General features: G+C 43.5%; 4 protein-coding genes across 7 annotated transcripts; 3 read left to right on the top strand and 1 right to left on the bottom strand.

Annotated features, from left to right (window-relative positions):
* The first annotated feature begins 11235 nt into the window (after positions 1 to 11235).
* Positions 11236 to 41623, top strand: LOC307087751 (uncharacterized protein). Of its 2 annotated transcripts, XM_079753395.1 has the most exons (6): positions 11255 to 11297; positions 15348 to 15532; positions 16465 to 16510; positions 16658 to 16693; positions 17843 to 18034; positions 41175 to 41623. In XM_079753395.1, exons 2-6 carry the CDS (start codon positions 15530 to 15532, stop codon positions 41393 to 41395), a joined length of 498 nt encoding a protein of 165 aa, XP_079609521.1. In that variant the 5' UTR covers positions 11255 to 11297; positions 15348 to 15529; the 3' UTR covers positions 41396 to 41623. The 2 variants fall into 2 exon arrangements, with proteins under 2 accessions (XP_079609520.1, XP_079609521.1); XM_079753394.1 differs by lacking the exon at positions 15348 to 15532 and having other exon boundaries at positions 11236 to 11297.
* Positions 41624 to 47772: 6149 nt separating this feature from the next.
* LOC307088228 (uncharacterized protein) lies at positions 47773 to 67265 on the top strand. Of its 2 annotated transcripts, none has more exons than XR_013812551.1 (7): positions 47773 to 47881; positions 49251 to 49312; positions 49400 to 49465; positions 52283 to 52339; positions 53365 to 53421; positions 53884 to 54075; positions 64144 to 67265. XR_013812551.1 is itself a non-coding variant. In XM_079754055.1 (7 exons), exons 2-7 carry the CDS (start codon positions 49294 to 49296, stop codon positions 64359 to 64361), a joined length of 591 nt encoding a protein of 196 aa, XP_079610181.1. In that variant the 5' UTR covers positions 47773 to 47881; positions 49251 to 49293; the 3' UTR covers positions 64362 to 67265. The 2 variants fall into 2 exon arrangements, 1 of the variants encoding a protein (XP_079610181.1); XM_079754055.1 differs by having other exon boundaries at positions 52301 to 52339.
* Positions 67266 to 82108: 14843 nt separating this feature from the next.
* LOC307088041 (uncharacterized protein) lies at positions 82109 to 85906 on the top strand. Of its 2 annotated transcripts, none has more exons than XM_079753800.1 (6): positions 82109 to 82171; positions 83216 to 83257; positions 83468 to 83668; positions 83800 to 83999; positions 85097 to 85136; positions 85226 to 85906. In XM_079753800.1, exons 2-6 carry the CDS (start codon positions 83224 to 83226, stop codon positions 85378 to 85380), a joined length of 630 nt encoding a protein of 209 aa, XP_079609926.1. In that variant the 5' UTR covers positions 82109 to 82171; positions 83216 to 83223; the 3' UTR covers positions 85381 to 85906. The 2 variants fall into 2 exon arrangements, with proteins under 2 accessions (XP_079609926.1, XP_079609925.1); XM_079753799.1 differs by having other exon boundaries at positions 82143 to 82171; positions 83427 to 83668.
* An 8331-nt stretch (positions 85907 to 94237) lies between these two features.
* Positions 94238 to 177473, bottom strand: man1a1 (mannosidase, alpha, class 1A, member 1). The gene is made up of 12 exons (XM_079753494.1): positions 176754 to 177473; positions 152543 to 152639; positions 134147 to 134262; positions 128960 to 129040; positions 113470 to 113564; positions 107872 to 107995; positions 107166 to 107259; positions 106475 to 106590; positions 103407 to 103626; positions 101132 to 101304; positions 99665 to 99780; positions 94238 to 97744 (listed from the first exon to the last, which is right to left on the bottom strand). The coding sequence occupies exons 1-12, from the start codon at positions 177258 to 177260 to the stop codon at positions 97609 to 97611; spliced, it is 1875 nt and encodes a 624-aa protein (XP_079609620.1). The 5' UTR covers positions 177261 to 177473; the 3' UTR covers positions 94238 to 97608.
* Between the last annotated feature and the right edge of the window lie 110885 nt (positions 177474 to 288358).

The following is a 288358-nucleotide window of genomic DNA, read 5'->3' as shown; positions in this document are numbered from 1 at the left end:
TGATGCTCAGCCAGTCTTGAGTAGTAGGCACTGGAATGAAGTCGGGGAGGAGAGCTTCCCAGATGGCCTCGGTCACTTCAACAATTCACCGTGGAGATGCCCACCCTGTGGCGGTATGTGATGGTGGTGAACGAGTCTCCAGTGGCCAGAAATCCGCAACAATACAATAGAATAAGTTTGGGTATGTAAACAATTATGTAAAAAATTAGTTTATGCTTTTCTGTGCTTTTCTGTGCAAGAAAGCGATGGAAAAACCTCAGAGATAAGTACATTCGTATGAGAAGGTGGCTGAAGGAGAAATGAAGTTGGTCAGCATCTGGACCTCAAAAAGTCTTCAAGTATTATTCAATGATGACTTTCCTAGAGCCAATACAGCTGTATTTACATAGCCTTCTTCCAGCGTTCAGACACTTAAATCCGAGGCAGAAGGCCAGAGCCAGACTGGAGTTCCTCCAGGTTCAACCTCTAGTTGTAATTAACAGGGGTAATTGTGCAATGGAAAGTATAGTATACTATGCATGCAAATCACTTATTAAATAGCTTTTACTGTTATTCAGGCCTGATCAAGTACATTGACATTTTGCAAGGCAACTACTATTGGTTAGTTGAAAATAATCATCATTGAGATTAAGCATCTCTTCCAGTGTCCTGGCCAAGACCGGCAGTAGTAGCCTACAGTCACACATAGCATACATTCAAAACATGAGAAAAATAAAACTAAAACAGTCTGCAGGAGGGAAGGGGGTTATCAATATCGCAAGACATTTCGGGAGGTTCAAGGGGAGAGTAAAGTGTAGTCTTGTGGACTCTTTAGACATAATTCACCATAGCCTACTGTGATATTGACATGTTTTCTTTGTGTTAGAGGGACACTGTCTCTTTAAGATCACGTGACTTGGGTGGTTGATATGCTGGTCGGCGCGATGTTTGAATTTAGCGTTTTTATATGACAAAATGAACGAACTGCCGTTGCTTGTCAAGGTGAGAAATTGTCTTCCCTTATTTTATCGCAATTTTCATAGTCTATAGACAGAACGTGTTACCTGGGAGAGTTTGTCGACGGCGGAGCCGTTATGTTTAAAAACAGTCTTACCTGGGTGAGTGTCGCTGCGGTGTGTGTGTTCTTACCTGCGCGTGTGCCGATGGCGGAGCTGTTAAACGTCTTACCTGTGTGTGTAGGTGTGTGTGCGCTTCCGTGTATGTGTCGCTGCCTTTGTGTTGACGTGCGGTGTGTGCGCTGTGGGCGCCTGGTCTGTGAGGTACAACAGTGGGATCACCAATTAGAATAGAAACAGGCAGAAGGGGGGTATACGGTGAAATCAACTTATGTCATTTATTTATAAAAAAGGAGGGAGCAAAAGGCAACTCAAATCTTCACCGGGTCGGCGGTTGCCCTTCCTGGCTCTTCCTGGGGTGGGGCTAGGGAGAGAGAGAGAGAGAGATAGGCCAAGGTTAGTGGGGTCTGTGGTCCGCGCCACTGACCTCTTCGCCCTAGCTCGGCTTGGGTTTCCTCTTGGAGTCTTTGGGGTTCCTCTTCAGCTGCAGGCCTTCTCTCGGGTTTCAGCACGACACAATTCACACACCGACAAAACAGCTCTTCGGTCCACTTGAACGTAATTTCATTAATGCGGTCTGGATTGATCAAGAGGGTTGGCCACAGGCCTCTTACCACGAGACTGGCCTAACGTGTCTCTGGTCTCCACACGCTCCTATAGCCAGTCTCCCTTCAGCTTGTTCTGGTGGGGTTAAAGGGTTTCCTGATTGCAGGGCTAACTCAGCACACCTGTGAGTGGTAAGCTGAGACACCTGCGTGGGGCGGGGTCTCTATGACACAGCTTTTAGTGCAGTAGCTCCCATCCAACACCACACCCCTTGCCTGCCTTTGTGGCCACCACGTGGCCATGTGGGGCACTGCTCAGCGGCTGGGCCACCACAGCGCGTGCTTATGTGTGTGTGTGTGTGCTTAGTGTGTGTGCATGTGTGTGCGTTTCTGTGTATGTCTGTGCGCATGTGCGTGCTTGCGGTGTATGTATGCGTTTGTGCTTGGCACATGCGCACTTGAGTAACTTGAGTAACTGGTGCGACCGGCCATTATAGTGGTACGATTATTATTAATAATATCTTATTTCAATTGTTCCTTGCGGATCTTTTGTAACTTTTTTTTGGCTTTATAGATTGGATTTCTTGTTTTAATTTAACCTCAAAGCTAATATATATCACACACACACACACACACTTTGTAATGTAGAATATTTATTTATTATATGATATTATTGAATTATTGCTTAAGTCAAATGGAACATTGTGTATTATTTTACTTAAGTTACTCAAATTATTCTTTATAGATGGATTTTTTTTATTAATATGTGTTAAAACTTAAATACTTATTAATTAAGGTTTTGAAAGCAAGACGTGAATTGCTAGTGCAGTATCTTTTACCCTGTGCTAAAAAGCAACAATAGCCTTTAGTGTTTCTCCTAGGTTTGAGACAAAATGACAGCGGAGAATGTGAAGAACTCAGTGAACATATCAATTTCGCACTGCCCTGCCACGGACTTACTTTAAGTACAAACTACGTTTATCACAGCGATTAACAGGGATTTTTTTTCTTCAAGCCAGATTTTGAAATATTCTGTTTTATGGACCATAAATGCATATGACAAATTGCTATCATTTAAATTTACATAATGTAATGCTCACTTTTAAAATCATTGTGGTGACAATCAGGTAAGCACAATTTAAGGAAGTCCAACTTTTCTATGTTTCTATGGGGTGCACACTTCAGGGGCAGCCACACTGTAAAAGGAGTAGAGGAAATACTGGCCTTTAACTCACCGAAGACAGATGGACAGCGGTTCCTCAATGGAGATGGGCTTCCTCATGTTGGTTTTGATCTTCAGGATCCTTGGGGATACAAGGGCATGAAGGTTATCGAACAAAGAAGGGCTCAGTCTGAAATAGACCTTGAATCTGGCAGGATCCACCCTACAGTCCTTCATCAAGTGTTGGTATTTGCCATGCTCTTGTCTGGAAGTCAGGATCGGATGAACCCATAGCTTTGCCTCTTTCTCTTGTAAATTATATATATTTTGATCAGATGACACATCTGGAGCATCCTTTTTCGTCGCTGCATGATAAAACTATCCACAACATTACAAATGATCTACACCTATTAAAAATAAACCTATTAAAGTAGAAAATTAAAGTAAAAGACGCTGAATTAACTAATAAATTATGCTTTATTTGCTATTAAAATCCGTCACTTCACACGGGGAACGCCACGCGACACCGCGGGGCCAGGGAGGGAAGGGGACTGCAATCATAACTGTTATATATTAACTGCCTGTAGCCCCTAGAGGGCGCCACCGTCCTATGTATGGTGAGTTAGTGCAGGGTCACTATATATGGCCAGAGTAGAAGATGCTGTACCGGCAAGTCAGTCCTTTATCTGTTATATGGAATGGATAAATAAAGCCAGCTCAACTAAAGCACTGGTTGTGGATTATTGATATGAAAGTACCACAATAACATCCATGGTTACTAAAAATATATGAATGGATGCTTATTCATATAATATATAAATATATGAATTGTTACTTATTGTAAAAAATGCACTTATTGTAAGTCGCTTTGGATAAAAGCGTCTGCTAAATGCCCTAAATGTAAATGTCAATGTAAATGCATGCAGACTGTCAATGTTTTCATTGGTGGTGGTGAGTGAGGTCCCCCCCCTCCCCGCCCAATATATCCATATTGTTCCTCTGCAGCGCCTCTGGGAGGCTTAGAACAAGAACTAGAATAATAATTGCTATTTTTTCCTTTTTGTTTCAAAGGTCTTTTTCAAGCACATGTTATTTTGGAGATCAAGGCGGTAGTGTGACACTAAAATTACAAAAAAATGTGTTTAAAATTTCATAAATGCAACAAACTATAGGCTATAAGTGAATTTAGATAGAGTATACATCAACCTTTATTAACAATGTCTCTTTTGATAGTGAAGGTTGCAGACCCCTGACCCCATATGACCATATATGGTACCACTTATAATACATCCGGGACACGGATGGGTAACGCCAGAGCCCGTCTACGGAGAGCCTTGGCACTCTCTATTTCGCCTAGACTGGGTAGTAGGGTTGGATTTAGTGATTAGTTTCCGCGAACCAGTTCGCGTCATTCAGTTCGCCAAGAGGAGTCGTTCGCGAATCGTTCGTTCGTTTGTTCAGTCGAGTTTCCGGTAGTGGTGAATCGAATCATACACGGTTCTCTGAGTCAGTCAGACTCAGCCCCTCGTTTGTTAGTTCGTTCGTTCGTTCAGTCGAGTTTCGGGTTCAGTCGAGTTTCCGGTAGAATCATGGAATGAACGGCTCAGACTCAGCGCCTCCCTCGTTCTCATTCTCATACGTCAACATTACAACTTTAACCAAACGCAGCAGGATGGGGGGTGTAGTTCATTATTGGATGTTTAACATATCAGCAAAATAATAGACTTGATTTATCAATGACGGTGGGTGTCCCGGGTGTTTTAGGCTCACATAAACAGAACCCTGTGCAACCAAAGACTAAATCTAGCTGCCAAAATTAACACTGCCTTCAAAACGAGAGCTGGTTAATTGTGAAAAATGCATTAAACTGTCATCAGACAACGCAGTTATACGCTATTGTAATGACCTCGCCGGTGACAAACCAGGTCACTGAAAACCCGTAACCAACGGCAAAAAGCTGCACTAACAACAACCGGTTACCCGGGCAACCCCCCAACCCGGTCCCTTCAACGTGCAAGCCCCCACCCTCCTGTTCTCCCAAGGCCCTACCCCAACTGACCTGATGATTCGCCCCCCACACTGATTGACAAGAAGAACATCCAATGCATGCACAGAGAACAACTGGCATAACGGACAACGAAATACAATGCAACACATAACACACAAACTCTTTAAATGTCCCAGGGTCGCTACACTATAGACTCTAGAGTTTCTGGTATAAAGGCTTGGACGAATTTCAAATGATAAATATGTACACTTTATGTTGAAAGTATACTGTCGCGATTTCCATTGAAACGAATTGCGCGGTGAGTAGTCTTCACAACGAGAGCTGGTAGGTTGTGAAAAATGTGGTATAAAGGCTGGGACGAATTTCGAATTATAAATATGTACAATGCATCCTTTAAATACGTCCATGCAACAGATGGCCAATGTGAAAAATAGATAGCTCGCTCACTAAGCCCATTTGTTTTTTCCCAATTAAACCTGTTGATTTCTGTCTCTCATTGACTAAAATTCAACGAGAGCGTCCTAGACTCAGTCCTAGAACAGCATACGATTGGCTGGCTCTCGTGAGTTGTGACGAGTCAGCGACTAGTGGGTCTGGGAGGAGTCGAGTCTGAGAACGAACGAGGCGAACGAGACGAACGAGGCAAACGAGATGAACGAGACGAACGAGGCGAACGAGAGAGAGAGGAACCAGTTCAGTTCGTTCGTCTTAACGATTCGTTCATTCGAACTGATTCGTTCGCGAACGAGTCAACACTACTGGGTAGCCCTGCTCATTCTGCCAGCGATTTGAATTCGCCCTGTAGAAGGGTCTGAAGAAGAGCAATATATTTCTTTCTGCTTTCGATACATTTTTGCGGGAGCCAATCACCAATCTGGCTTTTCCCCCCTGGCGCGCTATTGGCTGGTTTAACACAATGACGACAGCGAAACGACGGCAAGTAATTTGAACTAGGCCGATTGATCACGCTTCTTGGGCTGAAGAAAATAACGGCAGCTTCCCCATACCAACGTGCAATTTACGATTGAGCTTGGTCTGGCAATAGCCAGGCTAGGTGTACGGAGCCAAAAGGCTAAATATATCTCTTTGACCTGCTTGTCGTTGAAAGATCTCAGATTTTATTGTAGATTCCACAAGTTCAATATAAATCATAGTTCAAAAGTCGAGTACTTATGGCCTTTCAATTTCTTACAGTTTGGGCCATTGATGGCCGTACATGCTAGCATTCTGCTAATGAATGCTGATTGGTCAGGGACGGACTTGCGACTGATTACGACCAGAGGCCCCGCTTGATGGCATCTGAAGCTGAAGCAGAATCAGAAACATTATCTTAAGGAGGACTTTCCGTCAAAGTTAAATATAAAATGTGAAGAATTAGTAGAAAAGTGAACTTAAAAAATGCAATATTCAGCTGTGAGTGTATTATCTAACCCCCCCCCCCCCCCTCCTTTTGAATGCAACTTTCAAATTACTTGACAAAAAATTACACCCCGAAAAAAAGTGAATTCTGAGGATGAAACCCCATACACTACAATTCATTCTGCATTCACTCGCGAGCAAAAAAAGAGATGTGTTACCACAACCAGTTCAGAAACCGGAAGTTACGAGAGTTAAAAGAGTGCCAATTCCCTTTCTATTAGACCTTCTCTGGTAACACTTTACATTAAGATCATTGTAATAAGCCTTAGTTAATAGGTAATACGACCCTTATTATATGCTTATTAACATTAATTGGTGTTAATAAGACTATCTATAAGTGTTAATAATAACATAATAAACATGTTTCTTGTGAGATTATAATAGTCTCATGAGTTTCTTATAGTTAATAAATGCCTTACAATTCCATTTATTGAGTCTTACTAATGCATTAGTTGAGTGAGTGAGATCTGTTTTGTGCCTCATCAGATCCTTTAAAGCCTTTTATTTTGAAGGTAACTTTAAACCGGAAGTTCTGTTTATGGAAGTGGCTGATGACTTGACGCCTATCAGAGCCATAGAGAGAGAAAAGTTGCGACACTCTTGGATCTCGCCTGCGGGTTGGTCACGTGGTTCATGTAAACCTGTATAGTTCCAAAACACACCGCTCTGTCATGTTCTTCTATGGGACTGAAGGCAGCGATTGCGATATTGAATGGTAAATATAAATTAAAAAACACATACCCAAGTACTTTTCTGACTGTTATTGCATTATTGCATATTTGTAAATGTCAGTTTTACAGCTTCATGTTCGTGTTAGCATGGGTAGCACTAGGCTACTGGCTTTAATGGCTTAACCCTAACCTTTACCTATCTACAACTGGACTATTGGATTTCCTTGATCTTGCTTGTAATTCCGATTCACTTACCCGTGGTCAGAGAGCGATTGAGAAAGCAGAGTAGCAACAGTCCATCCAGCATTTAATGTCCAGCCCACTTCTTCTGATGAGGCAGGAGCTGACCACACAACCGTGATACTTTTAAGACTAAACCATACACAAAGTAAAATATATTAAAGAATAACAGCTCATTACGCTTGGATGAATGAAGCATTGTGTGTATCCAACTGGAAAAACAACAAAGTGAAGGAACAGGGTTGAATATTGGGTGTATATATAAGTGTTAACAAAAGGAATACGGTGAGGAAAGGAGACAATTAAAAAAGAAATACAAATAGAATTGACCACTGGTTATAAAAACCTCCAGCAAATGCAGATTCCACTGCCTAACTGATAGGACTGGCAGATAAGGACCAAGGTGCAGACCAGATGCAATTGGCAAAAATATTTATTCCTTTTCTTCAGGATTCAAACAAAGGGCAGACAGATCAAAAGTCAATCTTAAAAGTCAAAAATGTGACGCACAAAAATTAAGGGAAAGTTCCAACAGAGAATGAAAAATCCCAAAACAGAAAAATCACAAGGCAGAGCAGAAACAGGCAGAGCAGGGGGCGGGGTTCAGGACAAAAACAAAGCACATGGCAATGCAAACAAAAACATTAAATTCCACAAAATACATGGAGTGATATGGATGAGGAACAGGGAGGAATATTATAAGTTATTAACAAACAAACTAAAAACTCCACATACATCAGGCTAAGGATTGCAAAGTGAATCATCGAAAAGAAGGACAACATTCACAGCCAGCAGCCATCACCACCACCAGCCACCAGCAGCACAAGCCGCACCACTAGCAGTAGAAGTCGACACCACCATCCTTCACCACCACCATCCTTCACCACCACCAGCCAGCTCAAGCAGCCATCGCCTCAAGCAGCAGCCACCTTCAGCAGCAGTGTTTGCCGGCACCAGCCAGCTCAAGCCACCAGCAACAGCAACCGCCATCAGCAGCCACCGCCATCAGCATCCACCACCACCAGCAGCCGCCGCCACCACCAGTAGCCACCACCAGTAGCCACCACCAGTAGCTACCACCTGCAGTAGAGTGAAAATAATCAGACAAGACCTTGAATAGCCTGTAGGTCAATGAGTTTCCCCACACATGGCCGAATTGCTGCCAAGTTGGGGAAGGGGTGGACAGAAGATTACATTTTGGCCAGTGTCTCTTGGTTCCCAAAAAAATGACAGTCAGGCTGTAAAATTTGTCACACTACTGTCTGTGTAATAACAATTTAAAGGTCCCATGGCATGCCCCCAGGTGTGGAGTGATTAGCCGGTACAAGCCGTTTTGGAAATCTGCCCCTTACGACGTCACAGGTGGGCGTGTCCACCTAGATGCGTGCTGGATAGATCAGTCCACCAGCCTACCCAGTGGACTGAAGCAAACGTTGCTAATCTATCCGTCACACATCTAGGTGGACACGCCCACCTGTGACGTCATAAGGGGCAGATTTCCGAAACGGCTTGTACCGGCTAATCACACTACACCTGGTGGCATGCCAAGGAACCTTTAAAGCTCATTATGGCTTATATTTTTTGTGTGGAATAATTTGTATTCATACATGTAATCCAAAAGCCCTTTCAAGGGTATAATTAGACAAAATAAACCTTATTTCTACTAGTTATAGCATCACACACACAGTACTCAGCTGAGCAGCTAACACCGTCAGGTTTAGCAGATTAATACTGAATAAAATCGTTAATCATCATTAATAATCCTAGTAATCCTAAATCAATAACTAACTAAAAGTTGTCAGAGATTCAAGACTGAACTTCTGCTGTAGTGATACCTTCACAGCTTGCGAAATCGAGCTAACTTACTAGCAGGCAATGACTAAAAATCAGTCGTCTACCAAGATAAAAATATATATAATTACGCTGTGCACATACAAATAAAGATCAGTAAATGCATCATAAAGACCCTCTGATATAATATAGAGAGTTGACAATTCAAAAGAGGTAGCTATTTATTACATTTATCCCTGGAGATACCTTCACAGCTTGTCGAGCAAGTCGAGCTAACAAACTAGCAGGCACCCGTTGTCTACCAAGATAAAAAAATATATAATTACGCTGTGCACATACAAATACATTTCAGGTTATTAATCATAAAGGGCCTTTGATAAAATAAAGACAGTGGACGATTCAAAAGAGGTAGCTATTTCATCAGCTTACCTCAGAAGTTATTTGACGGCCAGCAATGGAAATGAATGATGTCCAACACCGTAGAATGGATGCATTGAACTATGCAAGGCTGCATACCCCGGAAGTAGGCAGCAAAAAGCGTACAACGGAGTCCAATGGAAGTGTCGCCACTCTGTTATCTCTATCACACTGACTCCTATGCTTGACGAAGTGTTTGACGAGTGTTTGGAAAACATGTCGGAATCGTCTGCACCCCGAACAAAGAACTGACAGACAAAGGACAGGAACTAGCACAGAAAACATGGATAAGAGGACCGAACTGGAGGATGACTCTTCTGTTAAGTTTAAGAATGTAATGTTATAGTAATGTTAGCTGGTTCTAGCTAGCTAGTTTTTTGCTAGCAAATTTTTTTCTCTTACATTACTTTCTTTAAGAGGCTTTGGCACACTCAATTTTTGAGCTAATGTTTAGCTTATGCTTTCATATGAAACTAGGTAACCAATCATATCTAATTCTAACAGTTGTGTCATGAATCCATGTCTAAATGGCTTAATTGCTTATTGTAACCTGTCTGCTAACTGTCTAATGTGGTCAATGTACTTTGTGTTGTTTTTATACAGTAACAAGAAAGACCAGCCAGAGTATTTTTCATTAAAGTTCTGAAGTTCTTAAAAGTAAAACAAAATATATTTCTGCTTCACCGTCATAACATTGTATTTAAAGTAAATGGAATTTTTTATTCCACATTTTATCAACCTCGACAACATATAGTACTCATTAACTGTTAATAAGTGTATATTCAAGGACTTATTAACCTTAATAAACATTATTCCCGCTTTAGATACCGTACCTGCAAAATGCATGATTAGCAGTTTAATAAGGGTCTTTTTAACCTTAATTAGCATTGCTCCCGCTTTAGATCACGTACCTGCAAAATGCATCATTAACTATTTAGTAAAGGACGTATTAACCTTAATGTGCATCATTCCATAGAGCATATTTTACTGCTCATAAATAAATAATAACGTTTTTTTTTCACCTTCATAATGCAACAAGAAATGCTTACTAAATGTTTAACAATGACATAATAGGTAAGTTAGTAAGACTCAATAAATGGGTTTTTAATGTGTTTATTAACAACTACAAGAAACTCAAAAGACCATTATTAATGTTAGTAAGCTTTCAAATAGTTAACAAGTTTCTTATAAGTGCTTATAAAAGTCTTATAATGTCACTATATACAAAGTTTATTATGTTATTATTAACACATAGATAATCTTATTAACAACAATTAATGTTATACGCATATAATAAAGGTCTTATTACCTATTAACTAAGGCTTATTACAAGGACCTCAATATAAAGCGTTACCCACGGATGTGTTATGATGCCGCCTTCAAAACAGCTCGGAGGTTCGGAAGCTCTTACGTCTCTGCGTAAGCCTTCTCTTCTTCCAAAATAATAGCGTTCAGGAAACGCACCTCAGAATGGCGTAAGCTATGACATAAAACCAGATCATTCGTGAGACTAGACTTCATAACAAGCCTTAGGGACCTCTTTGTGTTTCTTTGCTTAATCAGATGAATCAGTTATAAGAACTGCTTCCGATGGTTGAACATGAATGAGAATTTATCAGGTGATGTTTATAATTGTAATCTATAATGTATCGTAATGCAAATGTTAGAATGGGTGTTAAGTTCGCCTCTTAGTCCCTGCTGCAAGTTCACTTTAGTCTATCAATGAAATGGGCAGCCATTGTTATGACGTGATCTCGGAGGACTCGGGTTGCTCTGCTTGCGCACGAAACTCCGAGCAAAAACTCCGACCCAATGTGTTCAAAGCACTTTCCTCCGAGTTTAAGGTCCGAACCTTCCGGAAACTCCGACCGTTTGAAAGCGTCATTAGGAAATTGGAATCCACGTCACGCCGTGACTCAAAGTGAAAGTGAAAGTATGGTCATGGCCGAACAAGTCCTTGGAGCAGAACGCAAGACAGAAGTCGATACGGTAAGAAAACAACAATTCTTTAAGAATAGGTCTACTTTCTTCATATATAACACACCGCTACGTATCAATGAGCTAAAGATTCCTTGGTTTGGAGGAGTTGGGGGCTGTAGCTGGAGTTAGGCTACTTGATGAGCAGGACCGCACAATGGCGCAGCTAAGGAAGAGGGAAACCACAATCATCCAAAAAGAGGCTCAATTCAGCTTTAACACCTCAAACCATCTAAAGAGCCGGTGGACCCTGGTTCAGCTGAATTTACTGGACCACTGTGAGATTAAATAAAGCCCTTGGGCTGATAGTTATAGGATGGAGGCGGGGTTATCACCATCGTTACGGACCACGGCAACCTCATGATACTTTGCTGGTACCGTCGTTGTTTCTTTGTTGTCATTTTAATAATGAACGATATAATGCTCCACTCACCGGGGTGATATGTGACACCGTAAAGTCTGACCCCAGGGGGCGCTGCTGCACATTTTCTGCAACATGCACGAGCTTAAAAAGTCACCGTCGGGATCACTCGGGACAGTTGGTTGGTTTGGGGAAGTGTGTGGCTGAAGCAGAGCGGGTGATCTGATGATGATGATGATGATGATGATGATGATGATGATGATGATGATGGCTCTTCCTCACCTGATACAAACTGAGTGAATAAAGAAAAGGTGTTGGTCAATTCTAAACAGCATTTTACACAGTTTTCTTTGATGGGAAATTCTAATAGTTAAATCAACGTCATCAAATACTGATTGTTGCTTCTTATGGGGGAAGAGGTGGTGGACCAAATATATCAAATATATTCATAATGCACATTTAATAACAAGGGGAGGTGGGGAGATCTTTCTTCGTTACGAGCCACTCTCTAATTGCTCAAACTGTGGTTAGGTTTTTGTTATAGCCTAATGCCCTCAGTTTTTGGATTATTGCAGTTTATGAAATCAAATATGAACTCTCTGTTACAAAGTCTGAGGACCTTTAGCTTAGTTTGGCGTGGTGCTGCAGAGATCTGAAGCCCACTGTCCCCTTGGGAACGAGAGCAACCGCTTAAAGGGATACTTCACACATTCAGAACCGGTGTTCTATCATTATAAAATCGCTATTGTAATATAAAAAAAAAGTTTTTTTCCCTCAGTCTAACACAATCTTCCCTTGGCCCAATTTTCCTGATCAAATTTTCTCCCGACATGACGTCAAATGACGCATTTATAATAATAATGCATTTTATTTATGGGCGCCTTTCTTGACACTCAAGGTCACCTTACAGAATCAAACATTCATAAGAGCATACAAAAAACAAGTACAACATAATAAAACAGTGTACAAGAGAAAAACAGTGGGGTCATTCTAGTCCCAAGAATGCTTAAAGGGAGTAGGCTTGGCTGAATAGATAAGTTTTCAGGTGAGATTTGAAAGTGATAACGTTTGACGTCATCTTGTTTAACGGTGGTCATTCAGTGAAGAACTGACGGAAAACGACATGCTTTTTATTTTCTTTATTCTTAAAGAAGGCCTGGAAACAGAAGACAACAGACAAAATTTCTTCATGATGCGTGGTGGTCTTGATCTTTACAGGCTCTCTGTCTCATGGCAACACCGCTCTCTCATCAAAATATTTCTTTACCTAAAGAACACAATTATTTATTCGACATTACAAAACAAATACATACAGTAATCATAGTAAATAATAAACAACAGCATTAATATAAACTGAAATACAAGATTGCTATTTATATATTACACTTTGGAGCATACCTGGAAACAGAAGACAACAGACAAAATGTTTTCATAAAGCGTGGTGGTGGAGGAATACAAACCACTGGTTCCGCAAATTTGTGAGCCCACCAATAAGGAACGAGATGTAAACACAATGTCCGCCATGTTTCTTCACCGCTTAGCTAGAGAACAAATTTGCAGTGTGAAACAGCCAAAGTGCATTTTGAAAATCTATTGTTGGATTCGGACATTCAGGGCTTTTAGTACGGGCTAGAATGACGCCAGGAAGAATTGAGACAAATGGGGAGTAGGCTGCTGCGGCCGCAGCTGAACAAGCCTTGCCTGTTGCCGAGGACGAGGAGCCGGAGCGCGCCGGTTTGCTCTGTTCGCCTATAGACACTAACACAGAGTCCCTGTGCTGCAGCGAATTTCAGCGATGCCAGTTTCTTCTAGAATAAATGTCTGAATCTGGCGAGGACGGGGCCATGTGTGTAACCTCTCACCCAGGCTTTACGCCTCATCTGAACAGTTGGGTATTGGATACATATTTCCGGACCCAGAAAGTGAACTGGAAACTCCAGCCAAAGGCCGCCGGGAGAAACAGACGTCTGAGCATACTAACCAGTCCCTCCAGAAAAATGCAGCATTTTTTTGTGATTGTTGCGGCCAAAAATGCTTGATTATGCGGCACGTTTTTCTTAAAAATTTGCGATTAAATATGTGGTATATCTGTGCAATTTTATGTGATGAAATTGCGGGAACTTGCAAAAATTGCGGGAACTTGAGAAAAAATGCGGGAACTTGCAAAAATGCAGCTTTTCGATGACGTTCACGTCGTGTAATTACATCACTTAATAACGTTCCCATGGCAACAGGGGGAAATGGCTGCTCTTGTGTGAAGTAAACGCAACATTTTTCAACTTTCTGCTCAAATACATGTGACTTTTTTGCAACGAAAATGTGGGGATTATGAAATCATGCAAGCCCCGCATATTTTGCGCGGAAATCGGCAATTTATGCGGTGAAAGTGCGGCATATTTGAAAAAATGCGGCCCTCGCAGGAATATGCGGACTTTGGCTGATTATGCGTTGAATTATGCGATCGCATAATCGCGTTTTTCTGGAGGGACTGACTAACATGCTCCAATGTGTTATTACTAACACATTGGCTACAATAGTTTTGAGTCCCGGGGAACGTGACAATGTAGTTATCCGAAAGTAGCCGATCTTATTGGCAGAGCATAGGCTACGTTACGTTAGCTTGAAGTCTGTGTAATGCTGTATAGGCTACTAAAGGCATAATTCATCTTGCTTTGCTAATGTTCTTTCTTTCTTAGACAGTATCGGCTTCCTGTGTTGTCCAGGCCATCAGAGCTAATTACCCACAAGATGGGCAGTACTGTGGCTACCAGGAGACAGTAGATGCTCAAGATGAGCTGTGACTATTTTGACTCTAGCAAACGCACCCTTAAAGTTTTATTTTGTAAATAGTTCATATTTTTTCATGAATAAAACTTCAAATTCATGTTGGTTGTTGTGATTTGTTTACTAACCCAAGTGCTGTTATACTAAAGTAGGCCTACTGTATAAGATAAACACTTCAACTGGGGAGAAAAGGTTGAGTACAATACTTGATATGCTGAGCTACTCTAATTAGCAAATGTTTTTATGATGTACAGTAATATACAAATGATGCGTTTGGAAAAATGAGGGCAGAAGTCTAAACTACTCAACGTATCACGCGGATATGTTTACACAAAGTTTGCTCACCCTACCACGCACGCTAGTATAATGGGTCCTTCCCCCTCCAAACGGAAACAGGCGGGCGGTGCAGCGAGCGCAATGCACTGTGGGAGTTGGAGGATTTCTTACTTTTGAGCCAGAGAGACACTTTCTGCCTTTTCTCAGGCTAGGATGAACCGATTTCAATTTTTTTGCACATTTATAATACATAGAATTATTTACTTCATATAACCTTCATATCTCCACCGGTGAAGTATCCCTTTAAGGACGTCGGATTTTGAAACAGAGAAACACCCACATTCACTAAGCAAATGCAAAGGAAAGGAAGAGATAGTGGAAGGCTACGAGGGGAAGCAACCGCATGCCCCACCTGTTCCCGATCGCCCTAAATCGGTGCCCTAATAAATTGTGCCTTTAGGTCACTAGTAACTTTAATCACCATTACCCTGCAAATCCAGCCAAGTCACTGTAAACACCGACTTCACACCTATACAGGCATACATTTCATAAACTGCAGTAATCCAAAAACGGTAGGTATTATAAAAAAAAACAATGCTGTTTAGAATTGACCAACCCAATCTTTATTCACTTTGTATCAGGTATTTCCTCGTGCCCACTGCACCGTCAAGTCAAAGTACGTCGGAAGGCGTGGCTGACGGATGGGGGAGCTTTCCAGGGTCGTCAGAGCCCGAGTAGTGTCACAGTGCTTACATTGCATACGCCTCATGGCACCAGAGGCAGGTCACCCGCTCTGCTTCATGAACCGTCCCGAGTGATCCCGATGGTGATACAATGTGACGTTTTAAGATTATGCATGTTTCTGCACGCCAACAACTTCATGCCTGTTTATGCTTTAAACTCGTTCATGTTGAGGAAAATGTGAACCAGCGTCCCCTGGGGTCACACTTTACAGTAGGGAACAGAATACGGTGTAACACCTGTTACCCTAGCCCTCCCTCAGACGCGGATATTTATCGCCGCTCAGACGGAGCTTCACCATCCACACACGTTACGCAATTGTTTGAACAGCCCAACTGTCTCGCAGACATCGCAGTCAACGGCTTCCCAGACAGAGCGCCCCACGGCCACAGACACACACACTCCAGGCAGAGCTCCACACGACCACACAAACTGGACCCGGTACCTCTTGGTCGTGACGTCAGACTACCTGAAAAAGTAGTCTGACGTCACGAAGAGAATGCCACCTTCGTTTTGATGGGTTGAAACTCCAGAGAAGCCGATTCATTCCTAATGACTGGTTCAATCTCCCGATTAAAGCGGTTCAATCTCCAGAATAAAGAACCACTTGACCAAACAACAAGCTCCTCAGAGCCGTATTCAAGTCACACCCACCCTGACCTTCCATCAAAAAGAACTACAATAATACACAGTTTTAGTGATTTATAATTCATAATTATAATTCTTATTTTTTATTATGGGTTAGAATATTAACTAACCCTAACCCATAACAAAAAACAAGAAGGCAGGGTAGAAAGAGGAGAAAACAGCTAATTCATTAACCTGAGGTTCGGTCCATGGTGAACCGACAGGTGTGGTATGTTGAACTGATCAAACACAACAGCTAACGTCACAACAAAACCAACCATCTCTGACCTACTAGACTGCCTCCACTTCACCATCTAATACCCAAACTACAACATTTCTAACCTAATATGCTAACCTTCATTTGAAGTATCTTTCTATTATTTTTTTCAGATGGACACTACCGACTGGAGGAAAAGGTTTATGGAATGGACTCAAAGTAAGTCAAGTAATGTTTTCTGATACAGGGTTGTCTTTCCCATGGCAGCCTTGATAATTGAATTCCTATATTTAGTGATACGAGATGGAGTGAACATCATCCTGTTGTCCCAATTCTAAAAATCTAACTGTTTCTATGTGTTGTCAGATTTGAATTTAACCCGAAAAAAAGAAAAAGTTCAAGGTGAGTGCATATTGGCTACTAAAAATTGTTCCAAGCAATCATTTGTAGCACTTTTAACTGAAAGGAGCTTAAATAGACAGGACAATAATAATGTCCTCTTAATCATGACACTCCATGCTAACCTCATTGACCATGGTAAAGTAATTGTATGCTTCAGTATGTTGAAAGAGGGTTTAAATGTGGGGTGATTTCAAACTGTACACAGAGTACCTCACTCAAGGCACCTATAACACCTGTCATGTCATACATTTTTTATTCATACTATAACCAGGTGGTAAATTGAGGCCTGGTTAAATAGACAATGCTACCTCGGGCCCCTCGCCCAAGAATATGTGTTTAACATTCCAGCACAGGTTCTCTACTAAAAATAAAACACTTAAACAAAGAGCCACGTTGGGTTCATTTTATAACAAAACAGACGGTTGCTTTTACTCTTTAGCAGTTTATTTATCCAAGAATCACAGGGGATTCAGGTTGATGTGGCTGTGCAAAGCAACAAAAGAAAGCAAGGAAACATTCAAGCAAAGACCACACTGACGGTTATAGCTGCTCTTGCTAGAGGAAGGAATAAAAAACTGTACTGTATTACTAGAGACTGATGTTGAAGACGACATGAATGGCTGTAGTTAGAGGTTAATGTCTAACAAGTAGTATGCTTGGACTCAAGAAAGTCTTAAATGTTTTGTAAACGGGTAACCAGATGTCATGAAACCAGGCTAAATGCTCCCTCAATAGTGATGGGATTGATTGTTATTGCCCAGACGTATGGCAAAAAGTGTATAAGTTATGACACTGGGGTCAAGCTAGCATTCACTAGCAACTCCGTGCTCAGGCCAGCCGCCCCTAAACGTTGGGTGCACGCGTATTCTATCCTTAGCAAATGCATTGAAACGTCCAAGTGTGAGCTTAAAGGGAGAGGTAGCAACTTTACAGATGTGCACAAATACCCGTTACTACGTGTGGTTATCAAAATAAGCTGTCATGACGGGATATACCAAAACTGCATTGCTTACAAACAAGTTCCACATTTTTACATTAAAATCACTGTCTGAAACTTTCTGTAAAAACATATTACTCCATTTTCACAATGGCTGATATATTCGAGATCAGGATAACTCTGACTATAAACCTGCATTTCTATTTTCACAGACCACCATAAATATAGGTTCACCACAGTGAATGGATTAAATCTGAACGCTGACAATGACTTGGTTAAAAAACTGACGACCAAGGGTCATACTCAGGAGGAGTCGTCAGACCCATGTGACTTCATCCTGGCCTTCTGTCCCATTAGCACACGGCCTGGGATTGATATCCAGGAAACTATGGAGATGTGTACAGGTGAGGAACACTTGAAACTCCAATCAAACATGTCATGTTCCATGTGAGAACAATCAAACTTCTGTCAATGTTTTTTAAATAGGGACTAATACGAAATTCTTTGGAGCAAAGATAGATTCATCCATTCATTCACTTCCTAATCATAACAGTCAAAAGATAAAATTAGATTTTAATTTGTCATTAATTTTAAGAAATTACTAATTTTGTTGTACATGCATGCAAATGAGTAGTACAATCGTCTATGGTAATTGTCATATCGACAATTACCAATTGTAAATATCTTGCTCATCGAAACTGATGTTACTTCTCAGTTGAGTAGTTCTCCAAAACATGTATGATTTATTTAATTGTGTATGTCCATTCAATTGGACATACGATGAATATCACCTAGCGAGGTGGAGTCTGTAGGGTAGCACTTTACTGTGTTACACTGTTAGCGATACATTTGTTTCCCTTTTTTGTATTGATCATTTTTTATTATATTGTCCTGTGTCAATTTACTGTTGTTTAAGACAGTTACTTTGTGTAGCTCCCCAACACTCTTTTATGACTACATTTATCCAAACTTAATAATTGAATGATGGGGTGTTTGGGTTCGGTTTTTCTAAGTTACCACAAAGATTTACCTATTTTGGGTGAAATTTATTGTAGTGGTTTATCTCGATGTTTTGGTCCCATTGACACAGCTTTTGAGTTATTTCTCACCACTCCGGAGGGAGTGGTATCTTGTAATCTACCGTAATCTACCCTGTAATCTACCGGTATCTTGTAATCCGACTCGAACACCATGAGACGTTGATTGAATAAGGGTGATGGTTTGTTTTAACAAATGAAATGGTAAAAAGTATGATAAACTGTGGTGGTGGAGGTGAGTTTTCGTTGACTTCAACGATGGTATGCACCAGCACCCCTCCTTCTCCAGGTTTGGCATACCTTTATGCTCCCCATGACCTATAGGGGGGCGTTCACACTCAAGTGACCATATATTGTTTGAATTCAAAATAATTAACATAAATTAAATATCCAATACTTATATTGCTTCTACTATGTGAAACTAAACCAATATGAAATTTGAACTAAAATACATATATGGCTCCCACACACCGGCCCCTAATAGTGTGCACAGGCATCTATTGCAAAATTCAAAACATAAAGGAGCCTAATTCTACTCTTACGTTAGTGTAAATATGTATATCTAGCAATTCAACTTATAAACATCACATGTATGAGTGGTACTCATTGTTTGCCAGCACCACTGGGCTCCACTTAAATCGGCTCTTCTCCCCCCTCCAGGAGCAGGCAGAGCTTGTTGACTGGCCTTTCAAAGACACCAGTCTTCGTCTTTATTTTCACTGTCCTCACAAGGCCTTTGGAATCTGTGAGGACATCTTTAATTCTTCCAAGAATCCAGGACCCTCGAGGGGCTGTATTATCCAGAATGCTGAAATGTTGAGCTTGATGTCTAATTCATTTATGAGCATTTTATCTACTCTAACAGCCAAGACAGCCGCCACAAGTTTAAGGCGTGGTATTGTCGTCTGCTTTAATCGTGCTACTCTGGCCTTGCCCAGCATAAAGGCTACATGCACTGTGTGTTTTCCTGCTGTCAATTTCAGATTGCTCACTGTGCCATATGCATGTTCACTAGCGTCTGAGAAGTGCTGCAGTTCAGCCTGTGTGGATGCTCCAATTCCATCTGGTTTCCCACAGCGCTCCACTGTGAACTTTTCCAGTGTGTCGAGGCTGGCCATCCATTTCCTCCACTTCGCTGATGCAGCCGGTGATACCACATGGTCCCAGCTGCACTAGTTTCTGCAAAGATCCTGAAGAAGCAACTTAGCAGGCGCAACTTAGAGTTAGAGGTGACAGGAACCCAAGTGGGTCATAGATAGAACTGACCATTGACAGAATATTTTTTCTGGTGTTTGGCTTATCTTTGATAGAGATCTGAAATCTGAATGTGTCACTCTCTACACAGCATAATAGTCCTAGGGCCGTTTCTGTGGGGAGTTTATCCCTGTCCAAATCCAGTTCTTTCATTTCAGTGGCTCTATCTTCATTTGGGATTTGTGATAGTACAGTACGACTGTTACTCACCCGCTTAGTAAGGTGGAATCCACCCTTGTGGCAAACACAGGTAAGGTCCTTCATCAGGTCCACAGCGTTCTGTTCTGTTTCAAAAGACTTCAAACAGTTGTCAACATAATTTTTTTTTTCAATAGTGCTCATCACTTCTGGATTAAAACAGATGTTATTGTCTTTGGCAGTTTGTCTCAATGCAAAGTTTGCACAGCCCGGAGAAGACGCCGCTCCAAGGAGATGCACGGTCATGCGATGTTCAACAGGGGGTAGAGACATAACCTTTAGGCGGTAAAATTACCGAGCTTGAATCAGATGTTAATTCCAAAGGTTTATTAACTCGTTATTATTAACATGTGAGAGCATCAAGCGAGAGCACATTCCACTCGCCGTTACTTTCTGCACTACCCCCCCATTCCCCACAAACATACATATAACCTAAATGTATTCCTGCGCGCTCCGCGCTGCACATAAACTAGTGCCATTACAACACATAGGCCACCACAGGAAGCGTAAAAAGTCAACATCAGACTTTGTGCCTCTGACTTGGTGAAACATTGACTTTATGTCGGCCATCAGAACTACTGGATGTTGTCTGAATCTAATCCAAGGCTCGTCAGGTCTGGACCCTGGAGTAGTTCAGCATTTAGGGATGTTCCTTAGAATGTTACACAATCAAAAACCACCCTAATGGTGCCTTTCTTTGGATGAAAAACGCCATGGTGTGGAATGTACCATACCCTGCCGTCTGTTCTTTGGAGTTCAGCTTGTGGCACTACTTCCGCATGTCCTTTGCTTATTACGCCCTCCAGAAACTCTGTGTAATCACTCTTGAATTTCTCATTCCTTTGGAACTTCTTTATCAGTCCTATCAGGCGTTGTTCTGCAACCTGATAGTTGTTGGGCATGAATTGGCTTTCAGTCCTGAAAGGTAAGTCTATGTTAAAATGTCAATCTTGCAGCTTGATGGACTACTCAGCAATTTTCATGAATTTTCTATCTTCCACTGACATTTCTTTGTCATCCAATGTTTCACTAAAATCATGATTGTACTGTTGTACTATCAAATCTTCCAGTTTTGCAACTGATATTCTATTAACAGAAACACTACATAGCCCATTGCTGTCTGTAATGACACTGCTTTCTAAAGGATTGTTGATAACCCATCGAAATAGGGTTTTCACAGGGTACGGCTCCTCTCCATGACTGTTAATGACTCTCCACGGTTCTATTGATTTAGGGACATTGTTTCCAATCAATAGCGCCACTTCAGCATTACGTTTCGGAATCTGAACCTCACTCAGGTAAGGCCACTTAGAGAGCTCTTCTGTCCTTGGGATGCTGTCAACATCTATGAGGGGCCGCCTGGGACAGAATTCATACTTGGTCTTACACACACAATTATTATCTCTCATTTACCCCACTATGCACATACACACACACTGTTATACTCCTTTTACATGTATGTACGAGAGTGTATAGTCATGTATGTGAGAGAGTATAGTAGTGTATGTGAGAGAGTATAGTTGGGTATGTGAGAGCGTATAGTAGTGTGTGAGAGAGAATAGTATTGTGTGTGAGAGAGTATAGTAGTGTGTGTGAGAGTTTGACTGAAACGGAAGTGAGTTTGATTCCTCAATTCCTGATTGGCTCACAGAAGAGGCGGTCGCTTCTGGAGCTCAAAATACTGCGCTGTCATTTCACTCTTGAATCTCCAGCGATGTTTTTACACACCACAAAAATGATTTTGTCGCTTGTTCTCAACCATGGCAGGTCTCTACGTGTTGTGGAAGTACCAGAGACGTCAGAAAAAACGACACAGTCGTTTAGGATTCATAATATCACCCGTTCTATAAAATATTCTAATCTAGAAACCTCTGGGAACTCCGGCGTGAGTCCAGGAGCTCTATATCTAAATAATATACGATGATATAATATATAGATATCTTTATCATATAATATTATAGCGTCACAGGGTTTGGGAGATGGGGGCGGGCCTTAGCAGGGGAGCTCTCGTGGGGATTCGGCTTCGTAGGATTTGTTGTGGTTACCGGCGTTGTGGTGGTTACCGGTCATGTGTGTGTTCCAACGGTTTATTAGCAGTGGTATCTAATAAATCGCTGTCTAAGCAATACTTCATTCACTGCCTCTTCCGTGGTCATTACAATTGAACCACGACATGGAGGAGAAAGGGCGTTGTTGACGTTTGTGGACTCCCGGAGCTCCTCCGGTGGGGACCGGGAACTCAGCTCCGGGGGGCCAGTGGGACCTCCTGCACCTCCTCGCCGGAGGAGCTCCGGGAGTCCGCAAACGGCAACAATCCCTTTCTCCTCCATGTCGTGGTTCAATCTGGACTTCAGATTGATGTGGTAGGACCACAGATGTCCGAGAATCAGACGCAGTCGTAAAGATTCATGATATCATCCGGAGGCGCACACAGCTTTTGGCTGTTATATTATATGATATATTGTATTATACAGATAGATATAGAGCTCCAGGACCCCCCGCCGGAGCTCCCGGAGTGTTCTAGATTAGAATATTTTATATAACGAATGATATTATGAAACCAAAACGACTGCGTCGCTTTTTCTGATGTCTCTGGTACTTCCACAACACGTAGAGACTGGCCATGGTAGAGAATGAATTGGCGGTCACAGGAGGAAGCCTCTCTCAAACTCAGGGGACTACGTGAACAAGCGACCAAATATCTTTTTGGTGCGAACGCAGCATAACAACATCGCTGGAGATTCAAGAGTGAAATGACGCACAGTATTTTGAGCGCCAGATGCTACCGCCTCTTCTGTCACTACCCTTAGAAATAGGCTTCATTGGTGCTTTGGATTTGCTGCTGCTTGGTGGATGATGAATGTCTCCAAAAACTGGGTCTGAGACAATAGTTGCTTGCTTCTCAATAAAGGTCACTATGTCAGCCATTCTAACCCTGATGTTTCATTGTATTTGTATTCCACAAGCCTTTGAGCACCATTTGTCTTTACATTTATAAGGTAATTTGAAGATGATATTTCTCATGTTAGAGATTGTGTCCAATTATTCCATGTATTCAAGCTGTTCCATGGCAGTACAGCAACTTCTCAAAAACAGTGAAAAATCTTGCACCGCTCTGGGTTCCTCCGATTTTATCGCAGGCCATGAGAGGTCCTTTTCTATGTTGGCACATGAGATTTTATATGCATTTGACGAAATGTTCACTCAACATTTGCCTTGCCTTTCAATAGCCTCTATTGGCATCCATGTGTTGGCAGCTCTTGACCAGCTGCTGAGCTTGTCCCTTTGTGTACTGGATGAGGAACTGCAGTCTGTGCTGGTTATTGTCTCTTCTACTTTCAATCATGTGCTCGAATGAATGGATGAAAGACTTGTATTGAAATATGTTTCCATCAAACGCTGTAAAATCTCCTTTGGGCAAAGTATACAACATCTGCTGTTTTATTAAAGGTCCCATTGCATGCTACTTTATGGATGCTTATATATAGGTGTTAGTGGGCCCCAAATACAGCACTTGAAGATGTTCAAGAAATTCAGCCTTGGTGCAGAATTACAGCCACTACGAGCAAGTCCCACAAAGAGCTTTCCACAAACGTACCATTTTTAGAGGCGGGTCAAGGTGGAGGGTGGGGGTGTGGCCCTGAGCAGCTCGCGGCCTGGGTACCATGCTCTAGTGTTTACAGTCGCAATGGCGAGGCGCACACAGCTTTTGGCCGTGTTCTGCAAATATTCTAGAACACTCCGGGTGCTCCGGCGGGAGTCCTTGAGCTCTGTATCTAAATAATATCATATTATGCATAGATATCTACATCATATAATATATATTATCATGGCCAAAAGCTGTGTGCTCCTCCAGAAAATATTATAAATCTCAAATGACTGCGTCGGAGATCTCTGGTTCTTCCACTTCCACATTTATCTTAAGTAGACAGAACCGCGACATGGAGGAGAAAGGGATTGTTGCCCGCGATTGTCTCCCACCGGAGCCCCACTGCCCGCTGTCTCCCACCACCACCGCCCTGTGCCGGTGGTGGTGCCTCGACAGCGGGCAGCGGGCAGTGGGGCTCCGGTGGGAGACAATCGCGGGCAACAATCCCTTTCTCCTCCATGTCGCGGTTCATGTACTTCAGGGAGTCAAAGCCAAAGTTCCTTTCCCCCAATTCCTTCTTAACCATGGCTGAGATAACCCCCACTATGAGTCTCGTTGTGGAAATACCAGAGATGTCAGAGAACCTGACGTGTTATGCGCCATAACACCAACAGCAGAACGGTTATCCAAATAAAAAAGAAGTGCACAACATTTGCGTTACTGTGTGTATTCACACACACACACACACACACGTGGCGCTCGCACGGTCATAGCTCATTGTCGGGCCAAATACTCTGGGCGGGCAAGGCAGAGAAAGGGGAGGTAACTTGGCCCCTTATGACGACATATGGGGCCCAATTCGAAATCGGAGCGTCTGAGCTTTTATTTTTCAAAGGCGGAGCATGATACCTAGTGCTTGTTTTACAACTAACGCCATTTCTAGCTACTGGGGGACTATAGGCAGGCTAGGGAAACTCATATTAATGTTAGAAAACCCATAAAGTGAATGCAATTTATGCCATGGGACCTTTAAGAGGCTTGTCAATTGATTTTGCTTTTCAAGAATTTTGGAAAGATTATCTTAATCTGGTCCTGGGTTTGGAACTGAGCTTCTAGATGGTGTCTGAAGAGGGTAAATGCTCTGTTCACGAGTTGAATACTGATTTCTTGGTGTTTTAGGTAAAGTACGTGAAACAGGGAATTGAACCTGAACTCCATCTTTAAGCCTTGTATCCCTCAATTGTTCAGAAAATGGCAAAGAAATACTTTCAACATTTTCTTCCAGGTAACTCAGCAATCATTTCGACGTCGACCAGAAGTTTAATCGACGTTGGTCATGGAGGTCGATACGACGCCTAGTGGAGGTGCTGATATGAAAGATTTTCTGACGTCGGTCTTTCGACCCACGTCGTTTCAACGGCTCATAGACATCAATCCACGTAGTTTCAACGTTGTATAGATGACACTATTTCAACCTACATGAAATAGACTTTCAAGCCAAGTCACTAAATACCCACATGAGAAAATAAAAATAGCATTAAACGATATTTCCCAGTGACCTTGTAGTTTGCCCCAATTTGCGGTTTTCAGTATAGCTTAGTTGGAATTGATACACCCACCAAACCTACAACAAGCACTGCTCTTGTGCTGCATGTAGATAATTTAAAATTTCTCAATGTTATAAACATATTTACAACCATTAGACTTTACTTCTCAATTCCAGCAAAAATTTCCTCAAACTGGACTTTGGACTTTGAGGCCTGAATTGGACTCAAAGTCATATTTGCAGTCACGTAACTACCATGGCTACCTGGAGGGCAACAGACGCCGACAAAATGGCGACGAACAACCAGGGGAATTGCAACCCTGCAGATTTCCAATACTACAATCAATCAACTATTTAGACCATTAATGTTCAAATTAGATAAAGAAAAGATAAACATACTCGGAACTTGTGATCCATACACAGCACCTGCTGATGTGTTCATTGCTTTGAAGTTGGCAACGTCTCGACCAGACGTGGAGTTTGGAGATATTTACATTTATCTTATAGAGAATCCGTCACCTTATACCACACAATGAATGAAAGCATACAAAAGTACGGATAGCTAACTTTTTTTCAAGAGTGAGTGGATTAACAACGTTGTCGTATGGGAGGTGAAAAACAGGAATATCTTCATAATCAAAGCAAAGTTGAGTGAGTAATATCTAGCTACCCGCAAAACGATCAACAAATAGCTTTTTTCTGAATCAAATAACTTTGAAGTAGCTCTTTAATTGACCAAGTAATGCGGTAGCGTCCACAGAAGTTACATTTTCTCAAGCATTTCTGAAGTTCCAACGCAGCGGACCTTTTTGCTGCACTCTTGATTGGGCCAGATTTCCCGCCCAATCTGGCAACACGGGCTATCCCCATGACGGCAGAGGGAGGGTTATTTTCATTTTGAAATAATTGTAATTATAATGTGCAATTAAACAATATATATTACTTATGGCAAATTCTAATCTTATAGACTATAATAGTTTTTCTCCTTTTCGGATGGGATCCGGTAGAAACATAACCCCGGCTTCACTCCTCGGCAGTTAATACATCCAATCGCACAACAACTATCTGGCATATCGTTTTCACCTCAAAATACCAACTTTCATTTGTATGGTATAACTGGCGACGTCCTGGCAGATCCTTGATTAGGTTACTAAGTTGCTAGAGAACGTTGTTCTTGCCCGCCAGCCAGTCGTCGTGACGTCACGTGCAAAGTATGAATAGACGTCGAGTCACAACGTGACTTTATTTTGACCCTTTCCCGACATGAGAACATAATCTTAAGGGAATAGTTATTTCGATGACAACTTGTAACCGAATAAACAAACCTGTGATTAAGTGTCATTTAATTAAGAATTTACTATTGAACATGACCAATACTGTAAAATATGATGGGGCTCAAATGCTAAACACCTAGATAATTTAGTTCATATCAAAAGGATAGCAATATTGGGCTAGATAGATCGATCTATAATATTTTGGTGTAAATGGCAAGTGTGTAAGACTCATGGCTGCTTTGATTTCTGTATCTGTGGCCTTGGAATTCCATCTCTTTACAGCAGCTGGAAAGAAGACACAACAAACAATTTATATTCATCTTGACAGAGCGCCTCTTCTGATGTTGGAGCACTGTCAACCCCCGAAACAAAGATTTCCTGCCTTCTGTAATCTTGTGCAACGCTCAGTGGACAACGTCTCACCATCTAGCACCCAAGCCTAAAGGGCTTACTGTCAGCTAAATCGAGTCCATTTAGCTAGCAACATCAGAAGCTATCACCCCTCTCGCTATGAATAATGAGAAATAGAGAAGAATGGGTCCTAAAATTAACCAACAGTTCACAGGACTAATGCACGGGCAAAGTGCTTTGCCACCCGACCTTGTTTTATTTTCAAGAACACACAGCTAACGTTAGCCCTGAAACGGGACACTGCTGCTCCCCAGCTGAGAAGTAGCGGCGTCCCGTTTCGGGGCTAAGCTAACGTTAGCCTGCTAGCTTTCCGGCCCCCACTTCGTATGTAACGTTACAAATACAAAAAACAGCTATCCATGAGAATACGCCATGTAGCCTCAAATTCAACAGTTTAGCATGCAAATGATAAAAGGATAATGTCTTTACAAATACAGTTGCATTTTAAATTGGAGTGTCTTTTCGGAACTCACCTGCAACTCGCATGCCTGCCGACCTTGATGGCGAACTGATATCACCCTGGCGCGCATGCGTTGGAGGCCGAAGGGATTACTTATTTGGATTACGTGTTGGTGCGCAAGGAAAAATAGTTCCTAAATGAACTCAGGTAAATGCTGGAATAAAACATTTTATTTTAGCACCTATATTGGCCATATTTATCATAGCATATTGCATTTGGAATAATAACACTTTTCAGTAACACAAATTTCATGTTTAAACATTACCGTTCATATTTATGTTACAAAGTTACATCGTTGTTAATTCAAACAGCGATATAAAACTTGTTTATTCAGTTGCACCACTGTCAAACAAGCTTTCCTCTAAATCACCATTTCCCTAGGCCTATATGTTTTCATGTCGGCAAATGGTCGAAATAAAGTCATGTTGTGACCCGGCGTAGGCTATATTAGACTTGTTGAATGCAGAAATGTTTGCTGGGAGTGTTTATTCGGTTACACCACTCTAAAATAAGTTTTCCTTGAAATCCACATTCCTCTAAGATAGTGTTTTCATGTCGGCAAATGCTCAAAATGAAGTAAGGTTGTGACTCGACATCTACTGGATTTGTTTGCCTCGACACAGGTCGAGGAAATGTTTGCTGGAAAGTATTCATTGCACCTGATGCATTTCCCTAACAGCTTGTGATTCTGCATTTTTCAAGTAGTTATTAAATTTTGGCTGAAGTAACAGCCAATTCAGTTTGTAAATTTAGAGTCTCCCTCCTCTTTCGGAGCTTTCTCTTTCACGATCGAATTGCTCTTGTTGGTCCACTAAAGCATGCTCTTCTTGCAAAGTTGCAACCTTAGCCAGTAGAGCTGCTCTTTCTGCCTCCACACGGATGCGCACAGATTCACAGATTGGATGAAACTGGTCATCTACTGACTGTCGACTCAGGGTCACTGTATAGAGAGCTCCTATCATCAGCAGGTCGAAGCTTCAAGTCAGCCCTTATTTCCAAGCCAGAAGAAGACACAGGGACATCATGTTTGATGTCCTGTTTTTCTGTAGCAGCTATCCACTTTGCAACATTATCCATAAAAGCAATCCATAAAAGAAATCCATCAAGCTTCGGCACATGGATTTCGTATCCTTACTTCTATCCTCATTGTTTAACGTTGCTTGATAAGACTCATGATGTGATGTTAATTCATCAAACATAGCATTAAACTTGTCCATATTTCCTTTAATTCTTCCAAATGTGTTTCATCGTCCATCAAAGTATCCACAATATTCCTTCTTGAGATGCGACAGTTTACCTGATCTAGCGGAGCGTTACTTCTCCGAAGTTTCATTGAGGTCTGACTCAGGTAGGCCCGAACCTACATCCTGAGCTGAATCGGCCATCTTATTCCAAAGAATATTTTTTTCGTTTCGTCAAAAATAGTAAATCAAAATCATCCATTTGGTTTAAACAAATCTTCTTTAATGCATACAATCCTTGTTTCAGGTTGCGTTAATTGCGTAACCAGCCAAATGAAATTATATAGACCGCTATGTTCAATGAGCATTTTAATGAGCGAGCACAAGTCCATTGGTTATACAACTGCTGGAATCTGCTGCTACGAGTCTCAGCTGTTGTTTTTCTTGCGGATACTTTTGCAACACGTCTATGTGGTACAAGTGTGGCAAGAGTGATTTGTATACGTATGAAGCAGATCATCGGGGCGGGACGAAATAGGATTTGTGCACCTGTAACACAGACTTGTGAACTAGTAGACCCTTTTTAGTGTTTAGAATGGTAGAAAAAATATTTACGACATCAAATGTACTGTTACACATTTGTGACTTTAGAGTTCACATGCAAAACAAATATTTAGGACTTCAAGTTTACTGTTACACATTTGTGACTTTAGTGTACACATACAAAATCTGCAGTCACAGGTGCTAAATACTTTTGCTACAATAATACCTTCATATTAAACATTCCAGATTGGGCCACATCACTAAGTGAACTCAACCCTAACAAGAGAGTTGCTGCCACCTAGTGGACAAACTCATTAACGTTTAATGACACTTTAAATTACAGCTCCCTCCTTAAGCAGATTATCTATACTTTTCAAGAACATTCTAACTATACCAACACATCATTATTATTATTATTATTATTATTAATATTATTATTATTATTATTATTATTTATTTTTTAACTATCATTAGGTGTCAATATTAAGTCCACCTTATTAATGAGTCTCTTTTTCTTAGTTCAACTGGAAGTCTTTAAGATAACTGGGCAACTTAGTTTTTCTTTTCGATAGTCTCTTAACTGGAGTTTTGCTTGCCACAGCTCTTTGGTCTGCATCTGAACTTCCTACAGCTTCTGAAGTTGCTGGCTCTTCCAACTGGTCACCACTGAGCCCAACCTCCTCAGCCTCCAGCCATGCGTCCTCATTTGTGTTGGCCTGACTTAGCTGAGTTGAAGCAGTCTTTGGTTTTTATTTCCTCTTTCTGGTCTCTGGTGGTGAGCAAGAATCTGGTCCACATGTCTCCTCACTATCCTCTCATCGCCCAGCATCCCCTTGTATGACACTGGTCCCGTCACTGAGTCAATGATTCCTGGAATTCACTTGGGTCCAAAACAGAAGTTCTAGGTCAGCACTGAGTCTCCTGTTTTAAACCAGCGTTCTTTTGCCTATTTGTCGTGATATTTTATTTGTCTTTTTTGTTTTTTTCTGCACTCTATTGTACAGGTCGGGTTGGTTTGAATCCAAAGTGCAATGTAGCTTCCTCCCAAGAAGCAGCTCTGCTTCTGATAGGCCTGTTGTAGTGTGAGGGGTCACTCTGTAGCTAAATAATACGCTACTTTAGCTGTCAGCGTGCCTTCTGGAGATTTTTTCACCATTCCCTTAAATGTTTGTACCCCTCTTTCTGCTAACCCATTACTGGAGGCATGGTAGGGTGCAGAGGTCACATGAAGAATACCACCTCAGAAAAACATTGAACTCTGTGCTTACGAAACAAATGCCATTATCAGACACCAACAACTCAGGCAAGTGTCAGAGTTCACTGGATACACGTCCATCCATTTTGAATGTGCATCTGTGTTTTCCTTCTTTATACACGATCAGTGTTGGGGGTAACGAGTTACAAAGTAACAGATTATAGTAACGACATTACTGTTTGGGGTAACGAAGTAATGTAACGTAATACACTAAAAATATCGGTAACTACACTACTTTACTAGACTATAGGAATGGGCTTTCCTGCGTTATCCAAGCCGTGTTTGCCTGCGTGTAAAGTTCTGATCTGTTGTGGTGCGTGCATGCATGCTGCCTCTGTGTCCGCAGCGCCTGCTTGCCTCGGGAGTCGCCACGTTGCCATAGCGATCGATTTGATTGACGTGGCTGCTTGTGTGAAGGAGTGTTTAACTGTTAGAGCGCAGAAGCAGGTGACACAGAAATACATTACCAGGCTGGTTGCAGGTGACACAGAAATACATTACCAGGCTGGTTGCATGGTTCATTGTAGAATGCTTCCCCTGTCGACTATTGAATCGCCCAGATTTAGAAAAATACTAGATAAAATACCCGCGACTCGCAAGCCAACATCCGACAGGAAAACATTTCCCCATTACCCGAACAAGTGTTATTCCGACATGGATCGAAGCTCAAAATAATTTTTGAGTCCTCCCTGGATCATGCGTCCACCACCACGGACATTTGGTCCGCCAACAAAAAAAAGGTACTTAGGATTTAGGAATGACGGTGCACTGGATAGACAGCATTACTTTTAAACTTGAGAAGGCTGCTCTTGCCTGCAAGAGGGTGAGAGGAAGAAACACTTATGATGTCATAGCTTGCGAAATAGATCAGGTTCATTCAGCCTTTGGACCACATAAAGTAACAGCAAGGGTCACCGCCGCTTAAGTGCATTTCTGTTTTAATTGTATGTGATAAAGTGACCTTTGACCACTTTCCCAAAGCCTGTGTTTTGTAACTTGTGTGTTGCTACTGATTGACCTCACCATAGCCTATTTTATCCTGTGGTTTGTGGATTTTGCAGTGAGGCATTTCTTTGTGCAGACAGGGATATTGTTCTTTCATATGGATTTTGTATACATTTCTGAAATAAACACTAAGTGATGATAGGGCTATGATGTTTGTCCATGTATCTAAAGTAAATTAAGAAACGGGAAAGTAAAGTAATAAGTAGTGAAGTTACTTTTTAAATGCAGTAACTAGTAAAGTAATCTCATGTTTGTAATCTCACGCCTCCCTGGACACAGGGAGGCGGAGACAGGGCGAGGGCAACGGGATTTATTGGTACAAGCAAGGCGGGTAGTCAGGCAGGCGGGGGGTCTGGTGCCAGGCGGGCGGTTGGATAGGCTAGGGCTCGACGATGGACAGGTAGTCAGGCAGGCGGGGGTCAGGTACCGGGCGGGCGATCGGGTAGGCAAGGGCTCAGCGATGGACGGGTAGTCAGGCAGGCAAAGGTCCGATAACGGGTAGGCAGGCAGAAGGAGAACTAGAGAGGGGGAGAGGGGATTACCAAGGGAGCAAGGAATCGGGGCAAGACTGGAACAAGAGCTGGTAGGGCGATATGAACTTGTAGTAGTAAACGACGAACTGGCGCCGGCCGACTGAAGTAGGGTACGATGATTAGCATATTACCGGCAGGTGCGTCGAGGGGATGAGGACCAGAAGCCACCAGCGGCCACTAGATGGGGTTCTTGGACCACGTAGCAGGACAAAGCGTAACAGTACCCCCCCCTCGACGGACGCCTCTCGGCGGACGCCCCCCCACAGCCGGGTGATCTCGGAGAAAGTCCCGGATGAGTGCGGCATCCAAGATGTGACTCCGGGGAACCCAGGAACGCTCCTCAGGTCCGTACCCCTCCCAGTCGACCAGGTACTGGTGGCCCCGGCCGCGGCGCCGCACAACCAGGAGGCGACGGACCGTCCAAGCCGGATGGTTGTCAATCACCCTTGGAGGAGGTGGAGGTGGGACGGGGGGGGACAACGGGCTGGAGACATGGAAGGTTGGATGCACCCGGAGAGATGGGGGGAGCCTGAGACGAACAGCACTGGGGTTAATGACTCTTTCGATTTCGAAAGGACCGATGAAGCGGGGGGAGAGTTTGGGAGGAATCCCCTTTAAGGGGAGGTCCTTAGCCCAAAGCCAAACTCCTTGTCCGGGGGCGTACTGGGGGGCCGGTAGACGATGCTTGTTGGCCTGTAGTTGAGAGCGGGAGGATGCACAGAGTAGCGCAGCGCGCGTGCGTCTCCAAGTGCGCTGGCATCTGCGCAGATGAGTCTGGATGGACGGGACCGCTATCTCTTCCTCCAATTCAGGGAACAGGGGTGGTTGGTATCCCAGGGAGGCCATGAACGGAGAGAGCCCCATGGAAGCATTCACCAGAGTGTTATGGGCATATTCGACCCAGGGCAGCTGAGAGTTCCAAGAGGTGGGGCTGGCGTGGGTGATGCAACAGAGTGCCGCCTCCATCTCCTGATTAGCTTGCTCGGATTGACCGTTGGACTGGGGGTGGAATTCGGAGAAGAGACTGGGGGTGGCGCCAAGAGCCTTAGAGAATGACCGCCAAACCTGCGAGGTGAACTGGGGGCCTCTGTCAGAGACTATGTCCGCGGGAATGCCATGCAGGTGGAACACGTGTCTGACCAAAAGGTCGGCGGTCTCCCTTGAGGAGGGAAGCTTGGGGAGCGCGATGAAGTGGGCGGCCTTAGAAAAACGATTGATCACGGTCAAGATGGTGGTGTTGCCCTCGGACGTGGGTAGACCGGTGACGAAGTCCAGGGCTATGTGGGACCAGGGACGGCTAGGGATGGGTAGAGGCCGTAGTAAACCGGAGCAGGGACAAGTTGAGGTCTTATTCCGGGTGCAGGTTGCACACGCCGGAATAAAGGAGCGAACGTCCAGGTCCATGGTGGACCACCAAAAACGCTGACGGATGAAGTCCAAAGTGCGGGTGATATCTGCGTGGCAGGTGAGCCGGGAGGAGTGCGCCCAGGTCAGTACCTTGGACCTTGCAGCGTCAGGAACGAACATACGGTTAGGGGGGCCGAGACCGGGATCCGGCTGCTGCCTCTGAGCTATACGAACCGCGGACTCCACCTCCCAGGTGAGAGTGGCGATGAGACAAGCAGGTGGCAGGATGGTCTCGGGGTCTGTACCCGGGTCCTCAGGAGAGTAAAGGCGGGACAGGGCATCTGGCTTGACGTTCTGGGAGCCGGGACGGTAGATGAGAGAAAAGTTGAACCGACCAAAATATAAGGCCCACCTGGCCTGTCGGGAGTTGAGCCTCTTTGCCGACTGGATGTAGGCTAGGTTGCGGTGGTCAGTCCAAACGATAAATGGAAGCTCCGCACCCTCCAACCAATATCGCCACTCCTCCAAGGCAAGCTTGACCGCCAAGAGCTCGCGGTTGCCTACATCGTAATTTCGCTCCGGCGGGGACAGCCTTCGGGAGAAGAAAGCACAGAGGTGGAGCTTGTGGTCGGAGGAGGAACGCTGGGAGAGCGCCGCGCCCACTCCGGTGTCCGAGGCGTCGACCTCCACTACGAACTGGAGCGAGGGGTCTGGTTGCGTGAGGATGGGCGCAGAAATGAAACCGCTTGAGACCCTGAAAGGCGGTCTACGCCTCCGGCGTCCATGCAAAGGCGCTCTTGGTGGAGGTCAGGGCCGTGAGGGGTGCCGCGAGTTGGCTTTAACCGCGTATAAAATGACGATAAAAGTTAGTGAAGCCAAGGAACTGCTGCAATCTCTTGCAGGTTGCGGGAGGAGGCCACTCGGCCACCGCAGAGACCTTGGAAGGATCCATCTCTACCCGGCCCTGGCTGATTATGTACCCCAGGAAGGAAATGGACGGGGCGTGAAACACACTTCTCTGCCTTGACATACAGCCTGTTTTCCAACAGCCTCTGCAGGACCTGACAGACATGGACCCTGTGCTCCTCCACGTTCTTTGAAAAAATCAGAATATCGTCAATGTAGACAAAAACGGTATGGTTCAACATGTCCCGGAAGACATCGTTAACCAAGGACTGGAAGACCGCGGGGGCATTGGTGAGCCCAAAGGGCATAACGAGGTACTCGTAGTGGCCCAACAGTGTGTTAAAAGCTGTCTTCCACTCGTTGCCTTCCCGAATACGGACCAGGTAATATGCATTGCGCAGATCCAATTTGGAGAAGACGGAGGCTCCGTGGAGGGGGACGAAGGCAGAACTGATGAGTGGCAAGGGATATTTGTTTTCTACTGTGATATCATTCAGACCACGGTAGTCGATGCAGGGGCGAAGCAAACCGTCCTTCTTGCCGATAAAGAAAAACCCTGCTCCTTTGGGTGACAAAGAAGGGCGGATGATTCCAGTGGCGAGGGATTCCCCGATGTACTCCTCCATAGACCCGCGTTCCGGGCGGGAGAGGTTGAACAGGCGGCTGCTAGAGAGGGGGGCTCCGGGGAGGAGGTCAATGGCGCAGTCATAAGGGCGATGAGGAGGCAAGGTCAAGGCATGGGACTTACTGAACACGGCCCCAAGGTCGTGGTACTCCTCTGGGACGGAGGACAGGTTCGGAAGTTCGGCCACGGACTCGAGCTCTGGCACCCGAGGGGACTGAGCGGACCGCAAGCACTGAGACAGGCAATGGGTACTCCATGACATGATTCGACCTGTTCCCCAATCGATCTGTGGGTTGTGGGTCCGAAACCAGGGGTAACCCAGCACGACCGGGGAGAAGGGGCTGGAAATCACCAGAAGAGATATGGATTCGTGGTGATTCCCCAAGACGAGAAGGTTGATCGGAACGGTGCGGTGCTCCACCCGTGTGAGTGTCCTCCCGTCTAGCGCCTGGGTCTCGATTGGGGACCCAGGCGAGGGTTACTGGCGAGCCCGTTCGTTTCCCGAGAGTGAGGGACATCCCGCTCGGAGATGGCCTGATAGTCCACAGTAGAAACAGGCTCCGGCGCGTCTACGACGTTCCCTCTCCTCAGGGGTAAGGTGTGTGCATCCAATCTGCATCGGTTCGGGGGAAGGGGGCCGCACACAGCGGGGAGGAACCGAGGTGCAGCTGGAGGCTCGAAAGGGGGAGTGGTGAACGAGTGCGAACCCTTCTCTCTGCGGTGTTCTCGTAGGCGATTGTCCATGCGGATTGCGAGAGCGATCAGGTGATCCAAATCCGAAGCCTCCTCCCAGGAGGTCAACCGGTCCTTAAGCTCGCTGCTAAGTGTGTTCTGGAAGACCCCCTGGAGCGCCTCGTTCCAGCCGCTCTCGGCCGCAAGGGTCCGGAACTCGACCGTGAAGGAGGCGACGCTGCGGGATCCCTGGCGAAGCTGAAGAAGAAGTTGGGAGGCCTCTTTGTCCCGGACTGGATGATCGAACACCTTCCGCATCTCCTCAGTGAAGGCCTCATAATCATAGCAGACTGCGGAACCGCGCTCCCACACTGCCGCTGCCCATGCGAGAGCCTCGCCCCGAAGCGTGCCGATCAGGTAGGCTATCCGAGATCTATCGGTAGAGTAGGTCTGGGGCTGCATCTCAAACACAAGGGAACACTGGAGAAGGAACGACCGACAGGATCCCAGGTCCCCTTCGTAGCGTTCGGGGGCTGGAATGAACGGCTCCTGGGGGGAGGCCGACGAACCCGGAACTGGGACTGGTGGTTCTGGAGTGTCGGGGGGCTGAGGGCGGACAGCTAGGGTCAACTCACGGAGGGAGGTGGTCTCTTGCACAATCTGGTCGTGTTGGCCAAAAATAACCCCTTGGCGGGAGATCATTACCCTGAAAGCCTCTGCGTCAGCTGGGTCCATGTTGGCCTGTTGGTACTGTTAAGGAACAGAACGCGGAGACCCAAGTGCTGGACACAGGGAGGCGGAGACAGGGCGAGGGCAACGGGATTTATTGGTACAAGCAAGGCGGATAGTCAGGCAGGCGGGGGGTCTGGTGCCGGGCAGGTGATTGGATAGGCAAGGGCTCGACGATGGACAGGTAGTCAGGCAGGCGGGGGTCAGGTACCGGGCGGGTGATCGGGAAGGCAAGCGCTCAGCGATGGACGGGTAGTCAGGCAGGCGAAGGTCCGATAACGGGTAGGCAGGCAGAAAGAGAACTAGAGAGGGGGAGAGGGGATTACCAAGGGAGCAAGGAATCGGGGCAAGACTGGAACAAGAGCTGGTAGGGCGATACGAACTTGTAGCAGTAAACGACGAACTGGCGCCAGCAGACTGGAAATCCCCGACTGAAGTAGGGTACGATGATTAGCATATTACCGGCAGGTGCGTCGAGGGGATGAGGACCAGAAGCCACCAGCGGCCACAAGATGGGGGTGTTGGACCGCGTAGCAGGACGTAGCGTAACATCTCATTACGATTTACAGAAGTCACTAGTAATAAGGAACTAATTACTTTTTTTGAGTAACTACCCCAACACTGTACACTATTGTGTATTCGTAGGCACCCAGTGTTGCAGCCCACCTTTGGATCCTGGGCGAGGCCATTTGTGGTACTGCTGTCATCTCACTGAAAAGTGACAACAAGGGCTTGTGGTCTGTCACTATAGTGAATTTCCGTCCATAAATGTACTTGTGGAAGCATTGCATTCCAAACATCAGAGAACGTCCTTCCTTATCCAGTTGTGAGTAGTTTTTCTCTGCTGTGTTTAGTGCTCGTGAGGTATAACCTATGGGTCTTTCAGTTCCATCTGGCATGTGGTGTGACAGTACGGCACCTATCCCGTATGGTGCACGTCACATGACTGCACAATGTCCTTCTCTGGTTCGTAATGCAGAAGCACCTGAGCTGACTGCATGAGTTCTTTCGATTTTTTTTTCTTGTGGTCCATCTCCCCACTGTGTTACATATTTTAAGCACATAAGCTGCCCCACATAGCCACAAGGAAGCAGGATCGAACACACAAGCTGCATTACCTCCACATAGCCACAAGGAAGCAGGATCGAACACACAAGTTGTAATTACTATACATAGCCACAAGGGGAGCAGGACCAACATACAAGCTGTAATAACTACTCCAGCCACAGAAGGCAGCATCTTTAAGACAGACGCGGAAGCCAGCGCTAAGAGGTTACATAGGCCACGCCTACTTGATACAAGCGCAGCGCCAGGAGCCAGATGAGGTCAGAAACATATGGCAGCCCAGTTGAGAGCCCCGGGGGAAGCCCCGGGGCTCTCACATGGTGAGATGGTGGATCTGGGGTTCTGTTCTCCACTGTAAACCTAGCCTCCTAATCCGGTACCTGCCTACCAGACTAGGGTCTGAACCTTCCACCTCAATCAACTGTAAGTTTTTAACTAGCTGTTTATGCTGTACTTTAACCACTGCTGCTCCCAAAAATGTTACTTTATGTCCTGTGTATGTGTTTAGCCTCACTCTACATGAGTGTAGCTCTGGCACCTCCTTCCCCCATAAGGTTTTGTTCACAGAGTCACTGTCATCTTTTTCGCCCTCCCCCTGGCTGACATAATGTGTTCCCTGAGTCTTCCCATGCTTCCCTGTCGGTACGCCACCCCCCCACCCTGTGAAGCGCTAGCTGAGCCATTTGACCTACACACTTTTTGAATGTGACCAATTTTACCACGCTTATGAAAGGTTTCTTTAATAAACCTACAGTCTGTAACACAGTTACAGTCTGTACAGTCTGTAACCACACCTGTAACACGCGATGTACTGGTGCTGCTGCTTAGCGGGGAACTGCTTTGTAGACATTTTGTGCGCTGCTTGAGGTAGGGCTGGGCGATTAATCGAATTTTGATCGCAATTTTGACTTTAACGTCAAACTATCACAAAATTAACATAATCTAATTTTCGAATTTTTTTTTAATGTCATTTTTTCATGTTTTATAGAAAGGGCAGAACAGCTGGATACATATCTGTATATTATTTTAGATTGGATTTTTCTGACCATTTTGTGTATTTTTTTAAAGCGAAATTTCAAAGTTCTCAGTTACAAAGTTTTTTTTGGGAGAGACATACTGAATAAATACAACATGTTTTCAAACTCAAAAATAATCGTTTGAATAATCATGATTTCAATATTGACCAAAATAATTGTGATTATGATTTTTCCCATAATCGAGCAGCCCTAGCTTGAGGTGCGCTCATGTGTGAGGGTGTATACTCCAGCGACTGTAAATCCTTAACATCCTTGCTGGCTGTCTCAATGGCTTCTGCCAGCTTCAGTGCTTTGTCAAAGGTCAAATCCGGCTCTGACAACAGTTGGCGTTGAATACGATCATCTCCGATTCCACAAACCAGTCTGTCGCGTAGCATCTCCGACAACGTGTCTCCATAGTTGCAATCCAGTGCTAACTTCCTCAGAAGAACGTCCTGTCTCCAGGCTTGGCAGGACTGACAAAGTTCCTCACAAGGCTGTAGGTCTGACTTCCCACTGAACTGAGTAATATAGCTTTCTTCCTTCATCTGTGATTTCATTAGCTGCAAAAAAAGTGGTGGAGGACCTCACAATATTCTTCCCACGACTGCGTCTCACTGTCGAACGGAGTGGTGCTCCCTACCAAGGCCGCCGCCATGTTTATTTTCGGGTAAAAGTCTGGTTCGTTGTGCTATCTTAGCAACTTAACAGTCTAACTGTTCCGTTTGCATTCCCACAAAGTATTGGCTGAGCTCCCAAAAGGCTGTTTATTAGAGTTTCAATTCAACATTTGTAAACATATGTATGTTGTTAGTTTAATTTGATGATGAATTGTATTACAGCTGTGTTTGTATTATACCATATGGTAGGTAGTATTAAGGTGAGTGCTGCATGAGCACTCAACTATTTTTTTGTGAGTGCTCAACTATTGTTCTTCTCAGGCTTTCTTCTTTGTTTTTCTTTCTTTCTTTATTTCTTTCTTAATTCTTCTCTACAAATGTTGGGATCCTACTCCTCCCACAATTTTTCACCTTGAGACTCCATTCCACTTTTCAAAAGTTCATATTAGCTTGGAATCGTGCGCTACCATTCAAAATGTTAAAATACTAAAACCTTTTTTGAAGGTATTCTACTTTTGAGATATTACCTTCTACAATGGAAGTCAATTGGAGGACAGCGAAGCCGTCAGCCTATCTCTGACACTTCAATTACTTCAGACTTCGTAACTTGGTCAATTTCTTACCGTTAACCTTCATCATACGATAACATCATACGATAACATTTATACTTTTTCAGAATCAACAGTTTAATTTCATACCCACTTCGTATATATTTTAAGTTGGTCATCCGTTGAGGCTGGAGCCTGATGACGTCAGACGCTCCAGCTTGGGTTAGAGAGGATCACAGCCTTTGTGATAGCCACGCTTCTGGTTATCACAAAAGCAAACCATTTCAGACGTTGCAGAGCCTAACAATGTCAAAATTTATCCTAGAAACCCAATGCTAAGCTTAAATGGTTACGTTATTTCTTGTTACACTGGTGCTAAAATGATTAATCAATTGGAAATATGATTATTATATATCGGGAGTTTCTGTGTGGGGACCCCGTTTATATGGCTAGAGACTAGTTGCTTCTTACATATCCAATGTACTTCTGGTAGAAGCTTAATGCTAACAAACTATGTTTTTCACGTCATGCCATCTACACAAACGATTTGTCCTTTGAAAGATACTCAGAGAAGTTCAACAATACAAGCCTTTTCAGTTTGTGAGCTATCTCGATTAACTAGATGTGAAAGAATAATGTCAATAACACTTTTCCTGGGCACTACATAAGACACACACACACACACACACACACACACACACACACACACACACACACACACACACACACACACACACACACACACACACACACACACACACACACACACACACACTTACTTGATTTGACCATAGTGATGACGTTACCCGCTCTAGTCCGAGGTGGCTATCACAAAAGCTAACCATTTCGGTTGTCGCGGAGGGCAACAACGTCACTATTTAACATAGAAACACAATGTCAAGCCTAAACGGTTACCTTATTTCTTGTAACACTGGCGCAAAAATTATGAAATGATTGGAAAATATTATTGTTTTATATCAGGCGTTTGTGTGTGGGGACCCCCGTTTATATGGCTAGAGGCTAGCCATATAAACTTGCTACATATCCTGTTTACACCCGGTAGAAGCTAAATGCTAACAACAACGCTTTGAAAAAATATTTTTCATGTCATGCTATCTACACAAACAATATGCCATGTGAATGTTGAGACTCCACAGAGTCCACAGGTACAAGCCTCATCATTTTGTGAGCTTATCTCGATTAACTAGATAGAAGGAATAAGGTCAATAAGATAATCTTACAGGTTACTACCGCACGCACGCACGCACACATACACACACAGACACACCCACGCAGACTTCAAACTTTATCAGAACAGGTCAGCAACATTGTTTACTCCATTTAGAATTTTGAACTCAAATCTTTTCACTTGATTTAAGCCATTCAACCTTTCTTTACTTCCTAAGCTACAAAAATATATTCAACCTCACACTACAGCATTTTCTGCAGGAAATGTAAATAAAACATGTCCTATGCTACTCACTCGCCAGTCCCTTGGATATTGAATCATTCCTAATCAACAGTGTCAACAGTTGTTTATGGGAAAATGATCAAATCTATTTCTCAATCAGTTTAAAAAATGTTACTAACTGGCTACTCACTAGCCAAGGTACTGAGCCACGACTTTCTCAACCTTTATTGCTATAAAATATATCTAAAAACAATGCAATGTCTTACAATGAACAACGTTTACAACTATTTCTTATGTATTCTTCTCCTAATCCTCCCAGGAGATGAGCCAGTTATTCTGGTAGTGCTGCACCACACCCACGACCCAAAGAAGAATGTCAGCCCTCATAGAGTGGATCCCTCACAACCGTTCCAAAACAACATTGTCCTGTGTGTGGCGTGCCTGTTCTATGAGGGCAAGCTTCTCAAATGTAAACACAATGAAGGAGAAATTGCTAAGGTCTTAGATTATTTCTCATCTCCTAAATTAGCTCAAAGTTAATTTTGTGATGTAAAGAATTCTCTGCATTGGTGTTGCTAAATGACCAAATGAGGCGGATGATCTACGCGTCAATATACTAATGATAGAAGGCTTTGCAAGAAAACATGAATGTCTTAATATTAATATTTATTTGCTCATTGCTGTTGGCAAGTGATTTGTGTTTTTTCCTGTTCGTTATAACTGATGAAAGGTAATTAAACATTAAACTGAAATATGTGTGTACATATATATGATTGTTGTGTAATAGCAATTATTTTAGGAGGTGCAAACTGGACACCGACGCGTTGCGGAGGTGTCCTGTTCGCCCTATCGGGGCTTATTTTCCCGATTATGACCGGCGTTCTATACATTATCCTTTACATATTATCATGTGGCGATCACAGCCCTGGTCGCCAAGTGCCGCAACGAATCCTGGGAGGGTCTGCGGCTACCGAGGCAGTCGTGGTGGTGTGCGATATTATGTGTGTGGTGTGTTTACATGAAGTATGGGCCACGAGAGTTGCAAACTCATATAACTTGGGCACCAGTCTGGTCATTCCAGTGCAACACATGCATTCAACACATTACTATTGAAAACATATTTTTTCCATAAATATTTTTTAGATAAGATATAGTATTTGGGAGGGGGGGCTTTGATGGAGCTAGCCCCCCAGCTAGGCCCCGCCCCCTCGCGCACATCAACCGTAGCAGCAGTAGGCCTCCTTATAGTTGTATTCTTGTGGTTGAAAATGCTCCTGTAGATTTCCTACAGCTGAACTGTATGCTCTCTTACCAAACTAGATCCCAAGTGTATTAAATATACAAGGTACACTTGATGTTTACAGGTATACAAGACTTCATAATTTCCCCCCAACTAACAATTAACCCTACTTAATAAATGACTTAAGTAATCAACATTACTTGATGAAGCCGATAAAGTATTTGTGATAAAGGCATGTTTACTTGACAAAATTCATGAAGGTGTTTTATTCATACAACACATCCAAAGGAAATACAGTCCATCCTGTAGCCTCAAGTTCCAAGCATTCACTTATTCATAGTCACACCCAGCGCCAGACAGAACAGCGCCTACCTGTGAAACACTGAGGTATGCCGAATCCTTTACAGTGGAGCCTAAAAAATGATGTCTAACTATGTTGGAGGAGAGTAGAGGAGTGAAGAGTTAATGGTAGATCAGGAGAGTCAGATCAGATGAGAGGGAAGAGATTATAGGAGAGGACGGAGATAAGTGGAGAAGGAGAAGCGGGGAGAGGAGGAGAGGGAGATAGAGGGAGGAGAGAGGAGGATAAGAAGAGGGGGAATAGGAGAAGGAGATAAGGGCTAAATGTGAGGTATTGGGCACAATTCAATGAACGGAACAGTATATTAGTTTGTTTATTACAGTCCTGGCAACAGGCATGGCTCAATGTAGCTTCCGAGCAAGCTGACATTAGCCAAGAAAAACTCAAAAAGTAAAGATATGGGTATGCGGTGGATGGGAAGCTAAATGAAATACAGTGGGTAACTGGTGGAAGGTGAACTTCTGTAGGTGTTCGGTCTAGAACACGGCGGAGGATACGTTTAAGGTTTTTTTTTTCTCTCTACCACCACAAACCAACACACACACACACACTGGATGGCAATCATTTGCTTATTAAAATGGTTCGAGATATTGTAGCAGGCTATTAGATGTGGGGTTTCCGTACCAAGTTGAATAGAAAACCACACAACACAGAGCAGTTCACAGTCAATGGTGATTTATTTAGTGGGTATTTAAATCCAGGGCGGGAGGTCAACTACCTCAGTAAAAGCACAAGCCTTAATCAGTCCTTTTGTCCAGTGACCAGGGGTCGTCGCAAGAAGGTCGGTACACTGTGGGCTTACCCTCTCTCTCTCTCAAACCTAATACTGACCAATAGGAGCATCTGACCATCGTGAGGAGAGGCAAATGTATACAAGTTTCATGAGCAGAAGGGGAAACAGCGGTGTGTTTGGTGCACCACCAACTATACATTAGGCATATAAGTGGATCATCGCCACTAAATGAGTTGATTTAGGGAATGTTAACAGGCAACCGATTAGACTTGTTAGGCTACTTGTTTATGTAAACTCTCTCTCTTAATGACTTTATATCCAACGTTGTGGAATTAGAGAAGAATGCTTCTATATTAGTTAAAAATGACACTGTTTAATTGTAGAGTGGTGGATGGAGTTAGTGAAATGAGGGTTATCACTAGTATAATACAAGGTTAGCTACACAATAAGGAAGAGGGCTATTTAAATTATACATCGCTATTGATATGGATTTAAAGTGCATAGTTCAGAATTTTAAAGAGTTATATTATATACAGTGGGGCAAAAAACTATTTAGTCAGCCACCAATTGTGCAAGTGCTCCCACTTAAAAAGACGAGAGAGGCCTGTAATTTTCATCATAGGTAAACCTCAGCTATGAGAGACAAAATGAAAAAAAAAATATCCAGAAAATCACATTGTCTGATTTTTTAAAAATTTATTTGCAAATTATGGTGGAAAATAAGTATTTGCAGTGGTTTCTGACTTACAGAAAACGTTTGACCTCTGTCATTGCCAACAAAGGGCATGAAACAAAGTATTGAGATGACGTTTTGTTATTGACCAAATACTTATTTTCCACCATAATTTGCAAATAAATTCTTAAAAAATCAGACAATGTGATTTTCTGGATTTTTTTTTTTCATTTTGTCTCTTATAGCTGAGGTTTACCTATGATGAAAATTACAGGCCTCTCTCGTCTTTTTAAGTGGGAGAACTTGCACAATTGGTGGCTGACTAAATACTTTTTTGCCCCACTGTATATATATATATATGTGTGTGTGTATTTTTGGCTAAAATGGATTTTAGACAGATTTGTAGAAAACAGTACTGGGCAAAAGTCTTAATATAAATTGTCTTAGATGTTAATTCATTTTTTCTGTATTAGTGTGTCAGTACAAACTTTTAATTTAATTATTTTTGAAAGCATCTTCATTCACTTTAGTTTTTTTACAATTAAATGTAGACCTTTGCACAGTGCTGTATTTACAAAATAATTGGCAAAATTATTTTTGGTGTTAAGCTGATTGACTAAATTGTTGGTTTTTATATTCTCAGAGAGAAGCATGAAAGACTCCCGTATTGATCGTGCTGTTGCTGTTTGTAAGAAGGTTGTGAGCAGCTTCTCATTCAGTTGGAAGAAGAGGAGAGACCTGGCCACAGCGCAGCAAGAGCTGAACATACCTGCACACCAGCTGATCAGTGAGTCTCCTACCAGGTGGGGTTCCCAAGCAAAAATGTTTGAGCGGGTGCTGGAGCAGCAGCGAGCTATTTCACAAGTCTTGGCCTCAGACAAAAAAACAAGGCATCTTGTTCTGACCTGGCAAGACCTGGAAGTCCTCGAGTCAGTGCACAAGGCTCTAAAACCCCTCCTGGAATTCACCGATGCTTTATCGGGTGAGGGCTACGTCACAGTGTCCTATGTAAAGCATGTGCTTCATCTCTTCCACTCCAGCATCTTGGCAATTCAGGAGGATGACACTGCACTGACCCAGTCTATCAAAGTCTCCATCCTGGATTACCTGAGGGAGAAATTTGATGACCCTGCCACCAACGACCTGCTGGACATGGCTGGCTTAGTGGATCCCAGGTTCAAAACAAGATACGTAGCAGAAGACAAGGTGGAGGAAATCAAGTGCAAAGCCATATCAGAGATGGAGGCGATGCTGTCTGAGTCTGACCATGGCACAGCTGAGTCGTCTTCTTCACAGCCTCATCAAGCGCCAGCAGAGCCACCAAAAAAGAAAACCCTCGGAAGCTTCTTCAAAAAGGCAACAACATCCTTTGCCACATCATCACAGAGAGAGCGGATTGAAACAAAGTTGTCTGCCTACTTGCAGTCTGTCGATGCTGACAGTGAATCAGATCCCCTGCAGTGGTGGAAGACCCATGAGGAAATGTTTCCAAACCTGAAAAATGTGGCGAAAAAGAATCTGTGTGTGTCCGCCACCAGTTCCCCATCGGAACGATTATTTAGTACCAGTGGGAATATAGTTACATGCCACCGGGCAGCTCTCAAGCCAGACGCCGTTGATAGGCTTGTGTTTTTGGCACAAAACCTCTAGATAACCTGTTGGTACTGACTGGTTGTCACAAACACACAGAACACAATCATTTTAGTTTGCCGTTTTTGACCAGACCTTTTGTTTGACATCATGCACAAAAAGTGCATTTTAACTTATGTTGATTTGAAAAGTGCACACAATGTGATGGGGTTGCTGCACTTTTTCCATTGAGCTCTGTTTTTGTTACGGGTCATTGAGCTTGAACTCTATAGAAATAGGCTACAGTATGTAGGCCTACATCTACATGTGGCATTATTTATTTTCATTTACCAGCTGCTAAAAGCTTATGTGCATTTTGCAATTGCCTTGAATAAAAACTATTTTGTTAAATATAACTTCGTTGTGATTTACCCCTTTTGCACACAAGTTTAAAATTGTTCTAATAGAAACCTCTAATGAATAAAGTATAAATAAGAATGGTTTAATGCAGACATATGTTGCAGGGACTACTAGAATCATCATACTGGTGTGACTATGCATCAAAGGGTTAAATCAAGCATTTTTAAGTGCTTTAGAGGAAATGTCAAAATATCGAGATATATATTGTGTATGGCGATATAGCAAAATAATATCGCCATATCATTCAGAGGCCATATCGCCCAGCCCTAGCCTGGACCCATCCTGGAGTTTGGATCGGTGTCTCGACGGCGTCCATCCTTGCTCCGAGGCTTTTCACGGACTCGGCGAGGGTTTGTAGAACCTGGATGATATCCGTGTTGAGGACTTGTGGGTAAGATGGTTGAGGATACCGGGGACCGGGATGATCGGCATTCTTCCTCGCACGCTTGGACGGACCAGAAGTGGTAGGCCGAATAGCACGCTTATTGCCCAGATTGTTTGTTTTTAGTCGCGGCTGAGGCGGTGGTGGCAGCGGCGGCAGCGGCGGCAGTGGCAGCTGCATCCGTAGCGGAGAGTGGAGGGAGGGGTACGTGTTGAGGGTTCCCCAGCGCTGTGTCGGCTACCTGCAGGATTTCCCCCCTCGATAAGCCGACTTCCACTGGGACGCTTTGTTGGTCGAGGGGTTCTAAGAGTTTTTGGGTTGGCCGGGACACCCAAGAAGTGCGCCCTAACAATTAATACCCTGCCCCCTCCCTTGTCCGTTCAATTTGGGAACAATGTTTGGTTTCATTTCGCTTGTTTCGTATATTATTAATTAATTAATTAAGGGCGCCACCAGAGGGCGCCCCCAACACATTTGCCGCCCTAGGCGATCGCCTAGGTCGCCTATGCCGATCGCCGGTGTTACACCGAATTCTGCGACCCACCGTAAAGTGTGACCCCAGGGGGCGCTGTTGCATATTTGCAACATGCACGTTTTCATTATAACAAAAACATAAATAAAACATGAGATCTCCCCCCACCGGTGGGTCTTTCTTTTCTTGATACTAACATTAATTCTAAACAGCGTTTTACACAGTAGCCTATAATAGGAAATGCTCAAAGGTAAATCAGCGTAATTTAACACTGACTGTAGTATATTATGGGTAAAGAAGCAACGGTGAAGGACCGTACTAAACGCCCTATCATTGTATGGGTCTGTAAAATGCTAATCAAATCAAAACAAATGTATTTATTAAGCACCTTTAATAAAAAGATAATTGGTTGAGGGGAGATCTTATGTTTTATTTATGTTTTTGTCATGCCTGTCTACGCTTCAAACTCGTTCATATTGCAAAAAATATGCAACAGCGCCCCCTGGGGTCACACTTTTCGGTGGGTCGCAGAATTCGTTGTAACATCGGCCCTGGTCTCGGACATGGTGCTTATGACTGTTGCTGAGGCTTGGACAGAACTGGGTAAAAAGGCCTTTAAGTTATTTGCACCGTCTTCCTGGAATAACCTGCAGAAGCAGCTCAAGCTTCAGGACCTAGTGACTCTCAATGAATTTAAAGCTGTTGTTAAGAGTTTGATGTCAGACTCGATTGGGAATTGCAAATGTTTTAGTTAATAATCTTAATGTATTTTCACAATTGCACTTAGTATTGAACTTGCATTTTGTCTAGTGTTTTATGTTGGAACTGTGTACTGCTATCCATCTTGGCTAGGTCTCTCTTGTAAAATATATTTTAATTTCAATGAGACTAACCTGGTTAAATAAAGGATAGAAGAAGAAGAAGAAGAAGAAGAAGAAGAAGAAGAAGAAGAAGAAGAAGAAGAAGAAGAAGAAGAAGAAGAAGAAGAAGAAGAAGAAGAAGAAGAAGAAGAAGAAGAAGAAGAAGAAGAAGAAGAAGAAGAAGAAGAAGAAGAAGAACAACTCTCACACCATATGACCATATATAGTACCGGTAAGAAAACATCCGGAACGCTGAAACTAAAAGTCAAAGGTCTGTCCGGTCCTTTGAGCAGAACGCAACACAGCAGTCGCTACGGTAGGAAAAACACATATATATATAGAATAAGTACAATGACTTCGTACACAACTCACTGCTATAGACTATCAATGACATAAAACGTCATTAGTTTGGAGGAGTTGGGGGCTGTAGCTGTAATTAAACTACTACCGGATCAGAGCCTTGTTGAGCAGGGCGGCACACTGGCTCAGCTGAGAGGGAAACCACATTCCTACGGAAAAAGTTTTGACAAAACGTTATGATACTTTGTCGGTACTGTCGTTGTGTATGAGCGATATAATCCATACACACCGTGGCGTTATACTACAAGTGTCCGGGAAGCCTAACCCTCACCCGGACGCGGACATAAAATAAATCGCTGCTCAGACGGAACTTCACCATCCACAGACACCGCGGGGCACTATGTAATGAGCGTCAGAAAAGCCCAACGTTCTCGTTAACACGGTAGTCCACCGCTGGCACTTCCCAGACAGAGCTCCACACGGATACACGCGCACACGCACACACACACACACGGACACACACACACGGGCATTTTGGACCAGTCCATCCCTACACACACACACACACACACACACACACACACACACACACACACACACACACACACACACACACACACACACACACACACACACACACACACACACACACACACACACACACACACACACACACGGGATAGAGCTCCACACGGCCAGACAAACGGTACCCGGTACATCTTGGTTGTGACGTCAGACTACCTCGGAACAGGCACTGTGATGTCACGAACGGAAAGCCACCTGCGTACAGCAGAGAGGACCGTTCAGTCTTTTGAGGAAAATGGCAAAAACACAGGATTTTACAGATTTGCTCTAAATTGTGGACTTATTTCAGTAACAGTGTTAAATGGCATAGATTTCCATGTTTACGAACAAATAAGAGAAATTCACAGGTTTTAAAAAGAAATGTCCAGATTAAAGAACCACTTGACCAAACAACAGACTCCTAAGAGCCGTGTTCAGTGTACACCTAACCTGACCTTCCATCAAAAAAGAACAAGAGTAATACACAGCTTTAGTGGTTTATAATTCAAAATTATGCCACTATAGTGCAAGACAGCTATAACAAAAAACAAGAAGGCAGGGTAGAGGCGGAAACAGAGATAATTAATTGACCTGAGGTTCGCTGAAACACAACAGCTAACGTCACAACAAAACCGACCGTCTCTGACCTACTAGACTGCCTCAACTTCACCATCTAATAGCCAAACTCCAACATTTCTAACCTAATAGGCATACCTTAATTTCAGCCTTTTCAACATAACTTAACAATGTCTTATTGTCAAAATACAACAAAGTAAATACTACACTCATAAAGTATCTGTCTATTTATTTTTATCAAACAGTGTGGGCTCCAGGGCTACAGCCAGTAGTATTTGCACAAGCCTGATGGAACTGGTCCGGTCTTGTAAGTCGTGTAACAAATGTTTTCTGAGAAATACCTGTTTTATGTTCAGAAACCTTTTCATTTTAACATTTCACCATTTTATTTCAGCGTTGTTTTTCACCAGGACAGTCTTGATTAAGGGCTTCCAATATCTGGTGAAGATGGTGCTTAAAGGTAAATTTGATTAATTAGTGACCTAGGGTAGGTAAATGTTCTGTATTATTGTATCCTTAAGTGTAAATTAAGGAGCAATGTGCAGGGAAATATTATGTACTTATACACATTGTGAGCTCATAGAAAGAAGATAAAGTATTTGATTTGTTTTTTACTGCTGGTAGTACTCGCCTCATGGTTCTCAAAGTATCTGGTTCCCGATGGCATGCTCATGGCGTTAACAAACTTATTTAGTGATACTTAGTGGAGCAGACATCATCATGTTGTCCCAGTTCCACAAACCTAACTGTTTGTATGTGTCGTGTCATGGTTTGTGTTGTAAATAGGCATGTCTTACAGAGTACCTCATTACAGAGTACCTCATTACAGAGTACCTGATTACAGAGTACCTCATTACAGAGTACCTGATTACAGAGTACCTGATTACAGAGTACCTGATTACAGAGTACCTGATTACAGAGAACCTGATTACAGAGTACCTGATTACACAGTACCTCATTACAGAGTACCTCATTACAGAGTAGCTCATTTAAGGCACCTCTACCTTCTTCCTCTCTAGACAATTCTACCTTGGGCCCCTCACCCAAGAATGTATGTTGAACATATCAGCACGGGTTCTCTACTAAAAATGAAACACGTTGGGTTTATTTTATAACAATACAGAAGGTTGCTTTTACTCTTTAGCAGTTTATTTATCTAAGAATAATCTGGGGAAGAGCACAAAAGAAAGCAAGGAGACATACAAGCAAAGACCACACTGACGGCTTTTGCTAACTGGTCTTGCTAGAGGAGCTGGCTCAATGACAGCAATAAAAGGCTGTACTGTATAGAGCACAACAGTGACCCCCTTTTTGAGAAGTTCTGGTTCCGGTAGTAACTTTCCCATTCATTTTCTCTGTTGACTTTTTGTAAAATCGTTATATGAAGAGTTTTAAGCCAATCATTCGTCAAGGTAGTCGTGACCATAAAACGTTTGATTCAGGGCAAAACATAATTGGGAAAACGGAAGGTACAAGACTGTAATTTGTTTTGTGAAATCCCATTAACCATCATAAAGTTTTTGGTTACAACCCAATAGTTTAGTGCATTTCTTGCATCTTATAACCTTTGTCATTATTATTATTTTTTTTAATGTAATTTTAAATAAATGTGTGTATGCATGTATGTATAGTGTTTCAAATAGTGCATAGTGTTGTCATGGAGATGGTACGTTCCTTCGTTCATGACTGCAATCACCGCGTAACAACGTTACTCGTTTTACTCGTGAATCATTCTCATATTTCAGTTACATATTCATTCAACATTATGTATTTCTAGCTTTTTTGCTACCAACATTACTAAAAAGCACTGCTAGTGCTATTTCATATATTTCTTACTCATTCGTACTTATTTTTATCATATTTTCTATGTGAACATAGAAAATACGACATGCACAGCTAATTTCCTCTACATTTCTTACAGCAACTCAAACTTTCCATTTATCTCTAAGGGAAATCATGGTTACTGTGGTAAGCGATCGAGTCCAGTGCCAGCAATCATCGGCGACTTGACTTTCGCGGGTGAGGGTAAACGTTTCCTTGCTGCCAGCGAGCTCCACCAATCAAAGACGTTGTGTTACACTAGGATTGTGGGTAGTGTAGCAGTCGCAGTTGGTTTCAAATGACATCGCGAATAAAACGTGTTTTTTTTCGAAAAACCAGAAGTTTATGTCTTTAACTTGTGGCTTCTACAGGAGCATATATCATCGTTTCACAATATAACGGCACATGGTAAGTATACTTTGGATGGTTCCGACATTATGGCATTTAATCAAAACCTCTATGGAGCAAATGAATGGGATTTTTACTTCCGGAACCACACTGTTGCGCTCTATTGCTAGAGACTGATGTTGAAGACGACATACAAATTGCTAGCCTGGCAGGCCAGACCCACATCAAAATGTTTGGTATGGGAACACTCCATTGGCACGGCTCAGTCCAAGGGGTGGGATAAATGGCTGTCTTTCAAATTCCCTCTGTACTCAATAGGATGGCGCTACAATCATTCATGTAGCAGGGACCATATACGGAACCGTCGCAACTCAGTCGTCATTATGTTAAGCCCGCCCACCGACTCTATACACGATGTGATTGGCCTGACCAGAGTTTGGTTTTTCCAGCTCCCGAGCTAACGGAGAGTTGCTAGACTTGCTGAAAATTTAATTTGCTGCCGCTAGGGGCGTCTAGATTTCTACGAATGGCTGTAGTTAGTGGTAAATGTAGTCTGGCTGTACTATGGCTCGACTCAAGAGAGTCTAAAATGTTGTGTAAACAGGTAACCAGACGTCGTGAAATCAGGCGAAATGTTCCCTCATAGTGATGATAGTGACACAAAAGTGTGGCACTGCAGTCAAGCTAGTTGAAGTCCCACATTTTTACATTAAAATGACATATTGCTCCATTCTGACAATGGCTGATATATTCGAGATCAGGACCACTAAGACTAGAATAATAATAAAGTCCCAAATCTGCAGGTGTTCGGTCAATAACAAAGTGGAGGATACGTTTAAGGGGTTTCTTTTCTCTTTGCCACCACAAGCCTACACACACGCACACACACACAAGTAAAAAGGGTCATATCTTAGTTACACATATAGCTTCATATAGACACTTAAGCAGATTCTAAATACAATAAAGCTGCAAGCAGCATTTATCGCTGGAGACAGTATGTGCACAAGCCTGATGAAATGGTTCTGGCCTTATAAGTCGTGTAACAAATGTTTTCTGAAGAATACTTATTGTGCGTTCAGAAACCTTTTATTTCAACTTTTAATTTCAGTGTTTTTCATCATGCCAGCCCTGAAAATCCAATATTTGGTGAATTGGGTGTTTCCAGGTACATTTTATTTAATTAATACATATTGTATACTCATGTATAAATTGTATCCTCAAGTGTAAATTAAGGAGCAATGTGCAGGGAAATATTATGTAATCATTCACATTGTGAGCTCATAGAAAGAAGATAAAGTATTTGATTTGTTTTTTACTGCTGGTAGTACTCGCCTCATGGTTCTCAAAGTATTTGGTTCCCGATGGCGTGCTCATGGCGTTAACAAACTTATTTAGTGATACTTAGTGGAGCAGACATCATCATGTTGTCCCAGTTCCACAAACCTAACTGTTTGTATGTGTTGTGTAAACAGGTAACCAGACATCGTGAAATCAGGCGAAATGTTCCCTCATAGTGATGGTATTGATTATTATGGCACAGACACAAAAGTGTGGCACTGCAGTCAAGCTAGTTGAAGTCCCACATTTTTACATTAAAATGACATATTGCTCCATTCTGACAATGGCTGATATATTCGAGATCAGGACCACTAAGACTCTGTACTTTACACAAATCAAGAATTTTTATTCTATAATTCTAAAGAATTTCAAAGTCTAAATCAAACATTTTGACGTTGAGTTGACTTTATGTTTGAAACTTGCTTTAGAAACACGTTGCTCCATAAATTCTGACGATGGCTGATATATTTGAGATCAGGACAACGCAGACTATAAAACTGCTCAAAATCAGGCATTTTTAGTGAATAATAATAAAGTCCCAAATCTGCAGGTGTTCGGTCAAGAACAAAGTGGAGGATACGTTTAACGGGTTTATTTTCTCTTTGCCACCACAAGCCTACACGCACGCACACACACACACAAGTAAAAAGGGTCATATCTTAGTTACACATATGGCTTCATATAGACACTTAAGCAGATTCTAAATACAATAAAGCTGCAAGCAGCATTTATCGCTGGAGACAGTATGTGCACAAGCCTGATGAAATGGTTCTGGCCTTATAAGTCGTGTAACAAATGTTTTCTGAAGAATGCTTCTTGTGCGTTCAGAAACCTTTTATTTCAACTTTTCAGGGTTTTTCATCATGCCAGCCCTGAAAATCCAACTTTTGGTGAATTGGGTGTTTCCAGGTACATTTTATTTAATTAATACATATTGTATACTCATGTATAAATTGTATCCTCAAGTGTAAATTATGGAGCAATGTGCAGGGAAATATTATGTAATCATTCACATTGTGAGCAGATAGAAATAAGATAAAGTATTTATCCCGTTTTTTCATGCCGGTGGTACACACCTCATGGTTCTCAAAGTATCTGGTTCCCGATGGCGTGCTTATGGCAATAACCAAAATATTTAGTGATATGTAGTGGAGCAGACATCATCATGTTGTCCCAGTTCCATAAACCTAACTGTTTGTTTGTGTTGTGTCATGGTTTGTGTTGTAAATAGGCATGTTTAAAGTTCTGACCATGGCTGAAATATTTGAGATCAGGACAACTCAGACTATACACCTACCCAGAATCAAGAACATCACTACGATTTTATTTTTGTTAGAGATAACTTTTGACAGCAGATTTCTATTTTCACAGACCTCCAGAAATGTAGGTTCACCACAGTGAATGGATTGAAGCTGAATGCTGACAATGAATTGGTTAAAAGACTGAAGAACAAAGGTCATACTGAGGTGATGTCGTCGGACCGATGTGACTTCATCCTGGCCTTCTGTCCCATTAGAACACGGCCTGGGATTGATATCCAGGAGACTATGGAGATGTGTCCAGGTGAGGAACACTTCACTTGTAAGGAACACATCCATCATTGCAGTTAAGGAGAATAAAACTCTGATCAACATGTAACATCTATGCAAATTAGTACAATTGTCTACAATTTGGACAATTACCCATTCAAAATATCTTGCTTATCGAAACTGATGTTACTACTCAGTTTAGTAATTATACTCTCCAAAAGATGTATGAATTATATATTTTTTGTAGTGTTTTAACCCGTATTAACACTAAAGACATTACAATGCCGGGACCGTTCACATGCTGCTTTATTCACATACTTAACGAACAACCACCGGTAACGAACAACCACTGACGTCATCACATATCTAACGTGGGGTGCCATACACTACATCCCTCATAACGATCATCTCAGATGATATCTTACATCAGTATAACTTCTTATAACACAAGAAACTCAGTTAACTACCTCTGTTGATAATAACATATCATTGAAGTAGCTACTTAAACATGCAGGCTTTAATTCAATTAAATAAAATTTTATTTGTATAGCCCTTAATCACCAATACAGTCTCAAAGGGCTTAACAGGCCAAATATTTATAACACCCCCCTGACCCAAGCCCCCAAGAAAAAACTCCCTTAATCAGCAAGGAAGAAATCTTGAGAAGGAATGCAGAGTGGGGGATCCCTCCTTCCAGGGATGGTCAGGAGTGCAATGGTTGCCATAATTGACATACATACATGCAGACAAAACATATTAAATTGATGGGGTGCTGGCCGGTTAACCATGAGGAGAGTCCAGGCATCCAGTCGCAGTCACCGCAACATGCTAGAAAAGACAGAATAGTGAAATAGAAGGGAAAAAGTACATAGTGGAAATGCATACTGCTACTAATTTAGTAACTGCATTAACAAAAGCACCCCCTATGTTTCCAACGCAAGGGTGCAGAGGCGCGTTTTAAACTTTGCTTTGAATAGCTCCACAGAGTCAGCTTCCCTGATCGCAGATGGCAGACTATTCCATAGGAAGGGGGCTCAAAAGGCGAATGCTCTCTGTCCAGCCGATTTCTTTTTAACCTTTGGTAGCAATAAAGGCCAGCTCCCAAAGACCGGAGGGGCCGTGAAGGACTATAAGGAATGATGAGGTCCTTCAGGTAGGATGGAGCTAATCCATGGAAGGCTTTATAGGTTAGCAGTAGCACCTAGTAGCAAACTTTCTCATTCTAGTCAGTAGTCTAGCAGCATTCTATACAAGCTGTACATTTCTCGTGGTAGAGTTAGGTAGACCCGAGAACAATGAATTACAATAATCCAGTCTTGATGATATAAATGCGTGAATCAGTGTCTCTGCATCTGCTGCAGATAACAGATGGAAAAATGCAATTCTAGTTATACTTCTAACATGTTGGTCAAAGCAAAGCGCTGTGGGATGGCGAAGTCATCCAACCACAGTGAGACAATCTCCAATTTGGCCCCGTTTTGAGCCAATAATTATCAGCTCTGTCTTCCCAGAGTTAAGCTGCAGGAAGTTCTGTGACATCCAACTCTTCACTGCAGCCAGGCAGGACACAGCCTTCTGGATCTGGGCTAGGTCCCTTGATTCTACAGGAATAAATTGTTGGGGGTCATCCACATAGCCGTGGAAGCTAATTCCAATGCTGCGGATAACGTTGCCCAAGGGAAGCATGTAGATTGCAAAAATCAATGGACCAAGGACGACCCTTGTGGTACACCAAAGCATAGTTTGCAGTGCTTCGATTCTGAACCCTCATAGAGCACACATTGTGTTCTATTTGTGAGGTAAGAATCAAGTGAGCGAAGAGCCGTACCCCCGCAGCCAACATAGTGCTCAAGACGGTGAAGAATGCTGTGGTCGATCGTGTCCAACGCGGCACTAAGGTCACGAAACAGAAGCATCAATCTCTCATTTGTATCCAAGGCAAGAAGGATATCATTTACCACTCTTGTCACAGCAGTTTCAGTTGAGTGGAAATTCCTCAACCAGGACTGAAAATGTTAGAAGGGATTGTTCCTCATCAGATAGTTGACGATTTGCTTTGCTACAATTCTTTCCTGTACGATAGTCTCGACTAATTCAGGATCTAGGACCAGGCTTTTTGACTAGCAGTCTTATCATCGCAGCCTTGAAACTAGAGGGAACAATTCCCGTAGAAAGCAAGAGATTCATAAGCGAGAGGATTGTAGGCCCCAGAGTTGGAAGATGATTCTTAAGAAACTTGGAAGGGAGAGGATCCAGGATACAAGTTGTTAGTTTCAATGCCTTTATTACCTCTTCAAGTTCCACCAGAGGGATTGTCTTGAACTCCAGGAGAGTTGTCTCAGAGTTCCCTATCCTACGGGGCAAGACCCCATCCTGCCCTGCAAGATGTGGAGGACAAGAAGCACTCCAAGCATAAATTTCCTCTATAATCGATTGAATCTCGTTTTCAAAGAAATCCATGAATAGACCTGCTGAGAGGGAGGAGTCTGTTTTGGAGTCCAACTCTTCACTGTGTCGAAAATAACCTTGGGATTGTTTCTATTCAAGATGACAATGCTGGAAAAGTAGACGTTCCTGGCAGTAGTCAACGCACCGTTATAGGTGGGCAGACTGTTATGCCACGCAAGACGAAAGACCTCAAATTTAGTCGAGAGCCATTTGCATTCAAGGATTCTGCATCCTCGCTTCAGGGTGCAAGTTTCTACATTAAAACAGGGAGCTGTTTTTTTCATTGATCGCTTTTTAATTACAAGTGGAGCAACAGAATTGATGGCAGCAGACAAGGCGTTGTTGAAGTCATCATTAAGGCACTCCACAGAACCCCTATAGTTACAAAGGGGAGCAAGTGAAAGGGGTAACTTATCTGCCATCGCTGTAGTGGTTGCAGGGATGATGCGACGACAGCTGAAAGTAGCCTGCTGATCGTTGCAGGGGCAGGATACCACCACCTGGAAAGTGAGCAGAAAATGGTCTGATAAAGCTGAGGTGTAGGGAGAGACAACCAGGTCTGAGATGTCTACACCGCGGGTCAAGACGAGGTCCAGAGTGTTTCCACCAATGTGGTTTGGGTGCTGGACAGGCTGTTTGAAGCCAAGCGTATCTCTAATGGACAGAAAAGCCTTTGTGAGGCCATCAGATTGGTATTCACATGAATATTGAAATCCCCAATAAGCTAAATATTGTCTGAATACGCAACAAGATCAGCTTCAAATCAGAAAACTCATCTACAAAAAGTGAGAATGTGCCTTGGGGACGGTATGCTATAGCTAAAACGAAGAGAGTAAAAAAGAGTCAAACTCCTTTCGTTTGTCGGGGAATTGAGGAGCAGAAAGCGAGCACCTCTAATGATGTGAATGTATATCTAATTTTTGGCTTTAGTTTAAGATTAGAGTGAGATATTAGGGCTACTCCACCACCTTTCTTTAATTCTCGAGATAATGGGGAGCTAACGTAATTTGGGGAGGTGGCTTAGTTTAAGAAGAAGAAACCCAACCTGGTTTCAACCAGGTTTCACATAGACCCAGGATGTCTATCTTATTATCAACAATTAGATCCTGGACCAAGAGCACTTTAGATGAAAAAAACCTTATATTCATGAATCCTATTCTGAGTACTTCTGAATTATTATTTTCAGAGGGAGTCCGGGTAACACTCTGAAGGGGTTGGTGAAAAAAATGGCGATTTTTACATACTGGTTGCGGCCTTCGCCTGCGGGTTTTACACCTTGAGACAGCGCGAGGCAGCAACACAGTGCATATAGCTATAGATGCAATATAAAGGCAGTTTTATGGTCCCACGTTCCCGCAACGCAATGACCGCGCAGACGCTTCAACGCAGTCGTGAACCTTTACGGTTCTGCGTCGGGTTTTAGAAAGCGGACCAATCACAGCCCTTGCTGCTGCGTCGCCTCGACGGAAGGTTAGGATTTTTGGGAGGTGCACGTCCGGCCCTTGCGGTGGAAGCAAGGAGGGTCCGCAAGGATGTAAGGGGTCCGTAACCCCCTTGCGTTGCGTGAACGTGGAACCATAAAGAGCCCTTAACCCGTTTGTGCCGGCTGCTGCGCGGCGCAACATTGTATCTAGTAGATACAACGTTGCGCCGCGCAGCTTCCGGCACAAATGGGTTAAGACTGCGGTGTTTCGGCGCTGCCAGCGACCGTGTCACGATCATTATGAGTGCCAAAACACGGAGGACTCTCAGTGTGAGCATTACGTGCTACATCATCCTGTACACTGGTTTGGATAATCCACCTACTGTACTAGACTCTGCAACGTAAATGATCATGTTGCTAGCTGGTTTGCTAATCTCCTTGCATCCTAGCGAGTGAGTGGATGAGTCACGCCTGGCATCTATCTATGTTTTTTGACATAATTGAGGGGCCTACCCAGTAGGGTGAAGGCTGTCTCTCATCAGCACACCAGGGCGGCCCCCCAGGAAGGGCCAGTTATCAATGAAACCAAAGCCCTGCTCAGAACTATATCGTACCAGCCAGCGGTTTAGACACAATAATCTACTGTAACGCTCATCATTGCTAGGTTGTCAGGTAGAGGGCAAGAGAGAATTAATCGATGCCAACACATCTTCCTGGCGAGGTCACAGAAGCTATGTTGCTTTTTGTGACCTTGGATTGTCTCATCCTAGTATCGTTGGTGCCGACATGAACTACAATGTTGTCGAAAATAGTGTCAGTGTTTGGTGCATCTAATCTAACTCCGTATGTGGTCTGACCGCATGCCAGCGCCCTAAGATTAGCTTCAATGTCGGGAGCCCTGGCCCCGAGAAGGCAAATAACTTTCGCTGGCGTTCGTAGGTTAACTTTACGTAGAACAGAGTTGCCTATGACTAGCGTTTTTACCTCCGAAGAAGACTTGTGAGGCGGGCTGCTGTCCGCCTTTGCAAGTGCTGCTGCCGACAGGGTTGCCTTGACGGAGCTAGGTGCCAACGATAGCGTCAGCTCTACGAGTCCGCCTGGCGGCTCTCTTCTACAATTACAATTACAATTACAATTACTATTACAATTGTAATTGTAATTGTAGTATCTTCTATATACTAGTATCTTCTATATACTTTCTGGAGTATCTGTCTTCTTTATGCTCACTACGCTTTCCTCCTCTAACTGACAGATAAGTCTATAAGGCATCACACAGCAGCCTCGGGTCGAACTGTGGAGAGAGAGCAAAGGTTACGAGAACATGCACATGCACTGGACAGGCATTCCGTCACTGTGTGAAACGCAGATGGACAGCCAGCCAGAGGGGAGGATGACAGCCAAGGCCTCAAACTATTTTTTTTTTTTTACTCTTAACATATCAAATTTAATGAACATCTTCAGCTTTAATACTGTTATGACATTTCCAAATACTTTTTCACCATTCCTTGTGAATACTCATACTCAACATAACTCCATATCTGGCTCAGCCAGAAATGTAATAGAAATGTAAAAAAAAAAGAGTAATGTACTGCTTCACAGTGCTTCACAGTCTTTTGCTCTTCCAATTTTGTCTGCAACCACACGTCCATTGTCCTTCCTCACAACATCAGTCCTGTGAACGGCAGCATAGCAAATAAGTGTCTCACACATTTAATGATGTTCACTGATGTGGGACTTCTGAGGATATCGACACTCACCCATCTAGAGTAGTATCAGTCACTAGTAGATGGTCTCCTGATGGGAATGGTCCACACATGTCCATAGCAAGAGCCTGCCATGGTTTAGCAGGGAGCTCGGACCTTTTGGTAGAATCCTGTGAAGTAGTGCTATTGAGTTGACAAGCGTGACATGACCTCACTATCAATCGATTCCGGGCCACCACACATTAACTCCAGTCACCAGTCTTGATACAGCTCCATACAGTAGCTAGAGTGTGTCCTCTGGTGACAAGTTTTCCAGTTGTCGTGGTGTGAAAGCATGCGGCACTGCATGTTGAGCCAAGTAGTAGACATGATCCTCCATGCTTCTGGCTCAATATTGCACCTTATCCCACTGGACTGGCATCCACAATCAGATTCAGATTCAGATTCAACTTTATCGTCATTGCAGAGTACAGAGACAACGAAATGTGGCTGGAGAGCTAAACAGAATTGCAAACGAGCAGTTAAGGTGCAGTTTGAACATGATTGTCATTTAGTAATATAGGTACAGTATAGTTTAAATAATAGGGTGGGATAGTGAGACAGGGTGGCCTCAGAGGAATGCTTACTCCAGTCATGGTTTCTTAAAACACTGCCTCTTTCTTTAACAATTTAGCCTCTGCCCCTTCTGGCCAGATCTTGACTGTCACTGTGGGTTTCACACGTACGATGAGTGGTGCATACTTACACCAAAAAAACACAAATCAGACCCCTTTAGATTGACAAATAACAATTTAGGGGTAATATTATACAAAGGGCGGTACCAAAACAACAAGTCAATTAATAACCTGTAAACAAATGCAAAACTGATTTGGCTTATACCAACACACTACAATGAAACAATTGAATCCCTTCAATTTCTTTGGCCAAATCCCTTAATAATAATATTTCCCTATAGCAAAATGTATCACTTTAGCTATTTGTTATTGTTTGTTATTGTAATTATTTGTTGTTTACTTGTTTCCGATAATTTTTACATTGTTTGCTTCATTTAGAATTTTGAAGTCTGTTAAAATCTTTTCACTTGATTTAAGCCATTCAACATGTGGCTTCACTAAAACATATTTTCAACCTCCCTTTGCACTACAGCATTTTCTGCAGGAAAGGCCTTTTCTAGTTACTTTTCTTGGGTGAATCCATACATGACCTTGACAAAGCTACAGTAAATAAAACTAAAATGTCAGTCAACCGGATATCGAATCATTCCTAATCAACAGTATCAGCAGTTGTTAAGGGGAAAATGATCAAATCTATTTCTAAATCAGTTAAAACTTTTTTTGAGTAACTGGCTACCCATCCACTGACTTTCCCACCCGTTATTGCTATAAAAGTCCAGGGCTCCACACTGCGACCAAAACTTGAGGGTGTGCGTCTGAATTTTACATTTGGTCGCACATGTGCATGTTAAACGTGGAAGGGGCGCGTCAATGAATCCGGAATCTTTAGCAGGCCAATGAGTGTAAGAAGGATAGGAAATGGCCACTGTGAATGGCTTATGTGTGGAGGGGGAGGGTCCTAGAGATTATCAGTGCGCGTAAACGTCTATGAGAACTTATAGGGAGAAAGATTTCACAACCTGCTACGTGCGTTTACAATGAGCAAGCAAACTATTGACTCGTTCTTCTGACGTTCTTCGGCTAGTGTGCCAGTGCCAGTCAGTCTGCACGGGTCTTATTTTACAAACCCTGCACCGCCCGTACCCACAATACTTTAAACCGCATCCGACCCGTGTTCCGACAGCAGCGTGAATTACATTCCGCACCCGACCCGCTATAAATTGATATCGACGCCCGACCCGCAACCGATGGAAAATTAGAAACATTAGATGGAACGCCGGGGAATAACACTATCTGGTGTTTGGTGTGGTGCTATAGATTGCTGTGCAAAAAAAGCACATCATCCACTGGTTTTAGTCGACTCCTCCACTGCGGTCAAGCCAGCCGACCCATCGAGATCGGCGGTCAAGCCAGCCGACCCAGTTTTTTGCTGTACCTGTTTATACTAGCCATTACGGTAATAGCGTCTCAGAACTAGTTTCAAATTAAAAGCATTCGTCGGGTACATACCAAAAAACAATAAAATAATAATCAGTCAATAAAAGCAAATACTATCAAAGGAAGTGTACGGCAGTTGTGATATTTACTTTCAAAATAAAAGCCCACCTAAGATTCAAATATGAGACATGTCACATAAGATTTGGATTCAATTAAAAAAAAAAAGCCCTGTTATTCCAGGCTCATTTCACTTCTGAAATGGGCTTTTATTTTGTGTAGTTTCAAAATAAAAGCCCACTAGATATTGAAATATGAGACGTATTACATCTGACTTTGGATTCAATTTAAAAAAAAATGACCTGTTATTCTAGGCTCATTTCACTTCAGGGTTATAGTTCACAACCCCATATGGTCACCCAAGAAGATTCACAACATTCTGATGTGTAGTTTCAAATTAAAAGCCCACTAGACATTGAAATATGAGACATATTACATATGACTCTGGATTCAATTAAAAAAAAAATGCCCTGTTATTCTAGGGTCATTTCACTTCAGGGTTATAGGTCACAACCCCATAGGGTCAACCAAGAACTTTCATGACATTCTGATGTGTAGTTTCAAAATAAAAGCCCAACAAACAGTCAAATATGAGACATATTAAATATGATTTTGGATTAAATTTAAAAGAAAATGCCCTGTTATTCCAGGCTCAATTCACTTCAGGGTTATAGTTCACAACCCCATAGGGTCACCCAATAACTTTCAGGACATTCTGATGTGTAGTTTCAAAATAGAAGCCCACCAAAGATTCAAATATGAGACATATTGCGTATGATTTTGGATTAAATTTAAAAGGAATTGGCCTGTTATTCCAGGCTCATTTCACTTCAGGGTTATAGTTCACAACCCCATATGGTCACCCAAGAAGTTTCACGACATTCTGATGTGTAGTTTCAAATTAAAAGCCCACTAGACATTGAAATATGAGACATATTACACATGACTTTGGATTCAATTAAAAAAAAAATGCCCTGTTATTCTAGGGTAATTTCACTTCAGGGTTGTAGGTCACAACCCCATAGGGTCAACCAAGCACTTTCATGACATTCTGATGTGTAGTTTCAAAATAAAAGCCCACCAAACAGTCAAATATGAGACATATTAAATATGATTTTGGATTACAAAATCAAATATGAGACATATTACATATGACTTTAAATTGAATCCAAAATCACATGTAATATGTCTCTTATTTGAATTTTTGGTGGACTAATATTTTGAAACTACACATCAGAATGTCCTGAAACTTCTTGGGTGACCCTATGGGGTCGTGAAGTATAGCCCTGAAGTGAAATGAGCCTGGAATAACAGGGCATTTTTCTTTTAAATTGAATCCAAAGTCATGTGTAATAAGTCTCATATTTGAATGTTTGGTGGGCTTTTATTTTGAAATTACACATCAGAATGTCCTGAAAGTTCTTGGGTGACCCTATGGGGTTGTGAAATATAACCCTGAAGTGAAATGAGTCTGGCATAACAGGGCGTTTCCTTTTAAATCTCCAATAAACTATTGGCATAAACTTACATTTGTCAATTAGTTGGGCTTTTATTGTGAAAGTAGATATCACAACGTCCGTACATTTCCTTTAATAGTATTTGCTTTTAATGATTGTCTTTCGGTATGTACCAGACAAATGCATTTATTTTGAAACTAGTTCTGAGGCGCTGAGGCGCCCTTGCCGTAATGGCTAGTATATACAGGTACAACAAAAAACTGGGTCGGCTGGCTTGACCGCAGATCTCGATGGGTCGGCTGGCTTGACCGCAGTGCTCCTCCGCTCCTGATTAACATATCCAGCACCGGAGAAGTCTCGCTCGCAATCACAAAACCGGCGACCGACCCACACTGTTCAGGCGTCCGACCCGACTTGTTTCAACCAAATTGTGCGGGTCACCCGAACCTTCAGGTGCCATAAAGGGCTTTTCACACGGTAGGCGCTTGTCGTGCCTGATAATGCGTTCTCAATGGAGAGGCGAGCAGGCAGAGAGGAGGCGCAGCGTCCTGTCAAGTGGGCACACTCCCGTGAAACTTTGGAGTGTGCCCACAACACCGTGCAACACCTGGAGTGTACACATGCGCGTACACTCCAGGTGTTGTCATGCGTTCGACGAGCGCTTACGTGCTCGTCGAACACATGCACGTACACCTGGAAACTGTTTGGATAGATGAGAATCACAATAAAATGTGACACTGAATTTGAAACAGCACATTGTAATCTCTGTATCATCAAAATATTTATTAGTAATACAGTGAAAATTTGTAGAAATATGAATATTTGGTTGGCATGTTGATTAACGGTGTGTGCCCCTAGAATTTCTGGTTGCGCCCCTAAAATTTTCAGTTAGGGGCCGCAGTTAGTCTGCCGCCCTAATGTCATGCAATGAACAACGATGTATTCTTCTCCTAATCCTCCCAGGAGATGAGCCAGTTATTCTGGTAGTGCTGCACCACACCCACGACCGTGAGAAGAATGTCAGCCCTCAGAAAGTGGATCCCTCACAACCGTTCCAAAACAAGATCGTCCTGAGTGTGGCATGTCTGTTCTATGAGGGCAAGTTCCTCAATTGTAATCACAATAACAAAGAAATTAATAAGGTCATAGATCATTTGTCACGTCCTATCCCCAAATGCTAATAAATGTTCTTCCTTCTTCCATGCATTCGATAACAATCAAAGCTCCCCTTTAAATGATCATAAACTGTTGTCAAATTCATTTTGTCTGTGCATTGGTGTGGCCAGTGCATGGACAAAACTTGCATATCGAAAAATGTCCTAACTTAGCTAGCTTGCCAAGAAGAGGGAGATAGAGGGTGAGGATAGGTGGAAAGGATAATTATAGGGAGATTAGAGAGGAGATAAGGGGAGATGTGAGGTATAAGGCACAAATCAACGTATGGAACAGCATATTAGTTTATTACAGTCCTGGCAACAGGCATGGCTCAATGTAGCTTTCGAGCAAGCTGACATTAGCCAAGAAAAAAATCTAAAAAATGAAAGATATGGGTACGCTATTTATTGTAGGCTAAATGAGATACAGTAGGTAACTGGTGGAAGGTGAACCACTGCAGGTCAAGAACAAGTCAGAGGATACGTTTAAGGGGTTTAGTTTCTCTCTGCCACCCCAAGCCAACAAACACAAACACCCCCACACACACAAACTCGATGGCAATCAACTGCTCATTCAAATGGTTCTAGATATGTAAAAACACAAGTGGTAAAATGGTGAATTCAATCTTAGTTACAAAAATGAGTTTGAGTACACACACATTCAAAGATTAAGTTTGATGCAAAGATTAAATACAATACAAATGCAAGCAGCCTTTAACAGGTGTCAAGCCTTATACTGACCTTTGTTTGTTGGTATATCCTCAGTTTGGGTCTGGTGATTAGCCTACACAGTTTCTTGACCGTATGTCAAAGGGGTTAGGAGTTATGCTTGTTCAAAGATTTCAGGCGATCCTTGCAGCAGCCCCCTATTGTCTTATTTGGATTAATTTAAACCTACTTAATCTTAACCTATATTTCCTTAAATCCACCAAGTTTTGTGATGATTGCCCTCACATTTAGCTCAACCGGAATTGACTTAATTGGTGGATGATCTAGTCGTCTAGTACACTTGAGGATGAGCTAAGGATAAGGGGTTAATCTATAAGGTAAAGGGCCTAAAGGACATGCAAATGATCAATTGGGTGGCTCTTAGGTCGATTTCGAATTTTGGTTAGGTTTACGCATATAGGAATAGGGTTGGGGTTAGCCCAAATAAATGGAGAGCGGTCCAGGGCGATCCAACCCCGCGGTTTATCATTTTGTATAACCTACCTACATGGTTTCATGATAGTATAGGCTCAATTTATCGATCAACAGCAACATGAACACCTTACTGCCAACATGTCATCGACTGTTTAAACTGGTAATCTGTCTTGTACTGATAGAATTAGAATTGTAACTACTTTGACATATTGTTCTCATAATCGTTTTTTTATTGGTCTTCGAGCCAGTGATATTAGGATGATACGAGCTAACAAACATTAACTATGCTACATTGATATGCAAAAGACATATAAACCAGTGAATTCACATCTAGAAAGTGTCTGAGTTTTATTACATTATTGAAACACATATATACACACACACACACACTGTATGTGTGTATCTAAAGATTGACTGGAAAACATGCGTAACACTTCACACATCTCAAATGGTGTATCTGTTTAAAATGCTTTCCGAATCAATTAATAAATGTAACCCCCTCTTCAATTACCTGAATACAACCTAGTCAATCACAGTTTAAGATAACACCCTTCTGTGTGGATATAATTTAAGCCCGAAGGAGATAAAAGCCAACAGATACTTTTAGTCTTTTGATACCATCTTGAAGTCACAATCTCTGCATTTTGAATCGAAGGATTGATGCATGACAACTAACTCTACTCATAAATAAGTGCATTGCTTTTCTAGCAGAAAATGTGGCCTTTGACAATTTAAGACTCAAGATTCAATACTTTATTGCCATACAACTCTGTACAAGTTGCAAGGGATTTGTTTCAGTGTGCTCATGACAGTACATAACAAAGACCCACACAAAAGACACATAAAACATAGAACATCATTTCATCCATGCAGTATCCTTCCAAGGATCCCACTTAGATACAACATATAGGCAGATAAATGAAAAAGGGACATCCCCACATGTAAGACATATAGCCCACTTCCACCTGGTTGACAGGCCAGGGTAAGTGCTGTATGTTTGATTAAAGTGACAGGTGCTTATAGGTGCAAGTGATGTGCAAATTGGCATGGAGCAAGTCATGTGCAAATCTGCATAAGGTCCAATAAATAAGTACATAGTTAAGAAAACTCACAGTATATAAAAACAGTAGAAATTAGTGCGTATTATACTATACAAGGCCACTGGGGGAGTCTGCATTCTTGATATACTGTTGTAGGGATGTAGAGTTGTTAAGAGATTTAATGGTTCTGCAGTATGTGCTGTTGAGGAAGCGGGAGGTTTTAGTTTTGATGGCCCTCAACCTTCTACCTGATGGGAGTGGATTGAAGAGGGAGTTAGCAGGGTGTAATTTCTCCTGAAGAGTTTTCAGGCCTCTACTGTGGATACGGGCAAGAAACACTAACACAGCCAAAAATCACTGCAGCTTTTGAAAGGCACAAAAAATATGACTCAAATTCAAATGTGGCAAAAAAGCTGAATAGGGCAGTAGCAGTTTCTGAGCTTGCACCATATTGCATATTTATAAGAAGAACAATATTATTTGTACTTCAAGGCTCCACGCCACTGCTGTTCTTTTTTGAATATCAAATGGTTGACTATTGTTATTTATGACCATATTTATAAGCACAGTATTGTTTGTTTTTATACTGGATGGCTATAGGTCACTGCTGTTCTTTTTTGAATGTATAGTTACCTGTTGGCAGCTGGTACTGCAATTTAAATTCTGTGCAAAAAGATGTTGAAGCATAGTGGTGTTAAATACTTGACATTTTGAAGCAGTTTTCAATAAATTAGTGAATTTAAAAATACATGGGTCCTGTTGTTTTTTTAAAGTATGAATAAGTGGAAGAGAGTTCCAAACGTTACTAATTTAGTTACGTCTTAAAACAGTTGAAGTACCGGAGGAAATTGACTTTGACTCCCATGTTAAAAAAAACAAAAGTGGAAGTGGAAAAAGTTGAAAGAGTTGAAAAACGGTTAATAATAGCCATCATGTCGTTAAAGAGCTTAACGTTTTAATAGTTGAATGGTTTCTGTAGCTGAAAGTATGGCAGAGGAGTTGAAGACCAAAAAACGACGGAAGTAGAGTAACTAGAATTTCAATCCCTGAAAGTATTGCAGTGTGAATGCTGACGCTGAAATGCTCCGCTACACTGCTGAAGCTGAATGTTGTATAATCATTACACTGAATCTAGGAAATCTGCTGAACATTTTGAAGGTAGAATAAAATCTGTAGAATGAAGTAGGAATAAGTGGAATAGAGTTCCAAACATAGATGAGGTGTTGTTTTTGTATCCCAACTCCTTGGCACACAACAAACACTTGACCTTGGAATGAAATTAAATATATAAAAAATATGGTGAAGTGTGATAGGCTAGTATATTGAACCACACAAATAAAACATGTAGACTGATATAAATTAAATTCTACCTTGTTTATAATAAAATAGGCTACCATAATAAAGAAACAAGATGAATAAATACTTACCTTTTTAGGTGAAATGAGATCAAAGTGTTCCCATACTGGGGAATGTTTTCGCTTACTTGCAGGCTCCATGAAAACAATTGCAAACTGACTTCAAATCGCACCGAAGAGGCAGGGCACGCATTGACGCTCTTATGTGTTCGTGAATCGTTTCAAACCACCTCCTGAACCAACGAGGCTTCATTGTCATCAATGACGCCACCGCCCCCAAATGATACATGCCTCGATACGCGCTCCTCTAAACACTTCCTGGATTATTTGACACACGCTCCGAAGCATCGGCGCCCCACGTCCCATCACTAGTAAAAAGTAAACTGTTTATCCAGATGTCGACTGGTATAAAGTGGCAAGTTATGAAGTGTTATAGCGGTGAGCTAAGTAGCTCAGGAGTTCAGTAGTCTTATGGCCCGTGGGATGAAACTGTCCCTGAGTGTGGTGGTGCGAGACCGGAGGCTGCGGTAGTGTCTACCAGACGGGAGCAGCTGAAACAGTTTATTACTGGGGTGATGAGGGTCTTTAATAATCCGGTTAGTCTTCTTCCTGCACCGCTGAGGTTGAGGGCGGAGCAGCTGCCGTACCAGGCGGTGATGCAGCCAGTCAGGATACTCTCGATGGTGCACCTGTAGAAGTTGCAGAGTATCCTGATGTCCTTGTTGAACCTCCTCAGCCTGCGGAGGAGGAAGAGCCGCTGTCTTGCCTTGTCTTTGTGATGGTGTCAGTGTGGTGAGTCCAGGTCAGGTCCTCGCTGAGGTGGACCCCGAGGAACTTGAGGCTGCTGACTCTCTCTACTGTCGTCCCGTTGATGGTGATGGGGGCGTGCTCGGCTCCCTGTCGCTTCTTGTAGTCCACAATCAGCTTACAGCAATCAGCAATCGGGTTACATATGCATGTGGGGCAAAAGGGCACTGGGCAAGGTGCTGTAGGAAGAACACACGACAACCAAAGCAAGACTTCAGCACAAGAAGAAGTTAGTCTCCTCCACCACAAACAACAGTCGTATAGAGAAGGACACAGACCAAAGCATGAACCCAAAATTGATATTGACTGCTATGATTCAGACAAAGAACACATGAACCAACAACAATTCCACAGCATCACAATCAGTGGAAAGTGTATGCATAGCATCAACAGCAAACCACCAAGAGAGGAAGCTTACACAACACTGAACGTTAGACCACCTGATGTACTAGGCCATGGACACACACTTTGCCTGAAAATTGACACAGGGGCATCTGGGAACACTCTTCCACTGTGCACATTCAGACAAATGTATGGAAACATGTATGCAAAAGACTGAAGAAAAACAACCTAAAACTGTCTGCTTACAGTTTTCATGTGATTCCATGCCTCGGAACCATCAACATTCCATGCCAGAACAAAGAGTCCAGTTGGGTCAACGCAAGGTTCTACGTAGTGGATGTACCAGGGCCAGCTGTAGCTGGATTACCCACGAGTGAACTGCTGAAACCTGTGACCGTGCACGTGGACACAAACAAAGGAAAACTAGATGACAACAAGAAAATCACACAACCAGTGAAACAACTAAAAATACTTACCTGTGATGACCTCAAGAGAGCATATCCAAATCAGTTTGTCAAAACCATGGCAGTCAATAGCTGCAATGGTTTTGACGGTATTTCATCCACAAGTGGATACTCAAAATATCCACTTGTGGATGAAATGCCTGCTCCAGTATCCAGCCATGCAGTCACACAGAAAATGCAGTCGTACATGTCATTATTCGGACGTCCACAAGAAATACTGACTGATAATTTATCCCAGTACACAGGACGAGCTTTCCAAAGGATGATAAAATATTGGGGAATAAGACACACCACCAGTTCACCCCACTATCCCAAGAGCAATGGCTTTGTTGAAAGACATGTGCGACACATCAGGAGCACCGTGAAGAAAACACAACAAAGATGACCTACACATAGCCTTGCTACAAGTTAGGGTGACACCTATTGACAGCAAACCGCCTTCACCTGTGGAACTGCGTTTTGGTAGGCCTGTCTCCACCATACTGCCGAGCCGAGCAGATCCAGGTAAAGAGGGACACCGACAGCATCTGGCTCACAGAGCAGCTGTAATGAAGAAATACCACGACTGCAACTGTCACAGAGAACTCCCTCTACTCCATCCTGAACAACGTGTGACTGTGTGGAACAAAGACAGAAGAACATGGCACCCAGCAGTTGTCTTCCAAAAGTGCAATAAGCCACAGAGCACTACATTGTGCACTACATTGTGCAAACCCCAAATGGAAACAAGATAAGGCGTTGCAGAAGTCACTTGCGTGGACCATACAACACACAAATACAACAAACTACAAAAAGACTCCGCTTTGCTGAGCCACACACACTGGATGAAGGACATGAGGGTCAATCACAGACCGCACCACCCTGTGGAACTGAGACTGAGCCACCAGACCCAGAGAGCCCTCAGCCAGTGCGTACAAGGGTAGGAAGGGCTTTGGTCAAACCATCTCACTACAAGGACTATGTCTAACAGCGAGATTGATCGTAATTTAAAAAAAAAGAGAGTGAAACATTACTGTCATGTGAGGAATATGTTTAAATGTTTTGGTTGGCAGAGAGAGAAAGAAAAAATAATAGTTTGACAATGCCAATGGATCGAATCATTCTCATGATATGTTAATGCTTATGGTTTTTAATAAGCACTGAGTTACTTTTTAATACACAGTGTTATGTATTTTCCTGATTCTCTAGCTCAACAGGGGGATGTTGTGATATGTAAATGGATCCAGATTATAGCTATGCGGAGTGATACGTCACTACATGAGCAGCGTAGGAATACCGGTGTTGTATTGTTCCTGAACCTTACCTGAAGTAAAGATACATTGGCTCTTATACTCAAGTCTTCTTCCTTATCTCTAAATATCACTTCAGTCACTAGTGATTAGGGGGCTGGGAGTTGAACAGTATTGTGTGGAAGCGGTAGAGGGTAGGTGACACCAGTGATTTACCTCTGATTGTCATTGCCGTTGTTCGCCAGTGAATTCCCGATGAGTATTCCCGTGCTGTTAAGTCTCCATCTTCTGACATCCCTATTAGATACCACAATCTCCGACACCCGGTACACACCAGGCAGCTCGAGCCTCCACCATTCGTTGGTGCCCTGGCCATCGGTAAGGCTGTAGCTCTGGTGCGCTCCCTGGGGGCTGCTGTTTCCGCCGATGGCGTGTTCAGCCTCCCCGTTCAGTTGGGTTGACGACTGAAGGGCCGTGCCGTTTGTAGGATATGCTATATTCATCCTTGCCACTAGGTGGAGATATTCACCCTAGCAGAAAGTATGGCTAGCAGACTAATACTAGTAGAGTAAGGATTGCAAGCTGCTACCATGGACCTATTGAAGAATGCTACGCATGATGCACGTGTGACCGGCTGAATCTGCGTTGTGTATTTTTCTTAAGTAGAGACGTCACCCAGGATCTCAGTCTGGACTCGGGATATCCGACGTCCATTTATTGTTTGCCGCTGAAGATAAATATAAAACAGCTTCCTTTCAGAAAGTGCCCTTAAACAATAAAGAATCAGAACAAAAGGGCATTACATACATACAACTTTATCACAAAAATGTTTGAAATCAAAGAAATAAAAGCCATACCTGAAGATAAATATAAAACAACTTCCTTTCAGAAAGTGCCCTTAAACAATCCTCCAACTCCTATACAAAGCACATAGAGAGGGAGGGCTACTAGCATGATTACACGAAGGTCAGGTGCATGCTAGCATATTGTAATAAAATATAAAGTTCTCAAAAACACTGCAATCTATGTATTGTTATTTACATGACACTTCCATTAAACAATTTAAGGTCAAAATAATTAATATAAAGAATGGTGAACTATAAGATGGTTGAAGATTTGATCACAAAATGGGGGGAAATAAATGCACACAACTCTTCCCAAGAGAATCAGAACAAAAGGGAAGAGGACAGGGAGGGACAGGAAACTTATGGGGTTCTCAGAAATGTGGGCGGGAGGAGCAGAAGGAGGTGGAGCTAAATCAAAGAACAAAATCAAATAGAAAGGGGCACAAAAGGCAATTTTGTGTAATTATAGTTAAAGGGATATTACAACATGTTACACTCACCCCCCAGAATTACACAAACATTGGAACCATAAATAAAACTTGCCCAGACCTGACCGTAAACTGGCCACAAGAAAAACAAGACCCAATAAAGAGTTAAGAGTACCCAGAGGTTAGCTAAGCCCCTGTGAACACTATAGACAACGTGAAGTGCCATTTACACCACATGCTTAGGCCATACTTGGACTGGGCAAATAAAATAAAAAATAAATAAAAAATTCACTCGCCATGGGTAATGGGTAACGCCAGGAGACACCTGCCATATAAGCTCAAACATGGATTACAGTGGACACTGGCCGGACACCCAGGACTGTCTCTAGTTGCACCATGGACTCTATGAACCTAAAGACTGGCTTGATAACTCTCCCAAACCTCGAAGTGTGGCAATCACTTGTTTGAGAACTCTGAGGTTGAGTATCAATTACCGGAGAGACATGGGGCCCAGAGGAGGGGGATGACAAGGGGGTACCAGCACCAGCAAGCCCATCTGATGCAGGAGAGATCATCAGAGTAGGTAAGTCACGACTGCCAGTGGCATCCTCATCCCTGACTGGGGACTGTTCTTGGACCCACAAGGCTGTACGGTCATCGTTACCCTCACTGACCCAGGAGATCGAATCAGCCATAGTGGGATCAACTGCACCACAGTCTGTCTCAATTGCTGACACCTCAGACTCAGGTAAGTTTGACATGGGGCAGCCATCATCCACACTGCCGACGCCCAGGGTATCCAGACTCTCATCCAAGGGAGGAAGCTGACCTGGAGCAGGAGATTCCGGTGCACCACCCTCTCAAGTCCGACTCGATCCCTGATCTTGTAGGTGTGGAGAGAAGGCTTGGAGGCCACAACTGTGTGAACAACTGGCTCCCATTTGTCAGCAAGCTTACGCTTTCCTCTGCCACCCTTGTTTGCCAAAAGAACCTGGTCACTGACGGAGAGAGGCAGACCCTTGACCTTTTTGTTGTACTGGTCAGACTGGTGTTTCTGCTCAATGGCAGAGTTCTTCTGAGCCAGGAGCATAGCAGAGTGGAGGTCGCTCGCCAGAGACTTCACATTGGCATCATAGTCAAAGACTGTCTCGTCACAGAGGACATTCTTGAATAGGAGGTCAAACGGTAGCCGAGGGACCCTCCCAAACATCAAATAGAATGGCGCAAAGCCAGTTGTGTCATGTGCCATACAATTATAGAAAAATGTCATTGTCCGGATCAATTGGGGCCACTTCTGTTTGGATCTGGGATGGAGAGACCGTAGCATGTTGCCCAGAGTGTGGTTGAACCTCTCTGTGTCGCCGTTCCTTATGGGATGGTAGGGGGAGGTCCGAGACTTGTTGACACCAGCCAGCTCCAGGAGTTCAGCAATGAGCTCGCTCTCAAAGTTCGCACCCTGGTCAGAGTGGAGACCCTGAGGGAAGCCGTAGACACACAATAAGTTGCCCCAGAGCTTCTTCGCCACCTTCCTCGCCGTCTGGTCCTGGCAGGGGAAAGCATGTGCTAATTTGGTGAAATGGTCAGTGATCACTAGCACATCCACAGACTTGTACTATCCTCGGCTGACCAGAAGTCAATGCACACAAGCTCCAGAGGGGCAGTGGTCTTAATGCTCTCCAGAGGGGCTCTTGCTGGGGGCTCCAGGGTTTTGCTGAGAACACATCTGTGGCAGTTACAGACATGATTGCGCACATCCTTCTCCATATCATAACAGAAGAACCTTTGACGGCGAGAGAGAGGGAGCGAGGCTGACCCTGGTGACCAGCCAGGTCTTGAACACCAGACAATGCCTGTGACTTCAGGGACTCAGGCAGGATATTTTGGAACCTCTTGTGTTTTGTCAGTGGATCCCTGGTGACCCTGTGGAGGACTCCATGCAGTATAGTGAGCCTCTCCCACTGTTTCAGAATCCTCAGAGTGCACTGGCTCTCGTTGCAGCGCTCACGCCTGGAGGGTCTGCGCTTCCTATTTACATAGCAGAATACTCTCAAAATGACTGAATCCTGTTGCTGATGGTTTTGCAGGTCTGCCAGTGAGAGCGAGGGGAACAAATCCTGGCCAGGAGGGATCAACGACCTCAAGCGGTCATTCATAGAAGCAGCCCTCTGCCTCGGTGCTGAGTCCCAGTCATCACAAGAGGAGAGAAGAGAGGAGACGTCATCCTCTGACATGGACACATCAACGGTAGCACAAGGAGCAACGCTTCCTAATGAGGCTGACATGTCAGGCGGAATGAGTCCTGCACACATCCCTCCTCCACTTCACACACCTGTTCCAGCAGCCCGGAGTATGGCTCAGACAGAAGACGTTGGCTCAGAGGCTTCACAAAGGGGTCCCTGCTAAGGGCATCGGCCACCACATTCAGTCTCCCTGGAACATGTTTGAGCTCGAAGGAGTATGGTGCAAGCTTAGAGACCCAGCGCTGCTCGCAGGCGTCTAGCTTCAGCTTGGTCATGATGTACGTGAGAGGATTGTTATCAGTCCAGACAGTGAACTTGAGACCTTTGAGCCTGTGACTGAACTTGTCACACACAGAACATTTTAGAGCCAAGAATTCCAGTCGATGGGCAGGATAATTTGCTTGGCTGTGACTGAGGGACTTGCTGACAAATGCTATGGGCCTGGCCTTTTCTTCGCCAGCAGGAACTTGTGAAAGGAGTGCACCTAGGCCATCCAATGAAGCATCGGTGGAGAGGATGATTGGCCTATTGAAGTCTGGGTGAGCCAACACCACACAATTGAGGAGCACACTCTTCAAATCATCAAACGCCTTCTCACAGTCAGGGGTCCAGTCCTGTGGAGTCAGCTCATGGAAGGTGCCAGCTCTCCTCATACCACCAGTGCCACTTCCCTTGCGTTTCTGGCCCGCTGTCAGGGCAAAGAGGGGCTTTGCGATGGAGGAACACCCAGGGATGAAGTGTTGGTAGTATAGGACCATTCCGAGGAAAGATCTCACCCTCTCCTGTGATGGAGTGCAGCCATCAGCTTTCATCAGATCCTCCCTACAGAAGCCAGAGATGACTTTGACTTTCTGTTGGTCAACAGAAACGCCACTGCTCTCCGGCCAAGAAATTTCACAGACCTACGTAGAAAGTGACACTTCTTTTGAGCCAGCTTCAGATTGTTGGCCCTCAGTCGGGAGAAGACCACTTCCAGACGTTTCAGGCTCTCGTCCTCAGAGGGAGCAACGCCCAGCAGGTCATCCAGGTAACAAAGGAGGCTGGAGAAGTTCAGGTCCCTGAAGATACTGAGCATCATCCGCATGAAGGACGCTGGACTATTGCACAGGCCTTGGGGGAGCCTATTGTATTCATACAGGCCCAGAGGCTGGGAACCTCCTGTCAGACTCATGGAGAGGGACGTTGTAGAACCCTGATGTCAGATCCATGGTACTGAAAAAGGCATTTCCCCCAAGGGCGGCAAGGCAGTCAGCCTGATGGGGCATTGGGTGGGAGTCCTTGACGGTCTTGGCATTGAGCCAGATTCTCAGGTCTCCATTTTTCTTCCACACCATGACTAGTGGAGAGGCGTACTCACTCAGAGACTTGCTGATGATGCCTTTCATCTCCATCTCAGACAGTACTTCTCTCAGGTAGTGGTAATGAGCAGGAGGGACTCCACGGTAGGGCAGTCGGAAGGGGCGGTCATCAGAAAGGTGGATACGGTTGATAAAGTCCTTTGCCTCCCAACAGTCTAGCTTGTCCTTGGAAAGACATCCTGAAACGTCAACAACAGCTCAGCCAGCCCCTTCTTTCAATTAGCAGACACTTCACAGCCATCAATGTCTATGTCTGCTAACCCATGGTCCTTCAGCAGCTGCACAGGATCAGGCATGGATTTCGGAGGAGTAGGAGAACCAGAGACGTCAGACTGTGTCTCGCACAGACCTTGAGTGTTGGGCAGATCCTCAACAGCCAGACAGGGAGAGACATCAGCCAGCTTGGCATTGCGGCGGAGCATCACAGGGCTGTGTGTGGGGTTCAGGACCTTAACAGGAACCCAACGATCCCCACACATGGGTGTCACGAGACGTCCCACCAGGATATTCTTTGGGGTTGACCGTGTTGAGGTGGGCTCCACAATCATCAAATCGTTCGTCATGTGGCTATCCGGCCTTTCTTGATCCTCTGCTGCGGTCCACAGTTCAGGAGACTTTAACCTAAACGACATGGCGAGACCGGGGTCAGAGCAGTGGGTAATTTAATTTAATTTAAAATGTTTTTATTTCGAACAAGTAAATAATAATAAAAAAAGCAATAATAAACAAAAAAATCAATGAAACAAGTCGACAGTCACAATAAAGTAATATTTACACACAATGAAATCAACAAGAGAAAATAAACTGTCTTAAGCCTGATTTCCACCGGGGACGTAAGCGCCGCGGAACGGCTGCTGATCGCTGCCACTCTAATCAATGAAACCATTTCCACCGGGCGCGCTGCGGAACGTCTCAGCAGCGTCCCAGGAGCGGCACGCCGCGCCACAGCGCTATCATTCCGTAGCACTTCTATTTTTGACGCGAGCCGTTGCTGAACCGCGTCAATTTCAACAGAGCAGATCGAGCCGGGCAGGAAGTGAAAAAGTAAAAGCAATAGAGCATCCGGTCAATTTTCTAAATAAAACACAATACTCAGCTCGTGTAGCCTATCACAACTTCACATCAACATTACGTCATGACCGGTGGAACCAGGTCAGCAGTCAATCAATCAAAGGGTCTCAGAGGATCGGCAACATGGACGACGAGAGACTGATTGTCGAAGTGGAGCAACATAAAATCATTTATGAAATAAATCATCCTTTTTATAAGGACAATGTCAGAAAGGACAAAGCCTGGCATTTAATTGCAGTAGTTTTGGGAGTGGAAGGTGAGTACATTAGGTTTAGGATTATCGCGTGATCTCGTGATCTCGCGTGAATACAGCTGGCTCGCAAGGCAGCGCTACGCTGCCGTTACGCGCCCAGTGGAAATTGATGCAGGGCAGAGTTTGCAGCCGTTCCGCGGCGCGTACGTCCCCGGTGAAAATCAGGCGTTACACTTGCTTTACCTGTTCGAAAAGGGGTGAGAAGAAGAAAACTTATTTAATCTCACCCCTTCTCCCTAATTTATTCATCTATGAGTATTAGCTTCCTTATTAATGATATAATAATGATCAATAAATAATTATATATTAATATATATTAGTTGTCAATATGAAACAATTCATTACCAGCCATATTTGCACTGAAAGAATCCCCACTTAACATTTTAAAGAATGAGAAATGTGACCCTCTAACTGAGAAAATAATATTCCTGGGGACTAAGATACCTGCACAAATCATACAATAACATAAAAACCACCTCTACAAGTACAAAGACCTTCCCCCAATACTCACAGTAAGAGAGAGACTAAACATGACAATACACTCCCAAAGAATAACCTCAATGTAAAATAGAAGGCATAAAAATAACAGCCTTTTTCTTTTCTCACACACCCAACTATCGCAAAGTAGCGCAGTTTTTACTTCCCATTCGAGCACTCTTAATGACTACTGTGTACCTCACGCGCATTCAGCGCTTATAAGACCAGGGCGCAGGACAGACAGCAGCGGCAGAGAAGAGCAGGACAGACAGCAGCGGCAGAGAAGAGCAGGGCAGGCAGCGGCAGACGCATTCCGGCGACCAGGCGAGTGATGATGGTCGGCGATCCGACGGGTCAAACGGCACCAAACACACATTGGTCGGGCGGTGCGCAAAGCCTGCACACATACCCCTACAGGTAACAAAAAGCAAAGCAGTCTCAGCATAAACAGTATTATATAATAAGCTAAATAAACTATTCAAAATTTAGCTTTAATTTCAAATTCTATATTTTCGATATTTTTTTTTAAATCAGTGTAGGCTATGGTATGCTCGTCCATGGTTAAATAAATGTTTAGGCCTACTAGAAGGATTTCGAGCAATGTTTTATTCGCAAAGACTGCAATATTTTTTAGAACGCTGTCATGCACCTACTCATGAAATGGAAACTCGATCTCTGAGCACCCCACAATTACGAACAGAACGATCGCCACAGCGAAATAGTTGGCCTGATAGTAAAGCAAGTTGCTGATCACTCTGTTTTTCCATTTGGTTAAATCTCAGAACTCGGGTTTAGCAAAATGGTCAGTTCCGGGAAAGAAATAATCCCACGGTCTGGGTATTGCTAGCTTCATACTTGCTAGGTGTTCAGTAGCACTAGCTGTAAAGACCTCAGGGCATCCTTTTTTACCCTAGGTTGGATTATTCAGCAACGGCATATATTTATCAGGTGGTGAACCATCAACCCAGACACGATTGCCAGCTAAATCTTTCCCCAGAATGACATGGACTCCATTGATTGGCAAAGCAGGACGAACCCCGATGAGAACCTCCCCATTTGCGAAGCCATAAGTCAAACTGATTTTGTGCAAAGGAACACAGAGTGTATCTAACCCCATTCCCTGCACCAGCACACACAGTAACCTGTGTCTGTGTCCTGAGAAAAGGGCAAAGCAGATGACAATATGAATGAGTCCCTTGCTCCTGTATCTCGCAAAATTCAGAACTCTACTTTGACCACCAGACAGAAATCCATCAGAGATAAATACCTCAAAACCAGAAAATTCCTCATTCTCAGCTTTATAGAGGACCATCCTAGAGACAACTGGAAGGTTCCTAACTGAAACAGTTAGAGCAGCTGGTTTAACAAATGTATTGCCTCCTTGGTTTAATCCGGTTTCCAGGAAAGGGCAATCTGCTTTCTAGTGTCCCCTCTCACGACAGTAATTACAAAACTCATCAAAGCCGCCTGAATGTGAACAATGGTTCGGCTTTGTAGACGCGGACCACAACATTTTAGCAGAGCGACCAACATTGGTCGATGTAGCATGCACCTCTGGAACACAGCTTCTCCCCAAATTTCCTTTATGAGCCAGAATATATTCGTCTGCTAACGTTGCTGCTTCATGAACAGTTTTTACCCAACGCTCAGCAATATGATTGGCAACTTCAGCTGGAATACAATCTCTGAATTGTTCCAACGCAATGATATCACAGAGGTCTTCAAAATGAATGACCTCTAAAGCTCACCATCTCCATATCTTGAAATGTTTGGACAAATCTCTTGCAAATTCCACATTTGTCTGTCGATCAGCCTTTTCCCAGGACCTGCGTGTTGCCTATAGGCCTCTGGCACCAACTCGTATGCTGTAAGAACTGCATCTTTTACAGTGGAATAGGTCTAACAGGCCACTGCACTAAGAGCAGAATAGGCTCCTTGGGCCTTTCCTGTGAACACTGACTGTATCATTACCACCCTGTCAGTGTCAGGGCAACCTCTCATATCGGCTATACGCTCAAAAAGTGTAAAGAATGTGTCTGGATCGTTCTTTAGTGGGTGTTCCAGACCATTCTGGACCCTCAGGATTACCCACCATAATACCTGCTTTAATAAGGTCTAATCTGTACTGCTGCAACCCTATTTTCTCCCTTTCCAAAGACTGTCTTTGCCGCTCTTTATCCATTTCCAACTTATCTCTTTCCATCTGCAAGAGCAACAGCTCCTTTTGCTGCTCAAATGTTAGAACTACTGAAGGAGAAACAACCTCAACAGCAGTATTACTCTTTACTGCTGGCAAAACGCCACTTTCAATTGAAGCAGCCCTCAATACCTCTTTAATTTCCTCTTTTAACTGATTATCCCAAATGCCAACCTCATAATGCTCCACTGGCTTTAACAGTTGGTCTTTTGTGCAACTATTCAAAATTGCCTCAGAGGGACACTGAGCAAAACTACTGACAGAAGCCATATTAAAACAATTTTGATTACAAAATAGAACTCAAACTTCCCCACTGACTGCCTATCCAAAACTGAATAATCTCGACCCTAGTCTTCATGCAGCTTGAGGTGGGTATTTTTGTATGCAGTAACTGCATGACGTTTAATCAAGGAAATGTGCTACAACAAATACACCAGGGAGAGTGAGCCAATTGGGCAGGACTGCTTTGCAGCAACAATAACCTCAGTCGTTCTTGGTCAGCTGAAAAGGTAGGCCTTCACCAATTTACTGAAAGGAATTATCCTGCAATGCTTTCAGCTTACTTGGTGCCAACATATTTGAATAAATGTAGAGAAGACACAGAATAAGAGATGTTGGTCCCATGAGGACCTGAGACAATGACAGTAGGACATGGTATTGAATGCTGGAGGCACAAGATTCAATCTGAAGATGGGTCCTTTCCTTCATCAGCATTGGAAACCCAATGTACAACGTTGCTGAAACATTTCCTTGCACTTCCAGTGTCTGCCATGCAAAGGCTTAAAACATGGCTCAGATCTACCATGTCTGATGACAGATTCACAAAACTGGCACTCATGTCCAAAGTCAAAGAGAGTCCCTCGGGGTGGAAGGCCTCTGACCACAGGAGGAGACCGCTAGTCTCCATGAAAGGTGATGCATGTAGTGGAGATAAGTCAACCAACATGTTCTCTCTGTTTCCATTCACACTGATAATATGAGTGTTCCACTTTCTTTTTCCACAAAACAATCAAATTCAGATTCTGTCTTATGTCGTGTATTACATTTACATTTAGGGCATTTAGCAGACGCTTTTATCCAAAGCGACTTACAATAAGTGCATTTGTTACAATAAGTACATTTGTCAAAAGAAGTGAAACAATATATCGCTGTCGGTACAGTAAAGATGTTCATAGAACGAAGTGCAAGTATTACAATCGCTAGGCTAACGCATTCCCCGTGTAAAGCAACGATAGCAGCTACTGTAGATGCTACACAATTAAGTACCTTGAATAAGTGCAATGTGCAAGTGCCAGGACGTACAACATTCAATGGTGGCTGTGCATTGGTTTCTATGCAGATTCGAGGTGAACTCTGAACAGGTGAGTTTTGAGTCTTTTGCGGAAGCTGGTGAGCGACTCTGCGATCCTGACATCGGTAGGGAGCTCGTTCCACCACTGAGGTCCCAAAACAGAGAAAAGTTGTGACTTCGCTGATCGACCTTTGCTTGCTCTTAGTGATGGCGGTGCCAGACGTCCAGCTGAGGTAGTTGAGCGGAGGGATCGAGCTGGGGTGTGTGGCTTTACTAATGCTTGGAGGTAGGCAGGGGCAGTTCCATCGACTGCCTTGTATGCCAGCACCATCATCTTGAATCTGATGCAAGCTATTACAGGGAGCCAGTGGAGGTCTCGGAAGAGGGGGGTTACATGTGAGAACTTTGGTAACCAGGTCACAACAGTGCGTAGCTATCAAAGAGGGCCCCCTGGTTGCGATCCTTCCTTATACACTTTTCAGGAACACCCAATAGATGACCTTGAACTTATTAAGTACTTATCACATTGATCAGTGAACTTACAAAACTGATAAAAAACACACTGGTTAATATTCTATGTTGGGAACACCACATACTACTTACATTTACATTTAGGGCATTTATCAGAAACTTTTATCCAAAGCGACTTACAATAAGTACATTTGTCATAAGAAAGTGAAACAATATATGGCTGTCGGTACATAAGGATGTTCATAGAACCAAGGGCAAAGCACCAATAATCGCTGGCTTTACCTATTCCTCGTATACAACAAAGATAGCTAGGATAAGATGCTACATAACAGACATACAATAAGTGCGTACATTAAGTTTCAGGACGTAGGCCTACAACATACAACAAGTAGGAGTGGCGGGACGGTGTGACTGCAGAGTCTCTAGGTGACTGCACTTACAGTACAAACAAGGGTCATCTTTCTGTTCCGTTGATAGTTTTCATTCACTTTTATTTTATTTATGTTATTAATTAAATGAGTGTTATGAATAACACAATGACATTTCAATGTATCAGTGAATCAATTGTCATGTTTTTATGTACATACAGCACATATACCTATGTACACACACACACACACACATACACACACACACACACACTCATCCCTCGCTGTGTGTGTGTGTGTGTGTGTGTGTGTGTGTGTGTGTGTGTGTGTTTGTGTGTGTGTGTGTGTGTGTGTCGAGGTAGGCAGTGCGCACGCGCGGGAGTTCCAAAGCGAAACTGACTACGAACCAGACTGCTGCTCTACGATACCGGAGACACGTTTAACAAACTGATATCAGGGTAAGAATAAGTCTCCTCAAAAGAGATGATCTTTAACCACTTGTCCGTATTTCACTGTTTCTAATTGTCCTATTGATGACAACTGTTACAGGCATTATTTGCGTTTTTATCAGAGTAGTCCGTTCAAATAGAGCGAAAGTAAACCTATGTCCCCATTGTAGTGCTACGTTCACTTATGATCCTTCAAACGAAGGATCATCACAAAACTGCGGTGAAAATCACCTTACTGAAACACAAACATTTCAAGTAACTCCGTTTACATTACGACATTAAAACGACCAACGTGGTACAAATGCAAAGCAAATACATCTCAACTCATTCACTAAGTGCGCAGCCTTCTTTGTTTATCGCGTCATCCGGTAAAACTCACTGCACTCGGTCTACTCTCAGAATTCCGAGAGATGAGGACAAAAAGGGGCTGTGCCTCCGTGAAATCCCCCCAGAAGGCTTGGCGATTTCCCCACTTCCAACTCGGAGGGCCGGTGACCGAGGCATCTGGATCACACCATCAATGCAATTTCAACTCTCCACGTGGAGAGTTGAAATTCTCACAAGAGAAAAAGTAAAATTGTTGTGTATAGTGTATCTAAGTGTATAGTCAGAGCTGTCCTGATCTCAAATGTACCTGCCATTGTCAGAACGTATGGAGCAATGTGTTTCTATAACAAGTTCCAGCTATAATGATACAGTAAACATGCACTACAGTTGTTGTGTTAACAACTTATTTGATAACCGGTCGTAGTCTGAAATAGATCGCTACCTCTGAGTCAGCCCTTGTTCGGCTGATTCAATGCATTTACCATAAAGGACAGAATACGCGCGCACTCCAAATTTAACGACCTTGACCAAGGAGTAGCGATTGTCGGCCAGCTTGAGCGCAGTGTACAGAACCAGATGACAGACCTACAGAAACGCATGACTGACCTACAGAACCACATGAAAGAAAAACACGCTGTCAGCTCTAGAGGGAATAACAGCATGAAAAGTTGTTCTCCATCAGAACTTAAAGGACAACACTGACCAGTCTTGTTCCTTTTTATGTAGCCTCCAGAATGTTCAAACTAAGTGAATGGACTGGGAGAGAAGGTAGGACTATACGTTCACATTGATCAAGCCAAGTGCCAATTAATAGATCCTTGTCAATTATTTTTATTTTCCTCTTGCTGAAGACCAATTCCAGAATAATGGCTAAACACAAATTAACATAATGCCTTAAATTGAGTTAGTAGTGTTTTGTCGATTGATTATTTTTCAGTGGTTTTAATGACGGACTGAAAGACATTTATTTACTCAAAGGAAGGCGGATGAGGAGTTTCTACAGTGTGAACGGCAGTAATGGCTGTAGTCTCCGCATCTGTGAGGAATTGAAGGTAAAGTTGAAGGCCAAGGGTCAGACTGAGGTGATGTCACCAAGCCAATGTGACTACCTCCTGGCCTTCTGTACCATCAGTACAAGGCCTGGGATTAATATCCATGAGACTATGGAGAAATGTCCAGGTGAGGACTGGAATGGAATTCAAAATAATGAACCTATTAACCCCAAATGATCCCTGTTATTATATTTTTTTATCCTTTGTCTGGCCCTCCCTTTCTGCTTTCTCCCACGCTCCTCTTGTTTCACACTGCAGGTGGAAAGCAGGTTATTTTGGTGATGCTACATCATACCTATGACCATGAAAGGTTTGACTCTCCCAAGGCAAAAGAGATTTCATCAAACATCCTCCTCAGTGTGGACATCTTGTTCTATGAGGAAAAGATGCTGGAATGCCCCCACAATGAAAGGGAATTTGATAGGATCCTGGGAATAGTTGGATACCCCAATTCTATGGTATTTAAACAATATCCAGATATGCAATGAAAAACGTAAATCACACCTGCAAACTTGTCGCTATTTCGGCGACAATAGCCGTTTTCTTGTTCAAATTGGTCATTCACGTGAATCGTGTAGAACCAGAGTTTTTTTCTGGGGGGGGGTGCGGGGAAGGCTGTCCTTCATATGAAACATTATTGTATAATAGTTATAATCAACATTTCTCTGGGCTAATCAGAATCTCAGCACTTGCTTCAGAATCTTGAAGCACACAGCTCCAACTGAGCTCGCCTTTATATGACACGCCTGGCTACCGCATGAGTCTGATGGAACTCTTAACGTCAATTTGAAGTAGGGGTGTAGGCCTACCGCTTTTTCAATGTGATATAATTTACAATAATATTGTAGTTTTAGGACCAAGTCAATGCCGAGTACTGCACGGACGTAGACCTTGCATAAAGTTAGTCAATTCTAACAACATAGGGCTATTTAGATAAATAATCTGGTAAGGGTGTTGCCCTAGGCTAATACACCAACAGCAAATTTCTGTATAATAAAGGGCTACATTTTGCATCCAAGTCTGTCATTTGATATCTTTCCATTGTATCGTGTGCTGCAACCTCCGTAATGAATATTCACGCTAAATCCCGCTCAGGGTAGCTCAGGATTCGAGTAACCGTATATCTCGAAACACCTTCGACCAATGATTCCCCCCCCCCCATGTATCGCATGTATAATAACATATATGGGGACATTTCTGTTGAAATTAGTTTGGAGATTTTGTCTGCCAGCCAGTTTGGCCTAGACTGTATATTAGCCCTGATGGTTAATATAGTTTCAATTACTTCCATTTCACACCGCACATTTTGACCAATACTTCTGGCAAATCATATCGCCTGTATAGTCGTTTTTGTCATTTATGACATAAGCATTAATATCTCTTCACAATTAGTTTGATCAATTGGAAACAGGACAAAAACAACCACTGTAAAAAAAGACCATTGCAACGATTCACTATTGCCTCCTTTTGTGGACAGGAACATTGAAAATGTCATTGCAAATTGTGCAATTATTATGTTTTTTCTTTATTAACATCTGTGCTTTTCAATTCCCAGTTCAACCATTTGAAAAACCGGGTCATCGGCCTGTTCTATTGTAAGTATTATACAAATTGAAATAACATTTGAGTAAAATGTTGAAATCAAATGTTGAATATTCCAAATGCATTTTTTTGTTAATCTTAGGGTTGGTAAAACCCAAGATGCTGGCTTTTCTCATCGCCATAGCAACACTGTTGATTGTCTCCAATCGAGAAGGACCAAAGAAAGCTCTACGCATGCTCTTCCGCATGGACTCTGCCAGTGTATGGGACTACTTGCCAACTGTTTCGAGTCCATGACCTTGATGAATCTAGTAATTAATGTGCTGTATACAGCACATTATATGTGCTGTATGTAACATGTTGATGGTTGTGATTATACCAGGTGCTGTAGATAAGATTTGAAAGAGCGAAAGAGAGCAAGCCAAACAACCAAAAAAAAGAAATCTGTGAGAAATGTTGCATTTTACACACCTGTGATTGGTACGATGTAGTAGTCTATCATCTAAAATTGGGCAGAAACCAGTCAAAAATATGTTCTCACAGAGCATTTCACTCACTTATAGCTGAAAGATGCATGGCATTTCTATAAAATTATGCCCTTATAATAGCTCTATATAATATAATAATAGCTCTTAAATCATACCTACCACACCATTAATGATGATATGATGAATATCATCGTTGTGCTTGGGGATTTATCAATGTTTGGGAATGACCTCAAGGACCACAGATGTTCGGAGGTTATTGATCAAGAGGTCTAACTTGGTAGCACAAACCTTTGTGTTCAGAAGTGGATTTTATAAAAAAGGATAATAGAATAAAATGCTCTACAATTTATTCAAGTTATTCTTGTGTTAAGGGCTTACATTTGGACAAACAATCTTTTTTTGCATTTAATTCATCATTTAGAAGTTACTACTACATTGCCCATGATGCACATCTGCAACCCAAGCAGCGTTGTGTTTGATTATATTAGTGCATGATTGTATGTACTTCACCTGGCTGGCTAGGCGCAGAATTGCAACTCGCTAAATATATATTTTTTAAATGATTACAATTCTAATAAATAAAATCCCACTTGACTGGCAGTGTACAATGCTAGGAAATGCATCAAAACGTGTAACTATAATCTAGATAAATAGGGTTTGTTTACAACCAACTGTGTTAATATGTGTTGCACCAAATGTGTATCCAATTCATAAAGGAAATAAAATACTGACGATACATATTTTAGTGACTATGTATAATGATGTAGCCCATACACTAGTACACAACCAACATTTGCTATTCCAGGCCTTCAGTGTGTTACAAACACCGGCAAAAAATGCTTAATTACAAAATGGTACAAAATATGGGTTTAGGTTCGTAACACACACACTTGAAGATATACAGCAGCAGGTCCCATGCCTCAACCACACAGTAAGAATAGATTACAATCATCAACCGATGAACCAATCAATACACAGCACTAGATGCTGTTGCGTTGTAGTAGAGGTTATACTGGGCGGGTTGATGCTGCTGTTAAGGTTATAATGAGAGTTGTTGATGCTGCTGGTAGAGTCACTCAAACATCACAGCGAGTTTGCACAAGACGGTTTTTAGTGAGCACGAGACAGTTACTAGTTGGCCCGGGAACCCTTCTCGTGCGGGATATATATAATATATGTATGTATGCTATGTAATATATATATATATATATATATATATGTATATATATTTCTTTTTACATAGCACGGTGCGCAAACCACACAAACACCACTACTTCTGTGTGGAAATGGCAGTACACAAGTTAGTTAGCTAATTTTGACTTTACATTTAACTTCATTAAAATGACTGTACTGTTCTTAGAACTAGTAATAAGACCAAAGTTAAGTGCCAAATATAGCAAAGTTGGCCCTTTATTTATTCCCGTTATTTCTCTCTTTGATAGATAGAGCAACAGTGTGGTTTCGGAAGTGAAGCTCCCATTCATTTTTTTTGATTTTTAGCCATAATGTCGAAACCATCCAAAGTATACTTACCACGAGCCAAGAGATTATGAATTGTCGATTACTGCTGCCACTAAACTCTACGATCGTTTGCCACAGAGTCACCATGACGTCCCTCTCTGACATGATGCAGATTGTTAGAGATGAGGACCAGAGCGTCCACAGGGTGAAAACCATTACAAAACAGGCTTATTGTGGCTTGTGGGTCAGGACCAGTATGAAGACTACAGGGTCCTGGGCTCTGGACCAGTATGAAGACTACAGGATTATGGGTTCTGGACCAGTATGAAGACTACGGGGTTGTGGGTTCTTGACCAGTATGAAGACTACAGGGTTGTGGGTTCAGGACCAGTATGAAGACTACAGGTTTATGGGTTCTGGACCAGTATGAAGACTACGGGGTTGTGGGTAGTTTAGCAGGCTTGCTATTTAGGTAGCTGACATCAAGCCGTAGACCTGGAGTCAATATTGGGGGGGACCAAATCTCAACTAGTAATTCACGTTATTCTGCAATAAATAAGTACACTGATGGATTCGAACCGGGAGTGTTCGGTTTATCAGCCAGGCACATTAGCAAACAACGCCACAACATAGCTTTTCAATAAAATGAAACTGACATTATTTTTATAGGCATTGAAGTCAGAATGCTGAATAAATTGCTTATTAGTTTCTTCGCGGGATTACGAGTGCGTGACCTGTTCCGTGGTGTTTGTATGACCCAAAACGATTTGCTAGCAAAACTATATCGACTACTTCGTATCGTGGTCGGTTGGAAGCGAGCGTGAGTAACAGAGGTCTCCCTGACAGCAACTATGAAGATGGGACAACAATTCTAAGTGGTTAATCTTCACGTAAAAATCCCTCATACATTTGCTAATTCACAGTATACCCACTACAATCAAATAGACTGCACCACTGTCCCCAGTATACATCGTTATTATGGCCTTGGTATGATTACATTTGCTAATGATTATTTCGGACGGAGGTGGTATTTTGGACGGTTGTGTGAATGTCAAAGAAAAACAAAAATAATATATTGGGGGGGGGGGGGGGGGGGGGGGGACATTTTAAACACAGCTGAATATTGGGGGGGATGTGTCCCCCCCCCAATGTATATTGGGATTACGGCCTTGGCTGACATGATTCAAGATTAAAGATTCAAGATGGTTTATTGTCATAAACACATCAATTACAAACGCAGTTGCTGGCAATGCAATTCTTGAGTCTCAGGCTCCTTCCACAGTGCAATATAAAAATAAAAGTATAAAAGAAACACAAGTAAGAGTGCTGACACCTAAATAAACAAGAATAAATAAATAAACTACAATACTGGATATATAAACTACAGTACTGGACATAATAAATAGAACAAAATTACAATTAGAATAAAATAAAAATATAGTAATAGCTGTATTGTTTAAATAGATGCAGCATAAACAGAGTGTGTGAAATGTAATTGACTGTTATAAAGTGTCATAGTGGTGAGCTCAGGAGTTCAGTAGTCTTATGGCCCGTGGGATGAAACTGTCCCTGAGTCTGGTGGTGCGAGACCGGATGCTGCGGTAGCGTCTACCAGACGGGAGCAGCTGAAACAGTTTGTTACTGGGGTGATGAGGGTCCTTTAATAATCCGGTTAGTCTTCTTCCTGCAGCGCTGAGTGTAGAGGTCCTCCATAGATGGCAGCTCCGTCCTGGTGATGGGATGGGCAGCTTTCACCACCCTTTGTAAGGGCTTACGGTTTAGGGCGGAGCAACTGCCGTACCAGGCGGTGATGCAGCCAGTCAGGATACTCTATTTGGTGCACCTAGTTGAGTATCCTGGTGTCCTTGTTGAACCTCCGCAGCCTGCGGAGGAAATAGAGCCGCTGTCTTGCCGTCTTGGTGATGGCATTGGTGTGGTGAGTCCAGGTCAGGTCCTCGCTGAGGTGGACCCCGAGGAACTTGAAGCTGCTGACCCTCTCTACTGTCGTCCCGTTGATGGTGATGAGGGCGTGTCCTACTCCCTGTCGCTTCCTGTAGTCCACAATCAGCTCCTTGGTTTTTCTGAGGTTGAGCTGGAGGTTGTTGTCCTGGCACCAAGATGTCAGGGTACTGACCTCCTCTCTGTACGCTGTCTCGTCTTCATCGGTGATCAGGCCGATGACGGTCGTGTCGTCAGCAAACTTGACGATGGTGTTGGAGCTGTGTGTGGCCACACAGTCATGTGTGAACAGGGAGTACAGGAGAGGGCTGAGCACGCAGCCCTGGGGTGCGCCGGTGTTAAGAGTCAGGGTGGATGATGTGGTGTCTCCTATCCGCACTGCCTGGGGTCTGCCCGTCAGGAAGCTCAGGATGCTGAACTGTAGTCAATGAACAGCATTCTCACATGCGTGTTCCTCTGTTCCAGGTGGGACAGGGCAGTGTGGAGGGTGAGGGCGATGGCGTCGTCTGTTGACCTGTTCCTCTGGTCCAGGTGGAACAGGGCAGTGTGGAGGGTGAGGGCGATGGCGTCGTCTGTGGAACTTTTCCTCTGGTCCAGGGGGGACAGGGCAGTGTGGAGGGTGAGGGCGATGGCGTCGTCTGTGGACCTGTTCCTCTGGTCCAGGGGGGACAGGGCAGTGTGGAGGGTGAGGGCGATGGCGTCGTCTGTTGACCTGTTCCTCTGGTCCAGGTGGGACAGGGCAGTGTGGAGGGTGAGGGCGATGGCGTCGTCTGTGGACCTGTTCCTCTGGTCCAGGGGGGACAGGGCAGTGTGGAGGGTGAGGGCGATGGCGTCGTCTGTGGACCTGTTTGCAAACTGTAGGGGGTCCAGTGAGTTGAGTTGTACTAATTATGTCTTCATCATGCTGCAGTGAATATTAAAAAATTTAATGACAGAGAGTTGTTGTTAGAGCTGTGGATGAAATGAGCTGTACATTACTCAAATGTTATTTCAATTTGTATAGCTGAAATATGTTTACATAGAATATACAGTGGGGCAAAAAAGTATTTAGTCAGCTACCAATTGTGCAAGTTCTCCCACTTAAGGTATACCTCAGCTATGAGAGACAAAATGAAAAAAAAAATCCAGAAAATCACATTGTCTGACTTTTAAAGAATTTATTTGCAAATTATGGTGGAAAATAAGTATTTGGTCAATAACAAAAGGTCATCTCAATACTTTGTTACATGCCCTTTGTTGGCAATGACAGAGGTCAAACGTTTTCTGTAAGTCTTTACAAGGTTTTCACACACTGCTGCTGGTATTTTGGCCCATTCCTCCATGCAGATCTCCTCTAGAGCAGTGATGTTTTTGGGCCTTCGCTGGGCAACACGGACTTTCAACTCCCTCCAAAGATTTTCTATGGGGTTGAGATCTGGAGACTGGCTAGGCCACTCCAGGACCTTGAAATGCTTCTTACGAAGCCACTCCTTCGTTGCCCGGGCGGTGTGTTTGGGGTCATTGTCATGCTGAAAGACCCAGCCACGTTTCATTTTCAGTGCCCTTGCTGATGGAAGGAGGTTTTCACTCAAAATCTGACGATACATGGCCCCATTCATTCTTTCCGTCACACGGATCAGACGTCCTGGTCCCTTGGCAGAAAAACAGGCCCAAAGCATGATGTTTCCACCCCCATGCTTCACTGTAGGTATGGTGTTCTTTGGATGCAACTCAGCATTCTTTCTCCTCCAAACACGACGAGTTGACCTTACCAAAAAGTTCTATTTTGGTTTCATCTGACCAAATGACATTCTCCCAATCCTGTTCTGGATCATCCAAATGCTCTCTAGCAAACTTCAAACGGGCCCAGACATGCACTGGCTTTAGCAGGGGGACACGTCTGGCACTGCAGGATTTGAGTCCCTGGCGGCGTAGTGTGTTAGTGATGGTAGCCTTTGTTACTTTGGTCCCAGCTCTCTGGAGGTCATTCACTAGGTCCCCCCGTGTGGTTCTGGGATTTTTGTTCACCGTTCTTGTGATCACTTTGACCCCACAGGGTGAGATCTTGCGTGGAGCCCCAGATCGAGGGAGATTATCAGTGGTCTTGTATGTATTCCATTTCCTAATAATTGCTCCCACAGTTGATTTCTTCACACCAAGCTGCTTACCTATTGCAGATTCAGACTTCCCAGCCTGGTGCAGGTCTACAATTGTGTTTCTGGTGTCCTTTGACAGCTCTTTGGTCTTGGCCATAGTGGAGTTTGGAGTGTGACTGTTTGAGGTTGTGGACAGGTGTCTTTTAAACTGATAAGGAGTTCAAACAGGTGCCATTAATACAGGTAAACAGCCTCTTAAAGAAGAGGAAGTTACAGGTCTGTGACAGCCAGAAATCTTGCTGGTTTGTAGGTGACCAAATACTTATTTTCCACCATAATTTGCAAATAAATTCTTAAAAAATCAGACAATGTGATTTTCTGGATTTTGTCTTTTTGTCATTTTGTCTCTCATAGCTGAGGTTTACCTATGATGAAAATTACAGGCCTCTCGTCTTTTTAAGTGGGAGAACTTGCACAATTGGTGGCTGACTAAATACTTTTTTGCCCCACTGTATGCTATATGATCAATAAAATAAAAAATATAGTAATTTAGTTTAGTAAGTTGGGTATTATAAAGGCTAGGAATACATAATCTTGAATGAATATTTAATTTTAACACGTAACTGAATTCACGTACATTAAAAATGAAGTTTTCCAAATTTACCTCCAGTCAAATGTTTTATGATCATGCCTAACCTGAAGGATGATTGGCTTGGCTCCAGGCTTGAAACTCTTTCTATAACAATTTTCTGTACGGTGAACGGTTCTGTATATCATTTCCTTAGTGTTAATTTGCCCGAGGGGCCCTGACCAAGAAAGTGCACAAAAACATTTTTCTTCTTGTCTTTTTTTGATAATCATCATCAGTTGAATTATCTGTATCTAATACAGTCCATGTGCCTTCGGCTGGTTACGCACTCTTCTAAACGTTATACCCATTGGATACATTTTTAAACGTGATTCCCTCTTGTTGAATTGCATTTTAGTGAGTTACCTGTTAGGCTACCCTGTAATTCACCTATTTTGTAGAAATATTGAAAGACAATGGCTCTAGTGTGTCTCCGGTGTGGAGCCACACCAGTAGCTACAACGCTAGCCACATCATGGGACTCAAGACATTTCCTCTTTTGTCACCATTGTCACATCGCTAATTCAGAACTTAAATAGTTGAATATCAAAACTCTTTCTAACTGGGGGGGGGGGGGGGGGGGTTATTAACATGTGACTGCATTCAGTATATTAACATGAGACTGTTACAAAGACTACACTACCCAATACCACAAGACTCCAGACCCCCCAGGAACAGTGCATACTTCCGCAATCCACCAGTGCTCAGCGGCCAAGCCTGGTATTGCAGCTGTTTAAGCGGGCTGTGGACGGGTCCCTCGACTCAAGGGGCCCAGAAGTAGATATCTCCGTTCACTCCAATACAGGTGGGGATCAGGAATGTGTCTCCGCAAAAAATGTCTGGATATCAATCAAAGGCTCATAATCTTTATGCCATGTACTAATTTTTTTTGTAGTTTTCTCTTTTCAAAACGCCACCTCAAGCGTTTTATTAGCCGTTTTATGTTATTATTTTTTGCTGGAGAAGGAGGGGTGGGCAGTTGAAAGGAGTCGTAGTGAAACAAATGTTGTTTCGGCCCGGTATTCGAGAGGGCCTAGTGCACGGCTCCGTTAACTTCTCGTGCCCGAGGTTTTTCCTTTTACTTAACATGAATGACGTTGATGGTTTTTAGGCACTGTGTTGACTTTTTATCACTAAAAGTATACTATACTATAAGTATACTAGTATACTATACTATATATACTATAAACTATAAATAATTGATTGTATTTTCGTAAATAGTTGGATGGAATCTGTTTCTTAAGCAATAACATTGAACTGTATTTTTTTCTAGGCCTACATACATTTACTATGTTGTTAGTGTTATGTTATATGGAGCAATCTTTCATATTCACAAGGTTACTTCCATGGTCGGTAAACAATGCGACTGCGATCGCTCAGACCTCTCGCTTATGATGCTAACAATGCTAGAAAACAAGAATATTTCTGCATCCGGTACGTCATGAACCAGGGCGTGGCTAGGCTCCAGTGATGCGGAAGCAAATCTCTTCTTCATGTTGCCCTGCGACATTGAGCAGTTTTCATAGGAATGAATGGGCGCCAATATGTTATCCGCTGTCAATTTTATATGTCCATGCTCCAGATTGGTGTGTTGGCCACTGATTGCTCAACGAGCAACAGCTGAGGCAAACAGTTAGTGAGAACAAAAGAAAACAAATCCGGAATAAAACAAAAACTGTGATTCTGAAAAAAGGAATGATATCGAAATTCTGTTGAAATAGTATTGAACATACAAATGTGTAGATCTGTTTAATTGTTTGAACCATGGTAAACGGTTGAAATTTGACCCAAGTTATGATGTCTTAAGTTGTTGGAAGTGTTGAAGAGGATGAAGCATGAATCAGCGTTTTTTTAAATTTTCTAATGGGAATGAATGGGGGAATTTTGGGTGTATAACCTTGAATATCTCAGGAATTAGGAATAATATGAATAAAGAAAATAATAGCATAATGTTACTAACAGAGCTGCACGTTTTAATGTTTGAATGATGTTTCTACGTTGGTTTGTTGAAGGAGTCGCGAACGGAAAAAGTGGCGGAATAACAATAAAATTAAATACGTAGCATTTCGAAGATGTGAATGCTTTCAGCATTCACACCAATAAGCTAATTAGAAAGCTATCCATTGAACCTATACCAGACCACTTAGTAAATTTACGTATTGTGCACTGTTAAAGTTAAACTTAACAGAGCTAAGGGTTGAATCCAAATATCTACTACTATCCCACACGTTTGTAATTAAGCATCATCCTAGAAGTAATTAAATGTTACACAGGCCACCATGAGAATTAGATTATCATCAAAATTCCTCAACAAACAACTTCCTCAACTAAGGCAAAATTTTACTGTCATAAATCTGTCCATCATTTACAATTTTCAATAAATAATTAAAATCAAGGGTTAATATAAACTAAACGGCCACATTCCCTCGTCTGCAATTCTTCACAGCAATCCATTTCACACTTACAATCTGACCTGTATGGCGGCACAGACATTATACATACATTGGCAGATAATGATTTAAGGAACAGAACTCAAATTATTAAAAGATTATTTTATTCACAATTGAATTGTAACAAATATAGTTAATTTAAAAAGTTTGCTGCTCTTAATATCACTTTTAATTTCGAAGCTCATTCGATTTTTATATAAATGTAGAATGTTTTTTTGTCTAAATGGAATATTTACATTTTTCCAATAATAATAAACACAAAAATAAAGAACAAAACCAAAACAATTCCAAACAAAATGAAAATACCGCATACAATGCCAAGTAAAATATGTGCAGCGGAATAATCATCGGCGATATGTCCTGCAATTACATTTCTGAGGTTTGGTCGCCACACTTAAAGCTTTTATAAAGGATCGATTCACAACTAGAAAGGCATGGAATGCGACACATCAATAATCAATATTGAAAGTATCACCACAATCAACCTACTTTGAAGAATAAACAAAATCAAATATGACAAAGATGTTCGAAAGAAGATAAGCGTCAAGTTTGTAAAAGGTTACACATTTAAGCATCTTAATGCCAATATATAACAATCAGAGGCCTTCAAATGCAAATCTTGTCCCATTTACTCCCTTCAACATAATCAAAATACGAAAGGCCATCATCTGAATTTGCATTTTTCAATAACATAGCACAATTGTAAGAAGTGATTTTAGCCAGCAAAGCTAATCAACCTATGCTAACCATTTACATACAGCAAATCACAGTGTCTAGTAATGACTCCAACCCATCATTCATAGGCAACATTAACCACCACAAACAGTTTTTATCAAGTTGCGGAATGACTGGAACAAGTTGATAAGTCATATTCATTTGTCATCAGGTCAGCCATAATTCCTATTTCAAAATGTTGCACCTTTTTATTTCCAGAAAAGAAAATTAAAGCTAATCTGGTGGCCAAGAAGCCATGATGTGTTTGTTGCGGTGTGTTCACAAGGTCTCTGGGCAACAGTGTCAACACAACCCTCTGGGGTCCAGCTCTGTAGACCCGGGCTGGAGGAGCACTACGCTACAGGCAGAGGGGGACAGCACATTGTCAGGTGAAGCAGGGAAGACTCCCTCGTCTCTACCAGTTACATTCCTAAAGCTGGTCCTATGCATCAATAAATATCCACGCAAATGAGTTACTGAAAGTATTGTTAAAAGTAACTGATACTTCTTTCACCAGACTGAGTTTAAACATTGTTGCCCAACTGTAACACAAACTTAGGACAAACAAAACGTACATGAGGTGTCATTATAAAAGCTTGACGCAGGTAGTTTGGACAGGTAGATTAAAGCTTAATCTACCTGTCCAAAGAATAGAGAGGATCACGTCTCTGAATGTATTGCACATTGCAAATGTCCATCAGTATTGAGCCGGTACACTGCTTCCATTTTGTGCTTTCCAAGACAGAAAATATCCCACTAAAGCAAATAACACAAGATAACAAAAGACACAAACTTACAAAATACCAAGGGCAGTGGCCTGGGATATAGCCGTCAACTCAAATCGGATGACACATCCATTCAATCCTTTGTCTCCCCAATCCCGCCATAAATCTATGGATTGCATTCCATGTGTACTTTATCACACCATTATAACAACCATCGGCTAATCAGCGTGTCCTACTGGTTAGTCCTACTGGTTGCTCCTACTGGTTAGTCCTACTGGTCCCTAAAAGGCAAGCAGTCTGTAGCCCAAGCCAGTGCATTCCAACAGGTAGGCCTGGTGGTGCCTGATGTCATCTTAATGTTGAAGAACATCACATTAATCCCATAAACACACCCGGAGGACTTTGTTCCAGTGTCCAGATCCTACTTGAACAATTATAGAATAAATTAACAAGCTATATTTATTCTTTTAAACATCGGCATATGAATACAACTTAAACCATAAACCTCAACTAAGAAAACAAAAAAAACCAAAGATATTGCAGATGGGGCCACAGTGATATGAGAACGGGTTCTGAATGCGGTTGCTACTAGATTATGTAAAGGGATCCGGAAACCACTGGCAGAGGAGGGGGAGAAGAAAGGAAGGTTGTGGTACTGTAAAATCTAATCCTCTAGAGGATTCAACCTATGGATATGAAGTAATCCTCTCATTAAACTGACTTGTCCCATATCCTTCTTTATATATTTCATTCATTTCAAATCAGAATCATTTCTATCAGATTTTCGGTGAAGTCATATTATATGATCTAATAAATAATGTGTTGACTCAAAGCAAGCAGTCATTTGCTATCATTATTTGTTAGAAACCACATAGATGATACAAGGCCATTTCTGGTGTGTGATTTTGGATAATTCAACCACTAATGTCATCACTGAATTACCACATTAATGAGATGGCTTAGCCCATGAACATATGGACATGTTTTAGACTTTTTGTAATTCATCAGTGATCAAAAAATTTACAACTTCACCTATATTGCTATGTGATATGGGGATGGTGCAACAAGGAATACTATGTAATAGTCAGGTTCAATCTTTTGAAATTAACTTGCTTTGTTCTTCATTCAGTTGGATCGTTTTGAAATAAGAGGATAAGCTTTTCAGTGAGATTCCGTCAGCACTAGATGGCTCCACTCATGTCCTGTTTACATTAAGGTCTGCTTTTACAGAGGCTGGTCCACATGTAGGTTGAGGAGATAATGGAATCAAAATGGGATATTGAACTGGACCGTTGAAATCATGAGCAGTTCTTAAACCTATGACCTTCCATTCATCAGCTACCAGACCACCTTAAAGAAAACCAACATGAAGGAAAACAAATCAAGATCAGTTCTATTTAACCTCTTTAGCTAGTCTCCATGTTGTTGTGTGTTCCCAGGCAGCGAAGGCACTAATTTGATGATTAAATAAGACTTTTTAAAATGTTGGGTCAGGAAAACCTTGCTCTCCAACACAGATGTCAACGTTTTAAACAAAGTACATTAAATACTGAACAGGCACAGCATAACAGAAGGGACTCAAAAACCAATGGGTGGATATAAACAATAAGTCACACTGTGTATGAGGACACTCCTCATGGAGGAGCGAATATATCCTGCACTGGGCCAGGACTCATGATGTAGGACCTCCACTGGGAGTAAGGGGGCCAGGGGCCACAAGATGGGGGACTATTTGGGAGTGTGCAACAGATGTGGTGGTGGGGGCTCTGTTGAGCTGAAGGAATAGATGTGGTGAATGAGGGACTATGGGAGAAAGAGGCAACAGGCTGGACTGGGAGTCAAAGCTGCACAAAACCAAGCCTATTGTCAGTTGCCATTCATAGGGCAGAAAACATGTCAAACATTATATTCACTGGAAAATATTGGAACCGTAAACCTCAATTCTCAGGGTTTTACCCAGACACAACTGTTGATCCTGGATATGTTGAGCAGGCTCAGAGTTTGAACTTGAACCAAGCACCTAGACTAGGCTGCCGTCTTGTCTTTGTGGGGCTGGTCTGTGCTTTCCCTCCTAATGACGGGCAGCGGGTGGGCCTCGGTGTTGAAGACCCAGTTGTCGGAGGGGAGGTGGTCGTCCTCCGAGAACAACAGGTACAGGTACCTGGGAGAGAGAGGGGGTCAGAAGGACACCATTGTGAAACTGGGTTTATAGAGCATACATTGACCGAGTGTCCAAACATGAACAAACTAATAAAGTGAATTAATTTATCAGTTCAATTTTATGCACTGTTTGGCTCTTTCCGTTCATCAAACAATCTGGTTTGCCAATGTTTGACATCAATTTGTCTGCTATTTAGGATCTGAGCGATCCTTTTCAAGGCCGGCTGTGGGCTTATTTAAGTCATTGGTTGGGAGAACCGAACATAGCCCTATAACTGTCCTACTATGACTGCTGTTCACCGTCTGAACATGTCTTTGATTGAAAGAGAAATGTGGGTCGAGTTTGATGAATGATATGAGCCAGTTCTCTAATCCAAGCCTTTAAACACAGCTGATACTCAAGAAAGATGTTTGATGCTTTTGAACATTAACTGGTCTTATCAATGGGCTTGATAAACAAATACATTTTGCTAAACATAAGCAGTCAAGGTACATAGGTATACAAGGATAAATAAATGTTCTATTTGACCAAGAATGAATCATGATGGGCTGATTAAGATGGATCTATATTGACATCGCTGAAGCCGTTCTCTGAGCGTCAGTCTGCTGTTGGCGTGACGTTGGTAGAAGCAGGTCTACGATTGTTTGGAGAACTCCGCCATTTCAATCACCTGCTGAACCCGTCTTTCCCAAAATTATTCTTAACTGCTGACAGCTCTATTAAGATTCAACTACACAAATGATTCATAAATGCTATTTTATAACCTCCAATTGAAGGGATGGAGTGGGTGGGGTGATTCTGCCCTCTGCCCTGGGGGGCAGAGACACCACAGACTGAAGGGGAGGACGTGTGGGATATGGAGAGAGCGCCAGCCGGACAGACTAGCCAGACAGAAACGCACACTCACATCTTGCACTTAGTAGGCTATTGGCTTAAAGATCCCATATCATGGTTAGGGTTGAGGGTTAATAATTGCATTTTCGGGTATTACTAGAATAAGGTTACATGCCTGTATGTTAATAATACCCCTTATTATTCTCACACTGTTAATTTCTGCAAAACCAATTTCAGAATCAAAAACGGTCTGTTTTGTATCCGACAATCAGACGTCACACTGTTACAGAAGTAAAGTTTGAGCGCAAACAAGCTGTTTCACACACTTAATGAGGGGCGTTCTCGGTGGGCGCGAATACTCCTGGCAGATCTTTCTATCTTAGCAGCATACTTATGTCATATAACAGTCTGGAAAATTCGAAAAAGCATGCTATCAGCCCTTTAACTCCTAGCTTAAACTGGAGAGCATTCTGCGTGGGAGAACAGTGACAAGATCCCGAGGGTGTGGCTGACAACACAGTTACACACAGACTCCTGATCAGCCATCAACAAGACTGTATTCACGCCGATAAGAAGAGAGAAACAGACCCAGAGCTTTTGGTGACAAATATCAACAGCAAACTAATAACTAGGACAGATGGAGCCGTGCTTTGAGCCCAGCGAGCCCTGGAGTGAAGGGGACCTAAGAATAGCTGGTCGCTGCGTCCTTTAAACATCACTAAGGTCAAAACACTTCAGACGGCTTCCATATTAACCCCACCTCCACATTTAGGTAATTGGATGACTTTGTGAGGTACACATGCATTATTAGTCATATATGACTGATGATGCATTTGATCATGTATCAGATGAAACTGCTTATATCTTAATTTGATTTTACGTTTAGAAAATCGAGGAAATGTTTTTGTGCGTCTTGTGTGTCTTGTGCAGTTTTTTGTAAGGGTTATTGTTAGTGATGTTGAGTTATAATCTGAATCTACTCAATGTGAGGAAAAGCTGCACATTCATTTCCAACTGAAGCCAGTTCCACTGATTGCTGGTTTCTCGTCATCCTACTTAAAGTGAATTAGTGCAGTGTGTGTTTACTTGAGAGTCTCAGCCTGGTAGAAGCTCTGCTGGACGTCGTCATGGCTGGGAGAGGCGGCGTAGACGTCTCTGATGCCGCTGTAGCCTGCCTCCACCCGGCAGTGCTGCTCCAGGGCCTGGGACACAACACCCTGATTAACACCAGGGGGCTTCTGGGGGCTCTCATACCCCCGCACACACTCAAGCACACAGGGCTCAAGCTGCTTTGGGGCTCTTGAAAAGCGCTTTATAAATGCAATGAAGAATTATTATTATTATTATAGATAAGGTAAAACTTTATTCATACCAGACGGGGAACTCTGGTGTCACTGCACAAAATGAAGCTAAATAAATCCAAGCTGAAACACTTCGATATTGCATGCAATCATTTGCATGTTTCGTTGTCGTCATGTTTATGATAAAATTCTGAAAGGATTGTGACATGGAGTAGGGTTGAAGAGAGATGGGCGACTTCATTGGTCACCCAGACAGAGGGGTTATTGGTGTGCGGTGTGTTGCCCTCCCTGACTGAAGTACTACGGCGAGGGTAGGGGTCAACCTTTAGATGACTGAGAGGCCGGCGGAGGCTGGATCCTTGCCGAAGCCAGCGGCTGATCTGCCAGTGATACGTTGGGCGTTAGTGTCCCACGGGGGCACATATGAGGCAGACTATCGGTGCTAACCATGGTGGTAACTAATGCGACTAACAAACAACCAGAGGCTGGTAACTAGATGAAGGGCTCATCAAGTGGCTTGCTAGCCTCGTAAGCAGAGATACAGCGCCGCTGTATCTCTGGCAGATCAGCAGCCGGCCTCAGCAAGGATGCGGCCTCTTCTGAGAGGTCTTCTCAGCAGCCCTGCGCCGTAGTGCCTCCTTCAGTCAGGGAGGTCAACACGGTGCAGACCAGTGACTCATCTGTCCAGGTGACCAATGAAGTTACCCCTATCCCTTTAGCCCTTCAGTTATATTTTAACCTTTTTATCATGGGGAACATTTGCGCCTATGACTTTTTCGTTTGGCATCAACTTGACTCGTGTGTTCTTGAACACTCAATGGAAGGGTTCCCACGCTGTCCCACACCCCTCGCTTCACGGCAGAGCTCAATGGAACAAATAAACCTTTCCCAGAGTTGTGAATGAATGATTCCTTGCTTTAGGATCATTGAGATACTTAATAAGCATTGATTGAGACGAAACCTGTGAGGTTTTGTGCCACAGCGATTAGAAGACATGCTTCCCTATTAAACCCCATTGTAACGACTGCAGCAAACTGAAGCACCTCACAAAAACGGTTAAATAGGACCCAGGGTGCATTGTACATCACCAATAGACATATCTTTACAATGTCCAAGTGTTATAAGAGAGACAGCTAGGAAGAAAAACAGAACAAATAGAGGGAAAGAAAGGAAAGGAGGTGGAAATAGTTTTATTCCATCCATCCATCAATATTAATTCTGGACTAAAGCAAATGAACCAGAGTGCCCATACCTGGACGGCCTCCCAGCCCCAGTCGCGGTACTTGGGGTCGTGGGTGAACCTCCACATGTACATGAAGGTCTCGATGACCTCCGGCCTCAGGATGAAGTACTTCTCGTTCTGTCGCGTGGCGATGGCCTCCACGCCCCCGTCAAAGCGGAACGCCTCTGGTCCCAGCTTTAGAGCTGCAGGGGGACCAGGAACATCCCATTACCACCAAACAACTAGAGACAGCCAGAGGAGCAGAGGAGCTGAGGGCGTCCAAACCGGGACACCACGCCACAGCACGCTGTTTGATTGGACTAATTGTGGAAGAATAAATCATTTATTACAGGCATTGACAGATTCAGAATTAAAGAGTGGATGTGTTTTGCATGGAAGTCTTGAAGACCTAAATGCATGAAATGGTCTGAATATGGTCATGAAATGGTCTGAATAGTCAGCCCTCATATTAATGAGGGATGACTTTGATTAATGACTTCGACCTAACGTTCACGGGGGCATCACGTCAGCGTCTGGAGGAGCTCTGCCTGAACACGTCATAACATTCAAGTGAGTAAATCGTCCAGAACATGTCCAGACAAATCCTTCCAAGAGCATTAGTGTTAACCCGTTAATAGAACAGCCCGCACGGTGTCCTCAACGTGGTCGTTCTCCTGCATCTCTTTAGGCCTTTATGATTCAAAGCCTCTTGCCAATGAGGTCACTCTAGAAGCTCATTGGTTGACTTCTCACCCGCTTAATTACAAATAAGTAGTGCTGTCAAGCAATTAAAATATTTAATCGCGATTAATCGCATTAATGTCATAGTTAACTTGCGATTAATCACACATTTTTTTCCATTCTAAATCGTGCAATAAAAAAATTAACGCCGTAAAAATTGGTTTGCGTTAACGCCGTTAATAACGGGTTAAACTGACAGCACTAATAATAAGTAAAAATTAATGATAAATCAACATCTAATGCTGTCATTAAAATAAAAGAGAGATAAAACGAAAAGATGACCCTACGCTCAGAGAGACACCCCACGCTCAGAGAGGGAGAGAGACCCCACGCTCAGAGAGAGAGCCCACGCTCAGAGAGAGAGACCCCACGCTCAGAGAGACAGACCCCAGGCTCAGAGAGATAGACCCCAGGCTCAGAGAGAGAGACCCCACGCTCAGAGAGAGACCCCACGCTCAGAGAGAGAGACCCCAGGCTCAGAGAGAGAGAGAGAGAGACCCCAGGCTCAGAGAGAGAGAGAGAGAGAGACCCCAGGCTCAGAGAGAGAGAGAGAGAGACCCCACGCTCAGAGAGAGAGACCCCAGGCTCAGAGAGAGACCCCACGCTCAGAGAGAGAGACCCCAGGCTCAGAGAGAGAGACCCCACGCTCAGAGAGAGACCCCACGCTCAGAGAGAGAGAGAGACCCCATGCTCAGAGAGAGAGAGAGACCCCACGCTCAGAGAGAGAGAGAGACCCCACGCTCAGAGAGAGAGAGAGACCCCACGCTCAGAGAGAGAGACCCCAGGCTCAGAGAGAGAGAGAGAGAGAGACCCCAGGCTCAGAGAGAGAGAGAGAGAGACCCCACGCTCAGAGAGAGAGACCCCAGGCTCAGAGAGAGACCCCACGCTCAGAGAGAGAGACCCCAGGCTCAGAGAGAGAGACCCCACGCTCAGAGAGAGACCCCACGCTCAGAGAGAGAGAGAGACCCCATGCTCAGAGAGAGAGAGAGACCCCACGCTCAGAGAGAGACCCCACGCTCAGAGAGAGAGACCCCACGCTCAGAGAGAGACCCCAGGCTCAGAGAGAGAGACCCCAGGCTCAGAGAGAGAGACCCCACGCTCAGAGAGAGACCCCACGCTCAGAGAGAGACCCCACGCTCAGAGAGAGAGACCCCACGCTCAGAGAGAGAGACCCCAGGCTCAGAGAGAGAGACCCCACGCTCAGAGAGAGAGACCCCACGCTCAGAGAGAGAGACCCCAGGCTCAGAGAGAGAGACCCCAGGCTCAGAGAGAGAGACCCCACGCTCAGAGAGAGAGAGAGACCCCACGCTCAGAGAGAGAGACCCCAGGCTCAGAGAGAGAGACCCCAGGCTCAGAGAGAGAGACCCCAGGCTCAGAGAGAGTGCTGGGAGGACCTCCGTGTGCAAGTTGTTTCTCCACACGCACCCTAAGGTGCACGCCGTGGTGCTGGTCAGAGTGGCGGCCCACGACCCCCCTACGTGTGTGCGTGTTGCGGTCAGAGGGGTGTTCCGTGACGTGTGTGCGTGTATGATCTATAAGGAGATCACTGTGCTCCTGGTCATACTTGTGCGGGCGTACGACTCGTGGCAGGTGCGAGCGATCTCGGCCGCCAGCTCCATCTGGTGGCCGGTCTGGTCGCCGGGGGCGCCGTCCGCACCCAGGGCGATCATGCCCCCCGCGAAGCACGTCAGGTGGCCCATCTTGTGCTCCAGAAGACCCCCCTTCCACTCAGCGATGTATGTCAGCCCCCCGCTGGACTTCCTGATCAGGTTGGTCTCGATGGCCTGAGGGACGCAGAGGAAAACCAACGATGGATACTTAGATACACCCCTGTGTGTGTGCGGCCGGAGCCAGAATGGACTGGTATCTGTTCGTTAGGTGGGGGGGTCGAATCTCAGTTCAGTATTTGAATGCTTGGTTTCATTTAATACAAACAAATGTATACAAAAGATAATGCTTTTTTTAACATCTATTCATAGTTGGGGACTGCGGGTAGCAGGCTAGGTTACATGTCATCTGAATATCCCAGTGATGAAATATATGTGTCAGCGAGCTAGACGTTGACAACTCTTCACGTCAACGCTTCTGTTTAGGAACCGGTAAGCATCATAATAATTGCCAAGTATAGGAGGACCGGATTATCATCAGTTAGTTTTGGATGTTCAAACATGATTTAATATTCTGCTAGCACTTTGACAGCTGCCGTCCAGTGTGAGGATATACATTACCCAGTGCGGCATTACCCTTCTAATGGTTTAAAAAGGGTTGTAATAATGAAGGTATTCAGCGGCTATTTCAATGTTCAAACGAGTCCATAAGACAACAAACAGCTGTACCTACTATAATTAATGTGTTGGTTATTTAGTCACCATAAATAGAACAGGTAGCGACAATCCGACCCCCACAATAGCGGCTGTGTGATTTATCACCGGTAAATAGAACTAGTCCTGCTGTGAAATTTATTTAAATGCTTAATGTTCAAATCACCTAATTGCTTTAAGATCATTGAAAGAAGGCCTCATACTGTGCAGAGTGTGGGTCTTTAGGCTGAAGCTCTGATGTGACCAAGGCCAACTCAGGCTGAGTAGTGGACCGCAAATCCTCTGACGTGATGTTGGTGTTCTGCTACTTTATTAAAATGACTACTTTGTTTCACCAATTAAACTGAAAAAATGATAATTTGATCAAACCCTGATTGTGCAGCCGTGGTCTCCGCCCGCTGCGTTTACAGTGAAAGATGTGCACTATTAATGGACGGATTTATTTTCTCTCCACCGAATATACAGATGCTATTTTCAAAGCTTGAAATGATGAATTGAGGGCAGCCCCGGTGTGTGTGTGGCAGGGAGGGGGGGCGGGGCATATGTAACACAAGGGACCTAATCCTACCTTAAGGGTTCTGAGAGGGAAAAGACAAGTTCCCTGATTGCTGGTTCTATCCTATAATTGACTGAAACGGGACATTTTTGTACTCCAATCAAATGTTAGTGTCAGGAAAAAAACTAATTCTAGCATTTTATTATAGATATGGGATATATCCCATAACCAAATATACAAGAACATTCTACCGGTAACTCGGTGGGTTTATGGGGATGTTTACTTATGCAGTATTGCAACTACTGCACCACTATGTTCAGGGTTTACTGCTTCAGTAAGCCAAAGGCTCACAAAGACAACCATTAAAACCATTAATGCCATAATGTCAAAGACAGTTGCAGACCAATGTGTTTGGCTTGCAGTTCCTTTTAAAAACTAGAAACTTAGCGAGCTACTTGAATGACATAACCTTTATCTGAAAGTCACTGTAAGACCCTTTAGATAAAGTGGATTCGAATTAGAGAACGAGTTCCAAATCTAAGTCAAATGTTTCACATTTTGTTAAGGGGAAATCTTCATAATTCATACTTATGGTGATAAGAATGTCACATTTCATGACAAGACAACCAATAAAGACAATTTACAGTGAGTGCTAGAGGTGCTACACAGGGATAAAGGACACAGGTGCCTTAGTGCTTTTTACTGCGGTGTCGCCAACGGTCCTCATCATGATACCAGCCAATAGGCGGTCGGCCACTTCCTTCACCTTCTTCTCATCCACAGCATTTCTCTTCCAAAAACACTGATTGCCACGGTGTGGGCTGGAGCGGCAGCTGCAGCTGCTTCTCCATTTGCTAATGTGTGCGTGCGTGCGTGCGAGGAACAGATTCGCCTTAGCTAGTTTTCTATGGATGCTGATGTTCTCTTCATGTTTCCCTCCCCTGGTTCTCGGGCCAACCTGGCACCAACCTTGTTCAGAGGAGGATGCTGCTCTTTTTGCTGTCTTCACCAGTACAACCATCCCTTCACTGTGATTGGAAGTTTTGTCATCAGTGTTAATGTGGATGTGTCGTATCATGTAAGCTTCATGTAAACTTAATTTACCATTCAGAAACGCAGCAATGTCTTCCAGCGGCTTATCTATACATCCTCATTATGCATCTGCCTAAGCAAAGGAGTATATTAACTACAACAGTACTGAGGTAGAGATTGGTTCAATCGGTGAATCAAAGGTGTATTTTTAATAAAGTAGCAAAACAACAAACTCACGTCAGTGGCTTTGGGAGGCACTCCTCAATCCGAGGTGGACTTGGTTACAGCAGAGCTTCAATGCGGCCTAAAGACTCACCAAAGTATGAGAGCTTCTTCCAATTATCCAATTTGGGGGTTTGAACATTTTTTACATTTTCTATTTAACCAACGAGTTCTTATCGTAGGTTAAATATCATAGTACAAAAATACTATATTTAAAATATATTTAAAATTGAGGATGAAAACGTATTTTGCTAAATTATTGTAGATATTACATTAAGGGGATTTTGCTGACTCTTATTTCCAAAGCGCCTTACACCCTTCATGCACACATTCACACACCGACGGCGGAGTAAACCACGCAAGGCGACAGCCAGTTTGTCAGGAGGAGTAACGGTGAGGCGTCTTGCTCAGGGACACCTCGACAGCTAGGAGGAGGCGGGGATCGAACCAGCAACCCTCTGATTACCAGTCAACCCGCTCTACCTGAATGTCTTCCTGCTGACCCTATAATCAACCACGCAATCGGAAGACAAACGATCCACATCACACACGCCCACTTACCTGCATGGCGTCGTAGTACATCTTCTTGGCTTCCTCGTCAGTCTTGTCAGACATAATCCAGGCTTTGAGCAGATACTCATAGAAACTGTCACCCAGACCGCCAACAGAAACGTGATCTGCAAGAGAAAACATTTAGATATAAACCACAAACACAGACACAGACACACAGTGTGTGAAGGAGTGCGTTTGACAGGAGTGTGACGTATTCGGTGACAGCATCCTAGTGTCCCTTCTGGTTAGCTGTGCTTGTACACACCTAACAATGGCTTCCCGCACAAGGCCTATCTACGGTATAAGAATGCCATTAACCAGGCTCAGCCTCTTGGTGAGACCAGAGATTAAATGTCGGCTGCGCTCAGCGCTGGGATTGACCTCAGGCAACAGACCCTGCATACTCCACTGTAGCACTCTCCCATAAAGGAGCAGGATGCAGAAGGCCTAAATAAGGTCATCATGATTCTTTAGGCACCGTTACATATTGTACAGACTGAAATCCATAGAATCTTTGCACGCAGGAAAGTGAAGGAAAGTGGGTCTGGATTTGGTCGTCTCTGTCTTGCAGTATATGAATGCACACAGCCAAGCACATCTCATGGTCTCGGAGTGAACATGAAAAACAAATAGATAGGATTGAGGGAGCCTGGGGGACAGGGCGAAGGGGATGGAGAAATGATGTGCCAGGTGGACTCACGTTGGCCCCACTGCCCGCTGTTGGGGTTCAGGTAGTTGGGATACAAGCCGTGAGGTTTGTCCAAGTGTTCCAGTACTTTCCGGATGTTCATCACCTAACACAGAATAGAGAAAGTACAAGCAATACAATACAAGCATGGATCAATACAATGGTAATTAATTCAGAATGGGCTTTCCCTTCATGGCCAGTAAAAGGGACTGGGAGGGCGTTGCTCATGCACAACCCTGACATGACTTCACACACAGCCTCCTCTATAGCAGGGGTTCCCAATCATTTTTGTTCCAAGGACTGGCATATTCATAAAAAAAATAATTAATTGTTTTTCAAGATGTGTCATAGTCACAACAACTAAAGCAACAGGAATGAAATGCTTGAAACTAAGGCTCCCTTCATCAATGGAATAATATAAAATAATACAATTTGTGAGAAAGAAAAGTCGCCTGAGACCTAAATAAACCAAAAAGTAGTGCAAAGACACAGTGGTTTAGTTGCATATTATGAACTAGGTGGCAACGAAGGCTAGTTGTACAAATTGAATGATATACCAACATTTAAACTTTCAGAACAATTCACAAAATGTTTCCCTTTTCTCCACTAAAAATGAGCTTATGGAGTCTATGTGTTTTTTCTGGAAATGTTTGAAGGCCCGGTTCTAACGGGTCGGGAATCACTGCTCCATAGGACTGGACCTCGTCCCCAGCGGTACCTTCTGAGCGAACTCAGGGTTCCCAGAGAGCTTGCTCAGGTGCATGAACTCCAGATGCAGCGTCCCGTACTCGGCCAGGATGCTGCTGCCGCCCGACGCCCAGGGCCAGTTCCTCCCGATCCCACTGGCGGAGGGTCAGAGGAACACAGGTCAGCTTTGGGTTCTTGTTTCTAACACACACTGAGCTTAAATTAACTCTATACAGGTAAAGCTGTTGGAGAAAACTCAAACTCGCAGAAAAATACACAATAAAGGTTTGTATAAGATGTTATAGGCTTCTAAATTGTGTTAATTAAAGACAGAAGCGTTGCAGTAAGCTGAGACATTAGTGGAAGGCCCTTATGAGTTGATAGGAGAGGCGCATGGGGACACACCAGCAGGACCAATGTACAGTTCTCGTCTGTGCGTGTGTATGCATTCGATCCCTTGTGTGTGTATGCATTTGTTCTCGTGTGTGTGTATGCGTTCGTTCTCGTGTGTGTGTATGCGTTCATTTTCGTGTGTGTATGCGTTCGTTCTCTTGTGTGTGTGTGTGTGTGTGTGTGTGTATTCGTTCGTTCTCGTGTGTGTGTGTATGTGTTCGTTCTCGTGTGTGTATGCATTCGTTCTCGTGTGTGTGTGCATGCATCTCGTGTGCGTGTGTTAGATGAGCAGAGGCAGATGACTTCCAGGGCTAGGAATGATGGACATGTTGGGGATGGTGCTTCGGAGTACCATATATGAATACAGAAAACCCTCCCACCGGCACACACAGGGTTCAAGCAAACACTTCATCTATCAAGGTTACTGATGGTGTGTGTGTGTGTGTGTGTGTGTGTGTGTGTGTGTGTGTGTGTGTGTGTGTGTGTGTGTGTGTGTGTGTGGGGGGGGGGGGGGGGGCAGCAATTGAGAAAAATGAGAAGCTGAGACTTGGGGAAGTGCTTACATGAGAAAGGAAAACACACACGCACACACACACACACACACACACACACACACTTCTTCTGTATACCCATACTAATTATCTAGAAGCTTCAAGCATCACACAGTGACAGCCACAATTAGTTTCCCATTACAGCGTGGATCAAGCACCCTGCCGCCCGGACAGGGACCCCCAGGACAGGGACCCCCAGGACAGGGACCCCCAGGCCTCCGCCCAGACAGGGACCAGGCCTCCGCCCGGACAGGGACCAGGCCTCCGCCCGGACAGGGACCAGGCCTCCGCCCGGACAGGGACTCCCAGGACACGGGACCCCCAGGCCTCCGCCCAGACAGGGACCAGGCCTCCGCCCGGACAGGGACCCCCAGGCCTCCGCCCGGACAGGGACCAGGCCTCCGCCCGGACAGGGACCAGGCCTCCGCCCGGCCGGGACCCCCAGGCCTCAGACCACCAGACCCTGGGTGACGCAGTGGAATTGGGGTTGATGATTGTTACTAAATGAATTTCATGCCACAAGTTTATTCGGCCTGTTATAGACTGCAATTAGGTTGTGTGTTTGTGTGTGTATTTCTGTGTGAGTGTGTGTCATGACGGTCTCTCTCACACCAGCAGTGGAGTCTCACTCAGTAGGATGTCCCAACCACTGCGTGTGCTGTGTGACCTGCTCTCTCTCCACAGGCTGACCCGAGTCTGCTGTGTGACGCCGCGGACGCAACTTCCGGGTAGCCGGCTTGGTTTGTTTGGTTTGGTTAGCAGGACGCTTAGCGTCGACCTGCTATCTCGCTTTGTATCTATTTTTCTGCTATTTATATCTGCGACCTGTTCTGCATACTCTGTATTGTACTCGCTGTTTCCTCGTCGGAGCTCCGTCTGCATCAACCACGGTAAGCATGGACTCTTGTTGCCCTTGTTCCGCCTTTCTCATGGATAAGAGAGCTCTGTTAGAGAGACGTATATATCAGTTAGAGGATGAAAGGGTAGCGAGCATAAAGAAAACAGATACTCCAGAAAATATAGAGAAGAGATCCGCCAGGCGGACTTGTAGAGCTAACGCTATGGTTAGCAGTGACTCCGTCAAGGCAATCCTGTCGGCAGCACCACTTGCGAAGGCGGACAGCAGCCTGCCTCGCAAGTCTTTTTCGGGGGTAAAAACGCTAGTCATAAGCGACTCTGTTACAGGTAAAGTTAGGACGATGCTAGGACGAGACAAACCGAGGTTACAAAAAGCAATATAGCTAGGCTTTGTGACTTTGCCAGAAAGATGTGTCGGCATTGATTAATTCTCTCTGGCCCTCTCCCCGATAAGGGTAATGATGAGCGTTATAGCAGATTATTGTCTCTAAATCGCTGGCGGGGTCGCCCTGGTGTGCTCATGAGAGAGACGGCCTTCACCCTACTGGGTTAGGCGCCTCAATTATGTCAAAAAACATAGATAGATGTCTTAGCCAGGCATGACTCATCCACTCACAGCACGCTAGGTTGGAGGAGTTCAGCAAACCTGCTAGCAACATGATAGTTTACGTTGCAGTCTAGAACAGCAGGTGGGTTAGCTGAACCAGTTTATCAGGATGATGTATCTACAGTATTGCATCAACCCTTTCAGAGCTAAGTGTTAACCGGACTCCCTGTGAAAATAACGCTGTACCTATATGCACGGCGGTCTCGAGGTGTAAAACCCGCAGGCGAAGGCCGCGACCAGTATGCCAAAATCGCCCTAACCGCTCCAAGATGCACCACGGGGCCGTCATGGAGGGAGATCAATTCATCAGAGAAGAGAGTGGAAGAGGCATCTCCAAGGATGACCATGGCAAACAGTGGCATCCCAGCCCAGAGCTGGAGGAATCATTTCAACCCTGTGCTGCAGGCCCTGCAGGACGCCCCACTCGGCCCCCTTCTCTGTTCGGCCTACTTTCTCTCTGCACTTCCTTGTCAACTCCAATGTCTATCGGCGTTTATGCCCCCCCCTGATATCCATCTCCCTGTTCCTCTTCCTGGGGGAAAGACATCGAGGCGCGATTGATTCAAAGTTAGCAATTTAATTACAGCCCTCAAATCCCGGCTGCCAACCGGCGCATGTATCCCTGGGTTTGGACCCACCAAGCATTTGGAAGTCTCCATTCTGCTTTCCTATATTCACCTACTGCCGACTAGGAGGCATCATTTAGCATTTGAAAAACAAACGTCATCCAGTTCCATAGCTCCCTTCCTGCTGAATCCTTCCTGTTGCACATATACCATGTCAAACATAGATTTATCAAGACAGTGTTATATAGCTCATATTCTAAAGAAACCACTATAATATACACATTTTTTAGTCATGCTTCAAATAAATTAGGAACACTATGAATATTAATCTAAAATATTATGCATCATGTATAATCCTATTTACTAAAACTGTACTGTTTATCATAAACCCTGCATGCTTGCTAATGTACCATTTCAACGTCATGATTACTTCACAGCGTTCGATAGCCTGGAGGCAAAGATAAGGAGCAGTCTACGAAACGAAGCTATGGGGCTGTAGGGTTGGCTGTCTACTGTCCGGCATGTACTGCTCATCAGATAAAGGACACTTCTCTGGAGACTCTCTTGGCCATAGGAATAGAGACAATGCCTACCAATCCATCCACAATATAACATTATGTATTTGGTTGACAAACCCTTTCAAATAGGAGAAGTAGATTACTTTATGCCACCATGCAAATCCAGCCGTCAAGATGTAGCCCTTGTTTTTACAACGTCTCCAGCTCTGTGTGGAGCCCACAGTATTGTGCTCTGTGTAGAGCCCACAGTATTGTGCTCCTTGTAGAGCCCACAGTATTGTGCTCTGTGTAGAGCCCACAGTATTGTGCTCTGTGTGGAGCCCCACAGTATTGTGCTCTGTGTGGAGCCCACAGTATTGTGCTCTGTGTGGAGACCACAGTATTATGCTCTGTGTGGAGCCCACAGTATTGTGCTCTGTGTGGAGCCCACAGTATTGTGCTCTGTGTGGAGCCCACAGTATTGTGCTCTGTGTAGAGCCCACAGTATTGTGCTCTGTGTAGAGCCCACAGTATTGTGCGTTGCATAGGCTAATGCGTTAGTATGTCAGAAAAGTCTCGGGTTCTCATTCCGTTGTACTTGCTTTTCATTTGCACAATCCCAAAGTGCTGCACAGGGCTGAAACACAACGTGCATGTAGAATTAAAACCATCATATGGGATTTAAAAAGAACCTGATGTTCTTTTGACATCGTCACAACTGTCCCAACGTCGGGCTACACAAAGCCCTCAACACGCGCCTCAGTTCTCCTTCTCTTGGGGACCATTTACATACACTGTGTCCCGATCAAACACTGACCTATATTGACCTTTTATCCTAGTTACACCTCACCTTTGGTCATCTTCAAATAAATACCTTACATATTATTCCAAAAAGCTCTTTTAATGTGGCCAATCTAAACTAAAGGGCTTTCTTCATGGACCTTCTTTGTGGAACTAGTCCTGGAGATCAGCTTGTTCAAACAGCCTCTGGCTCTGTTCTAACCTCCTTGGCATCAGGGTAAAGCTTTAAACTGGTGTGTGTGTGTGTGTTGGTTTGTGTGTGTGTTCGTTTTTGTGTATGTTCGTGTGTGGCCAACCCATGACAGTGTCACTGCAGGACAGTAGAGCTGAATATGGCCTGTAACCTGGTCAGTAGAGATCAGAAACATTAGCCAATCATCAAAGCCTATTGTCATGGAAGAACTAGCCACCGGCGCGTGACTTAATGTTGACTAAAGCCCAGACACACGACTGGCCTACAACACTCAACACACTGAGCAGCTTAGATAACCATGGGTGGACGTGTTTGGGACTCGATAGAGGCTTGATAGGACGTGTTGCTATACGATTTGGACAGAGCTGAAAAGACCAAACATGTGTGAGGCTTCCAGAACGCCAGCAGTCCATTTCTGTAGAATTGATTTTAAAATCATGTTGCTAACCTATAAATCCCTACATGGTTTAGGCCCAAAATATTTAACTGATATGCTTCTACTACATAAGCCTTCTAAACCACTAAGATCTTCTGAGACCAATCTGTTAATTATCCCCAGAGTAAACAACAAACATGGGAAAGCAGGATTTAATTACTCTGCAACAAATAGCTGGAATAAACTCCCTGAGGATTTAAGACTTGCCCCAACTCTGAGCACCTTTAAAACAAGACTGAAGACTTTTATGTTTGCTTTAGCTTTCTGCTGAATCTTAAATACATTGCACTTTCTAAAAAGCTTTTTTAACTTTGCCTTTATTTTCTATTTTATTGCAAAAATGCCTTTTTAACTTTCTATTTCACTCATTTCTTTGCATATGTTTTCTTTTACTTATCTATTATTTTATTTTATTGCATGACAATGTTTATATGTGAAGCACTTTGACTCTGCCTTGTGTATGAAAAGCGCTATATAAATAAAGTTGCCTTGCCTTGCCTTGCCTAGAACAGGACAGAGCATGCTGCAGATCACGTGTGTTTTATCTGGGAATGAACCTGGTGGCCAATAAAGAAGATATAAACACAATATTGGCAATGCCTTAAGTTAGCAGCCCCACCTCCTTTGTATGGATTATAATAGCTGGTGCACATGATGACCCATAGATGGCAGCAGACTCACACTGGTCTCATGAGCACGTGCAGACTGAAGAGGAGCAGGGACCTACCTCTTCAGGTTGAGCAGGGCCCAGGGGATCCCGGTCGGGGTTTTGAACGCTGGTAAGAGCCTTTCACCAAGCTCCACCGCCTTCCTCCGAAAGACCTGGAAGAACAACAGAGACCATGAGGCCAACATGCTGGGGAAGAAAGAGGAATGCATACACATTCAAATGACTTCAAATTCAGATTGTTTTCCTTTGAATAGCTACCCTTAATGTATTTCTCCCTGCAGAGTGAGTCAGGAAAAACATTGCACATCCCTGTAAACTTAATTAGTCAGCAATCAAAGTCAAAAGACTTATCGTCAAGGTTGGATGCACTTACACCTGCCGACTTAGAAATAGTCACTTAGCCAGAGAGTGCTATATCAAAGGACTAATGGACTTAGTTGGACCGTTAACCATGGTTCGATGTTTCAGGCCTGCAGTACAGAGCCTGCAGGCTCTGTACTAATGTGAACTCCCCTGGGTTAGATGGCTCTATGGAGGAAACACGCCATTCAGCCACTCCTGTCTCACTCAATCACTATCCACTCCTGAATAAAATCCACCAGTTCAATTGAACCACTCTGTTTTCAACGAAAGTCCAACGACATTCATCACCATTCAACATCAACAGCCCACAGAGCAGCGGTATGAGTAGAGGGGAGGAATCCAATAGAGGTCAGACCAGGCAGCCATGCCCTTGGTAAGCGCACACCAACTGGTTTAGCCACCAGGCAACCCCAGAGACTGGAAGCCTCTTGTAACATCGGGCCCCACATCGCGGTGTGCATTCGTCTGTGTACGTTTGTGGCCGTTCTGCCTGTTTCTCACTGCATCCTGCAGCCAGCTGATAGGAAGCCCATCTGATAAGAGCTCCTCTGGAGAACCTCTACCGCCAGCGGTGTCAACAGTTATCTACACAGATATCCAGTCTCCACCCATCTCCCTCCCATGTCCAGAAGGGATCTTAAAAATTGAGCTGACATGATGAAAGGTGGTCTCTTGAATCTCTTGCTGACCATTACCCCTCCATAATGTACAGCCTAGGGTTATTCTGGTGGTTGTTGGTTTAACCTCTGTGCTGGTGTCTTTACTCTGATCTCCCATATCATTATTTGAAATCATGACATGAGATATCAGAGGTTGAAGGACATATGCTAGGCAATGTTACTGCATTTATTTTACATTGGTCGCCTCAGGAACAATGCAATTTGAAGTCACAATGTACAATAATATAGTAATAACATTTTTAGATAATATAGTAATAATCTCTTTATATAATATAGAGATGAACCTTTTCAACCTGCTTCATAAGCACTTTCTGGTTTATGCATCACAAATATGAGAAAGGAATATACTGTGGTCGTAGACAGCGGGTATTCAAGTTGACAGGACTACAACATAACAAATAAAATAAATTGAACAAAATCACTTGTGAAAAACAAAATGCAGTCTGCCTCTGAGTGATGACAGGAGACGCCTTCTCCTCCCATAACCCCCAGGGGGTCCTCGGTCAGATGGATGTGTGTGTGGCTGTGTGTGCTTACTTATTTTGTTTAGTGGGACCTCAGGGGGAGGGATGTCAAAATGATAAGGATGGTGAGGATAGTGTTTGTGTTACAGCAGAGAGCCCAAGAGTAAGAGACAGAGAGAGTGAGAGCAAGAGAGAGAGAGAGAGAGAGAGAGAGAGAGAGAGAGAGAGAGAGAGAGAGAGAGAGAGAGAGAGAGAGAGAGAGAGAGAGAGAGAGAGAGAGCAAGAGAGACAGAGAGAGAGACAGAGAGAGACACAGAGAGAGAGAGAGAGACAGAGAGAGAGAGACAGAGAGAGAGACAGAGACAGACAGAGAGAGAGAGAGCAAGAGACAGAGACAGAGCGAGAGACAGACAGACAGAGATAGAGCAAGAGACAAAGAGAGCAAGAGAGCCAGACAGACAGACAGAGGGAGAGAGAGAAAGAGCAAGAGACCGACAGAGAGAGCCAGACAGACAGACAGACAGAGCAAGAGACACAGACAGGCAGGCAGGCAGGCAGGCAGGCAGGCAGGCAGGCAGGCAGACAGACAGACAGACAGACAGACCGAGTTGTGTTGATCCTGCAATGTACTGACATCCCCTCATTTTGGTGCATTGCATTGTGGAATGGGCTCAAGCACCTGTAGAGGGGCAATTATCAAGAAGGACCGAAAGATGGATTCAAACACAGTTTCACTAAACATGGTTGATGTCACTTAGCAGCACATTATGCCCTTATTTCTGCCAGGAAAATAGAAAAAAGAAAGAGAGAGAGAAGACTATGAATAGTGTAAACAGAGTGCACTAACTATTTTTTCAGACTAAAAACCTGTATTGACCAAACAGACAGCAGCACAACCAGATAATGCTCAGTGAGTCAGTGTTCACATTGAACATCAGGGAGCCATCGATGTGCAAAGACAGCAGGAGCTCCTAAAGCCTCTCTTGCTTTGAGCTCTCCGGTGGAATCTTTCAGGCAGGATGAGACCCAAACAAAGGGAAATGCTGAGTTCAACAGTTGAGGAAGAGGGAAAGGAAACGCGACTTTGTGTCCTTAGTGTGAGTGGCGTTCAGCGTGTGTTGGTTATGGAACTCATCAACTTCCTCCAATTTCCATTTTATGGATGTTTTCTAACAGTTTGGGCTACGGCTGCACCGGACACCTGCGAGCCCTCTTCCCAATCCGTCCCCTCTGCAGTCTGCACCAGAGGTCTCCCATCGCCTCTATCACTGACGGGCTGTTACAGGTGCAGCCAAAAACAATACCACTCACTCTATACCTAAAAAAACATTTCATCCTCAATATTGTAAAAGGTTTTTGTGGACTCGTGAAAATCATAATTCACATGTGACATATCTAATGACGTAGAAAAGATGAATATGGCATCAAAATGCAGCATGTTGATCATAATGTTAGGTTGTCAGAGGGGGAATGGGAGCACAAGGCTAAAATGACTCCGCAGGCCACGTGAGTGAGACGGAGTGGGGACAACAGCGCTAGCAGGAAATACAACTGACACAGACAGACAGAGCAAGGGGAGCGGCATTGGTACACCTTGTGTACCCTCACAGCTCTCACATTGGTGTGTGTTCAGTGTGTGGTTGTGTTCGTTTGTCTCGGGACAGCTCTCTTAACTAGGATGAATGGAGCAGTGGCTTGGCGACGAAGGGCCGTTGTATCCCAGGACCCCCCCCCCCCCCCCGTCAGCCCTGTGTCTCCTCTCCTCTACCCTACAGGACTAAACTAACCACGCATGCAATGAGTGTGTGCAATAATTAGTTCTGTTCAGTGTAAAATGCTTTTTCTGTTGACCTTTTCATTCTCGTTCTTCTCAGGTCAAAGAATCTGACAACAGCAAGGCCCTGCTGAAGGCTGTCAGCTCCTGTGTGTGTGTGTGTGTGTGTGTGTGTGTGTGTGTGTGTGTGTGTGTGTGTGTGTGTGTGTGTGTGTGTGTGTGTGTGTGTGTGTGTGTGTGTGTGAAACCAGGTTGAACCTAGCCATGCGTCATGCAGCTGGGCGGTGGTGATATTATAAAGCGATATAAAGCGATATACTGAAATGAGGATCTGAGAAAGCCCAAAGTCACAGCCTGCATGTTTGTAGGTGTGGAGTGTCTTTAACTGCATCATTTAAGATCATTCAATAGATAGCCTCACTAAAGTTGGATGTCTTTTCTGCCAGCAATGTACTACTTTGTTTTGCTTGAGTCGGTTTATTGAAATTGTATATTACGGTTTGGTGTGAGATTAATGTTTGAATACAACTTCAAATACAACTGGCCTAATGCTATAAATGGCCTGTTTAATTGCCTACACACACACACACACACACACACACACACACCTCTCTTGGTGAAAACATGTAGGCTAGCAGTCGCTGACTCAGCTAAACATTTTGACATTCAACATTTCTGAAAGGGCTGGCATGGAAATGTGGAACCAACCAGAAGCATGAATTTACATAGAAAATTGCCCCCTGGAGAATATTTGAAGAGGGAAGGCACATGAGATTGGTTGATGGATGGCAGTGGGAAGGAAAGCTGCACGATAAGCTGACTATCCAAAGCCAGCTACAGAGTGGCCGGGCTGCACATGATGGGACGTTTGAATATCTAATATAAACCTATAAAATGCTGTTATAATGTGACCTTTAAATTCAGATCCAAATGGGAGAGGGTTGGCAGTGAGAGGGACGGAGCCAGCCACAGTGAACAGAGATGAGGCTTCACTGAGGAGGGTCGTGTGCCCATGCTAGTTTGAAACAATCTCTGAGTTCATTTTGAAAGACGTTGATAGAAACATGTTGCGCATCGCCCTCCCAAAGAGATGCTAAACCAGGGAGACACCAAGCCTGCTCTAGAGATGAATACAGCCTAGTGTCCACCAGAGGGAAGGGAGCCGGTCCCACCCCGGGAACAGGGAGCCCACCAGGAGACCCATTATGGGACTAGGACCAAAGGATCCACAACACCCCCACCTTGGAAATATGATGGCATTCAACCTGTTTAACTGGTAAACTGGGTACCTGTTTAACTGGTAAACGGGTACCAGTTTAACTGGTAAACTGGGTACCTGTTTAACTGGTAAACGGGTACCTGTTTAACTGGTAAACTGGGTACCTGTTTAACTGGTAGACTGGTACCTGTTTAACTGGTAAACTGGGTACCTGTTTAACTGGTAAACGGGTACCTGTTTAACTGGTAAACTGGTACCTGTTTAACTGGTAAACTGGTACCTGTTTAACTGGGTACCTGTTTTACTGGGAAACGGGTAAGGCCTGTGGGCTAAACTTAGTAAAACTTCTGTGCATGGTATTCCTATGTCTGCCCCAAGGAAAACACAACGAAACACACATGAGGAATAAGTTCAAAACCACTCCTGTACCAGAAAGCACACACTACAGAAAAGTAGACTGCTAAAGTTATAAGCTAAAAGGTGTAACTAATTTAGTAAGTGCCATCTATGGATTTGTTTTCTATAGAGCGAGCGGCGCAGCAGCAACAGGAGGAAAGGAGTGAGGGATTCAAACGTTTCCTCACTTCACACAAAGGCCCAGTCCTAACAGGGGAGGGAGAGGGGAGCTGGACGTAGCCTTTGAGTTAACATGTTAGCATTATGCCGTTTTAAAGTGTAACCCACGTGGCACTGCGCACAATGGCAGCTCAATGGGATTCAAGCCAGAATGTTGACCTAATCCTCAATTTAAAACGTGGATGCATACTGTTTATGCATCCATAATTAGGCCCATTGATTGGTTAAATTTTACGTGTGACTTTTTGTCTTATTCCTTGTGTCATGGGCCTAAGTGTTATTTGAAATAAGTATGTATGCTTGGGAAATGTATTTTCCAAGTGAGCGTGGGGGGGCTGTTTGAGGAGGGGGGGGGGAGGCTGTTTGAGGGGAGGGGGGGCTGTTTGAGGGGATGGGGGCGATGTTTGAGGGGATGGGGGGGCTGTTTGAGGGGAGCAACGAGCGACGATGAATGGCATGCAGCAGCTCTGAGCGTGGGGGGAACTGCTCTGTGAGCCAGGAGTGAAACTCTCCCTGCTCCAGCGGGATGACGTGTGAGCTCATGTGAAGACCTCATGTGCCCAAGGACAATTCAACAGCCATCAAAGTCATCATGGTTTCATAAGGTAGATGAAACCATTCCCCCGACCACACTGGGGCGGAAACGTGTGAACGTGAGCACTACGATGATGCAATTCCCCCACTGGCCACCCTGCCCTTCACCGCTGTGCTCGTTACTAGGGTCAAGCACAGGCCATACGCTATTAGGAGCAGTACATCTCACTTTTGACTTAATGGAGTCGAAAGTGAGATGTACCAAAGTCGACGTACCAATACCAACTCTGCAGTTTGAAGTTTGCAATCACAGTTCTAATTGATTATCCCCCCCCCCCCCCCCCCCCCCCAACACACACACACACACACAGTTTCTATATTTCAACATTGACTATAAAATAAGCGATGTGTCTTCTAAACAGAGGAATGTGTTGATCTCTGATCATTTCCACTCATCAAGTGTTGTAATGACAGCGCTAGTGATGATTTATAGAGTTGGATTTTTGTTTTATCCAATCTGCTACCTGGATTTCAATCTTTTCTGCCCTCTGGTACGCTGCACCCCTTATTCAAGTGGATTAACCCAGTTTAAACGGATAAGATACTAGGGATCTTAATCCTTAGTAAAAATCACATAGTAAAAAATATGCATTGCATGTATACAAACAATATAACATGCAAGATTTGTTCCTATAAAAATCATGTTGTATGCAATAAAAACTAATACAAACAAACATGGAAAACAAATGTATTTTTCCTCTCTTATCTTGTAAAGCTCGATAAGGGAACCCATTTTCTCAGCAACTGAACAGGACTTCCTGGCCAAGCTGAGCTGTAGCAGAGACCTGTCTACGCAGACTGTCCGACACTATTGGCCTGCCAACACAAAACACTGTCTTCCCATGAGAAAGCATGACAGAAGAAGATGAGCCAGTCCTTTCCTATTCCTCCTCCCAGCTGGATTTGTGTATCCAGATGTGTCTGTAGCTCGCGGAGGTCTTAAGTATTTAATTCTGCAGCAACATAAACCGTGAAATAGGGCTGCACCATTAATGGTATTCAAATCACGATTATATATTATCACTATGTGATCTCATTTCTAAATGACTGATGACTGAGGATTATTCTGCATTTTTGTTTTGATGCATCAGCTGCATCAAAACAAGCGCTCCTACTTTCTCCCCCAACAAAGGTCAACACCGTGGTACAGCAAGTGATGCAGAGCAGCAGACCAACATTAACCCCCAGAGCAAGTGAGACAGCGGACAATTTCCATCAGAGTGCAAGAGAAAGGTTGAAAATAACTAATGAAAACTACTAATTAATCCAGAAGGAAACCGTGCTGATGATGGTAGTGAGAATGAGACTCAACTGTATTCAAAACTACCATCATATACCTACAATTATCAGTTGTACCTATTGATCATCCATATTGGTATACTACCATCATAGACCTATCACTCTGTTGCGCACGCTCAATCTCTAGTTGTATTTAAACTCAAAGCTATAATGTGGAAAGCCCGGTCGATACTGTAACAAATTTCTGAACGGTGGTAAACTACCATCATAGTGGTAAACTACCGTCATCAACTACCTATAATTATCACTATCTGTTATATGTATTGATCATTCTTCTTGATCGCAATCTGATTAAACAAGCCGATTTTTACGTTTCGGATGCTAACTTTCTCTTAAAGGGGATAGCCTACTTAGTTATCATACAGGAAACTACCTTAATAACTTTAGTCTGTAAAACATGAATGCACACCCATTTATAATATCCCCCCCCCCCCCCCCCATCACTACACTATCTTACACTTGGATTAAAAACAAGATAAATCCAATTATAATTGAATGCTCAAAATACGTAGAATATTTAGGTGAAGGGACAGAGCATAAGATGGTCTTCACAAGGCTATAGGCTGAGCGTTCTTCATCTGTCTGGTGCGAATATTATTGTCAAATGCTGCACAAGGAAACACCTCTGTAAACCTCTCTCAATATCAGAAACACAGAATACTACCCGGTCAAAGGTTGTGTATATAAGAGAAGACAGACTGAAGTTGATTGTGTTTTCAGTGTCAGATTCACAAAACTTGTATTTAAGCTAAAAACAGGAGTGTTCCAAAGTTGTGTGATGGTCCTATAACAGGCACAATCAAATTTTGTTTTGCGTTTCTTACTTAATCAGGTAAATAAGGGCAAAAAAGAAAGAAAGAAAGAAAGAAAGAAAGAAAGAAAGAAACAAACAAACAAACAAACAAAGAGAAAGAAACAAAGAAGAAAGAAAGAAAGTTGTGTTGATCCTGCATTGTACTGACATTCCCTCTTTGTGGTGCATTGCATTGTGGGATAGGCTCAAGCACCTGTATAGCGGCAATTATCAAGAAGGGCCGAAGGATGGATCCATTTCAGCTTCACTAAGCATGCAAAGGTTGGATGAACAGTTCTGTCACATCTCAGCAGCACAACATCCACTTATTTCTGCCAGGAAAATTACCCACTTTTAGGAAAGTGACAGTTGTCATGGAAACACTGTAAAGCAGTTTGACTCTGAATCACATGCTAATTTGAACATGGAAGACATTACAAGTGATTAAACCAATACTTAACCAAGCAGCTACTAAGATGGCAGGCAATCAAAGGAACAGGTAACAAGCAATATCATATAACCATCGTGGCAACTCTTGGTCAATCTATGATTGCTTTCCGTGCAACTCTTCTTGAAGTTCAATATAAGATTTATTTTAGTTTCCATATCTTTTGTTTTACAAATAAATAGTAAAGTCGTTTTTGACAAGTCATCAGCTCAGTTCAATATGTTCAAAGTTGTTATTTACCCAAAAAACCCAAGTGGCCTGAAAAACTATTGGAATACCTATCTTTATGCCATTTTTTTTCATGCAACACAGGTAATTCTACTTCCAAAGGTTGGGCAAATTTCAAACATAGCACCGTGTTTTTGTCCAACCCATTCCGAAATGTGTATTTTGAATACAGTTTAAAGATTGAGAGACATTTCAAAACTTTCTCCGGCGCTTCTCTCTGTGGACCTCCCTGACATCAGAAGAAGCCATGGTGAGGGATGATCCTACATCGTCCTAACAGAAGCCTACCCTTGTTCAGAGCAATTGTTTGTCGCTTGTTGAACTTTGATGTATGGACAATTTTGCCATTTCAACTGGTTTACCATAGGAAAACAATGGCAAAATGGGCGTGACGTTTTTGAAAACACTCCTCTATGTGATCAGCCCCTTTAAATCTCCCCAAGGACCTCCTCCAGATGGTGCACTACACCAAAGGGACGTGCCAAGAACCCCCACTATGCCATTCAAGACCGCCTCACACCTAGAGCTGTCAGCCTGCTCCTGGCACCTCCACCTGTGCAGCGATAGTTGACGGCAGAAGAAGCGTCTGTTTTAAACCCATCGACCCCACGGAAACACTGCTGTCAATCCTAGGATGGGTGAAGGATTTGACACGAAAACTGGTTTCTTATCTAAGGGCATTGGATCAATTGTTTTTCAAAGTACTTGACTGCACCTTCTCAATTGGAAACAGAAAAGTATCCTGGAGCAGAGGAATATAAAAACATTTTAATTTGAGGCTGACCTAGGTTCAATTTACGTTGAGGTAGTTAAGCCAATGTTCACTTATGCAACAGGTTTGTGGAGTCTAGGCAAAGGATATTGCATTATTGTCTTTCAAAACTGACAAGGATAAAACAGAGGTAGGCCAGAGACTACTTCTGCTCAGGTGAAGTTGAAAGGGATCAGATTGCTGCACACAAACTTAAAAATGTTTTGGGGATTAGGGATAGATAATGGTCAATTTTGTTTGGCGATCTCATCCCTTGGAGTGTTAGGGGCAAAAGAAAAATGTAAATGGTTCATCTACAATGCAAAGAAAACAGGTATTGTTAACAGATCTAAAATCATACATTTAAGAAAAAAATGGTATTGGAAAACGCATGACTGCGCATGCATGCAAAGTAAGCTATATCACAGCCTTCCAAAACAAAATCTCGTTTTAGGGTAAATTATAACGTTGGTTCAATTATTTGGGAAAGAACAGCTCATACAGCGGTAAGAAGTTGTACTTTTAAAACAATGCATTTGCAAACACCGTACAGCAATCAAATATTTTCTTGACAGACATTGTGTACAAGCCCATAACTTTTAGGATTGATGAGTATTTGATAGTGAGAAAACATAGTTTTACCGCGAATGAGTGTTTAAAAGAATGTATGAATGCGGGTGATGCTTTGAACGCAACGCATAATACAGTCCATGGCAATGTTTATCAACAGGGGGACACATGTATATTATGAACATAAGTCGATAACGATAATGTATACAATACTGGTAAGAAACAATGTTTGTTAATGTATTGCCACATATCCTTAAATAGACCCACAGTTGCGGCCACAGGACCGCATATCATATATGTGTTAAGTTCTGTTCGCCGAAATTGACGACTCAGTGTTTCTGAAGTTATTGAAACGCTGTGAAAAATGCTATTCCATGTGTGAATAAGGCATATTATCTGACCATAAACTGAGCCATTTGAAGTCTGAAATTCATGTTGTCATGCATCTGTCTCAATGGAGGTGCAAATGCGCTGTCAAAATATCACCTTGTCAAGTTCAAATGCGCTGGCTCTTAAAGGGGAAGGGCGATGGAACTCTCATTGGTCTGTTGCACGTTACGCCCAAAACACACGTACGGGTTTTAGACCAACCTATTTAAGATTTGCGTTGGGCGCAAGAGTCATTATCCGCCTTTATAATAGCAACAGCGCCAGAGATCCGCCCACAAAACTACTTGCGTTTCGCGCTTCTCACTTGCGTTTCAAACCGTTAAAATATGTCCCTATGTTTGTGTTTTATTAACCGAGCCACAGCATTTTAAACTCTATGTCCGTGTTAGAAAACAAGCCACAGCATTTTTTTATTATTGTTTTAGTGAAGAGCCACGGGGGGGCAGGTGAAGGGCCATGGAGGAGAAGGTGAAGGGTCATGGAGGAGAAGGTGAAGGGTCATGGAGGAGAAGGTGAAGGGTCATGGAGGAGAAGGTGAAGGGTCATGGAGGAGAAGGTGAAGGGTCATGGAGGAGAAGGTGAAGGGTCATGGAGGAGAAGGTGAAGGGTCATGGAGGAGAAGGTGAAGGGTCATGGAGGAGAAGGTGAAGGGTCATGGAGGAGAAGGTGAAGGGTCATGGAGGAGAAGGTGAAGAGCCATGGAGGAGAAGGTGAAGGGTCATGGAGGAGAAGGTGAAGGGTCGTGGAGGAGAAGGTGAAGAGCCATGGAGGAGAAGGTGAAGGGTCATGGAGGAGAAGGTGAAGGGTCATGGAGGAGAAGGTGAAGGGTCATGGAGGAGAAGGTGAAGGGTCATGGAGGAGAAGGTGAAGGGTCATGGAGGAGAAGGTGAAGGGTCGTGGAGGAGAAGGTGAAGAGCCATGGAGGAGAAGGTGAAGGGTCATGGAGGAGAAGGTGAAGAGCCATGGAGGAGAAGGTGAAGGGTCATGGAGGAGAAGGTGAAGGGTCGTGGAGGAGAAGGTGAAGAGCCATGGAGGAGAAGGTGAAGGGTCATGGAGGAGAAGGTGAAGAGCCATGGAGGAGAAGGTGAAGGGTCATGGAGGAGAAGGTGAAGGGTCGTGGAGGAGAAGGTGAAGAGCCATGGAGGAGAAGGTGAAGAGTCATGGAGGAGAAGGTGAAGAGCCATGGGGGGGATAGGCCTTGGGGATCCAGCACCCAGTACCAAAGAAGAGCTGATGCCTTTCTTAGGAATGGTAGGGCATGATCGAGGCTTCGGTACAAATGCATCTTCGGTTGTGTCACCATTGACTGGTTTGCTAAAAAGACACCCAGCCTTAGAAGGTTTGATCAGTGTCCAAGGCCTCTGGCCCGTGTTGGACACTCCACCCTGGGAGCAACAGTCGTCCTCCAAGTGCATGGTTCCCAGGTTGCAGGGCGGGTTTCATGCAGGAGGATGAACAGGGCGTAAACACTGCAGTAGGTTATTCTTCAAAGAGGTTCAATGCCGAACAGATTAACTAATGGGTGAAAGGGAAGTCCGATCACTGATCTGTGCTCTGCATCTTGTTGCTGTGAGTTTGAGTCTGGGAGATCCCTGCTCATTGTTCAGAGAGATTATAGGCCTTTACTCTTCTGAGCTCTCTGCAAAATCCCAATCAAAGACTTTCGTGGCGGGCTCTGTTTTCACAAGCCTATAATACGCGGTTCAGAGGCCCTATCTTTTATCCTCATGGTTGTGTTTTTTTTTGGGCAGTTTCAAGTGTTTTCTTTCAAGGTCTGTCTTTTGTTTTCATTCTTAAATTGCTCATTAAAGTCTAATGATCCCTAGCTGATAGTAGCCTGGCTAACGCCAGACCTCAACTCAATCTACATTAAGAAGAGGTCTGGGAACAACACATTAATTTTCTCGTATTTGAGGCATGGTTTACGATTGTCCGGAGCCGTTTATTGGGCGTAGCGCCCATATGAGTCTGTAACGAATTCGAACAATAAACGAATGTCTATCATATGAGTCTGTACGTAGCTCATAGCCAATCGTATCAATCATACCAGATGACGTATGTAGAGCGACAGAAATTCGAAGAGGAAGAAGACGACGGGTGTGTCGCATAGACGTCGTCATCGTCTTGCCGTCCCTCCCCGTTCTGTGATTGGTTCCCTATCTCAGGCGAAAACCGGATCCATGGAATCCAGGCTGCCTAGCAGCGCGAAATGAAATTGCGCGCAAGGCAACATGGGTATACCCAGGCTAAGCTGATAGTGGGCTGTACAAGAGAAGATGCTGGAGTAGAGAGGTACAGAGATAAATCCATATCCTTTTTTTAAAGAATTGTTTACCTGAAAAAGAGTAAGAGGTAAGTAACTAAGAGGGTAGCAAATGTTGGTCAGTATCCCGGCGTAATGTTTCCTTCAGGAGGAGGTGTGACGGCCTCTCTTGTCTACCTGACCTCATGGGTCGGCCAATGGGCAGAGAGAGACGGGATCGTCAGGTGATCTGCTGCAGTGCTAAAGTCTGCTGGTTTGCCATTCCATCTCTCAACAATCTCTAACAATTTAGAAGGAAAATAAATATTCCTTGAAAACATTGTCCAACCCAGGCTAGCGACCACCAACTTCCTTGGCTAGAAGGTTTTCTCCATTAGCGCCAGAAAATGAACAAATCCACAAGTTCCAATTCTGTGTTTACAAACCACTGCACATGCTCACAGACTTGGAGACAGACATAATTCTACGTCGAACCACCATGAACTAAAATCTATTTGATTCAGAAGTGAATGCTTAGGCTGCGTTCCAATCAGTTGGACATCACCCCCTCCTACACTTAAGGCCTTTTTATGGTCCCACGTTCCCACAACGCTATGACCACGCAGACGCTTTGACGCAGTCGTGAACGTTTATGGTTCTGCGTCGGGTTTATTAAGCGGACCAATGAGCCTTTTACCCTCTCTACTATTGAAATGTTTCTCTGCACTCAGAATTGAATGGTTGGCATCTTCGCTCTGAATTCTAACTAAGTATTAAGTGTCTGTTTATGTCCAGTATCTCAACTTGAAACTTGTGGATTGGCACTGTTAACTGTTAACCTAGGGCCAAAGCAAAACTGATAAATCCCATAAGAAACTTTTAGATTTCAGACAGACTCAGATTCTCCGGTATAACTACTCCTACCCTTAATACATATAAGTCATACAATTTATGGTCTGTAAAGAAGGCAGAAAATTTGGTGTAAAGGTTGGGGGTACAGAGTGAAACCACTATTGTTTTTTCACCAAGGAGTTTCCTGTGGTGACACCACAGGCCATGCTGTGGATGGTAGTCTGGCAGGGCTGCTAAAAGCCTGTCAGCGGGTTGCTTACAGCCGTTACCAGCTGCCCTTTTACTGATCAATATTTCATCAAAGGCCTAGACAGCCCCTTGAGGCCTTGCCAAGCTTGGGACCAATCTAGGGAACAGACCGGGTGAAGGAGCGATGGAGGGAGGCAAAGTTAGTGGGTGATAATGTTGGGAGGCACCTGCTACCTTCCCTCACTCTGACCCTCTTCCCACCTATCCTAGAAGAAATGATTCATCTTGACAGCCGCAGTTTATAATCTCCAACACTCCTTTTCCTAGCGTTTTTCTCTTTTACTGCTTTTTTCTGTGAGTGGGTCCAACAACAATAAATGTGACAACTACAGTAGCAAAGATCTGGAGATAAACTACATTCTGAGAGAAGGCCTATTTTTGGTATAATCCCTTTCTCTCCCCCTCCCTTTCACCTTGTCTCACAACTAAAGGGTGATTAGAATTTCTTAACCACAGAAATTCTAGAAGATAACTTCACCACAGTCATCAATATTAAGTGTGAAGAAAGTCCAAAAAAGTGTTTTTGATGGAAAGAAAGTCAAGCCATGTCAAACCTTAAACTACTACAAAATGTATCAAATCTATGAGAAGTTTTCAACAGGGAGAGAAGTTGCGAAGTTGAGATTCAAATATGCATGACTAAAGTGTATTTGGTATCAAGCACCCGCACTCCAACCTATTTATTGACGCCACACCCCGTTCGCACATCCTTGGAAGCAGGAATATTAGTGATAAAGGCCCAGCATGAATCTAAATCAGGGATCACCCATGAAGAGCCTGCATTTAGTAATAAACAAGACAATCTCCAAAAGCAAAAATATTATATGTGTTTTCAATAAGCCATTAAAGCTGGATTTTGGCAAACATAATTTAGTGTCTGAATTTGACCAGAACACCTCTTCCTTTATTACCAATTGTGGTAATAAAGGAGACTTGGAGAAGGCTCTGTGGTTATGTTCCCCTCTCTTCTTATGGCACGCTCACTATTTACTTTTCTCATCCTGTTTAATGTACTTTGAGTATTTATTCACAAGCAATTGTTAAAAAATCCTAGACAATTGTGGATCTTTATTTTTTCATGTATAGCAAGTATTTGCTTTCCTTTGTACTATGACAACACAGAGCTGAGGTTCTAACAATGTTGTTCTGTGTTTGTTTCCCTCTAATCTTCCTCTTCTCTCGAGAAGGAGGGGAACAGAAAGACAAAGACAGTCTTTTCCCTATATGCACCTAGCAGCGGCGGTACGCCACTGCTGAAATATGACTGCCACTGCTGAATTTCTTTTTTTTTAAATAAGAGGAGAGGAGAGCTTCAGCTTATCTCTTTAAAATACGAATGTTATATTATTTTGCGCTACGCAAAATAATATAACATTCCGTGCGCTACGGATGCTGGATATGCGCTTCATATCCAGGTAAATTCACACACTTGTGAGTAAAGCATATAAAAGGAGAGGAGAGGAGAGCTCTGTCTTATCTCTTTAAAAAACTAATGTTATATTGTTTTGCGCTACCGACGCTTTATATCCAGGTCAATTCACACACCTGTGAGTAAAGCATAACTATAAACGGAGAGGAACTTCCGTAAAGTTGGAAATAAATTGGCAGATTCAGAGTTTGTGGTTAATAGATCATCAGTGAAACATCGTTGCGACACAATTGACACCTCTAGCAAAATGTAGTAACCTAGAGAACCAGCTACAACATTGTTTTCATCCAAACGAGCCGTCTTTAGCGAACGGTGTATTGCATTGGCTTCTACGAGCTGTCAGCTTTCAGCCGCGAGTTTACGTACCGTCTGCAAAGTGCAAAACTGAAAACGACCACAATGGTAAAATTTCAATAGTGTCGCCATTATTGACTCTAGAGCCCCAAAACGTGTTACATAGAGGTATGGCCTCTTTATGGTCCTACTACTACAAAGACATTCACATGGCAAACAATTGGACGGAGCCAGCTACCCCCATGCAAAAGAAGCACATTATTCTTTAGCACAGAATAATGTGTGATTCGGGAACCAGGGAGAAGGGAACCAAATAAGACAAAAACACTTACGTCCTTCCCAGACAGATAGTAGGCAGAGAGGAGGCCGCCCACAAACCGGATGTTCACCTCAAACACAGAGACCTCCGTGTTCTGAAAGAGAGGAAGTCATCAGCGTTTAGATTATACTTAAAATCATTCAGAAATTCAGACTTGGTTGACAAAAACCGTACAATCCCTTTTACCCAAATCCTCCCATCTCTTGAAAAAACATTCTTGAGGCACGATGATAGTGGTTGACACATGGTATTTCTGATGGGCTTCAGTAAGATTTATGTATTGTGTTGATGTAACAGCAGAACATCATGTAAGGGTGTAACGATTCAGAGGGGGAAGGAGATGACAATGGTGGTCTGTGGAAAACAAGTGCACACATCTGGGTGGTGTCAAAGGACATGGTCCCTCAAAGTGAGTGTGTTTGTGTGGCAGTTCACATCACCACATATAAGCTGTTTTCACACATAGTGTAAGTCCTGATATTCCCCTGCTATTTTCCAACATATCCTGACATTTGTACCCTGAAAATCTTGTGGATAAAAATAGTACCCCTGTGATAGTATTTTTTAACTCCCACATGTAAGGGGAAACCATTAGGTCTCACATATAAGGGTAAACTATTAAGCGTCACATGTTAGGGTAAACCATTAAGGTTCACATGTAAGGGTCAACCATTAAGTCCCAGATGTAAGAGTAAAGGATTTAGTCTCACATGTAAGGGTAAACCGTTAAGTCCCACAAGTAGGGGTAAACCATTAAGGTTCACATGTAAGGGTAAACCATTAAATCTCACATGTAAGGGTAAACCATTTAGTCTCACTGTAGCTCATACATTCACTTCTAAGGAAATCTTCTCAACATCTCATTTTAGGTGTAGACCATAAGGAAAGAATCAGAAGCTATTCTCTGCGTGAGTCGGCAGTTAACCTTTTAACCCTCTCACCATAATGAGGTGTTTCAGCCCTCAGGCCGGTCACTCACTGTATGCTTTTTGTATTATGCATCCTTCTCTGTAAACTCAGACTGTTGCAGCAGATGTAAATCCCAGGAGATCAGCAGATTCTGAGTTTCTCAAACCACCCAGTCTGGCACCAACAACCACTCCATGGTTGATGTCCATGTCTTGTCCTGGTTATCTTTGCAGATAATCCTTCCCTCTGAGAGTAAGCACTGCACTCTAAGCATTACCTTTTGGTTTCTGAAACATCGGCCCTTCGATGGGATTCCAATCTATTAATAGTACCTGCAAAGGGAGGCTTAGTAGTGAAAGATTGATTTAATTTGAATGTAGATGAATGGATGTTATCAAATCAATAATCTAATCATTTGATTTTAAATATTGTTGAAAATCATTGCAGAGGTTTAATAAAAATAAATTGTTGCAGTAGGTAAAAATAGATCAACCCAAAGTTGAACTAAAACAGCTGCAGTGTATAGGCAATATATTAACCATAATCATCCTAACCAGTCAGATTATGAGGCCGTGGGTCCCTGCTCAGGGCCGTCTAATTGCCCTGTTCCTAACTCTGACTATAATTATATAGAAGTATGGTAGTTTGTAGCTGTATTTCAATCAATTGATTATTCATGATTTTAGATTATAACCAAAATGCTAAAAAGTTCAAGTGTTTAAAAGGGAGGCCCCAGAAGAGCCCTGCTTTGTTTACTTCCCAAGGGACATGGTACAGCCAAACCTGGGCTATGTTTACTTCTCTAGGGACATGGTACAACAAAACCTGGGCTATGTTTACTTCTCTAGGGACATGGTACGACCAAACCTGGGCTATGTTTACTTCTCTAGGGACATGGTACGACCAAACCAGGGCTATGTTTACTTCTCTAGGGACATGGTACGACCAAACCAGGGCTAGGTTACTTAGAAAGTTGTCTGCTCTGACACACAGCCCCGGGTTGCTCCCGGCGCGCTTCCCAGTGAACTTTAGTTCAGTGTGAACCTGATCCGACCCAACTACAACCAGGGGGTGAAAGCACTCTTCTGAAAAGTAATGTTGGAGGACTATATAAAGCAGCTGCTTGTATTCACTCAGAACAACTAAACATATTTGTCAAAGCGAATTGCAAAAATGCAAGACCATACAAAGTTGTTGCTCCTTTATTATTGCCCACAACAAGGACAGTTGGGAGTTTCCCTCGGATGCTTTGCCCAATAGACAACAGTTTGACATGTGTTTTACCATGTTTGGTATGCCTAACAACGTCAAGTGTTGATGCTATCCCAACCCAACCACAATTCAACAAAGTACTTGAAACGCAACAGGAGGGGCAGAGTGCATAGAAATGCCTCCACGGAACGTTGCTTTACAACTCATCTGAACATTGTATATCTGCCCACTAGCTTTGCGTTTAGCTTTCAATCAATGAAAAACCTGGATCCAGAACGTTCTTATAAATCACCCAATTTTAGCTCATAAAAGGGATATTTGCCAAATAGCAAGTTGTTTCCATCCCTGACAATTTAAATGGTCTCACACTGCGGCAATTAGAAGCACTATTCACAGCGCATTTCACATCCGTCAGTAAAAGCTGACGGATGTACTATTTCTAAAAGCGACTGCACTAAAATGATAGCTCTTACATCGTAAGTACAGCCCTTTTAACTCCTTAAAGCGGAACAGAAACACGCACTACTCAGCTTGGTTCCATCTATAGGGCTTGTACATCGTGAGGTCACATCGTAATGGCTACCTCCATTTTAGAAGTATGTGAGCATAAGAATGTTATTGATAGTAATGGGGTTTTGGTCATGTTTCATTTTTAATTATTAATTATGTGGTGACATTGTTTTGTTTGAAACTTTCACATGAGGGACATGGCAAAACAAAGTTTTAAAATTGACCTAGATTATGGTATGATTACATTAAGTGAGGAGATAGATAGATCATCAGGAGGCATCAGGATAAGTCACAACAAAGTTTGTTTTTGCAAAGTTTTGAAATGTTTGGAAATGTCCCTCAACTTAAGCCCCGTCCATACCGGCGAAAAACAATCTTTTCCCCTCCGTTTCCATGGCTGCGTTTCAGGAATATCTCCGTAAAGACAAACGCATCGAGCGGCAAAAACGCTGTGGTACATATTTGAGGCAACACTGGCGCTGGTTTTCAACCAAAAACAGAAGACGATTAGGCGGCGCATGCGTATCAAGCCTGTGCGCTGTATACAAACAAACAGTTGAGGAGGAGAAAGCAGTTGTTAAAACTTTAAGATTGAGCAAAAAAAGCTTGGGTAGAGGTGTTGCTGCGCTGTCTCCACAGAGACAACGCTGCGATATCATCATGAGCAGTTCTAACTGCAGAGAAAGTGAAACCGCGGGCTGCTGATCGTGTAAAGCATTGAACAAAGACGTTGAAAGATGCGATCTACGAGAGAGACGCAGAGGAACTGTCCTTGGGGGGCTTTTGTCGGGATAAAAAAAGCAAGTGGTCAGCAAAATAAAGAATAGGTTGGCGTTTTTGCACTAAATAGTTAATCGCGTTCGTAACCTACAATCAGACTGAACTCATACTTGCATGCGGGTGTCTTCATTCATAAAAAAATAAATACATTCGGGAGTATGCAAATTATTCTAAAGAGGTCTGGACTCCGTGCGCAGCCCCGCCTTCTCCAGTGAACCAAGAAAGCCCACGCCGTGACGAACGGGGGATTTTACCCCCTCGGTTTTACACAGGAAACTTGAGATCACACGGTGAAATCGCCGGGCGTGGCAAGCTGCGACCGAACTGGCTTGGCAATGTAAAAAGGCCTAATGAAAAGGAGAAGACGGCGAGTTAGAAAGCCGAGAATATGGAGCCGCAGTATAGGCCTACTTCAACGGCAGAAACAGGGTGCCTACGCCAATCTTTGTAGAGAGATTTCTATGGGCAAAAACTGTTGTTATATTTTTATTGATCCCCTTCGAGAATTTGTGTGTAAAGGGCTGGGTCTAGGCTATATTCTCGCCCTTTCTCTTCCCGATACTGCACCCATTCCTTGATTGTTCTGCCACAGCACTCAAAACAATTAATTCCGTTCAAATGTTCTTCCAATCCATTCCAATAGTGGTCCTGCATTGAGTTTAAATCCAACTCTAAAGAATAAATGCTCCAGTTTTAAGTTTCATAGAATATTTATACATTCCCAGGGCATGTTAAATGAGTGCATGCACCGCCACTCGTAACACATTTGTAAAATGCAGTCGTCAATTGATAGAATGGGTTATTTCATACATCATCACAACCAAAATTTGGAATTAATCAAATAAATTACAGATAAATAATACTGAAATGGCTACTTTTTGGTTGAACACATTTGAACGACATATTTATGATCCCCCAATGTTGACCTGAAGTTAGCGCCACTGATTGGTACTACTACTGGACTATCGGAATGGCGGTAGGCCTACTAAAAGGTGTCTGAATGGGGGCATGTTGGAATGGCCACATGTAACCATAAGAACGGTTATAGCTAACGTGTACTACGGACAGTACGGGACCGGGACGGAGTAAGGCCGTGACGTACAAGTTGTCCTGTGCTGTGTCCTGACTGGCTGAAGAGAAATAGCTACATCGTGTTCGAAAACTGGACCTGGCGATTGACATGTTCAATCTCTGACGACTCCTTGCGACTCCTTGCAACACGCGACAACGACCAGTTCACACCGCTACAACTTTTCCCCTGTGACGTTCCAAAACAGTCTCGTTGCGAGGCAAATCTTTGGTCTGAACTGGGCTTTAGGCGTCCACACAAATCCTAACACGAAAACGCATTGGGACATTTTTATTTTATCCACCACGGGACCTGGTTTCAATTAGGTGCGTTTTCGGCCACCGAAATCGCAAGATCCTACTCGACGGTCAGCCCAAACGCACAAGACTTCTACGTCTTCACAAAAAAATCGTTTCCGCGTGAATGGGGATATATCTTACACCCTGTACACCTGGGGCACCACAGTAACACGCTGCTTCCTTCTTTGACATTGATATATTCCTTCAAATATAATCCATGTCTCTGTACGGTATGGTTGCATAGACTAAACCCTCAGTGCAAACCACTCTGGGAACATCACCACCTGGGTTTAAAGCTATGACGTTGTTATAGTGCAAGAGTACATTTCTCTTTTTCTTCAACTTTTCAGTGTTGCCTGCATTGGTTTCAATGCCACTTTAATATCACATCAGTATGGGCATTAAAATATTTTCTCCTTACCAGGCTGAAGTCCAGGTTCTTCTCTACCCAGGCAGTAGCCTCATCAAAGTCCTCGTACATCTCCATGATGTACAGGGTATCCAAGGCATCCACTATGTTGGCTCCCTTCAGACCACCTGGAACACACAGAGGGAGACATTAACAACCACTTTATAGTACCATTCAATCGAGTACCATCTTGGAAGATGAAGATACCGTCCTGCTGGCCTGAGCAACACTGAGCAGGACAGGACACCACATCTGGAGCTTTGAGAGAGGAGCCTCCCCTTCAGAGCAGTACCACAAGCCTTCAGCATCAAAACCAAAGGACTGACTATTACTGTAACTAAAGGCGTTTAGTAATTAGAAATTAGGCCCCCACGTGATTAAAAAATACCTGTTTTCTAATGTATAAAGACTGAAGCTAATGGCATGATGCTGACCCCCTCTGCTATACACTACTAGAGCTACCACCACCACTGCTAATATACTACTGCTGCTACCACCACAGCTAATATACTACTGCTGCTACCACCACCGCTAATATACTACTGCTGCTACCACCACTGCTAATTTACTACTGCTGCTACCACCGCCACCACAGCTAATATACTACTGCTGCTACCACCACCGCTAATATACTACTGCTGCTACCACCGCTGCTAATATACTACTGCTACCACCACCGCTAATATACTACTGCTGCTACCACCACCGCTAATATACTACTGCTGCTACCACCACTGCTAATATACTACTGCTACCACCACCGCTAATATACTACTGCTACCACCACAGCTAATATACTACTGCTGCTACCACCACCGCTAATATATTACTGCTACCACCACTGCTAATATACTACTGCTGCTACCACCACCGCTAATATATTACTGCTACCACCACAGCTAATATACTACTGCTACCACCACCGCTAATATACTACTGCTACCACCACCACTAATATACTACTGCTGCTACCACCACCGCTAATATACTACTGCTGCTACCACCACTGCTAATATACTACTGCTACCACCACCGCTAATATACTACTGCTACCACCACAGCTAATATACTACTGCTGCTACCACCACCGCTAATATATTACTGCTACCACCACTGCTAATATACTACTGCTGCTACCACCACCGCTAATATATTACTGCTACCACCACTGCTAATATACTACTGCTGCTACCACCACCGCTAATATATTACTGCTACCACCACAGCTAATATACTACTGCTACCACCACCGCTAATATACTACTGCTGCTACCACCACCGCTAATATACTACTGCTACCAGCACCGCTAATATACTACTGCTGCTACCACCACCGCTAATATACTACTGCTGCTACCACCACTGCTAATATACTACTGCTGCTACCACCACTGCTAATATACTACTGCTACCACCACCGCTAATATACTACTGCTGCTACCACCACCGCTAATATACTACTGCTGCTACCACCACCGCTAATATATTACTGCTACCACCACCGCTAATATACTACTGCTACCACCACCGCTAATATACTACTGCTGCTACCACCACCGCTAATATACTACTGCTACCACCACCGCTAATATACTACTGCTACCACCACCACTAATATACTACTGCTGCTACCACCACTGCTAATATACTACTGCTGCTACCACCACTGCTAATATACTACTGCTGCTACCACCACCGCTAATATACTACTGCTACCACCACAGCTAATATACTACTGCTGCTACCACCACCGCTAATATACTACTGCTACCACCACTGCTAATATACTACTGCTGCTACCACCACCGCTAATATACTACTGCTACCACCACTGCTAATATACTACTGCTGCTACCACCACCGCTAATATATTACTGCTACCACCACAGCTAATATTTTTTTTTTGTGTTTGTTTGCTTGGTGTTTCTGTAATATTTATTTTGTGTATGTGTACACAACTGACTTTTATACCTCATGTTGAGTTACGAATAACGATAAATACTTTTATTTAATTTAGTATTTTATCAAAGATATGGTACTTATGGGATAACCCTTTTGGTTTTGTTACAACCCATAGCAAGATTGTATGGGGGTCGACTGATAGGGGAGGAAGAGAAAACTAAGACTCTAGCGAATAGTTTCATCAGAAAGCTTTTTAGCAAATAGTTATTTTGTGTTATGTGACGTGGGGAGAGAGAGGGGGCTTTGATATCATTGTGTGTTTTCCACTTAAGCAAAAAGTGAAGCAAGATCGGTAGGGCAAGAAAATGTGACCGCAACAAATCTGGCTTGCTCTGTAGTTCCAACCATTCTCTCACCAATCTCCTGGCACCTCGTTGCAGGCCTTCTGTCATGGGATGTCCGGGGAAGCGGTTATATTAAAGGCGCTTGACGTGCCATGGAGTGCCGGGTTGAGTAGATAAAAGAAACAGCCCAACACACGCCGGATGGCTTGGTTTAGTGCTGCTCTGTGTTTCATATAATGGCGGGGTTTAGTGCTGCTCTGTGTTTCATATAATGGCGGGGTTTAGTGCTGCTCTGTGTTTCATATAATGGCGGGGTTTAGTGCTGCTCTGTGTTTCATATAATGGAGGTGTTTAGTGCTGCTCTGTGCTTCATTTAATGGCGGTGCGTGCCAGGATCCCTTCACATCAAGTAGTACGACGTAGAGCATATCAACATCCAGGCGACACGCAGAGGACCTCCTGCACTACTCTTTAAAGCGACTGATAGCAACATTCATCACACTGGCATATCAGCAGTGGTGGTCAAAGCGGTGGCCTGCTCACCGAATTCTGCTTTCATGTTTCATTCTGATTGTATTACAACCAAAAGTCCTATATAACCGTATCACATTCTTTTAACTTTTAAAGGCAACTTCGGCCAAACTTCTTCCGTCAGGTCAATATTCCACCCTATCAAGGGGGCTCCACCCTATCAAGGGGGGCTCCATCCTATCAAGGGGGGTCCACACAATCAAGGGGACTCCACCCAATCAAGGGGGGCTCCACCCTATCAAGGGGGGCTCCACCCTATCAAGGGGGGCTCCACCCATGGCAGTTGTCATGTTTTTCATGAAAAGGGATCTGTTTCAAACAGAATGACTTCCCAGGTGTAGTGTAGTCCCATTACTAGCCAAATAATAGCATGCTTGCGCTTCTGTCATACTATGTGATGCTAAATGTGTTTTTATTTTTATTTCATTTTTGTTATCTTATAGAATTCAATGCAGGATCCCAGGATCAGCCGTGCAATGGGGGTCTGCAAGAAGTTGGTCAGCAGTTTCACCTATAGCTGGAAAAAAAAGAGGGAACTTGAAGTGGTGCAGAAGCAGTTGAATCTGCCTGAACACTCCCTGAAGACAGAATGTCAAACCAGATGGGGTTCTAGGCAGGCCATGATCGAGAGAATCCTTGAGCAGCAGAAGGCTGTTGCCCAGGTGCTCTCTAATGACCGGAAACTCAGACATCTCACCCTCTCCTGGCAGGATGTTGATGTGCTAGAAGCTGTCAATAAATCACTTAGCCCCCTGGTTGACTTCACGGATGCACTTTCTGGAGAGAAATATGTAAGTGTGTCTTTTGTGAAACCAACCCTTCACCTCTTCAACAATTCAATCTTGGAAGACCAGCAGGGTGACACAGAACTTGCCAAAACCATCAAACACAAGATACTGGAGTATCTCAATGACAAATACAGTGACCATGCAACACAAGAGCTACTTGACATGGCGTCCTTGGTTTATATGTGATTGTCCACACCTAAATCTAGATATCAGATCTGTCATTCTTTAAAGGTCCAATGACATGAAAATGTCACTTTATGAGGTTTTCTAACATTTATATGAGCTCCCCTAGCCTGCCTATGGTCCCCCAGTAGCTAAAAATGGCGAAAGGTGTAAAATGAGCACTAGGTATCCTGCTCCGCCTTTGAAAAAATGAAGGCTCAGACACACCGTTTTGGAATTTGGCCACATATGTCGTCATAAGGAGCCAGGTTACCTAATCTCTATCTCCGCTTTGCCTGCCCAGAGAATTTGGCCCACCGATGATACGATGATCTAAGACCGTGCGAGCGGCACATATTTGTCTAAGTGTGTGTGTGTGAAAACACCCACTGTAACGCAAGTGTCGTACACTTCTTTGTTATTTGGATAACCATTCTGCTGTTAGTGTTATGGCGCATAACACGCAACATAAGTTAAGGTTTACGTAAAGCTCCCATTTGGTGTAAAGACTAGACTGCGTCGGGTTATTTGGTACTTCCACAATGAGACTTGTAGTGGGGGTTGGTAGTCTCGGCCAACAACAATCACGGGCAACAATCCCTTTCTCCTCCATGTCGTGGTTCAATCTGGGCTTCAGCGCGTCAAAGCCAAAGTTCCTTTCCCCAATTCCTTCTCAACCATCGCTGAGATAACCCCCACTACGAGTCTTGTTGTGGAAGGAGGCCTACCGGGAGTCCACAAACGGTAAACATCCCTTTCTCCTCCTCCATGTCTGTATTTCAAATTGCGCGGAAGTGGAAGAACCGGCGACGTCGGAGAACCCGACGCAGTCGTGTGAGAATTATAATATCATCCGGAGGCGCACACAGCATTTGGACGTGATAATATATATTACATTAAATTATATTTCTATATATTGTATTATTTAAATATAGATTTCCAGGACTCCCGCCGGAGCTCCCGTTGTGTTCTAGAATATTTATAGAAGGCCAGTCAAAAGCCAAAAGCTGTTTGCACCTCCGGATGATATTATGAATCCGAGCCATTGCGATACATCAACTGTAAACAGAGCGCATGGTACCGTGGCCGCAAGCTGCTCAGGGCCACACCCCCACCCTCCACCTTGACCCGCCTCTAAAAAAATGGCACGTTTTTGGAAAGTTCATTGTGGGACTGGCTCGTAGTGGCTGTAATTCTGCACCAAGGCTTAATTTCTTGAACGTCTTCAAATACTGTATTAGGGGCCCACTAACACCTATATTAAAGCATCCATAAAGTAGCATAACATGGGACCTTTAAAGGGCTCATGTCATGCCACCAGGTGTGGGTGTGATTAGCTGGTACAAGCCTTTTGGCACAGGGAAGGAATGATTTTCATAGTGACATCACAAGTGGACGTGTCCACCTAGATGTACACTGGATAGATCAGTCTATCAGCCTACCCAGAGGACTATAGCAAACGTTGCTCGTCTATCCTTCATATATCTAGGTGGACACTCCATGGCAACTTTGTGAAAATAAATGCGCCACACACCGTGGCGTAACACTACAGGTGACCGAGAAGCCCTCACTTACACCCCTACTCAGTAGGGGTGTAATGGTACAAGTATTTGTACCGAACCGTCACGGTACAGGCACGGTGCGTTTACAGAGGTGTACCGCGGTTCGTAAATGTCGCGTACATAGCGTTAATATGGCGAATGTAAAGGCTTGTTTTGCGATGCGGAATTTAAAACTTGAAGTCAGAGTTCCACCCGGACCGTTTGGCCAAAGTATACTACTCCGACTCTGTAATCCGACTCCGTAACTACGGAGACCCCTCAGCAGCTCTCCGCCGGGATGTTGGATACGCAATGCAATTCGCCGCCCGATCTATCTTATATGTTGACTACAAACCATGTAATCAGTGTTGTAAATAAACTTCCAAAGCTTTTCAAATCTTATTTGGTGTTTTATTGGTCCTTCAGTTGCAAAGTAAACAATGTACAAAGTAATTAAGGTGCAAAGTCAAACCGGAGAAGTGATTCCGGAATTGATTTTGTTAGAGGACCAATCACAGCCCTTGCCGTCTCCGTTGCGTCGACCAATACGTAGGTCCATGGCGTCAACGGATAGTTAAAAAATATTGGATGCGCACGTAAGCTACGGAGAGGGTCTCCGACAGGCTCTCCGGCTTCGAAGAGGGCTCTCCGTGACTACGTACAGCACTTTAACATGCACACGGCGCATTTGAAAAGGCACCATCCAGGTGTTTCTATCACCGTTGCTGTGAAAAAAAAATGAGCTGTGCAAACCCAGCTCACACTATTTCAACAACCCCTGTCTGGGAATTCAGAAATGCAAATGCCATAACCAAGTTTTTTGATGTTTTCATTGCTGCGATGTTGACAAAGAACTATGTAGCCCAGGCTTCATAAGCTGTGAAAAAGTTAAAAGAAGAAAGAGTAAAAGTCCGCTATTATTTTGTATGAATGTGTGAGAGAGCGATAGCTGGCATTTATGGGGTTAACTGCGTCGGACAGAGCAGAGAGACGTGCGTCATGACGTCACGGTGAAGCGGCGTTGCAAGTGCGCATAACTGCGTGATAAGTAGTGGGAAAGGAGAGAACGCACCGTTCGGTTGCACGATTGAAAAAATATCTAGAAGTAGTTAAAAGTATCTAGAAGTAGTTGGAAAACACCGTCAGCTGACTCAACAGTCCACAGTTGATGTTGCCCGCTCGGCGGTCAGGTTTTTGTGAAGGATTTGAATTGGTGACGCTCGATGTCGAGGGGACATCAGCGACACCGGTAGTCAACGATAGATAGGAGACCAGCACTGGATAGCCACCAGGCGGCTTCCAGACATCCGCTGGAGATAACCAGATGGCGAGCCGGAACCAAGGAACAGAGTCAACTGAACTACCTCCCAAACCTGCGGTGTGGTAGGAAACACAAAGATCAAAGGGCCCCAACGATATAAACTGAGCTCATATCAAGGAAGAGAAGACCATAAAGACATTTCTTTCTATTTCTATTTTATTTTGCGCGCATTTTATTATTTTCCATGTTGTTCCATGTTTTCCATGAGTGTGGTCAGTGTTGATGTTCCATCCTGGGCTCCATGAGCGTTAACCTAGAATCCTGGTAACTGGTCCAACTTCGAATTGAAACCGAAACCCAAAATTACCTGTAACCTCATAAGGCAAAGAGGGGTTACAACTAGTTATTTTAAATTTTCCCCTAAACTATGAACCGTACCGTACCGTGACTTAAAAACCGAGGTACGTACCGAACCGTGACTTTTGTGTAGCCCTAACACTAAGCGTTGCATTTTAATATTGGTGTCTAAAATACTCAGTAAAAACCCTCAGTACATATGATTTAATATTCTGCTGAGAAGAAAAACACTATGTGCACTGTAGCATGAAACTAACTGTAACCCAGGTTACTAGGCCCTTATCCTAGTCCAGCTATCAGTTAATTGATTAGATCAATAAATTAATAAATGATAAATAAATAAATGTGACAGAAATAAATAAATAGTTGATTTAAAATAATCTTACATAAAATGAATAAATAGGATTTATGATAAAATCATAAATATGTCAATAAATAGATTTAAAAGATTAATATACGCAAGTTTATTTACATCTGTTTTAAAAAGAATGTTTTGTTTATTTCAAGTGTGGCGAATGTGCCTTTCTGGAAGTGTAAAAGATTCAGGTGACATGAGGAGTTCGCGCGATGTGAAGCGGAGTAACCAATCAGACGCCGTCAGGGTGTACGTGCAGGCGTGTTGTTTTTTTTTCTCCCTCTCTGCCGGACCGTCGTCGAGGTGGCTGCATGCTAAGCTTCGGCTGCAGATATTACCGTTTTTGTGAAAGACAGATATTCCAAAGTCTGAATTAACTTTATATCGTCGGCGCAGAGAGCGAAGTCTTTTTCTTTTGCCGTGGTTGGAAGCGGACCGTGTGTTTGTGACGGAGACGGAGGAGAACGTGAGTGCTTATTAGCCGCTACGGCGCTAGCTCCGACCATTAGCCACATGTACTTCGCTAAATTATATTTTTGAGGTTATACATTACTAAACTCCCATGTCCCTGTCTCTTAAAAAAGCGGAATCTGGACAGACGAGCCGTGTATTCTTCCTTGTACCCGGAGTGTGTGTGTGTATGTGAAGTTGAGCCTCTGGTGAGTAGCCTGAACTTAATTGATAAAAGTCCGATGAACGGAGCTGAAATGTGCATCTGCTAATGTTAATATGGATTAGTGAGGCATTAAATTCATGTGTATAGTGTTTTGTTGTTATAATATAATATAAAATTGTTTTATATTACGGTGTTTATGTACATTATTCCCCGCTCTGTATTTTCTCTGAGAGTGAACGGCGGTAGAGAAAAAAAGAGGAAAAGAGAGGGGATGAATGTAAAGAAATATTCCGCCATTTTGGCTCATGTTGATGTTTATATTGTGTTCAGTTCATTTAAAAAGCACAGTAAAAAGTGGTTAAAACAATTATTAAGAAACAATGTTATAATATACATGTATAAATATGTGTTTATATGCATTTATTTACATTTAGAAGTATATTTTATTTACATTAATGATATAGTAACCCCTTCTTTTGGCCTTTATAGGCCGGGTTTTTTTCCCTTTGGTATGGATTCCTGGGTTTGAGATCTACACAACGACTACTTCTTCTGCTGAGGATTTCCTCCTGTTCTGTAAGGTAGAAGGGACCTCAGTGGTCGTGGCGAGCTACCCAAAACAGAGACTGTGAAAAATTCAGAGACTGAATTTATTGAAAACTGTGGTCGATATCTCATGTGTGTGTTGACACTGTAAACATTTTATTTTTATTTTATTTCTTTATTCAAAACAATATAACACACTTAAAACTTACCTGTTTGTCGTGTCAATTCCTTACTCTGTCACTCAATGCATTTGCCAGTACCCCTTTCTCCTAGAGCGATCTAGACTTCTGTTTTACTAGTCCACGAGTTAATTAATGCACTGATAAAATATCTGTATCTCTTAGTTTTAAAAAGCAACAATTAGAGCTAAGGCGGGTTACAGAACTTGGCGAGCTAGCCAGGAGAAAGTGGAGTATTATTGAGTGACACGAGTAAAAGGGTAAGCAACAGTATAGTACAATGGATATAGTGAAAGATGAAAAGATAAATGTTCGTAACTCAGTTATTGTTATTGGGTTAACTCAAACTGAAGTAGATGAGGAGCTTGAGAGCCACCTGAAACACTATGGCTCTATTAACAGAGTACTAGTCGTTGATGATCCAAAATCAGAGTATCATCTCTGCTCCATTGTGGAATTTGCAAATAGCTCTGCAATGCACACATTTAGACCTATATTGCCAAAAGAGTATCAGAGCTCAGCTAATGCAAATGTTACCTTTAAGGTGCTCTCCTTAGATAGTGTTTACACTAGCACTGCTAGCAGCAGCGCCACCAAGGGGTATCTTGAGGAACTGCAAGCCATAGCTGATAAAAGTGGGAAGTCATTTGAAAGTGTACTTAAAGAGGAACTGATGAAGATGAGTGCAGGCAAAGTTGTGAACCTCCCCGCTGACACTGAACCAGTCGAAGACTCTCAGTTAAACACATCTGATGCAACTGGTCAGGAGATTGGAAATATTAAAGCGCCACCACAGGTCATGCAACAGCCCTCTCTTCTGCTCGGATCTGTCTCACCTGAGATAATCAGGAACTTACCAGCTGTGTTCCCACCATCTCCTCCACCCAGTCGTGATCAGCGTGGATCGAGAGGTGATGCCCGAGCAGCATCAACACCAGCTCTGCCAAGGCCCGAGGCGGCTACTCCGAGTCCACAGGTGATGTCCTTACCTACCAGTGTGAATGGTCAGTGGCAGCCTGCTGGCTTGACAGCCGCTCCATCGCCTAGCATGGCTGCTAACTTGAACACTCAACACCCAGCGTCACAGTCCATCAAAGCCAGTGGTAATGGTGACAGTGCTGCAGTGACACATTCAGTACTTACCATGAGTGATGTTAATCCTGCTGCTGTTCAACGGGTCGTTGTTGAACATGTCATGCGAGCTAATGAAGCTATGTCTCCCATGCACTCTTCATTTCGCCTCAGACCTTTCTCTGGGAAGTTTCCTCGTCCGAACAGTGAACTTGACTTTGATACTTGGAGAGCAAATGTTGATTTATTCTTGACAGATCCCTCCATGTCTGACCTGCACAGAACACGCAAGATCTTGGACAGCTTATTGCCTCCAGCTACTGATGTTATCAGGCATGTCAGCCCTCAAGCTTTGCCATCAGTGTATCTTCAGCTACTTGATTCAGTCTATGGCTCTGTAGAGGATGGAGATGAGCTGTTGGCTAAGTTTATGGGGACACTGCAGAACAACGACGAGAAGCCTTCTGATTATCTGAATCGCTTGCAAGTAGCTCTGAGTGCTGTGGTCAAACGGGGTGGTATCGCAGAGAGTGAACGAAACCGCTACCTCCTGAAGCAGTTCTGTCGAGGCTGCTGGAATGATGGCTTGATCGCCGATCTCCAGTTGGAGCGGAAAACAAATGCACCGCCTTCGTTTGCTGAACTGGTGCTTCTGATCAGAACAGAAGAAGACAGACAGGCAAGTAAACATAACCGTATGAAAAAACACCTTGGACTACACAAGCCAAGTCTTGCTGGCGAGAATTTGTCAAGCCTCTGGTGCACGCCTATAACTGCACGCGGAATGACGTGACCGGATTCAGTCCCTACGAACTAATGTTCGGCAGGCAACCCCGGCTCCCAGTTGATTTGGCGTTCGGTCTCCCTTCCAGCTGTGAACCCAAGTCACATTCCCAGTATGTGCATGACTTAAAGGGCCGCCTAGAGGAAAGCTACCGAGTTGCCACTGAAAATGCCTCAAAGACAGCTGAGCGCAACAAACAACGGTTTGACAAGAGAGTCGTCGAGTCCACACTTGAGGCAGGAGATCGAGTCCTTGTGAGGAATGTTCGGATAAGAGGGAAACACAAGTTGGCCGACAAATGGGAACCAGACATTCACGTAGTGGTCAGACGTGCTGGTGACCTACCTGTGTACTCTGTCAAACCAGAGGGAAAAGATGGACCACTTCGCACCTTACACCGTGACCTCTTACTGCCGTGTGGGTTCTTACCTGTGGCTGAGCCCGAGCAACCTCTGAAGCAGACTATCGGCAAACCTAGAACAAGGAGACAGTTGAGAATGGAAGCCGCAGCCGATTCTGAGGTGGCAGATGACAACTCAGAGTCAGAAGGCAGTGACTACTACTACTACTTACCTGGAGAGACATTGAATTCTGACTTCATTGAAACAAGACTTTTGACCCGGCCAGAGACAGCACCTGCTAAGGAGAGACATCTTGGAGAGACAAAACAACCCACCTCGTCTTCAGCTGGTTGGTTTCCTGCTCCTGTCGACCTGGAAGAAAGGACAGAGACATTAATCATGGAAAAACGACACAGAGGAAAGAGACGTACACCTGAAAGAGGGACAGTACAGTGGATGCCTGTGGAGATCATTCCATCCAAGTCAGAGAAACCTTCAGTTTTCAGGGATGACACCTCAAATGAGCCAAGCTGTTCTGGATGGAAAGGAACCTCAGCAGTTGTTGTTCCAGAGGCTGAGGTCACCTCAAGGCACAGAGAAACTGATCCCCCCAAAGTGAGAAGAGCTCTGTTTGGAAACTCTCAGGACACCCCCTTTGACATTTCAAGACAGGAGGATGAGACCATACCTGTTCAGCCGAGCATGTCGGAGTCTCCCTCAGAACCAAACATTATGACTGAAAGTCTTCCTGTTTTCTCAGACCTGTCATTCATTGACAGCAGCAAGGATGAAGGATGCTCTGTCAATAATACTTGTGAGGATGTGTCAGTGGACAGGACCAATGAGGGAACTGCAGCTGGGACATCTGGAAGAGGAACCTCTCCAGTCATCGTGGGAGAGAGTGAGGGTGACAGTGTTCCCAGACGTTCCCAGAGGCGTAGAGAACAACCTCAACGACTACAGTATGGTCAACGGGGAAATCCCTTGCTGTCTATAGTCCAGTCCCTCTTCCAAGGCCTCAACCTTGCTTTTGCCGATGCACTCCAGAACCCTGGCTATGCAGACAATCCTCCAAGTAACCCCAAGGCCAATTCATAGTCATGTGGGTGTAATGGGACATACACACCTTTAGAAGGGGAGGGTGTAACCCAGGTTACTAGGCCCTTATCCTAGTCCAGCTATCAGTTAATTGATTAGATCAATAAATTAATAAATGATAAATAAATAAATGTGACAGAAATAAATAAATAGTTGATTTAAAATAATCTTACATAAAATGAATAAATAGGATTTATGATAAAATCATAAATATGTCAATAAATAGATTTAAAAGATTAATATACGCAAGTTTATTTACATCTGTTTTAAAAAGAATGTTTTGTTTATTTCAAGTGTGGCGAATGTGCCTTTCTGGAAGTGTAAAAGATTCAGGTGACATGAGGAGTTCGCGCGATGTGAAGCGGAGTAACCAATCAGACGCCGTCAGGGTGTACGTGCAGGCGTGTTGTTTTTTTTTCTCCCTCTCTGCCGGACCGTCGTCGAGGTGGCTGCATGCTAAGCTTCGGCTGCAGATATTACCGTTTTTGTGAAAGACAGATATTCCAAAGTCTGAATTAACTTTATATCGTCGGCGCAGAGAGCGAAGTCTTTTTCTTTTGCCGTGGTTGGAAGCGGACCGTGTGTTTGTGACGGAGACGGAGGAGAACGTGAGTGCTTATTAGCCGCTACGGCGCTAGCTCCGACCATTAGCCACATGTACTTCGCTAAATTATATTTTTGAGGTTATACATTACTAAACTCCCATGTCCCTGTCTCTTAAAAAAGCGGAATCTGGACAGACGAGCCGTGTATTCTTCCTTGTACCCGGAGTGTGTGTGTGTATGTGAAGTTGAGCCTCTGGTGAGTAGCCTGAACTTAATTGATAAAAGTCCGATGAACGGAGCTGAAATGTGCATCTGCTAATGTTAATATGGATTAGTGAGGCATTAAATTCATGTGTATAGTGTTTTGTTGTTATAATATAATATAAAATTGTTTTATATTACGGTGTTTATGTACATTATTCCCCGCTCTGTATTTTCTCTGAGAGTGAACGGCGGTAGAGAAAAAAAGAGGAAAAGAGAGGGGATGAATGTAAAGAAATATTCCGCCATTTTGGCTCATGTTGATGTTTATATTGTGTTCAGTTCATTTAAAAAGCACAGTAAAAAGTGGTTAAAACAATTATTAAGAAACAATGTTATAATATACATGTATAAATATGTGTTTATATGCATTTATTTACATTTAGAAGTATATTTTATTTACATTAATGATATAGTAACCCCTTCTTTTGGCCTTTATAGGCCGGGTTTTTTTCCCTTTGGTATGGATTCCTGGGTTTGAGATCTACACAACGACTACTTCTTCTGCTGAGGATTTCCTCCTGTTCTGTAAGGTAGAAGGGACCTCAGTGGTCGTGGCGAGCTACCCAAAACAGAGACTGTGAAAAATTCAGAGACTGAATTTATTGAAAACTGTGGTCGATATCTCATGTGTGTGTTGACACTGTAAACATTTTATTTTTATTTTATTTCTTTATTCAAAACAATATAACACACTTAAAACTTACCTGTTTGTCGTGTCAATTCCTTACTCTGTCACTCAATGCATTTGCCAGTACCCCTTTCTCCTAGAGCGATCTAGACTTCTGTTTTACTAGTCCACGAGTTAATTAATGCACTGATAAAATATCTGTATCTCTTAGTTTTAAAAAGCAACAATTAGAGCTAAGGCGGGTTACATAACCATTTCACAACGTTCACAATCAAAAATCGTCATAATCACACACCCCTAAAGGCAAAGTTTATTTCTTAATGAGGTTACCTTTTACTTGCAAACCTCTAATGTAAATGAGCATATGGGCTTTCCATTGTGACAGCATTAGGAACTTCATGTTTCATCACTCAAATGCTAATCGCTCTGTTTAATAAAAAAAATCTACCACTAAACCGCTCATGAGAATAAGCCGCAGCGACAGTTTTCAGTGGGCGGGGCTGAAGCACAGTCTGACGTCACACAAATACGGAGTAAAGTTTGAGTGCAAACAAGCTGTTTCACACACTTATCGAGAGGTGTTCTAGGTGCGCGTGAATACACCCCCTGGCTCTGACTTAGAAATTTCTAGTTTAAGCATACCTAAAAACATGTATACATACATCATATAACATTCTAAAGCAAAGGGAAAAGTGAAAAAGCATTATATCACCCCTTTAATTGGGTATTCTTTCTCCTTTGTCTGTATCACCAACTGGTTCCCATGTTTCCCTAAGTTAGTAAAACAGTAAGAACTTAAGAAGCTACCTATTCAATCCTCAGAAAAGATTTTTGTTCTGTATATCAAAGTAATTTGGTTGCTCCGATATAGTCCAGCGCTTTCACAACTAATACAATTTTACTTAATAGGCAATATCAATTATGTAATTACATTATTTGGTTGATTCTGTGGGATCTGTTTGGAATAATCTAAAGTTGCAGATATATAATACAAAATGTAAAAATAAATTCCACATGCAATCAAAGGAATCCTTTCAATGGAGAGAACACAAGGCCACTGGCCTGTCAAACTTTAGTCTTTGACTGATTTCTAACGAGACAAACTTGCTTGCTGGAGCCCTCCTCTTCCTTCCGCACCTTTTGGGCAGTAATCCACGGTTAGGCTTTAGGGGATCTTCTAGAATCAATAAACGGCACTCTTCTTTAATGCCACCTTTTATCCATAAACACAGAAGCTAGCTCTTCTTACCTCGGGAAACGTGAGTGATTCATGAACGTATTCACGTAACTAAATAGTGCTGAACTTGGGTCACACAAATTAATTTCATGCATTTTATAAACCTGTTGGTCAGAAATTAGCTTTTAGATGTCTAATGAAAACATTTAAATTGAATTTAATTATTTTTACCTTCAGAATAGGGTTTGGCGATAAGCAATTTTTTGTCAACTTGTATGAATACAATTAATCAAGAGCGCATCATCCAACATCTGTTTCAAATGTGACATAAGCTGCTACTTTTCTGCCACTCGTTTGAAGCATCTTTAAATCATTTTTTCCCATTCTCGTTTCATACATAATAAATCCATTAACAAATCCAGTATAAGGCTTCTAGGCATGTTTGAGTAATAGACTAGCAATGAATTATGAGCTTCATAAGCTTGCTATTCAGAACTTAAAGTGAAAGTAGGGTAGGCTTATAAGCCAAAACTATTTATTAAAGGTCTATGTGTAAGTTGTAGTAGCACCTATCAGTGGGGATGCAGATTGCAACAACCAACTGAATACCCCAGTAATATTTTGGTACTTCCAAAATGATGTCATCATCTACGACAGCATCGAGTAGCCAGGTGTGTCAAGTAATGAGGTTCCTTGATAGATTGCTGAATTGTAATAGATATAGTCTGTACTATAGGTCATAGCTTACAAGTAGAGGTTGTGTAACTTTAAAAGAGATGGTTGGTTGCCTTTCTTTTCACGTCAAAAAAGAATAAGAAAACATCGAGCTGATTGGAACTGTACACATAAACTGTGATTTCTGTTTTGGGAAAAAAACAGAAATCGAACAAGGTGGGATTTTTGACCGCTTTAGCATACAAATATATACGTAGATATAATTTTTGTTAATTAATCACAAACGGGTACAAGTGGATGACACTATTTCAAATGAATCCTCAAAGGATATTTTGGCAAAAGGATGGAGCATGCTGGTGTCCAATAGGCTGCATGTGGCAGAGAAGGGGCTAGGCGTCTTGGACAACTTCTATCTAACGCCACGGTGTGTGGGTGGTGGCCATGAGGTCGACACACCTCTTTCATTCTCACAACTCTTAGCCACAACACATTCTTTAGAGATGCATTCTCTCCAGAGCCGATTGCCTGTCCTGTAGAAACATGGAGGACCCTCCCCATGTAGATATAAAGGGCTCATACTCAGGGATCCAAAACACAATGCATATTTTCATGGGACTATGCACAAATTAAAACAGACTTATGAATATTCTATTCATGTCTGTTCCGCAAGATGTCACTAAACTCTACCTCGAATACTGTCTCAAGCTGGGTGAATTTTCAAAGCAGTTTCACCGGGAGATGGAGTAACGTAGCCGGCTTGAGAACAGCAATAGCATTGCTTCATTTTCTCTGTATTATGCATGTTGACCGAGACAGTTTGAGATGAAGGGTAAGCAAAACCTTAGACCTCTTTTTACTGAATGCGTATCTTTCTAGGCAAACAGTATATATAATGTGCTTTACTTTGAAGAGAAAATGATAGAATAGTGACCACTGCCAAATACACCAAAGTGTTATCAGAATGAAGAATAAGGAGTCATTGGAAGCAAAACAAAGCTAATTACATAAAAAATGCTTTTTCATTTTCTTTCTAGAAGCCAAGCAATGCTGAGCAATCGATAATTTAGCACCCCATCAACCTGTGGAATGTTTTACTAATACAAACTGTTGAAGACAGACGATTTGAATAAAGACAGCTAGACTAAATGTCCTTCTATCGAAGCTTAACAGTTGAGGATTCAAGGTCACCCCTCCTATCTATGCCTCAATCTATCCCTCTACCATCTATCCAGTTGTATTTGCTACCAACATTAACCCTGTAGCAAGCATACATAGGGCCTGTGCTGGACAGAGGACGTCTGACATTTGACATCTTCAACGTCCCCACATACTTCAAAACCTCATCCAGCGTGCCAGTGCCCAAACCGTCAGCTGCAGCGAGCCTTGAGGAGCTCTGCCTAGTCCAGCTCACCCCCATCTCCTCAAAGTGGCTCAGAGAGACTGGTCCTGGCTCACCTCTGAACCTGCCTAGCCCCCCACTAGAGCCCAGAACAGGAGCACGGAGGAGGCCATCTCTACAGCGCTACAGCACTCGCCAAGGTGGAAATCAGTAACACCTACGTGAAAAGGCAGATCATCGGCTTCACCATCAACCCCTCCTAACTTGACCTGGGCATCAATACCTACCTCGGCAACTGAATGCTGGACTTCCGAACCAACAGACGCCAGTTTGTTAGTTTAGACGGGCGGTGAGCGGGTCACCAGCTTTAACTTACTGGGTGTCCACATCTCCAAGGATCTCTTTTGGACCCTAAAAACCTCAACCCTGGTCAGGAAGCCTCACCAGTGTCTCATCCTGTGGAGTTTGTCATACATGACAAACGTTGTATAATAACGTTGATTTTGAAGCACGCTTTCCTCTTATATTTCATGAATAGGAAACTCCATGGAGTGATTTGCAACTATAATCACAATCACCAACTACCCTAACATTCTTTTTAGCGATACCTGCAACTGTTTTATTCATGGTACTTTGTGCATTCACAATAACAAATAGCTTGCACACTTCACATCCTTTCATCTATATTGTTTGCATCTAATGCTTGGCAATAACTGTATATCATCTTTGAGTGGTACTGTAAAATACCCAGATTATCAAAATCTAGGGTATGCAATGCAAAGCAGAAATTAACAGAGGAGTTCAGACAGAGGATCCCTGGGGTCCTCTCCTCAAGCGGCCTCAACAGCATTTACATTGAGGGGATTTCGCTGAGGCTTTTATCCAAAGCGACTTACAACCATTCATACACACATTCACAAACCGACAGTGGAGTCAAACAGCCTTGCCCAATGACACCTCGACACTCAGCCAGGAGGAGCTGGGGATCGAATTAGCAACCTTCCAGTTATAAGTCAACCCGCTCCACCTCCTGAGCTAATACAGCAGCCTCCACACTTCCCTTTGCCCCTCTACACCACCCCAGTTTGTAGCCAACAGTGTCCTCTCCTCAGCGGGTATGAGAGGACAGTGTGTACACAAGGCCCTAACATTCTCCCCTCAATATTCCATAGCTAGCCCTCGTTTCACAACTTTTCAAAAGGCCCATCAAAAGGAGGGGTTCTCCTGTCTCCATGCTCCTTCTGAGGAACATCCCCTACTCAGCCTCTTAGATTGTCATTTTAGAATGATTTCTTGGTTTGTTTCACAGAACGTCCGGCTAACCAGCAGGGAGAAGAGTGTCAAGTAACCTCCACTTGCAGGCTAGTCCAGCGCACACAGCACTGGGGGAACTGGGGGCTAGCATAACAATATCCAAGCAAATTAGCCCGCACAGGCTGTTGTCGACTCCATCAAGATATAGGTTCTTATTCCCGTCATTGTGATCTAAAAGATTACACTTCCAAGCTCCTGTAGCATCTGGACCTATTAAAGTACTCGGGTTCTGCAGGCCTGCCACGTCGCATTTGGAGAAGAAAAACCTAAATCAATAGACACCCGCATCTGAACTTGGACAAGAAATCAACAAATCAGAGAAGTAGAGCGATGAGAGGCACGCAGAGGGTCTGCTGGGGTTGGAATGACGCCAATGTATTAGCACAATGCATTATCGAACTGCCATCAGAATGCTGAACGGATCTGGAGTCAACCCCACAAACACACACCGCTGTTAATCTAAAAGGTCAAGGCTGGTTGGTGACAGAATCTAGAGGATCAATCACCTTTAAGTGTGTGTGTGTGTGTGTGTGTGTGTGTGTGTGTGTGTGTGTGTGTGTGTGTGTGTGTGTGTGTGTGTGTGTGCTAACCAAATAGATTGCTGGAGTGGCCTTGCTTGGAGATGGGCCGCAGCTCGTTGGCGCCCCAGGCGTAGCGCTTGTAGCCGCCCCACGAGTGCTGCATCATCTGCAAGGGAGACAGAGGGACACCAGCGGGTTAGAGCACCACCATTTGTCTTATTAAAAATTGGACTTTGATTAAATAATGGATTGAAAGAAGATAAGTGTCTGCACAGGAATCCAACGGAGGCCAGGCCTACCTTGCCTTTCTGTCTTTGCATGAAACCCATGAAAAAAAGTCAGAAAGCATGACAACACTACTGTTCATGAAAAGAGAAACACCCCTAGAGGGTCCATGCAGCACCCCTTCAGCATTTCATTTCATGAGAGGGGACAGGACAAGTCTGTGAGGGAAAGAGGATTCACACAAAATAACCAGTGTGGGTGTTTTAATAAGGGCTTGTTGGTCGGTCAGTGTACTTAATGGCAAAATGACACACACACTAACACGTCAGTGGAGCTTAGACTTCCAACATGATCATCCCACATTTGACATTTTGATAAAATGCGCCTCGCTGTACAGAGTAACTCATTCCCAGCAGCCATGAGAATGGGAAGCTAGGGAACAGAGTGTAGCTCCATCCATCAGCAGGTCGTGGTCCTTGGCTTCCCAGATGTATCACTCAAGTCCTGTGATCAACCACATGTGTATGTAGGGGCTCTTCAATTATTATTTGTTTGGATATTGACCAACGGCAAAGAGAGAATGTGAGTCATATGGTTAGAGACGATAATAGAGGAGCATGATAGAGACAAGAGAACCAAAACAGTGCCTGACGCATCAGTAGAGAAATCGTATTCCCAGTGAGACCATCAGCACAGCATCACCATGGAGAGAAGTTGACCAAAAGTGTGTTCGGACAGCGCTACGGTGTCTGCCCAACCAAGAGAGGGGGGGGCGATATCCATGGGAACTGATAGTGGGAGAGAGAGGGTAAGAGGAAGGGGGGCGTAGAGAGAGAGTTTATCCCTTTTTCCCCTCCACCAAGATTAGCACGTATTTGCAGGTTGTGAAATTGTGGAAAAACCTGCTAATAATAGATTATTATTTTCTGGTGTGTCAGATTCGATGTCACAAACATGCCAGAGCAGGGTTAGTTACCAGTAGAAACAGCAGCGAGGCAAGTGAAAAGTGGAACGCTGGTTACTGATTTTTGGTATCTGTTACTTATTCAGTCTCTTTAAAACTCAAACCACCAATGAACTAGAAAGAACAATCGTCATTGCATATTGATCCCCTGTAATTAACAGCCAACGTCGGGAGCTTCAACATGTACCACGCGGGAAGCGGGCGAGAATGAGTCCAACAGGGTGGGATGTCTCCATCACGGCCAAGAGGAGCTGGAGCCATACGCACCAGCGGCTAGAGGCATTTGTCCTGGGAATTGATACAGATTGTAACCTTTCCCACTAAAGACTAAAGCCAGGTGTGTGTGTGTGTGTGTGTGTGTGTGTGTGTGTGTGTGTGTGTGTGTGTGTGTGTGTGTGTGTGTGTGTGTGTGTGTGTGTGTGTGTAATGTTATATATACACTGTATATACATATATATATATATATATATATATATATACACACAGGACATAGCTTTATATACATGTTGTATGAAAAAGTACAATAAAAGTATTCAAAAGCAATCAACAATTGCTTGCCGGTCTGGACACTTACTTTTGTTTACTGACTGATTAAGATTGCCACCAAAATTAATTTAATATTAATATATTAATAATATTATATATAATATTTTAACTGCAGAAAACATTAAAGACTTAATGACCCTGTAATTCAACTTGAATTCCATATGCTGAATTAATGTTTAAGAGCTTTAAAAGTAAAGAATTCTCCCTAGGATTTTGTTTCCATTGCAGGGCTCCATTGCGGCCATAGTTGTAAGAAGTTGCAGCACGCAGCATCTTATTAACCTTATTAAGCTCCTAATAACATTAGGCCCATTTATGCTTTTAGGAGGGTTTCCATTTGGAACGTTTGCAGCTATTTCATCATTTAAACACTCACACAAGATAACAAAATGCTCCACTTACTAATAACTGGTCGCTCGTTAAACAGGACTAGAACAGGTAGGGATTATTTTTTATGTCATGAAAATGCAATCTCTTAAAAGAAATCTGTCAAAACTAAAAGGAGAATCAGTTGATGACATGACATGATTCTGCCAGTTTCATTTCTGTAAATATTCTAATAGTTGTTCAGAATATTCAAAACTTATTTGTGTATTATTATGTATTCGGGCCGTCCCTAGTTTGTTTCATAAGTTAAACTAACTATTAGTTTAATAAGTAGAATAAAGGTCCAGAAACAGGTGTATAAATATATCAATAGATGCTTGTAATTAAAAGGTTATTAGGCTTGCTGAACTTCACAGCAACACCAGCACCAACGGTCCCATTGCGCTTTTAAATGTAGTATTTATGGCAGTACAGGCAGTTTTTGGTGATTTTGCCATGATAATGAATATATGATTAATTGCTCAGCACTAGTTTCTAAAGCCGGAACGGACAAACCGATCTAGAGATGGCATGTTCACTTGATACTTGGCTTTGTAGATCAGGGATTCCCAACCCTCGACTTAACGGAAAACTGTTCCTTTGACATTTTGGGTCAAAGGAACACAACCTTATACACACACTTTAGAAAATCCACATTGTCAGAGTCAGTGAAATTGCAGATAAAACTCTGTTACACAATGTCTACGCAGATTTCTGTGTCCCTATATCGGTGCTTTGTTTGTTTTAGGATGGACTCTGTGCCCTCAGAATCCTAAATCCCCAGTATTGACTCCACTGTTCCTGCCCCACAGCGCTCCCGATGATAGGGCCTTGAAGCTGCACCTCCGGGGCCTGCTCTGCCATTCTGCGCAGGCAGACCTGTGGATGAGCCCGTTCCATACCACAGGAAGAGGGCTGGGGCCGCGTGGGATAAGTGAGTCACCTCTGTGGGGTTTTAACAATAGCTTTATTAGGGCCATTATTCAACAAGAACAAGCAAAATAAATGCAGCACATCATATGTTCTGGTTTTATTAGTTAATCAATAAAGAACATACAGATGGAAAATAATGAAAAGCTGGACAAAGAGGGAAGACTGTAGCTATTTCGGTTGAAATGATAAGCAGCTTGTCCAGATCTCTGTCTACAAATAGTGTTTATACTCTACATGTCTCCACATTGTATTCCTACCTTGGCATACAAGCATATGAGGAAGGAACTGATGACGATGAGCTTTGGTCTTTCCTCAAGTTAGAATGGAATAGCAGTTATTTAACAGATTGTCAAAAAAGGACATCAAGCTGAGCATGTTAACTTTGAAAAAGAAATCGGAATACTTGAAATGAACAGTTTCATATGATAACGTGAGATTTTGCAACAATCTGCTGACCGTGAGTGATGGTCTGACAGTCGATGGACACGGTAAACAAAATCAGACATACATCTACATAGCTGAGGAAAAGCCTAATTGTTGTTCCAGCATCATTGCGCATTTTAAATCTCAAAACGTTCTTTAATTGTCAGAAGTGAAGACATCACACAAAAATGTCCTAAATAATAATGAACTGAAACGCCCAAGTTTTTTCTTGGGCGGTGAACTGATTATTCACCACCCATTGAACAGTGGGGTAACCTCGCCACACCTTTCTGAATTTACAACCAGATTAGGCCTGGCTCTTAAATGACTTAGATCCTGTAAGGAGGCCTTTTAGACCCATTTTGGACATCTCTGTGCTTGGAAAAGTTAAGTAATTGGATCAATTGCTTTAAATAGCACAGCCATTCAAAACTGAATGAACGCAAGGTTTTTGTGTATTAAAAACATTGATACTATTTATTATTTATATGTATTGTGTTGTTGTTGAGGCATTCCAAGGCTGTAAGACTCAGTAGCCAATCAAGACTATTTTGGAAGTTTGTGAAAGAGAATAAACATAAAAAACTGATGTTATTTATTTCATTGATAAAAAAACAATGCATTTCAAGACTGTACATTGTCTGATTTTTTGTAAGACTCTGCTATTGTCGTTTGACGGACGGAATTGTGTAATTTAGAGTTGATAAATGCTGTACACTACACCAGGGCTGGCTAACCCGCAGCTCTTTGCCTCTTTTTTTTCTTTTTCAAAATTTAATCTTACGCAAATGCACGTTTGACGCAGATTTCCGTTTGACGCGGATTTCCGTGTGATCGCGTCTGTACATTCACTTTGTATGTAAACAAAGTGAACGGACACACCGGTGTTGACTCAACATAAAACTGCCCGCTCAGCTTGGATGGAGGGAAGCCTCCCCCTTATTGTGCCAAGTTTGCTTTGGAAAAGGCAGGGACAAAATGCACAGCAAAACGCAGGGCTCAGAGTGAGAGTCAGCTGGCAGGGCTGGGAGTTTGGTTGGTGTGGGGACGGGGGTCTGATCTGATAAAGTAACCAGATTTGAGTTTGTGAAAAAGAGGACACTTCAGCGGGGGGCGGGGGGTATATGTGACTGCATACAAATGTGTCCACAGACATGGTGACTAATGTATGATAATAGCTTTATTGGCCCTTAACACTAATATGCAATTACAACACTGCCTCAAAAGGCTATTGGCCTAAGCAACACCAGTAGAGGAATCAACTATAGAGGAACTTTTATCCTGAACTCTTGAACATTTCAAACGTGCAAAAACATAACTATATATTTATGTGGCATTCAGTCCAATGCTTAAAATACATCTGTGGCATTCAGTAGGCTAATGCTGTGGTAAAGTGTCTTAAAGTGTGGTTCTTTCTTTCAGATGACTAAGTGTTTATTTCTTTTCAATAGATTTGATAAATCCCCCGTAGGAGAAATTTGTTAATGTTTGTCTGTATAAAACAATAATGGTAAAAAAAAAATTAAAAAAAACTGTCAACCAATGACGGTAACTCTACAGTCAGATCGTGCAATCTGAAGGCTCTACTTCACCACTCCCCCTACTCACTTCCACTGATGCAAAGCAAATATAACTGAGTAGGGGAGGGCGTAGCCTAACTAGTTTGTGAACGACCGGGAGAAACGCGACGCAAATTCGATGTGAACATGTTTGAGGCTTTAATAAAATCCCGGACTATTTAGAAATTCCACCCGGACACTTTTTTTTACGTCCTTTGAAAAGTCAGGCAGAAAAGCAGACAGTTGTTCCAGAAATGTACGAGGCATTCAGAGACCGTAACGCTTGCATCGTATCAACTGGCTTGGAACACTGCACGAGCTAAAAAGCCATACAATTAAGGGGAGTACGTTAAAAAAATCCTTAAGTGACGTTGTTGAAATCTTGTTCCCTGAAAAAAAATGAAACGAATGGTATCAGACGTCCACTGTTGAACGCAGAATATCGGACATTAACACGGCTATTGAATCGCAGTTGCACTCTGATCTTCAAGCATGCAAGTGTTTGAGTGTCGCATTGGACGAGTCTCATGACAGACAAGACAAGCCTCAGTTGGCAATATTTGCACGATCTGTGTCAAACGATTGTGTGATCAAAGGAGAACCCCCGACACTCGGGGGGCCCACTGCCCCCCCCAGTCCGAGAAGATGAATGTGGCATGGATTTGAAAGAAACAATGATGGCTGCATTTGTGAAAGCAAATTGCAGTAAATCTGTCCAAGCAGAGGTCTCAGCCGAAGTGTGTTTGTATGTGTGTATGTGTGTGTGATGTGCAGGGGCGTAGGAATGAGTTTAACATTGGGGGGGACACATATCGGAAACCTGACAGATCCGTTAATGGTTTGAACAGAAATATGTCATAAATTAACTACACTGAAAAAATTCACAAATACATTTTATGCTACTAAAAAGATACATTTGTAAATGTAAAGGAAAACACATTTTGAATGGCAGTAATGAACTGATAAATATCAAATCAATTCTTTAATTGCTCAATCATCCAGTTTTTTAGAATAAGAAGCGGTGACAAGACGCTGTGTTGCGCTTTCAAAATAAAATAAAATATTATACTCCCCCCGGTATAATTTTTAGGTGGGACAAATGCGCCTGTCTCCAATATTGGAGGGGACACGTCCCCTCCGTGCCCCCCGGTTCCTACGCCCTTGGTGATGTGACACTTTGTAGTCACACAGTAAAAAGAAATTGGCTCTTAGTCTCTGACTGGTTGGCCAACCCTGCACTATACCTAGATTAAGTCAGGGGTAAATGCTGATTGGACATTTCAAAATGTACAATATGTTTTTTTTTCATTGCAATGAAGTTAAAGTGAAGTGAAAAATAATCTACATGATGTTAAACACTCTTTACTCTACTTTCCTGCTATACTTTTCTTTAACGCCTTTCTTAGGCCACAGCGTACATCAGTAGACCCTAAAATTTGTATCCCTGCGTATGAATATACTGAATCAAGAACTGGATTTTTAATCGAATCGTGAGATACCAAAAGATAACACCACTAGTGCAAAGTCTTGATGAGCTTGTTCGGCAGAACACCTCAAGAGAAATCCCACAAGTCAAAAGAAAATACATAACTACCTGTGCCACTCATGTTTGTAAATAACATTACATGATGAATTCAGAAAGGGCATTTTGGTATCTTTTGGCCTCTTTCAACATTAAAATGGCTGCAATATATTTTTGTTATTAAACCCTTATCTATTCAATTATGAAACAAAGGACAAAATAATGGTCTGGAAGGGCAAGAGGAACTGGCTTCTTTTAGTTTTTTAGTGCTACAGAAAATCCCCCAGCATGCCATCTGTTCCTATGCCATATATTACCATGCGCTGGACTGGTGCGGGCGTGAATGGACAGCAGATCAGAGCTGAGCTGAGCTGTAGAGACAACTGGCAGAAGGGTCTCCCCATGACACAGGTATGTTGGCACTCCCTAAACTCACACACACACACACACACACACACACACACACACCTCTCTTTGGATGGCTCCTACTCTTCGAGCTGATCAGTTGAGTCAATATAAATGATATATACATATGTCTAAATCCACACTCCCATTCCACATGGCAGAAGATTTGTTGATCTAGTTGCTCCAAGGGTTGTTTAACAGATCTTTTTTATGCCTTTCTGAATTAAAGCCTTCTCTCGCACACACACACACACTGAACCTTGCTCTCTTGCTCACCCATTTTATCCTATGGTTAGGTAGGAGTGTGAACCGCTGGAACAACTCTTAGATGTTTCTCAAAGCCCAGACAAGCGCTGCTGCTGAAACACACAGTTGAACGCATGCACATGTTGCACAGCCCTCCCATTAGCGAGAACACATTAAACATTTTACAAACATAGTTTGTGCAAAAAGCAACCATCTAAAAATTAAAATCCGCTAATGTTTCTTTCACCGACATTTCTGTATGTTACATCGAGGCCATTTGATAGAAAATGTACAGGAAAAAAAGTTTTCTCTGTACATTTACACAATTGGGCTTTCAAAATGAATTAGCCGCCAAGCTAATGGGTTAGCCACCAAGCTAATTGGTTAGCCGCCAGGCTGCAGTATTTAGAACAAGATCTACACACCTGAATGAAGATACACTCTGTGTATTGAAAACATTGATAATTATCTTTTAATAAATGGTAAAATAGTAATTTGGCCACCCTTGTTTTTCATACTAAGTATTATACTACCATTTCTGTTAATAAAAATGTATGCCATCACAAATATATGCCAGACGTTACTAAGAAGCAATACCTGGGCCTAGAATCACATGGAGTATGACGTTCTCCATAGCCTGATTGGTGCTTAGCCATGTTGATTGATTGAGCCAAGACCAACCAGGTCTTGACCAGGACATTGCAACATGAGACCAAAACCAGCCGTCAGCCGACCAGGGAGTGTGGTAGACATAAAAAGATGATTCTATATGTACCGTCACTGCGTGTTTGGTAAAAAACTCTCCTCTAGCTGTAGTGGAATAAAACATTATGGCTGTAATGTTACAATTGACAACAGATATATTGTGAAAACTGTAGATACCTCAGTAATAACAACACCTTCATTATCTGCTATCCAACATAGCAACTCCCCAAACAGCTATCAAGTCAGACCAAGTACTACATGAATCACTCACCGGTGCACGAAAACACATCCATAACAAGTACTACATGAATCACTCACCAGTGCACAAAAACACATCCACAACAAGTACTACATGAATCACTCACCAGTGCACAAAAACACATCCACAACAAGTACTACATGAATCACTCACCAGTGCACGAAAACACATCCACAACAAGTACTACATGAATCACTCACCAGTGCACAAAAACACATCCACAACAAGTACTACATGAATCACTCACCAGTGCACAAAAACACATCCACAACAAGTACTACATGAATCACTCACCAGTGCACAAAAACACATCCACAACAAGTACTACATGAATCACTCACCAGTGCACGAAAACACATCCATAACAAGTACTACATGAATCACTCACCAGTGCACAAAAACACATCCAGAACAAGTAATACATGCATCACTCACCAGTGCACGAAAACACATCCAGAACAAGAAAACAAAAGCTAAAGTGAGAGGGGGTTCATTTCAGGAAAGCAGAAGGTCTTGAAGTCAAACACTAAATGTCCTATCATCTTGCCCCTTATACCTCTGCTGTGGGCATAGTACTACTGGGAGAAGTTAAATGGGTATTGGAAAGCACTGTTTGCAAGATGTAAACTGACAGTAACTGTCAGGGTTTTTTTTTCAAATTGACGGTTGCCATTGTTATAATTGTTATTAGAAAATGGGATACACAACTGACTTTATGCCATTAGTTGCCTTTTCCGATTTTAGATTATATTCACCTTGCTACAAGGTTGGGTATCGGCACTGATATCCGATTAACATGCTCCTGATTTGATTAGATTCCAATTCAATCTATTATTTTAGGGATATTTCAGTTACAATACAAAAGTGCTTTGATATGAGAGAGTATTTCACACTAATACTGTGAACTCCTCTACCTTAGTGTATTACTAAAATGGTTCATTGTAACATTAATCTGGCCAAAAGACAAATTAAAAAATGTGATTCAATAGCATTACAATAAAGCTGTTCTCCAAAAGTCAACTAGTCAAATGGTCAGAAGGTGAGCCCTAAGTCGACTATTATTTGAACATTGTTTGTTATGATGTGCAGAGTTCATGCACTCTAGTGACACTAGATGCAGAAAACACATTTCCTGGAAGTGTATCTCCTATTCCATTGTTTCATGTAAAACTATCGCTTTCCAAACGTTTGGTTTGGTTTTACAGTACATTAGTTAGAGAGTTGAACATTAGTTACATACATTGGTCAATTAGTGACATAACATTAGTTTTACCACGCAAGTGTTAGCAGTATGTTACTTTACAATTGGATTGCAAGTCCTACTGTGGTCCTATTGGATAGCAGTCCTACTGTGAAAAACAGAACAGTATGATACAAGTGTGGTTCATCAAGATCCTGGCAAGGTGCTTCAGGACTGCAGAAACAACCAGGCCATCCATGTCTCGCGTTAAGAGCATGCAGCTCTTTATACTTTCATTGTTTTTCTCAGATGATTTGCATCGAGTTCTTTAACTTCCGTCAGCTTTATAGATATTAGATATTGTCTACTTTTACTCATCTGCTCCCTTTCCACTCCACATTCTTTCTCCTGCCTTCTCTGGCCCTTCTCTCCCCTCTCCTGCTAGTCTTCAGCCTCTCTCCACCCCATATCATAGTCACAAGAGGAGACTGTGGAACATGAAGGTTGAAGTATTATAAATATTAAGATTGAAGTTAATATTTTAGCAGTCGTGGAATTATCCATAAAACTGGAAGAGCCTCCACAGGAGGTGGTAAAAATCAAATCCACACAACCGCGTGTACAACTAATGTCCAAGCACGGGATAACGCAGAAGCATTTTCTGAAATATATCTTGGTTTTACTCATTTTCAGGATGACAACAGGCAAAACAATCTAGACCAGGGGTGGGCAATTATTTTTCATTGAGGGCCCGGCCACATAAGAACTTCCGAATGCCTATGAGGGCTGAGGAAATTCTGTCATGTCTTAAGTATTAGATTGGGTTATAAAAAATATATTGCTATAACTCTAATTAAGCATTTGTAATTAAAAGTCACACCAAATTAATGTGAATAAAAAACAGAATTACATATTGTACAGTTTACAAGTAACTATATATATTTGTAAACCCATCTGCATCAATATCAAGTGCATTGAACTTGAAAAGTATTGTAGTGCATCCAGATTTGATAATGTGGCCATTACAACCCACACATAAAAAAAGTAAGTAGGAGCCAAGTCTCTGATGGGCTTGAACAAGTGCACTGAAGTCAGATGTAATTCCTGATGTGGCTATGCGCAGCATAGCTGACAGTTGTTCATCACTGAGAGTGGATCTGTATCTGGACTTTTTATACTTCATTAATAAGAAGCTTGAATGAAACTTGCTGCTAAACCACCACATGCTCCTCAACACCATTATGCACCAGCAGTTTTCACAATAAAAAGCCCTTCTCCTTTTGCGATATTTAACTGCTTACATGGAGTTTTTACAAAGATAAATAAATAAAAAATAGTATTAAGAATTCTTTCTGAGCAGCAGACTGTGTTCCAAAAAGGGGACGGAGTAAAAACAAAAAACGATTTATCTTTCTTCAATATCTTTCTTTGGAACACTCAGAACTGTAGAATGCCCAGGTCTGATCTAGATTGTGAAATGGAGAATGATAGCAATAATGATGAGATGTTTGGTTTAGCTATTTTTTTAGCTATCTTTAGGTTTAGCTATTTTCCCCCTCCTAAACTCTGCCCTTCTGCTTTCTGGCTTTATCTGAAAGATAAAGAGGGTTTATCTGAAAGTTTCAAATGAAGGCAGCAAGAATTAACAGAATCCTTAAGTGCTTAGTCATTGTGTTTCACCATCGCCTTCAGGATAAGATTGTCTTAAGTAAAAATACGTCACAAAAAAATGTGCTACCCCTACATGGTTTTAGACTACGCTCTCTAGAAGTTTAATTTTTGTAATTGTGACACTCATATCTGTGTAGACATGCATTACTGTACAACCGTACAAATGATCGATTAAACCATTCGGGACTCTTCTAGTCAACTCTCACTCTGCAAATTAAGAGTAAAGATCAATATGTCTGCCCTTTCCCCCCTCTTTCCGCTGGAGTGCAGAAATATTAGCTGGCTGCCATCTTGAGGCATGCACCAGTACTCACCGCTGATCCACAGAGGGTCAGGATCAAAGAGGTATAGCCTAATGGAGATTTGTTTAAGAAACATGTACCCTATATGGCATCCATGCCCCCTACAGAGAATGGTCAGTAAGAGGGAATGTTGTCATTGTTTTGACATAGCGGAGGTTCCTGGCCGTGTTTGACGGCACATAGCGGGAAAGAACAAGGATTGGGTAGCATTGGCAGAGGAGTACACTCTTGATGATTTTGGAGAGCCATGCACAGTGGTTCATAGGGTACAGATGTACATGCCAGTTCCTAATGCACTTGTGTCAGAGACTGGAGGGAAACAGTGGCCAGACAGGTGATGGCTCAAACGTCGGCAATTACTGTCAGACAACTGGAGAAAAGCTATGAGGCAATGCTTCAATAGACGGTTCTCTATCAAAATTGTGTGGTTCACAAAGCAATCAGAGTTATGCCTTCTTATAGCCTTGCCTTCATAGCAATTACAAATTGTACTTTATTGCTTTAAATTCAATATAAGTCAAATATCTTATTATTACATTCTGTCACATATCTTGTCATTCCTAATGTCTAACATTAGGAATGCAGGTAAGGGTTAGGGTAAGCAACATTCTTAAATCTACCTAGAACGCACAACAGGGGCCATCATCAGATTGGCTTTTGCCAATCTGATGATTGCGTACAATTCCTTCCTCGTTTGGCAAGCATTGCGTTGTAAGAGGCCAGAGATTACTTTTCATTTTAACATAAGCACTCTATATAAACATTTACAGCTTTATTTCGTTTTCAGTAGGGACAATGGTCTCTGATCCTTGGTTGGGACATCCCTATCCCCATCCATATTTTCTAGTGCTCCCCAAACAACCCTACGAAGAGATAAAATTAAAGAGATAAACATCCTATGTGGAGTATATTCCCCATCCAGGATTTAACAGGGACTGGGTGGCCTCAGATCTCTCTCTGTCTTTCTCTTTGCCTCACCCTTCTTTAGGTAAGGCCGGTCACCTGCTCCAGAGCCATACACCCTTGCTTCATTACCTAGAATAATCGCTGGGATTACTTGGCTGTTTCGATTCCTAGGTCTGTTCACACTGACTGGTGAACATCCAGTAAGAATAAAAGAGTCAAAATGGCACCAGCACTCACTATCTTCCTGCCTGCTGGATCCATCCTGTCTGAGCTAATGCAATGTGCACATGGGCAGAGCTGGCAGCGTGAAAACGCCAACTCATCTGAGTGAGCAGTGGGAGAGATTGAAAAATAAATGGTTGTGTATATTTGATTGACAAGTTGTGTGTGTGATTCTGGGTATTGGATTCAATTTTGAGGGGCAGAATTTGCCAGACGTAGTTTCCAAAAGACTATTCAAAATTCAACTTAACATTCATATTATTTCATAATGATATTGTGGCATCCCGCCCCTGAAGCCTCGGCCTGAACGGTCCCGGGGGACCGTGAAGGACGGGGTGTACCACCCCCACCCACCAGCCGGCGACGGAGAGCACCGGGTCCTTCCCCCCAATCAGGGTGATTGGGGGACACCTGGCCGAAAACCGGGGAGCCATCTTAAGAGGAGGGCCAGACTAAGAGCACGGCAGAGACAGAGACACACATGGACTGCCGAGGCGTGAGGCTCACGGAGACCCACGCGCACCCTTATCCTGTCTTTGTTGCTTACAATAAACGCCGAAGTCGGCTTAAACCAACCGTTGCCGCGTGCTTTCCTGTTACACGGCTCATTCTCCAAGCCGGAGACCACATATGGTGGAGTATGCAGGCAGCCTGAGCGTTCCCACTACTACTACCCCACCATGCAGAACCCGGACGGAGCCGCGGCGTTGGCTGCCCAACAACACCAGCGGGAGACCACCGAGAGCCTCGCCCTGCTCCGCGAGGCTGTGATACGGCTGACTCAGCACGCCGTCCACGCTGCGCCGACCGCCGCCCCGACCAGCCGCCTCACTAAGCTGGGACCGGAGGACGATGTGGAGGCTTACCTCGAGGTATTCGAGCGGACCGCACAGAGGGAAGCCTGGCCAGAGGAGCAGTGGGGGCACATAATAGCGCCGTTCCTCACCGGACCCGCCCAGCAGGCGAGCCAGGACCTGCCGGCGGACGTCGCCCGCCAGTACCCGGCGCTCAAACAGGCCATACTGGCCTATTACGGGCACAACCTCGCGGCGCGCGCACAGCGCGCGCAGGACTGGCGGTTCGACGCGCAGGGAGCTGTGCGCACACAGATCGCGCAGCACAGCCGGCTGGTGAAGCGGTGGCTGACAACGGGAGAGGGACCCAGCCCGGTCGACCGGGTGATTATCGACCGCACCCTGCGGCGACTCCCGCCGGACGCCCGCCGCGTGCTGGCCCACCACCATCCTGCCACCGTGGACGACCTGGTCCTACAGCTGGAGAACTGGCAGGTGGCCCAGCTCCTGGACGTTACACCCGCCCCAGCCCCCCGGCGCGCCGAGCCCCGCCAAGACCCAAGGGGACCCCCTGTCAGGACCCCGGCTCCCAGCTCCACCCCACCGAGCGCGGTACCGGTGAACCAGGAGGTGCGGCGCTGCTTCGGGTGCGGTCAGCCCGGCCACGTCGCTCGCTATTGCCCGAGGGGACGGGATGTATCGATGCCGTCGGCATACGCAGATCCGGGGGTGGATCACACCTGCATGTTGGCGACCTGCTGGTCGCAGGGAACCTCGGGTAGCCTGACGGTCCCGGCGCGGGTCATGAACCGGGACACGCAGGCCCTCTTGGACACTGGCAGTGGAACCAATGGAGGTGGCCTGCGTTCACGGGGACACCCGGACCTACCCCACGTGCCACGTGGTTGTCCGCACCCCAAACGGGGTGTTCACAATCAGGGCAGGGATTGTCCCCCACCTACCGGTCCCCGTGCTGATCGGGAGGGACTGCCCGATCTTCCACCGGTTGTGGGACCCGACGCGGGAGCGACGGAGCTGGAGAGGCCCACCCCGCAGAGGGGCGCGGGGGGGTCGGCAGGCCTTCGGGGCCACCCGGCGTCCACCATCCCCGGGGGAGCTGACGGCGGAGGACGAGGAGTCAGAGGAGGACGGACCTTCCCCACCGGGGACCCCGGGGCACTCAGCGAGAGGTCCCATCCGGAGCGAGACACCGGAACCTACCCCCGACACCACGGAGACCCTCACAGCCTCCGAGCAGCCAGACCCGCCGGGAGACCCGGAGAGCTCCCCCCTCACGGAGTTCTCGGACTTCTTACCCGGGCGGGGGGAAGGCTCGTCCCGACCCGGCCAGTTCGCCACCGCTCAGCTCCAGGATGAGGCCCTCAAGCACGCCTGGAGCCACGTCCTGGTTCACGACGGACAGGCCCGAGACTCGGTGAGTCACACACCGCACCCATACTTCAGCACCAGGGGGGGTCTGCTGTACCGAGTAGCCTCCGGGGAGGGGGGAGTGAGGGAACAGCTAGTGGTGCCCCGTCCCTACGTCAGTAAAGTGCTTTTTATGGCCCACACCCACCTCCTGGGGGCCCACCTGGGCATGGACAAGACCCGGGAGCGGGTCCTAGCCAGGTTCTATTGGCCGGGGGTTAAGCGGGATGTGGAGCGCCACTGCCAGGGGTGCCCCGAGTGCCAGCGGGTAGCCCCCCGGGCCACCGCTAGACACCCCCTCATACCCATGCCCATCATCGAGACCCCCTTCGAGCGTTTGGCATTAGACATCGTGGGCCCCCTTCCCAAGACCAGCCGGGGCCACCGTTACATTTTGGTGCTAATCGACTACGCCACCCGGTACCCCGAGGCCCTTCCCCTACGCGCCGCCACCGCCAAGGCCGTCGCCCGTGAACTTATGCTCCTCTTCAGCCGGGTGGGGATAGCAAAGGAGGTGCTCACCGATCAGGGGTCGTGCTTCATGTCGCGGGTGATGAAGGGGGTCCTCAGCCTCCTGCAGGTGAAGCAGCTCCGGACCTCAGTGTACCACCCCCAGACAGACGGCCTGGTCGAGCGGTTTAACAAGACCCTTAAGCAGATGCTTAAGAAGGTCATGCAGGCCGACGGGAAGAACTGGGACCAACTACTACCCCACGTACTGTTCGCGGTACGGGAGGTCCCTCAGGCGTCCACCGGGTTCTCCCCCTTCGAGCTGCTGTACGGGCGGAGGCCCCGCGGGATCCTGGACATCGCCAAGGAGGCCTGGGAGAGCCAGCCGTCCCCCCACCGCACCACCGTGGACCACGTGGAGCAGGTGCGTGACCGCATGGCCCGGGTGTGGCCCATCGTCCGGGGGCACCTCCAGCAAGCGCAGCAGGCCCAGGCGAGGGTCTATAATCGAGGAGCCCAGCTGAGGACCTTTCAGCCAGGGGAACTGGTCCTGGTCCTGGTCCCCACGGCGGAGTGCCGGTTCCTGGCCAAGTGGCAGGGACCCTACGAGGTGGTGGAACGCGTGGGCGAGGTGAACTACCGGGTCTGCCAGCCAGGGAGGCGGAAGCCGACACAGCTGTACCACGTCAATCTCCTGAAGCAGTGGAGGGGGGGGGAACAGACACCCGCCGACCCCGCTCCCTTGTCCCTGGCGGCCCGGCAGGAGATCCCCGGAGGTCCCTGTGGGGGAGGACCTCAGCCCGGCCCAGAGGCACGACCTGGACGATATCGTCCTCCAGCATCGGGACGTGTTCTCCGACCTGCCGGGGAGGACTGCCGCCGCCCGCCACCCGGACGGCGCCCGGCATACGGGTAAGGGTTCCGCCCTACAGGATCCCAGAGGCCCGGAGGGAGGACATCCGGACCGAGGTGCGCCGAATGCTGCAGCTCGGGGTGATAGAGGAGTCACGCAGCGCCTGGTGCAGCCCGGTGGTCCTGGTGCCAAAGCCGGATGGAACCTTTAGGTTCTGCAACGACTTCAGGCGGCTGAACGAGGCATCGGAGTTCGACGCCTACCCCATGCCCCGGGTCGACGAACTTATCGAGCGCCTGGGCCCGGCGCGGTACCTGTCGACCCTGGACCTGACCAAGGGGTACTGGCAGGTGCCGTTGACCCGTGCGGCCCGGGAAAAGACGGCGTTTTCCACCCCGGGGGGACTGTACCAGTACACCGTCCTCCCTTTCGGGGTACACGGCGCCCCAGCCACATTCCAGCGGATGATGGACCAACTCCTGAGGCCCCACCAGGATTACGCGGCGGCATACATTGACGACATCATCATTTACAGCCCCAGCTGGGATATCCACGTCCGCCAGCTGAGGGCCGTGCTGGGAGAGCTGCGCAAGGCGGGCCTCACCGCCAACCCTGCCAAGTGTCGCCTCGGGAGAGAGGAGACGACGTACCTGGGGTACCGGGTCGGGAGAGGGACGGTGCGGCCGCAGGAAGGCAAGGTAGCCGCCATACGGGCCTGGCCGCAACCCAGGACTAAGAAGCAGATAAAGGCGTTCTTGGGGCTGGTGGGCTACTATCAGCGCTTCATTCCCGGGTACGCCACGCTAGCCAGCCCCATGAACGACCTGACCCGTAAGGCCTTGCCGGATCGGGTCACCTGGTCAGAGGCGGCGGACCGGGCGTTCAAGACGCTCCGGGAGGCCCTGTGCTCCGAACCGGTACTAATCACACCTGATTTTAACCTCCCTGTGATTGTCCACACAGACGCCTCGGAGGTGGGACTCGGGGGGGTCTTGTCCCAGGTCCGGGCCGGAGAGGAGCACCCCATAACCTACGTCAGCCGGAAGCTCCTCCCCAATGAGCGCAACTACTCCACCGTGGAGAAGGAGGCCCTGGCCATTAAATGGTGCCTGGAGAAGTTGCGCTACTACCTCCTGGGGAGGGATTTCACCCTAGTCACCGACCACGCCCCCCTGAAGTGGATGGCGGGGGCCAAGAATACAAACGCCCGGGTGACACGGTGGTTCCTGGCTCTCCAGGATTTCCGGATCCGGGTGGACCACCGACCGGGCCGCGAGCATGCCAACGCCGACGCCCTGTCACGCCGGGATGCCTGTCTGGGCGGGTTCCCCAGAGACCAGGGGCTTGGGCAAACGGGGGGGGAGTGTGGCATCCCGCCCCTGAAGCCTCGGCCTGAACGGTCCCGGGGGACCGTGAAGGACGGGGTGTACCACCCCCACCCACCAGCCGGCGACGGAGAGCACCGGGTCCTTCCCCCCAATCAGGGTGATTGGGGGACACCTGGCCGAAAACCGGGGAGCCATCTTAAGAGGAGGGCCAGACTAAGAGCACGGCAGAGACAGAGACACACATGGACTGCAGAGGCGTGAGGCTCACGGAGACCCACGCGCACCCTTATCCTGTCTTTGTTGCTTACAATAAACGCCGAAGTCGGCTTAAACCAACCGTTGCCGCGTGCTTTCCTGTTACACGGCTCATTCTCCAAGCCGGAGACCACAATATGCATGTATAAAACAGTGTGCCTTGGAGCAGTGGGCTGGTTGGACATGTCAAACTTCTGATATTATAATGTATAATATATAATAGTATATAATAGTGTATAATAGTATTGCTATTGTATGCACAATATTTTTGAATAAAAAAGGCACCTTGCTTTCAGTCTCACTCCAAACAGCTCAGGATGGGGATAAATATACCTAATCCTGCGAGTACTCTTTACTTCCTCAATACTTTTCCTTTTTATGCCAGAATGTTTTTTATAAAACAGCCATCTTCGCCCGCCCTAGGAGTTGTTAACTTCCTCTATGTTTACAGTTTAACACTGAAAACATGGAATGTTTTCAGAGAAATTAGGGAAATGAAACGGAAATGATTAATCATTCATTTTCATTATTAAATAACCATCCAATCTGTTTCCATTCCATTTTTTATTCACTTAGTTGGATTTAAGCAAAATAATTCTGAAATTTATTTGTGCCTGAAAATTTGTGGTGAATATCTATCTCTCCTTTCCATTTGCAAAAAAAGGTTCCCGGCGTACTGTCTATCAATGTATTGTTCCAAAACATGTGCCTACTTAAAATGTACAATTGGTCAAAAGTGTGTGAAGTAAAGGTTTCATTTCCTCTTCATGGGTATTCAGAGGTCTTGGCAGCCATATTTCGCACCTAAATGTTAGAATGAAGAAAACTAAACCGCTTTACAAAAAGCAGAGCAAAACAACTGATGTGCAACACAGGTTGCAATTCAAGAGAGTTTGTCAGTGAGAACAACATCTATATACCAGCAGGGCATACAATATCACAACAACATAACGATTCCAAAATGCACAGAATGCTGGAGGGCTTTATTCATCACAACGGGCAGGTCAACACCCTCTCGACTTAAAGGCCCTGTGTGTTTGTGCACCTACAGTGGAAGGTGTGCGTCATCGTCTGTTTTCAGTTCAGCCAGAGTTTCTTCCCAAGTCAATGTGTAATAAGTTTCAGACCGAGGGCCATATAGACCATCAGCTTAGTGCAGCGCCATATTACTGACAAGGCCTCTGAAGAAAGAGACATCTGCACAACATAGCTGCTGTCATTTGCTGTGACCTAACTTCCCCATAGCTGCCATGCAATGCAAGTGCTTCCTGCTATCTGGATGGGATTTATTTTTACAGTAACTTACTGGCACAAATGTAGATGTAGCACCAAACATTTAGCAAATTGCACACCAAAAATTGCTACATTTGCGTTTTATTTATTGGGAGTGCACAATAGTGTTTATCTTCTTATCTTAATTAATCAATCTTTATCTTTACCTCAAATCGTTTGGGTTCAAATTCCACTCAATAAGCTTGACCCATGCATAACGCATTAAAGGACAATTCCGGTATTTTGAACATTTAGCCCCCTTTTTGGTTTGTCTACGATGAAATACAGTTGTTAACACCAAAATTTTGAATATTGGTCCTGTCTCGAGTATTTGGCTAATTTCGAATCGCTCCTGCCTGCTTCACAATGGCTGGCTATGATTATCACAAACACCCCTTAACGTTCATTTTCAGAAATGTGAAACTCATCGAGTGGTTAGTGGTGTTCGTTGATGTTCCTCATCAAGTATCGTATTTTGTAAATCTGCATTTTGTAAATGAAATGGAAACCCGAACGGAGCCGGAAACAGAAAGGGTTGTATTCTTTTCACTCGGTTCTCCATATCAACAGTAGGGCTAAAACCAGGCCCCCAGGAGCAGTGCATACTTCCGGAATCCACCAGTGTTCAGCGGCCAAGCCTGGTATTGCAGCTGTTTTAGCGGGCTGTGGGTCCCTTGATTCATGGAGCCCCAGAAGTAGATATCCCTGTTCACTCCAATACAAGTGGGGAACAATTTTTTTTTTTCAAAAAAAATCTGGACATCAATCAAAGGCTCATAATTATCTTCATACCATGTACTAATAAAACGTAAGTTCTCTCTTTTCAAAACGCCACCTCAAGCGTTTTATTTTATTTATGTATTTTTTGCAGGAGAAGGAGGAGTGGGCAGCTGAAAGGAGTCGTAGTGAAACAAATGTTGTTTCAGCCCGGCATAATAATTGTTAAATACTTATTGTTGTCCAGATGGCAGGAGGAGTGTAATTTAAAGATCACATATAGAGAATCATCGGGGGGAGTTTTTAACTTATAATTCCATGGTCGGTAAACAATGCGACTGTGCTCGCTCAGACCTCTCGCTGATGATGCTACAATGCTAACAATGCTAGTTAAGGAGAATATTTCTGCAGCCGGCACGACATGCACGAGGGAGTGGCTAGGCGACCTTGATGCGGAAGCATATCTCTCCTTGAAGTTTCTCTGCGCCATTCAGCAGTTTTCATAGGAATGAATGGGTGGCCATGTTTTAGTCCGCTGTCCTTTCTTAAATAGGTCCATGGCTAGTACCGAGCGAAAACACTACAACCACCCCCCCTTTCCGTTTCCAGTCTGGTTTCCGTTTCATTTACAAAATGCCAAATAAAAACACGACAGAAACTGTATTTCACTACGACACTTGATAAGGAACAACAACAAACACCACTAACCACTCGATGAGTTTCACATTTCTGAAAACGAAGGTAATGGGGTGTTTGTGAATGCCCATAGCCAGCCAATGTGAAGCAGGCAGGGGCGATTCAAAATTAGCCAAATACTGAAGACAGGACCAACATTCAAAATTTCGGTGTTAACCACTCTATTTCATCCTAGACAAACCAGAAAGGGGGCTCAATGTTCAAAATACCGGAACTGTCCTTTAACTATGTGTTGTCGAAGATTTTGTATTCTGCATACTCAATAAATACATTAACCAGAGAATATATTAGGTGAAATGAGCATGGGTCTATCCGTCTATTATTAAGGAGAGGTTGAGGTGGACGGTTGCAGCTCCTCCTTCACAGAAGTGTGATACCTAAAGCTATGGTATTTAGACTGAAATCAGCAAGGTTAAAACACAAAAAAGGGGGGCCCTGAGTATTGACCATAGATAGTATATAAAATGGATGTAGCATCCGGGCAGATCTCATTTATTCCAACTGCATCCAATTCTCTTGGCTTATGAGCGTCGCCATCTTGTCATATTTTGACTCCACCTCATTTCCTCCAACCAAAAAAAAGGGCATTGATGTGACGTCGGGTGGAGGGAGATACGCCCATCTAGGTGACGTACACCGAATTAGCTCGTAGCTCATTCGTTTTTAAACCATCGGTTGGTACAGTTGATCGCAGAGCAAGGCATCTTGGCACCGGAATGAACAACAGGAATGAACGCAGTCGAGGTCAAGATGACGGAGATAGCTTGCTAATCCTGAAAACTAGCCTCCGAGGCAAGGTTAGGGTCAGCGGCTTGCTGTCACTCAAGAGGCCGCGCCCCTAATTGTTCATAATTTTTAACCTCTAATCAAATAAAAACTAGCCTGCTTAAAAAAAAATTCACCCCCCTCAGCGTTGTCATGGAGATATGAACTAAAAATACTGACTAGAATGTTTTTTTGGACCAGGCTGTAAATATAAATTTAATAAGACTGTGAAAACGGCCTGTTTAACAAGCGAGTAAACAAAGAATTGCTCACTTTCGGTACCACCTCGTAGTAGCCACCTGGTGCTACTGCAATGTTTGTCACTTCCGCATTGGATGCTGGTAGAACTCGCTGTGGTTGAGGTTTGGTATTGACTCATAAATCAAAATCAGTCAGGCATCTCATGCATCTTAGTTGCATACATGATGATGAAACCAACGTTAACTTTCAAGAAATATTAACTTTTGCAAGGTTGGTTGGAGTGAAAAGGCCTTTGATGCAGCAACCTCACTTTCTGTGTTTCGTTTCACCGATCGGATCTCCAGCTGTCACATCAGTTTCAGTGGGCAGGAGTACTTGCCTGGACAGACATCTCCTTCAGCCAATCAGTGTAGCAATACAGGTGACGCCATCAACGTGCACTGTTCAGTGGATACTAGGGCTGCAACAACGAATCGATAAAATCGATTACTAAAAGCATTGGCAACGAATTTGGTCATCGATTCGTTGAGTCGTGCGATTATTACGTCACTCGTAGGCGTGGCACTTTTTACAACTTTACAGCCAGCCACCGACAGGTTGGTTCATGGTTCATGCACGCCCACAGCGAGCTTTAGTGTGAGCAACCACAGTTTGTATTTTGGTCATATCTTAACATTGGACTGTAGGCCTATATAAAAGTGTTGTACCTTCACCGTCTTTGGGTTAAAAAAACTCCTTCAACTCAGTATCCGTCTAGTCCAACCAAAAACTGTCAGCTGCTGCTGCTGCAGACGGTGTGCAGACGGGCTCGGAGTCGGCACCACGTGCATCAACAGTCATTCAAAGCAGCGGTAGTAATCACACAACCGGATGGCGTAGAAAGTCCCTTTAGTTAAAAATAGTAATCCAGTTTTTAAATCTGTGTTAAAATCGGCAGGATATAGAGCTAGTTACCGTAAAAAAAAAGTAGCAAACAGGGTCAAATGTGATATGTTCAGGTCGGCTCAGTAATATGATTGATGTGTTCAAATGCAAATTTGAAATTTGAGATTTTGGCGAAAACTTGTTTTCCCAGCAATATAAAATAGTAAAGATGGAATTATGACCTGTTTAACGTCCTATCTTGAGCTATGATCATCTTATCAGAAATTAAAGCAATAATACAAGTTCTATTTCAACAAAATAATAGAAAAGTATCAATAGTGGTATCAATAAAAACTTGGATCGTTAAGGAGTCTCGAAAATGGTATCAATATCAATAAAAAATTAACGATCACCTGTCATCTGAGAGAAATTAAGATGATTTAATTTATCTTTAACCGTTAGTATTTACCAGTTAAAGATATTTTTTTATCATTTAATATTACATTTAATAGTTCCGGGACGTTGGACCAATAACCTGGTGTTTTTCAACTTCAGTCGGCACTGTGAATTTGAAGTAATGTTCAGTTTTTGAATAAAGATGCGGCAATTACAAATGTTTCTTTTTTTATCTGATTCATTGATTAATCGAAAAAACAATTGACCGATTATTAAAATAATCGTTAGTTGCAGCCCTAGTGGTTACACATGATGAAGAATGGCAAAAACGTCCTTCCCCCGAGAAAGTGCATAAACTTGTTCAGATTCAATTTGTAGATATGGAGGTTATTTCTGCATAACTAAACTTGTGACTGCATTTCCTCTAATAATATTAACGTTGCCGCTCGCTACTTTGGGAGACGCCATAACTGCTTTGCCAGAGGCAGACTGTCTTTACATCATCAACTAAAACGCAGTCCCTGATTGGCCCGATTACAGCATCAACTACGACGCAGTCCCTGATTGGCCCGATTACTTGGTAATTTCAGGATGTGGATGTGGGGAGATAGAGGTCCGGACTGATCTGTGTAGCTGAACAGAATGTGAGGTTATGTGATCAGGATGGTCCACAGGCTACCAACTACATCTGTAGAGATAATCCATTATAATGAATTACTTTCTCATAAGGGTCGTTTCAAACACACCCAATTCAACAAGATAAGTCTTTTGAGTAAGGAACATTTCGGCCATGAAAAAATGTTGTCAAATGGACCTCCCCCGGTTTCAAAAAAGCCCTTCACAAATCTTGACCTGTGTAAAGCCACATCCATTTAGATTAATCAATGAATAACCAAAAAATGAAATCTGACGACCAGTGGGGCACTGAACTCTGTTTAAATGTCAGATTCAACAGTATTATTCTTACTTGATCAGGAGTAAGAATGTTCTCGCTTTTCAGGATTGACCATTTAAATGACTATTAAATCAATAGGTGTGTGCACTGCATACACTGTTGGATAAACAGTCCTGGCTTTTAAGACTTCAGGCTTAGCCAAACAACATAAAGTGCTCTGGGAAGGATGATCCAATGACAGAGCAAACTTTTGTGCTGTAGTCATGGGACTGTCTCAAAATGTTTACTACATCCATTAATGGATAACTATGCTCTTGGTAATCATTAACGGTAGTCTATGTCATGTCAGTAACCAAAGATAGCATTGGACTTAATATATAATTTAAGGTTAACCCAGTGGTTAGTATAAACATGTTTACAAAAATGCTTAAAACTTTCAGGATGGAACTAAGCTACTACTCCATATATAGATAACCAACGATACAACAAGCCTGATGAGGCCCGAGGCCTACCAGTTGAACCAACTGTACCAGGGGGCCGTGCACTGGGAACCGGGCTGGAGCAACGAGCTGGGCTCCTAGGACACTGGGAACCAGGCTGGGGCAACGAGTCTGGCTCCAAGGGACACTGGGAACCGGGCTTGGCAACGACTGTCCAAATGGCGATGCAATATGTTTGAACACAGACGATAGGGACAAGCTCCCCGATGACGCTTATTTGTAACCTACGATACATATTGGTATCCTACAATTGGTGCTCTTTTCATATGGAAGGAGGGCAGTACAGACGGTGACCGGCATGGTATGGAGGTGGAACCTATACTGGTCTGATTGGTTTGTAACCTATACTGGTCTGGCTGGTTTCCAGAGAGAGGTTACTTTTACAGAGTCTACATGTGGTCTCCCAGTACAGAATGTAGTTGATCATCCTACCTCCTTGACTTTAGCCCGTCTCTCTCTGGTCTGGGGGTCCGGGGGCTCCTGCCCCGTGGCCCCGGGGGGCCGCTGGTACTCCACGGGGGGCAGTCGGTCCACGTCCCCCCCATTCGGCCTCAGACTGTCCCTCAGGACCTTCTCCTTCTCCTTCAGGATCTCATGCTTGATCTCTTCGGGTCGTTTCTGCAGCGTGTCCTTGGCTTCTGTCAGGGCATCTTCGTGATCTTTGCGGATCTTGGCCAGGATCTTCTCGTCGTTGGCGGAGCCGGAGCCGCTGACGGTCCCGGTCCGAGTGTTGGTCTCCACCGCGGACGAGTGGAAGAACACCCCGCTGAGCAGCTTAGAGGAGTCGGGCAGGAAGAAGATGGCCCCGAAGCACAGCGTGATGAAGGCGCTGAACACCAGCAGTAGGATGAACCTCTCCGTCAGCCTGAAGGAGGAGGTCGGCCCGGCGGACTTCCTGCTCGGCGCGGCAGTGAACGGCAGCAGGGCGGCGGCGGGCATCGTCCCGTCTCTCCGGCGCCCAACCACCGACTAAACCGGTTTAAAGCTTCAGTCCGCTTCCGTCGCACCCGGGGTCGGCTCTCTGCTTCGTCCACCCGGTTATTAGGCCATATCCAGGACGGCGGTGAGCGTTAATGCGGACACAAGAACGATATGATCTCCCGTAAGAAAAGTTTCAAAGTGAACGAGTTTCCTCCGCGCTGTGCTGCCGCCTCCGTGCGACGACGCGTCTGCCCTCCGCCGCCAGCGGAAAGAGGCGCGGGCTGGCGCAGCTGACGCGTGGCTAAGCCAACCAGGAGCGGTGTTTCCAGAGGGCGGGAGCCAACCAGGAGCGGTGTTTCCAGGGGGTGGGTCCGCTCTGGCAGAGCCAACCAGCAGCGGTGTTTCCAGGGGGCGGGTCCTTAGCCTACTCCGTCCGCTACAACGTTTCAAACTCGGACCAGACCTCAGCGTGTCTTTCTCGAACTGCGCCCGTGGTACAGCCTGAGCTCCTGTTGCCGGGATCCCTCCGTATTCAGCGGACCAGTAGGAAGAATAGTAAACCAATCACTTATTGTATAGGATTATTGGTTTCATTTTGCATTCCACAACAAGTAGGCGACGTTTTAACCGCCTGATCCGTCACGTGACTGGTATCGCGATAGGAGGTTGTCAACGAGGGTGTAGAAGACGTGGCCTAATGACAGAACTACTGACCAACACAACCATACACCTAGACGACAGGCCTCTCTCTACCCTCTCTCTCTCCCCCTCCCTCTTTCTTTCCCTCCCTCTCGCTCTCTCCCTCTCCCTCCCTCTCTCCATCCCCCTTCCCTCTCTCTCTCTCCCCCTCTCTCTCTCCCTCCCTCTCTCCATCCCCCTTCCCTCTCTCTCTCCCCCCTCCTTTCTTTCCCTCCCTTTCTCCCTCTCGCTCTCTCCCCTCTCTCTCTTTCTCTCCCTCCCTCCTCTCTCTATCCCCCCTCCCTCTCTTTATCTCCCCCCTCTCTCGACCCCCCCTCCCTCTCTCTATCCCTCTCCCTCTTTCTCTCCCTTTCTCTCTCTTCTTCTCCCTCTCTCCCCTCTCTCTCTCTCTCCCTCACACACACGCCCACACAATCAACTGGGTTAGTGAAGGGCCGTCGGTTAGACCCTAACTATATATATATAGAGAGAGAGACAGAGAGAGCACGTTTTTTTGGTTAACATCCAACTACAACGTAAACAAGCAGAACTATTGATAAATGCATAATATTGTTTCCCCATTTGTGACATGCAAATATGCGTTGATCTGTGTTGAACAGCTCCATTTCTCTTGGGATGGACCACTGGAGCCTGGAGCCCGATACACCCACACAGCCCCGTTCAGCGCACAATCATCAGGGAACAACCTGGAAAAACGGACTGGCATCCTTTATAAAATGAAACATGAGCTCTCAATTATCAGTTTGGGTTAGGGTTTCAACTGGTACTGTAAATATTATATTTGTGTCATCACTATGATTGGCTAAATGCTGTGTGTGTGTGTGTGTGTGTGTGTGTGTGTGTGTGTGTGTGAGTGTGTGTGTATGGTGTGTGTGTGTGTGTGTGTGTGCGTGCGGGCGGCCGGGCATGTGCACTTATGTTCATTTCTTCCCTCTCTCCCCTTTGACCATATTTATTTGCTCAAGCCATAGTCCAAATATAACCCATCCAATCTGATCCCAGCACTATGGTATTATCCCCCGGCCAAATGGACTCATTTGTGCACTGAAGAGAGAGAGATAGAGGAGGACAGTACAAAAGGAGAGTACAAGAGAAATGTGGGAGGATGGATGGAGTTGATGGGGAAGAGAAGAGGGGGAGAGGGGGTGATAGTGAATACAAAGTGAGATCAGAAGGAGAGTGGGAGAAACAAGAGGAGAAAGGGGGTCACTAATTGGTTAGGGAGTAGAGTAGCTCCCCAGTATTTCATTTCCCTCCTGTCCTGGCACAAATCTAACATTATTTAGACATTCCTTTAAGAAGCAGATTCAAAATATGCTAATATTCTTATAGCTGGTGTGTTCAGCATGCTTTATGGGAACGCAAAGGGTTTGAGGGTTTGAAACAAACCAATATTCTGATTTAAATATTCATCATAACTTTGCAATCAACATGTTTATGTTCCCAAAAATGATTACCGATTCTAACACAATTTTAGAGACATTGAGTAAAAAAAGGATCAACAAAATTAATGTTTGTAAGGAAGCACATAATGAATGTTTTATTTTAATCTTCTAAAATAACTGATTAGGAAGCATAACCATGCAACACACAGTGGTCGGAGCGTATCTCTTTTTTCCCCTGTCATCACATTCAAATACAGCTCGCAATATGTAAAGTTTTACTTGTATATTCTCAATAGATCATCGAGTTATGTCTTGCCACATACCATACTAACACTAACTTTAAGCCTAATCATCTCTGCTCTTTGGCACCCCCTTTAGGGAGTGCTATTAATAAAGAAATCCCAATATAAACATTCTGGTTGAATAATGGTGCTGTAGGTAAGATTTGTATTTTGTGTTGTTAGAAGTGCCATAACCATCCGTTAGCTTTCAGCGAGTGAAAGGCTCTTTGAGAATATCGTTTCTTGTTGAAAGCAACTGCCTCTGGATGAGAACTTTTAGATGGCAGGCCGCTCCCGGCTCATTTCTGACCAGGGCATCTCTTCATTGATTGGTTTTGTGAATCGGTCTTGCCTGTCAATCACATGCCTGTAACTCACATGTGCAGATAAACATCAGGAGGGAACAGAGTGGGAGGTCCTTCTTTTTGGGGGGTTGTTTAACACATCCGTGGGTGGCTGTTTCAACCACACATCCATGTACTGGGTGACTGTTACAACCACAAATCCATGTACTTGGTGACTGTTTCAACCACACATCCATGTACTGGGTGGCTGTTTCAACCACGCATCCATGTACTGGGTGGCTGTTTCAACATCACATCCATGTACTGGGTGGCTGTTTCAACAACACATCCATGTACTGGGTGACTGTTTCAACCACACATCCATGTACTGGGTGGCTGTTACAAACACACATCCATGTACTGGGTGACTGTTTCAACAACACATCCATGTACTGGGTGACTGTTTCAACCACACATCCATGTACTGGGTGACTGTTTCAACCACACATCCATGTACTGGGTGACTGTTTCAACAACACATCCATGTACTGGGTGAGTGTTTCAACCAGACATCCATGTACTGGGCGGCTGTTTCAACCACACATCCATGTACTGGGTGACTGTTACAACCACAAATCCATGTACTTGGTGACTGTTTCCACCACGCATCCATGTACTGGGTGACTGTTTCAAACACACATCCATGTACTGGGTGGCTGTTTCAACCACACATCCATGTACTGGGTGACTGTTTCAACAACACATCCATGTACTGGGTGACTGTTTCAACCACACATCCATGTACTGGGTGGCTGTTTCAACCACACATCCATGTACTGGGTGACTGTTTCAACCACACATCCATGTACTGGGTGACTGTTTCAACAACACATCCATGTACTGGGTGACTGTTTCAACAACACATCCATGTACTGGGTGGCTTGTAATAGGAAAGTGAATTGTGAGGAGAAATGAATACAAATTTGTATAATATCTTTCAAATTGCGAATCTAGAACACTATAAAGTAGTCATATGCTGGAAATGGAACATTCCAGTCAAATGAAATGAAATAGTGGATTATAACCCTAACAAACTAACCCTTTTATTTTAGAGGACACGTCCTGAGAACCAAATCCAGTGTGAAGTCAACTATCCCCTTTCTAAATCATCACAGGAATGGTTTCAGTCACATCTTATTTACTGCATTGCGTTGCTGTTTAAGGTTGAATAACGGTTCCTCGATGCCAATGTATGTGATGATCCGAGCATGTTAATGCGTGTGGGCATGTGTGTGCATGCATGTGTTTAACGTGATGCTAGCTTCAGCACCTGCAGCCTCCCTGCTGTGGGCTGCGAGTGCTGCTTCAGGTAATTCATCATCAAGACGTACACAGTGCCATCACATCCAATTATTAGGCGATTAGCAGAGAGACAAACACACACACACACACTGCTCATAAACCACCATCACTCTTCATTAGACCTCAGCAACCGTGGAGACTGCAGCTCACAAGAAAACACACAAAGAAGCCTATATGTGTATGTGTATATTTCTGTGTGTGTGTGTATGTATGTGTCTCTGTTTGTGTGTGTGTTTGTTTGTCCGTGTCTGTGTATCCGTCTTTGTTCTGTTATAGTTATGATGTTACCTCATAAGATATCTTTATAAATACTGTATGTGTTGGTATCTTATTTCATTGTGACTGTCATGGAATTAAATAACGGTAGGCGTATATATCACATCAGTTGTATGTTTCTACATATCCCAATGTAAAACAAGAAGTTAGAAAATGTGTCCCCAAAATATTAGTGCCATAAAAGCCGGTTTCCATGGTGTGAGTGATTCCCTAGTGATCTGTGGAGGCCTCGTGGATATGCTCTTTAGAGGAATGGGGTGAGAGGAACAGATGGGCACACTTTTAACTCCAAGTTGTGATGCAGTGACAGTGTTGCAGAGCATCCACATTCTCCTGGTGACTACAGGTGAGGGGTCAGCTAACACACCTCTACTGATATCTGAACACACACACACTTGAGTGTATCCCCTCATATGTGGGAACACATATATGGCGTGTATACCAATCCACAAAATGTGGTACTTAGTAAAATGGGGGTAAAAGGGTTTCAATAATAGCTGCTTGTAATAGCTATTTTAAATATGTTTATCGTAGCTTGATTTGCAGACTATCAGATACATTTTTTTTAACATTATGAAAAACATAATAATCTGGTTACTCAGAAATATTTCAAGAATATGGCTGTGATCTAATGCTTTTTTGCATAGGAAGGTTGCTTGTTGAGTGAAAGGACCTGAAAGTATCTGAACGGCAGCCATGATAAGAGCTGTACAAAATATCTTAATACTGAGGAAAGGTGCTTCAATGCTTCCTTTATTATCTCCTTTCGAATAGGTTACACTGGATCATCATTTCATCATCACCCGTGGCTAGGAACATTTAGAACGGCAAACCATTTGTCCGTTCTTTAAAACAAATGATAAACATACCTACAATTATTTTCATACAAAATGTAGATTTAGATTGAGGAAATTTATCAGACGCTTTTATCCAAAGCACCTTACAATAGTTACATTTGTCAGAAGAAATGCAATCATACTAAGGTCGATAAGTAAGAGTGGACAGAGGGCGGGTAATGGGGTGAGCGTCAGCCCTTCATTGTTGTGGCAGGGAGCCTAAATCATTTCTTATTTAAAATCAAACCTTGTTAATTAGGCTATATATTTTACCATGTTGTCCCCGTTTTTATAGACTGCTCGAACACATTCAGAATGCACAGGGCGAAGTTTGTTAGATGTGTATTTAGTAGTCCATATTCGGAAAATTGTAGTTTCACAACGTCAATAACACACTCTATTCACCACACATGAAAAGTCCTGAAAATCACCGCTGGTGTGCAGCAGTCTCCCCTATATATATAATGTTATACAATAATAGACTACTTGCATAATGATGTGTCACTACAGTACCGGCTGAACCTGTGTACAGAAGAAAATGTTTACCCTTGGAACGTATTAGCTTTCTATTGGCTTCCTATGAAACGGAAAACGTGTTTTTAATGCAAACATTAAGAAAAGGCAGATATAATGATGTACTGTATAGATATCCTAATTCTAACGTTGAATGAAGGAAGTCCAAACAGGAAGGAGTCTACTGAGTGAAACCAAAGAGGTCTTACCAGGTCCTTCCACTGGAACACTAGACCAGATTTGCATTTGAACTTTCTTATCAAAACCTACTTCCTATGAAAGGTCTCCAGGACCAGGTGCATCAGGTCTGCTCCGCCACTACGATGAGATGGATGCCCTTCTCAGCTGAAGATGGCACACCGTTGTCCTGGACGATCTTAACGTCCTGCCAGAGAAGTCGCACTCACCTCCATTTTTCCGCCACCTTCGACGTAACACTTGACCTGATATTCACAAGGTCATGCGGTACTTCGGCTCTCTGTTACAATCGCTCCCTGTGTCTGACCATCACTTTGTTGCTTTCTCTCTCCCCTTGATGTCATCCCCCTCCCTCTTCTCAAATTGTCAGCACCCTCCGTAACCTGAAATCTCTCTCACCCCCTACTTTCCCCTATACTGTCCTGTCTTCACCACCATCTCTCAAATAGTTCTCTCCACTGTCCACCGAGGAAGCCTACAACACTAGGCTTTCCTCCCTCTCCTCCCCTTTAAACTCCCTCTGTCCCTTCCACTCCAGACCGGCGCAATCCAGACCCCTCCTTGGCTGTCAAAATCTCTGCCGGCTTGGAGAACAGATTTATGGGCAAGTGAGCGGAAATGGAAGAGATCAGACTGTCCAGACAATCTTTCTCACTACCTTCACCTTCTCAGACTTCACCTCCACTCTGTCAACAGCCAAATTTGCCTTCTACCAGACCAAAATCAACTTCTCTGCCTCCAACCCAAGAAAAATCCCCTTCCTTCCTCCCTTACTGCTGATGACTTTGTAACCTACTTTACCCAGAAGGTGAAGGACATCAGCTCCTTGATTACCCCTGCCGCCATCCTCCCTCCCCCTTTCCCCATCTGTCTTGACCAACTTATCCCTCTTTGTGGCGTGGTTGTCACTTCTTACCACGCCACCATCTGCCCCCATGACCCGATACCCTCTTCCCTTCTCCAGACTGTCTCCTTCCATTCCTCACCACCCTCATCAACTCCTCCCTCACTTCAAGCCTTATTCCAGCATCCTTAAAGACAATCCTGGTTCATATCCTACTTGAAAAATCGCACCTATCAGGTCACATGGAGTGGTTCCTTGTCCAAACCCTGCACCCTTGACACCGGTGTCCCTAAAGGCTCAGTACTGGTACTGCTCTCCCGATATACTTGGGCTCATTTATTATTGCATACAGTTTCTCCTACCACTGCTACGCTGACGGCACACAACTATTCCTCGTTCCCCCCCTCTGACATCACCCTGATTGCAACACGCATTTCAGAATGGCACGGAAAGATGACCCTCATATGGACTTATTGGTCACCGAGGAGGACATTGCGCTATCTCTATCATCAACCATGAGAAACCTCGGTGTGGTACTGGACAATCGGTTATACTGCACCCCGAACATCACTGCGGTGGCCTGATCCTGGGGGATGCAGCTCAGCTTCTGGTCCAAGCTGGTCATCTCCCGCCTCGACTACTGCAACTTGCTCCTGCCTGGACTCCCTGCCTCCGTAATCAAACCTTTGCATCGTATCCAGAACGCTTCAGTGCGCCTCATGTACCAAAATTCTCCCATGTGACCCCCCCTTTCCGTGACCTCCATTCGCTCCTTGTAGTAGCTTGTATCAGATTCAAAATGATGGTACTGGCCTGGAAGGGGCAGTTCCAGTCAATGGAACTGCCCCTGCCTACCTCTAAGTGTTGGTCAGACCGCCTCAACTATCTCAAGACTCACTTGGTCAGAGTTCACCTGGACTCTGCAGGGGCAAGGCGGCTCCCCCACCCATTCACCTCCCTAACTCTCCTCAAAACACCCCTCCTATGCACTTATTGTACCATGTACATCCTGGAACTTTAAAATAGTACTTAGCATTGTTTAGAATCTAATCCAAGCTATCTTTGTTGTGTACAAAGAATGGGGTTATCTTAGCAATTGTAAGTGCATGGCACTTGGTTCCACGAACATCCTTACTTTAACGAGTGATATATTGTTTATATTTCTTCTGACAAATGTACTTATTGTAAGTTGCTTTAGGTAAAAGGGTCTGCTATATGCCATGAAAATACATACTGAGGAATGTGTATACATAGCTTAGAAAGAGATACAGAGTTTGCAGTGAAGGCAGAGTGCATGAGAAACAGTCAACCAGGTGATTTGAAGAAAACTGGCCTGTATGGGGAGTGGCTCATTCAAATGTAAACTTATAATCTAGGAAATCCACAAGGTAGTACAGCAGGTACTACATCACCCCAACTGATGTACTCAATTTGAAATGTTCTGTCGATTACAATTTGCATTTTTCAATGACAAAAACCCTAATCCACTTAATAAACGTGTTCTATAGATGTGGATTCCCTGTGCGCAGGACTGATTTCTTCCAATGAGTACTCTAACATGTTATTTTATGTATCCTATGTTGCTCTCATATATACTTATGATCAGAATCATGATGGGATTAGGTGGTGCCTTTTTGTATCGTTTAGCAGCCACTATCACATATTAGTTTTCTCAGCTCAGTACAACCCCCTTAGAATCTCTGCCTGATAGGATAGGGATGGACAAATTCTCAAATGCAACAAAGCCAATACTACTCTGGGGAGAATAAACCCTGGAATGATTTGTACATCAACGTTTGCTTTTATAACAATATCAAAGTGTTTTTGCCAATATTTTCACTTGTAAAACTGAGCACCATCTCTGTAAGTGGAGTGGTCCTATCTCACTAGCTCATATCTAAATGAAGGAGCTAATATATACCTGTATCTAAATGACAAAAACAAATTGTATTATATTGATTATATCTCACAAAAGATCTATCTTTACAATGTTATTAGTTTAGGACCCAATATGAATATTTTCTATTAGATCTTTGTTATTATTCAGACTATTCAGATCATTATATCTATAATATTATCCACATCCACAATTATCATGAATTACTCTGTCTCACATAATGACCTCCATCTCTTGACCTCTAATCAAAATAGGATTGGCCCTTGAACCCTGGAAAATAAATAATTTCATGCTAGCTTTTTGGAGAATTAAAATGTATTGGTAGCAGATGTATAGCATGATTTGAATTTAAAGGTGCTGTAGGAAGATTTGACAGTTGAGAGCTGACAAAAGCGGAAGAGAGACAATAAAAAAGTCCCCTCCCTCTCTGATTTAACCAATCATGGAAGTCAGTCCACTCACAGAGCATTTCACTCACTAATAGCTGATGGATGGCTAGGCCCTCTAACAATTGACATATTGACCAATTACAGCTCTTAAACTTTACCTACAGCACCTTTAATTGAAACAATGTTTGTTTAAATTTTAATTTTAGGTCATTTCTTTATGGAGGCTGATGTAGTTCTGTTTACATTGATGTTACCTGATTTATTGCGTCATTATGCTTTTGTACACCTCCCTCTGTTTAGTTGCAAAACACAAATGGTAGGAGGGAAGTGACTTTCAAAAAGTCTCTCCCAAAAGCTGTGCCTATCATACCTGAGTGCAGTTCAATTTCAGAAGCAGTCCTCCAATTTAAACTTTATAGCAACAAAATCCAAATTGCGTTGCCATACATTATACTTACAAACAAAAATGCAGTGCCAAGCCTGGTGTGGGAGAAGCAGGCACGGGTTTCTCTACTGAGCCACGTGGCTTCCAGCAGCTGTGCCAAGATATACTGTCTTTCCATGAAAGGACTTGGATAATAATCTAGCTCTATTGGGAAATAAATGCAGCATGTTTCTGAATGAGCTTGATATTGACTGAAGGAGAAACGTGTGTCTGTAAGCACCTGTTGGTATACTGTGTAAGCGATCGCTATGTTGCATCTCATTCCAATATATTCCCTTGAATACATTGATTTAGTTTGAGGACTCAATTGGAAGCAGTCATTCACGCAGCATTTACATGACAAAAGAAAATGATTGCTAACCATGGGGATCACATTCATGTGGATTCAACTAAAAGGTGGACTTAACCACGATGCTACAGGGCAATACTGAATACCCACATCATCATGATGATCTGGGTGATTCTATGAGCTACATCTCGTATGGTGGTTTGATGGTGCCTTATTATTTCTGTCTGTCTGGCCTATGATGTTCGGGGCAGCATCAGGGATAATCCATAATCTCTGATATTAATATCTTCATCAGTACAACCTTTTAGCCTGGTATTATAAAGCCATTGTGAGTGTCTGGTCTGGTCACTGTCAGTGTCATGACTGCAGAATGAGATGTCTATGCTTTACAAATGAAACTCACTTTTCAACCTCACCATAATTTCCAACATCCTACTGTGCAGGTTAGAAATAAAAAAAAAATCTAATCATAAATGTATTCAAACTTGAAATACTATCTTTGCAGTATTCATATAAGTGAGATTCAAGGTATATTAACAATGACTACACTGCAGTATTTATCAAAGCGATATTTCAGGCATATTAACAGTACTACACTGCAGTATTTATAGTAGTGATATTTAAGGCATATTAACAATACCTACATCTTGAGACCGGCCTATTGGAACCAGCCAGTGGCATAGAAGCTGTCCCCTCCTTGCTCAGATTCCCTCAAATGAAGCCATCCAAACAGGGTTTGAACGCAGAAGGCAAGTCATTCGTTTTAGATTTAACTGAACGAAAAGGACAAAAACTCACATTAAAACACAACACTTTTGGCTGAGCAGAACAGGTGTGGTCCACTACTGATTTTAAACTGCCACCTGGCAAACCCATCAGTTGGGATCACAGCCAAACATTACACATGCACACCAATAAACTAATCATCTAAACAACTCAAAGAAACATATCAACAGGATAGAATGCAAGGAATCATGTACACAGGGAGGGACATTAACGCAAACACATAAATGTCAACTATGACCAAGGGCCATAGCACTACCCTGCAGGATTTATATAGGTGAGTTTTAAGAAATATAGGCAGACTTAACAATTCTCAGGATCAAGTCAGCGATTATGTGGCATGATGTCATCCCCCTACATGGATTATGCAAATGGAAAGAAATAACTACCTAGCCCTATTACAATGTAGTGAACTGAAAGTGAGAACTGAATCTCCATGACAGCCCCGAAAGAAGCATAGTGGGGCAAGAAAAGGCTTGCTTTCATAGTTCAGTACTATTACATATATCCACCCATGGAGCCCATCAGCCCATCAGCCAGTGTTGCCAGATTGGGCCAAATTTCCCGCCAAATCTGGCAACACTGCCATCAGCAACAAGATTCCTCCAAAGAATAAGTTGTTTCCTTAAATCTACTATTTCGGGCCTTAGACGGGTTAATCCTTGGAATTGTAAGTGTTATTTACCTCTAAAATAAATGTAGCATATGTAATAGTAAAATGCCATTATTTGGATATATAAATCCAGCCGTGGATGAGAGAGCGTTCATCTGCCCCTCATGGTATTCCACTTGTTTTCCCGAGGGAAGCTTTTGTTTGTGTATAATTGTAAATGGAAGCCATCCCTATTCCATTAAACAAATGTGAGGTTTTGTAAAGGTTCAATTAGACCTCACTAATGTCTCTTTTTGGACCGCAAACAGAGTCATACTCTGTCCGTCTCTTAGCTCGACAAGAGAAGCAGGTATATTAGTGTTGCTCAACCTCAGTGGAACAGACATGTATTGTTAAAAAAAAACAGGAGTAGGTCGTTAGAGACGTTAACTTTACAGAAGATATTTACAGCAGAACAGAACTGCATGGAACTCTTAGGGTGACATACCCTTCTCGATTCTACAGAGAATGAGAATGAGAATGAAGATATATTTTCAACCATGTGAGAAGAACTGGGGCAACCCTTATATATAGAGCGGTGAAGATAAATTATGCATAAATATCCATATTTGGGTAATTTGAAAGCCGGTCACATAGAGGAAGAGTAGAGTAGGCCAGGAGGTCTCCTACCAGAGTCACTTATTTCTCATCCTAAAAGTCAAGTAAAGTCACGCTATTAAGCTGTAAGTCTCTTCACAGGCCTATAATGAGGCCGGACGGTAGGACGGTCGCCCCTATCCATATTCCCTGAGACAGCGGATCCTAACAGATGCCAAGGACCACAGTCGGTGCTCAGGAAAAGAAACTGTTCCAAAATTAGCTTGAAACATTCTAGTTGAACAAAACAAAAATCATGTCTGGCTCACTGTTCTGCAATGATTTGAGCATGTGTGTTTATGAACTTCCAATATACTGTTGGCCCTTGTTAGGTAGAGGGGACACGCTGTGCACTGTATTTGACACAATATATTGAGAGAAGGGTTGTTATATAACCCTATAAAATAATACATCAATCATAAATCCCAAATTTTACTGCATCACTTTATCAATACAAATGTGTTTTCATTGATTGTCAATTCATCAACATTTCAGTTTTATTTGAGAGACATCTAAATACTTAAATCCGTATATGTTTCATGATGCCAAATATGTACATAATACATGGCGTATTACAAGCATACATCACTGAAATGATTCAAGTGACATTGTTGTTGTCAAGGAGGTGTACACCCTGACCTAATAATGTTGCATAGTTGTGACACCAACAGAGATGTGCGTGGTGCTCTAGAGAGAGCCTTCAGCTGTGTTCCAGACGAGGAGTATGGAGCACAGCACTGGTTATTATTAGGACTGAGCTCTGGTGCTGGTGACACGCGAGGCAGGGCGAGCGGGAGCATATTGGCTGACACATGTGGTAGATGACTAGAGGACACACCTAAGTCTCTGGCACATACAAAAAGCTATCATTCCAAAACAGAAAGTATTGCCATTATCTTGACATCTGCACTGATCTGTTTGCATGGAGGACAGACGTCTGCCCTCTCGTCACGATGATACAAGATTGGAGAGTAATGAAACGCAATCTAATATTATAAAACTAGTTCATCTCTTTTTGATTCATGGGAATGTTCCTTTATGATGGTGTCTATAGGATTAGGCTATAGAACATGCTGATGTCTATAGGAATAGGCTATAGGACATGCTGGTGTCTATAGGATGAGCCTATAGGACATGCTGGTGTCTATAGGATGAGCCTATAGGACATGCTGGTGTCTATAGGATGAGCCCATAGGACATGCTGGTGTCTATAGGATGAGCCTATAGGACATGTTGGTGTTTATAGGATGAGCCTATAGTACATGATGGTGTCTATAGGCTTATTGGGCCATATTTATTCATGTATTAAATCACAGATGAATCTACTATGAATATATTTATTTGGGATTTGCGTACTTGCTCGCACACACACACACACGCACACACGCACACACGCACACATGCACACACGCACACACTCACACACGCACACACACACACACACACACACACACTGATTTTCAAGCATTTTGAGTCGTTGCTCGTCGTTGATGTTAAATCATTGGTTTTTCTGAATGTGGCTTTTTAATACAGTTATCAAAGCAAAGAACAAAGAGGATGGCCCCTGGGTTAAAGGAACACCAGGATCACCAGACACACTCGGTGAGACTGTGATAACATGATCTGTATTGCTGCATATGTATATAAGAACATGTTTACGGAGAAAACTGCCCTTACAAGAAAATGTTTTATACAAATAAATGAGGATATTCTGAAATGGTCCTTGATCGGTACAATGCAGTGTTTACTGTACGAGGACTAAGTTCTGCATAGAACCTTAGTAGGTTGGCCTTTTAATGGTGTTTAGATCGGCTCTGCACTTCTGTTTTTGTTCATAGACTAATTATGTGATTGCCCTACGCCGTCTGGAGTTAGAGGAACAGATTAGGCAAGCGCTTTCATTTCATTTGGGGGTGACCTTGTTTCTGTGCTGGCTTGTGGGTGGGATTCAGAAGGACTGAATACCCAACCCTCTCAATGTACCTTTGTACCAGCGGCAGCATAGTGGGCTGGTCACCGTGTCCCCAGCATCCCCACACGCACAGAACAATATAACCTATAAACTAATATAAAACCAAATGTGTTCTTGTGTGTGCTGGGCCAACATTTGTCTCACTGACAGGGTTGTTAAATAGACAGTATTTAATTTACATATAACATTTCAATGGCTCCTCCTTCCCTGGTCCCTGCTTACAGCTCACATTGTCTCAGTGTTTAGAAATGACAGCATTGCAGATTGAGTGCTGTACCCTGTTGTTGAGTTTTAAATGTAGGCAATTTATTGTTTCATTACCTAGTGTGTGTGTGTGTGTGTGTGTGTGTGTGTGTGTGTGTGTGTGTGTGTGTGTGTGTGTGTGTGTTCTGTAATTTAGGTATTTGGTTGGTTGTATTCAGTGCAAAATAAACATGGACAGCTGCCTACTATTTCTGTCAATCAAAAGGCTGTTGATTTGCAGTTTGAAACAAAGGCAACGTCATCCCATATTGTTCATGAACCTCTCAGGCTCAACACATCACATGTCAGTGTTGACCTTGAGGCACGAGCATCACAAGAGTTCAGGTCGGACTCTATAACTATATAACTATAATACCTGTAGAACCTCAACAATACACATATACAACCCTGATTGATCATCTTTTAGTTGGGTCTTTTGTGTTGATGGGTTAGAAGACAGCTTCTGGCTGTACCTTCGGGCACACACAGACGATCATGTCTCTTGCTCTGCACACAAGATGGGTTCAGCTGCAGGTTTGACAGTGGCAAAGAAATAGAGAGTGGAAAAAGCGCAGAGGAAAAAAAAACGTCCCTCTCTGTTGATGAGCTATTTCATGATGTTAATTTATTCGGAATTCAGGTCTTGGAGACATATTGATGGAGACCCTAATTTTAATGGGTTCTCAGATTAAAAATCAAATGTAAACATTTCATCTAATTATTTTGAATCATTACATTTGAACATGTTACACATTCAAACATTTACAATCAAAAGTTAACTTCTATCAGATTTCTTCAAACAAGTGTTTTTCAAGCAAAAAAGCTGAAAGGAGTCTTTTCTCTCTGACTGACCTGGAGAGATACCAGTCAAGCGATCTGGGAATCTGCTCCACTCCAGTCTAACATGACATGAGGCGGTCGTTCTTCTAAATGTGCTTTGTATGTCTGCCAATGTTGATCAAGCCTCACTCAGAGGGAAGACCATCCAACTAGATTGCACGTTGGTATTACCTGTAATAAATCAAAGAACAGAATGGTATACTGCACCTACAGACTTGAAGGTGGTAGTGGATGTATGCCTATAACACAGCCTCCATCAACAATGGAAAACATGCCTTGTTCAAATCCAGTGGCGCAGACAAATTGACATCTGATTTAGATTTAAAAAATATACAACCATGTGCGTATTATCATATCCATTTTTCTAATGAAATTTAAATGAACTAAAGTAACACACATATTGGCTCTCTCATTGCATTAGAGTATGGACTATGACTCTATTCAGTCTCTTTGTGAAGGGGCCGTCACATGTGGCTGTGAGCCACCCTGAAGATCAGGCCAGGTTCTAGGGATAGAGGCTGGGCCACAGACCCTGAGGACCAGACCAGGACCTGGAGACAGAGGCTGGGCCACAGACCCTGAGGACCAGACCAGGACCTGGAGACAGAGGCTGGGCCACAGACCCTGAGGACCAGACCAGGACCTGGAGACAGAGGCTGGGCCACAGACCCTGAGGACCAGACCAGGACCTGGAGACAAAGGCTGGGCCACAGACCCTGAGGACCAGGAGAGGGTTTGGGGATTCAGACCAAGGTTGGAGCAGCAGACCCATAGAGATACCTGTCTGCTGCAGGTTTCTCTGTTGGTTCATCACCAAAATCTATCTAAATATTTGTATTTAATATGCATCTTTATTTAGAACCTCTGAAACTTTGGGGAATATTGATAAGTTTGTACTTTATTTCTAGCTATTGAAAAACGTTCTTAGCCTCCTGATCTCAAGGATGGCGTCTTCATTAGAAGGAATAGGTGTGAGTGTTCTCTCACTTTAAGAACCAAACCAGATTGTTATTATCGAGTACATGGTTTTACCCTGTAAAATGTCCATAGGAAGCAAACAAATGGAAAGAACAGACGAACGGGAGGCCTGAGGTATCCCCTGAAGTGCAGTACCTTAACCGGGGGATACCATGACTGAGGAGGTGAGGAGGATGTCCACTCAGAGATTGCTTTTTTTGGGGAACACCCCAGTGGTTGGGGGTGGTACACTGCTGGTGTTACGTGAACAAAAACACAGTCACACAGAATGCTGTCCAATATATTGTTAAGGTGGTTCAGAGCGGCAGTGGGTCTATGAATGTAAATCAATCGGACAATGAGATGGCTTCAGCCTAAAACAAAAGAGACAGTGACAAATGAAACTAACTTTGGGTTTCCCATGCATATAAGAAAGACTGTTACACCTGCTGACCTTGGATATTTTGGACATTGTGAGAGCAGTTGACTGTCAGCCAATGACAACAGACAAGCATGGATATCATGGTTACGGACTATATCTATCCTGATTAAGGGGGTGAAAGAAACAAAATGAGGCCCAGCTGCAGGGTTCCCACACAACATGCACCAGCACATCTCCATGTGATGAATCGGACGTGGTTGTATTGATCGCTTACTGTCCTCCACTTGACCCAATGGGAAGCCTGCTCTTCTCTCTGCTTAAACCCGGCCAGATCTCCTGCTCTCTCTGGGGCTCTGGGACACGCACAGGACCTCATTGAGCATGCAGGCATGCCTTCACTCTCCTTGATGCCCCTCCAGGACTGTTCTCAAGGTTGCGTGGAGGCCGATTACAGTCAGGCAAGGGTTTGAGATGAGGAAACAGCTCTGGGTTTGGGCCTTTGTAGATGGGCTCCTTTAAAGAACATTTTGGCGAGTGGAGAATTAGTGCTAGATAGAATGTGTTAATGAGTCTTTGTGTTGTCGGAGTGTGTTTCAGAGAGATGTAACAACCAGGGCATGGAGCGATAGAATGTGTAGGAAAACAATACAATCACACACATTACAGCAGTGTAGGTTTACATTGATGCAAGTCTACATTACAGAGTGATACACAACATTTGTTTGCCTTTCGACCTCTGTCTCTCCCTCAGCAACAAAGGTTATATTGTTGTTGTTTATTATTGATCATGTTTAAGAGCTTCTCTACTTCTGAATAAATTGTATTAATGCTGGACACACGTATTGTTCAGCACTGCTTGCACAAAGATATCAACTGAATGTGTATCCTAAAAACACCCAATAAGAGAGGATGAGAGGGACCCAGACTGAGTAGCTTTGTATTATTTTATTGGGACTCAGTTTGCAATGTCTCATCCTCTTCATTGAGTATTTCATTCCCTGTCCTCACTGCATCTCTGATTTTCCTCACTGGATTTATTATTTTTTCACCTGTCCCTCATCAACATTTCCCTCTTAGTGTTTTTAGACTGCTAGCCTCAAGAATGTAACCAAATGATTCGATTAGAGTGAATATAATTACTATAATAAATTCACGTAGTATAATATATTTATACACTATAATGCACTTGCATAGTATCATATAATTATATAGAATCATATAGTTATACAGTATAATACAATAATAAAGAATAACATATTACGTAGTATGAGTTTTATACTATAATATATTCAAATTGTATTCTAAAGTAATACTGTTTTATACAGTTTATATATACCGTTTTTTATTAAGATTCATATTTTTGCAATAAGACCCTTTCTTCCTGTGAATTGATCTATAAAAAGGCCCATATGGGTTGACAATGGACTGACATTTATTTGACAAGATGGCCACAATAATGTACTTTATGAAGCAGAGTGGAGGAAGCACCTCCTCCTGTATACCGGCAGTATAGAAATGTAGTGGGGGAAGCACCTCCTCCTGTAGACCGGCAGTATAGAAATGTAGTGGGGGAAGCACCTCCTCCTGTATACCGGCAGTATAGAAATGTAGTGGGGGAAGGACCTCCTCCTGTATACCGGCAGTATAGAAATGTAGTGGGGGAAGCACCTCCTCCTGTATACCGGCAGTACAGAAATGTAGTGGGGGAAGCACCTCCTCCTGTATACCGGCAGTACAGAAATGTAGTGGGGGAAGGACCTCCTCCTGTATACCGGCAGTATAGAAATGTAGTGGGGGAAGGACCTCCTCCTGTATACCGGCAGTATAGAAATGTAGTGGGGGAAGCACCTCCTCCTGTATACCGGCAGTATAGAAATGTAGTGGGGGAAGGACCTCCTCCTGTATACCGGCAGTATAGAAATGTAGTGGGGGAAGCACCTCCTCCTGTATACCGGCAGTATAGAAATGTAGTGGGGGAAGGACCTCCTCCTGTATACCGGCAGTATAGAAATGTAGTGGGGGAAGCACCTCCTCCTGTATACCGGCAGTATAGAAATGTAGTGGGGGAAGGACCTCCTCCTGTAGACCGGCAGTATAGAAATGTAGTGGGGGAAGCACCTCCTCCTGTATACCGGCAGTATAGAAATGTAGTGGGGGAAGCACCTCCTCCTGTATACCGGCAGTACAGAAATGTAGTGGGGGAAGCACCTCCTCCTGTATACCGGCAGTACAGAAATGTAGTGGGGGAAGGACCTCCTCCTGTATACCGGCAGTATAGAAATGTAGTGGGGGAAGGACCTCCTCCTGTATACCGGCAGTATAGAAATGTAGTGGGGGAAGCACCTCCTCCTGTATACCGGCAGTATAGAAATGTAGTGGGGGAAGGACCTCCTCCTGTATACCGGCAGTATAGAAATGTAGTGGGGGAAGCACCTCCTCCTGTATACCGGCAGTATAGAAATGTAGTGGGGGAAGGACCTCCTCCTGTATACCGGCAGTATAGAAATGTAGTGGGGGAAGCACCTCCTCCTGTATACCGGCAGTATAGAAATGTAGTGGGGGAAGGACCTCCTCCTGTAGACCGGCAGTATAGAAATGTAGTGGGGGAAGCACCTCCTCCTGTATACCGGCAGTATAGAAATGTAGTGGGGGAAGCACCTCCTCCTGTATACCGGCAGTATAGAAATGTAGTGGGGGAAGCACCTCCTCCTGTATACCGGCAGTATAGAAATGTAGTGGGGGAAGCACCTCCTCCTGTATACCGGCAGTATAGAAATGCAGTGGGGGAAGCACCTCCTCCTGTATACCGGCAGTATAGAAATGTAGTGGGGGAAGCACCTCCTCCTGTAGACCGGCAGTATAGAAATGTAGTGGGGGAAGCACCTCCTCCTGTATACCGGCAGTATAGAAATGTAGTGGGGGAAGCACCTCCTCCTGTAGACCGGCAGTATAGAAATGTAGTGGGGGAAGGACCTCCTCCTTTATACCGGCAGTATAGAAATGTAGTGGGGGAAGGACCTCCTCCTGTATACCGGCAGTATAGAAATGTAGTGGGGGAAGCACCTCCTCCTGTATACCGGCAGTATAGAAATGTAGTGGGGGAAGGACCTCCTCCTTTATACCGGCAGTATAGAAATGTAGTGGGGGAAGCACCTCCTCCTGTATACCGGCAGTATAGAAATGTTCTACAGCACATCCAATGGTGAATTGGTGAACTGGAACCATGCACTGTTTTATCCAGACTATTCGGCTCTTTCTTTCACCACAAATGCAGTTAAGTAAGTTTGAATAGTAACAGTATGAATAGTCTGAATATCAACAAATGTACACGTTTGGTGACGGCACGTTATCTGTACTGCTCTCTTGTTATGCATTGTGGGGGGACGTGCGGCGTCTGGCCTGTGGAGTATGGGCATGTTGGGAGCACACCGGATCTGCTGGGTGGATTGGGTCTGATTGCAGGCATCAGACCAGTCAGGGAGTGTGTATTTATGTGCCTGCTTTATCTTGTAGTGAGGAGAATCGGGAGCAGAACGAGGTGCTCACGGAGCTAGCCCAGTCCTTTGCGGCTGAACGGGCTATTCTCCTTGAGCTCCTCGCCTCCGGAGGGTGCGGCGACAAACCCAGAGGGGCAGGAGCCGTGCCCCACATCCACGTCCCGAAGATGGGGGAGGCAGACAATGTTAAGGCCTTCCTGGAGACCTTTCAGGGAGTGGCCGAGGTCTCTAGGTGGCCTCGTCAGGAGTGGGCTCACCGTCTCTTGCCACTCCTGACGGGGGAGGCCCAGTTCGCAGCCCTCAGTCTGCCGGCCGGGGCCCAACGGGACTACGACACCGTCGCCAGGGCCATCCGGGACCGGCTTGGCCTATATCCCGAAGAACATCGACGCCGGTTCCGGGCGTTGACATTCGCAGAGGGGGACTGACCCTTTGCCTATGCCCAGCAGCTGCGGGACCAAGCGAGGAGGTGGCTGGCCTCGGACCGGAACACGCTGGAGGGGGTCGTTGAGCAGGTAGTCCTGGAGAGGTTCATCGAGGGGCTTCCGGCCAGAACCTCCGCCTGGGTCCTGCCGTTGACCACGCGGGGAGCCACCTGCCCCCCCCCCCCCCCTCCGACGGGCCAGCGACCACCAACACCGGGCCCGCAGCTGCCCTGCGGTGGGACAAGACAACCCTGGTGCCGAGGGCGAAATGGGGGGCCCCCCTGTCAGAGCGGGCACGTGAATCACCTCCCCCCCCCGCAGACGGGCGCTCAGACAGCAGAGGGAGGGGTGTTGGTTGTTGGAGGTGGGCCAGGTCGTCCGCGTCACCGGTGCCCCGTCTCCTCCGCACGGTCCCGGCGAGCCGTACAGTATCCCGGTGAGGATACAGTGGAGAACGTACCAGGCGGTTTTGGATTTGGGCTGGATGCAGACCATGATCCATCAGCGCCTGGTGCGATCCAAGGCATTTGTGGAGGCATCTAGCGTTCCTGTGAGGTGTACACACGGGGATGTTCACGAGTATCCCTTGGTCCCTATCGAAATTCGTTATGGGGGGAAAAAGCATTGAGTCAAGGTGGCGGTTAGTTCGAGCCTCACGCATCCCCTGATTCTAGGGTTAGATTGGGCTGGGTTTCCTAACTCTGTGGGTCGTGACACCCAGAGTTAGGAGGTTGTCACCCAATTGCTGGTACCCAGGAGCCGCCGGGAAATGATTTACCAGGCGGCGCATTATAACCCAATGGCGGGCCATTTGGGGTACGATAAAACACTTATCCGGACAATGGCTCGGCTCTGTTGGCCGGGGATTCGGGCGGAGGTACGCAGAAGGTGCGCCTCCTGTCCCGAAGTGTCAGTTGGTGAATCACCCGGCCATCCCAAGGTCTCCCTTGCGGCCCCTTCCCCTGGTAGAAGCCCCCTTCGACCGCATTGGCATGGACATTATCGGGCCATTATAGCGTTCCGCACAGGTGTAATGATTTGTGTTAGTCCTGATCGACTAGGCAACCCGATACCCGGAAGCAATTCCGTTGCACAACATCTCCGCGAAGAGTGTTGCGTAGGCGTTGTTTCATGTCATATCGCGGGTGGGAATCCCAAAAGAGATTCTCACTGATCAGGGCACGAATTTCATGTCACGCACGATTAGGGAACTTTACGATTTTTTCACGATTAGGGAACTTTTCTCCGAGCACAAAAGTGTGCTCGGAGCATTTCCTCCCAGACTGCCTTGTAAAAACCAAGACAGGCATCACCAAGCTGAAACAGGGAGCTGTGCCGACTGTGTTTGCATGGAGTTCTTTCAGATCAGAGAGGAGGAGTGTTGTTAGAACTGCAAGGTAGTATTAAGATGAGTTAAGTTACTAGTTCATAATGCATTTATTAACTGTGTAGTGACAGTATTTCTCTGATGATTTCCAGCAATGTTTCCACGGATCATGGTGTGAATGTATTGAGGTACGTAAAATGTGTAATTGGTTGCATGCATTGAGCATGAGTATCCTTGTAAAATACCTAATGTGTCCATCAATATGTTTCTCTTATACTTCCAGTGATGAGACGCCCCCAGCCCTCCGCACCCAGACCATGAATATGCTGCACTGCCTCCCTCACTTCAAGATCAACTTGAGGAAGCCCGCAAGACCATCGCTGATCAAGAAATTTTAATTGCAGAGCTTCAACAACAACTGTTTGGGGTTTCAAATTTTCAAGGTGATGATAAACAGATATCATTTTATATAGGGTTCCCGGATTATGCTACATTTAAAGCTGTGTTTATGGCCCTGCAACCTACTGCAACCTACCGCAAAAATGGTGGGATGGAGTCAGGCTCAGCGACTTAAACATACTAGTGGGGAGGTAATTCATCAAGGCTTTAGTGCCTCTAAATTGTCCACTATGGACCAGTTTTTTCTTCTCCTTTGTAGGTGGAGGCAGGGATTTCCTGAGCAGGACCTTGCAACCCGTTTCCACATATCACAGTCAACAGTAAGCAGGATCTGTGTGACCTGGGTCAACTTTCTGTATTTTATGTTGGGATCACTTCAAATGTGGCCTTCAAGGAAAACTGTGGATGAACTTATGCCAGCTTGTTTTAAATGCACGTTCCCGGCTACTAGAGCTATATTGGATTGCACAGAAATTCATGTACAGAAACCTAGCTCCAAGGTCTTTAACTCAGCAATTTACTTACACTACAAAGGTAACACCACATTTAAGGGCCTAATAGGCATTGCCCCCTCAGGTGAAGTGACTTTTGTCAGTGACTTGTATACAGGTTCAATATCTGACAAAGAAATTACCAAAAAATCAGGTATCCTTTCTTTGCTTGAAGAAGGAGATATGGTAACGGCCGATAAAGGCTTTCTCGTCAAGGACCTTCTCTCTGAAAGACAGGTCTCCCTTGTAATCCCTCCTTTTTTAGGCCCAAGTGGACACTTCACTGCAGAGGAAGTTCAAAAGACTCAAGCGATAGCAAGACTGCGAATTCATGTAGAACACGCTATTAGGCGGATTAAAGAGTACCATATTTTTGATAAAGTCTTACCCATGACACTGGTGGGCTCCGTTAACCAACTGTGGGCCGTCTGTGCCCTTTCAACTAATTTCCAAGGTCCTCTCTTTTAAAATTGTAATATAAATTGTAATTGTAATATCTACCAATGTTATGTAAATCTCTACAACTGTAATCTTAATATCCACAAATGTATTCAAACCTTGAATAGAAAGTGTTCATCTTTACGAATCTGTACAAAACATTAGCCATGATTATTGTTCTTTACGAATCTGTACAAAACCTTAGGCATCATTATTGTTCTTCTTTACGAATTTATTCAAATCCTTGACCATCATTGTTCATCTTTACAAATCTGTACAAAACCTTAGCCATCATTGTTCTTTATGAATCTATTCAAATCCTTAACCATCATTATTGTTAATCTTTATGAATCTATACAAAACCTTAACCATCATTATTGTTCATCTTTACGAATCAATACAATGTGAACTTGTATTGTTACCAGAGCACCTTATCATGGTCAATGTATCACAGGGTCAGTCTCTGTTAGACTTTGTAATCATTTCACGTGTTCTTTACTTTTATATACCTGTGAGTTTTTTTTTTGACGTGTATGTATAAGCTACTGGATGTCTATCTAAAGAATAAAGTACAATTGTATTACACATGGATGATGTCCTTCATTACTTTATAACTTAATATACAGGAACCAGAACAGGTCGGAACATCAGAAAACATTCCAAAAACATTGATAAGCACACTGGTCTATGTTTGAAAAAGTAACTTTGTACGTAGAAGTTGGTACGGCGGAATAGAGTAAAATGGCCTGCTTGCATACTGTAAGCATGGAAAAGGAACCAGAACATCAGAAAACATTCCAAAAACATTGATAAGCACACTGGTCTAGGTTTGTAAAGGTAACTTTGTACATAGAAGTATGGAAAGGGAACCGGTACAGGTCAGAACATTAGGAATTACATTAGGAACAAACCAGTTTAAAACATTAATAAAACTATAAACATAAACAGATTATCAGTGATGTATTACATTATTTTGTTACACAAAGCAAGCAGAAAGTGAGAGAAAAAGAATGTGTCCAATTTACATTTCATGTTCTCCCACTCCTTTGGTTGAAAGTGCACCCGCTCCCAGTGATGGTCATCACTGCACTTCACAAAAAAGTCACACCACTTCAACCCAGTGATGCCCATCTGCCCCACCACTTTATAATAATATTCGTGTGTGGTCTTCAGGCTAAGACTACTATCAGCCTTGCAACGCAAGTACTTGCAATCTCTCACGCTGCCTTTGTTGGGGCAGTTGATCTCGAGGAGGCCGTGCGTTGGTGAGGCACTGGGGTCAATCACTTTTCGGTCCGGTGAGGCACCTAGGTGTGGGGCGTGGTGGTTGATGACGAACCCACAGGCGAAGATCTCATAGCCAGTGAGGTCTTGATATTTGGCCGCAGCAACAGGCTCCAGCTCCAAACCTCTCTTCATCACCTTAGTCTGCACTGATTTCTTTTTCAAATTGGCAGCTCATACATTAAAGTTTGCCACCCTTGAACAAATCCTCTTGAAGGAAGAGGGGGTAAGACGGTTGGCTCAGACTTTATGCCAGGTCTTGCTATGGCTCTGTTCCCTTGTCTCAATTTCCAGCTGTATTGCAACAGCCTGAGTGACCACCAGGCCACCATAGTAGCACGCCTCAGTGTCATCCAGGACAGTGTAAAATGAGCTTGGCTGTGATGGTAAGGGAAAGAGGTGATGATCATCAGCACTGGAAGACTGTGTTGCGTGGTATGTAAGCACAGATCCCTTTGGAAGGTCTCCAAAGTCGGTAGAGACAAGAGCAGCAGGCTGTTTTCTGTTCTCCAGCAGCCTTAACATCTGACTCTTGCTTCCTATTTGACTTAGGTTTCGGTGTAGGCTCTCTGCAAAGGCATTTGATGGAAGCGGGAGTGGCAAAGGACAGTAGAGGTTTTACATCACCCCTTCAGACGAGCGTTGCCTCTTTGGCGGGGGTGCGTTGGTCACCGGTGGTTTTAGCTTTGAAACACTCACAGAGCTCACCGTTCTTGGACTGACGCCCAGGGCCCTTGATGGAACGTTCCAGGCTTGAGGCAGTGACGTCTTGCTAGTAGTTAGGGGAACAGATGTGTAGCCCATCTTGGTGAAGTGAGCGAGAGTGTAGAGCAGCCCGATTAGATGATTAGACTGTCCCAAGCCAGCTTTGCAGTTGCACTGCCTCTCCCTTATGAATGGCTGCTGAAGTGACAGCTCCACCTGAAAAGATAATCAAACTTTAGACACTTAACACTTCAGAGTTGCTATTAACAAATAAATAACACACACACACACACACACACATATACATAACCGATATATCACAGCAACCTCCTTAAGAGGTGGAACGATGCGGTCCCTGTCGCGTTGATCGAGGAGTCCCACAGTGACTGGTGCAGCCCCGTCGTGCTTGTGGGGAAGTCGACGGGTCTGTCCGGTTCTGTGTGGATTACCGTATGGTGAAAGCGGTGTTGAAGTTCAACGCCTACCCAATGCCTCAGATCGACGAGCTCGTGGACCGGCTTGGCATGGCCACCTACTACACGACTGTGGACTGCACGAAGGGCTACTGGCAGATTCCATTGTCTCCAGCAGCCCGTGAAAAAATGGCCTTCTCCACTCCGCTCGGTCTGTACCAGCTCAAGGTGCTTCCGTACGGGTTGTTCGGGGCCCCAGCCACGTTTCAGCGGCTGATGGACAGTGTATTACGGCCCCATGCTGCATATGCTGCTGCCTACATCGATGACATCGTCATCTATGGTGACACATGGGGGCAGCATATGCAACGGGTGTCCTTCAGTCGCTGAGACGGACGGGGCTCACGGCCAACCCGAAGAAGTGCATGATCGGGCAGAGGGAGATCCAGTATCTGGGGTACTACCTGGGGGGGGGGTTGAGGGGAGGTCTCCGCCTCCCCTCGACCCTGGACCAAGAAGGAGGTGTGGCGGTTCCTGGGGCTGGCAGGTTACTACCGGCAGTTTGTGACGCACTTCTCGGACCTAGCCAGCCCCTTGACCGACCTCATCCGTAAGAGGGCCCCAGATACAGTCCAGTGGTCGGAGCCATGCCAATGTTCGTTTGAGTCTATTAAAAGAGCCCTCTAAGGGGAAGCGGTCCTGTGTGCGCCTAACTTTGATCTCCCTTTTTCCTGCAGACAGATGCGTCGGACAGGGGGTTGGGCGCGGTCCTGACCCAGCAGGTGGAGGGGGCCGACTGACCGGTGCTGTACCTGAGCCGCAAACTGTCAGACCGGAAGGGTCGGTACAGCACGGTGGAGAAGGTGTGTCTCGCCATCCGATGGGCGGTCGACGCCCTTCGCTACTACCTGCTGGGTCGCGAGTTCACCCTCTACTCCGACCACGCCCCCCTCCAGTGGCTCCACCGCATGAAGGATGTCAACACGAGGATTACCCGGTGGTATCTCGCGTTGCAACCCTTCAATTTCCGGGTTGTGCACAGGCCGGGTGGCCATCTGCTGGGTGGATTGGGTCTGATTGTTGGCACCTGCTCGCAATCAGACCAATCAATGAGTGCGTATTTATGTGCTTGCTTTATCTTGTAGTGAGGAGGATGGGGAGCAGAGAGGAATGACTGAACCACATGGATGATCGCTGCAAGAGATTCCCAGAAACGCTCCCTGTGACCGCCTTGGCGGATTTACGATTTATGATTTGTTGAACTGTCCATAGTCGAAATAAACTACTTGCTTGTGCTGAAAAGCAACCCTAGTGTCCATGCGCTCTGTGGATCTGCTACATGCATCTTTCTCTATCTATCGTCCGATGGGAATTGTCTGGTTCTGAACTGTCTCTGTTAGCAAAGCAGTTAAGGAATAAATACTTGAGGAGATTCAAAGTTTATTCAGATACATAAAGCAAATATACAGTGTGTTCAAGCCAGGGAAGCTCTGAGGTTAAGAGTCAATGCAGTTATCTTCAGGGCTAGCAGATAAGGGCTAGGCATAACAGGATCGAACACAGAAAACAGAGAGAGCAATGATATGATAATGATAACAAGATATGAGCGTCTGGTATAAAAGTAGAGAATGTTTGGACATTGATAAATGACATGATGATTCATTTCTTGTATAGTTATATAATAAATATCCCAGGCCTTTACATGATCATCAAATGATTAACAATGAGGAATTCCTGAGGTTTTAGAGGTCGATTAACATCGAAGTGTCGACACCATCCTGCCGTAGCTGCTCGGATTCTTCACCTTGACCCTACGATCACAGTTCCTACCATTTCAACTTTGCCCCAGTTGAGAGGCGTTATGAAAGGCAATTAGTGCAAATAGTATCTTAGAAATGTTGCGTTAACCGGACCGATTTTTGGTGGTGTTAACACATCATATTTTGACAGGTTAACACAAAAACAATTGACATGTTAACACATCAGGTCTCATCTTGGCGTGTAAACAATGGTCTTTCCCAGCCAATGGGTTCTTCCATTCTTATCTTATAGTGGCGTTAGAAACATTGGAGCATAAAGCTAGCGATATCTTTTCCGAAGCTGTTTGGATTGTTTCCTCATCGTCCGATGTTGCTAGTCTAAAAAACTCCCCAAATGTGCAGTTTTGTAAGACAGAAGGTCTGCTGGGCCATCGACAGGTTTCTCTAAACTTCAACGTCCCCAACTGAAACGTAAAATTGGCTTCTTACCACAACTTTGTTTTACGTTTCATGGACAAAATTTCCTTTATCGGTATACCTCGTTGCCTGAAACGAGGGCATGGCACTTGCATCGATGACCACATCAGTGATTTATGCATTGTCCCTTGCGTTGGAGTTCCACATCATTGAATGAACCCTCAATATGTATGGCTGCTGGATTCATGGTCCCTGAACGTGCAACCACAAAATGCACGTTAACGTTTCCGAATATTACGTGTTAACATGCAACATTTGGTTGCGTGCCATTTCCAAGTGGTGGTTTGTGCTGATGGCCTTCCATATTTGACCATCCGAAATGCTTCCAATCAAATAACTGTTTGACGTCACTGTGCCATCACGCACAAACACACAAAGACCCACACCCACGCAAACACACACACACACACACACACAAACACACACACACACACACACACACACACACACACCCATCTATGCGCAGCAGCCCTGATGCGACCTTGCAAACGCTGAGATGCAGCAGCAGGTTCCGTCAGCAGATGTGAAGGTGAGGAACCCCTGTCTGACCCTGATCTATGAGGCACTGACAGTAAAACGTCTACCAAGCATTCTGAGGGCTGAAAGGACTGCACTGATATTAAAGAGATTAAATCATACACAAAGTGATATGCCTTGGCAGCGGACCAAGTCTTTCCTGCTGGTGGCTAAAAGTCTCTCCTTAGGATGGCTCTCTTCCAAGTGCTTTTCATTATATATATATAAATATCTTTCACATACACACATGCTGACTAGGCTCACTTTTATGGGCCTATGTGTGTGTATGTGTGGGGTTGGGTCTGTCTATACATTTGAGCATGTGTTTAGGTTTGTATACATTTGCGTGTCTGTTTGTGTATGTGCTTGTCCTCATTCTGTTTGAGTGAATACGAGCTGCTGGCAGTTTTTCATTAGTAGCTGCAAAGCAAAGTAGTTCCTCTGTCTTGCCCCTCCCCCTTTAGTGTCACAGCAGCACGTCTGGCCCCTCCCCTTTAGTGTCACAGCAATACGTCTGGCCCCTCCCCCTTTAGTGTCACAGCAATACGTCTGGCCCCTCCCCTTTAGTGTCACAGCAATACGTCTGGCCCCTCCCCTTCAGTGTCACAGCAATACGTCTGGCCCCTCCCCTTCAGTGTCACAGCAATACGTCTGGCCCCTCCCCCTTTAGTGTCACAGCAATACGTCTGGCCCCTCCCCCTTTAGTGTCACAGCAATACGTCTGGCCCCTCCCCTTTAGTGTCACAGCAATAAGTCTGGCCCCTCCCCTTCAGTGTCACAGCAACACGTAGGACTCCAGGGGGGTTCCTAACAACAGTTGAACAAACTCAAAAATCACAGCGAGCACTTCCATCCTGTCACTTCTATCCTGCTTCACAGTGGGTACCAACTTGAATATATTACATTATTGACACTATATATAGATCCATATATTACATTATCGACACCTTATATAGGTCTGTATATTACATTATTAACACTATATATAGATCTGTATATTACATTGTTTACACTATATATAGATCCGTATATTACATTATTTACACTATATATAGATCTTTATATTACATTATTTACTATATATAATAATGATAATAATAATAATAATAATAATAATAATAATAATAATAATAATAATAATAATAATAATAATTCATTTTATTTATAGGCGCCTTTCAGAGCGCCCACGGTCACCTTACAGGGCAGAGTTAAAAATAACAAAAACAACAACAAATATAACCGCAAGCGGTGATTAACGGGGTCCGAGCAGTAAGTAAAGAACACTCTAATGGAAGATATATATGATATATGATTATGAAGGAAAGATGTTCCCCTTCATGCCATACTGTTCCTCGGCTTTCAGGTGAGTGGGCTGTAGAGCAATGGCCGAATGTCATGTTCAGCTTGTTCATAATGCTCTATTCATGATTCAAACTCTGAACCAGTGCCAGCACCCACTGACAAACCTGAAATGTAGCCTCATTCACATGGTGAAAATGTCTATTGATAAGCACACAACATCCAGAAAACTCCAAGCACACATTTCTCAAGTGAATTTCTTAAAAGAGTACGGATCTGAAAATTTGCACTGTTAATGGTATCCACCTAATGATAGCCTTATGTAGTTATACAATAACTAATGGTCATAAAGGCAAAATGGTTTGAGACTGTGGACGTTTGGCTTTTCTATGAAATTGTGGTAAAAGTAAACATTTTTAGAGCAGAAGACCAGGGTGAAAAGATGCATCTGATTTTAGAGAATAATATGATGAAAGAATTTTGAGTCCAGGTCAATCTGCTAAGGAGAAATAAAGTTAGTTCATAATTTTTTTAAATAGCACCACCTTTGGGTGCAGTGCCACAATTTGGGTTTATGGGTAGTGGGGGGTATTGGTATCCACCTATTGATAGTCGTATGTTTTTTTATACAGTAACAAAATGGTCATGTAAGAAATATGGGCTAACTGCTCCAAGTTTATTGGCCAATATTTCTCAATTGGAACTAAATAAAACAAATTCTGTTTGATGATTTTTGTGAGACTTTGTCTCAAGATTTTAGGTGGCGATTTTGGTGAATTTTTGATCATTTTTGTAGCCTGTGAATCTTTTTATCATGTTTGGCTTTTCTATGAAATTGTGGGAAAAGTAAATATTTTGCCAGGGGTTTAATGATGCATCTGATTATAGAAATTAAAATTATGAAAGAATTTTGAGTCCAGGTCAAACTGGTGAGGAGAAATAAGCCTAATTCATGATTTTTTTAAAATAGCGCCACCTTTGGATGCAGTACCACACATTTAGGTTTATGGGTAGTGGGGGTTATTGGTAACCATACCTGAACATTTCAACCATACCTGAGTTTTCAACTTACGGTATAACTGCAGTATGACTTTTACAGAATTTGAGGAAAAAAAAAAACGTTATAGAAACAATAGAGGACCAAGCAGCTTCGCTGCTCGGACCCCTAATAAAAGAAGAAGACAAATGTACATTAATGGGACGAAGTAGGTGACCACAATTAGACAGTGTTTTGAGAACGGACTTGAAAGTGGAAAGGGTGTCAAAATGACTAATGTCTGGAGGGACGGAGTTCCAGAGGTGGGGAGCCGATGGGCTGAAGGCCCCGGACTCCGGGGGCAGGGGGCACAGGGAGCTGGGTGGAAGAGGAAGACCTCAGAGTGTGGGGGTGCGTTGGAGTTCATGAGTTCACATACGTTAGGAGGAGCAGGTTGTGGCCTTAAAGGTGAGGAGGAGAATCTTGAAGTGATGCAGTATTTGAGCGGGAGCCAGTGAAGCTGCTGAAGGACACGAGTGATGTGGTTAATGGGGGGCTCTGGTGATGTACAGGAGTGATGTGATTAATGGGGGGGCTCTGGTGATGTACAGGAGTGATGTGATTAATGGGGGGGTTCTGGTGATGATGGACAGGAGTGATGTGATTAATGGGGGGGTTCTGGTGATGATGGACAGGAGGGATGTGATTAATGGGGGGGTTCTGGTGATGATGGACAGGAGGGATGTGATTAATGGGGGGGTTCTGGTGAAGATGCGAGCGGCAGAGTGGTGGACCAGTTGAAGTTTACGGACGGACTTGAGAGGGAGACCAAAGAGAAGTGAGTTGCAGTAATCGATGCGTGGTGTAACCAGGGTGTGAACATGATGGCTGTACCATGGGGTGTGAGGGATGGGTGGAGGCGGTTGATGTTGGGCAGACCTGGTGATGTTATTGACGTGAGCTTGGAATGATGTGCTGTCAAGGATGACACCCAGACTCTTCACCTGAGGGGAGGGGAAGACTGAGGAGTTGGTAATGGAAAAACTGTTTTGTCAAGGTGGATTGGGTGCCAATGAGGAGAACATCGGTTTTATTGCTGATGAGTTTTAGAAGGTCTCAGGAGAACCAGGATTTGATTTCCTGTAGGCAATCGGAGAGTAAGGCGGGCGGGAGGGTGGAGGTGGGCTTGGGGGATAGGTAGAGCTGGGTGTCATCCGCATAGTGGATATACAAGATACAGCCATAATGGCCCCATACAGAAGAAATATATTTATGTCTAGTAGTGTTAATATATTATTAACACTATATATAGATCAGTATCTTAAATTATTTGCACTATATAAAGATCTGTATCCAACATTATTAATCTATATATATATATCCGTATATCACATTATTTACACTATATATAGATCCGTATCATACATTATTGTCACTTTATATAGATCTGTATATTACTTTTTTTACACTTTTTATTGATCCGGATATAACATGTGATGGAAAATCCACATGTTACGTTTTTCTTTATGAAATCTGGTTTTACATTCCGTTCCGTGTATTGTCTTGCAATCTTGCTATTCTGCAGGGTCTTCTAAAATGTAAATCTTAGTGTTTCATGTAATGTAATCTGGTTTCACATGCCGTTTCCGTGTTGTCTGTAGTTTGGTTTGGGCCTGTTTTCCTTGACCCCCTGGGGAGCGCAGAGAAGCAAAAGGTGATAAGGAACAGCCTCAACCACCTTCTCAACCTCCTTAAGGAACTTCAATCAATAGATTAACATCTGATTAACAAAGTCTTTTGGTTTATTGGGGGCCAGCTGCCCTCAACGATCCGATCTAAGTGTATAAGAACTCCTGACTTTAGCCACTCAGTAGACTTCTTTAGAACCTTTAGAGAGACGCAGGGCGAACGCTCATCTGAAGCCTCAGATTATTATTATTGTATGCCTGTTTTTTATTATTTGTTGATGCATATTGAGATGTATCTTTGTTCGTACTTTTATTGCAAATATATGTGACCAGCAATTGCCTGCAAGTATTGTGTGCTTTTTGCATCTAAATATCTCATCTGTCTTAGACGCAATATCTGATAGAGAAATTGCCACGACAAACATTATTAACACTTTATATTGATCCGAATACAACACTCTTTACACTATATATTGATCTGTACATTAAAGGGTTTGTACAGTATCTAGAAGGAAATCCTTTCACCCTTCAGTTTGAATTCCCCTCGGAGAACAGAGATTTTGCCCTGCCTTCCTAACTATATGTGCTTGACTTGCAATCCTGGCCAATGCTGTGTGATAACACATCTACAAGGCCTGTTGTTGTGGCTGCTGCTGGGTCCAGTGCAGGTTGAGTCATGGGTGGAGGCTTTATTTAGAACGGGGAACAATCAGTCGCTTAACTCAAGTAAGATCAGCCCTCACAACATGATGGAAAGGGGAAACTGTTATCCAGGAGCCGCCCACTGAGTTGTGACCGGGACCAAGCTGCTATGCCAGAGACCGGTGAGCATGGCTCCCCGGCCGGCACAGGGGCCATGTGACGCAAGGCGAACGCTGAGCAGTGGGAAAGAACCTTTAAGAAGTCTGTGCAGCTTTTTGCCATGATGCCCAGCGAAGTACCAGTGTTTCCATATTGGGCGTGTTTCCGCCCAATCAGGTTACAGTTGATCCTGTTGGGCGCCGTTGGGCCGGCAGACTACATTTTTTATAAGCCTAGTTGCACTGGGACTAGTCACTGTGACTCGTGCATTAATTATGTGCCATTAACTGATCAATGATAAAAAATGTTTTCCTGTTTTGTGTGTGTGAGCCTGCCATCCCTTCGATTTTAAAAAGGTTTTATTTTCTGTGTTTTTTTGTTGTATGAAGGGATCATGCATGTATTTCATCACTTTATTTTGGTTGCACTACGACACTGCTCACCACATTTTGTCAGACAGGATTTCAGTTGATAACTATTCCATTTGAATGCCTTCTGATTAAAATGCAGGATCCCCTCATGAAAACACCTAATGTCAGATGAGCTGTCAGAGTATAACTGCACACATGCTAGGAAGCGCATAGCAAACGGTAGTTGTATAAAAGATTACAACTTTGTACATCATTTTGAAAATACACATTATTACTCCAAGACGGCGCCGCCAAAACCTTCTCTACCATTGAGACAAGAAGACCCAGAGAGGGTGAGGAGAGGAAAGGGGAGAAATTATAGAGAGGGAGACAGAGAGGATAGAGAGAGAAGGAGACAGAGTGAGAGAGTGAATGATGGATGATAGAGAGCAAGAGGGAGACAGAGTGAGGGAGAGAGAATAAACTGTTCATACTTTTATTCATCATCTAAGTGAACCAGAGAATTGAGTGGAGTGGTGAGCCGAGGTCATTTCCACTGAGGTTATGAAACAACAAGCTTCATTCACCTGCAAACTTTATTTACGTGTTGCATGTTAGCTCCAAATCCTCAGAAGAAATAATCTGCACTCACTCTCTCTAAACCAGCTTAAACAAAGCAATTGCTTTTTATTTTTGATTAAAGAAATAGGTATGAAAGGGAATGAAAAGTGATATTACCACCTCATCCATCCAAAATACAATAGCATTTGTCTGAGGGAGAGGAAAGTATAATAGTACATTATAGTAGTAGCCTATTAGAGTAGAACATATTACTATCTACCATCTATGCTAAACAATACTGTTTAGCATAGATGAATAGAATACATTTTTCCTTAAGGGAACTCATTGAGATTACAACTATTCTTGTTTTTTAATAGGTTGAGTTAAAGGTGGTGGTTTTATAGTGGGTGTGACTATTATATGGTTCTAAAGCTCAAATGTTTATCTGATGGGAGTGAGCAGATGCAGGAGGCCAGCCGGGTCGGAGTGGACACCAGGAAGGCGAGGTGGAAGGACAGCGCCACGGTACTGAGAAGATCTGGAGAGCAGAGGGTTAGAACCCCACAATCTGGAATGTTAGGATGAAGATTTATAATGACCAGGAACGCTACTAGCGTAGATAGACAGTTAGACGATCTGGCGACAAATGGTTGAGGAGCCGGAGTCGATAAACAGGATTCGTTGATTATGATGATCCACAAATGGGTCTGGTTGGGTTGCCCATAACGTGAAACACAAAGACAGACAAACCACACAGAGGGATCCTAGCTCCTGCTAGGATCCATGGCAGATGCCGTAACAGATACTAGAGGATGTGATTATAACAGAAGTGTGCATGGCTTTGGATTGTGGATGTTCCTATTCTAACAGCTGCATAACAATGATCAGCTCTGAAATGATCATCAAGATGAATAAAGGTTAAATCAGTTAATTAAGTCACATGATAAATAAAATTCATTGCTATGTTATAACCTTAAGCACTTAATGAATCTGCATTCGAATAAACGTTGTTATTGTAATACAGCAAGCAGCAGGTTAGAACCTGATGAGGATGGGATGAGTCAAGGTCAACATAAAAAGTAATTTTTCTCTAAATATTTCCAATAGATCAATAAATGATAATTCTCATGTATGATGATCAATACAGTATATTGATGAAACAAAAAAAATTAATGCACATCATTCTTATATTCAAGCCAATAATGCAAATCAGATGCACATTAACTTATGAAATGTATCACATTGACTATACCATCCAAAAAACATTCCCTAAAATGTGCTAAAGCTTGAAAGAAATGAAAAGAAGAACCCTGACTCAATAGTCATACGTTCAAGAAAAAATGAAAACTAGATAGAAACAAAGAATTAGGTTGCAAAGTCAATAATCAGCCTGGAACCTGAATTTGGTCTTGAGACCCTCAGTAGTCTCTGAATCCCAACTTTCTTTTGCTTGTATTGTATTCTTATTCGTATACCACAACATTCTTATACCTGCCCTAAGAGGCTGTTATTGCTTGGTCTCTGTATAAATATTATGTACAATTAAAAAGCGTAACATATCAAGATAAAATGTATTAATATATATAAAAATAGAAACTGCATGCCTCTCTTATGTCTTCATTGACTGCAAGACAAAATCTTGCGGTCAACATTTCCCGTTTATCTACTCCGGCTTCTCAACCACTGATCGCAAACTGTCTATCTACGTTTGTAGCGTTCCTGGTCCTTATAAATCTTCATCCTAACATTCAAGATTGTTCCCTTTACTATTCAACCTTGGTTTTTAAGAAGTCCTTTGAGACCCTCTTTGATATAAGAGAGACCCCTCCTCATTGCATCACTTCCTGTAGCGCTACGGCCTCCTAATTGATCACTCTAGTATAGTATGGTATACATTCCCTCTTTCATGTAAATGACACCACCAACACTGTGGCATGGCAACAATTCTCCATATCTTTATGGAGAGGGGGTGTTTTTTTGTCAGAAGGGGTACAACAGACATAAATAGGATGCTTGCAATGAGCCTTTCACTCAACAACAGAGGAGGAATGACCTCTCACACATGATCATTTAATGAATTGTATCAAATAAACCTGCCTCTTTAAATCAATGAGCTTGGGGTTTTACTTAAGGTTATCGGCTGCGTCACTACCGAATCTTTCCGTGCTTTCTCTCAGAGTGATAATTCTATCCCTCAGACATGGACCCCCATTTAAAAAACGTTGATTATAAAAGTCATTTATTAATAAAAAAAATGTGCTGTTAACTGAAGTTTTCCTTCAAAATGCACCTTAGAATATGTGAATATTACCTAGCCAGTGGAACCTAGGCCGTTTCTCAATACCAAGTACGCAAACTTCGGACTTGCGGTCTTGGAAGTTCGAACTTGGCAAGTTCAAATTTCCAAGTACAAACTTCCAAGGATGGGAGGACGCACCTGCAATTGGAACAGCCGCGGACTCAATGACGTCACCACCTCAGCTCGTCTGTAAACTGTGCTACGGCCTCATGGAGGCATATACTACTGAACAATATAATCAAATGATATGAAACAAAACCCCAGCCTCTTCAAATAGTATGTAAATATTTTGAATGAATAGGCCTACATTTTTGTTAAATTTTCAATTTCTTTTCCTACATAGCCTATTATTATAGCTAACATACTAATATTTAAAAAAATAGGAATGCGAAATGCATTCTGGGATATTTAACGGTCCGAAGTTCACACATGTCAACTCTGATGCATCCTCGATGGAATGGCCAGTTTAAGAACACATCAAGAACCCTTCCGGGTTGTTCGACTGTACTTGGCTTGACGCGAACTTTGAATTGGAACAGTTCTTGGGTTACGACTGATGACGTTTCACAAGAACGCAAGTACACAAGTACAGAAAAGAACGCAAATTGAGAAACGGCCCTAGTTTAAACCAAAAAGAAAACCATTTACAAAAGCTCAGCTGCAACACGTAACGTTGTTATGGCAACGAGTGCGCTGTGGTTTGGAGTAAAAGCTAGCTAAATAATTTATCTTTAGATGAGTGAATGACTGAAGTGCACTATTGGTGATAAATCCTCATCCAGGTTTGTGAAAATTAACCTTTACATAGAACTCATTAACGTGTTTGCAACGTGAACTGTGCTTACATTGTATACATGTACCTCATCAAAGCATCCTGCTTCTATCAGAGGAACCGAGAAGCATTTTGGGTTTTGCAGAATATTGTGTTCATGTTTTGTACTGTTCTTTCAGAGATGAAAGCAGTGTAGATCGGACTGAGAAGTTATGCTTTGGTGATGTTGTGCTTGCACGTTTTTTTTCCCCCTCAAATTCTGTAAAGTCATACTGCAGCCTATACCTTAAGTCGAAAACTTGAAATTTTCAAGTATGGTTAGCAATAACCCCCATTACCCATGAACCCAAATTTGTGGTACTGCACCCAAAGGTGGCGCTATTGTAAAAAATCGTGAATTAGGCTTATTTCTCCTCACCAGGTTGACCTGCACTCAAAATTCTTTCATAATATTAATCTCTATAATCAGATGCATCTTTAAAACCGGGTTTTATGTCCTAACAATTTTTACTTTTCCCACAATTTCATATTAAGCCAAACATGATAAATGATTCACAGGCTACAAAAATAGTCAAAAATTCACAAAAAATCGCCACATGAAATCTTAAGACCAAGCCTCACAAAAATCATTAAACAGAATTTGTTTTATTTAGTTCCATTTGAGAAATATTGGCCAATAAAGTTGGAGCAGTTAGCCCATTTTCCTTATATGACCATTTTTAGACTATTATTAGGTGGATACCAATACCTACTACCCATAAACACAAATTGTGGTACTGCACCCAAAGGTGGCGCTATTTAAAATATTTCAGTAATGTCAGTGGCTCAATGGGATAATGCCTTGTACTGGTGATTCTTAGGTTGAGAGTTCAATCTGGATTAGAGCATTATGAACAAGATGAACATGAAATTCTGTCATTGCCACTAATTTAAGAAACACAACATTGAACAGCACCTGAAATTCATCAGGCAATCAACATTCTGGCTCATTAGTTACCAAGAATCTGACTGCCAAGACACAGTATGGCATTAAGGGGAACTTCTTCGTTAACCATTTTTCCTTCATAATTAACTCATATTTCTATTTCTTCCGTTAGTGTTCTTGACTACAAATGTTTAATTTCCCCAGAATTTCAAAGATTTTTCAGGTAAATGCTTTTCAGAAAGCCCTAAATTCACTTGAGAAATGTGTGTTTGGAGTTTTCTGGATGTTGTGTGCTTATCAATAGACATTTTGACCATGTGAATGAGGCTGCCGTTCAGGTTTATAATTGGTTTAATGGGATAATGCCTTGTACAGGTGATCCTTAGTTTGAGAGTTCGAATCCCGATTAGAGCATTATGAACCAGCTGAACATGACATTTGACCATTGCTCTGCAGCTCACCTGAAAGCCGAGACACAGTATTGCATTAAGTGGAACATCTTCATCAACATCTTTCCTTCATAATTATATGTCATATATACATATATATATATATATATATATATATCTTCCATTGTGTTCTTGACTTTTAATTTTGCTCTGACCCAATTTTTTTAATTTTGCTTAATCACAGCTTGCGGTTATATTTCTATTTTGTTTTCTAGATTTTTGGTTAGGTTTAGGTTTAGGTTTCACTAGGTTTGAGGAAAACTAAATACAAAATCCTGAATTAAACATTTAGTAGCACTCCCACATAATTAGGACATCCACCTAGATTTGACCCAGGGAGTCATATCTAGGAGATGTTGTTGTTTTTGTTTGAGCAAGTTGAGGGATTCTGAATGAGGTGATGTGTTCAGCTGCCATCTTGGGGCCCTTAACTTTATATTGGGAAGTTCAATGTTCCATATTAATGCTGAATGGCCAGATAATACCATAGGCAATATAATAATGGATACATTTTCTTTAAAAAGTCTGGGCTAACAAAAATAGAATCTATCCTGGAAAATGCCTTTTGTCATTTAAACAGTAAAACAGGTCATCTCTACTGTTGGTATTCTGTACACCAAATATCAATAAGATTAAGGTCTTTGATAAGATTTTCAACAAATTGGAAGAAAGATTAGCTGTTGCATCTGGATTAGATTAATCAAGCCTGGGGTTAAGGAAGGCGTTGAAATCATCCCCACCACTAAGGAGCACTGAGTTTGTTTGAGTAATGTATTTCTAATATCGTAAAAATAATTCTTTGTCTGGCTATTCGTGAAGTAAACTGAGATTAATGCTAGTTTGTGATTGAGTAGATTGCCCTGCCAATCACAGCCAAGTCTTTTGTTGATAATGTATGGAATATAATGTCTGCTAAATGGGGTCTGGATGGGGTAGGAAAAACTATATGCAATTGCATCAACAGTTTCAGAACGCACAGAAGGTCTGTAGTACGTGTGTAATCTGTAAATAATCCGTGACCAGTCCCCCTCAATGCATGGCCCTAGCACCAGGGGTGCCCACACAGTCGACTAAAGAAAACCTTTCTTCGGCTAATCAGTGAGGCTTTATACTGATAGCTAACATGGCAGAAATAACAGCAATTGTCTAACCAAGCTAAAATGGTTAGCTTTAGCCTACAATTTAGGTAAGGTAACATCACATGCTATAATTAGACTTTCACTTGGAATGACCTCAATAGACACAAAAAGCAGAACTTGTAAGAGTGCAATGTCAAAGTAGAGCTAACATGTATCCATGTCCAATGAGTTGCCTTCTTCCCCTGTGGGTTGATGAGCACAATACTTTCCCTTGTTCCAGCCTGAAGCAGCCTGGATGATGTAGGGCACAATATCCATGGCAAAGAATTGATAAAGTCGTCCGCAGCTTGAGGAGTCAAACATCATCTTCTCCCCTTTGTACTGCAGCTTCATAAGGATGGATTAGCAAGGGCTCCAGGCCCAGATCTGTAGCTTTCTTCGAGATGGGACTGAAACTCTTTCTCCTCACAGTTGTGGTTGGGCTGAAGTCAGGAAGAACAGGAGAGTAAAGTAACAGCCAATGGTAGCACAACTAAAATGAGGGTTTGTTGGAGTTGCCCTCTCGCCCATACTAATCGTGTGTTCATGGGTAGAAAAAAGTATGAATTCTAGCAATGCGTTGCTATGATTGCAGTGATCCGAAGAAAAAATGACAAGAGACTGGATTGGACTGGACAGATTACTACCATAACCTCTGTGATACTAGACTAGTACTGCATATGAACAAACCAAGTGGAGATCAACTTACCTCCAGAGTTTAATCAAAATAAGTTATGTTACATGATTCTTTTAAAGGTTATTCACAAAAACGTCAAGCCAATTCAGAAATCCAGTGAAGGATTTTTGCAGTGAAGGATTTTACAAGCATCATGTCAGAGGTGATATGGGGTGTCTGGCTCACCAGGAAGGCAAACAAAGGTTGGCTGATCATGAACACAGAAACGATACTACACACTGGACAACTAAACACTCAGATTGGAGTCAGTACACATGCAAAGCTCAATTATCTTAACTATCTACATAACCAAACAAGTCAGTCAACTCTCATGGGTCTAGGACGCGTCTTCTTCTAATTTTGTCTCAAAATCAAGTCATGTTCATTTCAAGTTCAAGATGAAGTGTTCAAGTGTTTATTTTGCCATTTGTCCAAGAAAAAGAAAATATAGAAATGTAAAATAAGTATAGCACATATTATTAAACTCATAGTAAAACAGTCCACATTCTGAAAAATATGTTTAATTTTATTTAGTTCCTACTGCGATTTGTGTACAGGGCTTCCATGGAGGGGAGCTGTGGGTAGAATTTCATTACTATAGCGCTTAATCCCAGTCTCAAAGGGCTTCAAAGGCAATGTTGTGTGACACCGTTGGGCGAAACCCTTAGCCCTCTAAAGCAGTTCTCAACTGGTGGGTCGTGACCTAGAAGTGGGTCGCAAGGGCATTTTGAGTGGGTCGGAGAGCATATGCCAAACAAATGAACAAATTGTCCATGTTTATCAATGTTTCACAGGCATACTATTTAACTTAGCTTTTATTCACTACATTTTTTAACACTACAGTGCAAAGCATTGTGGATGACTGCAATATCGGTGAATACATTTTTAATTTTTGGGTCATGTCTAAATTGCTAATGACCCATCGGGGTCCCTGAGTCTTGACCCATCGAGAATGCCTGCCCTAAAGGGCAAGGAAAGGGAGACAAGTTTACTGAGTAGTAAAACATTGTTTGACCATCCTGGCCGTCAAACAGCTTTTGTTCTTGGCATCTTTTGCCTGCCGTCATTATTCGTGTTCAACAAGAATCCACATGTTGTAAATAAAAATTATTAAATCCCAGGATTCAAATCTAGTTTTTTAGGTGTGAATAGAAACACAGCAGTAGTTCTTCAAGCTGTCTACTGTGTTTCATATCTGTAGACGTGAAGTTTTGCATTTATGTATTACATCAAATATTGTGAACAATGAAAACCTGACGATTGATAATGGAGCAGCCCTTACTCTTCTGATTGTTCCCGTAATTGTCATAAAACCTTCACACAAATAAAGAAATGATTAACATGAAACGGCAGTGCAGTACAAATGAGCTCCATCAGTTGATGCCATTAATAATATTAGTTGAATCTAGTGCTTACACGGAAGCAAAGCGTGAAATATATCAATAGTTGATTTATAAAAAGGAATTACAAAAAATGATGACATTTTAGTATGTCAGGATAATTTAATCTAGTGAGTGTTTGTCTCCCAGGCGTAAGGTTGTGGTCCGATCCCCAGTGTCTAGAGTTTAATGGTATACATTATACCTAGAGCACCAAAGAAGACGCATACATATTTCATTCGTTTGACACTTGAAAATAAATGTTTAATACATTTAAAACAGTGGTACCAATCACTCCTGAATATCTTGTTAAAAAAAATCACAATGAAGCCTTGAAATTGAGTTTTCAGCGGGAAGCAAAGCGAAAATAACTTTGATTGTGTCCCATATAAAAGCCTAGCACGCCCAAAGAAGAAGAATAAAGGTCATATCTGGATGACTCGAGCTTCTAAGATTTTATCGAAAGAACCTCATCAGTTCCATTAGTGATTACAACTGAGAATAAAAGGATATATGATGTACATGATGTACTGCTGTTCCTTTGACCAGTTGGAGGGGCACTGAACTAGCAAACGCTCATCAGGCTCCTGGGTCCAGACTCCAGGTTGACAAACAACCTATTCTGTGGTTTAGGTTAGCTAACCTGTATCAGCAGTACAGGCTGTGTGTGTGTGTGTGTGTGTGTGTGTGTGTGTGTGTGTGTGTGTGTGTGTGTGAGCCTTGCTCACAGGGTGCTGTGATGGGTCTAGTGCAGCATGCTAGGAAGCCGTTGCATGTAGGGATGGATGTGACCTTCCTCCCTTAGTCCCTGCCACTGGCCAACCCAGTCCTGGGTAAAGGAATCCCAGTGTCTGTAAGATTTCCGAGGTCAGTACATAGCCTCTCCTCCACCAAGACCCCTACTGTGCCTCCTCATGGCAGCACACGGTAACTGGCAGTCTTGTGACACCAGGCTGAACTGGTAGGGGATCTCGGAGCAGCAGTGGGCCTCAGAGGTAGGTAGTCAAGGCCCACCAGGTGTGGACGCGCCCAGACTACCACCATCCACTGCCCCAGTGCCTACAGGGTAAACCCTGGGTTTTATGGCTACGGGAGTAAACCGCTAGCAAAAAATTGGTGGACCAGACCCGCGTTAGGCAGACACCAATGGACCGGTGCTCTGGCAGTTCTCTGCAACCCCTCCTGGCCGAAGGTCGTCTTGAGCTTTTCATGCCACTGGAAGATGTCAGTTGGGGCCAAAGAAAGAAAGTGAGGATACGGACTGCGCACCCCTACCATCACTCTAATCAATTCATCGCGCAGGCATTTGCCCCCCAAACCCCAACCCCCCCTTTATTCCCCCAACCCCTGCAAAAGTCCTGCGGCAATGGGGAAAGGCAGCGGATACAGGTCAAGGATGTGACTGGCAGTATCTAGCCCAACCCTGCACGTAGGCGGCGTGAGATAGATGGTCGCTGAGGCACGGGATGGAACAGCGTCCCTCCCCGGCAGCTCCCCACGTGACTGAGCAGTGCCACTCTGCTTACCCTGAAATGGGAAGGGCCTAGAAAAGGTGGCCTAAAAATAGTCTGTTCCTCTCGCCCGGGCAGATTACCGCACCTGCTGGGCCATCCTTCAACGCCGTCGATAACATATAAGAAAGAAAACTATCCCCTTTACTTGGAATGTCAGCACCCTCCTGGATGCACGTTCCTGCCGCCCACAGCAAAGGACAGCACTGGTTGCGCATGAATTAAACAGATACAGCATTGACATCGCGGCTCTGAGCGAAACCCGGTTTCATGGGGAAGACTCACTAACAGAGGTTGGAGAAGGCTACACCTTCTTCTGGAAGGGCCTACCAGAAGGCTCCCGCCGCCTCCATGGAGTGGGTTTTGCTATCAGGACCAGCCTGCTGCACAAAATCCCAGAAACCCCAGTTGGTATCAGTGAAACGCTGATGATATGGCCCTCACCAAAAACCGTCATGCCACCCTTATCAGGGCTTATGCCCCAACCCTGGATGCAGACCTTGAGAGCAAAGAAGCATTCTATGCCTCCCTAAACTCAACCATAGGCAGAACACCTTCCACTGACAAGCTTATTCTCCTTGGGGATTTCAACGCGAGAGTAGGCTCTGACAGCGAGCTATGGAAGGGAGTCCTTGGTCAGCACGGTGTTGGCCAGATCAATGATAATGGCCTCCGCCTTCTCTCTCTCTGCTCTGAACACCAGCTGGTCATCACCAGCTGGCAGCACCCTCGCTCTAAACACTGGAACCTTCTTGATTACATCGTTGTCCACAGCGTGGACACGAAGGAGGTGTTAATCTCCAGGGCCATGCGTGGAGCAGACTGCTGGACTGACCAACGACTGATCAGAGCCAAACTCAAGATGGATATCCGTCCCCAGCATAAGAAAACACCACCAAAGAAAAGGCTCAACTGTGAGTCACTAAAATCCAAGCATTGTGTAGATCAGTTTAGGGCCCAGCTTGCAACAAACCTCTCTGCAATCCCTGCTACTCCATCAGACCCGGACATCAAAGCCGCCTGGAGTTCCCTACGTACTGCCATGCATCAGGCAGCAGAGACATCAATGGGATTAACTAAGCGTAAACACCAAGACTGGTTTGACAACACTGCACCAGATATCCACAACCTCCTCCAGTCAAAACACAAAGCGCATGCTGCTCTCCTAGCTTACCCACAATCCCCTACTGCAAAGTTTCACTACATCTCCATCAGAGCACAGTACAAGTACAGCGCACCCTCAGAGTCATGGAAAATGGCTGGTGGCCCAGGAAAGCCAGCGAGATCCAACTTTACGCTGATACAAACTACTCTCATGGATTCTATGATGCCATCAAATCCATCTATGGTCCTCAGAGAAAAAGCACAACACCAGTAAGATCGGCTGATGGGCTCACCCTACACAAGGACACTCAACAGATCCTGGACAGATAGGCCGCATTTCAATACTCTCCTCAACTCCGAAAACCCTTCCAACCCATCCATACTTGCAGATTTCCCAAACATCTCCCCTGTCCACCATCTGGACTCCCCGCCCAGCTTCACTGAGGTTCACAAAGCCATCAAAAGCCTTAAAAATAACAAAAGTCCTGGCCCTGATGGAATCCCTGCAGAAGTATTCAAACATGGTGGATACCTCCTCACCCGTTGGGCGTCGGCTACACCTCCTGATAAATGCCATCTGGTCCTCAGAAACCATCCCCAAGGAGTGGAAAGATTCAGAGATAGTCACCATCTACAAGAGAAAGGGCGACAAAGTTGATTGCGGCAAGAGCAGAGGAATTTCCCTACTCTCTGTTGCTGGCAAAGTGCTAGCCAGAGTCATGCACTGCCGCCTAGTGATCACTCAGAAGATATCCTACCAGAATCACAGTGTGGTTTTAGGAGAGACCGCAGTACATCAGACATGACCTTCGTAGTTAGGCAAGCACAAGAAAAATGACACGAACATCACAAGGATCTGTAGGTAGCCTTCATAGGCCTGTCCAAGGCGTTTGACACCATAAACAGGAAAATTCTCTGGGGCTTACTTGGAAAGTTGGGGTTCCATCAAAGTTCCACAACATTCGTAAACATCTCCACGATGGAATGCAAGCCTGTGTTTGCATAGGAGGCCAGAAATTCCCCTACTTTTAATGTACAATTAGGGGTCAGGCAAGGATGTGTCCTAGCCCCTCGACAGTGACATCCAAGTCTGCATAGTCCTATCCTCCTCTGCCTTCGGTAGGCTTAAAATCAGAGTCTTCCTAAAAAGAAACCTGACAGTTTCTACAAAAGCAGCTGTATACAAAGCAGTCTGCCTGTCCACACTGCTGGATAGCTTGAAAGCCTGATCACCATATCAAAGGCACATAAGAACACTTGGGGCATTTCACATCCGATGCCTGCAAAAAGGATCCTGGCCGTGTTCTGGGAGGACAGAGTCCCTCATGTGGACATCTTTAACCGCACCCACACACCCAGCATCGAAGTGCAACAACAAAACAAGGACGTCAAAAGCCCCTTTTGTCAACTGACAACACCAATTCCCAGGATCCCCTGCGTGACCCCGGAGGAGTCGCCACAATGAAACTAGGTAACAAAACGTATCAAATTCTAACAGTTGTGTCATGAATTCATGTCTTAAGGCTTAATGCTTATTGTTACCTGTCTGCTAACTGTCTATTGTGGTCAATGTTCTTTGTGTTCTTTATAGAGTAACAAGAAGAACCAGCCAGAAGAATTCTCAACCATCCCCTGAGGCCATGGAGAAGCTGGGCTCGGATCTTCTAGTTTGTTTTTTAAATGTTGATGTTCAAGAATACGTTCTGAAGTTTTTAAAATTAAAGAAATATATTTTTCAAAAAAACTGTTTAAAGTGTGTTTTTGTGCTTCACTGGCATAACATTGTATTTACAGTATATGGATTTTTTATTTTATCTTTTATCAATCTTGATAACATATAGTACTCATTAATTGTTAATAAGTGTATATCAAAGCATATAATAAGGTCTTATTACATATTAACTAAGGCTTAGTACAAGGACCTTAATATAAAGCGTTACCAAAAAGTTTATAATGACCTATATGACTGTCAACATAGTAATATATGTATCACTGTTGGCGACCCTTTAGTAGTTTGCTGCCAATATAAATTTGTGGGACTGAAAATGGATCAATTTAAGAAAGAAAGGGACTGTTGTGTTTCCTCCTGATTTGTATTTCACCTTCAGACATCCTTTCATGACGTAGCATTCTCTTTACCCATATATTGTGATTAGGGTACTGTTGATACGGAGGGAAGGAGTGGGTTTATTGTCCTTCAGTATATTGAAGAACATGTAGAAAAAGATGAACAGACAAAATCTATCTGTGTTATCAGACCATTGTAATTGTCACTCCTGACATCCCAAAGAAATCTGTTACAAATATAATTTGTCAAAATCACTTTTTTCACGATTCCACCAAAGCTCATTTCACCTTATCGTCTCTACCATGAATGTAAACAATAGCATTGTATTGTTGAGGCGATACTTCAGATGAGAAATTGTCTGGCAAGTCACTTTTATTTTGTCTAAAATCTCTGTAGTGTCCGCCGCACAGTGATTCTGAAAAACCAAAGTGTTGCACGCGCCCTTGCGCTGAATGCCAAAATACAACAACTAATTTATTTTGATGAAATTCCGGATTCAGTAGCACATCCGGTAATTTTACCAGCCGTCTTTCTCTAGTCTGGAAGGACGGCTACGATGGTTTGATAACCAGAACATCTTTATTACAAACTTCATAATAACTGTGGCAACCCCGGTCGTCGGTGGCTGGGATTCCCAATAAAGAACGCTCAAGTCAGGTGTCGAAACGAGGGTTTTATTTCTGGACCGCTCAGGAGAAAAAGGAAAATCATAAAATAACTGAGGCTACTTCCACTACGGGGAAAAGAAATGTGGGTTCTTCAGACAGGTCAGTCTTGGTGTCCTGCGTGAATGTCTCCCGGTGCCCTTTGGTTATTCCTATGGGCAAGCGTTCCAAACATTAGGGCGATATAGTCCGTCGGTCTCGTATTGTCGCGTGACTGTCTCGCCTACGCATTTCCTTCCTTTGACTGCTGTGTGCTCAGCCTTTAATACCCCTCTGCCGCCACCTTCCCCCAGGTGATCTCAATCCCCATGATTGTCTGTGACTGCGTAATTGGTGAGCGGTTACAGCCGTGTTGAAGGGGATGTATCTCCCTTGGACTACTTGTCCGTAGAGAGGGCGCTGTTCAGAGAGTTGGCGAGTTTCCTCCAGGTCCGCAGGCACGGGGTTGCCACATAACGCAAAATGTGTTCCATTATTAGCAATGGAATTGTCAAAACAATAACACTAAATTGCTTTTGTGTTGTTAACACAGGCCCCTCAGAATACTTACCAAGGCAATAATAGGAAAATGTGAGTGCAAAAGCTAACACTGTACGCACAGGACATTCACAAAGTCTTTTAGCATCAAGTAATACATTTACTTCCTATCCCACCACTTAAACCCTCCACCCTCCTTTTTTTCTTGAGTTATCTTTCAATAGTTTTTGGTTGGGATGTGAATGTCTGATAAATTATCAATATATGATAATAAATGGTAAGTATAATGAATGATTCAATTCCTACATCAGACCCAATATAAAACACTCAATAATCCTGCATATTTCAACAGGTGATGTAGCACCACTGGGAGCTCGGCCATGGTAGTGTTGTCTCAGAGGAATAGCTCTCCAAACAGGAGACTGGTAGGGCTGGCTCCTACAAGCTATCGCCTATGCATTTGAATACGCTTGTGGGCTCCAAAGAGAGAAAGAGGGCCAAGGACGCGATGATGCTCGGTACAGTTTTAATGGATTTTGTAATAATATCATAATTCAGATTTTGGTCTCACAAATTCCTCTATGTATGTCTTATGTTTTTACTGCTTTTCATATTGTAATATATTAAGATTTATTAAGGGTTGTTAATATTGGCTCTATTGAGATGTGAGATTCATGTGTTGGACGCTGTAATGCACGGTCATTCCAGGGGACGCTAGCAGCGCCACCAGGGACGTCAAGTCAAGCCCAGAAGAACGGGAGCACAGCGGACTGTCACGGAGCATTAATACAACGGCTCCGATGTTTCAGTCATGAGCTGCACACAGGAGGCCATCCTGGCCCTGCAAACACAAGCCTGAAGGAAACTCGGAGGACGAGCAGGCAAACGGCGGCAATGTGGAGGTTGGGGAAAAACACAAGGCGGGTTAGAAACAGAAGACCACCATGCAGATACAGGCCAAAATAAAATGAAGGGTGTCTGTCTATTATGTATTTACGAGGGTCATTTGGAAGTTATCAATGATTTACACTTTGTTGTTTTAATGGTCATTGTAGCATTTGCAGTGTTTGATGATTATTTGTTTCTGGTTTTAGTATGTTGTTCTATCGTCTGTAACACGAGGTGCTGACCAAATAAACCATTTTCAGTAAAACCAGTGGCGATTTTAGCCTGAAATTTCTGGTGGGGCAAATTTATATGACGTCATATTACGTCACAAAAATAGAGGTAGCTGATTATTATAACAGTAGGCCTACGTATATAGACCAGTCAGGTATAGTATGGGCTGCATTTTGAGTGCCAGCAGGGAGCAGACATCCTATTTCAAATACATTTCACATGCTTTAGCGCTCAGTACGACACAAAGATGTTGCCTATAATAATAATAATAATATTGCATTATATTTTAAACGCACTATTCGTTCCAAAGAATCTCAGAGCGCCAACATGGTACGCACTATAATATAGCATTAAAGTAAAACAATTAGACAGACACATAGCTTCAATAACTTCCATAATTTATTAAACAAAAAAGACGATCTCCTTCAGCTCAAAAATAAAGGTTTTGACTCACCAATGCCGATCACTTAAAAAGGAAGTTGGCTCGACGGTTCTTTGCTTGAGCAAACCTCTCGATTACTTTATCGTTAAAATCCAGCAGTCCATTAACGAAGGGGTTTTCAATAGAAAGCATGGAGAGGGTGTTCAGTCTCTTCTGTCCCATCGTGTTCCTAGTTAAAGTCTTTATCCTTTTCAGCGTTGAAAAGTTCCTCTCAGACTCCGCAGACGTCATGGGGGTTGTGATGATGATGCTGAGTAGAGTGCAGGTTTCAGACAAGGCCTCTTGCAGGTTGTTGTCGTCGTGAATGGCCTTGAACAGCAACAGTGCAGATTTCCCTGTGTGCAGCTCAGTGTGTCCGTAAAAAAGAGTCAGCTCAGTTTGCAGCTTCCCCTCGTTCCTCAGAGCTGTGGGCCAGAGCTTGATAGCACAGGAGAGTTGGGCCTCCGGGAATGACTTAACAAACTTTGGGAACAGTGTGCAGTCCACCAGTTGTGCGGCAATAACATGGTCACTCTGTGAGAACCGGTCCTCCACTTGCGCAATCATCGTATCACAGGCCTCCTGCATCACGGCAGGCGTATTTGTTTTCCTGCGCTTTGATGTGCCCGGCTCCTCACTGGCTTGGTTACCAATCTCATCTGCTTTCTCTCTGATTTCTTTCACGTGCACTTTGAAATTCTCCACTGCACGATTCACCCCAGATGCGTGAATCTCTCTTTTCTGTAGTATGCCATACAAAACATCCACTTCTGGCATAACTCTGGCAAAGAACTCCAGCAGCTGGAGAAATGTACGGTCCCGCAGGTGAATGGAGAGGCCGAATGCCTCGCTGATGGACACCTTGTCCCATCCTGGTTTAGTGCGAATGTTATCCAGACACTCCAGTATATCTTCGCGAGTTTCCCATACCACATTCACGGTCCTGCTTTTAAAATTCCATCGGGTGCCGGGTGGCCGCGGGATCCGCCTGTCCGATGTCTGCCAGAGCAGCCGTTCTTTTCGGTGAGGTGGAGAAGAACGTGGCAAATCCAGACAGATCAGCAAAGAACACCTTCAGCTCACTGATCCTGGATGCACATACTTGCTGCAGAGTTAGGTTCAGCTGGTGTGCGTAGCAATGTACAAATATTGCGTTTTTGTAGCTTTCCTTAATAAGTACTTGCACGCCGCCTACACTGCCACGCATAACCGCTGCCCCGTCATAGGTTTTGGCTATGAGCTTGTCAGTCAGTCCCAGTGGGTTGAGGACATGTTTCATAGCAGTAGAAAGGCCAATGGCAGTTTTGTCCTTCACTTCAATGAACTCAAGAAACCGCTCTGTGACGCTGCTGTCCACCATGTATCTCAGGACTATGACCATTTGCGATTTGCATGAGGCATCAGTGGTCTCATCCGCCTGGACAGCTACAAACTGGGTGTCCCGCAATTGCTTGGCCACCTCACACCTGTAGACCTGAAACATGCAATCCAGGAGTTCGTTCTGAATGGTGCTTGATGTCCCCTTGAACGCAGGCTCCGAATCGTAGTGACGTCTCAGCCTGGTGTCGCCCTCGCACATCGTTTAAAAAATGCACCTAAAAATGCCTGGATTTACAGAGTCGGCTGACTCATCGTGACCACGCAGACCCAGTTCACACTTCCCACACAGCTTTAGGCACGATATCAGTCTCCCCAGTACATATCGGTTTTCCTCCGCCTGCTTGTTGTGCTCTAAAATGCTCCGCTGATAAGCACTGTCCAGCTGTGCCATGATGTTGACCCGTCCCAATAGTCCCAATTTCATGGCGCAATTGATATGAGCTTTGCTACTTTCATGCTTTACCGTTCTTTCCGCCAGATGCTTCAGGTCTTTAAAGCCATCAGTGGTCCAAACTGAGTCTGCGTTAGTGGTATTTCCAAAAAGAAGGCATGGAAAGCAAAACAGCGCTCTTTTTGTTGTGCTCGCAGTTAGCCATGTCTTTGTTTCAAACCACTCCATCTTGAAATTTCGGTTCGTTTTCTCACCAGGCTGGTTCAGAATGAAGTCGTCTGGTCTGTGTGGTCCCAAACGTTTTATTTCTAATTGTTCTTCCTGCGGCAATGTGCTGAATTGCACCCTCAGCAAATAATCTACGTTATTCATTGTTATTCATTAATTAAAAAACTCTTTCAAAATTGTGTAAAATCTACCGATAACGAACTCTTCTGTAAGTCTCCTGTAACTCCTGATCTCATGTTGTCCATCTCATGTTTTTTTTGCTTAGTCTCGGGGTAGAGTTCTCGCGGGTTTCGCATTATCCCAGTCTACATTACGTAGAATACGTAGATTACGCAGTTAACGTCTAGGGGCAAATTTGAAATTGCCCCTAGCCTCAATGTTAACTTTGGCCGGTGTGGTTCGCGCTCATTGGTGTTTCTATGGGAACGGTGGGGCAGCGTGGGTCTTTGCCCCTCCGGAAACAGGAAACGGAAATATAGACATAACGTTCATTCAAGCAAGCACACAGGCAGTAGAACACACGAATCAAATTACTCCAAAACAAAGCAATAATGCTTGTGAGTCAAGTTTATTCACACAAATATGTACGCTACTTTGCATATAAATATATATATATATATAGTTTGCCACGAAGTAGGAATGGATTGAGCCTTCTGCTCAACAGCGCCATCTCGTGGGTCTGGTGGGGCACTGCCCCACCTGCCCCTAATGTAGAAACGCCACTGAGTAAAACTAATTAGATAGTAAAAGTTATGCTTTAGCAACATTTATGTATGTGAGTCATGTAAGTCATAATATTTACAGGTGGTTTTTCATTTTTGCAATGCTGGAAGGTTAACATAGATCGATAAGAAGTTCTGAACTCATAGAAAAGCCAGGCCTTAAGAGGCCCATTTGCTCTAGCTATGTGAGAAAGGCTACAACAAGACAAAGAGGTAGTGAGGCTCACTGCAGGGATTGATGGCATACAAGGCAGTAACAACTAGTAACAATTTACAAGGCAGAATAAAAACTTTGTGTAAGGGAGGATTCCAGTCCAGCAATCAGGAGAGAGATAGAAGGAGGAATAACCAACAGTAGATTGTGTTTGTCATCATCGAGGAGTAACCAGCAGTAGATTGTGTTTGTGAACATGAAGGAGGAGTAACCAGCAGTACATTGTGTTTGTGATCATGGAGGAGTAACCAGCAGTAGATTGTGTTTGTGATCATGAAGGAGGAGTAACCAGCAGTAGATTGTGTTTGTGATCATGGAGGAGTAACCAGCAGTAGATTGTGTTTGTGATCATGAAGGAGGAGTAACCAACAGTAGATTGTGTTTGTCATCATGGAGGAGTAACCAGCAGTAGATTGTGTTTGTGATCATGGAGGAGTAACCAGCAGTAGATTGTGTTTGTGATCATGAAGGAGTAACCAGCAGTAGATTGTGTTTGTGATCATGAAGGAGGAGTAACCAGCAGTAGATTGTGTTTGTGATAATGGAGGAGCAACCAGCAGTAGATTGTGTTTGTGATCATGAAGGAGGAGTAACCAGCAGTAGATTGTGTTTGTGATCATGGAGGAGGAGTAACCAGCAGTAGACTGTGTTTGTGATCATGAAGGAGGAGTAACCAGCAGTAGATTGTGTTTGTGATCATGGAGGAGTAACCAGCAGTAGATTGTGTTTGTGATCATGAAGGAGGAGTAACCAGCAGTAGATTGTTTTTGTGATCATGAAGGAGGAGTAACCAGCAGTAGATTGTGTTTGTCATCATGGAGGAGTAACCAGCAGTAGATTGTGTTTGTGATCATGGAGGAGTAACCAGCAGTAGATTGTGTTTGTGATCATGAAGGAGTAACCAGCAGTAGATTGTGTTTGTGATCATGAAGGAGGAGTAACCAGCAGTAGATTGTGTTTGTGATAATGGAGGAGCAACCAGCAGTAGATTGTGTTTGTGATCATGAAGGAGGAGTAACCAGCAGTAGATTGTGTTTGTGATCATGGAGGAGGAGTAACCAGCAGTAGACTGTGTTTGTGATCATGAAGGAGGAGTAACCAGCAGTAGATTGTGTTTGTGATCATGGAGGAGTAACCAGCAGTAGATTGTGTTTGTGATCATGAAGGAGGAGTAACCAGCAGTAGATTGTTTTTGTGATCATGAAGGAGGAGTAACCAGCATTAGATTGTGTTCGTGATCATGGAGGAGTAACCAGCAGTAGATTGTGTTTGTGATCATGGAGGAGTAACCAGCAGTAGATTGTGTTTGTGATCATGGAGGAGTAACCAGCAGTAGATTGTGTTTGTGATTATGGAGGAGTAACCAGCAGTTGATTGTGTTTGTGATCATGGAGGAGGAGTAACCAGCAGTAGATTGTGTTTGTGATCATGAAGGACTAACCAGCAGTAGATTGTGTTTGTGATCGTGAAGGTGGAGTGACCAGCATTAGATTGTGTTTGTCATCATGGAGGAGTAACCAGCAGTAGATTGTGTTTTTGATCATGAAGGAGGAGTAACCAGCAATAGATTGTGTTTGTGATCATTGAGGAGGAGTAACCAGCAGTAGATTGTGTTTGTGATCATGGAGGAGTAACCAGCAGTAGATTGTGTTTGTGATCATGAAGGAGGAGTAACCAGCAATAGATTGTGTTTGTGATCATGGAGGAGTAACCAGCAGTAGATTGTGTTTGTGATCATGAAGGAGGAGTAACCAGCAGTAGATTGTGTTTGTGATCATGGAGGAGGAGTAACCAGCAGTAGATTGTGTTTGTGATCATGGAGGGGGAGTAACCAGCAGTAGATTGTGTTTGTGATGTTGTGTAAGCTTTTCAACGGCAAAGAATAAATTCTCTTAAACTTAGTTCACAGTGTGCAGTACCTGATTCAACCCTTTAGCGACATTCTCAGGAATCTAATTAACAATATTGAACGCAAAACATTATATGCATGATATTAACAATGATTATAATCAGTAAGCTAGTTTCCAATTGCCTTTTTGCTTGTCACAGATGGGAAAATGTATTTGTTTGTTTAATAATGCCAATTTGATCTTGAATGAGATTATCTTGAAGAGATTGGCCAGCAGATGATTTCAATGGCTCATTGAAAGGACATGAGGGCAGTCGGTGGTGCTCTGTTGTAGGCGCTGTGACACCCAACTTTAAATGGTCCTGGCCTACAGATTCCCCTCTTCACTGTTCACAGATCACACGTTTAGTCGTACCATCGCTCTCTAGTGTACCAGCTAATGGACAAGGGATTGCTTCTTTTGTAAAATACATTTAGTCATAACTCCATACTGTAATGTTTATACTAAGGACACAAGCAAACTTAAGACATGCAATTTTCTATTATTTCTAGTTGCGTCTTCTGTGTAAATTTCTATAAAGTGTTTTTGCCTGAAGGAGTTCTGGATGTTGGATGGAGAAATTAGCATACTGACTTTCTAACGATCCCTCACCACTGTCTGAAAATCCTTGGAAGTCTGTTGGATTGGGGATGGGTGTATTTGATCGTTTATAATTTTTTTATTTAATGACAACAATCTATCAACAATCTATCAGATTAATTTGAATGCAAAAAAGTACTTTCCTGATAACAAAAGACCATTATGTCCGGCAATCATTTTACACACACTTAAATCGAGTGCTAGCAGAGGTTGTAAAATGGTCTCCATCTGCCAGAACCATCAGTCATCTTTATCACTGCTGGCTTTGAGGTATATAAACACACCAAAGCTATGTGAGCTCATCACATTTACCGTATCCATTTGAGTATTATCATTAAACGGCAACAGCTAAGTAAAGGATGAACAAAACATTTATGGTCTGAAGTGTGCTGTTCTTCTGTCCAACCCTTTCTCTTATTGAAATCAAAGATTGAATAGGGGTACAATTGGCTGCAGTAAGGGATTATATATAACTACTCCCTGGTTGATTTCCAAAGTTATTGGCTCAGCAGTCAATGCATAGTAGTAACTAACCCTAACCCTAACCCTAGTAACTGAAGTTACTACTTTGCATGGCAACACAATATGGCCGCAATTCTATAGTTCACCTTGTAATGTACAGATTCATGACACAGTAACTGAGTGTGTCAAGTCTGATTTGGATACCGTAACTGAAACCAGCAAACAGGTATTAAGTAAATCATGGGTTGAATGGTTGAAAGAATGGAGAGAATTTGAAATGGTTTGAGAGAAATAATTATCATACAGACAATAACAATTCATCTAATTTTAACCCATTCAAATTAGATGGGGCTTGAGCACACAAAACCAACTTAATAGCGACAGTTGACAAACACCAGAATAATAATAAATATATATTTAAAATATGGATACTTCAGTTTGATCTAGTTGCCATAATTATTGAAGAGTGGTTGCATATTTTGCCCCATTCAGCTTTGACCATGCTGCATTTTCATTTCATTTAATCTTTTTTTTATATACACGGCAAAAGTAAGACAAACAGGTATATTAAAAATAATGTCAAATAACAATAACAAACTCAAATACATAGTATTTACTTAGTAGAGGTTTGGCTGACTCTCATTGGACGGATGTGGCAAGGTAGGCTGGTGACTGAAATAAACACTATACTTCTTCCATCTCTGAGGCTCTTCATGATCACTGAGCTTCATTTGTCCCATCATAGGTAACGCTTTGTTCCTGAGAGTTAATCACAAAGGCCAACAAAAGTGCAACTTTTACCTTTCTTCCTGTCTTCCAGGGCCAGCCATTTCATTTGAAATAGTCTCATTTGGTTCTGTAAATCATTTCCATGAAAAGTACTGGAGTGTAAATGGATTGTATAATCTGCAGGATAATGATGCAGAGCAATGAAGATTGAATGAAGCAAGGCTTAAAGCTACATCACCCAACCCTAAAAACATCTTTTAGGCCATGTCCAAACCAAAACAACCCCCCCCCCCCCCCCCCCCCCCCGTTTTCCTTCGCAGCCTGGCAGGAATTTCTTTGTAGACCAAAGAACAACAGCATTTGTTAAACCTTTAGATTAAGCAAAAAATACATTTTTATGTATCTTTAGTTATTATATTCACCAAGGGGCTGTATATAAAGCTACAAAAATAGCACAAAAAAAGAAGGCATTTGCAGGCACCGAAAACACCGGGTCCGTCTGGACAATTGGCGCAAACTTGCAAGACTCCTGCGTTTATACACAAAAATCGTAGCTGTGTGGACAGGGCCTTAGTTTCTGTGTTTGCAACCTTTCCGAACATAATCAGAGGTGCACTGACACCAATGCTGGCATCTGGAAGTTGTTTGATACCTATTATATTACCTATTTCAGATATGGAAATACTATTGGATTTTCATCAATTAGTGGTTATGGGCATACTTTATGAGCTCCTCAACATTTTCTTCCTACTCCTAACCCATGTCTGTTCTAAGCTGCCTGGTGCCTCTGTGGTGAGCACAATTGATTGTGAAAACACCAAATTGTTCTTACTGAATTCTTAATGTGTTCTGATGCATGGGTCTATCGACCAATAGACAAAGAGATGGGCACTATTGTGTTTGACCTAATGTATGGATATTAATCCGCAGAAGAAAATAATTTGCCAAGAGATGTTCCTGACATACCAGAGGTAAAGAGGCTGACAATACGATTCGTTAAGCGGGGTGGGGGATTTAGAAACACCTCACAAGACAGAAGTAGGGGAGCAGAAAATCTGTGCAATCATTGTCGCATAGTGTAATCATAAATCAATGGTGGAAGTCTTCTGACAGCCCTCTAATACACCGCACACTGTCTGCATTAGGGCGTCCACAGAGAACAGCTATGCCAGAGGCCATTAAAAAACAATTACCACACCACGACATCATCAACGGAAGAGCGGCCCTAAGGGGATTGGCTGCCACTTCGTCAATCACGACTGCGGCCCCACAATCAACTGCAGCTGAGCATCACAGAGGGAGTCCTTCGACCAGTCCTGGAAACCTCTTGTTTGAAATTAACATTTCACCTTTTTTTCCAAGGCCAGGAAAAATCAATACAGCAAAAGGCATTTGACAAAGATGCACCAACGCAAACACACACAACTGGGTTCTTATAGCTGGCTAAAGAAAACCATTATCATGGGAGAGGCAGATGTAATCATCTGCATTATTGGGAATTAAATGTATGTAATGATTTACTACATCAATGCAAAAACAATTACAGCTAGAAGTAACATCTCCTAAAAACACAATTAAAATGCTACGCATACATACATATATATATATATATATATATATATACGTGTGTGTGTATGTTCTGGTTATATAATCCAGCATAGCAACAATAATATACTCCAATGCAAATATTTTAAAACAAGTATATCTTATTACAATTTGGCAAGCATATGTCTCACCAGTATTTACTGGTCAGACATTTGCTGCAGCTGGAAGCGCCTCACAGACCTATTTTCTCACACTTTCCACTCATGAGTCCCCACCAACACCAACGGTGTTGCTGTTCACACCTTAAACTCCAGCCCGAACATCGTCCATGTTGGCTGCGTTCTCTTCCCCACTATCTCAGCCAGCTGTCTGTGAGCCGTTGGCTTAGTGCTGGGCTCTGAGCGTGTCCCAGGGCTCAGCAGTAGCCTGGGGTGGGAGTAACTCCAGTTTTACACTCACACAGATCATTTGAATATTGCACAACTCTCAATGTATACTAAATGGAAATATATTATGTGCTTTCCTTTCAATAAATATAAATATGTTCCAAAGTTGACATGGGACAAGACAATATTTAATGTTTTGTTGGATTTAGAAAAGGATAATAAAAATCGATAAAAAAAAGAAGATAATTGTTATTAAAGACTGTCATGATTAAGACAGAGACTAATTCAGGCCCGCTAAATGTCCCACAATGTTCAGAGCAAATGAAGACCATTTTAGGACCCATCAGTTGGCTGATGGGTCGTACACTGATTCTCCTTATCTTTATTTATATCATCACCAAGGGGCGGTTCAGCGAAAGGAGGAGGGGTGTTCTGGCGCAAACGTTCCCTGGTGCTATTTTGCAGTTTCAGAAACCACTTGCGCCACAAACTTGGAAACCAGGAAATACCTGGTTTAAAGTCAGTGGTGCGTTGTTCAGATGCTATTTTAAGGGCGCAGGCATAATGTTGCTTGTGCACCTCGCGCATACACTTTGCTTCTCTCATCTACCTAGCCACACATTCTTGGTAAATTATTTGGGAAAGAACAGATGATACAGCGGTAATAAGTTGTACTTTTAAATCAATGCATCTGCAAACACCGTACAGCAAACACATATTTTCTTGACACAGACATCGTGAACATGCCCACAACTTTTAGGATTGATGAGTATTTGATCGTGAGAAAACATTGTTTTACCGCGAGTGAGTGTTAAAAAGAATGAATGCTGGCGCGCGTGTGTTTTTGTGTAAAACAATTAATGAATGCGGGCGCGCGTGTGTGTATGTGTAAAACAATTAATGAATGCGGGCGCGCGTGTGTGCGTCCATCTGTTTAAACACACGCAAACTAAACACAACACGTAACGTAACACATAATACATTCCATGGCAATGTCTATTAACGGGGGACAGATGCATATTACGAACATAAGTCGATAACGATAATGCATACAATACTGATAATAAAAAATGTTTATAATGTATTGCGTAGCCTATATTATTAAATAGAACCACAGTTACCGCATATCACATGTGTGTTAAGTTTTCTTTAGCGACATTTATTTGAGGACTCCTAAAGAAAACCTTATTCCATGTGTGAATTAGGCCATATTATTTGGCCATAAGCTGAGCCATTTGAAGTTTGAAATGCATGTGCATCTGTCTCATCGGAGACTGCAGACGCGCTGTCAAAATATCAACTCGTCAGATTCAAATGCGCTCATGGCTCTTAAAGGGGATGGGAGCTGGCACTCTCATTGGTTTATTGCACGTTACGCCCAAACCACACCTACGGGTAATTAGGCTACTTCAGACCAACCCTTTTTAGATTTGCACCGGGCGCAAGAGTCATTTTTGCACCGGTAAACTAGTGACATCGCCATAGAACCGCCCACAAAGCTACTATGCTAATGGTGAAGCCTGTAACATCAGATGTGGGATTATGGCTGAAGGGAAGTGGTAGGACACTAAGCACATACATCACTGATGGGTGCACCATCAATAACCTATATTGCTCAATCACTTTATACACTTTTTTCATGTTTAAAGCTCAGTTATGGTGGATGATATTCAAATAAAAAATATTGCCATTTTTGTCAAATTTCTTTCAGGCCTCTAACCTATAGAATAAAAACATATAGTCAACAGGCCTCTAACATAGAGCATCATATAGTCAACAAGCCTCTAACATAGAGCATCATTTAGTCAACAGGCCTCTAACATAGAGCATCATATAGTCAACAGGCTTCTAACATAGAGCATCATATAGTCAATAGGTGTCTAACATAGAGCATCATTTAGTCAACAGGCCTCTAACATAGAGCATCATATAGTCAACAGGCCTCTAACATAGAGCATCATTTAGTCAACAGGCCTCTAACATAGAGCATCAAACCATATAGTGAATACGCCTCTAACATAGAGCATCATATAGTCAACAGGCCTCTAACATAGAGCATCATATAATCAACAGGCCTCTAACATAGAGCATCATATAGTCAACAGGCCTCTAACATAGAGCATCATATAGTCAAAAGGCCTCTAACATAGAGCATCATATAGTCAACAGGCCTCTAATATAGAGAATCATATAGTCAACAGGCCTCTAACATAGAGCATCAAACCATATAGTAAATACGCCTCTAACATAGAGCATAATATAGTCAACAGACATCTAACATAGAGCATCATATAGTCAACAGGCCTCTAACATAGAGCATCATATAGTCAACAGGCCTCTAACATAGAGCATCATATAGTCAACAGGCCTCTAACATAGAGCATCATATAGTCAACAGGCCTCTAATATAGAGTATCATATAGTCAACAGGCCTCTAACATAGAGCATCATTTAGTCAACAGGCCTCTAACATAGAGCATCATATAGTCAACAGGCCTCTAACATAGAGCATCATTTAGTCAACAGGCCTCTAACATCGAGCATCAAACCATATAGTTAATACGCCTCTAACATAGAGCATCATATAGTCAACATGCCTCTAACATAGAGCATCATATAATCAACAGGCCTCTAACATAGAGCATCATATAGTCAACAGGCCTCTAACATAGAGCATCATATAGTCAAAAGGCCTCTAACATAGAGCATCAAACCATATAGTAAATACGCCTCTAACATAGAGCATCATATAGTCAACAGGCCTCTAACATAGAGCATCATATAGTCAACAGGCCTCTAACATAGAGCATCATATAGTCAACAGGCCTCTAACATAGAGCATCATATAGTCAACAGGCCTCTAACATAGAGCATCATATAGTCAACAGGCCTCTAACATAGAGCATCATATAGTCAACAGGTCTCTAACATAGAGCATCATATAGTCAACAGGTCTCTAACATAGAGCATCATATAGTCAACAGGCCTCTAACATACAGCATCATATAGTCAACAGGCCTCTAACATAGAGCATCATATAGTCAACAGGCCTCTAACATAGAGCATCATATAGTCAACAGGCCTCTAATATAGAGCATCATATAGTCAACAGGCCTCTAACATAGAGCATCATATAGTGAACAGGCGTCTAATTTATCATTTAGCACCAAACTATATACTGAACCGGCCTTTGAACAAGAATTCCATGTAACGAAGCAAAATAGCAATTTTAATTTCATAATACTTCATTCATAATTGAATCTGAAAATGTGTTTTGTAAAATCATTGTATAATCAACAAAGATATTCTAATAAAAATAAGAAATAGAAAAATACGACTATAAAGTATAATTTTTTATATGAAGACTAATTCAAATGGCCCAAATGACCCACGTCAACAATTCAATGTTACAATTACAATACAACATAGACTGTGTTTTCAGAACCTTCTGGATTCAACAATGCTTTTATCAATGCAGGATGGCTTTCTGTCTACGGCTCTACCTCTGCTCTGACCGTCAGGACATCATTTAATATGGCTGGCATCCAGATCAACCTGGTTGTTTAGAGACAGCCAGAACCAACCAAAACTGTGCACGTTTGCTCAGGATGCCTGTGAAGAATTAACAGCTTGCTTTGAATACACAAACTCGACTGCGTTCTTGACTGAAGTCCCTAGTTACCAAAAATACTGTGTTGATTCTGTTATCCCTGGTAAAGTGATTCAATGTTTTCCAATAACATACCTTTGGTGTCCAAGAAGGTTTTAACTGTCAAAAATGGAAGACGCAGCTTTTGCCAGCATTGATTGGAATAGAGTCAAAGCAGAGCAGATAGAGCTGAAAGGGTTATCAGGAATAGAGCTCACAAATAGAAGATGAGAATCTAATGTCTACCTGTGATACAGTGTCTGCTGGACGGTATGAAGGGCATTACTGGTTATGGAACCACTAAGCCCAGTCCTACGGCCTCTGCCATATGTCCTGACGCCGCTAAGCATTTCCTCTACAGGTTAGATGCTCAAGACTTTTCACTGGAACATCAGAACATGCATATCGTAATCAGGACGACAACAAACATTGTTGTTAGAATTTAAATATGAGTGTGAATGAAGTTTAGGCAGCTTGTTAATGTCCATCCATTTGTATGGGGCACGATAAAATGTTATCTTATTTTTATTGGGCGCACAACTAACATGTTTTAGCCCCGTAGTCGTGACTACAGAAATGGTGACGGGCCGTGTCGTAGTCGTGACTACAGACTCCTCCGTCTCCAATTTTAGAAATAAAAAGAAAGCGGTGAATCCAGTCATGATCAGATTTCAACTGTAGAGAGTTTGTATGGGGTGGTATGAGTCAAGGATAACATCGAGAATAAACTACTACATTTAATCCAAGCATTCATAACTGAACTCCGATAAAATGAAAATTGAAAATTGCAGAACAGCTAAATACATATTTGTACATGTTTTCTATTTGAACTTTTTGTGTAATTTTTTAAGGGGGAAATTCTAAAGTTCTCAGTTACAATGTTTTTTTTGGAGAGAAATGCTTATTCAATCAAATGCTAATCATTTGAATAATCATTATTTCAATATTCCTCATCTTCATCCTCATCTTCAAGCCGCTTACCCAGGGTTGGGTCGTGGGGGCAGCAGTCCCAGCCAGGGGCCCCAGACTTCCCTATCCCGGGCCACAGTGACAAGCTCTGACGGGGGGATCCCGGGGTGTGCCAATTTCTCTCCCCTTAACAAGAACACTTGATTTGAGTGCCCCTAGCTGCAAGTCAGCTAAGTATTGGGACACCCTACCCCTTCGCGGGAACGCGGAAAATTTAGGGTTAGGGCTCAAGGCGAAGGGGTAGATCAACGGAGGCGCGTCGCTAGGAAAAAAGACAGCAGTAGTGTCTGGATGATGATTGGCTGCCCGCCGATTGCAACATTGAATGGTGCAACTCTGTGCCTTGCGCTGAAAAGTTGAGAATATTTTATGTTCTTGTGCTTCTAAAAACCCTAGAAAAGAAACGGGCGGTGCATGGAAGGAGCCAATGGCAGGCGCAGGATTTTACTGCCTCTGTGTTATCGCCAGCTTATTTCTTAAGCTAGGTCAAGATCATGATCCTTTCACCTTTCTATGTAATTTCTGTTGGACAAATAAAACAATAGAGAAAAATGGAATTAAATATGCAATAACTTTGCTGGAAAGACAAAAAAAATAAGTTAAATCTGGGCAAAAGAAATGCAGATGGTTGGCAAGAAAGACGAGCAAGCGGTTTGGCTGCTGAGGGACATTTTGCACTGCACATGTTTTCAAAACTGGGACGCAGGCTTGATGCCACTCAGCAGACTGAAACCATACATTTAACCAGAGGCGCAGAGGTAGGGGGGCCACATATTGGAGGAGATTGGACAGACATGCGGTTGTATTGCCTATATATTGGCTAACTGAATGCTTTAAATAGAGAGGTAGACCCTAGAGGAAGAATATTAAAATGAGGGCCCCTATACTACTCAAATTGTTCAGACAGCCCTGACATGACACATGCAAACTTAGAAACAGTGAGCGTGAAGCAATACAGAAAAAAATAAGTCATAATTTTCATTACCTATTAGGGGCAGTGAATCAGACATTAATAAATCCCTTTTACAAAAATGGCCTTTCAGATTCTTTACTAAACACTGATGTCAGCAAAATTGTTGCCCTGAGAAGCCAATTTTTTGCAGAATGGTCATGAGTTCACCAGCGAACCGGCAAACAGAATCAACATTTCTAGTTAGAATTGTGCCTTCCTAAACTGGGTTCCACTTGCTGGGAAATAGCCACAAATTCTAAGGTGCCTTTTGAAGGCAAACCGCAGTTAACACACTTTCGTTTTAATAAATAAATTACATTTGTAATCAACTTGAATTTTATTTTATTTTAAATCACTGTCAGAGGGCTAGTAAAGTCACTCAGACGTAAACCAGCATAGATGGATTTGGTAGTGACACTGCCATGAAAACAAATCACCAAGCTCATTGATTTAACAAGGCAGGGTTATTTGAAACATTTCATTAAGTAATCATGTTTGAGAGGTCATTCCTCATCCTGAGTGTGCATTGACTTTTTCTCTTGATTGAAATGCTAATTGCAAACTTCCCATTTATGTCTGGTGTAACCCTACTGTCCACAAGCACCCCCCCACCCCACCACCTCTTCCCAATATGGATATGGAGAATTGTTGCCATGCCCAAGTGGTGGTTGTATCATATATATGAAAGAGGGCATTCAAATATACTACAATGATCAATTAGGACGCCGTAGTCCTACAGGAAGTGATGCAACGAAGGGTTCAAGGACACCAACAAGTGAGCTATAGACCTGAAGTCTCTTCTACAAAGAGGGTCTCAAAGGACATATACGATTATCAGTTTGGGGGCTCCAGTTCACAGGAAGGGACACAGGAAGCCTCAGCAGGGCTCCCACTCGTGGCGTCTCACCCAGCGTCCCAGACCTACAACCTACTCATCCAACATGCATATCTGAGAATCACATCTTCCTTCTGAGCTTCTGACCCCAGACCAACAACTATCTGATACATGTCAAGTCCTCCTCTGTTCTGCCCACTTCTTATCCATGCAGCAGAGTAAGTGGTGTGTATGATTCTGTGTGTGTGTGTGTTTGTGTGCGTGCCTGCACATGTTTAGTGTGTTTATTTGTCCCTTGCCAAACTATTGCAATCTAAGTGGACTACTTTTGCCTTGCAAAGAAGAGAAACAGTGCACATGTGGTTTGGCTCCTAGCTAGTGTACAGCCTATTTGCTCAAATGAGTTCAGCTCAACTGAACTCCTGACAAATAAATTGCAAGCTATGGCTGAGTCAGATATTATACCAATGTCATTGTTGCAAGAACATGAACATAATAATTAAAAAAGCAGACAACTGGACCATAACCATCAAATAACTAATCAGGTGAAGATTGTCATGTAAAAGAAGCTTTGATGGAGTGGCTCACAATTAGGGCTCTAGAATGCTCTGCAAACTATACATTGAGCAGTGATATCAATGGCTATAAATAGTCAAGAATATAGTGTGGATCTGCTACTTAATGCTAGTTAACATGTGATTCATATAGAATGAAAACCACCTTACCACTCCGGTAAATAGAAAAGATCTAATGAAACAATTTGCAACAGAAAAAATAATCGGAGCTAGTCCCAGCCCCGACTGAAACAACTAGGATAGGGAGATAGGGAGGCCAACTATTCCTGTTGTAAACCATCCACCAAGATGTGCTTCAGAATAAATACCAAACCAAATAAGGTACGCTGCTTGTTATCAACATGTGTGTAAAATAAGGGTACCAATGTGCATGGGTTTAAGTTGATTTTATTAATTGCTAGAATGAATTGAAGGAAGAGTACTTTCACATTCTACATTAAGTGGTGTCTTGTAGTGAGGTATAAAGATGTTTGAGCCAGCATAAACAGTATTTTGCTTTTCCTAAGGCTGAACCTGGTTACCAATGCATATACATTTAGTTTGCATGGATTTCTATTTCACACATTTTAATTATATTGTGTTGTTTAAAGTAAGAGGACAGTTAAAGGTAATTTACAGCTGCTGTGTGTGAACTGCATGAGGCGGTGCAAACAAAGAAGGACATATCAATGTCCTTGCACAGTGTTCGCAGTGATCTGAAGTGTGTCGCCCTGAGCTGATACAGCTGACCTAGTGGATGCACTTGGTGGGCGTCCACACTGATTCCACTGGGATATGGCCACTATAACTGGCATGGTCTGTCTGCAAACTTCACAAACGGCCATTCTAGATTCCACTTGACTCAACTTTACGGCATCATATAGGAATCCCTGTAGGTAGTGGGAAGCAGTGGTTAATTTGAGCCGGATCCTGCCGGAGCAAGATCCGGCACCTCTTAATTTTGGCCTCCCCGTGTTCCGGTACTTGTTTGGGCAGATCCGGTACCTCTCATGAAAAAAACAAAAAAACAAAACATGTTTAAAATAAAATAATAATATGCATACATTAATTTACAGAACAAATCCCAAGAATTTCATGTTGTTTATTAAGATTTAACGTCATTTGAAAGTGTCGGAGATCTGTTGACGCACTGAAAAGCTGCGGGCCAACAAACCACGCCCGACACTTTTGAAATTCGCCGCATCTGAGGGGCAAGCAGAGAGGAAAAAACGTTACCAGGCATGACCACATGCGTGTGCGCCACGTACAAGTTCTCTTTTTAATTAGGATACTGATCCTGCGCGCCTCCTCTTTGCAACGGAATTTGTTTAAGATATAAAACCATTTAATTGAACATAAACACACTAAAACAGATATTTTCGTTTTTAAATAAATATTTGGAAACGAAAATTCATGTTTCCCGAAGTGTGCCTCTCTGGTATTGAGCGGGTCTGCAGGATCGCATTCTGCACAACCCAGTCGGTAAAAAAGGGACGGTCAGGCACGACTCCGTAATCAACGCTTTCCAAGCATCAGTGGTGATGGCAACTTTCTCCGCTAAGGACACGATCTCACGGAGGGAGGCTGCTGCTTCGCTGTACATTTTCTCCAGCCGCACAGTCATAGTTTGGCGACATGTCACTCACTGTGTAATCCGCCTCGAGAAATGCGATCAGATCGCGGACGACTAACACGTCACGTCTCTGGCAAAGGCTGCCGTATTTAAAATAGCATGCATATGCATCAGTTATATTCTCAATTTAATTTACAGAGCAATCCCTGCAAAGTATTTAGGTCAACTATATAAGAGACTAGGATTAGTGTGTGTCCGACGGGGGGGGGGGGTCGAGCCATCACAATTGTGGCCCTACGTCGTGATGGCCACCACACGACGAATGATGACATCGTCCCTCGGCACAACCCTAGTAGGCATTTTTTTTTTTTTCCCATTACCTCTAACCCCCGTACTAAGTTGCCGGATCCATCCCCCCTCTGCGTTCTGGGACCTCCCACTTTACAAATTAAGCACTGGTGTGAAGCTAGTTTTGAACTGCAGCTACTGTCACATAGAGGATCCTTTTGCAGTGCAGAGGCTGATCTCAGTTTAACTGAACTCAAACTGACAGTCATGCACCGCAGGGGGTGACTTTAGCAGCTCTTTGCAGTGGCCCTTTAGTTTATTTCTGACCGATAGTCCCTAACTCAAGAATAAAGCCGGTACTTTGACACAGAAAGATTGAGAAACGTCCCATATAACCCCCCTTACCTCAGGTTTTAAGGCGATGGGTGCTCTGTGCTATGTTTCTATGCTAGCCCTCTGCACTAGCACTCTTCATTAGTACTTATCGCTATCTCTTTATAATAGCCCTCTATGCTAGGCATCTATGCTATGCATCTACAATATCGAGGAAAGGAAAGAGTTGTTATAGCATGTTATTATTCTATTACACATTCCACGTTTATCAACAATAATAACTGTTGTCCATGGGGTGCATTCTGATATTTCATTGAGCATCATACCTGCTGCACTGTGTATTAAACCTCTATAACGTGTATATAGCATGTGACATATGAAGTGCTCAAGCAATCAATAATGTCAGAACTCACAACCTCAACAAAGGTAAGCTGTGTTGACATCATTTCCACACCGACTTCTATACTTTTTGAGCAAGAGAACTAGAAACAAGCTGATGAGCAAGTAGCATTTTGGACCACAACCTTTAGCGTTTCACATGTTGTTAACATGCAGCGGGTGTTTGTGGCAGTGCAGGAAGGTCAGACACGCAGCATACCAGCTGAGACGAGAAGTTTTTCTTTAAGGTAACCAACAGACAAGCCGACCTTCTGTCGTCCTCACACACCACAGTAGCTTCCTGCTAGCATGCAAACAATTTCACATTCCATTATAAATCCTGGGAATATTTTTGTATAATATTAAAATAATGGTTAGTTTTTGTGTGTCACACCATCTGAGCATTCATAGTGAGCACCTTTTACAGATGCACGTCTCTATCGACAAGCAGGCTCACGTTTTTTTTCACTCCTGCCTGCAGGTGTGGAGCTAAGCAAGGAGCGAACCAAAGGAAGCCACAGTAGGGAAGGCACAGTGTGAATTAGACACATTAAAAAATGTTTGGACTGCTTATAGACCACAGCTTATTGTGAAGACTTCTGGAAGGGAAAAAGGATGGATATCGTCCAGGCAAGAAGACATTCCCTGTTGACCTCTCCTGTTCTCTGCGACCCTCTCCCCAGGTATAGAATACATTCTGGGCTGGATTACTATGGTCATGTCTCCCCCACCCTATTAATCAAGATCCTTGAAGTTCTGCTCCTAAAGAGTGTGGGTGTCTTAGTCTCTGTGATTGCAGCGTCGTGCTAGAGAATAGTACTATCAAAAATATTCATTTGAAATGGCAAGGGTGGCAACACTGAGTTTACTTGGAGGGCTTTCTTATGGTAATGACTTGCAAGGAAAATTTCACAAGCTGCTGGCTTGTCTCCAAAACCGAGAATTACATTTTGGGGAAATGGGTTAGCCCTAGTCAGAGTTCCAGCGGAAAGCAACATGTTAACAGATAGTCCTGGTGGGGGTGCAGATAATATGAGAGAATACAGCAGAAAAACAGACACTCATAGTAACACCCACATGTAACCAAAGAAAGGGAGAGAGAGTGCATGTGGTCAGGATGTCCCAGGGGTAAATAAGTGTCAAAGACAGGCAGGGCAGGGCCGTGAGAAAAGATAGTCTTGTGTTTAGAATCTAGGTTAAAAAGAGCATGTCCTCCACGGAAGAAAGCTGTCTTGCTATTTCATATGAAGTGAGCAACATGAGATGGCAACATGGACTAAGGGGGTTGAAATCTCTTCTTGCTGCTGGCTGGATTGTTACAAAAGAAAACAGGCTGTTTTCAGTGCACTACGGTATCAAATGTGAACAGAGCTACCCAGACCATCGCTCTCTGTCTCATGTTGAATTTATTTTCAATTTGTTTTTGCGTTCTTTTGCATGTGTCCGATGAACAAAATTTAATTCCCTAATGTTCGATTTAAGTAAGCACAGGGGTAGCAATTATTAAGTTGCAATGCATCTGCTGGGCTTTCACACCAGAGAAGAAGTAGTCGAAGGCCAACTATCAAACATTTAAGAAAAACAACAAAGAAAGAAAATCAATAGCAACTCCGGGGCCCCAGATGAAGAGAGCGGCACACCGCTGCAGGCCAGGCCGGCTCAACGGCTCCTTTATCTCAATCATTTTCATCCATTCAACAAGCACGTCTACCCGGCACCCTGTCTCGGTGTCTTCCACATTGACAACACATATGAATGTAGACGTCCACCAGGCCAGGGCCGTATGGAGATAACACAACAGGCACCAAGTGTCCCCTATCTCGGGGGCTCTGCTACCTGTGGAGCTAGAAGGACAGATATTGTTATCCAGTTAGTGTCCTTCTCTTTGGAAACGGTTAGCCTAATGATGGCTAAGTCAAAGAGGTGGAGGCAAACATGGCAATTGGTTGGCAATTCTGTGGCCCAATTCAGGTAACCACATAAACTCCCAGTAACAGGTTCCTACCCTGCAGAATCTGTGGTCATTCATATGTATGACTTTGTTTTCATTTGTTTCATTCGGGAAGATGCTTTATTCTTACTGCAGCCAGCCACTCTCCGTGCTGCGGAGAAGAGGGTGCACAACAAAGACAGCCCATGTCAACATGTTTGATGCTGCTTGATGTTCTTAAATACAGTGTGTTTGTGTGTCCATGCTTTACCACGCTGACGCTACTCACTGTATGAGCAACAACGGGTCCCAGAGAGGTCATAGACTTTAGTTTCTAAGCCATTAACAATTTAAGTTTAGCTGAATCAAACTTGTTTGATTTAGAAAGTTAGTTGGTTAGTTAATAGCGGAACTAAGCTAGAAAAATAATATCCAATTGTTTCAAATATGGATTCTGTTCATATATTTCATGTTAATAATGATGGTAAATGGTCGAATGAAGGATAAAAGGTCTTTACTGTACATTCACTAACTTACGTTTTTTTTAGCATTAACTAAGCTGGGTGTTCATATAGGCACTCATTGAAAGACAGCGCAAGTCTCCAAATAAAGATTTAGCCTTTTAACTGCACTATTTAAAAATATTCATACATGTTAAAAGGGAATAACAGTAGTCCTAACAAATGAATGAAATGTTGTCCCGGGTGCAGTGCCTCCCTCACTATGTCGCTGTCCATCAAACATCGCAACACTGTCAGGGTGTCTGAGATCCACTCGAGAAGAATGAAGAAGGCTTACTGTCCAGGGCAAGCTAGGATTGACAGGGAGTCAGAAGAAGGGTCTCCACTCACTGGGAATGTGATTAACGAGAACCCTGAACAATGCAGAACAACCTGCCTGACTCAGAGCTCCAGCCGGATTACAGTGGGGACACAGGAAGGCAGGGGTTCATATGATATCAGCCAACCGTTTGCATTTTTAATGGCTTTGACAGAGAAGGGATCAGAGCATGGATTTGTCACAGCACAGCGGCTCATGCAGTCCTTCACCAGGCTATTATAGCCTCCCTCCAACATAATAATGGATGCAACATAGATTTGGACCTTGTTAATCAGTGGCACAGGAGGCACAGCTATTCATTACAGTGTCTTGGTGTTGGAGAGAACAAGCTATCCATCCATCCATAAATCCATACACCCGTCCTCATAGGAAACAATACAATGGAACACTCACACAGCAAACACCCAAGGGGACATTTTATGGGCATGTGCCCTGGTGTCTATCTGTAGAGAGGAGTGCCCTGGTGTGTATCTGTAGAGAGAAGGAGTGCCCTGGTGTGTATCTGTAGAGAGAAGGAGTGCCCTGGTGTCTATCTGTAGAGAGAAGGAGTGCCCTGGTGTGTATCTGTAGAGAGAAGGAGTGCCCTGGTGTGTATCTGTGGAGAGCAGGAGTGTCTGGTGTGTGGGGAGATCATTGATCATTTTCCACTGGGTTTATTTAATGTATATACATAAGTCTACCCAAGTCCACTTGAGATGTCCACTTGACATGCCTCTTTGTATTCTACCCCATTCTATTATATATTTTTAATTCCCATTTCTCTCATTATTATTGTCCTACTCTTGTTGTGCAGTTTTTCTTTTGACCTATTTAGTTGGCTTGTCTTTAGAATAAGTCAAAAGAACTAACCTGTGTTTAGCTGTTCAACTCTTGAATCACTTTAATATATTACAGAGCCAAACAATAGGATTACTAAATTATTGGTTTAATGGTCCTTGTGGGGTTCACTCTGGATCCTATACCAAACTATCTTGCCCATGAACCCACTGGGATGGTTGTAAGTGTACAGGTTGATGAACTCTTTGAAACCTTGGTGTGGTAGCTTGGAATACAAGTCCACACCTCCTTGGATCCTTCTGCCGTGCTCCCGCCAGACGACAAGGCAGGTTAGAGGCTTCACAAGGAAAAAAGGCATTACACGGCCTGACCTAATTTGCTCTTAGAGATGTAATATGCATCACTTGGAGGAGTGTGCACAAAAACTGTGCTCAATGGATGTGGTAGTAGATTCACTGATTCACAGGAAACTGCCCACTGTTTAATGCTCATTTACTCTACAGCTCGATGTCACTCCCCCTTTCCCTCCATTTCAAGAGGCTAGAGATTACAAAATTCATACACAACGATTCCCAGGTGAAAAAGTAGTATACTTTAGTGTATTACAAATATAATGTAAGCATACAAAAATTATTACAAGGATACTTTTTGTTCTTAATTTTAAGTATGTTAAACATGTACTTTTAAAAAGTGTACTGTTAGGGTTCAATAGCAGGTGGACCCAAGAGCAGAAAACAGACAGGACGGGAGTTGGAGTTATGAACAGGTTTAATTTGAGTAGACCAGAGGGGGTATACTACGAACCTAGCCAAACATACCGATGCTTTCATGGGAAAACCTGGATCGACAGAGACGCATCTCTCTATCAGAGTTAAATGGTACTATGAAGCTCACATAGGTTTCGATTTTTTCAATCCAGGTTTTCCGCTTTAGGTTCAATGCGCGTTCACATAAAAGGGGTGTTTATCGCGTCATTTTTCTCACCTTTACAAAGTGGATGGATCAAGGGCAGTCTATATCACTCAAGAGGAACAGATAGTCAGAATGAAAATCAGATAACAGCTTGAGGAAACACAGTTGCACATAATAAGGCTAGGGAGGCGTCCTGGCGAAAAGCTGCTGATAGTGTAAATTTGTATAAGTGAAAAGATTCTGCATATTGTCTATAAAATAACTATGTCAAATGCAGAAGTGTTCGCCATTAATCTCAATAAAGTGATGATGATTTCAAAATGCATAAGCAACGTCCAACCTGCCTTGTTCTATAATTTAGGGAATTCACTTTAGATACACCCTGTGTAAGAAATGTATTGCATATGTTTTAAACCGCTGCCAGGTAGCGGAGTTGGCGTAGTGGATTACTATTGCTTACTAGGTGTCCCGACTGGAGTGCGCTTCTCTGTTTACTTTCTGCTGTAGTGAATTGGTTACTACACAACTAACCGGAGCAAAGTACAATCCCGCCGTCGCTGCTGAGAAACTAGTCCCTCAAAATTCAAAAGCGATCATTGCACCCAATGCATCAAACATTATTCTATCAACACAGACATTTACATCGATAGTCTGGCGTTATTATTTATTTTTCTCGGGTGTAATGTGCAGAGGGTAAGACTGTTTTTATTGGCAGGCTAGCAGAAACTGTTGACTTGCTCTAGCCTAGCACCAGCGGTCTCTGCAACTAGAAGGACTGAATGAAACATGTTGAAAACTGTCTCCAATGATAAATAACACACTTGCTCACTTGGAAATTAGGTTCTGTGTCCAAAATTCCAAACTACCCCTTTAAGGTATCGACCAAAACAACACAGTCTCAAGTAGCATCGAAACTTCTCCGTTCAAACGATACTTGCATTCAATACTTTTTGTACCTGAAGATTTTTCCCCCTTTCCAAGTACCCACAAAGATTTCTGAATGTGTTCGGCAAGCTCAAATTCCCTAATCCACACCTCCATAGCACAGTTCGTGACGCCTGCTCGTGCGTCAGTGGTAGCCTGAACCAAAATCGTCAGTGGAAGATCGCCATTTCAGATCGGAAATTTTAGGTATGTGAAGATTATTCCTCGTGATATACAGGGCTGTAGTACTCAAGCTCAGTTTCGGAATCTTTTGGACAAAATCACGGTCAAACCAAAAAGTTAAGTCGTGAAATTGGCTAGAAATGTAAATACTTAATTGAAGTACAAATCCCCCAAAAATATTTAAGAGGTATTTCTACTTTGTTACTATACATCAGTGCTGGAGATCAGTAAGATTTCCTTCACAATTTTCTTTTACAATTCAAAAGTTAAATAAAGATGTTATAATATCAATTAATCTCAACGAATAGGCCTGGCCTACAGGGAAGAGCAGTTTATATGTTGACTGCTTCCAATGTTGCGTTGGTCATACTATAGAATGATTTATTGCTTGTGTTTAGTGACTCATACAAAAGATAAGGAACTTTAAAAAGAAAAATTGCATGCGAAATCAAAATCGCAATATTGGCCTAAAAAATGGAATACGTTTATTTTCCCAAATCTTTATTTTCCGTGAAATGGCTATACTTAAAGCAAATAATATGGCCCTACAGTGTTGTTACACTGCACTTGCCTTTTGATCGTTCAGGGTTAGGTTTAGACGAGACCTTTTTAAGACCATTATGGAAAAGGTATGAAATGGTGGTTGGCTGTGGTGCCGTGCTCTTTGCTCTGCCAATCACATGCCTGTATATACTATGTAAATAAATGTAACTATATAAATGTAAATGTAACTACAATCAGGTGCAAATAATAATTCACATGAGCTACAAGAGCCGTGTTGTAATCAAACATTTTTCAACCTTAAAAAAGAAACGCAGGCAGAAGTATATTGTAGCGAATGTCAAAAGCAGAGGCGTTATATTCTTTCAGTGACTTTATTGAATCGTTTCAAGAGTACACCAATACCTAACTCAACCGAGCACTTAACATTAACCAACTGTCTTCACTCACTCCTCACTAACTGACTTCCTCAGCAAAGCATGATGGGAACACATCATTAACCAATAGAAGTGGTATAAACAATAGAACAAACATAGCCCCGGTGCTGCATTGCCCCCCCCCAGCATGTCGCCTGTCCTCAGCCGACAACAAAGTCCTGATAGCGACGGGGAGGCTGCCGCCGGCGCCTGTGAGCCCATGGGGTTGCATGCCCCAACCCCCCACTGTCTGTTTGAGTCGGAGGACTCGTCGGTGTGAGTGGAGCCGTGCAGGGTGAGCTGGGTGTGTCGGGAAATCCGGCCGCCAGGGGGCGGTAGGGTGCCGGTCTCTGTGTAACACCACCACCCACCCACGGACACACATCTTCACCTGATACACAACATCGGAAAGTTGTTCTAGCACCTCACAGGGCCCCACCCACTGGCTGGTCAGTTTTGGACAGACCCCCTTTTTCCGGGTTGGATTGTAGACCCACACCCTCTCCCCAGGCACGAAGGAGTGGCCCTGGCAACGGAGGTCATACTCCCGCTTTTGTCGTGCCCCCGCCTGTTCCTGACGCTGCCTGGCAAACTCGTGAGCCTCTGCCAGACGCTGCTGAATGTCCCGCGGGTATTTAAAGACCGGTATCTTGGGGAGATCAGTACCGGGAGGGGCGCCAAAGGCTATATCCACAGGCGTCCGCAGCTCTCTGCCGAACCTAAGTGCGGCTGGTGTGCACCCCGTGCTCTCTTGCACCGCTGAGCGATAAGCCCACAGGACAAGGGGTAGGTGGAGGTCCCAGTCTCGCTGGTGTCGTGAGGTGACGACAGCCAGTTGCGTGGCAAGCGTCCGGTTGAACCTCTCCACTAGCCCATCGCTCTGGGGGTGGAGGGGCGTCGTCCTGGTCTTGCTTACCCCCATGCGTTTGCACACCTCAGCAAAGACTTGGGCCTCAATGTTCCGCCCCTGATCGCTGTGCAGCTCCTGAGGTGCCCCGAACCGACAGAACATCTCACACACCAGGCGCTCGACTGTGGTCACCGCACTCTGGTCGGGGACCGCATACGCTTCCGGCCACTTAGTGAAATAGTCCATGGCCACGGGGACGTAGCGGCTCCCCGCTGTATGTGGAATGGGCCCAGGATGTCCACCCTAACCCGCTCCATGGGGGCCCCCACCTAGTGTTACTGCAAAGGGGCATGGGAACATCCAGTCGGCCCCTTGTTAGCAATGCAGGAGTCACAGCAGTGAACGAATACTATCGACGAACCGTCGATAGTATGAGGCGAGCCCCAGGAAGCTGCGCACCTCACTGACATTTCGGGGGATGGGCCAGTTACTTACTGCCTTCACCTTGGAAGGGTCCGTAGCCACGCCTTCTGGCCCCACCACATGGCCCAGGAACCTGGTCTCGCGCTGCAGCAGGTTGCACTTTTTGGGGTGTAGGCGCAGCCCTGCCCCGAATGTCCTGGAAGACCTGGCGGAGGTTCTCCAGGGCCAGCTTGAAGTCCTTGGCATGGACCAGAAGGTCATCAAGGTAGACCACACACTGTTTTCTGTTGACGTGAGCCAGAACCCCCCAGGAGCATTGCAGAGACCAAAGGGCATCACCCTGAACTGCCAGAGCCCTTGGCCGATGGTGAAAGCTGTCTTGGGTTTTGCATCTGGTGCCAGCTCCACCTGCCAGTAGCCGCTCCGCAGGTCTAGTGAGTGAATTAGAAATCATTCAAATTAATGTGCTTTATTTTTATCTCGCACTATTGGAGCACGTATGCTCTCTTGCGCTCGGCCTCCAACTACGAGATGCTTAGTTTAACGCCTTTCCTGCTCCCACACCGTAGTCGAGGAGCACAGGGGAAACGTTCCCTCCAGGGCTGATCCTATCTCGGAGGTAACACCCTTCACTTTGCCTGGCAGTTGGTCTTTTTATAGGTCGGAATATGGTCGGAATGAAGCGGCCACCGATTACTTCACTAAACTGACACCTTACCGCTCGCTCTCCTCGTTCGTCCACTCACTCGCTGACGTCTCTCACACACACACATTGCCAGTGATATGCGCATGAGATACGTTCTCGTGCTCACAAGATACTTTCTCATGCTCACAAAACATTTTTTCGTGCTCACGAGATACTTTCTCGTGCTCACGAAATACTTTTTCGTGAGCAAGAGATACTTTTTAGTGCTCAAGAGATATTTTCTTGTGAGCACCAAATAGTTCCTTGTGCTCACGAGAAATGTTTAAAGGTCCCATGGCATGCTACTTTATGGATGCTTCAATATAGGTATTAGTGGGCCCCTCACAAAGTATTTGAAGACGTTCCCGAAATTCAGCCGTGGTGCAGAATTACAGCCACTACGAGCCAGTCGCACATTGAGCTTTCCCCAAACGTGCTGTTTCGGTGTCTGTAGCTTTTTATGCAAATAAGGAGGAGAGAGGCGAGTCAAGGAGGAGGCTGCATTCACACATTTTTGCTAGAAATTATGGGGAAAACATTTTCGCGACGTCGGAAAGTTCGCAGAACGACACCTCATGACGCTGTTATGATTCTACTTCCGTTCGGCAACTCGGGCAGAATTTTGATAACCGAATTGCCCAGTTGGTGACGTATGGTTTACTAGTGAAGCACATGAATAGGCGGAATATGAACGTTTTATTCAATATAAAAGAATCAATCATCATATCACATACTTAACTATTGAGTGACGTTGTTATCGTCTGTTGGCATCAACTTTGCTCAGTTTTAAACGTGTACTGGCAAGTGTAGCCTTCCATACAGTGGCAATGCTTCTCATAAATAAAAGCAAAGGAATAGTTGGTGAAAGGCCCCAAGGAAATAAATGCGTTCGAACTTGAAACTGATCCTACTGTTCTGTTCAGTTCTGACTTTTTTTATTGGATAAAAAAAACCTGCTGTGAAGAACTTTTAGATTCCCAACACAGCGCACATGAACGGTCGCTGTCGGGAACACGTGTAAGCGTGAGCATCATCACTGGCGAGCCTTCTAGTTATCACCAGGAGAGTGACGCGCCTTATTTCTGCATCCGGCACGTTATGCACTAGGACGTGGCATGATGAAGAAGCAAATATCTCCTTGATGTTGCCCTGCGCCATTGAGCAGTTTTCATAGGAATTAATGGGCGGCCATGTTTTAGTCCGCTGTCCTTTCTTTAATAGGTCCATGGGTACCATGCGCTCTGTTTACAGTGGATGTATCGCAATGGCAAGGCGCTCCGGGTGCCCTGGCGGGAGCCCTGGAGCTCTATATCTAAATAATATCATATTATACATAGATATCTATATCAAATAATATATAATATCACGGCCAAAAGTTGTGTGCGCCTTCAGAAGATATTATGAACCTCAAACGACCACATCAATCTGAAGTAGACTTAAACAAGACATGGAGGAGAAAGGGATTGTCGCCCGCGATTGTCTCCCACTGGAGCTCTGCTGCCCGCTGACGAGGCAGCACCGCCTCGGAAGCGGGCAGCGTGCCTCACGGCGGTGGTGCCTCGCGCCGGCGGGCAGCGGGGCTCCAGCGGGAGACAATCACAGGCAACAATCCCTTTCTCCTTCTTGTCGTGGTTCATGTACTTCAGTTAGTCGAAGCCAAAGTTCCTTTCCCCCCAATTCCTTCTCAACCATGGCTGAGATAACCCCCACTATGAGTCTCGTTGTGGAAATACCAGAGACATCAGAGAACCCGACGTGTTATGCGCCATAACATCAACAGCAGAACGGTTATCCAAATAACAAGGAAGTGTACAACGCTTGCGTTACAGTCCTGGAGCTCTATATCTAAATAATATCATATTACACATAGATGCAATATAATAATATAATAAAATAATACATATTATCACGGCCAAAAGCTGTGTGTGCCGCAAGACGATATTATGAGTCTCAAGAACCGAATCTCAAGAACCCGACGTGTGATGCGCCATAACACCAACAGCGGAACAGTTATCCAAATAACAAAGAAGTGTACAAGTGTACAGAAGTGAACAGTCGTAGCTCATTGTCTCATTGGCGGGCCCAATTCTCTGGGCGGGCAAAGCAGAGAAGGGGAGGTATAATTTCCTCTTAAGACGACATACAGGGAAAATTCCAAATCGGTGTCTGAACTTTGTTTTTTTCAAAGGCAGAGCAGGATACCTAGTGCTTGTTTTACACCTAACGCCATTTCTAGCTACTGGGGGACCATAGTCAGGCTAGGGGAACTCATATTAATGTTACAAAACCTCATAAAGTGACATTTTCATGCCATGAGACCTTTACATTTTTTTTACCCTATGTCCCTTTAAGGGTTCTGTAGATTGCAAATGCATCAGTTTCCACCCTAACTTATCGGTGACCACTTTATAAAGACTTGAAACTTGACTTGGACTCGCATCCAACAACTTAAAATGATGTTGGATTAAGTCTACAAACTATTGCAACTACACATCATCAGAAGGCCAAAACTAACCTGTCTCAAGATGGCCTGTTGGTTGGTAGGTTTTCAGAAAGCATGCTATTAGATAGCATTTACCAAAAATGATGGGCCAAGAATGCAAATACATGAATGAGTGGATTAGTAATGAGTCTATGGTTTCCATGACAATCTTGGTTTGGAAACAAGTGGCATGCATCACATGACACGGAGGCTGTTGAAGTGCATTCATTCTCAGTCGAGTGGACAGCTCACCTAACATGGTAACACACATCGCTGAGGACCTATCAAATGGTTTCAGTTTTTTTCTTTTGGTGATTGGATTGAAATGCGTTTCGGTAGTTTATAATGATGTCTCATGCATTCAAACCTACCTTTTGAAAATTATACACTGCTTCCCTCTGACAATACAGTAATATCTCAATAACAACTCAATTATGAGCAAAGACTACAATACCATGAAGTGTGTGATCAGTATTCACAGTGCACCCTGTTAGTTTTTGTTAAACATGCTCATAACCTGGAGCAGTGTAGGGTGGAGAGCGAGAGTCGTCCTGAGACTACCAGAACGACTGCAGAATGCGATCACGTTTTCCACCCTGCATTTGTAAAGGCTTTTAAGATGGCGTTTCAGATATAATAGTCAGTTATAACTTGTTCAGTTTTGATGAGGGTAAGGTTGTCTACTCAGCATCAAACAACAAGGCCTTCCTCCTGTTGTCCTTTCGTTATCATCCGGCCTGGATCTGTTACTGCCATTCGTCCCCAAACTGCCCACTGTGTGCACGCAATGTGATTAACCCTTCCCAACCCATCTGGACTACTGAGACATCATATGGAGATGTTTAAATCTTATTTATTTAATCACCTTTTAAACATTGTATTCTCTAAAGTTCACATACAAGCATTTCAAACTATAAATATAACCCCAAGCGATGATTAACGGGGTCCGAGCCAAATTAAAAAACAGATCACACTAATGGAAGATATACAAATATGACAAATAATTATGAAGGAAAGATGTTGATGATGATGTTCCACTTAATGCAGTACTGTGCCTCGGCTTTCAGGTGAGCTGCAAAGCAATAGCCGAATGTCATGTTCAGCATGCTATCAGTAGTCAAGAACACTAACGGAAGAAATATAAATATGACAGTTAATTATGAAGGAAAAATGGGCAGTCTGATTCTTGGAAACGAATGAGTCGGAATGTTGATTGCCTGATGAATTTCAGGTGCTGTTCAATGTTGTGTTTCTTAAATGACTTGCAATGACAGATTGTCATGCTCAGCTTGTTCATAATGCTCTAATCAGGATTCAAACTCTCAACCTAATGATCACCAGTACAAGGCTTTATCCTGTTGAGCCACTGACATTCCTGAACTGAATTTCCCACTCTCTCTCATTCACATGGTGAAAATGTCTTTCGATAAGCGCAAAACATCAAGAAAACTCCAAGCACACATTTCACAAGAGAATTAAGAGCTTTTTTAAAAGAGCACAGGTCTGAAAACATGCACTTTTAATGGTATCCACCTAATAATAGCCGTATGGTAGTTATACAATAACAAAATGGTCACATAAAAAAAATGGGCTAACTGCTCCAACTTTATTGGCCAATATTTCTCAAATGGAGCTAAATAAAACTAATTCTGTTCGATGATTTTTGTGAGGCTTGGTGTAAAGATTTTATGTGGCGGTTTTGGTGAATTTTTGATTATTTTTGATTATTTTTGAATGAATCTTTTTATCATGTTTAGCTTTAATATGAAATTGTGGGAAAAGTAAACATTTTTAGGGCATAAGACCCAGGGTTTTATAAGGTCAATCTGGTGAGGAGAAATAAGCCTAATTCATGATTTTTAACAATACCACCACCTTTGGGCAGAGTTTTCAACTTACGGTATAGGCTGCAGTATGACTTTTACAGAATTTGAGACAAAAAAAAACGTTACAGAAACAATAGGGGACCCCTAATTATTGAGTGTTTAGCCTTTTAGGTCAAATTCATTCAGGCATGACAGTCGCAACCCACACATTGCTTTCCCTTGTCTATCAAATCCACTGTCGCCCCAATAAATCGACACAACAAGGACTTTATAATAATAATATAGGCCGGCAGCTGCCGGGGCCAGGCCTTGCATGTTAGTAATGGGTGTGACTGCTGCCATTTTGAGGCCGGAGGTGATGATCCCCGCCATTAGGCAGGGAGACATGCATTAAAGAGCCCATATCATGCTTTTTTAGGGTTAATAATTGCATTTGGGGCTACTACTAGATTAGGGTTACATGCCTGTATGTTCAAAATAACCCTTATTATTCTCACACTGTTCATTTCTGCAAAACCAATTTCAGCGTCTGTCAAAAACATTATGTTTTGTATCATGTCACTTTAAGGCACCCTCCCGAGTATCCCAGTCTGCTGTGATTGGTCAGCAAGCGCACTCTGTTGTTATTGGTCAAACGCTTTGCATGTGTGTTGGCAAATACACACCCCAGAGAAGTTGTAAACATTGAGGGTAGCCGGGAGGCAGGACTTCTGCACTTCAGACCCGCCCACTGCACAGACTGACGTCATGCAGTTATGGAGTAAAAAAAGTATGCGTTGCTAGTTGATGGCACCCAGAGTATTAGTGGGAATGAACCAGAGTCAGTCTGTCTACGGTTTGTTGATTATGATCTAGTGCCTCAAGAGGTGTTTATTGGCCTGTATGAGGTCTCAGGAACATCTGTAGAGGAAATTGCATATGTCGTGGCTGATGTGCTCTTAAGTCTAAATCTGCCCATGTCAGGATTACGAGGTCAGATGAATGATGGGGCTGCCAATATGGCAGGTAAATATTCTGGAGCTCAAGCGATTATATAAAGACATGTATGTGTGCTCATGAACTACGCACTCTTCGTGACTAGTCAGGGAAGTTCGTAATAATATTTGACACAGCACATTGAAACCTCTCTAACCCACTAGATGGTGGATCCGAGACAAAGCCATCCAGCCACCCAGCCATCCATGAGTTCTCAATCGGTATTCCACTATGCTAAGCACCCTCTGACACAGGCACAAGGGCCAATGGCTTGTTGCACAGGTTCCAGCAAAGTAAAAAAGTCTTGTGGCTCATGTTGGCAGCGGTAATGACAGGAGAGCTGGAGTGCCTGAGTATGTCACTGCAACAGCAAACACAAACGATTGCCGGGATGAATGCTGTTGTAGACATTGTAAGAAATAGGTTCTAATGAAAAAAAGATGTGCAAAATTACCAGGAGGTGTATATCAAGGCTCTGGAAGTAGTTGACACCTTAGGAATTTAGCCCATCCAAATGCCAATCTTGAGCGGGCCACCCAAAAGGTACACGGGTGAGACAAACCAGCATATTCCAGATACTCCTGTGGACTTCTAAAGAGCTGAGTTTTACACAGTACTTTTACACAGGTCAGAAAGGTTTAATTAGACTGACTTGCAAAAACTTGGCAAGCTTGGGAACTTTCTCTTGACAAGTGCGACAGATGAGATATCCAGAGCTCTGTAAGGAAAACCTGAAAGTCCAGTAATGAAGCTGCACATCTCTTCAAAGCAAAGCCGGTTGAAGTTAGAGGCCTGTTTGATAAGGCTTAGGCCCTGGTGAGGCTGTTGGTCATCCCAGTGTTGTCAGCAGAAGCAGAGAGATGCTTTAGTGGTTTAAGAAGGCATGTGTTTTGGTCCTCTAGATCAGTGGTTCTCAAATGTGGGTACGCATACCCCTAAGGGTACTTTGGAGTACTGCAAGGGTTACTCAGAAAATTGTGCGCTACTACATTTCTAACTAAAGTAATTTATCGTTTTTGTAAATATCCAACTTTTAAAACCTTACATTTTATAATGGAAGTCAATGGGAGGATGACGAAGCCGCCGGCCCATTCTTTTTCATTTGTCAATCAACACACTTTTTTCAGAATCAACAGTTTCATTTTAAAGGTGACACATTATACCACCAGGTGTTATTGTGATTAGCCGTTACAAGCCGTTTTGAAAATCAGCTTCTTCTGACATCACAGGTGGGTGTGTCCACCCAGATGTGTGCTGGATAGATCAGTCTATAAGCCTACCCAATGGACTGTAGCAAACGTTGCTCATCTATCCGTCATACAACTAGGTGGACACGCCCACTTGTGATGTCAGGAGTGGCAGATTTTCAAAACGGCTTGTAACGGCTAATCACACTCACACCCAGTGGTATAGTATGTCACCTTTAAAGCCGCTGTGTATACTTTCAGTTGGTCTCATTGACTTCCGGTGAGGGGGCAATTACAAAAGCGAACCATTTCCAACGTTGTGGAGCCTGATGTCAATATTTAACCTAGAAACACTATGTAGGGCAGTTTTTTTACAGTAACAATCTTTCTTATGACACTGCTGCTAAAATATTTAATTGATAGGAAATATGTTTGTTGAGTATCGGGCGTTTGTAGGTGGGGACCCCTGTTTATCTGGCTAGAGGCTAGCTACTTGCTAAATATCCGGTGTACTTCTGGTAGAAGCTTAATGCTAACAACAATGCTTGAAAATGATATTTTTCACGTCATGCTATCTACACAAATGATATCTCATATGAAAGCTATAACTCCACAGAGTCAAACGGTAAGCACACACACACACACACACACACACACACACACACACACACACACACACACACACACACACACTATCAAACTTCATCAAAACAGCTCAGCTGTTCTATATTTTATCTCATCTGTAATCAAACTTTATCACTTTAGCTATTTGTTTAACTCTTGTGTCCCTTCTAACTCTCAGGCCAAGCCTACTTCCCTGCAGTTAGACTAGATGAATGTATAAGGTTCTAGGCTGTATTCTGAACAAATTAGTGGAAGTGGGCGTGGTTTATGGCCTGGATGTGTCGATTTCGCACACGGCACTTTTCGAAGATCCTCTTATGTCCATTGTCTTTGTCGCTGGCCCACAACTTGGCACCCACAACTACAGATTGTCTCATTGTCTCATTACACGCTATAAAATATTAAAACAATAGTTATAATATTATAATCAGACCATGCTGGCTTTATTTCGTGTCGTTATAAGGACATCCTTCAATATTCTTAGCGGTTAATCTGGTTCTTAGCATACTATATTCTAATGTAAAGATGGGGGTGATTCTCAAAATAATATCATAATGTAAAGATGGGGTTCTTAACATAATATATCATAATGTAAAGATGGGCTTCTTAACATAGTGGGCCCTATTTAATGGTCTGAAACGCAAGTGAGAAGCGCAAAATGGAAGTAGCTTTGTGGGCGGGTCTCTGCCGCTGTTGCTATTATACCGGCGGATAAATTAATTTTTGCGCCCTACGCAAATCTTAAAAGGGTTGCCCTGAAGTAGCCTTATTACCCGTAGGTGTGGTTTGGGCATAACGTGCAATAAACCAATGAGAGTGCCATCTCCCATCCCCTTTAGGAGCCATGAGCGCATTTGAACCTGACGAGTTGATATTTTGACAGCGCGTGCCGTCTCTGATGAGACAGATGCATGACACACATGTCACACATGGAATAGCGTTTTCTTCTGCAACTTCCGAAATACTAAGTCATCATGTAAATTGCTGCAAAAAAAATTAACACACATAGTTTCTTACCAGTATTGCATACATTATCGTTACTGACTTGTGTTCCTAATATGCATGTGTCCTCCCGTTAATGTACATTGCCATGGACTGTATTTTGCGTTCCGTGTTTAGTTTGCGTGGACGCACACACGCGCGCCTGCATTCATTCTATCTTTTTAACACTCACTCGTAGCAAAACGATGTTCCCTCACGATCAAATACTCATCAATCCTAAAAGTTATGGGCTTGTACACGATGCCTATGTCAAGGAAATATGTGTTTGCTGTTCGCAGATGCATTAATTTAAATACAACTTATTACCGCTGTATCAGCTGTTCTTTCACAAATAATTTAACCAACGTTATCATTTACCCTAAAAGGAGATTTTGTTTTGGAAGGCTAGGATATAGCCTACTTTGCTCGAGTTTAATATCGTTAATATTAATAATATTAATTGTTAATATTATTCATGGCATAGCCTACTACAGTGTTCATTCATGCAGCCCCTTAGGAGATTTAATTTTTTCCCCAATCCACATCATCATCATCATCATCATCATCATCATCATCATCATCATCATATTTAAATTAGGCAAATCGTTTGCATGTTTGTGCTGTGTATAGCCTACAATGTCACCTTTGTCTCTGTGTGTAAGCTTATGTTGCAGTTCCGACCTGCCATAGGGCCCGGTATTTGTCGGTCAGTTGCGCAACTACCGGGGAAAATCGGCTTTGCGCCGGGTGCAAGCTAGCAAAGATACAAGCGTCAGTGTAGAAAGTAAATTGCGCTGGATGCATGATAGGGCCCAATATATAATAATGTAATAAAGGGATTGTCAACATAGTATATAATAATGTAAATATGGGGTTCTCAACATATCATAATGTAAAGATGGGGTTCTCAACATAGTATATAATAATGTCAATATGTGGTTCTCACCATAATATATCATAATGTAAATATGGGGTTCTCAACATAATACATCATAATGTAAAGATTGGGTTCTTAACATAAGATATCATAATGTAAAGATGGGGTTCTCAACATAATACATCATAATGTAAAGATTGGGTTCTTAACATAAGCTATCATAATGTAAAGATGGGGTTCTCAACATACTATATCATAATGTAAATATGTGGTTCTCAACATAATATATCATAGTGTAAATATGGAGGTTGTTTTCGACAGAATATAATAGAATGTAAAGATTGATGTTGTTGTCACCATTGATCTGGTTTTATTAGAAACTATGACCACTGATGTTTATTCCTTTATAATTTCTTTATTTTTTCATTTGTCTCGACTTACAGAGGAGGGGATAACTGTGCTGATATGTGTCCAGAGTGAAAGAAAGCAGTGGGCTTTGAAGCATTATTTCCCCCTCCCACTGGCCTTCCTTCATCTGTACTGCAGCAGGAGTGATGATTGAAGTTGCTCCTCTCCTAGTGAGGACTGGTCTGCTGGTCTCTTCACTACTATCACTCCCTTTCTGAGGCTTGTTCCTGTCCCCTCGTCTCCCACTCCACCCATTTTAGATGCTCTGTCCTCCATGTTATATTCAGGCCTATATAGGGCTACACCCAGGCCTATATAGGGCTACACCCAGGCCTATAGAGGAATACACCCAGGCCTATAGAGGGCTACACCCAAGCCTATAGAGGAATACACCAAGGCCTATAGAGGGCTAAACCCAGGCCTATAGAGGGCTAAACCCAGGCCTATAGAGGGCTACACCCAGGCCTATAGAGGGCTAAACCCAGGCCTATAGAGAGCTACACCGAGTCCTGTATAGGGCTACACACACAGCCTATAGACGACTACACCCAGGAAAACAACAGAAATGTTGATTAATGTGCACTGTCCTTTAAATAAATAAATAAAGTTAAATAAAGTATTTATGATGCGTTTGTGTGTTTGAGTGCATGCATTTCATGCCTTGTCTGAGTGATATGAACTTCTCAACGCACAGAGAAAGCTGTTCAAGTGTTTGTTGGACTGCTTTTAAGTGAAAAGAAGGTTCTAGATTGGTTGATTCGTGGAATCTTAACCACAACAAGAAATGCCTCTTTTCTGCAATCAGGAAATACAAGGCCAGAGGGAGGGCAGTGGAAACAGAGTTGTGAGTCAAGTCAAGTCTTTATTATAGCCAAAAGATGCAAAACGTCTGTAATTTATTTTGGTGATTCAGCTCACACAATTTGGCTAATTCACCGGGAATTAGCGGGGTGTGGTGAATCTAAGACTATTTTTTTGTCCAGTTTTGACTAGACAGGTGTTGTAGAGGTCACTGATATTGGGGAGGTTTAGCCCAATGATTCTGGATGCTGACCTAACTACCCTGTTCAGAGCAGACTTATCATCCGCTGAACGGTTACCCCGCCCCACAGTGATAGAGCAAGTTAGGATACTCTCTATCACAGCCCTTTATAATTGAAGCATCCCAGCCTTGGACACTTTAAATGTTTTAAGTTGTCTTAAAAAGAACACTCTATTGTGACCTTTTTTCAGAATATGGCTGAAATTAGTGTTCCATTTAAGATTGGAGAATATGATGGTTCCTAGGAACCTGAAACTGTCCACCAAATCTACTACTTGTTCCTTGATTGCTCCTGAAATCAACAACCACCTCCTTGGTCTTGGAGATGTTAAGGGTGGAGTTGTTAATGGAACATCACTCTGCCAGCGACGACATTTCTGCTTTGTAAGATGAGTCATCCTCGTTGGTGATGAGGCCCACAACAGTGGTATCATCTGCAAGTAAAAAAATCTTGACTGAATCATAGTGAGAGAGATTCATTAGTATAAAATGAGTACAGGAGAGGAGACAAAACGCACCCATGGGGTGCTAGTGGACATTGACTTAGGTTAAAGATTATAAACCCTAACAACTTGAGATCTGTCAGTTAAAAAGTCAAGGATCTATCTGCACGTGGACTCCTTAACACCCAGCCCAAGAAGTTTGTCATGCAATGTCTTTGGGAGGATGTTATTAAAAGCAGAACTAAAATCAATAAACAATACCCGTGTGTAGCTGTCCCTTCCAGGTGTTGTATGAGGGACAGGAATGAGGGACATATCATTAATCTGTCCCTAGAACAAGGCACTGTACCTGATGCAATGAAACATTCCAAGGTCATCCCACTTTTTAAAAAAGGTGTCAGATCTGATCCGGGAAACTATAGATCGGTCCCTATTTTGAGTATAACCGCCAAGGTCCTTGAGAAAGTGGTTCTATCAATATGTTGTTGATACCAAACTCCTTTATGAATTCCAATAAGGGTTCAGAAAGTCTCATTCAAGTGACTCCTGTTTTCTTTACTTAACTGACTTCAAGAGGTGAAATTGATGTGAGCAAACTATGTGGCATGATCCTAATTGATTTACAGAAGGCCTTTGACACTGTTGATCATAGCCTACTGTACAGCAAGTTGTCAGCTTTAGGCATGAGCCCTCCCGCTTTAAGATGGTTTGTTTCCTACCTGTCCGATAGATCCCAAAGGACGGAATTCCAAAGCCATCTATCCAGAGAACAACCGGTAACATGTAAAGACCCACAAGGCAGTGTATTAGATCCTCCAACAAAGTTGGAGTTTAGTAAGATCAGGGCTGGCTATTAAACAACAAATTGTCTCTTCACGTGGCCAAAACTGAGTTCATAGTGTTGGTGCCAGACAAGAAAAAGTTGACCTGTATCAGCCTTGCTGGCCAGCTCTTCCATGCCAAGCCCTCAGTGACCTATTTAAGATGCTCTTTAGACAGCAGTCTAGACGGAGGGAGCATGGCATCAAAGATCATGAGCAAGGTGAACAGCCAAACCAGATTCCTAGCTAGGAAAGCCCCATTCTTTGATGCAGTGAGTCTCAGACTGCTAGCTAATTAATTGGTTTATCACTGCTTCGATTATGGCCTTGGCTCATGGTACAGGGGTCTCAAAGACCCCTGTACCATGAGCTCTTAAGGTCTCTTAAGGCCCTCAAAGACAAAATGCAGGTTTCTCAGAACAAATGAGTCAGGGTAGTGCTAGGGCTCGCATCAAGGGATCATGTGGGTAAGCACCAGTTTCAACATCTGGGCTGTCTCCCCCTGGAGGCTCTGTCACTTCATCTCCAGCCCAGGGTGGTCAATAATGTTTGCAACAACAAGTCACCAGCAAACCTTAAAAATCACTTTACGATGAGCAGGGATACCCATTCTTACCACACCAGAGCTAGGATCAAGAACAATGATGAAAATAAGTGCTTGCACTTTGTTATGTTATTCCAAATAAATCAAATCAAATCAAATCAATTGATTATAATTAATTTGTTTTGTTTTAATGCAGAACACTGACATTTAAGTATTTCAGTAATAATTTAGTATTTTTTCTCTTCAAAGTCCCATAACTATTTAGCAGATGCTGTTCAGCTTTTACTTTAGGTCCTAAATGGATTATGTAACAAAAAATGGGTCTGGGTGCAAGCCTTTCTCTGGATATAGTTTATAAAAGCATTTGCAGGTATCTCTGTGAGGATCCCTATCAATCTCCTTGGTTTGTATTATTGTAGAGGACATTTTCACTGACGTCAATGCATTTGTGGTCATGTGGTAGCCAGACTTCGAACTGAATTGAAGACATTTATAGTAAAAAGAAAGGCATATATGGTGGAAGCTGCACATTGTGCAGCATCTACTCCTGATAGGAGAGCTGCACACTGACATCCCCACACAGCTAGTCAGGAGGATCCTGCCTGAATAGGTAACAGACAGATTGCGTGGACTGGATAGTAAACTGGCAACAGTAGAGATCATATCGTCCTTATGAAGCAACTCACGTCCCTGTGCCATGTTATGTTAATCTACTGTTTCAGGTCAGCTTAGAACCATCTTTGAAATCAGCAAAGTCACCAACTACAGCTTTACAGGGGAAGGAACAAGGAAGAATAACAAATCAATCTGTTGAGAGCCCTGGCCATACTCGGTTAAGGCTATTATATTGTATTATATTCCTACAAGCAACTTAAAGATCCCATTTCATGTTTTTTTATGGTTAATAATAGCATTTGAGGGTTCTACTAGTAGAGGGTTGTATGTTAAATACCCCTTATTATACCATGGTCTGGAGGAATACTCGATTCTGATTGACTGCAGGGTGTGCATTAACCCCTGATATACGGACACCTGCTAAGTAGTTCCAGTCAAATTGTTTGTTCAGCCTTCAAAACGAGAGCTGGTAAATTATGAAAAATGCATTAAACTGTAATCAGAACACACGATTATATGCTATAGACCCTATAGTATCTGTGGTGTAAAGGCTGGGACGAATTTCAAATTATAAATATGTACACTTTATGTTGAAAGTATAGACCGTAGCGATTCCCATTGAAACGAATGGCGCTGTGATTCGGTCTTCAAAACGAGAGCTGGTAAATTGTGAAAAATGAATTAAACTATAATCAGACAACGCGGTTATATGCTATAAACCCTAGAGTATCTGTGGTATAAAGGCTGGAACAAATTATTAATATGTATAATGCATAACGTTAGCTCTCTGGATCATAGCTGAGCGGACTATCATACCTCCCGTTGCCATGTCATTGCTAAGGTCCGTCCTATTTACTGGAGGATTGAACAACGTTTTCATTGCATAAGAACCTTACGGGAGGGTAATGATTGTTCCAGGTATTAGTCAAACCCTAAGGCGTCACCAGGGAAACAAAGTTATGGCTTGTGAAAAACTTTATATTTGGATTGCAAAACGCATGAAAATATAAATGAATAATCTAAATTTATTTTCTTTGGCAAGTGACCATGGTATAAACGGGATAATGCCCTTCGAGGTGTCCATTATCAGGAATTAACGTTGTCCATTAATTCCTGATAATGGACACCTTATGGTAATGGACACGGGCATTATCCCTTGCTTATTCTAACACTGTTCATTTCTGCAAAACCAATTTCAGCGTCTTTCAAAAACAGTTTGCTGTGATTGGTCAGCACGCCCACTCTGTTGCGATTGGTCGAACACTTTGCCCATGTGTTGGCAAATTCACGAAATTCAAAGACCCCTTGATTATTTGATTGATAGTCGCATTAATCGTGCATGTATACATTCAATCGGATTGGAATCAGACTTTGCGTTCTGTGCATGCTCAAGATTTTTTTCCCGGGACCGTGAGCTGGAAGTAGGAGGAGACGTGATCGTGTTTACGATCTTTATTCATTCGTTGCGCCGCTGTCGACCTGACGGCTGTCTACTGAAAACATCTTTCTCGAATGCCACCTGAGTTTTGGTGTGTTCCAGATGCCTCGCTCACCACCCAAACGAGTTGCAAGTTGGGAAATCTCCCAGCTTTTTTTGCAGCATTACATGGAGGAACGCCCCCTTTTGGTCGGTCCCACTCGGAATTCTGAGAGTATACCGAGTTCTGTGAGGCTGATCGTAGGACTGGACAACAAAATTGGCTGCGCCCGTAAAGAGATACTAGGAGTCCCCAATTGTTTCTGTAACGTTTTGTTTTTTTCTCAAAATCTGAAAAAAGTCATACTGCAGCCTATACCATGAGTCGAAAACTCTTGAAATGTTCAGGTATGGTTACTAATAACCCCCACTACCCAAAACCCAAATGTGTTGTACTGCACCCAAAGGTGGCGCTATTGTAAACAATCATGAATTAGGCTTATTTCTCCTCACCAGATTGACCTGGACTCAAAATTCTTAATATTCATCTCTCATCTCAATATTCATCTCTAGAATCAGATGCATCTATAAAACCCTTATGCCCTAAAAAATTTGACTTTTCCACAATTTCATATTAAAGCCAAACATGATAAAAAGATTCACAGGCTACAAAATAATCAAAAATTCACCAAAATTGCCACATAAAATCTTTATACCAAGCCTCACAGAAATCATCAAACAGAATTAGTTTTATTTAGTTCCATTTGAGAAATATTAGCCTATAAAGTTGGAGCAGTTAGCCCATTTTTCTTATATGACCATTTTGTTATTGTATAAAAAAACATACAACTATTATTAGGTGGATACCAATACCCCCCACTACCCATAAACCCAAATTGTGTTATTGCACCCAAAGGTGGCGCTATTTAAAAGAATTATGAACTGGCCTTATTTCTCTGCACTAGATTGACCTGGACTCAAAATTCTTTCACCATATTAATCTCTAAAATCAGATGCATCTTTTTCACCCTGGTATTCTGCTCTAAAAATGTTTACTCTTCCGACAATTTCATAGAAAAGCCAAACGTCCACAGTCTCAACCCATTTTGCCTATATGACCATTTTGTTATTGTATAACTACCATACGGCTATCAATAGGACGATACCATTCAGATCTGTACTATTTTAAGAAAGCCCTTAATTCTCTTGTGAAATGTGTGCTTGGAATTTTCTTGATGTTGTGTGCTTATCAATCGACATTTTAAACATGTGAGGCTTTATGCGGTTCAGGAATGTCAGTCGCTCAATGGGATAATGCTGTGTACTGGTGATCCTTAGGTTGAGAGTTTGAATCCTGATTAGAGCATTATGAACGACATTGCAATGACATTCTGTCATTGCCAATCATTTAAGAAACTCAACATTGAACAGCACCTGAAATTCATCAGGCAATCAACATTCCGGCTCATTAGTTTCCATGAATCGGACTGCCAAGACACAGTATGGCATTAAGGGGAACTTCTTCGTTAACCATTTTTCCTTCATAATAAACTCATATTTATATTTCTTCCGTTAGTGTTCTTGACTACAAATGTTTAATTTCCCCAGAATTTCAAAGATTTTTCATGTATATGCTTTGAAGAAAGCCCTTAATTCACTTGAGAAATATGTGCTTGGAGTTTTCTAGATGTTGTGTGCTATTAATAGACATTTTGACCATGTGAATGAGGCTGCAGTTCAGGTTTACAAGTGGAACATCTTTCCTTAAATATGACAATTTTATGTTAGATTTATATATCTTCCATTAGTGTGTTCTTGACTTTTAATTTTGCTCGGACCCTGTTAATCAACGCTTGCGGTTATATTTTTCTTTGTATTTGTACCACATTTTAATGCTCTTACACACTTGATTACATTGCTACTTTATTCCGGTCACTGATTTATGCATTGCACGGTTTTGCTGTGCGCGTAATACAATGTAAAGTTGTTTTGCTTGTTTTCAAGCTGGTTTGCTAAAGAGGCAAATGTAGCTAACAATAACAATGACTAGCCAATGACAAATGGGAACGCTATGTGCCTCAAGCCAGGAAATTACGTCACAAGGGCAACTCGTAAAGGTGGTTAACGAGGGCATCTGGAAAACACCATTTGTTGTTGCTGGTGATGTAAAGAGGCTCTATTACCACTAGTTGAAATGGGTACAGCGCCACCTATCATACCGGGGCATGACATGCTTCGGACAATTAATCAATTTTCTCAGCGCCATATATACTCGGACAATTGCAGTTTTCCAATTGAGGAGCATAGTCAAACTATGGCTGTTATCGGATTAAGAGGTGCATGTAAACGGACGCAAAGTCTGAGCACAAACAAGCTGTTCCACGTACTTATGAGGGGTGTTCTCGGTGGACACGAATACTTCCCCTGGCTCTTTCTTTGCATTTCAGCAGACAAAAACATTTAAACAAACGTCATATAACAGTCTAAAGCAAAGGGAAAAGTCGAAAAAGCATGATATCAACCTTTTAAAGTCCAAAGCTCCTACCTGACCAAATGTACAAATTAATTTATGAGGATCAGAAGTTCATTAATCCACATGTGGCAAGGCAAATCAATTTGGGACTTTCCTATTAAGAGAAAGTCTAAAAACGAAATCCCAAAGGAGTAATCCAATGTAATCCGAACATCATAAGACCCTTCCTTCCGAGCTTTGCTTTTGACATTTTCCAATTAGAAAATGAAGTGAATATAATATATGCTAATGGGAGAATGCAGTGTTAAATATGACCTCACAAACAATGTTGGGCTCGCTGAAATCAGACAGGCCTGTGCATGAACTATAAGGCATGTCTCGGAAGCACCGCCACCCTTCAGCCCAGAGGCGTTCCCAGCGGTCCACGGCTGGAGGCTGACATGTGGTTCAGGGCTCAGCACATTAGGTGAGTTGTAGATAATTATTAAGGCCTTCCTTCCCTCCTCCGCACAGCTGGTTCTGCAGTCTGCTGTGTCTTTCAGTTAGCCTGAGACATTCACACGGACTGAGGAGAATAACTAGTAGTGTCCACTGAAAAGATCATCTCTGTCGGTTTCTAGAGCCTTATGGTTGATACATGCGCCACTGCCAGCGGGTGAGGGTATGTGGGGAGTTAAATAGGCTAAATACAGGAAATGAAGGATTTAACCATGTTTATCTCTCTTCTTTAACTCATGAGAAAGACTCCAATATAATACTAGTATAATTAAATACTATATAATAAAGTACAATAAGAGTCCTTGGGTGGAGGTAGTGGTCAGCATGTCAGCCAGTCAGCCATTCCGCCGGTCAGCCATACATTGTCAGCCATTCAGCCAGTCAGCAAGTTAGCCCTACAGTCTGCCAGCCAGTCATCCAGCCATTCAATCAGGCAGCCAACCAGCCATTCAGTCAGCCAGCAATTCAATCAGCCAGCTTTTCAGCCATTCAGCCAGCCAGCTAGGGAAAGTTACACTGCAGCTTGTTGCAACTCAGAACCAGCTCCATCAGCTCCATCAGACAGAGATGCACCCTAACAGCTTAATGTTGTCTGCAGACCGCTGTGGGGCACACACACACACACACGCATAACTTACACACACATTCAACTTCCTCTGAGTGTGTTAACATGCTCAGCAAGATGTGCCTATTGATCTGTGTATTACTCAGAGAGGCAGAGATCTGCAAGACTCTGTGAATATCTCAACACGGCTCCCTAAAGTCCTCTCATCTGTGGGCTGATGAGCCGTCAAACCACCTCGCACACACACACACACACACACACACACACACACACACACACACACACACTCTCTCTGTCTCTCTCTCTCTCTCTCTCTCTCTCTCTCTCTCTCTCTCTCTCTCTCTCTCTCTCTCTCTCTCTCTCACACACACATACACACACACACACACACACACACACACACACACACACGCACACACACACACACTGAAATATATGCCAAAGGGTGAATAAAGTTTTAAATAAAACGTGGGGTAAACAAACGTGTTGGGTTTGGACCACAATGTTTGTACTGAGCCTTACCTATCTGAAGGAAAAGGTGTGAAGCTGTGTGTTGGAGATCTTAAAGTTCCTTCAGAGAGTAGTAAAGAAAAAGGGAGTAAGAGTGAGATGAGAAAAAATATGAGGCTACAGAGACAGCTCATTAGGATAAGAAAAACACAACAGCAGAGGCAGCCCCAAGAGGCAAACAACCTTGCTACAGCCGCAGTGGTTCTGATAAACTCGGGTAGCACACCTCCTCACATCGCTGATGGCTTTGGGTTGTTATACAACACAATGATGCCCCAAGCTAAATTACTCGCTGACTGACATTATCTAAACAACTTCTGATCTTAGCTTAAACCATTCTTAAATCATTCTTAAACCATTCTTAAACCACGGTTCTTAAACCATTCTTAACCGTTCAACCTTCGTTTGAGAGAAATTGTTTTCCCTCGGCTTGATTTTTTTCTCTTTTCTTTGAATTTTATTTATTTTTGTCCCCGATTTCCGTTCTTGGGCAAAGAGGACTTGCAGATTGGTCGACAGAATCATCAGTTCCGTGCGATAGGGGGATAATAACAAACAACCGCAGTAACCATGAGGTATTTCTGTACAACTGCGAAAACTTTGTTTATTGAATAAAATGTTGTGCAAAAGTTTGACGTCCTTCTTAGACATCCTACATTGTTGCCCTTTTATTGTGTCGCGTTCTTCGTTTTCCTTGGATTTAATAGTGCTCACTGTGTCTGAAGCGTAACCGCCGGTGGAAAAGCACCATAAACCATTCAATTCCATTCAGTTGGCTTCTTTAAGGGGTGACAGTGAGCGTCCAATATTATTATTTGCTAGAGTTTCTACGCGCGCATTGAGTGCGCTCAACCTCTAGTTGTAATTTAACCCATAGCTATAATGTGGAAACCACAGTTGATACTGTAACAAATTTCTGAGCGCATAATATAATAACATTTTGCCTATAATGTTACAACTTATAACATTTTGGTTCACCTATTACGTAAAGAAGCAAGCACAATAATTTTCTCCTTACATTATAAAGAAAGCAGATTCATTTTATACTTATAAGCCGTAATCACACATTTTTGCCCCATTCCTATATCAGGAGAGTCGACCCTGAGGGTGATTCACACTTGATGCTTTATATGCGGACATCAATGTCGGTTAGACATCAGTCGAATCAACAGGAGAATATAGATACAGGGGTAATTGTTAAATGGAAAGTGTAGTATACCATTCATGCAAATCAATTATTCAATAGCTTTTACTGTTATTCAGGCCTTAAAGACCATTGACATTTAAAAAATGCATGGCAAATACTATTGGTTAGTTGAAAATAATAATAACAAACGGCTGAAAATTGTGTTCATTTACAGAAGCACCTTAGTGAAATAAACCAAGTGTAACAACAGCTAAGGCGGCAACCTATCTAACTTTAGTGAAATAAAGCACAGCCTTGTGTGGGGGAGGGTAGAGGGAGAAGGGGGGGGGGGGGGGTGAGGGCAAGATTGCCCTCACACCCAGGTAGTCAGGTAGCCAATTGTACATTGGCTACCTGACTTGAGAGTTTAAGATGTTTATTTAATTTATTACCAGAAGAATACGTCATTGAGATTAAACATCTCTTCAAGTGTCCCGGCCAAGACAGGCAGAAGTAGCCTACAGTCACACATAGCATACACACAAAATATTAGAAAAATAGAAACAACTTAAATAGTCGGCAGGGGGGAGGGGGGATGTCAATACTGCAAGAAATCTCAGGGCGCTCAAGGAGGAGAGTGATATTAAGTTTGAGCAATAAAGTGTAAAGACATTTCGGGAGGCTCAGGGAGTAGAGTAATATTACATTTTAGCAACAAAGTGTAGTCTTGTGGTGGACTCTATAGATATAATTCACCATACCGTGTTATTAACATGTTTTCGTTTTGTGTTATAGTGACGCTGTCATTTTATGATCGTGCGACTTGTTTGTTGATATGCCGGTCGGCGCGATGTTTGAATTTTAAGTTTTTTATTAGATAAAATAAACGACCTGCGGTTGCGTTGTCGACGTGAGAAATTGTCTCTTCCCTTCTTTTTTCGTAATTTCTACAGTCTATAGACGTCTTACCTGGGAGAGTTTGTCGACGGCTGGGCCGTTAAAACAGATGGAAGGCGAGAAATCAATATCACAAGACATTGCGGGATGCGGGATCGATCTTGCCGTTGTCTTTCAACGTCTGCGTCCACGCACACGTGTGTGTTTACGTGTGTGCATGTGTGTACGGTGTGTGTGTATGTTGTGTGTATATGTGTCCTGCGCTGCCTTTGCCTTGAAACGTCTGCGTCAGTGCGCGAGTGTGTCTTTGTGCGCTCATGTGTGTGTGTGTCTGTGTATGCGGTGTGTGTGTGTGTATATGGTGTGCGCGTGCGTGCGTGTGTGCTTGCATGCGTGCGGTGTATGTGTGTGGTCACGCGTGCTGTATGTGTGTTTGTGTGTGAGCTACAGGCTGCTTGGCACATGCGCACTGACCAACTTGTCCAAGTAACTTGTCCGACAGGCCTGCTATTATATAGTAGTAAGATTTATCAACAAAGTTCAGTCACTCAATGGTGTATTCAGCCAATTTATAGTAACTTACAAAAAAATGACTTATAAATAAAAAATGCAAACAAAAAATGGCTTTGTTATCCCAATGCGGACCCTCCCCCATTGGGGCCCTGAGGGACTCACGTGCTCCCATTGATGGAAACTGGGGGCTCGTACTCTCCCCATCTAGGGAAGAACTCTCCTGCTCTTCGGTAGTACCAAGTGTCAGGCTCAGGCGTCGCATGATGTGCAGTGGCTTATCCGTACCCCTCTTCACAACTCTCTCACCCACATGCTTAGCTTCAGCATCACAGACAGGCTGCTAGTACCACCAAGTGCAGCATCTCCATCACCAGGATTAGGGTTTTCAGTCAAACACAGGTATGCCAGAGCATACGCAACAGTCCGCAAAATAAAGAAATACGCTTCCACTGTGCAAGGAAGCAGCACCTATTCTAATATTCTGCCTTTAAAGTCACACCGCAATTAACACCGTTTAGTTTTAATTAAAAAGTGGCTTAAGTAATCAACGTGACTCGTTATTTTATACGAAATCACTCTGTGGGAGAGTTGTGTCATGTGTTAGCACGGACAGATTTGGTAGTGACAAAGCCAATAACACATTTGTGAAAGCAAAACACTGAGCTCATTGATTCAACAAGTCAGGTTTATTTCACTGAATTCATGCATTTATCATGTGTGAGAGGTCATTCCAATGTGTATTATTATGTGTCCTATTTATGTTTGGTGTACCCCTACTGTCCACAAGCCACCCCTCCCCATATAGATATGGAGAATTGTGATCATGGCCCAGTGGTGTTGGTGTCTTTTATGTGAAAGAGGGCATTCAAATGTACTACAAGGATCAATTAGGAGGCCGAAGCCCTACAGGAAGTGATGCAATAGGTGACTTCTGAGTCAAGGACAGTAACAAGTTTTATATCAGAGAGGCTCTCAAGGAGATAAAAGATTATAAATGTGATTAAAAATGATTATAAGGAGTTTTCCCAGACCTACACCCTACTGATCCAACATGCATATCTGAAAATCAGGCCTCTCTTTCATAACGACTCTTCCGTCTTCTCCTTCTCCTTCTCACTCGTCGTGGTTAATAATTAAGATAATTCAGGTAGATTCCAATTTCTATCTTTAGAAATTAAACTATTATCTCTGGTTCTCTATTACTTATTCCTATAAATATGCAGCTTGCCATGATCATTGCACTCAACAACAGAAATCAATTGCAATGCACACTGGGCGCTGTTCTGTCTGGCGCACCTTAGAATATCTGTCTATTTCCTAGCCAGCGGAACCTAGTTTAATCAAAAACTAAAACATGTACAGCAGCTCAGCTGTCACACATAACGTTGTTAGAGAAATGAGTGCGCTATGGTTTGAAGTAAAAGCAGGCTAATTAATTTACCTTTGAATTAGTCAATGACTGAAATGCTCTATTACAGTTTTTCTCAATCGTTTAAACACGTTTTCTGAAACTATATTTCTCAAAACACAAACCTGAGAAGAGTTAATCATTTTGTTAAAACTACACAAATTCTTCTCAAAGCTGATTTTTTTTGTCATGTTAACAGATCTACATGTAAATCAGTATGTATCGCACCTCCAATCCTGATCAGGTCAGCTGACCATATCTACAACACAGTAGAGCTCACCGAGTCCTCTTTTATGCTCTGACACATGATTGAAGTGTTTTGCCAGTTGAGTTTGAACAGGTGAGAAGTGAGTTAGGCTTATTGGTAATTAGTTGTTGCGTTTTGAAGGCCAGTGTTATCCAGGTGAACCAAGTGTGCTAAATGATGAGATTTGTGCTTAGAGTTTAGCAAAAGTGTGAAAACAGTGAAATTCTGTGTAGAGTTTAGCAGTCTGGAGTCTTGTAGTTGAAACATGAGCTTCAAGTTTTCAGAATTGTGTGCATAGTTCCAATTTCTGTGTGTATACAATCGAGAGAAACTGTAAGGGGATGCCTCCTCAGTCTGTTGATTAACCTTCACAAAGAACTCATGAACCCGTTAGCATGCTTACGATGCTTACATTGTGTACATTAATGTTCCTCATCACAGCGTTCCGCCCCTATCACAGGAAAATAGAAACAATATGTTCGGGGGTTCTTCAGAATATTGTGTTCATAAAACATGTTCATGTATTAAATACATGATATATGCGTGCATGTTACATAAGATGAAATGATGGCCATAAGGCGTAAACAAGCACATATATGGATGTACAAATAACTGGGGGCAGGGCGACTCAGAACAAATAGCAATTTACCTGGCAAACAATCACTAAACGAAGATAATGACAATAAAAGGTACATTTCGCGCTAGAAATGTAATCAACACTAATTTTAATGCTGAAACAATCGTATCTTGCATTTTCTGCTGAGAATAATATAAATGTCAGCCATCTTGTTTGCCAGTTTGCTGGGGACCACATGACCGTACGAGTTGATCCGTGGTGTTTGGACGCATCTGCTCCCAACAGAAGTTAATGGGCAGGATTGGCATATCAACTGCATGCAAAATTTGATTTTGGCGTACGCACTCTACGCAGTTTGAAAGTCTAATATCATGCTATTTGTGTTCAGATTGACGAGATCGATGTGCAAACACCATATGAAGACTCGTAACCGCTCAAAGAATGAGTCTGCCCCTGACAGTTGGCCTGAACTCGGCGGTAGGCCACACACGGCCGCGGTGTCGAAGGATCCTCAACGCCCTTGTTACAGTTATTCAATAGAAGCTGATTTACATCCTTGTGTTAATATACTACAATGAAGATACTGAAGGCTGAGAATGACTGCATTCAAAACAAGACATTGAGTTTGTTTTCAGGCGCTGCTTGTTCTGATAATATTATTTTTTTCTGTCGAAGATCTTCGACATTAAAGATGGCTCCTTGTTGTAGGGTGCATCATTGCAGGTCTAAATGGTGTAAACACCTGCATATCTAAGCATTTGGTGCAAGCACAGAGTTTTTTCACCCACCCAACACTGCCCAAAACCTGGCTATGGTGTTAACATGACAAATAACATCAGAGCCAGTAGGGACTAATCCTGTCAGTCACTCTGGGTGAACTAGAAAAGCAGCAACAGCTCAGGTAAGCTTTTGGATGTGATATCGCCTCCCATCACCTGATTAATCACATGATTGCTTTCAAAGCTATTAATTATATATATATATATATATATATATATATATATATATATATATATATATGGTTTATAGATCAGTCTGGCCAGGCTAGATCCAATCAGTGCTAGGGAGAGGGGGTTTAGTTTATGACCTACAGGGATGGCCGCAGTGACCATGTTATGGTTACAATAACATTCAACTAGGCTGTATCAATCTAAATCTAATTCTGTTTTTAACTCAAATCAACCTAAAAAAATCAATAATGAAAAAATCAACCAATAATGGGGTAGCCCAAGTGTAGCAATCTACAGAGCAATCACAACAGTTTAATCCAGAATGGACTGAATGAAGATGTTTAAAGATTAACTCACATTTGCACGGAAGGCTTCTTCTGATTAGAATGTTTCGCTTTACTTTACTTAACCCTGAGAGGCCTGATTGGCCAGTCTTTTGAAGAACCAGGAATGCAATAGCTGCCCAGCTGAGGCCAGACTGATATTCTTGTGAAATGCAAACGTCAATATCTGTATGGAATATCTGTGAATATCTAGGCTCCCTCCACAAGTCTTTCCTCCCTATTCCTGACCTCCCTATTCAGAGCTGTGGTAAGTCGTTGAATTGACCTGTGGTACGTCGTTAGCCCAATCTGTTCAAACGGTGACAGATTTGTTTTTCAATGAGCTTCCATATCAGCAGGGATCCTGTTTGAGCCTTGCAATAGGGTTGAAACTGTGGCATCAGGGAGTATTTACTCCTCTGCTATTTGTGTCAGGCTACTAAACGTTCTTCACGGGTTCTTCAATTTAGTTCTTTGTTGAGAAAGCCACCGGCTATAGGTGTTTTAGGTGTCCTTTCAGCCTGCTGGCCTTCATGCTGTCTAGTATCTTAGGACACACTTGTGCTGTCTCTACCGTGCCACGCCCATAACCCTGGGATAGATACGTCTCATTGTCAAGCCTCCTCAGTTTCACACGTGTTGTTATGTCTACACTGTGGTTGATTGAGATGTTCATTTGGTTACTTTTTGATTTAGATGTCTTGGCAACATTCTAGATGTCTTGGCTACAGCTCCCCCTGGTCTTTCATTAGATTGTGTTTGTTTGTTTGGGTGAGGTGGTGTGGTGTACAGTTTGAGCGCCACTGATGACTGGTGAGCTGAGCTCTGATTATGGGTTCTGTGTTCACGCTCTGGGAAAGGTTGAGGGTCCACTAGCTCTGCTGTCACCACAACCAGTGACTGAAGATGTATGTGTTCTGTAGCTCTGATCACACAGGGTGTTATTGCTTACACCACATCTCACTTCCCTAACATGAAGTATTTATAAATGAACTAGTTATTAGAGCAGAACAGTGGCTAGCTTAGCTTTTTAGTGCAACCCTGTTTGTATGTGAATAATGTAGTGCCCAAGGGAAAATACGCAAATGAATATGGATCAGGAATATGCATAAATAACACTTGAGGACGCTTTATCGTATCATCACAGGCACAAAAACACTTTTCGCCTCATTTTGCAATTGGGAACACAAAGAACTTGAGAGAGGCATTCCCACGGTTTGGTTGTAAAATAATCCTTAATGAATGAGGATCATTAACAGATGGCTATTAGAGTTTTGTATTTATTTAACTACCGCCTCCTTCAGTCACACATGTTGGAATCCATTCCCCTTCTTCGTGCTCTTCCATTGCAAGCATGATCTTTTTTGTCCCGATGAAGCCCCTTCCCTTCCCTGAGTCCCCGGGATGGTTCCCAGCGAGCAGAGAGCCCTTCCTCCAGAGTCTAAGCTGTTTCTCTGTGGCATTCATCCAGAATAGAGGATGTATTACTAAGATAAATCCTAATGACTTCCCGCTGCCCTCTGCCTCCTGGTTGACTGCTCCTGGTTTAAAGTCCTCCCAGCGACGCTCTCCTCCTCCACAACACATTCATCATTCATGGGATCCTGGGGCTCAGCAGCAGAACATGTTATCACTTTTTGTCTAACCGTTTCTTCGCTGTGGGCCTAATACCCTCCAAATGAGTCATTAACCTCTGATAACCCCAGACGTAAAGAAACTAACAGCATGATGCCACTCAAATGAGTCATGTTGAGTATGGAATACCTGATACAATAGAACAGTCATGTGGTATTTGTCATGATCTTCCCTCTCAGTCATCTCATTCTCCCCTCTCAGTCATCCCATTCACCTTAGCTCCCAGTGTTTTTCCACCGGCCCCTCCTTCTCCTCACCTGCCTGCCTGCCTCAGCCCAACTCCCCTCACCTGTTTGCGCTGAGCTGCCTCTGATCACTAATCAACCCGGTATATAGATTCCCCTCTTAGTTTCCTCAGTGCCAGATGTCCTATCTCATCCGTACTAGTCTCTCCAGCGGTTTCCGGACAGATCCCCCGGTATTGCCCTTGCCTGTCCCCGACCTGCCTGCTCTGTCTCTGTCCCGGTGATCAACCCTGCATTCCGCCCCGACAATGGATTTTGCCTGCGCCCTGCCTGATATCTTCGAACTGTCCATAAGTAACGTGTTTAATAATACCGACTGTCTGGGTCCTCTTCCGACCCGTTACAATATTTTCTGAACATCTCATGGCTGTACGTTTTTTATTACGTATTTATTTTGATATCTGCAATGTTCTTATAAAGAAGATTTGTCTGGCGACAGATTCAGTAAACCACAAATCCCATCCTATCCAGGGGTTAATTCAATACCTCAGATCACCTTGACCCTGCCTGGGAGAGGGCCTCGACTTGGAAGGCCTTTTGCCTTTTAATGTTCCGCAGCTTGCTTTTCAAGCCAAACAAAGCTAATAATACCACAAAGCCATTATTGACCTTGATGTCACATCCATGACGCACCAAATTCAACTGAAGTGTTGATTGAAGCTTTATTGTGTCATGGATGGATTTATTTTATTCTAGCAACATTTAGGAACAGCTCAAACTTTTGTCATGTCCCTTATTCATTGTGGTTCCGAAATTGTGAGGGTTATTTCTGCCTGTTCACGGAATAGATATTGGATGTTTTATCAAAGACCATTTGCTCTGCAGTAGGATCTTTCCCTCCCCCAGCACCCTACCCTGACACTCTTTATACCTTTGTCTGGTATTGGGTTCAGTTTCAGACTTTAAAGGGCTATCAAAGGAACTATGTTGTTAACTCATTTTTCAGCAGTGCTGGAAAATGAATAATGCCGTCTTATACAAAATAACATTTCCATAAACAACAAAGCCAAACAACAGATACAGATTTTGCAGAACAAGGAATTTGGTATATGAGCTCCATTAACATTTCCATGCTTCTTAGTATCAGATGCTGATATAAAAGTACCATACTCTTGTAGGCTGCAAATCATTCTTAAACACAAAAATCTTAATGCAATTCTTTTCACTAATCCAATATCTTAAATATTATACTCATTCCATGTATTGCTGAATGTGTTTGTGTACTTGATTTCAACATAGGAAAGGACAAGTTGAAACAGACAACGCATTTCACATTTGATCTCTGTCTGCTCTATCTTCCACCCTGCTGTTGATGTCGCTGAGCGAGCTGGTCAGTAGAAGTAGGCAAAGAATCCAGCAGCCGCCGCTCGCACACTCACTGACTTATTGGCTTTCTGGGGGATTTCACAGGAGCCCTCCAAGGATCTCTTGATCCATGCACATGTATATGGTCTATACACACACACACACGCACGCACGCACGCACACACACACACACACACTTTTCAGTTCTGTTCCTTCTTAAAATTGAGCAGTTAGTGTTTGTGATAGGAGCCCTGGTGTGTTCAGCTGATCCTGCAGCTACAGGTAAAGCTCAATACTACTAATCCAGTATCCAATGTACAGATTGTAACGCATTACGATTGGCTGATAAAGCCAGTTGTCAGCCACGCTGTACGGTAATCACAAGCCTTGGTAGCATGAACCAAAGTGAGATGGATTCCGACCCGTGCTGCAACTTGTACAGTCCATTTCCCGCCGTCTACATAGTTCTTCAGTATTGATCTCTCTCTCACTTTCTCTTTGGTAGTTGATATGGTGTGGCTGGTAGTCTCTCTCTCTCTCTCTCTCTTTGGTAGTTGAGATGGTGTGGCTGGTAGTCTCTCTCTCTCTCTCTCTCTCTCTCTTTGGTAGTTGAGATTGTGTGGCTGGTAGTCTCTCTCTCTCTCTCTCTTTGGTAGTTGAGATGGTGTGGCTGGTAGTCTCTCTCTCTCTCTCTTTGGTAGTTGAGATGGTGTGGCTGGTAGTCTCTCTCTCTCTCTCTCTCTCTCTTTGGCAGTTGAGATGGTGTGGCTGGTAGTCTCTCTCTCTCTCTCTCTCTTTGGTAGTTGAGATGGTGTGGCTGGTAGTCTCTCTCTCTCTTTGGTAGTTGAGATGGTGTGGCTGGTAGTCTCTCTCTCTCTCTCTCTCTTTGGTAGTTGAGATGGTGTGGCTGGTGGTCTCTCTCTCTCTCTCTCTCTCTCTCTCTCTCTCTCTCTCTCTTTGGTAGTTGAGATGGTGTGGCAGGTAGTCTCTCTCTCTCTCTCTCTCTCTCACTCTCTCTCTCTCTCTTTGGTAGTTGAGATGGTGTGGCTGGTAGTCTCTCTCTCTCTCACTCTCTCTCTCTCTCTCTCTTTGGTAGTTGAGATGGTGTGGCTGGTAGTCTCTCTCTCTCTCTCTTTGGTAGTTGAGTTGGTGGTGGCTGGTAGTCTCTCTCTCTCTCTCTCTCTGTTGCATGCTGGGAGCGAGTTGTGTGAGTAAGTCAGGAGCGTGTGCGTTTCAATCTTGATTCCTTTTTGTTTGTAATTTAACGAGAGTGCACTGGTGATAGTTACTTTATTGACACTTGTTTTCTGGGGGGTTTGGGGTTTTGTGCGTGGGGTTGTGCCGACCGGCGAAATCGCCGGTCGGCGTCTTGTGTGGACGCCATGGTAAATGGCGAGTTCGCTCAGCTCACGAGGAAACATGGCATCAAAGTTGGTGCCGGTTTCCCGTGTAGCGTGGAGGACATCGGGCTGGCTGTGGGAGAGGTAGTCGGGCATGGCAGCGTGAAATCAGCCGCTCGGATGAATAGTGCCGTAGTCCTCTTCCTGGACCAGGTGGAGAAGGTGAACCGCGTCGTCGAGACGGGTCTCACGGTGAATGGAATGTTTGTGCAGGTGCTAACGTTGACGCAGCCGGCAACAAAAATAACCTTTTCCAATGTCCCTCCTTTTATTACTGACGAATTTCTCAGTAGAGAGCTATCCAGGCATGGAAAAATCGTCTCACCGATGAAAAAGATCCTGTCTGGGTTTAAGTCTCCTTTGATGTAACACGTTGTGTCTCACCGGAGACACTTATATATGATACTTAACAATCGGGATGCGGAGCTCAACCTCCGCTTTCATGTTAAAATAGATGATTATGACTACGTGATCTTTGCTTCCTCGTCGGTAATGAAATGCTTTGGTTGTGGTGTGGAGGGACACACCGTGAGGGCCTGTCCGGGGCACGGGGAGTCGGCTCCGCCTGGCCCGGGGGGGGAAGGGGCGACCTCCGCCGCTCCGCCGGTTGGAGCGGGGCGGGGGGGGATCTCTGCGGAGCTCGGTTCCGCTGCTGCGGTTACGCCAACGGAAGGAGTTGCAGTTGCGGGGCGGAGTGCGGTTTTCGGGGGGCCGATCGCCGCACCGCGCACGACAGTCAGCAGGACTGCCGTGTGCGACACTGAGGACGGTGTAGGAGTGCACATTGGTGAGGTGGAGGTGGGTGAGAGTGAGGTGAGTGTGGAAAAACTAACTAAAATATACAAAAAAATGGAAGTAAAGGGGATGGGTGAGGAAAATATAGAGACAATAAGAAGTGGTGGGGAGAAGAATGTGAAAGAGGTGAGTGAGATCAGCAAGGCACAGGGTAAACCAGCTGAGTTTGAAGTGGGCGAGAGTGAGGTCAGTGGGGAAAAACTAAGTGAAAAACACAAAAAGGTGGGAGAAAATGGGATGGGTGAGGAAATTATAGAGACAATAGGAGGAAGTGGTGGGGAGGAGAATATGAAAGTGGTGAGCGATATCAGCGGATCAAAGGGTAAACCAGCTGAATCTGGGGAAACGGTAGAAGGTGAGGCAGGTGAAGCCAGTGGGATGCAGGGGCAAGAAGAGGGCAGCTCATGGGCGGAACAGATAGAAGAAGAGGAGATGATGGTGGAGGACGAAGCAGCAGAAGGAAGGCCAAAGCCTGCAACAAAACGCAGAGGGAAGGCTAAAAACAAAAGCAGTGATTCAAAGGCAAGCAAGTTGGGGAAAGACAGGCAGACTGGGAAAAAACAGGCTGCACAGACAGACAGTGACAGTGGAGAGGAATGTCTCTCAGATGACAGTGATATCTTGCACATAGAAAAGTTGTAGTCAGCAAAAGAGAATATATTCTTCGGAGAGAATTAAGTCCTTTCTTCAGGACACCAATAATGTAAAAGGAGTTAGGCTTGAGGAATATTTCCCAGATATCTCAGCATTTTATGTTTCTGCCAGATTTTATGCCAACAACAGACTTGAATCTGGCATTACAGACCAGGAAATGTACAGACTTAGGAAACTGGTGCTGAAAGCAAGAAGGCAGATGAACAGCAATGAGCGTAGAAACTCTGATGTGTGTCTTAACTAAAGTAATGGTTTTATTACTTCTATTTTTTCATTTCGTTTTAAACATCCCACTCATGACTGAGATTTTTAGTATGGGAAGTCTCAATGTTAATGGAGCAAGGGAGACAAAAAAAAGGGCACTCATTTATGAGACTTTTAAGACAAAACAAATTGATGTCCTTTTTCTACAAGAGACCCATAGTTGTGCTCAAAATGAGGTAGATTGGAGAAGGGAATGGGAAGGGGATGTAGTCCTGAGCCACAACACTAGTCTCAGTGGAGGAGTGGGCTTCCTTTTCTCCAGGAGTTTCTTTCCAGTTTCCATGGAGGTCGAGCATGTCATCATGGGGAGGTTGCTTTTAATTAAAGCTCGGTTTGAACAGTTTAATGTGGTTTTTATAAATGTTTATGCTCCAACCAATGGTACAGAGAGGAAGCTGTTTTTAGAAAAAATAACTAATCAATTAAATAGTTGCAACTCAGAGGATTATCTATTCCTGGGTGGAGATTTCAATTGCACAGAAAATGAGACATTAGATCGCAACCATGCAGAGCCACATCCAGCCTCTCAACATGCACTTAGGCAGCTGGTCATTTCTCATGGCCTGGTGGACGTGTGGAGAAGGACGCATGTAGACTGCCGACAGTACACATGGTCCCACCTCAGAGAGAATAGGATCTCCTCAGCTAGACTTGATCGTTTTTATGTTTTTAAGCATCATTTTAACATTCTTAAAATGTGTAAAATTTTGCCCACCGGTTTTAGTGATCATTCCTTGATTGTATGTCATGTTCTAATTAGAGATTTTAAGCCAAAAAGCGCACATTGGCACTTTAACTCTGTTTTAACATTGGACAGAAAGTTTAAGGATGCTTTGGGTTTCTTTTGGGGTGTTTCTAGGCAGACAAAGGGGGATTTTAGTAGTCTTAGGCAATGGTGGGACCATGGAAAGACTCAAATTCAACTTCTATGTCAGCAGCACACCCTCAATGTCTCACAGGACATCACTCGGTCTATGAAGGACTTGGAGACTGTTATAGTGGAGTTGGAAAAGATGAGTGAGTCATCTGGAGAAAGGGGATATATTGACATCCTCAAAGAAAAAAAGCTAGCTTTTGCTAACCTGCTGGACACCAAAGTACAGGGGGCGTTAGTCAGGTCCCGAGTTCAGAACATCTCTGAGATGGACGCTCCCTCTAGCTTCTTCTTCGGCCTGGAGAGGAAGAACGGACAGAGGCGGGTAATCCAAACATTGCTCTCAGACACAGGCCAAGAGCTGACGGAGCCAGGGCAGATAAGAGCGAGAGCTGTTGGTTTTTATTCCTCCCTCTACTCTTCGGAGTATGAGGAGAAGGACACACTGGAGGGGTTCTGCAGTGGGCTACCCCAGGTCTCTATGGAGACCAACTTACAACTAGAGAGGCCTCTGCACATTGAGGAGCTTCTAGCCGCCTTGCAGAGCATGTAGGGGCGGAGGGCTCTGGGCATCGACGGTCTGACAGTTGAATTTTATAAAGCGTACTGGGAAATTTTATCTGCAGACTTGTTGGATGTTTTTAATGAGAGCCTGGCCTGCGGCTCCATGCCAATGTCCTGCGGTAGAGCAGTCATTATGCTTCTACCGAAAAAGGGGAATTTGCAGGATATAAAGAACTGGCGGCCTGTGTCTTTGCTTTGTGTGGATTACAAGCTTCTGTCCAAAGCCTTTGCCAACAGGCTGAGGGAAGCTATGGAGCAGTCCATCCATCGGGACCAGACGTACTGTGTGCCCAGCAGGTCCATGGTAGACAATGTCTACTTGATTCGAGATGTCTTGGAGGTCTCTAAGTCTATTGGCATTGATACTGGTTTGATTTCCCTAGACCAGGAGAAGGCATTTGACCGCGTTGAACACAACTTCCTATGGAAAGTTATGGCGAAATTCGGGTTCAGCGCTGGTTTCATAGCCAAGATCACAGTCTTGTACAGTGAGGTTGAGAGTGTGCTGAAATTCAACGGCGGTCTGTGTGCTCCTTTTAGAGTGTGTAGAGGCGTCAGGCAGGGCTGTGCTCTGTCCGGGATGCTCTATGCACTCTCCCTAGAACCCCTCCTCAGCAAAATACGCTCCAACCTACAAGGTCTGGTTATACCTGGTTTTAGTGAGAATGTTGTCTTATCTGCATACACTGATGATGTCATTGTTTTTACTAAGAACCAAAGAGATGGGGACATTTTAACAAGTATCATTAGTGACTTTACAGCTACATCGAAAGCGAGGGTTAACTGGAGAAAGAGCGAGGCCCTCGCTGTCGGTGAATGGCGTGGCGGTCTCCCAGTTCTTCCCCAAAATTTGACCTGGAAGAGGGATGGCTTAAAGTACCTTGGTGTCTTTCTTGGGAAGGAAACCATAGCCCAGAAGAACTGGGCGAACGTCACTGAAAAAGTTGAAGGCAAACTTAAAAAATGGAAATGGCTACTGCCGCATATGTCCTATAGAGGTAGAGTTTTGGTTTTAAATAATCTAGTGGCCTCCCAACTGTGGCACCGCCTTGCATGTGTTGACCCTCCCTCAGGCTTATTAGCCCAAATTCAAAGAAAGATGGTGGATTTTTTCTGGGATGGGTTGCACTGGGTGCCACAGGGAGTGCTGTTTTTATCTAGAGAGGAGGGGGGACAAGGCCTCATCCACCTGGCCAGTAGAACAGCCACTTTTAGAATTCAGTTTTTACAAAAGTTTCTGTCTGGTCCAACAGACTTGGTATGGAGGAATGTGGCCAGCTGCATTCTCAGACGTGTAAGTAACCTGGGGCTGGATACTGCTCTGTTTTTAACTGATTCAAAATTCTTAGAATTAAGTGGGTTACCTCCGTTTTATCAGGGTGTTTTTAAGTCATGGGCCCTTTTTAGTCATAAAACGTGTCAAGAAGCTAACTCTCTGTACTGGTTGTTAAAGGAGCCACTAATCCACGGGGCCAGGCTGGACATCACCAACAGTACCACCCCCGGCCTGACGGGGGCACTGTGCAGTTCAGGGACCGTTTGCTTACAGCAGTTGTTCGATGTAGTGGGGCCAGCGCTGGACAATGTTGGGGCCCTGGGCACTCTGCTGGGCCTTCGATCACACCGAGTGGCTGGGAGACTCCTGGAGCTCTGGAGACAGAGACTGTCTATCAAAGAAAAAATACTTCTGATGGAATACAACCTAGGGAGAGCCACACCAGACCCCGCTGACCCCTTCCCTGATGTCCACCTGAGCCCCGTAGTAGGGGAGCTGACAGGCTCCCTGCTCACTCCCTGTCGCCCAAACAGGCTCTCCGTAAACAGGGCTGATAAAAAAACTCTCTATGCAAACTGTGTGAAGAGCATCAACCGTGCCGGGCTGAGCAACCGCCCCCCAACCGTGTGGACCAACAGGTTAGGGGGCCGCAATGGGCCCGGCCCACAGTGGAAGTTGTTCTATAAACCCCCCCTCAAGAAGCGGACTGCCGACCTCCAGTGGAGAATTTTACGTGGCGCCATCGCCTCCAATTCTTTTATTTCTGTTCTTAATCCAGCTGTTTTGAGCATGTGTCCTTTCTGTAATCTCCGTGAGACTGTTTTTCACGTTTTTTCTGAGTGCAAGAGGCTCGCACAGTTTTACACTCTCTTAGCATTGGTTTTTAATTTGTTTGGTGTCAATTTCTCTGAGAAGGTTTTTATCATGGGGGCTGAGTACGAAAAAGAAGGGAAGGACAAGTGGCAATTATTAAATTATCTCTCGGGGGAAGCAAAAATGGCAATCTACATTAGTAGAAAAAACCGTGTGGAAAACAAAGAAGGACAGGATTCACGCACAGTCTGGCTCTGCAACATCAGGGCCAGGCTGTGGCTAGAGTACACATTTTATAAGAATATTGGCGAGGTGGACACTTTTAAAAATCGCTGGTGCTACAAAAACATTGTCTGTTCTGTTGTGGAGGATGACTTGCTGTTTGCACACATGTTTAAAAGATAGGCTATCTCAAACTGAAGAGACACGCACAAATCGCACTTTATTAATGTTCATGTAACATAACTAATATGTAAATAAAGTTGGTTTGTAAAAATCAAAAAAAAATCTCTCTCTCTCTCCCTCTTTGGTAGTTGAGATGGTGGTGGCTGGTAGTCTCTCTCTCTCTCTCTCTCTCTCTCTCTCCCTCTTTGGTAGTTGAGATGGTGTGGCTGGTAGTCTCTCTCTTTCTCTCTCCCTCTTTGGTAGTTGAGATGGTGTGGCTGGTAGTCTCTCTCTTTCTCTCTCCCTCTTTGGTAGTTGAGATGGTGGTGGCTGGTAGTCTCTCTCTTTCTCTCTCTTTGGTAGTTGAGATGGTGGTGGCTGGTAGTCTCTCTTTCTCTCTCTCTCTTTGGTAGTTGAGATGGTGGTGGCTGGTAGTGTCTCTCTCTCTCTCTCTTTGGTAGTTGAGATGGTGTGGCTGGTAGTCTCTCTCTCTCTTTCTCTCTCTCTTTGGTAGTTGAGATGGTGGTGGCTGGTAGTCCGGTATCTCTCTGCGTTTTTTCAACTCTTTCAACTTTTTAAACGATTACGCTTTTTCTGCTTTTCTTTTTACAATGTAAGTCAATGGGCGCCGTCCCTCTTCTCTGACACTTCAAATACTTCAGACATCGTAACTTGGTAAATTTTCAACGTTAACCGTCGTTTTACCGCCATTTAACAAATCAACACACTTGTATCCTCAATAATCTGAAAACCAAATTTCGATTACCTTTATAGTTTTTCCAGAATCACAGTTTAAGTTCAATATCGGCTTCGTTTTCAGTTGGTCTGATTGATTTACGCTGAGCTTAGAGCGGTGGAGGACGTGCAGGCAGTGTTGCCAGATTGGACGTTTTTTCCCGCTGAATTGGATTACTTTTTACGACGTTCATGTAGCGTTGACGTTAGCGTTGACGTTAGCCCTGACGTTAGCGGTGAAGTTAGCTAGGATGTTAGCATTTTAGCAACCACACTCTCGCTGTTTGTTAGGACGAACGATTCTAGTTCTATCTATGCTAGGCACCATGGTCAATCAACGTGGTAGTTACTGTTATAATTCAGCAGGATTTAGACGGTACGACCAGTTACATTTCTTTGTCAAGCTTTGCTAATTCCATCTTTTCGATGATAATAGAATACTTTGAATAATTTGCAGTGACTACAAATTCAAAAGACTCTCTCTATATCATTGTTTTAAAATAATATAAAGATCCAGTGTTTGAGTGGGGTTTAACGGAACCGACTGGGCAGAGATAAAAATAAGTGTTCTAATTTGTGTGTAACCCCATGACAATATGAATCATTGTGTTGTGTCGTTACTTTAGTTTGAGCCTATTATATCTACCTGGGGGCCGTTCCTCTTCCAAGGAGCCGCAAAGTTGCACAGCCAGGGTTCTACAGGAGCCCAGAGGGGACAAACGGCTCTAGAGAGAACGCCATTTTAAGAAAATGTGTTTTGGGCTCAGAGTTGTAGGTACGAGTGGGGCGTGTTGCCCCATTTGTGATTATG

This window comes from Pollachius pollachius (assembly GCF_949987615.1).
Source record: "Pollachius pollachius genome assembly, chromosome: 16".
Classification (NCBI taxonomy): Eukaryota; Metazoa; Chordata; class Actinopteri; order Gadiformes; family Gadidae; genus Pollachius; species Pollachius pollachius.
Note: the sequence above shows the minus strand (reverse complement) of the source record. Positions and strands in the feature narration are given on the sequence as shown.

Coding starts and splice junctions, on each gene's coding strand:
- LOC307087751 (XM_079753394.1), top strand. CDS start 11,244: ATGGTCATGGCCGAACAAGTCCTTGGAGCAGAACGCAAGACAGAAGTC. Junction 11,298..16,464: donor GCAAGACAGAAGTCGATACG/GTAAGAAAACAA, acceptor TATTTTTTTCAG/ATGGACACTACCGACTGGAG. Junction 16,694..17,842: donor AAAAAAAGAAAAAGTTCAAG/GTGAGTGCATAT, acceptor CTATTTTCACAG/ACCACCATAAATATAGGTTC.
- LOC307088228 (XM_079754055.1), top strand. Junction 49,466..52,300: donor GGTGAAGATGGTGCTTAAAG/GTAAATTTGATT, acceptor TCATCATGCCAG/CCCTGAAAATCCAATATTTG. Junction 54,076..64,143: donor GACTATGGAGATGTGTCCAG/GTGAGGAACACT, acceptor TAATCCTCCCAG/GAGATGAGCCAGTTATTCTG.
- LOC307088041 (XM_079753799.1), top strand. Junction 83,669..83,799: donor GACTATGGAGAAATGTCCAG/GTGAGGACTGGA, acceptor TTCACACTGCAG/GTGGAAAGCAGGTTATTTTG. Junction 85,137..85,225: donor GGTCATCGGCCTGTTCTATT/GTAAGTATTATA, acceptor TGTTAATCTTAG/GGTTGGTAAAACCCAAGATG.
- man1a1 (XM_079753494.1), bottom strand. CDS start 177,260: ATGCCCGCCGCCGCCCTGCTGCCGTTCACTGCCGCGCCGAGCAGGAAG. Junction 113,565..128,959: donor ACTATCTGTCTGGGAAGGAC/GTAAGTGTTTTT, acceptor TTGTTCTTCCAG/GTCTTTCGGAGGAAGGCGGT. Junction 99,781..101,131: donor GGGGCTGGGAGGCCGTCCAG/GTATGGGCACTC, acceptor GTTGTGTCCCAG/GCCCTGGAGCAGCACTGCCG.